The 288,358-nt window shown below is 39.3% G+C and overlaps 2 protein-coding genes and 3 pseudogenes across 3 annotated transcripts; 3 read left to right on the top strand and 2 right to left on the bottom strand.

The window, feature by feature from the left end:
• Nucleotides 1-1,086, top strand: part of LOC101428267 (serine/threonine-protein kinase Kist pseudogene) — a 1,103-nt pseudogene extending 17 nt beyond the window's left edge.
• Nucleotides 1,087-57,663: 56,577 nt separating this feature from the next.
• LOC101425431 (lysophospholipid acyltransferase 2 pseudogene) lies at nucleotides 57,664-59,321 on the top strand (annotated as a pseudogene).
• Nucleotides 59,322-85,125: 25,804 nt separating this feature from the next.
• On the top strand, nucleotides 85,126-223,534 carry CNTRL (centriolin). Of its 2 annotated transcripts, none has more exons than XM_004483561.4 (43): nucleotides 85,126-85,304; nucleotides 96,669-96,913; nucleotides 98,451-98,581; nucleotides 101,948-102,078; nucleotides 103,576-103,717; nucleotides 106,420-106,606; nucleotides 116,468-116,661; nucleotides 123,545-123,664; nucleotides 124,436-124,667; nucleotides 126,010-126,119; nucleotides 128,771-128,965; nucleotides 141,495-141,648; nucleotides 142,699-142,919; nucleotides 155,037-155,213; nucleotides 157,494-157,628; nucleotides 170,590-170,735; nucleotides 172,205-172,412; nucleotides 172,877-173,056; nucleotides 175,426-175,605; nucleotides 176,345-176,461; nucleotides 177,144-177,288; nucleotides 177,766-177,914; nucleotides 180,601-180,790; nucleotides 181,846-182,159; nucleotides 183,627-183,835; nucleotides 192,619-192,811; nucleotides 195,540-195,670; nucleotides 195,781-195,921; nucleotides 196,024-196,150; nucleotides 196,929-197,093; nucleotides 197,886-198,045; nucleotides 199,164-199,279; nucleotides 199,360-199,577; nucleotides 211,424-211,581; nucleotides 212,665-212,738; nucleotides 214,222-214,410; nucleotides 214,815-215,040; nucleotides 216,342-216,547; nucleotides 217,491-217,631; nucleotides 219,588-219,857; nucleotides 220,051-220,113; nucleotides 221,328-221,537; nucleotides 222,710-223,534. In XM_004483561.4, the coding sequence occupies exons 2-43, from the start codon at nucleotides 96,700-96,702 to the stop codon at nucleotides 222,767-222,769; spliced, it is 7,029 nt and encodes a 2,342-aa protein (XP_004483618.2). In that variant the 5' UTR covers nucleotides 85,126-85,304; nucleotides 96,669-96,699; the 3' UTR covers nucleotides 222,770-223,534. The 2 variants fall into 2 exon arrangements, with proteins under 2 accessions (XP_004483618.2, XP_058158445.1); XM_058302462.2 differs by having other exon boundaries at nucleotides 180,601-180,794; nucleotides 181,850-182,159.
• On the bottom strand, nucleotides 162,582-165,675 carry LOC139439461 (phosphatidylserine synthase 1 pseudogene; annotated as a pseudogene).
• Nucleotides 223,535-225,223: 1,689 nt separating the features above from the next.
• On the bottom strand, nucleotides 225,224-250,401 carry RAB14 (RAB14, member RAS oncogene family). The gene is made up of 8 exons (XM_004483565.5): nucleotides 250,016-250,401; nucleotides 240,873-240,931; nucleotides 239,729-239,782; nucleotides 238,412-238,589; nucleotides 232,659-232,725; nucleotides 228,929-229,016; nucleotides 228,602-228,632; nucleotides 225,224-227,519 (listed from the first exon to the last, which is right to left on the bottom strand). Exons 2-8 carry the CDS (start codon nucleotides 240,922-240,924, stop codon nucleotides 227,342-227,344), a joined length of 648 nt encoding a protein of 215 aa, XP_004483622.1. The 5' UTR covers nucleotides 240,925-240,931; nucleotides 250,016-250,401; the 3' UTR covers nucleotides 225,224-227,341.
• Between the last annotated feature and the right edge of the window lie 37,957 nt (nucleotides 250,402-288,358).

Genomic DNA, 288,358 nt, shown 5'->3' with positions numbered 1-288,358 from the left:
CGCTTGGGGCGTGGAGCTGCTAGGGTTTCTGGAGGTCTTCCGGTGGCTTCGGCAGGTACAGAGCCACCTGGGCAGTGGTTCCTTGGCCTCTGTGTGTCGGGTACACTGCTGCGGCACCCCCAGCTCGCCCTTCGCCCCGCCATCAAGCAGTTCTTGCTGCCTGGAACCACCTGGGCTGCGGCCTCGGCTGCCGAGTATGGTTTCTGCAAAGAGAGTGGCACGGGAGCAATTGCAGCGTCACAGGAACTTCATGACTCTGTATGACGTATTTACAATCCATTTCTCTCCAAATGTGCTGTCTCCCTGTCTGTTGCTTGAACTCCTGGATGTCAGTGTGTCAGAATTGCTTTTATATTCCATTCACCAGGGCTGTTCCAAGTGGTTGATACAGCATTGTGCCAGAGATGTGCTGGAGGTCCTTCCTTTTCTTCATCATGAGGGTCATGTCCATGCAGACCTTAAACCACGGAACATATTATGGAGTGCAGGGAATGAATGTTTTAAACTCATTGACTTTGGACTTAGCTTCAGAGAAGGCAGTCAGGTTGTAAAATATATTCAGACAGATGGAAATTGGGCTCCAGAAACAGAACTGCAAAATTGCTCGGCCCAGGCTGGCCTGCAGAGTGATACAGAATGATCCTCAGCTGTTGATCTGTGGAGCCTAGGAATCATTTTACTGGAAATTTTCTCCGGAATGAAACTGAAACATACAGTCAGATCTCAGGAATGGAAGGCAAACAGTTCTGCTATTATTGGTCACATATTTGCCCGTAAAGCAGTGGTGAATGCCACAATCCAGCCTATCACCTAAAAGACCTTATCAAAAGCATGCTTCATGATGATCCAAGCAGAAGAATTCCTGCTGAAATGGCATTATGCAGCCCATACTTTAGCATTCCTTTTGCCCCTCACATTAAAGATCTGGTGATGCCGCCTACTCCAGTGCTAAGACTACTGAATGTGCTGGATGATGATTATCTTGAGAATGAAGAAGAATATGAAGATGTTGTAGATGTAAAAGACGAGTGTCAAAAATATGAACCAGTGGTATCGAAGCCAGCTAGTAAGATAGGGAATCAATAAATGGATCTGGAACCTGGCAAGAAGTCCATGTGGACATCAATAACCCCCAAGATTCTGCCATTCAGAACAAAGGTTTTTCTGGAAGCCAGGAGAAGCCCTTATTCCCAAAGGACTTTATCATTGGGCCCTCATGGGGAATTGATGGGTGGGGTAAGCAATCAAAACAGCAAACAGCTGGAACTCCTCCCCTGCCATTAGCAAAGGGGTGGAATAATGAACAGTTCAAAAAGCCAGGGGTGTGGCCAGAACGAGTGCTCTCACTCTCTCACCTCTGGACCCTGACTCTGGCTGCCTTCTCACCCATTGGGGTTACTATGCAAGTAAATCTATAATGGGAAAGTGTAGTCTGTAAATCAGCCCACTTTATCACTTTTTAACCCCTTCCTCTCTACCTGGGACCCCAGATCTGTTATTTTCTCCCATTTCTCATCCTTCCCTGCCTGAATAAATTACTGGCCTAACTCACCCAACGTGCTCTTGAAATTCATTTCTGCAGCATAGCCAAGATCCTAGACAAAATCTGGTAACATATTTGACGAGCCAGTCCAGGAGTTTATTGGTGAGTGAAACTATGGCCTATAGCTTGTTTAATGCCTTCCTTTGGTTCTCCATTTTGAATGGGTTTGCCTACGAGCCCCCAAAGGACGTAATCCTGGAGGAAGGGGCTGGGGCACGGGAATTCTCCACGTCCGTGCTGTGTGCCCAGGCTTGTGAGATCTGACCCCACCCAGGATGGCTGGGTGATAGGAGAGTGGCTCAAATCACAGCCCTGCCAGACAGAGGTTCCCCAGCAGAGCACCGGGCCCTGCAAAGCTTCTTTTCAAGCCCTTTCAGCAGCTGGGGTCTTTGTCCTCGGGCCTGCCTGCCATTGCTTTCTCCAGCCCTCTCCCCTGAGATGTAGCATGGCAATGGCAGAAAGCCCTGGGGCTTGCCCCTCCCAATGAGTCCATGCCTTTGCAGGACCTGCAGGCAGGCAGAGCCAAGGTGGATGCCATGGGAGTTCCCCTTCCCCACGATAACGGGCCAGGATAATATAGCCTGTGCATAAATTCAAACTTATTCTATATCCAAGTATGCCTAGTTCCCAGAAAGCCAATTAAGTGATATAGGCTCTACAGGCTTTGGATATTCAGGAAGAATGCAGACTAAATGTGTTAATTCAAGCTTACCAGGAATGTGGGGGATATGTGTTAATTCAAGACCTATCTGGTACTCAGATAAAACACTTAAAACTCTAAGAAACTAACAAAGAAAGTCCTTTTGCATAAAAGCACCACTTGACTCCCCACGCCTACTCCTCTGTATTAAAGGGACCCAAAAATCCCATTTGGGGCTCAGTTTGTTTAATCAGAACAGGAGTCTGCCGAGCCCGGCTGGCTGTTAACAAATCTTCCTTCTCAGCTTCTCGCATCCTGGCCTTCAGTACCACGTTCACCCAACTTCTCTCTGCTACAACAAGGACATGCTTGCATAATTAACCTTTGCCCACATTTTTACCTTCCTACCTTCTGGTTACTGAATTTCTCTTTACAGGTTTGCGTTAGAATGCTTTGGAATGTCTTAAAAACTGTGAAAATGTAAATCCCTTTGTTAGCAAGGAAGCTATTGCCTCAGGGCCCCAAGGCCTGTTATCTAGGACAATTAATTTCTAATCACTTAATAGCCTTTTGATGGCTGGTTTAACTGGGAAACTATCAGACAGTAAAGTCATAAAACTAATATATATTACTAGGCTAAGCTTCAATTTTACAAGAATAAGGTTCATAAGTAGCATTAATATCAGGGCCTGATATTTTGGTCTGTCCTCTTTTGCTAGGCACTACCATGTACTCTAAAGATTCTTGCCACTCTATTAGAGAATGGAGCAGGACTCCCCGGGATGGGAATTCAATATTTTGTTGGTTATTGTGTGCATCTCCACCCACTGATAACACCCTATGACCACATGAACACATTCGAATTCCATAGAGGCTTGCCCCAGGTACATCCTTCCCCACACATCCCCCACACTGACACTCTGCACCAGTGGTCTTCCCGTACCATAGCTGTAACTTGTCTGTAATCCAAAACCTCCCCAAAAACAAAGCAAAAAAATATTCTTGACTTGTGCCTTTTATCACCATAAGATCTGTTATCTTTCATGTATGGTTACAATTTCTTCCATATGTTTCCCCAGTGTCTTATTTTTTTCACTTCCTTTTCAAAGAAGCTTTAGATGTCAGAAAAGTCCCATCAAAAATGTAGGGGATTGCCATATGCCCCACTCCCTCCCCTCTCACATTTTCCCCATTTATAACATCTTACGTGAATATGGTACATTTGTTACAATTGATGAACAAATATTGAAACCTTGCTACTAAACATGGTCAATAGCTATATTATGATTTACACTTCGCACTATACAGTTTTATAGGTCTTGACAAATTGTGTAGTAGCCTGTAGCTGTCATTGCAAAATCATGCAGAATAATTCCAATGCCCTAAAAATGACCTTTGTTCCACCTATTCTTCTCACCCCCTTCCCTTGGAATCTATGGTAACCACTAAGTTTCAGTTTTTCAAGAATAAGGTTCTTTGTTCCATGCATTCATATTGAGGACTTGATATGCTGGTCTATTTTCTTTTATTAGGCACTGCCTATGTAATCGAGAGATTCTTGTCACTCTATTAGAGAATGAAGCAGGACTCCCCAGGAAGGGACTTTAATATTTTCTTGCTAATGGTATGGGTCGCCACCCACTGAGATAACACACTATGACAAGATGAACACATTCACATTCCACAGAAGCATGCCAGGTGCACTGTTTCCTACATATCCCTCCCCCCTCTGACATCTGTACCATTGACCCTCCCCTGCCATGTTTGCCAAAAGAAAATTCACAATTGTAGTCAACCATGGACCTACAAATCCCCGAGTACTCCTTTTCCTTCCTCCAGCCCTCCCCCCATTTCCGTGGATAGCCCAACCCAACACCCCACACACTGTGCTCACCCTCACATTTATTGTCCCAATTTTAGTATACTGCTGCTGAAGCAAGTACTGCCACAAGATCTTGAAGATGGTTCCCTACATTTTCTTCTAGGAGTTTTATGGTTGTAGCTTTTATATTTAGGTCCCTGATCCATTTTGAGTTAATTTTTGTATAAGGTGTGAGATAAGGGTCCTCTTTATTTTGGAAATGGATATGCAGTTCTCCAAGCACCATATATTGAATAGTATGTTCTGGCCTAGGTGGGTGGACTTGATAGTCTTGTCAAAAGTCACTTGACCATAGATTTGAAGTTCTATTTCTGAGTTCTCAATTTGGTTCCATTGGTCAATATGTCTGTCTTCATGCCAGTACCATGCTGTTTTCACCCCCTGTAGCTGAGTAGTATGATTTAAAGTTAGGAAGTGAGAGTCCTCCAACTTTGTTCTTCTTTTTAAAGACATTTTTGGCTATTCAGGGCCTCTTACTCTTATTGGCTTTTCCATTTCTGCAAGAAAAAAAAAGGCTGAATCTCTAATTCAGTTTGAATAGAATTGCCACCTTAGCAATATTTAATCTTCCAATACACAGCCAACATTTTTTTTGAGGACCTATTTTACACTTATGCCTTACCCAGGCATATAGATATGACTGAGACACTTTCCAAGCTCTATCAGGATAGAGGTGTGTTGGGGAGGGTATGGGGTGTGCAGGTGTGATATATTAGATGGAGGGGCAAGCTGGGTAAGGGTAACTAGGTGACTACTTTTTGGAGGAGGAGAAGATGATGTTCAGGGAGAGGTACAAAGTTGAAAGGTCATTAATTTCTCATGAGAGAGCGAACGATTATAGGTCATAACAGAGGGGAGTGGGAGGAGGAGGGAAAAAATAAGTGTTTAAAAAAAATGCAAACCAATAACCAAATAATATAATCAGGTCTGTATTTATTCTCCTTGGAACCTTAGTTGAAAACATAGATATATAAATAAATCTGTAAAAATTAAACCTGAAAGGAAATGAAACTGATCATATTCCAAGAGTTAAGGAAGAATTTAGGATCTGTGTGGGACTTCCATCTGAAAGGCAGGTAGCTATCATCATTGGCAAGTTTCTCAAGCCAGCAAGAATGGTTACCAAATAATGTGCCTGGTGGGAGCAAATAATTCCATTTAAAAAGCCTTTCTATCTTAACCTTTATTAAAAATGGCCTTTGATGAAAGTTTAATTCAAGTCTACGATTCTCTCAGATAAAGTATTTAGAAGACTATAATTTGTAAAGCATATTTACTATATCATCCTTTCCATTTATGTTTACTTACATATTCATTTTTATTCAAGTTGTTTTCTTTTTTTATTATTATTATTTCTCTCCCCTTCCCCCCTGCCCCCCGTTGTCTGTACTCTGTGTCTATTTGCTATGTCTTCTTTGTCTGCTTCTGTTGTCGGTGTCATGGGAATCTGTGTTTCTTTTTGTTGCGTCATCTTGCTGTATCAGCTCTCCGTGTGGGCGGCACCATTCCTGGGCAGGCTGTACTTTCGTGCTAGGCAGCTATCCTTATGGGGCGCACTCCTTGCACGTGGGGCTCCCCTACGTGGGGGACACCCCTGTGTGGCACGGCACTCCTTGTGTGCATTAGCACTGCGCCTGGGCCAGTCCACACGGGTCAAGGAGGCCCAGGGTTTGAACCGCGGACCTTCCATGTGGTAGACGGACGCACTAACCGCTGGGCCAAGTCCACCACCCCAAGTTGTTTTCATATCCATGATTTCATTTGAGTTTTTACAAGCCTAAACACCATATTCAAGATAGTTTTTTTTTAATTTCTCTCCCCTTCCCCCCCAAGTTGTCTGCTATCTGTGTCCATTCGCTGTGTGTTTTTCTGTTACCGATTCTATCCTTATCAGCAACACCAGGATTCTGTGTTTCTTTTTGTTGCGTTATCTTGTTGTATCAGCTCTCCGTGTGTGCGGTGCCATTCTTGGGCAGGCTGCGCTTTCTTTCGCACTGGGTGGCTCTCCTTACGGGGCACACTCCTCGTGCGTGGGGCTCCCCTACGCAGGGGACACCCCTGCGTGTCAGGGTACTCCTTGTGCGCATCAGCACTGTGCATGGGCCAGCTCCACACAGGTCAAGGAGGCCCTGGGTTTGAACTGCAGACCTCCCATGTGGTAGGCGGATGCCCTATCCATTGGGCCAAGTCTGCTTCCCTCAAGATAGATATTATATTCAGAGAGCTCACATGCCTTGCTCAAGTCCACACAGCTATTATTATAGAATCCTGCGCTAGAATTCCAGACATTTGTTCGACAGATATTTCTTTTCACCCACTCTTGACAGGCACTGTGCTGAGTGCTGGGGCTGCAAACACAGGGGAAGTCACTGCTCCACAGATCTTCAGGGCACGGGCTGGGGAATCAGACTGCCAGGAGCTGATTCTGCTTCTGTACAAGTTGTTTGACTTTGAGCAAACCACTTAATCTCTTTGTGCTTTGCTTTCCCCATCTCTGAAGTGGAAATTCATAATAATACCTAACTCATAGCATTGTGGTTAGGATCAGGTAAGTTAATTCTTGTACAAAGCTCAGGGTTTTATTTTAAAAACTAACATATTCCTGAGGATGTGAGATACTTTTGACCAGACTACGTCAGTGAGATGTAAGGCAGCTTAGGTCTCCACCCTCTTGCTGGGTCTGATATAATGAAGACACACAAAGAGAGAGACACAGGAAAAGGAAGCCGCCATGTCTGATCCTGCTTGTGAGAGAAAGGACTCCAGGTTCGTCCACAGCTGAGCTGCAAGAAGAGAAGTCCCAAGAGGCTCCAAGAGCAGAGGACCATGGAGAAGATGAGCCAAATACCTGATAGCTTGCAGCTGACTCGGGAAGAAAGTGGAGCAGCTGAGACTGATAGAGGAGGTCTGGTAAGAGACAAGCCCTATGCCTATTGCCCTCAGCTGAGCTCCAGGAGATGGTAGATTCTGGAGGAGAAGGCAGAGATCTCGGTAGAGATTGGCGATCGTCTTGCTTCACCACATGGCAGCTGACTTTGGTGAGAAAGCATCTCTCCTGATACCTTGTTTGAACATTTCACAGCCTTGAAACTGTAAGATTTTATCCCAAATTAATCTTTATAAAAGCCAACATGTATCTGGTACTTTGCATTGACAGCTCTTTGGCAAACTAAAACAGGGTCCAAAGAAAGTTCCCAAGAACGGACTTGGCCCAGTGGTTAGGGCATCCGTCTACGACATGGGAGGTCCGTGGTTCAAACCCCGGGCCTCCTTGACCTGTGTGGAGCTGGCCCATGCGCAGTGCTGATGCGCGCAAAGAGTGCCGTGCCACGCAGGGGTGTTCCCCGCATAGGGGAGCCCCACGCGCAAGGAGTACGCCCTGTAAGGAGAGCCGCCCAGCGCGAAAGAAAATGCAGCCTGCCTAAGAATGGCGCCACCCACACGGAGAGCTGACACAGCAAGATGATGCAACAAAAAGAGACACAGATTCCCGTGCCGCTAACAACAGAAGCGGACAAAGAAACAAGACACAGCAAATAGACACAGAGAACAGACAACCAGGGTGGTGGTTGGGGGGAGAGAAATTAATTAATCAATCAATCTTAAAAAACAAACAACAACAAAAAAAAACAAAGTTCCCATGAAAATAACTTGAAATCGAGCTCTGAAAGCTAAACTGGGGTTAACTATATAAACATTCCAGAGAGGAATCTGGGGTTTGAATTCCTGGATCCCTGTATTACTTATTTATTTGTAAAACCATGCAAGTCTTAGCACAATTAACGTAAGAACCATTTGTTGGCCTGGAGAATCTGGAGCCAATTTTTTTCTATTTAGTGAAAAGAACACAGGTCTGGAATTCAGGGTTATACTTTTGCCCTGCCCTCAACTCATTGTAGGAATGACTAAGGAAGATCATTTAGTTTGCTTCTTCTAATAAATCTACTAGTTCCAAAGAAGTACACATGGTTTCGTTCCATGATTTCCCCATTTGCTTATCTATGCAGTTATATCTTCATAAAATATTGTCACCACTTCTACCTATGAAAATCCTACCTGCTCTCCAAGATCCATCTCACATGTCTGGATTGGGGATGGGAGGTAAAGAGCAAGGTTTGTGTCTGACTGCCTTCCTGTTGTACAGATGAGGAGCATTTCCCTCCAAAATTGGCTATGATAGGAAGGTTTTTCTTATCTCCCAACATTACCAACAAAAGGTGACCTTAACCTCACCTGAATACCCATTCAGCCTCTCTCGTGTCTCTGTCTTCTTCATCCAATCCCACTCCCACTTAAATGCCTTGTATATACTAAGTGCTCAGTTCACATTGCATAAAGTGAGGTGAATTGTCTGTGATTTTACCATCAGATTTATCAGTCATTGATTCCAGTTTACTACTTACTTAGGTTCCTACTTACCTATTTAGTAACCTACTTACTTAGGTCCCTGGAGTTTTGATTTTGGAAACCACTTTTTAGTTGCCTCTGGTAAAATTGTTATTTATGACCAGGAAGTGGTCATTGTGTACCACAACTGTAGTATATCAACAAAACGTAGACCTACAAAAAGGCAAAAATACACATAAGTATATCAGGGAGCTCACAGAATATGCTATCTTCTCTAAAATTCTTATATTTTCTTTACTTTGAGGAAAAGAAGGATATCATATTGAGTTTTGCTTTTTTTTTCTATATTGCTGTCTTGTTCCTGAAAGATCTATTTAGTGATTATTTCTGTAATTGTCAATCAATTAATATATTTTTTAAAGATTTATTTCTGCCCCCACCCCCATTGTCTGCTCTCTGCTTCCATTCACTGTATGATCTTCTGTGTCTGCTTGTATTCTCATTAGGCGGCTCCCGGAACCAATCCTGGGACCTTCTGGAATGGGAGAGAGATGCTCACTCTCTCGCACGACCTCAGCAGCCTGTTCTGCTAAGTCTTCTTATTGTCTCTCCTCTGTGGCTGTTTTTGTGTCATCTTGCTGCGTCAGCTCTCCCTGTCGGCCGGCACTCCTGTGCAGGGTGGCATTTCCCATGCAGAGCATTTCCTGTGTGTGGCATTTCCCGTGCCCCCGCATGGGCAGGCACTCTGCGTGGGCCAGCTTGCCCTCACCAGGAGGCCCTGGGCTTTGAACCCTGGACCTCCTATATGGTAGACAGGAGCCCAACTGCTTGAGCCACATCCATTTTCCAATTAATATTTTGAGAATCTATCTACCATGGGCCAACCACTGTCCTAGACAAACAGTAACTGACAAAATCCCTGTTTTCACGGAGCTTGTAATCTAGTCAGGGAGACACAAACCGATAGGTGATAAAATGTCAAGAAGTGAGACATACTACAAAGAAAATAAAGCAAGGTAATGGGGGAGAGTGCATGATCAGGGGTGGATGCTCTTCGGACAGGCCGGTTGGAAGGCCTGAAGGATATGAGGACACATCTTTGTCTTGAACATTCAAATAATGGCCATAAAGAAGGAATTTTTACAATTTTTACAATGATTATTGTAGTTAAAAAAAAAACTTTTTTGTTATAGAAAAATTCAAACCTATACAAAAGTAGGTAATGAACACCCATGTACCCATTATCCAGCTTCAGCAATTATCAATTCATGGCCAGTTTTTGTTTCCTCTATACCTCTCTTTTTCCACACAAACCCCAGCATCATATAATTTTATCTGCAAATATCTCTGTGTTTATCTCTAAAAGACAATGACCCTCCTTTTAATAACATAACTACTATGCAGTCATCACACTCCCCAAAAAACAATGATAATTTCTTAATATCAAATATATAATCAGTGTTCTTATTTCCCCCAACAGTTCATAAACTTTTCAAATAAAACAGAACATGGAGGAATCTCTGTTAGCTGTAGAATAATTTCCTTTCAGACACTAAAGTAAAATTATTAATTATATATTTGCAATTTTTTCTTTTTAGGTAGTCTGTTCTGCTACAGGTGTGGACCTGAATGTTAATTAGCTCATACCTAACTGACAAGTAAGGGAATGATAGCAGTGATTTGCATACATTTTGATTCATATTGATTCATATGCAATTTTTCTGGCACACTAATATTTTCTGCCACCACATAGCAGCTGCTGAACATTAAGTACACTACTCAGCTGAAAACAGTGAACAGATGAGCAGTGGAGTACTCTGCATGATGCCCATTCATGCTATATTTTTCCTTTGGCTCAATTTGGCCCTTAGCTTCCCCAAATGTCTGCATTTTGTTGTCTCCATAACCTCAGCAGCCTTGAAAAGGAAGGGTTCCTCACACCTCCTTCTGACTAGCTGTTCTTACCTTTTTATTTGTAAAAAAATTACTATGCTTACTGCAACGTTTTTATTTATTAGAACTTAAAGTCTTTTTAACATAATCAGGACTTTTACTCTTCTGTTATTGTTAGTGCTCTGCTTACAAAGCTGAATAGGTTTTTAGCACCCTGTCCCAATCCTCTTTTTCAAAGTAGCAGAAAGGTCAGTAATTATTACTAAATCCATTTTATGGGTGAAATTGTGAAAAATCAATTTGTGAGGGAAGCAGATGTGGCTCAACTCATAGAGCATCTGCCTACCATATAGGAGGTCCAGGATTCAAACCCAGGGCCTCCTGGCCCATGTGGTGAGCTGCTGTGCACAAGGAGTGCCATGCCAAGCAGGGGTGTCCCCCATGTAGGGGAGCCCCACACGCAAGGAGTGCACCCTGCAAGGAGAGCTGTCCCGCACAAAAAAAGTGTAGCCTGCCCAGGAGTGGTGCCACACACACACAGAGCTGACGTGTGTCACACAGATTCCCAGTGCCACCAAGCATGCAAGCAGACACAAGAACACACAGTGAATGGACACAAGAGCAGCCAATGGGGGTGGGGGATAAAGGGGAGAGAAATAAAATAAATCTTTAAAAAAATCAATTTGAAATTGAATTGTGAAAACTCAAATAAATAATCTTTAAAATGATATACAGGAAGCGTACTTGGCCCAGTGGATAGGGCGTCGGTCTACCACATGGGAAGTCCGTGGTTCAAACCCCGCGCCTCCTTGACCCATGTGGAGCTGGCCCTTGTGCAGTGCTGATGCGTGCAAGGAGTGCCCAGCGCAAAAGAAAGTGCAGCCTGCCCAGGAATGGCACCGCACACACGGAGAACTGACGCAGCAAGATGACACAACAAAAAGAGACACAGATTCCTGTGCCACTGACAACAACAGAAGCGGACAAAAAGAAGAACACTATACCAAATGGACACAGAGAACAGACAACTGGGGGGGGGGGGGGGGGAAGAGAAATAAATAAAAATAAATCTTTAAAAAAAATAAATTTAAAAATTAAAATGATATACTAGTAAGTGGCTGTAGCCCAATCAGAAGAGCTCCTGTCTACCATATGGGAGGCCCTCGGTTCATGTCCCAGGGTCTCCTTGTGAAGGCAGGCTTGCCCACATGCCGTGGAGCACCGCCTGGCCTGCAGGCACCTCAGACTCAGCAGGGTGATGCAATAGAAAGAAGGGAGACAAGCGAGAACACAGAAGAGCCAGCAGCGAATGGACACAGAGAGCAGACAGCAAGCAAGCTACAAGGGGGGAGGGGAAATAAAATAAATAAATACAGACACAGAAGACCATATAGCAAATGGACACAGAGCAGACAGCACACAAAAAAGCTGCAAAGGGAGGGATAAAAAAATGATATACTAATGGCTCTAAATTGTACTGTTACCCCAAAATTTGGGAGAAAACTCAGTAATAGGTCCTGTTTTATCCCCAACCTCAAATTCTCAGCAATTAGAAAGGTTTTAAGAATGTGGGACCCTGAAATTGTTACCACTAAGTGACAGCTTTTAAAAACTTTAAATGGCCAAAGACAAGTTCAAAGACATAAACTATTATATTTCTCTCTTTTCCCCCTAGGTCACAGTGAGAGTCTAAAATATGCCAGCCCAAGATATGAGTGAACTGTCAATATATCTATGGAGGTAGGGTAGGTAAGTCAATAAAAGACAAGCATATTATAATTAACAGACTGTTCTCTAATTCATTATATCACACTAGCTATTTACCTTTATTTGAAATGCCAGTGTCTTGAATTTCCCAGGTAGTTTTAAAATCAGGTAGCACCAATCTGCATCTGATGCCTGGAAGATAAAATATAGTTCACAGCTGTCAAACACAGGTGAGCCTTGATTAACTGGGTACCAACTTACCATGATCCCTTATTAATCAGAGCATTTGTGCTTTTCCCAGGTGGGATCTTGAGGTATATCACAAGACAGCAAACTGAACTTAACAGCTGGGGATTTACCCCCAAATGAAGTTAAGAAGAAAGGTCATTGAATGTCAGTTTCTCTTACATATTCAAAACATTTGCCTAAATGTTCTATTAGATTGAACCATATGAAATTGCTGTTTCTATAAATCAAAAATATTTTAATACTGTCAGATACACATGGTTCAACCTAAAATATACTCCCATTATTGTTTTTACTGCCCTGCTTTCACGATAGGGACTTGAGTGTGATAGCATAAATTTTCAAATAAGAATTAAATTAGGGAAGCAGAATTGGCCCAGTGGTTAGGGCGTCCGTCTACCACATGGGAGGTCCAAGGTTCAAACCCCGGGCCTCCTTGACCCGTGGAGCTGGCCCATGCGCAGTGCTGACGCGTGCAAGGAGTGCCCTGCCATGCAGGGGTGTCCCCCGCATAGGGGAGCCCCACGCACAAGGAGTGCGCCCTGTAAGGAGAGCTGCCCAACGTGAAAGAAAGTGCAGCCTGCCCAGGAATGGTGCCACCCACACGGAGAGCTGACACAACAAGATGACACAACAAAAAGAAACACAGATTCCTGGTGCCGCTGATAAGGATAGAAGCGGTCACAGAAGAACACACAGCGAATGGACACAGAGATTAGACAACTGGGGGGGGGAAGGGGAGATAAATAAATAAATCTTTTTTTAAAAAAAGAATTATATTCAGTGAATCCTAATTCTAAAAGTGGAGTATACAAAAATGATTGATGTCAGGCAGGGATGGGGTTGGGGAATGGGGAGTTAATACTTAATGTGTACAGAATTATTGTTTGGGGTAATGGAAAAGTTGTGGTAATAGATGGCAGTGATGGCAATACAATGTTGTGAATGTAATTAGCACCACTGAATTGCATGTTTCAAGTGGCTAAAACTGGAAATTTTAAGGGTTGTATATATTACCACAAGAAATATTTTTAAAAGATAAAAAAGGCTGATACAAAAGGAATTTTCAGAATACAGAAGTCCATTAGTTTACAATTCATCTATTCAAACGTCAGATGCTTTAGCTAAACTGTATTTAGTTTTAACTAAGTATAGGGATAAATTGTTTATAAGAAGTTTACTCCAGAAGAGAGGACAGACATGTAAACAAACAAATTATCATAGAGGGTAATAAGTACTTCAGTAGAGGCAAGTACAAGATGCAATGCTTGTAACATTAAAAAAATAAATAAAGACCAAAAAAAGATGCAATGCTAATGCAGAGAAGTAAGTAATTCTTTGAGTTTACTTATGGAGAATCCAATGTTTGAACTAGATTGTAAAATATGAATGGGAGTTTGTCAAGAGTGGGATTAAGAAAAAGGACTTTCAGAAAAGGTTTGAAGACTGGAAAGGGCCTATTGGAAAGGGCCTAAGAACCAGTGAGAGCATTTATTGCTGGAACAGAAAGTGCACAGTAGGGGATGGTGGCAAGAGCTGCTGGGACATGAAGCTGGAGCTGTTGGCAAAAGCCAGTGGATGGGGGTCCACTAATCCACATAGCTTTTGCTTGGCAGACCATGGAGCAGTAGCTTTAGGTTGGGAGGTGGCAGAATCAAACTTGGATTTCATATTATCTTTTGGGCAACCATGTTTGGAGAAGAATTAGGGTAGAGAAGTAGAATGATGTTGGAATCAGGAAGAGTAAGGGAGACTGTTGCACATCAGGCAAGTTGTGAAAAATTAACAAAAACAGATCATTTCCCAAGATTTATGCTTAATCTGTGTTTTACGGTGTGTGTTTATTACATGGGGTCTCCTTTCATTTGCTACACAGATATGTAATATTAGACATACATGTCTAAATGGATAATATACATTGTGAGAGTTTTTTATGGAACAGTTCTCTATAAAGACTGAAATAATTATGTAAAACTGCAAAGCACAGATATCACCTGAGAGTACATGCTCAGTAAAATTTCAGGGGATATGAAATTGCATTCTTCTGCAAAGATCATTAATTTTGAGGTTAATCCACATATTGAGGGGGGAAAGCAACCCAATAATTAACCAAGTTTACCTTGGCTAAAGGCCAAGGTTATTCTTAATTACAAAAAAAATCTTAAAGGGCAATAGTTTGTTCATAATATTTTAATTTTTTCAAATGTCCTAGGGAAGAGAAACGAAAGTCTTAGAATAACTTTTAGGAGCAGGTTAGACTTTCTCTAATGAGTTTTCTAAAAGTATGCTGCTTTTCTGTATATCTTGTAAATGTGTACATTTCTGAGAAATAAAAATTGGAAATATATAAACGGTAAACATAAAATATAATTTGAGTTACATGTTAAAGTATAATGGTTAACTTTTAATTAAAAATTTTTAAGAACCCAGTTAAATGTTAATTTTGGCATTATCAAAATCTTGGAAAGCAGGTGGGTAGTGAAGTCATCTAATTTTTACTTTATACTTACAGTCTTCTATACAGTGTTCCTTTTATAAATGAAAACTAGTTTGATTTTTTAACAACATGGTAAAGTAGAAGTATGTACTGAAACCACTCAACACAAGGCAGTAAAGGATACAACGAAACAAAAAAGAAGCATATTGAATAGAAAGCTCAACAAATTTGAATGGACTTAAAACATTCCATTAAAAGTTAGACATTCTCAAAACAGGTAACCAAAAGTCCAGCTATAGATAAATTTAAAAGTTTTACAGTATTATAAATTGCTATAAAACATTTGAAAAATGATAGAAAATTTGAGAGTAAAGGATTAGAAGATGATATGCCAGTCAAATACTGGCAAAAAATTAGTTGGTAGAAAAATAACTTCAGATAAAATAGAATGCAAAACATTAAATGGTGCAAAAAAGGAATATTTTGTGCAGATAAGAAGTTACAATCTACCAAAAAAATGCCTCAGTCATGACCCTTTGGGCAAAAAAGGAATATTTTGTGCAGATAAGAAGTTACAATCTACCAGAAAGATGCCTCAGTCATGACCCTTTCTGAACTAAAGAACATAGCTTTGAAATCTATAAAGTAAAAACTGTTAACTACGAAGAGATATCTTAACAATATAGTATTGAAAATAAATGTAATTAACTTAAAAAGTTAGAACCAAAAAAAATAAAACAAAAGTAAAGAAAGCCGAAGAGATTAATGACTACATAGAAAGAAAAGTATAAAATAGAAAATAATAATAGATGTGATCAACAAAAATTGTTTCTTTGAAAAGACCAACAAAATAGACAAACTTTTAGCAAGCATGCTTAAGAAAAAAAGGCACAAATTAACAACAATTAAGAAAATATTTTTTAGTACTGAGTGAGGAAAGCATTTCTAATCAAGACATAAATCCCAGAAGCTCTAGTCAGATTTGACTACCTAACATTAAATACTCCTCATGCCACAAACAAAGTTAAAAGACTAACAGATTGGGATAATATATTTGGAACATCTTTATCATATTTTATGTGTGTTTTTATATATTTGTATATTTGACATATAAAATTACAACGTATATAGCAGACATGTGTGGGTTCCATAAAGTATAACAATGTCTGTAAAACAACAGGCAAAAAGTAATGGAGGAAATTGTAGCATCGATGTGGAGAAAGTGTCCATGGTAGCTGCTGATGATAGGGAGAGGGAAGAAGAGATATAATGTGGGGGCATTTTCAGGACTTGGAGTTGGCCTGGGTGGTACTGCAGGGACAGTTGCTGGACATTGTAGGTCCTGCCATGGCCCACTGGGTGGACTGGGTGACAGTGTAAACTACAATGTAAACCACTACCCATGTGGTGCAGCAGTGCTCCAAAATGTATTCACCAAATGCAATGAATGTGCCACAATGATGTAAGAGGTTGTTGATGTGGGAGGAGTGGGGTGAGGGGTGTGGGGGGTATATGGAGACCTCATATTTTTTTAATGTAACATTTATAAAGAAATAAAGAAGAAAAAAAATAAAGTTAAAAAACAAACAGGCAAAAGATAGATAAGCTAAAGCAGAAATTGACAAAGATTAAAATGGTAATTCATAGGAGGAACATCGGTGCCCAATAAACATATGTAAACACATGCAATGATTGCCAATTTATAAGGAATCATTAATTTCCTAGATAAAATAAGATACCACTTTTGATTCATCAGATTGGCAAAAATTATACCTTGATAATATCACACTTTGGCTAGTGGTTTGAGGAGTAAGCTTTCAAACATAGTTGGTAAGAGTTAAAATTACTATCTTTTCAGAGGGCAATTTTAACTATATGTCAAAATTTGAAGATGTCCTACTCTTTGATTCAGCAATTCTACCTTATAACAAAGACAAATATGGAAATATTAATACACATATGCACAGAGATATTTTTTGCAGAATTGTGTGCAATAGTGCAAATATGATAATTTAAATACCCATTGTAGTAGGTTGAATAGTGGCCCAAAAAGGTATGCCTGCATTCTAACAACCCCTGGCATCTGTGAATTCACTTTATTTGGAAATAGTGTCTCTGAAGATGTAATTGAGTTAAGTATCTCAAAATGAGATCATCCTAGATCAGTGTGGACCCTAAATCCAATAATGGATGTCCTTATAAGAGACTAAACAGAAGACACGTAGAAACAAAGTGGGGAAAACCATGTGAAGATGGAGGCAGGGACTGTGGTGATGTGTCTACAAGACAAGGAATGCCACAGAACCACCAGAGGGAGGAAGAGGAGAGGAAGAACTCATCCCTAGAGCCTTTGGAAAGAGTGTGGCCCTGCTGACACCTTGATTTCAGACTCCTGGCCTCCAGGACTGTGAGAGAATACATTTCTGCTGTTTTAAGTCACAAACTTTATGGTCATTTGTTACTACAGCCCTATGAGACAAATACAGTCAATTAACCTAATCAATGTGTAAATGATTAAATAAAGAAGGCACTATTATCAAATACTGGGTAATCATTAGAAAGAATGAAGACGCTTTCTCTATACTGATGTGGAAATAAGGTTGGGATATATTGCTAACATTTGAAAAAAGTACATTGCTGAAGTCCAAGTATCCTATTTATGTAGCATGATTCCAATTATGTAGAAATCTGTTAATAGTAAATACTTTAGGAGGGGGGAAGTCAAGAAAATGGACATTTTAAAAATGTTTACTATTAACTTTTTGATTGATTTTTCCTCAAAATTCTATTGTTTGGCTTTTTAAAACACCTATGTTGAATTGTTTTTGTAATTTTTAAAAACTCATAAAAGAAAATATATACATTCATAAATATTAGGGATATTTCCCCATAATAGCACCGTTACTGATGATTTAAGATTATTTTTATATTTTAAAATATTTTTCAAAACTTGTTTATAGACTTTTACATGTTCGTAGAAAGGCATAAGAAAGTTATTAGATCCTTTTTAAAAAGTCATTTACTTTTTTGAGTACAAAGTTAAACTAAAATTGAAATATTTTTCTTAGTTATTCTCACCTTAATTGATACCATATTTAGTTTTACTACGATAAAAGCAACCTCTTCATTGGGAAGTGACATTGGGAAGTGGATTTGGCTCAACTGATAGAGCATCCACCTACCACATGGGAGGTCCAGGATTCAAACCCAGAGCCTTCTGACCCATGTGGTGAGTTGGTCCATGTGCAGTGCTGATGCATGCATGCAAGGAGTGCCATGCCACACAGCAGTGTCCCCTGAGTAGGGGAGCCCCACGTGCAAGGAATGTACTCTGCAAGTAGAACCGCTCCACATGGAAAAAGTGCAGCCCGCCCAGGAGTGGTGCCACACACATAGCTGACAAGCAAGATGACGAAACAAAGAGACACGGATTCCCAGTGCTGCCAGATAAAGCAAGTGGACACAGAAGTATACACAGCGAATGGACACAACGCGGGGGCGGGGTGGGGAGATGGGGGGAAGGAGAGAGAAATAAATAAAAAATAAATCTTTAAAAAAAAACAACTGGGAAGCAGACTTGGCCCAACGGATAGGGTGTTGTCTACCACATGGGAGGTCCGTGGTTCAAACCCCGGGCCTCCTTGACCCGTGTGGAGCTGGCCCATGAGCAGTGCTGATGTGTGCAAGGAGTGCCATGCTATGCAGGGGTGTCCCCCACGTAGGGGAGCCCCATGCGCAAGGAGTGCGCCCCATGAGGAGAGCCACCCAGCGCGAAAGAAAGTGCAACCTGCGCAAGAATGGCACTGCACACACGGAGAGCTGATGCAGCAAGATGACGCAACAAAAAGAAGCACAGATTCCTGGTGCCTCTGATAAGGATAGAAGTGGTCACAGAGGAACACACAGTGGATGGACACAGAGAGCAGAAACTGGAGGGGGGGACGAGGGGAAATAAATAAAAAAGAATTATGTGATATGAAGTATGAATATCACAGAATCATGTAGCCAAATATTTCTTTTTACAAATTAGTTCTTAGAAGATAAGTAATGACCTGCAGCTGCTAACACTGTTAGTGGTAAAGTTGGGAGTACTGGTAACCAAAGTGCGTAATTGTCACTTCCCATTCTGCTTCTCTTAAGCTGAATTGCAGGAGTTTATACCTAATCTTTTCTGCTAAACCAAGTTTGGAAGTGCAGCACAAACTCTGCCCACAGTCACCTACTGCGGGGCCCATGGAACTCCAGCATGCAACACTGGGAGAAAGGTCTGAAACAATTCGGGCGGTTGGGAATCCAGGCAGTAGCTGCTCGTAGCTCCCCTCCAACGCTTCAGCACTTCCAGGCCAGGGAGTGTCTGAATGTGCATGTCTTAGTGGGGTACAGACTCAAATTCTCAGGGCTGGATGTCCATCAGTGGAATAGAATTCAGAACCCAGAAATAAACCCTCACCTATATGGTCAGCTGGTTTTTGACAAACCTACCAAGATAATGTTAATGGGACAAAACAGTCTCTTCAACAAATGGTGCTGGGACAATTGGGTATCTATAACCACAAGAATGAAAGAAGATCCCTATCTCACTCCCTATACAAGAATCAACTAAAAATGGATCAAAGACCTAAATACAAAAGCCAGGACCATAGAACTACTGAAGAAAATGTAGGGAAACATCTTCAAGACATTATGGTAAGTGGTGCTTTCTTGGATCTTACACCCAAAGCACACACAACAAAAGGAAAAATAGATAAACAGGACCTCCTCAAAATTAAAAGCTTTTGCACCTCACAGGATTTTGTCAAATGGTGAAAAGGCAGCTGATTCAATGGGAGAATATATTTGGAAATCACATGTCTGATAAGGGTTTAATATCCATGGTATATAAAGAGATGTTACAACTCAACAATAAAAAGACAAACAGCCCAATTAAAAAATAGGCAAAAGACTTGAATAGACATTTGTCCGAAAAAGAAATACAAACAGGAAAAAAACACATGATAAAATGCTCAGCATCACTAATAACTAGAGAAATGATTAGAAAATCAAAGCTACAATGAGATATCATTTCACTCCTATCAGAAGGACCACTATTAAAAAGACAGAGAACTACAAGTGTTGGAGAGGATGTGGAGAGATAGGAACACTTATCCACTGTTGGTGGGAATGTAGAATGGTACAGCCACTGTGGAAGACTGGCAATTCCTAAAGAAGCTGAATATAGACTTGCCACGGGACCCTACTATACCATTACTGGGTATGTAGCCAGAAGAATTGAGAGCAGTGACACGAATAGACATCTGCACACAGATGTTCATAGTGGCATTTTTCATCATTGCCAAAAGTTGGAAACAACCCCAGTGTCCATCAACTGATGAAGGGATAAACAAATTGTAGTGTATTCACATGATGGAATATAATGCAGCTGTAAGAAGAAATGAAGTTGTAAAGCATATGACAATGTGGATGAACCTGGAGGACTTTACGTTTAGTGAAGCAAGGCAGACACGAAAGAACAAATACTGCATGATTGTGTTACTAGGAACCAAATACATTGTGTAACATACTGTACGATTAAAAAAAAATTTTTTTGTACCCAGTACATTTAATTGAGAAATGTATGTTTTTATTCAACTGTATTTTCTTTTTATTTTAAATTATTGTTTATATTCTCCATTATTAAATATACAAAATCAAGTTTTAAAAAACTCTCAGAGCTGGACTTAGAAGCTCTGATCCAACCTCCTCCCTGGTAGCCCTTGCCCCACCCTGCCCTATTCAATGCCAGTGGTAGACTAACCCCTACCGGATCCACTCCAGGCCTGGGAAATTACTTGCTCCCGGGCAGCCTGTTGCATTTCAGCCTGTTGCTGTAAAATTCTTGATATCTGCTAAACAAAATACAGGTGGTTACTGTTGCCCATGGGGTTAATCCTCTTGTACAGAAAAGTTACATAATTGTGCATCCCTCGAATATTTGAAGATAGTCAGCATGACTCCCTAAGTCTTATGTTTTCTCTGTGAAACATCTCTGTTAATTTTTTATTTAGACCATTTATTCCTGTGATATGATTAGTTTCAAAACCCTCATTTAGATACCCTCCAGCGGACAAATCTTCACTTGGCCAATGCAATCTTAAACTGCTGTCAGTACGAATAAGTCTGTAGAAAAGCAAGAGCATTTATTTAGAATGCCCTCCTGTTGTCTCAAGAAGCACTGAAGGGGACAAGAGAATTGATGATGTCATTCTCTATGATCCAGAGGTGAGAAAATTGAGGTACAGAGAGGGTAAGGGACTTGTCCAAGAGGTCACAGCTGCTAAGAGGCAGATCCAGGGCTGGAGCCAAGAGGCTTAGCTATTATTATTACACCCTAAAGTTCATCAGACAGTTTTGGTCAGAACTTAATGGAAGCTATACATTTAACTGCTGCACCAGGTACTCTGATAGAGAATAAAATATATCAGATAATTAAAAACTGACTCTATAACTACAGAGAATGTACATGATGGAAACTGATCTCCTTCAAATTAATACTATGCTAAATGAATGTGGATTAATTTACTTAGAATTGTAAACCTACAATTCCTCTAAATAAAAAAAGTCGGCAAAAAAAAAAAGGCAGACAATGCTAAATGAATTTTGATAATTTTACCTGAGTTTGTTTTATCCCCATGGAAGGAAAAAGTTGGAAATGCCCACAGGTCTTTTTCACAGATATTGTTCTGCATCAATTAGCTAAGATGAGAAAATGTCAGCAGATTCTGGGTTATTCCAATATAACATCTGTAAACAACATGAAACTTTGAGGCACCTAAATTTTCTATTTCCTCTTTCCATTCTCATCTTGATCTGAGAATTTTCTTTAAAGATGCTTCTGTTTAAAAAAAAAAAACGAGAGCATAACTCAGAATAAATGCTTCCACCAAATTATGTGAGCACTCAAAACATCTGCAGAATCATACTGAGCACATTTTATCGAAGATTGAGTTTTATTTCCCACAACAGTTCTGATCTACATGGTTAGTATGGGAATGTACATATTTAGGGTGAACCTAGTTCTTGTTAGCAATGCCATTATTTTCTCTTCAAAAATGTGTTTCCTCAACAAGCTCAGATTTGATCATAAAAAAAGCAACAGAGGTACAATTTTAAGGGTGGTTTGTTCATCTCTTTAAAAAAAACATACTTAGTAAGTGCCTGCTTTCTTCCAGGCACCGTTCTGCTAGGGTCAGGGAACACAAAACGACTAAAACCCAGTCCCTATCCTCAAGGATCTCAAAATCTAAAGACCAGGAATCGGAGAAGGAAGGAGTATGAAGGGAGGAAAGGGGGCAAGGGGTGTGTCTAGGGGTGGGGGTTGGAGAGAAAGTGAAGCTTGAACTCTTCCAGCAAGTTTGACAGGAAGGGCTCTCCAGGCAGAATCTGACACAGCAAGGGCCCTCTCAGGTGCTGCAAGGAGATAAATGAGGTCTGAGCATAGAGCAGAGAGTGAAAAGAAGGCACAGAAGTTTGGCAGAGGAAGGAAGCTAGCTAGGGATGAGGGGGAAGATGCTGGAGCTGTTCAGTCCCATCTCAGGTGGACTGCATCCTGCAGAGGCCTTGGGAGCTGGCCAAAGGCCTTATGTAGCGTGGACACGCTCTCAGGGTTGTGCTACAGAAACAGTGCACATTTGGAGGGAGAATAAAGCCAGGACCAGAAAAGCAGTATATTTTCATAACAAGAATTTTTACAGTAATACATTCTCTTTGTCTGCTTGCTTTGGTTAGTTGGTGGGAAACAGAATCATTATTTCCATGGGAGTCTCTGCATTTGCACTGGTGAGGAAGACAAGTCTGCCCAAGGAGTTCACCTCAGCATTGCTCCTGCCACCACCTGCCCAAAACTTGGTCACTTTTACCCAAAGCTCAAAGTTGACATTCAGAAAGGAAATCATTCCCAAAAAACAACAGCTGCAATAGAAAATACCTGATTTGGGATAATGTCAGTTGCCAGTCACTTGCTTATTAAATGATTAAATCTAGTTCTCCAGTTTTCCGAAACCTTTTTTCCTTCCACTGGTTTTTACCTCGTGAGTTCACACGACTCAAAATTCATCAAGAGCTAAATATGAAGGATATAACTTTGATGTAGAAGTTCTTAGAAAATGATTTATCATCTCCCACCCCAATTCCTGCCTTCTCCCTACCTCCTGGTAACCTCTAATTTACTTTGTGTTTATAAGAATTTTCATTTTCTAAATTCCTCATATAAATGGAATCATACAAATATTTGTTCTTTTGTGTCTGGCTTATTTCACTTAGCATAATGTTTTCAATATTTATCCATGTTGTAGTATGTTGTAGCATGTATCAGAACTTAATTCCTCTTTATGACTGAATAATATTCCATTGTATGTATAAACCACATTTTGTTTATCCAGTCATCTGATAATGGACACTTGGGTTGTTTCCTTCTTTTGTCTATTGTTAGTAATGCTGCTATGAACATTGATGTACAAGTATCTGTTTGAATCTCTGTTTTCAATTCTTTCAGATATATGTCTAGACGTAGAATTGCTGAGTTGTATGGTAATTTTATGTATGATTTTTTTGAGGAACTGTCAGAATTTTCCACAGGGGCTACACCACTTTATATTCCCACCAGCAATGTACAAGGGTTCCAATTTCTCCACATCCTCACCAAAATTTATACTCCATGTTTTTTTAAAAATAATAATCATCCTAATGGATGTGAATAATATCACATTATGGTTTTGATTTGCATTTCTCTAATGACTTTTCATGTGCTTATTGGCCATATGTGTATCTTTTATGTAAAAATGTCTATTCAGATCCTTTGTCCATTTTTTAAATTGGGTTATTTGTCTTTGTGATGTTAAATTGCAGGAGTTCTTTATATATTCTGGTTATTAAACTCTTATCAGATACATGATTTGCAACTATTTGCTCCCATTATATTGATTATATTTTCACTTTCTTGATGATGTTCCTTGATGCACAAAAGTTTTACATTTTGAAGTCCAATTTATTTTTTTCTTCTCTCCATTATTGAAGCTTTGCATATTGAATTAACTACTAAAATATCCTTTGAGGAAATGAATAAATGAACTAAGAAGTATCCCTCATGGAGCTTTTCTCACTCTAGGTTGTAAGTTCTGAGAGGGATGGTACCCTGCTTCATTGTCCCAGCTTATAGAGAGCTGAGCACCAAAACGGGTAACTGCTCAGTGAATTACATTTCAGTTTATCCAGAGAACACTGCACTTTGGCATTTCACTGAGAATATTCTAAGATTAGGTGTGTTCATATAGCACAAACTGAATTGGAAAGAAAATTAAATGGATAATTATCTTTTATATATATATTTTTTATATATATAATTATTTTATATATTATAATTATTTTTTATATATATATAAAAGAACAACTAAAAAGGGTAATTCAGACCAAAGAAGTTCACTCCATTCCCTTCTTTGCTGGTATGAAGCCATAAATTACCTAATATCTCTGTGTCTTTGTTCCTTCTCAATAGCATAGGACTGTCGTAGTACTGTACATTTTAAATATTATCTTTATTCTTGATATTCACTTCTTAGGATTGTTGTGAAAATTCAATAAGATAATCAATGTGAAGGCCTTAGAACAACTCTGTTTATAGTAAGTGTTCAGTAAATGCTAGCGGTGAACATTATTATCCTTACAATCTAGCTGAGAAGACAGACATTAGTTTAATTATATCATTTCCCCTTTATTCTTCTCCCATGACTAATGCATCAAACTATGTGAGAACCATGGTGGCCACATTTTGCCCTGAACCATACCTTGCACCAATAATCACCAGTTGCCCTACTTAACTCTTAGCATGGGATTTTTTTTTAAGATTTATTTTTATTTATTTATCTCCCCATCCCCCCCCCCCCCCGCCCCATTGTCTGCTCTGTGTCCATCACTGTGTGTTCTTCTGTGTCCACTTGTGTTCTTGGCAGCACTGGCAATCTGTGTCTCTTTTCGTTGCGTCATCTTGCTACGTCAGCTCTCTGTGTGAGGTGCCATTCCTGGGCGGGCTGCACTTTTTTCGCATGAAGCAGCTCTCCTTGCAGGGCGCACTCCGTGTGCGTGCGGCTCCCCCATGCAGGGGACACCCCTGCATGGCAGGGCACCCCTTGCGCACATCAGCACTGCGCATGGGCCAGCTCATCACACGGGTCAGGAGGCCCTGGGTTTGAACCTTGGACCTCCCATGTGGTCGGCAGACGCCCTATCCGTTGGGCCAAATCCGCTTCCCTATAATGAATCTTTTTAAGGATCCTCTGCATAAGCAAAGAAAATATTGCCGATAGGGGACAAGATGCTATAATATATAGATAGATATTTTATTGAACTAACCAGGTAATCATAGTATGTAATTTGGTCCATATATCGACTTTTAGAGGTAGCGATTTTGCTCATATGTTCTCCCACAAGCAAATTCTTGTAAATGCCTGTCCCGGTAAAGTAAAGGAAACCTTGATTGTGTGATGAATAGGCTACTACTTGATAGTCATTGCTGGTTCACTATTCTTCTGGAAGATCTTGGTCATCAGTTCGGACCTAAGAAAGAATGATGTCAGAAAACATAAAATACTGATGTTTAGTTTTACATCGGTGACACTGATGATGATGATGGTAGTTGGAGGATGATAATGATGATAACTGTCAACACTTTTATACCATTCACCTAGTGTCAGGCTTGGTTCTAAGTATTTGACATATATTAATATATCCATGTACCTTATAAGTGTCTGTACATCACAGCACCTTATGAAAAGACAAATTAGCATTCTTGACTTTGAATGCCTTAACATAATAGCAAGTTATATTATCAAATAACTATTGAAAAGCTATGGATTTAAAAAATAATAACAAAATTAACTACTTGTATCTAGAATTTTATGGAAAAGTTCAGTGAAGATAAAGGCGAGAAAAGATTCTATAACCAGGGTTGGGCTTCTTTCTCAAATGACACTCCAACTTTTTTGGCTTTTTTCCTTCTGCCACGGGCTAGCAGGAACTGGGAATTTGTGGAGAGGGTAAGCTGTGGGGAGTGATGGGGCAATAATTCTTGAAAGCTGATGGACGTGTTGGTTAATAATTTCCCCACCTCTCAGGAGAGAGATATAGAGAAGAATTTAGGAAAGTAAACAAGATATGTTCTTAAGGGTAAAATTCAGAATCATAGGGAACTCTCCCTATGTGGTAAATCTTCCCCATCTGTCTTGTACACTAGCTACCACACAGACTGAGATGATACTAGAAAATACAACAGATGAGAATTCTGCTCAGGTGAAACTCCAGTGCTGTCACACAGGGGGAATGTTAAACACAAATGAAGCTACTCAATCATTGTAATTACTTATATTTTTCCTTGGAACCGGATCTGTCTTCTCTTGAGTTTTGCCAAGTGTTTTTTCTTTCAAGCTTACTGCAACCCCTCCTTAAAAAAAAATGGGCAAGGAAGTGTACACTATGGACCACAGTTATTGGTAAAAGTTTGATGACTTTTCATAATCTTAACAAATGTTCCACAACAATGTAAAGTGTCAGTGGACGGGTGATGTATGGGAATTCTGCATATTATGCATGATTGTTTTGTAAGCTCACAACTTCTCTAATTAAAAAAATCAATGGGCAAGGCATCCTTCACCTGCACCTATTTGACCAAATCCATTGCAATAGTTATGTTAGTTTTTTATATTAATTCAAATCAATGTATAGTCATTGAAAGTTTAATAAGAGCAAGGCACTCTGTAATGTGCTGGTACATAAGCCAAGGGTTGGGTGAAATTATTGTCTTAGGGGTTGCTTGTCCTACCACTCATCCCCTTCAACCTCTTCTCTATGTAAGTGGCCTTCACTGGAGGTCACAGAGCAGGAGCAAGATCTCTCAGAGATTCTTTCCCTTTGTCCTTCCACAAACTAAGTCACCTACCAGTAAGTGGAGAAGGGCAGAAATATGAACTTTTCTAATCATCTAACCTTGATGAAATATGGAATCCTAGACTTCAGAAAAGAAGAGTAGCAATCAAATTCAGTGTGTAGGGGTAAAGGATATATTTGATAAAAGTTTCTTTGGAGAATCCCCCTAATGGAATAATATGCATCACTTTGAAAATCTGGCAATGTAACACAATGATCTGGGTGATTTCCCACTCTGTCCTGCTGTAATATCCATTGGACATAGATAAGCCATTCATCCATTCTTTGGTCATTTCACATGCTATTATTAACCTGTCTAGATGATTGCTATGGCCACCCAGGAAGAGCCCAGTCACTCTACGAACCAGTTAAATGCTGTTTGCAGAAAGTTGGCAAGATCCCATCATCAATTTCAGCTAGAATGTTTTCTTCCAAACCATTTGTCAGATCACTTTTCCCATTTTTTTTCCTTCAGATAATCAGAGCAGAGCCTCATGCCCTCAAGGAGTTGGTAATCTGTTAAAAGAGACACATGTGAACAGCAAGTTCTCATTTCCAAGGCAACATTCAAACAATATCAGGTAGTGCAGTAGAAAATATGTGTTAAATATTTAATAATATGCAAGCAAACACCCAAATGGATTCAGGAATGCTTTCATAAAGTGAAAAATTTTACTATCTAATTTATTTGTTGCAAGTAAAATCTTTTGTTACCAGTATTACCTGTTTTCCCCATGTATGTGGGGAGAGAGTCATCTGTACAGAAAGTTTTTTTCATAAACATTTCGTATACACAGAGCTGGTGGATAGCATTTTTTTTCTTAAACTTTTTTTTGGAAATAGTTTCAAACTTACAGAATAGTTGCACAAATAAGACAAAATACATAACCCACACAGAGAACTCCAAAATATCTCCCTCCACCACTCCCAGAAACACCAATTTTAACATTTTGCCACGTGTGCTATCTAGCCATCTACCTATCTATCAATTTTCTAAGCATTTGAGTGTAGGTTGTATATATCATGCTCCATTTACATTTCCTAGGAATAAGGATATACCCTTATCTAACCACATTAAGTACAATTATCAAGTTCAAAAACCTTAATATTGATATAAAGCATACCATCTATATTCCAATTTTTCATATATCATTTTGGGCCTTTTTTCCTCCATTAGTTGATCCAATCCAGGATCATATATTTCATTTAGTTGTTGTTGCCTTTTTAGTTGCTCTTTTTTTTTTTTTAATTGTGGGAATATATTCAACATAAACTTTCCCATCCCAATGGTAGAAAATATTTTGGTGGAGCACATCTAGCAACCTCTTACCAATAATAAGTTATAAATTTCTACCCAAACTTTGGAATAAAAAATTGGTGTGAGAAATGAATTTATAGATTAGTTTATGAACTCACCTGTATTTTCTTGTACTTTCACAGAAATCTCAAAGTGTTTAAGTCTTCTAGACTTTTTTATGACAGTTCTTTAACTGTTTTTGTAGTATTAAAATTGATTTGTGCAGCCCCATTCATCCAGTGTTTTTAAAAAGAGGTATAAAAGGTAGAAGCTATGTTGGAGAACTTACACAGAGGGATTAATAAAATCTACCTTCTTCAACCTCCCAAATCTTCACTTGGCAATGCCATTGTGGTCCAGTTAATGGTAATACAAAACATAATTCCAATTTTATAAGGCATTCTTGTAACTACAATACTTAGACCATTTCTTTCCAGCCTGAAGTCTCAGGCCATATTGCAGCATCATGAAGAAAGAACCCTGGGCGGGACTGAAAATTTGTGATTCAATATTATGTGTCATCTTGTTCAGAATTTGAGATTATAATTTGGGTACCACTATATTTCTGATGGAAACTTATCTAAAATTTAGGATATCATGTCCATGAAGAGATAAAAGTGTTGTTGGAAGTAGGTTTTGCAAACTCAAACCTTCAAATGGAAGGCAAATGTCACCCTAACTTACCTCCTTCCATCAGTGGAAATCCCAGAAGCCCAAAATGTTTTTGTATTATTGTTTTGTTGGGGTTTTTTTTAGTTCTATGAATACGTAGGGGGTGAAACACCATTTCAATCTCTCTATAGTCTGGTGAATTGCCCCCAATTTTCCATTTCTGTGGATGTCCTCAACTTTGTCTTTGTATTGCTTCATGTATTATTTCTTTTCCACTATTACTAAATCTTTTCTCATTTCAAAAAAAGACAGGAACTTCAGCCTCAGTTATTCTTATAATAAATCTGTCAAAAGATATTATAATTAACCCCTTTTAAAATAAATCAATTTTAATAATGAGATACAGATAAACTATAACCATGTGAAATTTGTTTTTTTTCACTCTTGAAACAGTGTTCATGTTCAGTATTACATTTCATCCTGACACCCTACAGTGGCAGAGTTAAGGCAGACATTTTTTTTCTGTTGAAAATGAGAAAGTTGCGTCCCAGAGGGATTAAACAAACTTGCCCAATTTACCACAATTCCTAAGTTCATAGTAAATTAGTAGGGAACACAGCTTAGGACCCAGGTCTCTTTGTAAGGGGACACAGTCACAACTGTCCCATGGTATGACAACAAAAGGGACCATGCCCTGCTCCTCCTTTTAGCAAAAGGGGCAACATCATGTCCATCCCACATCTACTAGGAGAAGAGTTGTTTTCAATTTAGCCCCATATTTGTCTCATGAGGCAAAGAAAAACATTAACTTTTCCATTTATATGTAAACAGATTAGCCAGTTTACCCATTAAAAGACAATTTCCATAGCTTATCTGCTGAATATGATTTCTAAGCCAATTCAGTAAGTGCTATATCTGCTTCTGATTAAGCTGTAGGACCATTAATAGTAACTAGGTCACAAATAAGAAAAAGTAAATGCTTTTCATATCATATTTTTAATACCTGAGAAGTGTAGTCATGTGACTAGTCACTGTGATGTACAATCTTAAGGATTCTTTGCTTATGAGATTTTAAAACAGCAAGATTGGAATCAGCAGATACACTTCACACAAATGTCCTTGACGCCACTTCCCATGATCATGGCAGGTATTGATCACGGTATTTTTTTACTTTGAGCTTCAGAATCTTTCTCAACACAGGGTTCCAGATAGGTGTCACTAATCAGTCATATTTGACTCTTGAAATGAAACCTGTTTGCTACTGAAGGCTGATGAATCAGAAAATAATAGCTTTCCTACTTAGCTTTCATGGTTTTCATGGCTTGAGGTTTTCATGGCTAAGGAGGTAATATTCTAGCTCCACTAAGATAAAGAAAAATGGTTTCACTGAGAATAAACTTAAATAAAAGTGATACCATTTGAGCTGCAAGAAAATTTATATTTTATACATTTATAAAGAAATAGAAATATATTTCAAGCAAGAAATGTTTTGCCCAATTGATCATCATCATCAGTAACATCTCTATTCTCCCCCTCAACTTGATTAACATCATTACCCCTGGGAAACCCCACAAGCCCCAAATCAGGGATCAGTATAGTCTTTGTGCTGCAAAAGTGCTGGCCTGTATTAATTTGTGTTACTAACAGAGTGTGAGCTCTATCAGGACAAGGTTCTGATCATGTTTCTCCATGTAAATCTTTTCTCCCTCATGCCTTTCATAAAATGATTAATGTTTACTAAATTGGAAAATTCTTGATTCTTTAGCATCTCTCCTGTATTTAACAATTATCTTCCATTCAGTTTCCAAAATATGAGCATGAATTTCAAATTGTTGACTAGGAAAAATTTTTAATAATTATTAGCTATAAAAAATAACTTTTTCATGAATATGAGAATTATAACAAAGGGAAGTTTTATATTCTCTTTGCAACTATAATTCACAGATGATATTTTTGACTGTTTAAAGGGCTATGTCTTTTCCTTATGCCCTTTTAAGGAGTGATTTTAGTCTTCATTTCAAAATCCTACTTAATGACAACCAGCAAGATGGCAGCAGAGGAAGGAGCTCCTAGAATCAGCTCATGCTACAGGGCAGTTAGGAATCAGCCAGAGCTATCTAAGGCACCTGTTTGGGGCTCCAGGAGACCCGAAGAGCATCCTACAACACCCTTGAAAGAATGGATATTCTCCCATCTGCAGAGAAGACTTGTAAGTAGAGCACTACAAAGCTGGAGGCTGATGTCCATTCTCTACTTGGGGCTCAATCCACCTCAGGAGCTTTTCCATGGCTGGAATTGGAAGCTCCATTTCCCAAAAAATTGGAGGAGGAAGAGATGGTTGGGCACCAGCTTCAGCTACTGATTAGTAAATTTGGCTACTAAAGTATAATCCTAAGAACAGCTAAAGTTTGAGCCTGTTCAAGTCAGAAAGAGGCCAGTACCCACCATTTTAACTCCACCAATGGCATGAGGGGAAGAAGGACTGACTGAAAATCACAGGGCTGGTAGGGTCCCAGTTCTTTCCACCCAGATCAAACTGCAGCCCTAGCCTAGGTTTCAGCCCCACATCTTGAAGGAAAGAAGCTGGAGGGCTCTACATTGGCCTCTCTGGGTAACTGGAGGTAAATTTAGCCGGCACAGACTGAATTGTCAGAAGTTCTACCAAGGCAACTTGGACCTGGTCATTTTGGACCTGGATAGCATAGATTATTGCCTATACCTGCATCTCCATCCCCACCCCAGGCAGCAGTTTCTCTGGGCAACTACAGTCTAGGCCTGCATAACTTGGATTATTACACATGGCTGTGGCTCTGTCCCTACCCCTGACAAAGGAGAAAGTTGGGAGAAGCTTCATCTGTCCCTTGGGCAATGTGGGTACCATGAGCCTCCAAAGCTTACAGCACCAACTATATCCTTGGCTCCTACTACACAACAAGCAATAAATATATCTAGTAAGCACCCATAATAAATATATCTAGTAAGCCTGATGCCAAGGTGCTAACAAAAAATTATAAGCCATACCAAGAAACAGGAAGATATGGCCCAGTTAAAGGAAGGAAGATAAACCTCCAGATGACATAAAGGAGTTGAGACAATTATTCATAGGTGTTCAAACACATCTCCTTAATAAGTTTAATGAGGTGGCTAAAGAGATTAAAGATAATAAGACATTGGATGAGCACAAAGAAGAATTTGAAAGCACACATATAAAAATAGCAGCTTTTATGGGAATGAAAGGCGCAAGAAATGAAAAAAAAATACACAAGAGGCATATAACAGCAGAGTTGAGGAGGCAGAAGAAAGGGTTGGTGAGCTTGAAGACATGGCCTCCCAAAGCAAACATAAAAAGAACAGATGAAGAAAAGAATGGAAAAAATTGAACAAGGTCTTAGAGAACTAAACAAAAGCAAGAGACATGCAAACATATGTGACATGGGTGTCCCAGAAGGAGAAGAGATGGGCAAAATGGCAAAAGGAATATTTGAAGAAATAAACGGTAGAAAATTTCCCAACCCAATTGAAAGACATAGGTATCCATGTCCAAGAAGTACAACATACTCCCATCCAAATAGACCACTTCTGAGACACATACTAATCAGAACATCAAAGACAAAAAGAATTCTGAGAACAGCAAGAGAAAAACAATACATAACAAATAAGGGACACCCAATAAGATTAAGTGCCAATTTCTCATTGGAAATCATGGAGGCAAGAAGGCAGTGGTGTGATATATTTAAAGTAGTGCAAGAGAAAAGCAGCCAAGAATCTTATATCCAGTAAGATTATCTTTCAAAAATGAAGACAAGTTTAGAATATTCACAGGTAAACAGAAACTGAGAGAGTTTATAACAAACAAACAAGACTTGCAGGAAATACTAAAGGGTGTGTGCTACAGTCTGAGAAGAAAAAACAGGAGAGAGAGGCTTGGAAGAGAGTCTAGAAATGAAGGTTATATCAGTAAAAGTAACTAAAAATGTCAAAAGAATGGTGAAAATAAAATATGACAGATAAAACCCAAAGGTCAAAATGGGTGAAATAAGAATGCCTTTATGGTAATAACACTGAATGTTAATGAATTAAACTCTCCTCAGTGAAAAACACAGACTTGTGGAAGGGATAAGAAAATATGAGCCATCAATATTCTGTCTGCAAGGGACTCACTTTAGACCCAAGGATACCAATAGACTGTAAGTGAAAGGCTGGAAAAAGATATTCCATGCATGCAGTAACCAAAAAAAAAAAAAAAAAAAAAAAAAGAAAGCTGGAGTAGTTATACTTATTCCATGCATGTAGTAACCAAAAAAAGAAAGCTGGAGTAGTTATACTTATATCAGATGAAATAGACTTTAAAAGACACTAGTAATGCACAATCTGAGGAGGAAGACAGGGAAAAAGTTCCATTTACAATAGCAACCAAAAGAATCAAATATTTGGGAATAAACTTAACCAAGGATGTAAAGAACTTGTATTCAGAAAACTACAATACAGTGTTAAAAGTAATCCATAAAGACCTAAATAATTGGAAGAATATTCCATGCTCATGGACTGGAAGACTAAATATCATTAAGATGTTGATTCTATCCCAATTGATATACAGAGTCAATGCAATCCCAAAAACATTTTAAAAATAAGTGGAAAACACAATTATCAAATTTATCTGGAAGTGTAAGGGCTCCCAAGTAGCTAGAAACACCTTAAAAAAGGAAAAAGCAAAGTTGGAGGATGTTCACTTTTGGACTTCAAATCATGTTACCTAGCTACAGTAGCAAAAACAACATGGTACTCGCATAAAGACAGACACGTAGACCAAAGGAACCGAATTGATGATTCAGAAACAGACCCTCATATCTATGGTCAAGTGATTTTTGACAAGTCTGTCAAACCCACCCAGGTCAGGCAGAAGAGTCCATTCAACCAGTGATGCTGAATTAACTCAAAATGGATCAAAGACCTAAATTTAAAAGCAAGAACAATAAAGCTTCTAGAAGAAAATGGAGGAAAACATCTTCAGTGCCTGGTGGTATGTCGTGCATTCTTAAAGGAGATAAGAGGAGAGTTGAGATGGACTCTGTAGCAGTTGATATAGTTATGAATTCCAAAAATAGATATTGGATTATGTTTGTAATCTGGTCTGTACCTGGGCATGATTAAGTTATGATTGGGGCTTTGATTGGGCTACGTCATTAGGGTGTTGAGTCCCAGGGGTGGGGACTCACAGATAAAAGGTATGTCAAAGGACAGAGTTGAGGGTTTCTGATGTTGGAGTTTTGATGTGGGAGTTTGATGCTGAAGCCTTAAGTGGAGCCCTGGGAAGTAAACACACAGAGGAAAAAGAAGCAAGCCCTGGGAAGAAAGGAGAATTGAACCCAGAGAGAAGCAAGACCCTGGAAGGGAGGTTCCCAGGAAGCCTGAACCCTCGCAGACATTGGTAGCCATCTTGATTCAATATGTGAAAATAGACTTTGGTGAGGAAAGTAACTTATAATTTATGGCCTGGTATCTGTAAGCTCCAACCCCAAATAAATACCCTTGATAAAAACCAGCCAATTTCTGGTATTTTGCATCAGCACTCCTTTGGCTGACTAATACAGACTCCTTATGCTTAATGTGCATAGACATTTTAATTAACTTTACGTAAAAGTGTGGAAATGTATAGAGTTGATGGTAAGACACTGTAGTGAGTAATAGCTGGTTTACAAATGTGAATGTGACTGGAAAGGGTTAGTCTAGGGATGTAAATGTCAATTGACAGAAAGCTAGAGAATAATCTAGGGACTGAATAACACAGTAAACCCAGAGGCTGATGAGAATTGTGGCGGATGGTTCAGATGCAAGAGTGTCCCTTGTGAGCTAGACCAGATGTACATCACTATTGCAAAGTGATGGGAGTGTGGAGAAGCATGGGAAAAAATACAACTGGAGTGAACTATGGACTGTGGTTAACAGCAATATCGTGATTTTCATGCATCTCTGCCAAAGATGTACTGTGTTGATAATGGGAGAGTATGGAAGAAGTGTGCCAAATGTATTCTATGGGCCATGATTAATGATATCTCACAACTGTAACAAATGTTCCACAATGGTGTGTTGTGTTGATGGAGGGGTGTTGTATGGAAATTCTGCACATGAGCACAATTGTATTTTAAGTTCAGAACTTCTGTAAAAAAATATATTAAAAAAAAATTGGGTGAGTTGGGGGAAAAGTGCATCAAATATAATATGGACTATAGTTAGTAATAAGATTTTGATGATATTCTTCCATAATTTGTAACAAATGTCTCACAACAATGCAAGATGGTGGTGGTAGGTTGACGTACGGGAACCCTGTATGATATTATGCATGTTTGCTTTGTAAGTTCACAACTTCTACTATACACTTAACTGTTTATGTATGTTTATGTGTGAATGATATCATCATCTTCATCATCATCATCATCATCATAATGGGGTGGGCTGGGGGAAAAATACACCAAATGTACGATACTTTGGTTGGTGGTAATACTTTGAGGATGCTCTTTCATCATTTGTTAAAAATGTTTCACCACTATTCAAGGTATTGATGGTGGGTGAGTTGTGGGAGCCATGTGTGGTATTGTACATTTGTTTTATAGGTTCACAACTTTTACTATACACTTACTGTTTCTGTATGTTTATGTGTGAATGATATACTTCAATAAATTTTTAAGTGAAAAAAAAAATCCTACTTAACATGTGCTGCCCTGCAGCCTGCTTAACCTAATAGAAGAGTACCCTGCTGAGAGAAGGGAGATTTGGCTCCAGGGTGACCAGGGCAGATGGTGAGGGGCTAGCTGAAGAAAGACAAAGCAATTGTCTCAGTGTTCTGGCTACTCTTTCTGGTGTCAAAGGCAAAATGCCCTCCAGTCTACAGGCAAGAAGACAGCAAGAACTTTGTAACTGAACAGCACCTGGGAGTGTTAAGAAGCTACTCCAAAATTCAGTTTAATTGCTTTAGAAGGTATTTTGTTGCTGTGGCTTTAGCCCATTAAATGTTTCAAAGTTGTATATACCCTTGTTCCCTCTCATTATAAAGACCTTGCTGCCACCTCATCAACATGGTAAACAGATATGTGGTTTAAATCTTTTACTAACAAGCTTATATAAGAAAATACAAGGTAATATTCTAGTAAGCTCCTGTGAGATATGAACAGAATGAGCCCTTCATAAATTAATTATAAGTATTAGTAATATGAATATTTCCAAAATAAGTATACTATGTTGTAATTTTCCAAACACATCATCGATTTTCAGGACTGATGGGAAGGAGCATTTGGCTTGGGATCCAGGGGTAGCATTTTCATTCTCAGTCTGGAAAAGTGGTTGTGAGAACCTATACAAATCTCTCCATTTTCTGAGTCTGGCCCTCCTCACCTGGCCTCATCTTTAAATGAGAGAATCAGACTAAGTGATACCTAGTAGTGTCTGAGAATCATGGCTCTTGCAAGGACTTTGTCTATTCCCAATTGATCCCCTACAGAGCTATCAAGGGGACACAAGTTCCAGAGGGGTCAATGACTGGTCAAGGTGAGGCAGACTGAGCGCTGTGGGTCCTCAGCATTCTGACTCCCAGTTCTTTCCATCATACCTTGCTGCTCCTTTATTCTTTATTCTTTAAACTTTTTGTGAGCAATTTTTTAAAAGCATACATTGGAAACTTTAGTAGTTTATGAGACATTATCATGACTTTTATCTCTAAATATGCAGTTCCTGTTGCTGTGAAGTGCTCTTTGTATTTACCTTTAGTTGTCTATATACCATATCTGTGAAAGCAACATTTAAAAATGTTTAGGTATCATTCAGTAGTGGATGTTTAATTTGCTGCAATGGTGATACCTAAGTACTTGTACTAAGATATCAAATGAGTACTTAGTATGTATCTAAGGTAGGTATCTAATGTATGTATCTTAGTATGTATTTAATGTAGGTATCAAATGAGTACTTGATATGATCCAGACACTGTTCTAAGTGCTTTACATATGATAATTTGCTAATCCTCACAAAAATGCTATGGAATAAGTATATTATTACCCCCACTTTATAATCAGAAAATTGAGGCTCAGAGAGATGAATAACTTGTCCAGGGACACAACTGGTAAGCAGTGGAGCCAGGATTCAAACTTAGTCATGTTACTCCAAAGACCTTGACCACAAGTCCATGCTCAGATGACCCTGACAGCAGCTTCAGATTTATGCGCAACCTAATTAATATGCCATATTTGAAAGGTGTTTTAAAATTTTGAACAGAAATATGCAGTTTAAGAAAAATTTCTGTAAATCTGATGAAATTTATTTTCATGTTAGTGATTATAATACATATTTAACTAGAAACTGTCTTATTTTATTTAAAGGCATCAATTACTCAGTTGAACCAATCTTGAAGCTTAATCATATTAAGATATAAACTAGGGAAGTAGATGTGGCTCAACAGATAAAGTGTCCTCCTACCATAAAGAAGATCCAAGGTTTTGATACCCAGGGCCTCCTGGCTCATGTGGTGAGCTGACCCATGCACAGTGCTGCTGTGTGCAAGGAGTACCAGCCCATGCAGGGATGCCCCCACATAAGCGTGCCCCCCATGCGAGGAGTGGCCCCCATGCAAGGAGAGCAGCCCAAAACAAAACCACAGCCTGCCCAGGAGTGGTGCCACACACATGGAGAGCTGATGCAGCAAGATGACACAACAAAAAGAGACACACATCTCCAGTGCCACCTGATGAGAATCCAAGTAGACATAGAAGAACACACAGCAAATGGACACAGAGAACCAACAATGGGGAAGGGGGGGAAGGGGAAATAAATAAGTAAATCTTTTTTTTTTTTTAAAGAAATATACTATATAACATGCCAGAAAATCAGATTACATTTCTATGACCATTTGATCAGGTTAAACTATCTAAATGATACTAATCAATAGTTTCACACAAGGCCAGTGTGAAATCCTTTTAGAGGAGCAGTACAGTAAAAGGAAAGAGCAAGAATTATGCTTGCTTTCAGAGAGATCTGGGGTCCCATTTCTGCCCTACCACATAACAGCACTGTGGACTTACGCAGGCCTATAAATTTTTTTCAGCCTTTGTTTCTTTCACTTGAAAATGAGAATGATAAAGACCTAGCAGGGAAGCAGATGTGGCTGAAGTGATAAGTCCTCTGCCTACCATAGGCGAGGACCCGGGCTCAATCCCTGGGGCCTCCTGGTGAAAAAGAAGAAGAGAAAACGTGCCCACACAGTGAGCCAAGTGCCACATGGTGAGCGAGTGCCCACGTGAGTGCCCATGTGGTGAGCCAGTGCCTGTGTAGCAAGCCAGTGCCCACGCAGTGAGCCAAGTGCCTACACTAGTGCCCGCGTGGTGAGCCAATACCCACATGGCAAGCCAGTGCCCACGCAAGTGGGTCATGCCACAAGATGATGACACAACAAAAGAGAGACAAAGGGAGAGTCAAGATGAAGTGCAGCAGAGACCAGGAACTGAGGTAGTGCAATTGACAGGGAACCTCTCTCCACATCAGAGGTCCCCAGGTGTTGCCGCCTTTCTCCGCCCCTCCTCCCCTTCCAGCCCCCCCCACCCTTCCCGCCAGTCCCGCCCATATTACCAACCTACAATCTGCCCTCTTCCCCAGTAACTGCTTACGGCGTATTACCAGAGGTCTGCCCCCCCCCCCAGTTTTAGCCAATCCGCAGCCACCCCTCCCCGCCCTGCTCTCCCCTTCATACTCCACCCCCTTCCCTGCCTATATAACCAAGTGTACTTCCGCAATAAAGCAGACCCGTTCTTACGCTCAAGCGGTCTCCGTGGTTTTTCCCCAACCGCGCATCCCCCACGCCTGGAGAACCGGTGCTCCCTCTTGGGGCACCCCCCGCCGGTGGTTCGGCAGGAGCAAGCCCCCCTGACTCTTGGGCCTGAGCGAGGACGAAACCCTCTCGCTCAGCTACAACTGGCACCCAACGTGGCGGCTCCTCCCCCGGCCCCTCTCTGCTGCTGCTGCTGCTGTGATCGTCCTCCTCTCCAGGTAGGGACCCCTCGCCCGGACGAGCCCCAAGGGACCCCTTGCCATCGTCCCGTCCCTATCCCGTCATGGGCGCCTCTTTGTCATTGCGTCAGGCGCCGCAAGTCAGAGCCCTCGCTGCCCTGCTCGATGCCAATGGAGTCCGTGTCTCCTTGCGGCAGCTCCAAAAGTACTGGGATCTCTTGCTCCCTTTTAATCCGTGGCTCACCACCTGCCAACTCTGGAGCCCGGACACATACTCGCGACTCATAGATCGAGTCACCTCCGCCATGGAGCACGAGAAACGCACCTTCCCAGCAGGCCTCTTACCCGTTCTCGTTGCCATTCGCGCCTGTCTCCTTGGTGCTCCGACCGAGGCCGTTTATGAAGCTTCTCCTAAACGGCCTCTAGACTGTGATCCTGATGAGTCTGTCGACACTGACTCTCTGTCTAACCAACTTGCTGCTGCTCTCGAGCGCGAACCTCCCCGCAGCAGACAGAAACCACCCCTGCCACTCCCCAAGATGGCGGACTTCCGCCTTCTTCCCCCACTTCTGCCCAAGATGGCGCACATCCGACTTCTTCTCCGCCGGTGTCCTCCTCCTCCCGCCTCTTCCCACCTCTTCCTGCCCAGTTAGCATCCGGTTCGGGCCCGGAAACTGCATGGTCGCCATCTTCCGCTAAACCGGAAATGCCCCTCGCGCCATTTTGTCCGCTGCCGGATGTGGCTGCTCCGCCATCTTGGCCGGCGCCCGGAAGGGTCCTGCCGCCATCTTGTTGTTGCCCGGAAGCCGCTAAGCCGCCATTTTCTCACCCGTGTTCTGCTTATCCCTTGCCGCCGCCGTACGGCAATAGCCCTTCACCTGCCTTGGCTGCTCCATCAGTCCCCGGTGCCACATCTTCTCAAACCCCCCAGCTGTATCCGCTGAATCCGCAGCCCACGCTGCAGCGACCCCAAACTTGGCTACCCTTTACAGCGGAAGAGGTCAGGACCCTCCGCAAAGCTGTAAAGGAAGACGGAATTGGCAGCCCTTATGCGCAGCAACTACTTGAGGAGTTGGGGACCCAACTCGTTCTCCCATATGACTGGATTGCACTAGCCCGTGCCATCCTGACACCGGGTCAATTTATTGAATGGCACGCCCATTACCAAGCGGCTGTTGACCGGCAAATCGTGGAGAATGCCCAAGCTGGCGTCCTCGATCCCTCCGATGCATACACGGGGACCAACAATTATGCAGACCCTCGTTCTTACCTCCAAATTGACCCAGGGTTTTGGTACCGGGTAAAAGTCCTCGTCCAGCGGTCTTTCTCTCTAGTCTCCACCAAGCAGCCCACCAAGCTCACGCAACTGCTTCAAGACTCTAATGAGACTTTCCCAGCATTTGTCGCCCGCGTCCTGGAAGCCTGTCAGCGGAAGATTTCCAGCGAGGATGCCCAGTTTGCGCTGGCCAAAGAACTTATCATAGACGGATGCCTTGTGCCATTCCGAGCCGTAGTCCTTCCCATACGTGATAAAGCTCTGCACGAGTGGGTCCTTGCTTGCCGCGACGTCGACCCGCAAGTCAAAATGCTCACTGCTGCCTTTGCGTCTGCCATGGCTGTTTCATCCACCTCCACTTCCGTCTGCTTTTGATGCGGCCAGCCCGGCCATTTTGTCCGCGAGTGCTCTCAGCCAGGCCCAGCGCCTCGCTCCGACCCGCCGTCTCGGCGACCAAGGGGCCCTTCTACGCCATGTCCGCGTTGTGGGAAAGGATATCACTGGGCCCGTGACTGCCGTTCTGTCCAAAGTCCTCAGCAGCCTTTAAACTCCCAGCGGGGCAGGCCTCAGCCCCTCCCCCAAGAGGCCTCCAGAAGAGTTCCCAAGCCATAATGTGGGCGATGCCCATCACGCACCGCCAGAGACCCTCATTGGAGCTTAAAATCGATGGGCAATGGCTCGATGGGCTCCTGGATTCCGGCGCTGAAGTCTCCTGTGTTCCCTTTGAAGTCGCTGCGTTCAATCACTGGCCCCTAGGGACTGGCCCTCAAGTCATCGGCGCCACGGGAGCCGCTACCTCCTGGAAAACGTCCCAGCCTCTGCATTGGAGCAACCGGGAAGGCCACGAAGGCCAAATTCGCCCACTCGTCCTTTCGTCTGTCCAGACCATCTTGTGGGGGAGAGATGTCCTCAGCCAGTTAAAAGCCCGAATTACCACAGAGGCCTTCTCAGCTGCGCTGCCCCCCCCTACTAGGGGCCACTGCTCACATCTCAAGACCTGACACTATTCCTCTGGAGTGGGACACAGAGGAGCCCATCTGGGTCGAGCAGTGGCCCTTACCAGCTCACAAATTACAAGCTCTCTCCGCCCTCGTCCAAGAGCAGCTACAGGCAGGGCACATAGAGTCATCCACTAGTCCCTACAATTCACCAGTCTTTGTCATCAGCAAAAAGAGCACTGGCAAATACCGCCTCCTCCACGATCTCCACGAGATCAACAAGCATATCAAACCAATGGGGTCACCTCAGCCAGGATGCCCGCATCCCACCGCAGTCCCCCAACATTTTCATGCAGCAACCATTGACATCAAGGACTCCTTTTTCTCTATTCCTCTTCACCAGCGAGACTGTCCGCGATTTGCGTTTACAGTCCCACGCACCAACAACCAGGGCGCAGCGCTTTGATTCCAATGGCGAGTGCTACCGCAAGGTATGCGGAACAGCCCAACCATATGTCAGCTCTATGTCAACCATGCCATTGAGCCGCTGCGCTCAAAGTTTCATCCAGAACAAACATACATTCTCCACTATATGGATGACCTTCTCTTAGCAGCGAGCTCCAGCGCGCTCCTCAATGACCTGCTCTCTGCAGTGATGACAAACCTTTCAAGCCTCGGACTTACCGTGCAATCAGACAAAATAAACCTCCAACCTCCTTTTCAATTCCTGGGCTTTCATTTTCATCACTTCATTCAGCCCACAAGCCCACAAATTCATGTCTCTCACAAGATGACGCTGACTGAACTCCAACAACTTTGCGGACAAATCAATTGGCTTCGCTCGGCGCTGCCCATCACAACAGCGCAGATGCAACCCCTCTTCGAGCTCTTGCAGACCAAAGACAGCCCACCAACTGCAGCCACCCGCAGCATCACCATCACTCCTGCTGCTCGAGAAGTCGTCCAGCAAGTTAGCGCTGCTCTGCAGCAATGCCGCCTGGAGCGGTTCTCCCCTAACCTTCCAATTTTGGCTTTAGTTCTGCCAACGCCAATCACTCCCACAGGTCTCTTGTGGCAAGATGGCCCTCTCCTTTTTCTGCATACGTCAAAGAGCAAACTCCCGAAAATCTGCCCTTTTACAAGGGCCTGGATCGCGTTGGCCACTGACTTAGTACTTCTCTCCATACAAACGTATGGCATCCCGCCACACACCACTGTCTGGCCTTTAGATGCCAAGGAAGTTACCTCCCTCATCATGAACAATGCCCAAATGCAGAGCCTGGTAGAGCTCTTTCGCGGCTCCTTTGACAACCACTATCCTCATCACCGATTGCTGCAGGGAATGTCTCAATTGGCGTTTTCCAACCCGTTCCATCCATTGCCCGCGCAGAACCCAATCCCCTCAGCCATCACTGCCTTCACAGATGCCTCAAAAACGGCATTTGCAGCCATTATATACACTCCTGGAAATCCTGAGCCACAGCAACTGCTGTTCGCAAATGACTTCTCTGTTCAAGTAGGTGAGCTTCTAGCCGTCGCTGCAGTCCTTAACCTCCACCCAAACCAGTCTCTCAACATCTTCACTGACAGCCTATACACCCTTCAAGTGTGCCGCAGCCTCCCGCTTGCCACTTTCTTACCGAGTGACTCAAACATTGACCGAGCGCTCGCCTTCGTACAGCAACTGCTTGAGGCGAGGCAGCAGCCTTGGTTCATTGCTCATATCAGAAGCCACTCTGGCCTACCAGGACCGCTGGCTCAAGGGAATGACCTCGCTGATGCATCTGTGTCCAGCCGCCAGGTAAACCCAGTCCTCCTCCATGAAAGCCCTGCCGACGGGCCGTGACTTGGAGACTTTGTTAATCAAGCCAAGCTCCTGCATTCCCAATTCCACTTCTCTGCGCGGTCCATCCGGAAGCTCTTCCCCGACCTACCCATTGAAACTTGCAAACACCTTGTGCACGCGTGCCGGACTTGTGCGCCATTGTTGCCACTTGGGCCTTTGCATCCTCAGGGTGTTAACCCCCGCAGCCTCCGCCCAAACTCAAGGTGGCAATTAGATGTCACTCATGTCAGTGCATTTGGCCGCCTCAAATATCTTCATGTAGCAATTGACACCCTTTCACATCTGTGCTATGCAGTCCCTCTTACGGGGGAAAGTGCTAAACACTGCATCCAGGCGCTTCGCCAAGCTATTTTGTTCATGGGAATTCCATGGGATCTCAAGACAGACAATGGACCAGCATATCACAGTGCCGCCTTCGCCAGCTTCGTGCAGATGTATCACATCACGCATCATTTTGGCATTCCATACAATCCACAGGGGCAAGGAATCGTCGAGCGCACTCACCAACAGCTCAAGTTACTCATTCAAAAAGAAAGGGCCTCCTCTCCCCACAAGGCCCCCGCTGACGTCGTGACTGCCTGCCTCATTCATCACAATCTCCTAACCTTCAATGACCATGGACTCTCCCCCACCCATAAACACTGGGGACCCATGTGGCAGCCCTCGCAAGTTCCCCTCGTCCATTGGAAAGACCCTGCCACAAATCGTTGGCAAGATCCAGCTCCCCTCCTAGCACAGGGGAGGGGCTTTGCTTGCGTCTTTCCAGATTCTGAGCCGCAGCCACTCTGGGTTCCTGGGCGTTGCATTCGGCCCGCCACTGACCCATTAGTTCCACCGAATGATCAGCACCCTATGCCTTCGGTGAGAGATAACATTGACAGTGGATACGGCCCAGAGGTCGCCCCGTTCACCCGGATCCAGCACCAGCCATCATCAAGATGCTGCACCATCAGATGATGCCTCTACACAGCCTCGCAGCCGTTCTCTTCGTCCTGGCTTCCCTCGCTCTCCCAGCCGCTGCCAACTGGAGTCACCAGCCCTTCAATTGGACCCTCTCCCTCTGGCAACAAAAAAGGCTCCTCGCCTCGAACGTAACCGCCTCCGCCCCCTCTTTCACTACTGATGTCGCCAACCTCACTGGACGCACGAACCTTCCGTCTTATGAGTGGGGGGGACACAACCCCGCTGCCACAGGTTTCTACATGTGCCCATCCTCTGCCAGAGGATGCCATGACCCAGCGCACTATTACTGTCCTTCCTGGGGGTGCGAAACCATCACCCACGGATGGTCCAGCCCCTAACAAAGACCCATCTAAACTCCTCTCACCCCAACCTCACCAAAAGCTGTTGGCTCTGCCTGTCCCCCTCTCTTCCTATATATGAACCCGTCGCCACAAACCTCACCTTCAGCGAATCCTCCGAAAATTCTCCTACCGGATGCAACTGGAACACTTCCTCTGTTCCCCTAACCTTCCAATCTGTTTCCTCCCCAGGGCGCTGCGTTCATGCCCGCCAAGTTTCCCATCCCCTTATGCACGCCTGCTCTAACTACTCCTCTCCTAGCGCTTCTGCCAAATTCTTAATCCCCCATAACACCTCCCAGTGGCTTTGTACCTCCACGGGATTAACCCCCTGTCTCAACGTCGCCACCCTCAACGCCACTAATGAAACCTGTCTGCTTATTTTCCTTGCCCCACGAGTCCTTTTCCATGGAGATGATGAATTCTTTCTCTCTCTTCACACCCGCCACCTCTCTTCCCACTTTCAAAAAAGGGAGCCTGTTACTGCTGTCCTTACCGTCGCCACCCTTTTAGGTCTCGCTGGAGCAGGCACAGGGATCGCCGCCCTTGCTACGCAATCCACCTCCCTCTCCTCCCTCCGGCAGGCGGTCGATCAAGATATTACCTATCTCCAAGAAGCTGTTGAGCATCTAAAAAACTCCCTTAACTCTCTCTCTGAGGTCGTTCTCCAGAACCGTCGCGGCCTTGACCTCCTCCTGCTCAAAGAAGGGGGGCTCTGTGCCGCCCTTGGAGAAGAATGTTGTGTATACGCCAATACCACTGGCCTCGCAGAAGATAGCCTGCAAAAAGTCCGCGAAGGCCTGGAGCGACGCCAAAGAGAACTCGACAACGCGAGCTACTCCTCTACACTCTTTCACTCTCTTCTCCCGTACCTGCTCCCATTCCTAGGCCCCCTTATCATTATCCTTTTAGCCCTCACCGTGGGCCCCTGGGCCATCAGGAGGATAGTCCGCCTTGCCAAAGACCAAGCCAATGCAGTGTTCAGCTCCTTTGTACAAGTCCACTACCAACGCCTCGCCACCGCTGAGTCCCCCCCCAGCTGTCCACCACGCCCCTTCCGTCCGCGCCACCTACTCCAGACCGCATGCCTATAGCTTCTTGTCTTCCTCTCCTTACTTCTCCCCAACTACTCCTCCCCCTCGGGCGAGGGGTACAGGGGCATCACAGGCCCGTTTCGCTGGCAAGGCTCGGTGCGCACCAGGCGCCGGCGTGCGCCGACCCTAATGGCGGGCACATGCATCCTGGCCAGATGCTATGTTGTCCGCTCACAACCGGCCGGTCCTCGTGGTCTCCCCCCACCCCTCGTCTTATCCCCGTGCCCGTCCCTATAACCTCCTTTTCCTCCTACTCTTCCTCCTAATCCTTGTCTTTTGTTGCTGCACACGCCGAGCCATTCACACCCACTGTGCGCACCAAAACTTGTTGCTTCAATTTCTTTTTAAAACAAAAGGAACAATTGTTGCCGCCTTTCTCCGCCCCTCCTCCCCTTCCAGCCCCCACCACCCTTCCCACCAGTCCCGCCCATATTACCAACCTACAATCTGCCCTCTTCCCCAGTAACTGCTTACGGCGTATTACCAGAGGTCTGCCCCCCCCAGTTTTAGCCAATCCGCAGCCACCCCTCCGCCCTGCTCTCCCCTTCATACTCCACCCCCTTCCCTGCCTATATAACCAAGTGTACTTCCGCAATAAAGCAGACCCGTTCTTGCGCTCAAGCGGTCTCCGTGGTTTTTCCCCAACCGCACGTCCCCCACGCCTGGAGAACCGGTGCTCCCTCTTGGGGCACCCCCCGCCGGTGGTTCGGCAGGAGCAAGCCCCCCTGACTCTTGGGCCTGAGCGAGGACGAAACCCTCTTGCTCAGCTACACCCAGGGTTGAATCCTAAAGGAGAAGGATGAGAAGATAAGCCAAAAAGAGAAATAGATACAGAAGATCACACAGCAAATGGACGCAGACAAGCAAAAAACAAACAAACAAAAAACCCAGCAGGGCAGGGGAGGAGAAGGAAAAAAAAAGACCTAGCAGAGTGCTTGGCACATAGCAGGGCACCCATAAATGTCAGTTCCCTTACCCACTCTGAAGTGTGACATTTTGCAATATGAAGCTCCTAAATCCCATATTATCTTGAAATATCTTCTAGGTTCTAGAGTTGTCAGAGAAAACCGGAAAGACTTAAAGGACTACCCAACACATGCTAGTGGCCATCTGAACATTTTTGCTCTCTTCCATGTGCTCTCAGCATCTGGGGCGCTGGGTTTGTATCTCCCACAGGGGACACTATCTGGACTTTGCGCTCACTGAATTGACTAGTACAAACTCACCTGGTGCTTTCAGCTGGCAGTATTATATCAGGCCCCAGCCTTGCTGGTGGTGTCACATTGTCACGTTCCTGTAGCTAGGAAGGATGCTCCTAGGCCTGATAAGAAAAACCAAAACCAGACTTTCTTTACATCGGAACCTTTCCGTCGCATCTAAATGATTCCACCAGTCTGTTCAACAACCCCAGGTACCTCCACTGCTTTTAGAGACACAACTTTACTAACAGATAATTAAAAATTCTGGGGATTAAATAGAATCTTGAAGTCAGGAAAAGTGATAATTCCAGCATAATTTTTTCCCCTACCATGTCAACTTCTGGCCCTTCTTGATCCTTTGAGTGAAAATAAAAATAAAAATATATTTATTGTTTTTAACAACCTATAAATACAGAAGGCACAAGATAAACATAATTTGTGATACACAGTTCTTATAGAAATATTCACTAAATTCTGAAAAATTTTGTTGACACTTAGCATATACAAGGCTGGCCTAGCACTGAGGCAATAGCTATCACTGGTCAGGCTTGTTAATATAATTTCTAAGGTACAAAGGAATATTTTGAACAGCCATAAATAGCGTGGTAAACATTTAAGACACATCAGATTTTCAGCAGGTCTCTTTGCCCCTCCCTTCTTTCTGAAAGACCTTCTGGGGTAATCTTCCTCAAACACGGTTTCCACAATGTCTCTCTCCCATGCCCGATAAGGCTTCCTTGGCTCGCTGCTGCCTTTGAGATCAAATCTGAACACGCTGGGACTCACCATCAACAATCGCCTCTGGCCTGTTCCGTGTCTTCTCTCAGTCGGGGAACTCAACAAGGGAATGGTGGGGTTTGTGGGGCCAGACATTCACCGCAGAAAGGCCTAAACCTGTCTGTTCCACCCAAATTCCCCAAATGTAAAATAATACCACAAAGTTGCTGCCGTCTCTCCCTAAAGTGTTTCCTGAACAGTGGGCTTCAGCCAAGCCATGGTCACAGTCATCTACAGGACTTGCTTCTTCCTGACTCCAGATCTCTGCTCCTTCTGCATGCTGCTTGAGAAGATGTCCACCTTCTTTCCATCAAACCTCTCCATGTCTTCCTTTAGGACCCTGCTCAGGACCTGCCCACGTCCTTCAGTAATTCCCCCCAGACGTACCCAGAGAGGGGTACGTCATCTCTGGCTTTGCTTTCCCTTCAAGAGCAGGTATGCACTTGGTCCTAATCATCCCTTACTTGGCTTTCTGTATGTGTGCTTGTCTGGCCTTCTGAACTCAGATGCTCACAAAGGGACACACCCTGGAACCCCCCGAGATAAATCTAGAGATGAATCTAAACAGTGAGGCTCTGTAGACAGACAGACCTAGGTTTGAATCCTGATCCAGCTAATCCCTATTAAAATGATCTCAGTGGTTACTATATTTCTCTAACCCTCAATCTTCTCATGTATGAAACAGGGGGGAAAATAATTATGTGGATCTTATAAGGTACACTGTGAGGATATAATGCATACCATGCACTTCTCATGGGTGCCACATTTTAGTCTTCCACAAACCTTGCCATATGTGCATCTGCCTCATAGAGAGCAAGAGGATACAAACAGATGAACTGATATACTTTACAGATGTTCTTTAATGGGGCCATTGAAGTATATTTCAACTAACATTTAGTTTACACACAAAAAAATACTGTCAATTGTAAAATGGTGCAGCCACTGTGGAAATCTGTTTGGCAGTTCCTAAGAAAGTTGGACACAGAATTACCATATAACCTGGCAATCCACTTCTTGGCATTCACCCCAAAAAACAGAAAGGAGGGACTCAAACAGATATCTCTATACCAATATTCGTAAAAGCATTATTCACTATAGCCAAAGATAGAAATAACCCAAGTGTCCATCAACAGATGAATGGAGAAGCAAAATGTGGTATACACACATGGAATATTATTCAGCTGTAAAAAGGAATGACATTCAGATGCATGTTACAACATGGATGAACCTTGAAGACATCATGTTGAGTGAAATAAGCCAGACACACAATGACAAAGATTGTATGATCTCACTTACATGAAATATCTAGACTAAGCAAATTTATAAAGGCAAATAGTAGTTTATAGGTTATCAGGGGTCAGGGGATGAGGGGAATGGGGAGATTTGGCGTAATGGGTGCACAGCTTCTGTTTAAGGTGATGAAAATTCTGGGTTATAGATGTTGGTAATGGTAGCACAGTATTGTGAATGTAATTATTAATACTACTTAACTGAAAACCCAAATATGGTTAAAATGGGAAATTTTAGGTTGTATATATGTTACTACAATGAAAAGCTTTTTAAGAAGTCACAGAAAAATAGCAATTAGGAAAAGTTAAGTATAAAACCACAATGTTTTACACAAAGTAGATGCTATACAAATGTTTGCTGAATAATGCTATATAGGGCTAGTTTTATAACAATGAAAAATTTTTATTCATATAATGAAAATGCCAAGGCTGAATTTTAATTTAAATTAGTGGCATACTTATTATAAAAGTTAACTTCTCTTTGTGATGGCTTTAGGTCTTCACCCAGTGAATAAACTCTAACTTCTACTGCAAAGAAAAATGTCATTATTAGAAGCTCTGTTCAACTCTATGTGATCTAACAATTATATTAAAGTAACATGAGAGCTGTGAAGTCAAAGGAAAATTAAGAAAACCAAATACATAAAATCCAAGCTTCAAAGAAATGATTAATTAGGTTGTTGGACATGAACATCATACTAAAGTGAAAAATAAAAAATTCTTGAATTATTTCTTTTAAATAGTTCTCTTCATACATTTAAAATAGAAGTCAACTTTTTAAGAACTATTTTTATGCAACCTTTTGTATTTTTAAACCAGGGATAGGTAAAAAAGACTGCAGTTCACTGGTACCTGAAATTATTAATAGAGTAGAGGAGGAAGAATTTAAGATATAGGTTTTGTCAACAGGACCCTGCCAATGAGGCATTCTGTAACTTGTAAGGAGGGTGCCTTAAATTCTACAAAACATCACTTTAAAAATAAACATTCTGAAAAGAGACTTGACCTCATTCTAAGAAAAAACTCCTATGTCCAAATTGTATTTTTAAAAATCTTATATTTTAATGGACAGAGAGAGCAGACAACTGGCAGGGGCGGGGGTGGGGAGGGAAGAGGAGAAAAATAAATAATACATAAATCTTTAAAAAAAAAGAATAAAAGGAATCTTTAAAAAAATTTTAAATTAAAAAATCTCATTTTATTTTCTAATTTTGTGTTACTTATAATTTTAGTTCATCAACTCTGTTTTTATGTATGATATAAAATAGCGAATTAACTTCATTTTTCCCAAAAGGCAAGTCAGTTGTCCCAATACCATTAATTGAATCATCTGACTTTCCCCCAGTGATTGAAATTCCTTTTTTATTATAACTGACTGATGAGAATTGTAAACAGTTTTGTCTGTATGACTGAAAAGAACTCCATTGCATAGTGTAGTAGAATTTTTATTGCTTTTGAAAAAATGGTTACACATAATTTCCAAATATATGTGTTAAACTGCATTTGTCCCTCCAGACAAATCTTTTGGTTGTATCTGATAAAAAAGAAAAGTTAATTAAGGCATATTATGTAATAATCCTAAGCTAACAAAAACATTTTCTTTTAGGTATCTGTGCTAATGATTTGAATAACCGGTTATATACAACAAATCATTACAAAAATTGTGTAAAATGAAATAAAAAAATTTTTTCCAGGAACACCTCTATGTTCTAGTTTCTTATCAAAATTTAGTTTTAAACAATTACTTTTTAAAATTTTCCCTTTGTTTCAAGTATTTTAATATTTACCCAGATCGAATGTTTACTGAAAAATTATAATCACTGGAAAAGAAATTCAATTTTTAATAGGCCAAATAACCAAAAAATCATCTTTAAAAAACTATCAAAAGTCCACTTATGAGCTATGCTAAGGTGGGAGAATGGGGGTGGGCTTATATAGCTAGAGAGTGGACTAAATAACTTATCACATGGTGCTATAAATGAACAAAGTATTCCTTATATTTATAATTATATTTGGACTTATATTGACAGTCAAAATACTTCTTTTACTAATTTTTTAATATTTTGTTTGGTCATTGTATAATTAGTATGTGGCATTTTTTAAATATATTGCATAGAGTCAGTATATTCTATAGTAATAGGGTTGTGAAAACTCTAATTTTTCTTAAATATCGTTCAGATATTTTTTGGAAGGTACAGAAAGTCTCTCAAATGGTAGACACATATTTTAGGAAATAATTTTTTCAGAAGACCATGGATTTAGAATATTGTAGTACACTGTAGGAAAACCAATGTTCAAAATGCTCTCCACTTCTCTGAACTTTTTTAGAACTGAGCCAAATACATGTTTATGTCTTTCTATACTTTTTTTCACTCTGAATATTATCTAAGTTTATAGTATCTAAATAAGCTCTTCCTAGTATGCATAATATAATTTTGAAATGACTACATGTGTTAGTTGATTTAGCTTTCAACTCAAGTCAACAAATCTTTTCACCTTAATAACTTTTATCTGTTTTATTCAGACTTTCCTATTTCCTTACATTGCCCTCAAATTAGAAGCAGTTTCTCCATTTAACATTCCCCGTTTACTTACATATATGATTGTCTGATACTTATCTCACATCAACTTATGATCTTAGTAGTATGATATATAACATTTTTATCCACAGATGTAAAATGGGTTAATGTACCATCCAAGTATGTATTTTACAAAGAAACATTTGGCATGTAAAAGAAAATACAAGATGAATATATGCAGTTAAATTTCTAGAGTTCTGGAATTTATTTTCTGGAGATAAATTAAGTTGGCCAAAAGAACAGGTAAAACTTTTTCGTGATAACTTTTAATAGCAATGGTCACGGTAAATGATTGTTTGTCCATAATCTTGAATAACTACATTTTCAGAGGCTCCAACATAGAATACATTAAGTACTGAAACAGCTTATCTGTTGAAATAGTGGAATAGTTGAGTCAATCTGCCTATAGAACATAATTTTTTATGTTTTTTTTTTTCACTTAGGAGAGTCAACTCAAATTGTTAATGTTTCTTAAGCTTAAACAAAATGTTCTCAAAATGTTATCTTTGGTAATCAGGGTAGCTTCCAGAAAGCATCTTAAGGACGAGATTCCAAGAAGGCAGAAGCAATCTTATCTGTTGCAGCCAGGGGTTGTTTAATGCAGTCCCCTATAAGAAATGCAAAGAGAGACCATGCTTCTGTCTTTTGAAGAATCCATTTTTAATCAAAATACCAATCAGGAAGTGTTCTCCCAGGGTGAGGATGTATATATATGTATATATAAAGTTTTAGCCTGGGCAAAACACAGACTATTAGAATACAAGTAATACACAGCTTACAAAATTTTCATATTTAAAATGAAAACAGCAGCATTGGGTAGACAGAGAAAAGAGGAAACTCACTTAGAGTTCTCAGAAGTAGGAAGTTAATTTCATGTGGCATTGATTGAACTATGCTTTCTGTAAAAATACAACCAAAATAGATTGCAAATGAAAATGGGGTCCTTCACTTAAGCTTGCTCTTATCCCAAACTTCTTTTCAAGTAGAAAAAAAAATACAGTTTATACTTAAAATATCCATGACTGTTGTAGCACTAAACCATTTTTGCAACCTTTGTGGAAACTGCTCTCATTTTTTTTTTTTTAACTTAGATTGAAAAATTTGGTTAAATTAGTCCTCAGGTTAATTATTAATATCAGAATGTGGAAACTCTAAGAAGGAAACCTACCAATTTACATGATAACTTTTTTTGTCCACGGGAAATTCTGGGATTCTAAGGGGAGACACTTGATTCTGGAAAAGAAACCCACACGGGAGGTTTATCTCTAAGAAAAATGTTTCAAAACTGGACTCATGCACAACTATTTGGAGGCTGCTTGGTCTTGCACATTTTCTGGATGCAGTGGATGCAGTGGATGCCCTGGCCAGATCCCCCTTCCTATTCTCCAGACACTGTGAACATTGGCTCCTAAAGGCTCCTAACTGAGCCCTCTTCTGGGGTGGGAGACAGCTTGCCTAGAAATGCCTGGGAAGTTACATCCTCTCCCTGGGATTGGTCCATAGTCAATAACTGACTGATTTTAGGGATAAAAGAGCTAAAATAGGGAAGTGGCTGTGGCTCAATCAGTTGGGCTCCCATCTACCATACCGGAGGCCCTGGGTTCACCTCCTGGGGCCTCCTTGTGAAGGTGGGCTTGCCCGCTCGCTGCAGAGTGCTGACCGGCCTGCAAGCGCAGTGGAGAGAAGACTCAGCAAGGTAACACAACAACAAAATAAGGGAGACAAGCAAAAACACAGAAGAGCACGCAGCGAATGGACACAGAGAGCAGACAGCAAGCAAGCCGCAAGGGGGGAGGGGAAATAAATAAATACAGACACAGAAGAACACACAGCGAATGGACACAGAAAGCAGACAGCACGCAAAAAGCCACAAAGGGGAGGGGGATCTAAAAAAAAATAGCTAAAATAGCTCCTTTGCCTCAAGGCAGGACAATTTAGTGGTATTGTTTGTGTCCCAGAGCTCCCCATGGGATTAGGCTGAAGCTAAACCTCAGCTGAAACCACATCTTTACTTACCTTCTACTCCTGCCTTATCCCAATTCCTTCACTACTTATAAGTTTCTCCTGAAAGCAGTCCCTCAATAAACCACTTACATAAGAATCCTCATCTCAAGCTCTGCTTCTAGGTAACCACTCTAAATTTAAAGAGCTTGGAAGGGCAATATCATCCTAAATTCATATGGCATGTCTCAGAGATGAGATGCTTCTTAGGCTTCCCTGGAACAGCTCTGGTTTGAATTTAGGCCCAGGAGGCCTGTACGCATCATCTTTAGAGTAGATCTGAAATCTCAAGGCAGGCTCCTAAATGCTGAAGTTTTCGCACAAACTCTGAGATTAGAAATGACCCATCAATACCAGGACGTGAGCAAGGAAGCGATGAAGCTATTGCTGCCGTAGGCTTCCTCCACAGCACCCAATTGCACGCATGGGTCCATACTAAACTACGAGTCTCTAGGTGTAGTTAGTGTAGTTGATGGTTTGGATGATGAATTTTGTAATTGCCTCTTCACTTATCTGTTTTCCCCTCTAGACTATAATCTCCATGAGGGCATGCACTGAGTCTATAACATTCATGAATGAAGGGGATACACCCCAGAACTTATCACAGAGCCTAAAAGACACTTAGACACTCAATGAACTGTTGCCAAGTGAATGAATAAATAAATGACTGATCAGGTGAGGCAGAGGAGACAATGTTGAAATGTAGGTCGAGGGTAGATTGTATATGGCCTTGAATGCCATGCTAAGGAGTCTGGACTTTATTTTGTATGCAAGAGGAAACTTAGAAGGACATTCTGGCCTTATTGCTTTGACCCTAAGGATGTTACCATTTCTTTGGGCCCTTCTAATGTTAATGGATAGACAAGTAGCACATGTTATGCAAAGTATCAGTAAAATAGTTTGCAAAGGTAAAATACAAGCAGAAATTGATAAAAACAACAACAACAAAAACCCAGGATGTCATATATTCATTCACAATAGCAACTTTTGAAAATGAACTACCAAGAAAGCATTAGATTTTAATAGTGTGTTAGGCAGGAGTTTCATAACTGCAAAGCTGGACTTCACTGTTCTGTCAGGACCAATGGAATTGTAGGAGTGGTGAATAAACCTTCTCATGGAAGTGATATTACTGCCATTTACATTGCTTAAGACATTTTTCTTAACTGGGCCTGTGGGCTAATTAATATTTAAACTACTCTCTGAGTTTTGAAGCATATCAAGCAGGATATTGCAGAGGCAATGAAAATGAAATTACTAAGTAACAATACACTGGAAAGGATGTTTTATTATAAAAGGAGCTATTGACTGCAGCTGGTATAATTAATAAATCTGGCATCAATTGAGTCAGAGCATTTGGAGACTAACAGTGACAGAAAGCACTCATCACTCTAGTAAGAGTGATTGTAGTTAGGTTTTAATTTTTGGCCAATTGTCTCAGTAACTAAAGCCGTCCAAAGGAAAAAGAAAACTTCATTTCAAGGGCATATTTGACATTGTATCAACTCTTCTCATACAACTTTCAAAATCTAGGCCACAAGGGGACAATTTGTGTTTCTCATTTTGTACTTAGTACTCTGTGTAAATTCACTGCCACCAATGCAGGAACAAACATAGCGACAAAGATTTGGAGCCAAAAAAGTTTCCTGCCAAATTTAAAATGAACAGTACTTGTTTTATTTAAAAAGGCTACAAACCATTCCTAATATGGAAATTCCCTAATACTGAAAATTTTAGGGATTCCTCCCTCCCTGCCTCTTTCTGGAAACGTGGAGGAAAAAGTTGTATGGGTAGGGCTATCTTAAGGTTTCTCACCCAAAACATTATTGACATCTGGGGGTACCAAAATATATGAAGCAAGAATGGACAAAACTGAAGGGAAAAATAGAAAATTCAAAGATAATAGTTTTGGAGACTTCAAAACCTCACTCTCAACAAGTGATAGAACAACCAAGCGGTGATCAGCAAGGAGTTAGGAGAAAAACACTATACAGAAACTAGGTCTAACAAACTTATATAGAATATCCCACCCAAGAACAGCAGAAAGCATATTCTTCTCAAGGGCACACGGAACATTCTCCAGGATAGAACATATATTTGGTTATAAAACAAGTCTCAATAAATTTAAAAGGATTAAAATCATACAAAGTGGGAAGCGACTGTGGCTCAATCAGTTGGGCCCCCTCTATCATATGGGAGGCCCTGGATTCGCGTCCCAGGGCCTCCTTGTGAAGGCAGTCTTGCCCACACGCTGCGCAGAGCCAACTCAGCAAGGTGACGCAACCAAAAAAAAAAAAAAAAAAAGAGCAGAGACAAAAGAGCGCGCAGTTAATGGACACAGAGAGCAGACAGCAAGCAAGCCACAAGGGGGGAGAGGAAATAAAAAAATAAACACAGACACAGAAGAATGCACAGTAGATGTACACAGAGAGCAGACAGCACACAAAAAGCCAGAAGGGGGCAGATAATTTAAAAAATCATACATAGTATGTCCTCTGATCATGACGAATGAAATTTGAAATTAATAGCAGAAAGAAATGTGGGAAATTCACAAATATATGGAACTTAAACAACACAATCCTAAATAACAAATGGTTCAAAGAAGAAACCAAAGAAAAATTAGAAAATAGTTTGAGATGAATTAAAATGAAGATGCAACATACCAGAACACATGGGATGCTGGTAAAGCAGTGCTAAGAGGGAAATTTGTAGCTGCAAATGCCTACAAGAAAAAAAAAAATCTCAAATCAACAACTTAATCTTGGACCTTAAGACATAAGAAAATTAAGCTCAAACCAAACCCAAAGTTAGCAAAAGGAAGAGAATAATAAGGATGAGAGTGGAAATTAAGGAAATAGAGGATAGAAAAAGTTAATGAAACCAACAGTTGGCTCTTTGAAGATCAACAAAATTGACAAATGTTTAGATACACTAACAAAGAAAAAAAGAGAGGATGAAATTACTAAAATTAGGAGCAAAAGAAGGGATATTACCAGCAACCTTAGAGAAATAAAAAGGATTATAAAAGAACACTATGAACAACTACATCTAGTTAACAAATTAGATGACTTTGATGAAATGAGCAAGGTCATAGAAAGATATGAACTACCAAAATGGACTTAAGAAGAAATAGAACATCTGAATAGCCTTATAACCAGTAAATACATTGAATTGGTATTTTAAAAATTACCCACAAAGAGAAGCCCAGGCCCAGATAGCTTCACTGGTAACTTCTACCAAGCATTTAGAGTAGAATCAATACCAATTCTCCAGAAACTCTTCCAAAATATAGAAAAGGAAGGAACACTTCCCAACTCATTCTATGAGACCAGTATTACCCTGGCATTGAAACCAGACAAAGATATCACAAGAAAAAAACCAACCAAACAAAAACTTAAATTAAATTAAAAACTATATACCAATATATATTATGGATATAGAGATAAAAATTCTTGACAAAATACTAGGAAACTGAAACCAGCAATATATAAAAAGGATTATACACTATGAAAAAGTGGGATTTACCCCAGAAATGTGAGGTTGGCTTAACATTCAAAATTCAATTACTGATTATACCATATAAATATCAAAAACAAAATGATCACTTCAATATAAGCAGAAAAAGCATTTGAAAATAATTCAATACCCTTTCATGATATGAAAGAGAGAGGAAAAAACCACACCCAACAACCTAGGAACACAAGGAAATTTCTTCAACCTGATAAAGAGCATGTACAAAAAACCCACAGTTAACATCATACTTAATGGTAAAAGACTGATTTCTTTCCCCCTTAGATCAGAAACAGAACAAGGATTTCTGCTCACACCTTTACTATTCTGGTCAGGGCAAGAAAAATAAATAAAAGGCATTTATATTGAAAAAAGAGAAGTAAAACTGTTGCTATTAGCAGATAATATGATCTTATATGTAGAAAATTCTAAGGAATCCACTAAACAATTAGAAATGAAAAATAAGTACAGCAGGGTTGCAGGATACTGGATCAATATACAAAAACCAATTGTATCTCTACACAGTAGCAATGAACAAACCAAAATGAAATTAAGAAAGCAATTCCATTTACAGTAGCATGAGTAGTTAGGATTTAACAAAAGAAGTGCAAAACTCTGAAAACAACAAAGCATTGTTGAAAGAAATTAAAGAGGACCTATATAAATGGAAATCCACCCCATATTCATGAATTAGAAAACGTTATAGTGCCAAGATAACAATACCCCCAAAGTTAGTCTATAAATCACAACTGGCTTCTTTGCTAAGATTGACAAGCTGCTCCTAAAATTCACATGGACAATCAAGGGAGCCAGAAGAGCCAAACGAACCTGAAAGGAGAACAAAATTGGAGGAGTCACACTTCTTGATTTCAAAACTTACTACAAAGGTAAAATAATCAAGACAGTTTGATAATGGCATAAGGATAGACATATAGATCAATGGAATAAATCTAGTCCTAATATAAAATCTAACATTTATAGTCAATAGATTTTCACGAAGAGTGCAAAGGCACCAAATGGGGAGAGAATACTCTTATTCAAAAGTGGTTCTAGGCTGGGGAGCCCAGGGAGTGGGCCCCGGTGCGGACCGCCGGCTGCCGCGGGGCGGGAGGGGCCGGCCGGGTCGCCGCCTCCAGCCTCTCCCGGCGTCTGCTCCGCGAGCCGCTCTCCAACCGCTAGGGGCTAAGGCACGGGAGATTCGCCTCCGTCCACAAGCAGGTGGTCTTCGGCCGCGCTGCCTCCGCCTGGGCAGAGTGCGAGCGGCGAGGCGGCGAGCGAGGAAGGCGGGCCGCGGAGCGGAGACCCCGGCCATGGCCACCTCCAGCATCACGGGTCCGACCCTGCTGCAGCCCCGCAGCGACGCCGTGCACCTGCCGGTAGACCAGGTCAACTTCGTAGTCCGCCACCTCTTTGCCTTGCTAGCAGCCATTTGGTTTCGAACTTCTCTAAGTTCAAGCAAGGCCAGCTCTTTTATAAGACATGTAGTTGCTACCCTTTTGGGCCTTTGTCTTGCACTTTTTTGCTTTGGATGGTATACTTAACACTTTCTTGGACAAAGTGGAATTTCCTATTGTATCATGATCATAATAAGAGTAGAAAACATGCACAAATACTGTTTTGTGTTTCTGTTGGGATACCTCACAGTGTGCCAAGTTACTGGCTATGGACAGTACTCTGCTGATTTTTCAGGCCCAGTGATGATAATTACCCAGAAGATCACTAGTTTGGCTTATGAAATTCATGATGGGATGTTTCGAAAGGATGAGGAGCTGACTCCATCACAGAGAGGTTTAGCCGTAAGGCTCATGCCAAGCCTACTGGAGTATTTAAGTGACAGCTGTAACTTCCTGGGGATCCTGGCAGGCTGTCTTTGCTCCTACAAAGACTACGTTACTTTCATTGAAGGCAGATCAGACCATAGGACACAATCGGGTGAAAATGGAAAAGAAGAAATACAGCAGTGCTCAGAGATGTGCTCACGGAGTGCAGTGAGTGTCCCGTGATGTTGGAGGAGGTTTTTGTTGTGGGAGGAGTGGGGTGAGGGGGGTGGGGGTGTATATGGGAACCTCATATTTTTTTAATGTAACATGAGGAGGAGGAGGAGGGGGAGGGGGAGGGAGAGGGGGAGGGGGAGGGGGAGGGAGAGGGGGAGGGGGAGGGGGAGGGGAGGGGGAGGGGGAGGGGGAGGAGGAATAATACAGTACAGAAGAACAGAGCCAGGCCCAAATACTGCAGTTATTTGGAAGCTCTTAGTCTGTGGACTCACCTTGTTATTTCACTTGACCATCTCTAAAATGTTACCTGTGGAGTATAACATTGACGAACATTTTCAAGCTACAGCTTCGTGGCCAACAAAGGTTATCTATCTGTATGTCTCTCTTCTGGCTGCCAGACCCAAATATCATTTTGTATGGACATTAGCTGATGGTATTAATAATGCCGCAGGCTTTGGTTTCAGAGGCTATAACCAAAATGGGGCAGCTCATTGGGATTTAATTTCCAATGTGAGAATCCAGCAAAGAGAGATGTCACCAAGTTTCAAGATGTTTCTTGATAACTGGAATATTCAGACAGCACTTTGGCTCAAAAGGGTGTGTTATGAATGAGCTTCTTTCAGTCCAACAATCCAGACATTCGTTCTGTCTGCCATTTGGCACGGGGTATACTCGGGATATTATCTAACATTTCTAACAGGCATGCTAATGACGTTAGCAGCACGAGCTATGAGAAATAACATTAGACATTATTTCATCGAACCTCCCCATCTTAAATTATTTTATGGTGTTATAACGTGGATCGTAACTCAAATAGCAATAAGTTACGCAGTTGTGCCATTTGTCCTGCTTTCTGTAAAACCATCCTTCAAGTTTGATATTACTGTTGGTATTACTGCCTTCACATTGCTGGTATCTTAGTGTTATTATTGTTTCCAACAGGGAAAAACAGAAAGAGGAGAGAACACACATGAAAATGTTCGGCTCTCATGAGCCAAAACTTTGAAAAGGAAAACTTTGGGGGACAGATTTCCACAACAATGTTTGCGATCAGAATCAAGAAATAACTTCTCTTGCAGCGAGGACACCCCGGCGGGACGCCCCTTGGAGCTCCGTTCAGCTCGGGGCTGTTCCATCCAGGACCCGGGGAAGCTGCTCAGAGCTCTGTGGCCGGAACAACGGCCGAAGGCAAGGATGGGGCGTCTAGCCTTGTCCCTTCCTGAGCCTGTGGCTGGCAAGTAACCCCTTCCCCAGTGTGCCCATTCTAGACACTTCCAAAGGGTGCCAAGACATTGCCGATCATCTCGGCAAGCTTCGTAACAGAACCCAGACTCACGACCCGCAGCCCCGTATTTAGCCAGAGTTGGCACGTGGCACGGAGCCCGCTCAGTATCCCCTGGCCTCGGGACACCTTCGGGGTGAGGGGTGACAGGACTGCGCAGAGCCCTGGGACAGACAGACGTGGGTGCAGTAAAATGAGGACCCAGAGGCTGGAGAACTGGGAACCTGAGAGCCTGCGTCTACCCGACCAGCATCTACCCCCCCCATACGCGGCTGGGGAGAAGTTGCCGTGGCCACATATGGTGAAAGAGGAACCAAGCGAGGAGAGAGAAGCCGAGCCTTGGGCTCGGGGCCGTCGTGTGCAAACCGCGGAATAAAGCAAAATCCAGTTACTCAGCGTGAGTCCGCGTGTCCGAAGTCTACGCCATTTGATTATCCCTCGGAACGCTGCCCGAGCAGGACGGTAGGTGGGCCACTTGATCCCAGTCAGCCGATCTCACCGAGCCACCCCGGAACTGGCGTAAGGCAGCGAGGTGGGCAGGCCGCGCTCAGCCACACCGAGGTGTCGTCGAGTCCGCTCACGTCGCGCCACTTGGCTGGGGCCACCTTGGCCCGCCGGCATCCCTTCCCACGTAGGAGCAGGACACGTGGCCAAACCCCGAGGCTGCAGCGGGACCCCCGCCTGGCACTGAACGGCCAGAGACCACCCCTGTTAAGAGGCCACGGCGGTGGTTCTCAAATTCCACTGCACCAAAGCCTGGACCCTAACACCCAGAGCTTCTGATTTTAATTGGCCTGCCGGGGGCGCATCATCGTGATTTTTCAGAGCTCCTCAGGTGACCCTCCACGCACAACAGCCTGAGAAGCCCTGGCCAACCCTGGCAGCCTTTGTCTCTCCTGAGATACCGCAGAGGTCATAGCCAACTCCTACATTAACTACAAATGCTGGGAGGAAACTTTTCCGTGAGGGGGGGACAAGGGTTTTACGAGCATGTATGCACAGGGATATGTTCTAATACCTTTCGGCACTTCCTCAAGGTTTCTTCAGTGAGCACGTACAGTTTTGTAATCACAAAGACGTTCGGGGAAGTGGATGCGGCTCAACTGTTAGAGCGTCAGCCTACCACATGGGAGGTCCAGGGTTCAAACTCCGGGCCTCCTGACCCATGTGGTGAGCTGGCCCATGTGCAATGCTGATGCACACAAGGAGTGCTGTGCCATGCAGGGGTGTCCCCCGCGTAGGGGAGCCCCACACACAAGGAGTGCACCCTACAGGGAGAGCCACCCAGTGCAAAAGAAAGTGCAGCCTGCCCGGGAATGGCACCGCACACACACGGAGAGCTGACGCAGCAAGATAACACAACAAAAAAGAGACGCAGTTTCCCAGTGCAGCCTGATACTGTAGGCGGATGCAGGAGAACACACAGCGAATGGACACAGCAGACAATGGGGAAAGAAGGAATAAAATCTTAAAAAAAAAAAAAAGACATTTGATTAAAACATAGACGTTCGGAATACACTGCAATAAATCGGGCAGAGTAAGCGGCTAGGTCCGATAGGGCATCTCACACATTGGTACCTGTGCTGGTTTTCTAGCTGTATGTACTCCAGAAAATCGTGTTCTTACAGCTAATCCATTCCTGTGGGTGTGAACCTGTTGTAAGAAGGGCCTTCTTTTTTTTTTTTTTAATTATTTATTTATTTTTTAAAATTACATTTAAAAAAATATATGAGGTCCCATTCAACCCCACCACCCCCGCCCCCCACTCTCCCCACAGCAACACTCTCTCCCATCATCATGACACATCCATTGCACCTGGTAAGTTCATCTCTGAGCATCAAGGGCCTTCTGATGAGGTTACTTTAAGGCATGGCCCAGGGTGCGTCTTAATCCTCTTACTGGAGTCCTTTATAAGAAAATAATTCAGGGAGAATAGATAAAACCCCGGAAGCAGAAGGCTGGAGGCAACGAAACCGAAACCCCGGAGAGAAGGGAGAGGCCAGCAGGTGCCACTGTGTGCCTTGCCGTGTGAGAGAGGAGTTGCTGGCAGCTAGTCTTTGGGGAGAAAGCATCGACTGATGGTGCCTTGGTTTGGACATTTTTCTCTATCTTGAAACTGTTAAGCTTGTCGGCTAATAAATCTCCATAGTAAAAGCCAAAAAAAAAAAAAAGATATAACTTCTTGACATTCATTACTAAAGCAATGATGGGGGGGATGCACTGATGGCTATTTTTAATATGTTTACAGAAACCAATCTTTATACCTTTTCAAGTCGGGGGGGAGGGAATTGGACAGTTGTATTTAGGGAATTTCCTGTATACCAGATTGGAAATGGAGTGAAATAACCTCTCCCATGTCATGTCTCTGTGGGCCACGCCTTATATAAAGATACTTCCATTACTTTAACGGGCATTTAAAGCGGACCTGCTGCGCGCTCCCGCGGCACCCCTGCGACCCGAGGGCAGGAGGGACGCGGTGTGGGGGCGCGCGGGGGAAGGGGAGCTGTGGGGAGCGCTCGCCCGCCCTCGGGACCCCCGTGTCCGGCGCGCGCAGCTCTAAGTCTGGGGCCAACGTGGCGTCGGGCGGGCGCAGGCGGGGCCCGTGGGCGCAGACGAGGGCGAGCGAGCCCCCTTGCCGCGTGAGGGGCGCCGGTCCCGCGCCCACGAAGGTCCTGCTGCCTCGCCTGCATGGGCGGGGTCCTTCGGGGCCGGTGGGGACCAGGCAGGGCGGGGCCGTGTGGGGGCTGCTTCCGCGGGCGGCGCTGGGCGGGCGGGGGCCTTTCGGGGGTCCAGGCCCGGCGCGGCGGGACTGGGGGGGCGTCGAGTCAGAATAAGAGTCCCGCGGCCCACGGGGCGGGCGGCCCACACTCCCCCCACGGTCCCTTCCTCCACTGTCCCTCCTTCCCCACTTTCCCTACCCCCATGGTCCCTCCCCCCCACTGTTCCTCCCCCCAGGGGCCCTCCCCTCTCCAGGGTCCCTCTCCCCCCACTGTTCCTCCCCCCAGGCGCCCTCCCCTCCCCATGGCCCCTCCCCCCCACTGTTCCTCCCCCCAGGGGCCCTCTGCACGCCATAGTCCGTTCCTCCCACGGTCCCTCCTCCTCCGCAGGGTTCCTCCTCCCCCAGTACCCCTACCCCCACGGTCCCTCCTCCCCCCAAACGGACCTGTCCCCAGTCTTGGTCCCACCCCACCCCCCACTATCCTCCCCAACACGTTTCCTCCTCCCCTTCACAAAAAAAAAAAAAAGAAAAAAAAAGAAAAAAAAAAAAGGGCATTTAAAACCTCTGCATAGGTCCATAGTGTTATTTGTGTGCGCTCTTCCTGAATGTATATTGGGTATCCCAAGGCACTGAACAGGTGAAAAAAAAATTGTGTCAGTCTAGATGATTGAGAGAAATTCACTTTTACAAATGAATGCTTTGCCTTAAACACTCTATTTTCTAAAATACTGTTCCTAAAGGATATTTTCATGTGTAATATTGTGAGAACGCATATTTCAAATATTTAATGTTGTATGCTGTAAAGGAAACTGGGGAAATGTTATGTTTAAGACTGTGGCTACTTAAAAGATGCAATAAACATCTCTGTATTTGAAGTGTTTTCTTAAAGTATCTCGAATGACTACAGTATGTAGTGAAACTGTAAACATTAACAGATGCCAAATGATAGGTAGTTAATTTTGGTGAAGAGTTTAATTACTTTAGGTCAGTCAGAGAACCCGTCAAGGAGGAATTTCTTAAACATAATTAAAGGTTGGTAATGTGATAGTCTAAGTTGATTTTCTTTGGAGTTGGGGAGATGACAAATAAAAAAAGGATGGCAGGCCTGAATAAAGACATCCCTGAATGGACTGTGGAGTTGGAAGCAAGTGGGCAGCTGTGATAAGGCACAGATAAAGACGGAGCAAGTACAAGGTGCTCAGCAGAAGTGCTTCTTACCCTTATTTATCTGATATGTAAGACTTAAAAGTTTAATAACTTTTAAGTTCTTTGAACTTTTATTTATATATTTTTTTAGTATTTTATTTTATTTTTAAAAAAAATATTACATTAAAAAAATATGAGGTCCCATTCAACCCCACCGCCCCCACCCCCCACTCCCCCCACAGCAACACTCTCTCCCATCATCGTGACACATCCATTGCACCTGGTAAGTACATCTCTGAGCATCGCTGCACCCCATAGTCAATGGTCCACATCATAGCCCAGACTCTCTCACATTCCATCCAGTGGGCCCTGGGGGGATCTACAATGTCCCGTAGTTGTCCGTGAAGCACTACCCAGGACATCTCCTCGTCCGGAAAACGCCTCCCCATCTCATCTCTTCCTCCCATTCCCCACACCCAGCAGTCACCATGGCCGCACTTCCCTCACCAATGCCACATCCAACCAAACCAACCAACCAATCTTTGAACTTTTAAATGAAATTTATCAAGCATAATTTACATAGAATCAGAAAGAGATTATGAAAATAATAGCTCTAGATTTCTTAAGGTTTTTGATGGAGAAATCACTGGGTAAGGTTACTATCTGGCTAATCACCTTCTTATCTTTGATCTTTTAACTCATATTTGATGAAGTTTTAGGGAAATGAAAAATTAAGGTCAGGGGCTCAGGACCACATTTTTAGAGAAGAATATAAATTAGTTTCCACTATTAACCTCGCACATTAAAATGTCGCTGCTCACTCTTGCTAAAATGAGTTTTAGGATCTTAAAGTAGAAAAATGTGCTTTTATCTTATGGGCCATTTTTGCCATAATTAATCTTGCTTTGAATTTCTGAAGAATCTCTGTCAATCCCACAGAGTATGATTTGATGCCTGGCTGTAGAGCTGGCATCACAGCTTTAGCCATAAATTGGAAATCAGGCACTGTGAGAAAAGAGTAGGCAGGGCCTTCTCGTTTAGCCTTTATTTGAACAATCTTTTGTGAAATTTGTTTTCTTTTTGCCTTGGGATTAAAAAAAAAAAGAGAAATGCAGGGAAGCAGATGTGGCTCAACTGATAGAGCATCTGCCAACCATATAGGAGGTCCAGGGTTCAAAACCAGGGTCTCTTGGCCAGTGTGGTGAGCTGGCCCACACACAGTGCTGCCACAATCAAGGAGTGCTATGCCACACAGGGGTGTCCCCAGCATAGGGGAGCTCCACACGCAAGGAGAGCTGCCCTGCACGAAAAGCACAGCCCTCCCAGGAGTGGCTGTGCACACACGGAGAGCTGATGCAGGAAGATGACACAACTAAAAGAGACACAGATTCCCAGTGCTGCTGAGAATGCAAGCAGACACAGAACAGTGAATGCACACAAGAGAGCAGAAAACAGGGTGGGATGGAAGGGGAGAGAAATAAATAAAAATAAATCTTAAAAAGAAATGCAAATTGTCCATCTATGGTTATTGGGGTTTTTTTTTTGATATTTGTCATTAATAAATTTTCAAACGAAGTTAAGGGCAGAACAAAAAGCTAGCTTAAATTATGTGGTATTTCATTTAAAGAAGAAAGGAAAAGCAAATGTACTTGGAACTTCTAAGGTCTTTATCAGCGAAAATGTCAATTCTTCTTTTTAGAATTTTAGAAATATCCCAGTAATAGTTTATATGAGATATTTTGTTTTTCTAAAGGTAAAAATTTTCCATCTGATGAGGTTACCTATGTCCTCTTATTCCTCAGAAAAGGAGAGATAGCTAAATAAATTTTCTCTATTTCCCCATGCAATTAAATTAAACTGGCATGTAATGTGAAAGGATAGAAAAGAATAGTCATGGAAAGAATGCCCCCTATCCCTGCTGAAAGTCTCTTCAGTTTAATGAATGCCGCAGAGACTCTGATCACTATTAAGAGAAAGTAAACAGATTTAGTGTTTAAAACGGGCCGAGGCATGTCATAAATAAAACAAGAAAGCTTAATAAAACTTTTGCTTTACTTGTTTAAACTATCTAATGACTTATAAATAATCACCATTTATTTCAGCTACCTGAATATATTTTATTTCTCAGCTGTAACACTAAATTGCTGTTATCTATTTCTTGTCACTATATAATGATACTATTACCATCCCAGGAAGCAGTATGTTTGATCAATTTTCCAATTACATTGAAGATAATACATTACATATCTAATCATCCCCCTGAATCAACTAGTTATTTTTATGAAATAGTTTGTGGGTAGCTTTCTTCTAATTTTGATCTTTTTATAATCAGATCATGCAATCTAGAAGAAAAAGAAGTCATTCTAATTCTCATCTTGATTTTTCTTCTCAAAAAGAAAATTTTTGTGTTCCATGAAATGAATATATGTTTCCTTGGAGTATTGCAAGGATTAATTTTTTACTTTTACTAGTAGTAGAAGAATTTACTTCTACTGGAAGATCTCTACTACTACTAAGATAAAGGGATTCATTGTAATATATGCTTGCTTTTTTTAATTCATAAGATAGGATTCAGTGCACATTTACTTATTTATTTTGGGAGGGGGGACTTTTTTTTTCTCTTGCCTTCCCCGCCCCTCCCCTCACTTGTCTGCTCTCTGTGTCCATTCGCTGTGTGTTCTTCTGCATCTGCTTGCATTCCTGTCAGTGGCACCCGGAATCTGTGTTTCTTTCTGTTGCATCATCTTGCTGCATCAGCTCTCGGTGTGTGTGGTGCCATTCCTGGGCAGGCTGCACTTTCTTTGCGCTGGGCGGCTCTCCTTACGGGGCGCACTCCTTGCGGGTGGGGCTCCCCTATGCGACAGGGCACTCCTTGTGTGCATCAGCACTGTGCATGGACCAGCTCATCACATGGGTCAGGAGGCCCTGGGTTTGAACCTTGGACCTCCCATGTGGTAGGCAGATGCCCTATCTGTTGGGCCAAATCCGTTTCCCATCAGTACATATTTATTTTTCCACTTTTCAATTGTCATGAAACCACTCCAGAGATGATCAATTGGCATCATATTTATTCTTTTGGCTAATGATATACTACTCAAGGAAAAAGGAACAAAACCATTCTTCTCTCAATTTCATTTTCTTGAAACAATAGCAGTTAATTAAATTTGATATATTTCAGCTGCTATAGCTCTACTTGTCATTTTACAAGTAGCTTATTCTCAGTTTTTAAAATAAGCAGTTTTATTGGAACTCAAGATAATGAAGAAATTTATTCAGCTTCTAAAATGTCCAGCATGATGGAGAACATTTACTTGGCTTCAAAGATGTCCAGCTACCACTTAAATGCCACCACCATACATTTGGGTAAAAATATTTTTATTGATTCCCCCACCATGTATGAAACTTATATAGAGGATTTCCACAGATAACAGTTTTGGGAAATATCTGTAGTAAAAAGAATGTTTCTACAAAGTGAGGGTAACTCACATCTAAACATTAATTGACCTGGATCGTCATTCTGTTGTCATTAATGAGCCATTTGACATGGACAAGTCACTTACCCTCTGGATCTCAAGTTCCTTAACTAGAAGCTGAAAGGGTTACTTCTACAAGTTAATGAGCAATTGTGTTTGAGTATCATGAATGGAAATTTGCAAGTTCTGTAAGATTCATAGATACAAACAGATTCAGAAGCAAATTTTGTCGTGGTTATTTCCTTCTATTACTTGAGCTCAAAGCCATGACTTTTCAAAAAAGTTTTCATGGTGACAGAAGAATACCTTACAATTCATTAAGTCAGAAGATGTGGCAGCATACCATTTCTAATTTACATATACATGTTTCCCCCCTAGCTTGGGTGTCTTTAAACTGTTTAAATTATAGTTTAAAGGTTTAAAAAAAACATGGTTCTGGGACAACTGGATATCCACATACAAAAGATTGAAGTTAAAACCTACCCTATACCATCTTCAAAAACTAAATCAAAATGGATCAGAGACCTAAACTTAAGGTGTAAAATGATAAAGCTCTTAGAAGAAAACAAAGGTGTCTCTCCTAGACCTTGTATTAACCAATGGTTTTTTTAGATATGACACAAAAAGCACAAGCAACAAAAGAAAAAATAGATAAATCACACATCATCAAAATTGAAAACTTTTATGCTTCAGAGTATACCATCAAGAAAGTGAAAAGATAACTCACAGAATGGGAGACAATTTTGGCAATGTCTGATAAGGGACTTATATCTAGAGAACATAAAGAACTCTTACAATTCAATAAGAGACAGACGACCCATTAAGACAAAGGATTTGAATGGACATTTCTTCAAATAAGATATACAAAAGGCCAAAAAGTACAGGAAAAGATGTTCAACATCATTCATTAGCCCCTAGGGAAATACAAATGAAATGACAGTGAGAGATAACTTCATACCCACTAGAATGACAATAATAATAATATATTATTATTATAACTTACATTTTTATAACTTTCCACTGTTGGTGGAAAGTATAGGGTGCAGCTTCTTTGAAAAACAGTCTGGCAGTTCCTCAAAAGGTTAAACATGAGTTTCCATATGTCCCAGTAATTCCATTCCTAGGTATATATCCAAGAGAAATGAAAACATATGTCCACACAAAGAATTTGTATGTGAATGTTCATAGTAGCATAATAGCCAAAAAGTGGAAACACTCTCAATGTCCATCAAATGATGAATGGATTAAAAAATGTGATCTATCCATATAATGGAATATTATATGGCAATAAAAAGAAATGAAGTCCTGATACATACTACATCATAGATGAAAACTGAAAACACTATGCTAAGAGGATGTCCAAAATAGGCAAATCTATAGAGTCAGAAAGTAGATTAATGATTGCCAAGGGCTTGGCAGAATTGAAGAATTATTGCTAAGAGATGTGGAATTTGAAATGTTCTAAAATTGATTGTGGTGATATTCCCACAATTGTGAACATACTAAAGGCAACTGAGTTGTATGCTTTAAATGGATGAATTATTTGGTATATAAATTATATCTCAATAAGGATGTTAAAAATGTTAATGGAAAATTGATTAATGAATCAAGTATTTGCTATAAAATTTACATGGAAAAGAACTAATCCCAGAAAAAGTGATTCATTAAAAAAATTAGAATGGAAAAATTAGAAACCATTTAACTGCACTATACAGAAATCTAGGCAAGGATTTCTCTTAGTCAAAGACTACCTTGAAATGAATAATTGCATAGACCAGTAATTTTCAAAGGATGGTGATTGCTGTGGCAGTGATAGAAAATATGAGAATTTCCTTTCTGATGGAAAAGCAGAGATATTGTGAAGTCTGAAAACAGAAGCGTTTCATGCCATGACTTTGATTTTTTAGTATTTAGTTAGGAATTTCGAATAACACTGTATCAGTCAGGGTTCTCCAGAGAAACAGAACCAATGAGACCCCCCCACCACACTCTCACTCTCACTCTCTCTTTCTATATATATATACTTTATTATAAATTTCCCCCCCTCCCCTGGTTGTCTGTTCTTGGTGTCTATTTGCTGCGTCTTGTTTCTTTGTCCGCTTCTGTTGTCGTCAGCGGCACGGGAAGTGTGGGCGGCGCCATTCCTGGGCAGGCTGCTCTTTCTTTCGCGCTGGGTGGCTTTCTTCACGGGCACACTCCTTGCGCGTGGGGCTCCCCCACGCGGGGGACACCCTTGCGTGGCACGGCACTCCTTGCGCGCATCAGCACTGTGCATGGCCAGCTCCACACGGGTCAAGGAGGCCCAGGGTTTGAACCGCGGACCTCCCATATGGTAGACGGACGCCCTAACCACTGGGCCAAAGTCCGTTTCCCATATTTGCAATTCTTACTGAACAAATGAATGATATCGTTTGTTGAAATGGAGAACTCGTATGTCGGTTTTGCCAAATGATGCTTCTTTCTTTAGCTTTTACCTTCAACTACAGCCATAGTTCTCTGTACTGGCTGCACATTAGAAGCACCTGGGGAGCTTTAAAAATCTTGAGGCCAAGACCACACCCTGGACTGATTAAATCAAGATCCCTGAAAGGGTATGGGCCTGAAGACAGGCATCAGTATTTTTAAGCTCCCCAGGAGTGGGAGGCAAGATGGCGGCTGAGTGAACTTCCCGGTTACTAGCTCCTGGGGGGAATCGGCTGGGAGGCGTTGGAGACTCTTTGGGACCGGCTGTTTCGGGATTTTTCCTGGTCCAGAGGTGTCTGGACATCGATTTGGAGGGAAGGTAACAGAGAGGATCCATCTGTGAAATATACACGGAGATCCCAGCTACGTGTGGAGGACTCCCTCCTTGGGTAGGCGGAGCCGAGGCAGCTAGCACCGCGCGGAGCCCCGGCGGGCGGCGGCCAGGGTAGCCTAGCTGGGCCGAGGTGGGCAGCGGGCGGGGGATACGAGCCACGCCGCGGTGGGCGGCGGGTGGGAGAGCCGAGCCGCGCTGTGCCCCGGTGGGCGGTGGGCAAGGGAGCCGAGGCCAGCCGAGCCTAGCCGCGCCGAGGCGGGTGGTGGGCGGGAGAGCTGAGCTGCGCTGTGCCGCGGCGGGCGGCGGGCGAAGGAGCCGAGCCCAGCCGAGCCTAGCCGCGCTGCGGCGGGCGGCGGGCGGGAGAGCCGAGCCGCGCTGCGCCCCGGCGGCGAGCGGTGGGCGGGGAAGCCGAGTCCTGCCGAGCCCGGCTGAGCCGCGGCGGGAGGGGAAGCCGAGCCCAGCCGAGCCGCGGCAGGCGGCGGGCGGGGGACCTGAGCCCAGCTGAGCCCAGCTGAGCCCAGCCGAGCCGCGGCGGGCGGCGGGCGGGGGACCGGAGCCCGGCTGAGCCCAGCCGAGCCTGGCGGCGGGGTTTCTGTTCTTTGTTTTTTTTTGTTTTTTTTTATTTTTTTTATTTTTTGTTGTTGTTGTTGTTCTTCTTGTTCTTTTTTTTTTTTCAATCCTCTCTTTCTTGTCCCCAATATTCTTCTTATACTATTTTACCTTAACAATACAATAGGTCCTACAGGAAATACCTCACATTTGCTGGGTTTCCTCACCCTCCACTGCCTCATTTCTCTGTGAATAGATTTAGCCTGTCTACACTATCCCCTTTCCCCTACAACTTGATATCCTCCACCATCTGCTATCTCTCCTATATTCCATCTCCCTTTCTTTGATCCACAAAGTGTCTAGCTCTTAATTTCTAATACCTTTGTTTAGTTTTCCATCTGGTATTCGTCCCTGAAACTATTACCTTTCTTTTCTCTTTCCCTCTCTCACGAAAACAATAGCCTCTTAGTACGTACCACATTCCTCCCATATTCAGTCGTCTACCTCATTATAGGTACTTTCCTACTACTATAACTCTACACAATTTACATGATCTAACCTCCATCCTCCCAGACTCATATTGTTGCTTTGTAAACATATATCACCAATACTACTTCACACTTTTTCCTTCCTTACACAATTGACTTTCCCCAGCACTAATACTTTCCTTTAAAGTGAGCTTAACTAGCAATAAGAAATTGGAATAAGAAGAACAAAGTGACAAAGAGAAGATATAACACTTACGCAAAAACAACAGCTAATTAATCTCCAAGACTAGACAAAGAAGCTAAGGAACTGATTAAACCCGTCAAGAAAAAATGTTGACAAGACAGCAACAAAAATCTACAAACCAAACCAGTAATCAGGAAAACATGGCTGAATCCAATCAACAAACTGAAAATCAGGAAGGGGGGCAGGACTTCGCACAAGCAATGAAAGATCTCAGAACATTTATCACCGACAAATTTGATGAAGTAATGAAAGAGGTTAACAGCGTGAAGACAACACTTGGAGGGGAAATTGCAGACATGCGCAAAAAAATAACAGATATGATGGAAATGAACACCACAATTCAAGAAATCAAAAATACACTTGCAGCAAATATCAGCAGACTAGAAGAGGCAGAGCAGAGAATTAGTGATGTGGAAGACAGTGCATTGGAAATCAAACAGATAGCAGAAGTGGTCAATAAAAAGGTAGAAAAAATCCAGATAGGACTTAGGGACCTGAATGATAATGCAAAACGCTCAAACATACGTATTATAGGCATTCCAGAAGGAGAAGAGAAGGGAAAGGGGTCAGAAGGAGTGTTGCAGGAAATAATGAATGAAAACTTCCCAAATCTACTGAAAGAGACAGATGTACATATCCAAGAAGCACAGCGCACTCCACTGGTCATAAACCCCAACAGGCCCACCCCAAGACATATACTTGTCAAATTATCCAATGCTCAAGACAAAGAAAAAATTCTAAAAGCAGCAAGAGAAAAGAAAACCATCACATACAAGGGAAACTCCATAAGATTAAGTTCTGATTTCTCATCTGAAACGATGGAGGCAAGAAGGCAGTGGTATGATATAGTCAAGGTACTAAAGGAAAAAAATCTCCAACCAAGAACACTCTATCCAGCTAAACTAGCATTCAAAAATGATGGAGAGTTCAAAATATTCACAGATAAACAGAAACTGAAAGAGTATATCAACAAGAAACCTCCCCTTCAAGAAATTCTTAAGGGAATTCTGCAGGAAGAAAGGAAAAAACAGGACAGTCAGAGATGGAGGAGAGTGTAAAAGCAACAAGAAAGACAAAAATAGAAGGGGAAAATAAAATAATACAAACAAAATATAACAAACACAAATCCAACCAAAATATGGCTACCATAAATAACTCTCTAAACGTAATAACACTGAATGTCAACGGATTAAACTCACCTATCAAAAGATTCAGACTGGGACACTGGATAAGGAAATACGACCCATCTATATGCTGCCTACAAGAGACACATCTTAGACCCAGAGACTCATGGAGGTTGAAAGTGAATGGCTGGAAAACAATCATACAAGCAAACAACAACCAAAAAAAGGCAGGAGTAGCTATATTAATATCAGACAAAATAGACTTTAAATGTGAAACAACTGTGAGAGACAAAGAAGGATACTATATTTTAGTGAAAGGGACAATTTGTCAAGAAGATCGGACAATCATAAATATTTATGCTCCTAACAAGGGCGCCTCTAAATATGTGAGGCAAACGCTGGAAAAACTAAGTGAAAGAATAGATGCATCTACAATTATAGTAGGGGATTTTAATACACCACTATCAACTCTGGACAGAACATCTCAAAAGAGAATCACTAAAGAAACAAAACATTTGAATAGTATATTAGAAGAGCTGGATCTAATAGACATATATAGATCATTACACCCAAACACAGCAGGATATACATTTTTCTCAAGCGCACATGGAACATTCTCCAAGATTGACCATATGCTAGGCCACAAAGAAAGGCTTAATGAATTCAGAAAGATCGAAATCATACAAAACAATATCTCTGACCACAGTGGAGTCAAGCTGGAAATTTGCAAGGGACAGAGGCCCAGACTTCACACGACAATTGGAAATTAAACAGCACACTCTTAGAAAAACAGTGGGTCAAAGAGGAAATCTCAAAAGAAATCAATGACTACCTTGAAACAAATGATAATGATAACACAACATACCAAAATTTATGGGATGCAGCAAAAGCGGTACTGAGAGGGAAATTTATAGCCATAAATTCATATATCAAAAAAGAAGAAAGAGCAGAAATTGAAGAATTAACTGCACATTTGAAGGAATTAGAAAAACAACAACAAAGTAACCCAAGAGGAAGAAGAAGGAAGGAAATAACAAAGATAAGAGCAGAACTAAATGAAACAGAAAATAAGAAAGCACTTGAAAAAATAAACAAGACCAAGAGCTGGTTTTTTGAGAAGATCAACAAAATTGACAAACCTTTAGCGAGACTAACAAAGAAAAAAAGAGAAAAGATGCAAATACACAAAATAAGAAATGAGAAAGGTGATATCACCACTGACCCCACAGAAATAAAGACTATCATAAGAGGATACTTTGAAAAACTATATTCCAACAAAAATGACAATTTAGAGGAAATGGACAAATTCCTAGAAATACATAAGCAGCCCATACTGACGAAAGAAGAAATTGATGATCTTAACAAACCAATCACAAGCAAAGAGATAGAATCAGTCATTAAAAATCTCCCAACTAAGAAGAGCCCAGGGCCAGACGGCTTCACAGGTGAATTCTACAAAACATTCCAGAAAGAACTAACACCAATCCTGTTGAAACTATTCCAAAAAATCGAAACAGAAGGAACACTGCCTAATTCCTTCTATGATGCCAACATTACCCTAATACCAAAGCCAAACAAAGACACCACAAGAAAGGAAAATTACAGACCAATTTCTCTAATGAACCTAGACGCAAAAATACTTAACAAAATACTTGCTAATCGTATTCAACAACACATTAAACGAATTATACACCATGACCAAGTGGGATTTATCCCAGGTATGCAAGGATGGTTCAACGTAAGAAAATCAATCAATGTAATACACCATATAAACAGATTGAGAGAAAAAAACCACATGATTATATCTATAGATGCAGAAAAGGCATTTGACAAAATACAGCACCCCTTCCTGATAAAAACACTCCAAAAGATCGGAATACAAGGAAACTTTTTGAACATGATAAAGAGTATATATGAAAAACCTAAAGCCAACATTGTTTACAATGGCGAAGTCCTGAAATCCTTCCCTCTAAAATCAGGAACAAGACAAGGATGCCCATTGTCTCCGCTCCTATTTAACATTGTCTTGGAAGTACTGGCTCGAGCACTGAGACAAGAACCAGATATAAAAGGCATTCAAATTGGAAGGGAAGAAGTCAAAATTTCATTATTTGCAGATGACATGATCCTATATATAGAAAACCCTGAGAGATCTTCAACAAAACTCCTAGAACTCATAAATGAGTTTAGCAAAGTTGCAGGTTATAAGATCAATGCGCAAAAATCAGTAGCATTTCTATACACCAATAATGAGCAAGATCAGGAGGAAATCAAGAAACAAATACCATTCACAATAGTAAATAAAAAAATCAAATACTTAGGAATAAATTTAACTAAAGTGGTAAAAAACTTATACATCGAGAACTATACAAGATTGTTCAAGGAAATCAAAGAAGACCTAAATAAATGGAAGAATATTCCCTGTTCATGGATAGGAAGACTGAATATTATTAAGATGTCTATCCTACCAAAACTGATCTACACATTCAATGCAATCCCAATAAAAATCAACACAGCCTTCTTTAAGGAACTAGAAAAACTAACTATGAAATTTATTTGGAATAAAAAGAGGCCCCGAATAGCCAAAGACATATTGAAAAAGAAAAACGAAATAGGAGGAATCACACTTCCTGACTTCAAAACATACTACAAAGCTACAGTAGTGCAAACAGCATGGTACTGGCATAAGGAGAGACACACAGACCAATGGAATCGAATTGAAAGTTCAGATATAGAACCTCATGTATATAGCCATATAATATTCGATAAAGCCACCAAACCCTCTCAACTGGGAGAGAATGGCCTATTCAACAAATGGTGCCTGGAGAACTGGATAGCCATATGTAGAAGAATGAAAGAGGATTACCACCTCACACCTTATACAAAGATCAACTCAAGATGGATCAAAGACCTAAATATAAGAGCCAAGACCATAAAGACCTTAGAAAGCAGTGTAGGGAAACATCTACAGGACCTTGTAATAGGAAATGGCTTCATGAATATCACACCAAAAGCATGAGCAGCAAAAGAACAAATAGATAAATGGGACTACCTCAAAATTAAAGCCTTCTGCACCTCAAAGGAGTTTGTCAAGAAACTAAAAAGGGAACCCACACAATGGGAGAAAATATTTGGCAACCATATATCTGATAAGAGACTTATAACTTGCATATATAAAGAACTCATAGATCTCGAAAACAAAAAGATAAACAACCCATTTTAAAAATGGGAAAAAGATTTAAACAGACACTTCTCCAAAGAAGAAATACAAATGGCTAAAAAGCACATGAGAAAATGCTCCAAATCCCTAGCTATCAGGGAAATGCAAATCAAAACTACAATGAGATACCATCTTACTCCCATAAGATTGGCAGCCATGAAAAAAACAGTAGAATACAAATGCTGGAGAGGATGTGAAGAAAGGGGAACACTCATCCATTGCTGGTGGGAATGCAGAAGGATCCAACCATTCTGGAGGACAGTTTGGCAGTTTCTCAAAAAATTATCCATAGATTTGCCATATGACCCAGCAATACCACTGCTGGGTATATACCCATCAGATCTGAAAACAAGGACACAAACCGATATATGTACACCAATGTTCATAGCAGCATTGTTCACCATCGCCAAAAGTTGGAATCAATCCAAAAGTCCATCAACAGATGAGTGGATCAATAAAATGTGGTATATACACACAATGGAATACTACTCAGCTGTAAGAACCAATACACTACAATCACACGTGATAACATGGATGAACCTTGAGAATCTTATGTTGAGTGAAGCAACCCAGGCATTGAAGGACAAATACTATATGACCTCAATGATATGAAATAAGTTAACTGCCTCAGAGAGCTAGAGTCTGGAAAAGTGGCTTACTGGAAATCGGGGGGTGGAGGAAGGATGTGAGTTAATGTCTGTAGGGGTGGAATCTGTGATGAGCTGGGGGTAAGTATGAGCACAAAGAAGGGACAAAATGGGGGCAAGGGGTTACCTTCGGGTGGGGTTTTCTGGGTTTGAGGGGGGCTGGGGATGGGAAGAGGGGTAATATGGTCCAAGAAATAGGTGGGAGGGAGGGGCAACATACAAACATGGGAGAGTGCCAGAAGTTCGTTGAGAACTAAATGTTGAGTAAAACGTATCAAAGTATAAGTAGGAGGGTTACCTGGTTAGGACGCTCAGGGGGTATGGTCTGATGCGGGATGGACTCCGGAGGGAATAGCTGAAGGCTCATTTTGCCAAGGTGGGTTCTACCATTGGGTGGGGTGGACCCATATCCTGGGGAAGACTAATGCCGTCAAATAGAGAGAACTGTATCTCTCGTGAGAAAGGACGGCTCCCAGGGCATTAGATTGGCAGGCGTTGTGGGCCCTAAGGGGAGGGGAAAATGGACGTGCAATGGATGGAACAAAGGTAAATAAGGGGGTAAAAGAGGAGTTATGTGAGAGTACACGAGGATGAATATAAAACAGCTAATATTACACCAAAAACATATAGGGGACGACAGACTAATAATGAAAACCATAAGACAAAACATAGGATAACTAAAAAATTTAGAAAACTGTACAACCTAAAGTATGGACCACATAGTAAGCACAAATGTTACCTTGTTTGAAAACTATAGTTTTGGAATCTGTACATCAGTTTCAGGAAATATGATATGAATAAGTTAAAAGATTATTGCTGTGGAAGGGAAAAGGTTTTATGGTGGATCTGGGGAAATACTGTATATTGTATATATGAATTTTGGTGATCTAAGACTCTTCTGAAACTGACATTATGTTGGGATTCACTTTACGGGAAGTTTTGGATCACAGAGTGGTTCAACAATGGCAGCGGAGGAATACTGATATGGGATGTTATTGACAGGATATATATGGTTGACAGGGAGTTATACAGGGCATATGCCCAGGGTATATGGTAATGTCTATATATACTCATAGTGGAAACAATTAATAACAACAGCTAGGGGGGTACTGGGCTCCTGGCCGGGAGGTCACTGTTGTGGGCCCTGGGAGAGCAGCGGCAATCCTCCAGGTGCAACGGCAAGAACCAGGAAGGAAGGAGGGCCCAACAGTGGGCTCTTGATACTAATGGCTACACTTTTGAGCCTATGCACCTGCAATAAGAACAAGGCCTAGAGTAGCATTGTGCCTGGGGGTTTCCTCCTGACAGCCTTCATGTTACTCAAATGTGGCCACTCTCACAGCCAAACTCAGCGTGTAGATGTGATGCATTCCCCCCAGCGTGGGACACGACACCCGGGGATGAGCCTCCCTGGCACCGAGGGATCACTACCACATACCAGCTGAAGAAGCAACTAGAAAATGACCTTGAATTAAAGATTCAATGCGGAACAGCAGAATATACCTGTCTACATATAATAACATGACTTCGGGAAGCGGTTTGACCTAATGTAAGGGGGAAATGGAAAGGAGAAATGAGATTATAAGGCTGTGAGTCTCTAAAAAAGAGTCTGGAGGTTGTCAGAAGGAATAGCCCTATGTACAACTGAACAGAGTCTAAGAGACAGATAAGGTAGATACAACCCCAGGTATTGGTTCTTTTGAGGGATAAAGAGACCCACGGGTTCTATGGTCATGGCAGAAGGGGTTCACTGCCATGACAGATGGCCCTTCTTTGGAGCTGGTGTTTCTGCGTGATGGAAATGGACTCAGAGGGGATCTCTTTTCACAAGACTTGCATGCTACTTTATTGGAATTGTAGTTGGTGCTGGGTTTAAGATATATGTAGGGGATTTGAATCTCTGGACTGATAATATGACACCCAGGCCCAGAGCCTCAACAGACTTCAGCTCCTACACTTTGACTTATTGGACTTACTCCACTCAGCTAACATGGAGTTGAAGAAGGTCAACCACCACAACATGGAGCCTAGAGTGTCTACAACTAGAAGCGGGAAGAGTGCATCCAGTACCCATGAGGAATCTAAGCCCTCACTTGACATAGGTGTGCAATGGACACAACCAATCCAATGTCCACAGAGAAAATGTGGAATGGGTGTGGGAACGGTAGCCATGGGGGCTGCTGGGTGTGGGGAACGGGAGGAAGAGATGAGATGTGGAGGCGTTTTCGGGACGTGGAGTTGTCCTGGATACTGCTTCACGGACAATTACGGGACACTGTAGATCCCCCCAGGGCCCACTGGATGGAACGTGAGAGAGTCTGGGCTATGATGTGGACCATTGACTATGGGGTGCAGTGATGCTCAGAGATGAACTTACCAGGTGCAATGGATGTATCACGATGATGGGAGAGAGTGTTGCTGTGGGGGGAGTGGGGGGCGGGGGCGGTGGGGTTGAATGGGACCTCATATATTTTTTTTAATGTAATTAAAAATAAATAAATAAATAAATATTTAAAAAAAAAAAAAAAGCTCCCCAGATGATTAAATGCACAGCCAAGGCTGAGAACCACTGAATTAGAAGATTCTCTTCTAAGGGACCATCTTCCAAGATGCCCAGTTTTGTCTCCTTTCCCTTTTCTCTTTGGGGTACCAGATGGAACTTAAGATGACCCTAATATTTTCATTCTAGACCAGCTGAAGGCCACTTTGGGCCTAATTCTAAGGACATCCTCAGAAAGCAATTATAGGAGCAGAGTTAAGAGGAATTCAAGAAGAGTAGGCCCATGCTGACCTATAAGGCATTGGGAGAATGGTTCTAATCATGGTGCATTATCTGCAATTCTGACTTCCTTTGGGCTCATCTCAAAAGACTCATGCTTGTGTGCCAGAAAACTCCAATAACAGGTTGACTGAAAAATGCTCAAGTTTCATGAGGCATTGAGAAACAAGTCTTCAGTAGTACACTTGTGGTGGGTTTTAGCACTGATTGGCATTAACATAGCAAGAAGCTGGAACCTCTTGGTTCAGGATTCTCCTCTTTCAGTATAACAAAAGCACCCTTATCATTGGGCAACAACACCCTCAGTGCATACCTTATGCGCTTTGGCAATAGAATGTTATCTTTTGGGTCAACCACCATGTGGCAGCTGTGGAGATGGGCCTCTCAGATTTCCCTGAAAGAACTTGCAGTCCAGCTGTGAGGAGTCATTAGCTTACAGCCTCCAGCTGTTAGTACCTTTAAGCCCCCACCTCAGTTTTGAACAGAGGTCATATTCTTCCCAGGCAGCCCCCAGCCAATAACTAAACATGGCAGGGTACCAGAGCTTTGCTGTTTTTATGTAACAGGATAAGGTCTCAAAGATGAGAATAACTATCAATTGAAAGAGTTGAACTAGATTGTATGATTGATCTCAGAGGTTCCTTCTATGTCTGACAGTCCATAAATCTGTTAAACAGGATCCAAGAAAGTTTCATAGGGGCTATCAATCCTTTTCATTTGTGATACGGGCAATTTATGGGAATTCATGTGATCTTAACACCTACTGGTTGTTCATGAATTACCCAAGATGTTCATTTAAATAGAGTGTGCTGGTTTCTGGTTGCTATATACCAGGTTTGTACAACCCTGACATTTCCCAGAAGTTACTGTGATAGAATAAACAAAGAGGAATTTTTTTCATTAACATTAAATTATCATATTATTAAGAGACTGCGAAGTTCAAGGAACCCCGATGGGAACTATAGGAAATATAAGACATAATACACGGCTTTAGGGAGCTTGCCAACTAGTTGGAGTTATAAATTTAACAATAAGAATATGAAAAACAATTTCTTAAATAGTTCCTGTAGTTCAGACAATGCGCCAGGTTATATACATGTATTACTTCCAATAAATCTGTTTTTAAAAAATGTTGAAAAGTACTTAGAACCATGCCTTGCATATAGTAAATACTCAAATTTTAGTTGAATACAAAGCATTCATTCTTTTTTCTGCTTCCTTCTCAGCAGAAGTCTTGTGAGCACATTTCTGGTAAGGAAAGGATAGTTAAATACATCAGTTCTACAGTTTGTTCCAGCTCTAGAAAAGAATTTGGTGGAGTGGATCATAACTCATGGATTAACTCATGAACTTTTCTGTAGAACTGAGTTTTTTTTAGTGTATGGGGAATTTTGTTTGCAAAATAAATTCTGTTTCCTTCCAGAACCCTAATTTGAGATCAGAAACTGCTCAAAGGCTTTGTACCATGAAAGTTACTGATAATCTCGATAAGAGTTTTAGTGTAGCAGTGGAGACAAGCCAGATTGGAGAGGGTTGAGATGTAAAGAAGTGGAGATAACCTGCTCCCAAAAACTTGGTAGAAAGGGGGACTGGGCACTGAGACTAGAGACTCTATTTGAGGGCTATTTAGTAGGTAGACTGGGCAGGACTTGGTGATTGGTAGTGTATATATAGTACAGTGTGTATAGAGAGAAGGAAGAGTCAAGAGAGTGGCAGGTCATCCTATATTCTTATAGAGTCAGGTCATTTTTCACATATCAATATGTATCAGTGTCCAGTGCAGAATATGTATTTTTTATATTGATTTTTTATATTGCCAACTGACCTTAATCTGTGATCAGAATCTTATTCACAAGTCAGAATAACATATTTTAAAATATCTACACTGATGTTGTCAAAGAGAAATACAATATCATCTATGTATGCAGTAGAAGCCACATTTAGGTTTTTTAAAAAGTGAAATTAATTTTAATATATTTTATGTAACATAATATATAATTTCAACATGTGGCACTAGCCGTAGTTGATGTTCTCAGGACAGCACAGATCTATAGACACACAATTAAGAACTTAAAAAAAATAAGATTTCCTCTATTTGGATCCAGCAAATAATTTGAAGTGGTATTAATACAAATTTTACCTTTGAAGGATTTTTTAGTTAATTAATTTCATGTTTATGATACACTATTTACTCCTCCCACTTTTTTACTGGTATTCATTTCTATTCTTTTCTACAATATATGCTCTTATTTAAGATAAAAAAAAAAGCATTTCTCTTAAAATAAATTTGTCATTCAGTTATTTTTAAAAGTCCCTCCAGCAAGTAACAGAAAGAAATGGCATCAGATGTGATCTTTGTTCACAAGCCTCTCCTGTTACTTTTACCAGACCTGTGGTTGGTGCTGGGGTTTGGTGTATGCTCAGGGGACCTGAATCTCTGGACTGTCCATGTGATAGCCAGGTCCTGAGCCTCAACAGACCTGCAACTCCTACCCTCTGGTTTAATGAACTTACTCCAGCCAGATAACAGGTAGGTGAAGGTTAACCACCATACTAGGGAGCCAAGAGTGCCTACGTTTACAAGCAGGAGAATTGCATCCATCATCCATGTGGAATCTAAGCCCCCTCTCGATATAGAGGTGGAGTGGACATAACCATCCCAGGGTCCACAAGATGGAGGAATACAGTATGGATTAGAGTAGACTTACTGATATTCTATTCTGGAATTATTGTGATTAGTAATGGAAGAAAATGTAGCATTAATGTGGAGAAAGTGACCATGGTAGCTGCTGAAGGTAGGGAGAGGGAAGAAGAGATATGATGTGGGGGCATTTTCGGGACTTGGAGTTGTCCTGGGTGGTACTGCAGGGACAGTTGCTGGACATTGTAGGTCCTGCCATGGCCCACTGGGTACATTGGGTGACAGTGTAAACTAAATGTAAACCACTATCCATGTGGTGCAGCAGTGCTCCAAAATGTATTCACCAAATGCAATGAATGTGCCACAATGATGAAAGAGGTTGTTGATGTGGGAGTGGGGTGAGGGGGGTGGGGACTATACGGGGACCTCATATTTTTTGAATGTAACATTAAAAAAAAAAGAGTTTTCTGAGTCAATTGAGGGGATTATGTGGTTTATATCTTTCATTCTATAAGTGTCGTCGTTACCTTAAAAAAAAATGGCAATAATAGAAGCTGCCATCCTGTCTGAAAAGATATTTGATACTTTTCTAAAGTAAATTTGCAAAATAATTAAACTGGGTTGTGAAAGATGAGGCAAGTTAAAACAAAAAGAGCAGCTTGGCTATCATTTGGAAAAAAGAATTGAGGGGGAAGCAGATGTGGCTCAACTGAGTGTCTACCTACCATATAGGAGGTCCAGGGTTCAAACCCAGGGCCTCCTGGCCCATGTGGTGAGCTGGCCCATGTGCAGTCGTGCTGCATGCAAGGAGTACCATGCTGTGCAGGAGTGTCCCCTGCATGGGTAGCCCCATGTGCAACGAGTATGCCCTGCAAGGAGAGCCACCCCCATGTTAAAAAAAAAAAAACACAGCCTGCCCAGAGTGGTGCTGCACACACGGAAAGCTGATGCAGCAAGACGATGCAACAAAAAGAGACAGATTTCCAGTGCCGCCGAGAATGCAAGCGGACACAGAACACAGCAAATGGACACAAGAGAGCAGACAAGGCGGGGAGGGGGGCGGGGGAAGGGGGAATGGAAATAAAACAAAAACTTTCTAAAAAAAAAAGAATTGAGGGATAGCTAGGCCACTCTGACATGACTAATATTTGTATTTTAAGTGCAACTCAAAAGAATTAAAACTTCCTCTATATTATTGGGTAAATATGAATGAGTGTGGAATGAGACTGGCCTTTACTCCTTTCCTATCTCTACTCTGCTTTGGGGAAACGGGTCCTTTTAGAATGCTAACAGAGACAGTTAATATTAAAATTAGCCAGATAGGGGAGTGGATGTAGCTCAAGCAGTTGAGGGCCTGTTTCCCAGATGGGAGGTCCTGGGTTTGAAGCCCAATCCCTCCTAAACAAACAAAGGAACAACAGCAAACAAAGGAAAAAACCAACTGAGGGGAGCCAATGTGGCGCGATGGTTGAGTGACAGCTTGCCACATATGTGGCTCAATCCCTGGCCCCAGTATCTTAAAAAAAAAAAAAAAAAAAAAAAAGATAAGGGTTTCCCTTCTCAAGTGTCTAAGTCCTGAGCTGTATCCAGGGTCTTCACCTTGCTAGGCACCAGCAGAGGGTACTAAGTCTGCATGAGGGAGGAAAACTGGAAAAGAAGGAACTTGGAATTTCTAAAAGTGTCCAGGAGTGCCATTCAAGGCTAAATGGATATGGATTAACCAAGGGAAAAACAGTGTTTTGTACCATCCTCTGGATTCTGTGAATATTTTTGATATCACAAAATTAATACTGAACTTCACATGCATGCCAAAATATAATACTGAGCCCCATCTGAATACTATTCCAATCTTTAAGGAGCTTAGCAGTGAGGTTACACAATAAATCCAAATCTTTGGTAGAATAGAAAAAAAGAAATGAGGTCAAAACAAACAAAAAATAATGAACAAAACTGAAATTCAGCAATGTACCAACTAAACATCATCTGACCTTTGATAATAGGTGGCTATACCTTTTAATTTTAAATGTGGAGTTTTTCAGGAATTTTGACTTTTCTACAACTCCAAGGCCTACTGTGTTGCCTAAATAGTGGGGAGGAGGGCAGCAGCATTCACATAAATGTGAATGGTGTCCCCTGTTGGAAGTCACCTGAATTTCCTGCTGGATTAATCCATCTCTGCCTTTAGAAAAATTACAAGTGACTAATGTGGCTTTTAAGACTCCTCGTTCCAGCTTCATCTTATCCAATACTGAACTACTTAATATTTTGCTACTAATTACATTTTGCGCCAGGCACACTAAACCATTTAACATTCAGTCCATTGCTAAGCTTTTTTTCCCCCTCCTCCTGGGCTTTGTTCCCAGGAGTTGTATCCAAAGTTGTTCCCTTTCGACTAAACCCTTAACTAAACCTGTCTACAATTTGACAAAACCCTTCTTTTCTTTTGGGTCCAAGATGAGACATTTCCTCTGGAAAGTCTTTGTCTAATAATAAAATAACTAAAACACCTTGAGAACGTACTATGAACCAGACACTGTTCTTTCACATGCGTTAACTTTTTTAATTCCCAGGAAAATTGTAGGTATTATCCCATTTTATAGACGAGGAAATTGAGGCACAGACAAAGGGAATTTCTGAAAGTGTTACAAAAATGGACCACGAACTCTATGGTGAAGAAGGGAAATGAAGATAGGAAGGAACGAGAAATTGGTTGGAACAAGGGATTGGGTATCATAACGAAGTAAATAATTTTGATGAGACGGAGTACTGTGGGCGAGCAAGCTAAGATTAGAAGGTTATGGTATAGGAGAGGTGATGACTGCATTCAAGATTTGTGAACAAGGTGCAGCACCTGATGATAAAATCCAGGCTATAATTTTGGGACTGGAAGGCTGAAGTGGAGGAAGGCATCGTCGGGAGATAACGTAAAAACAAAAAAAAACAAAACAAAACAAAAATCATGTATTTCCGTCCAGTATCTTGGCTGAATTGCATGTCGTGAAATGTAAGCACTTCAAGCAAGCTCCCACTGAAGTCTCCTCAAATGCTTCTTCCTTTAGCGTCCCTATCACCAACCAGAGGATATTCACGTCCACGGCCCACAGGAATGGTCGCTGCCCGGTCTGGTCTCATTCACTACCTTAACCTTCAGCGGGAATGGCAGCCCAAGCTGTGTTCGCGCCAAGGTTCGTCAATGTCCGGCCTGTCTGGTCCCTGAAGAAGAAAATTCGCCTCACAAACACTCCGTGCAAGGAGAGGCATGTGCGAGGCTCACCAGTTCAAGCCCAGCAGGCCAGCGTCAGAGGTCGGGATGCTGGTGACACCCCTCTACATCTGTCGTCCTCTGGCCTAGCCCCCAAAAGAGTCCTGTCCGAGTCTTGTGATGAAGCGACTGCAGCTTCAGTCACGGCGAAGGAAGACTGCCTTGCCGGCGACTGCGGCGCCGCAGCGTCCGCACCGCCAATGCTGAGGGCATCGCGACCTGGGCGTTCGCAACGCCGCAGCTCGCCAGTTCCGCGTGATCGCAAGCCACGCACCCAAGGATCCCGGGCGCCTTTGCGCGCCAGTGGCCAAGGCGGCAAAGGCAGCAAAGGCGGCGGGAATTTTCACCCCGCCCCTCCCGACGGTTCCGGGCTGGAGGGCGTGACCGAGGCAGGCCCCGCCCATGCCGCGCGCTGTCCCAAGGCAACCGGCACAACACAACAAAATGGCCGCCGCGCCGCTACGCGCCCAAAGGGAATGACAAGCGTGTCCCTCGGCTCGCCTCGTCTAGCCCGGCTGCTCGGTCAGGGTCCTAGGCAGTGAATGCCCCCGGGGTCGAAACTTTTTCCCTGGGTCCCGACGGAAAGGTGGGAGCTGGAGGCGAAGGCTGGAGGGCCGGCACCTAGTGTGGGGTGGACCGGCCCGGGATGGACTCGGGGCGGGGGCGTGTGCCAGCGTGTTGGGATTGGATGGGAGGAATGGGAGGGTCTGGAGCAGGCGTGGGGCGGAGGATGAAGGAGGGAGATTGGGATGAAGTGTGTGGAGTCGGGGGCTGAGGGGACAGCCATGGGCGGCGGGGGCAGTAGGGGGTGGGGGACCAGGGTGGGGAGGTATGAATGTTGGGTGCAGCGCCGAGAAGAATGGGGGTCCGGCCACAGGGGGGAGGAGGGGAAGGACTGAGGTGTACCGGGTGTCTGTAAGGAAAGGCAGGGATAAAGAAAGGATGGTGTCTTGGGGGATTTTAAGGTATCGGAATGGAGTATATGGAAAAAGACGAGAGTTAGGATATTGGGACGGAATGTGAAAAGGAGGGGACGAGCGAACACTGCGTTGTATAATGCTTCAGAGACTAGTGGATTTTGATGTCAAGCATGTTTGGGTTCAAGTCTTGATTCTGTCACCTTGTGCCTAGTTACTTAATTGGCTCTGTGACTTTGGGCATGTTCCTTAACCTTTTTAAGCGTATGTTTCCTCATTTGTAAAAATAATTGCTAACCACTTTTGAATGCTAAGTGTTAGATACAATTCTAAGTTCTTCACACGTATTAACTCATTTAGAATTTAAAATATCCCCATTTTAAACTTGAGGAAACTAGGGCCCAGAGAAATTAAATAAAGAATTTTGATGAGGCAGAGTTAGCAGGTGGAAAACCAGGTCTTGAACACAGGCTGATGGTCTCAGAATCCAAGCTCTTAACTGTTAATGATTCACTGACTCTTGTAAAATGAGAGTAATAATTCTGATGTTATACAGCATCTGTGAAGATTTAAATTTGGTAATCTTTAGAGTGCTTGGCTGTAATTCATTCATTCAGTCACTCAACTAATACTTGCCATGCACCTAACAAGACATATATGTTCCCTGTTTACTGTCTAGAAGGGGAAGCAGGGAAGAAACAAGTAGTTTCATAAATAATCATGTCATCCAATTGTTATAAAGGAGACTACTTTGTGCAGGGACCATGTAATAAGAGTTACAATCCTATTGTGCATCTTGAGTGTAGGAACCCTGCAGTCTCAATTTGTGTTGAGTCTAGCACAGTTCTTGGCACATAGAAGTTGTTTAATCAGCACAACTCACCCTGCAATATGCCCACAGTCCATGGACTGTATACTTTTCTTGTTTTTCTTGTTTCTTAATAAACTCTTTAGTACCCTTGCCTACCTTAAAAAAAAAGTTCAATCAAATTGACTGAATAAATATATTATGGGGAAGCTTGGGTTTCAGGATATCTGAATAGATTGGAGAGCAATAGGAGAGGGGAAATCAACTTGTTAATAGGATGGAGAGAGGTATAGGTGCCAAGTGTTAGAAGGAGAAGGCAGATAGGTAGGCAGTTGGATAGGCATGAGGAAAAATGGGTGGTTTAAGTATTTTGTTTGGGAAGGGGAATAATTGGAGGCCACAGTATTAGAATGGATGTTGATATCAGGGTATCTGCTGAGTTGGAGAGTATAAAAGTGTTGAGGCAAGGAGCAACAGTAGAGAAATAGGGGAGGCTAATACAATATTAAGGAATAGGGGTAGAATTTGTGGGAAAAGTTGGCTAGCGAATGGGATTTAGAAGGATTGTAGGCAGAGACAGGCAGTAGGAAAGGGGGGAGTTGACTTTGGAAAGAACGGTGGCTGGATTAGGGATTTTGGAGTAGAAAGGGAATCAGGATACGTGAAAGGGCTAGAGAAGGTTAGAGAGGAAAGGTTTTTAAATTGGGTATAGAATGAAGATGGGATTAAAGAGTTAAAGTTTAAAATATTGGCATAGAGAGGGATGGATATGAGGGTCAAGAAATGGGCATGGCTATTTGAATACTGGGATGGGTTAGGGAAAGAGATGGAAGGTTTGGGGTTTATTGAGGTCTGGCTCTAATTTGGAAAAGACCAAAGAAGATTTTCCATCTTGATTGTTAAGAAAGCCTGATGAGAGGTGGAGGCTGCAGTCTCTATTCAACTGTGATTGATTGGATTTTTACAGCATTCAGATACCAGGTTTGGGGGTGATAAGTGGGATAGTGTTTTGTTGCTATGCCATATAATTCTGCTTATCACTTTATTTCAATGGTTTCCTCTTGTTCGGAGACTCCTTTCTGGACCTTCAAAATGTGTCTCCAGCTCTTGTCTTGTTTTTCTTATTTTCTCTTCATCCCACCTTTCACTTTCTCCAGCCCTGCCTTTCAGCTCTGTCTTCTCTTTTCCATTGATTGGTCTTTAGTCATGTGATTGAAAACCACATCCTAGGGTTAGGCCACATCCCCATCTCACCCTTAAAATTGTAATTCAGCATTTACTTCCTTCAGGCAGTAGTCTCTAAAATAATGCCAGCCATTCTCAAACACAGCAAATCCCTAAACCCAGTTTAATGAATTAGCTGTTCTATAAGATCCTAATATCTATTGTTTCTGTATCCAGGCTTTATAAGACAAGACCTACGGAAACCTGGGGAGGGGATCTGGCATGTCTGGTGATGGCATTGTGACTTTGGAACTATCATTTAATCTTTGGTGTTATGATTCATAAAAGGAAGGAGCTGAAATCATTTTAGTGTGTGTGTGTGTGTATTTAACTTTCTGAGTGAGTGAGCCTGAGTTTTACTGATCAGGAGAGGTAACCAAGTACCTCATGATTATCTAGTGAGAGTCTTGGTCATTACAGTGTTATATGAGGGATTCAGGGATGGTTTGACATTTTGAGAATTTGGAGAGAAGACTAATATGCAAAACACAAAATAATTGCATTGAGGTAAAAATACAGATTTCTTTATACTTTAATCAAGAAACGTGGTATTGAGTACAGCTGTGGCATATAGCATGCGCTATTATTCCAATTTTTTTTTTTTTAAATCTCCTTTTGTATATGGGATGGAAAAAATATGTATAGTGGCAACGGAGCCCTTTCTCCCCTTCCCTCCCCCCTGTTTTTTAAATCTCTTGCCCTTATGAAAATTACATTTAACTCAGGAATAAATAAAATTTTGTTTTCCAATTGCATGCCTTTTTTTTTTTTTTAATCAAGTTTGGGTGTATTATTCTTACTTAGAAGTACACCATAGTACAGCTTCACGCAGAATCAGTAGAATTACTAAGATACTTTTTTTTCCCCCACGGCAGAATGATGTGATGATATATAAAGCATAAATATTTTTTACCACACTTTTGAAATCAGATAAAAAGCCTATGGCTTTGGCATAAATGACAGTTTTGCGAATTGGTGGGAAGTTTTTCTGGTTCACATGTATGAGGAAAGGAAAGCATGAGGAAATAAAGAGAAAGTACAGACACGTAAGTTTGGAGTTTAAAGTAGTGAACTCTGTAGTATTGGAACAAGGCTCTTGGCCGTAATGTGATAGTTAACTGAAATAACAAGTGACTAAAAAATAAATGCACCTTTTTTGTTGTTGTTGTTACCTTCAAACTCGTTACCGTGGGAGGGCAGATAATGATTTCAGTGATGCTGTCTTTATATAAAATTTTCCATTTCTCCTTCAGAAATTGTTTTTATAGTGTTTTTTTTTTTTTTTTGAGGTACCAGGGATTGAACCCAGGACCTTTAACATGGGAAGAGGACACTCAACCACTGAGTTATATCTGCTCCCCAATGAGAGTAGGTTTTTCCATTTGTTTTGTTTTTGGGCAGTATCAGGGATCGAAACCAGGACCTCGTACGTGGGAAGCAGATGCTCAACCACTTGTGCTATATCTACCCCCCAAGTGTATGTCATTCTTTAAGCCATGTCATTTAATGGCATTTATTGAAGTCTGTTTTGTGTGAGGTACAATGCTAGGCCCTAGATAGCAAGTCAAACCTGATCTGTACTTCAGAGACCTTAATCAACAGTATGACATGGTGGTTAAGAACATGGGCTTTGGAATCAGATTGAGATTCAAGTCTTGACAACCAATTAGCTATGAGATTTTGGACAAATTATTTAACCTCTTCATCTGTAAAACGGGAGATGATAATGCTTATCTCATAGAACATTGTATTTAATCCTTTCAATGAAATGATGCATATGCATCTCTTAGTACAATATTTGTTGCATGGTAAGTCCACAGTAAATATAGCCACTAGCTTTGTATTCTTTGGAATTAACTTCAGTGGTGGCAAATCACATCTTTTTTAGAGAGGATTAGATTTTTGGTGGTAGCCAAAATTTATAAGGTCAGTGATTAAACTGGGAAAATAAAAACAAAGTATATTTGTAGTGATGGGTCTGATTTCCTTGTAAGACTTGTAAATTAATTCTGAAAGAATTCCAGAAATGTTTTGAGCAAGTTCATCCTTCTTAGAATGGTCTACGAAGGGTATTACACCTGCTAAATACTGGTTAATTGATTGAGTCTATTATTGGCAACTCTCCTTTACATGTACATGTACAGCCATTTAAAAAATAAGATTCATCATGATCCCAGCCTGAATGATAATACCTGTTTGACTGTAAGAGGGCATATTATATAGTATATGAAGGTGTTCACACATCATTCCTTTAGAATATCCCTTTCTGATGTGAATTATATAGCATTAAAACTTGAGTTATATAAAATCCTTAGATTGAAAACTACTTTAACCTAATATTCTATTTTAATAAACTTTTTTCCTAAGAAATAATTTGTATTTTCCTTCATTTTTTAAGTAGTCAGAGCAGAGGTGATTACAGATACCGAGCAAAGGTAGGATAACTTTTCTGCAGCCTTGCCCAAGGTCTATATCTTACAAGATTTTTTTTTGTCTAAAGTTTTGCCAAATTTATAGGTTTTGCAAAATGTTAATTTTTGGACCTATTTTAGAATGAACATACTTGTAAGAGCAACTGTATATCATGAAAATCTTTTTGCATAAACCCAACCTTGTAAATCAGGACTCTTGCTATTGAGGACTAATGTTGTTCATGAAGATATCCCTTTTCCAAGGTACAAATACCATTTTATCTGTTCTATATTCTTCTTGACTAATTCTTTCAACAAATATTAAGTATTTACTTTCTGCCAGGCTCTGTTCTAGGCCTGGCATGCATTAGAATAACATCCTCACTTTCATGGAACTTACATTCTAATAGATTAACTATTTGATTTGACTTAAAAATTAATTTGAGAGAAGAACTGATTCACATCATTGCTACTAACCAGTACTGTGACTGACTGAGTCATTACCATTTTGGGCCTTATTCTTGTCTGAAAAATAAAGGACATCGAAAAAGATCACTTTAATCAATAAATGCTTTATTCCTTCTGGAAGACCTAAACTTCAATAAAATTGACTTGTGGATAAGCAATAGGAAGCATGAGAGATTTGAAGTAGCCAGATACTTTTCAAACAGCCTGAGACAAACATAAATTTTAAAAGCAATGTTTAACAAAAAAAAGACAGACATAAAAGAGTGCGTAATACTTTATGAATTCATTTATATCAAGTTAAAAAATAATTCAGAAATCTCTGGTGTTGGAATCAGGATGGTGATTACTCATATATGGGCAGTAGTGACTGGAAGAGAGGCACAAGAGGTCTTCTGGCATTCTGGCAATGTTCTAATGTTCTGTTCTCTTTTTAAAAATATATATTTTATTTACAGAAGTTGTGAACTTACAGGACAATCAGACTCAAGTGTAGAATTCCCATACAACGACCCTTCACCAACATACCACACCATTGTGGAACATTTGTTACAGATTATGAGATTATATTATCAGACTATTACCACTAACTAAGGCCCACAGCATACATTTTTCCATACCCCACTATTACGGCATACCCCACTATTATTAACACAGTACATCTTTGGCATTGGTGCAAGAATATTACAGTATCACTGTTAACTATAGTCCATAGGTTACAGTAATGGTGCTTTTCCCATGCTTCTCTACCTTTCCATCACCCTGAAATAGTAAGGTACATCCAGTCTAGTTCACAGAAGGCCATTCTTACATTTGTGCTATTAAGCACAATTCTCATCCACCTTTGGGTTCACTGTGTCATTCAGTCCCTAGATTATTCTCTAGCTTTCTATCAATTGACTTTACATCCCTAGACTACCCTTTTCAGCCACAATCCCATTTTTAAAGCAGGTGCTACTCACTATACTATGTTACCATCAACTCTATCCATTTCCACACATTTACAGTCAAGTTAATTTTTTTAAAAAATTTATTTTTCTCTTCCCTTCCCTGCCTCTCCAGTTGTCTGCTCTCTGTGTCCATTTGCTGTGTGTTCTCCTGTGTCAGCTTGTATTCTTGTCAGCGGCACCCAGAATCTGTGTCTCTTTTTTTGTTGCGTCATCTTGCTGCGTCAGCTCTCCGTGTGTGCAGCGCCATTCCTGGGCAGGCTGAACTTTTTTTGCACTGGGTGACTTTCCTTACAATGCACGCTCCTTGTGCGTGGGGCACCCCTATGCCGGGGACACCCCTGCGTGGCAGAGCACTCCTTGCGTGCATCAGCACTGTGCGTGGGCCAGCTCATCACACGGGTCAGGAGGCCCTGGGTTTGTACTTTGGACCTCCCTTTTGGTAGGCGGATGCCCTGTTGGGCCAAATCCGCTTCCCTACAGTCAAGTTAATTAAAACTTTTATATACATTAAGCATCAGTAGTTCTTCTCAGCCCTCCTTTTATCTCCTAATAGCCTATACTCCAGGTTTTAACTCTATGCATTTATTCTTCGTATTTAGTTCATATTAGTGAGATCATGCAATATTTGTCCTTTTGTGTCTGGCTTATATTCACGTAGCTTAATGTCTTCAAGATTCAGCCACTTATCATATATGTCCCAATTTCAATTCTTCTTATCTCATCATAGTATTTCATCCTATGCATATACCACATTTTATTTATCCATTCATTGGTTGATAGACACTTCGGTTATTTCCATCTTTGGGCAATTTTGAATAACACTGCTGTGAACATTGGTGTGCAGATGCCTATTTGTGTCACAGTTTTCGGTTCTTCTAGATATATTCCTAGTAGAGGAATTGCTGGATCATATGGCAGTTCTATATTTAGCTTCCTAAGGAACCATCAAACTGTTTTCCACAACAGTTGCACCATTTTACAGTCCCACCAACAGTGAAGGAGTATTCCTATTTCTCCACATCCTCTCCAGCACTTAATGTTTTCTGTTTTTTTTTATTAACAGCCATTCTATGCAGTGTGAGATGATACCTCATTGTCATTTTGATTTGCATTTCCCTGATAGCTAGTGATATTGAACATTTTTTCTTGTGCTTTTCGACCAATTGTATCTCCTCTTTGGAGACATGTCTATTTAAGTCTTTTGTCCATTTTTAAAATTGGATTGCTTCCTCTTTTATTGTTGAGTTGTACGATCTCTTTATATAGAATGGAAATCAAATCCTTATCGGATATGTGGTTTCCAAATATTTCCTTCCATTGAGTGGGCTGCCTTTTCACCTTCTTGATGAAATCCTTTGAATCACAAAAATGTTTAAGTTTGAGGAGGTCCTATTTATCCATGTTTTCTTTCATTGCTTGCACTTTTGGTGTAAGGTTTAAGAATGCACCACCTATCACTAGATCTTGAAGATGTTCTCCTACATTTTCTTCCAGGAGCTTTATGATTCTAACTTTTATATTTAGGTCTTTGATCCATTTTGGGTTAATTTTTGTATAAGGTGTGAGAGAGAGGTCTTCTTTCTTTTGGCTATGGATATCTGGTTCTCCCAGCACCATTTGTTGAATAGACTGTTCTTACTCAGCCAGGTAAGTCTGACAGGCTTGTCAAAAATCATTTGACCATAGATATGAGGGTCTGTTTCTGAACCATCAGTTCGGTTCCATTGATCTATGTGTCTATCTTTATGCTAGTACCATGCCATTTTCACCACAGTAGGTAGGTAATATGATTTAAAGTCTGAAAGTGAAAGTCCTCCAACTTTACTTTTCCTTTTTAAGATATTTCTGGCTACTCAGGGCCCCTTATCCTTCCAAATAAATTTGATAATTTGGTTTCCCATTTGTTAAAAAAATGCTGGTGGATTTTTTTGGGATTGCATTGAATCTGTATATCAATTGGGTAGAATTAACATCTTAATGATATTTAGTTTTCCAATCCATGAGCATTAATGTTTTTCCAATTATTTAGGTCTTCTTAAAATTTCTTTCAGCAATGCATTGTAGTTTTCTGAATATAGTTGCTTTACATACTTGGTTAAGTTTATTCCTATATATTCGATTCTTGTAGTTGCAATTGGAAATGGAATTTTTTCCTGTCTTCCTCCTCAGATTGCGCATTACTAGTTTATAGAAACAGCACTGATTGATCTTGTATCCTGACACTCTACTGAAATTGTTTATCAGCTCTAGCAGCTTTTTTGTAGATTTTTTAGGACTTTATAGGTATAAGGTATTCATCTACAAATAGCGAAAGTTTTACTTCTTCCTTTCCGATTTGGATGCCTTTTATTTCTTTTCCTTGCCTGATTGCTCTGACTAGAACCTCTAGCCTGGGCTAGGGCTGTAGTCTGATCTGTGTGGAAAGAAGCAGGTCCCTACTGTCATTGTGTTTTCAATCAGCCCTCCGTCCCCTCATGCTGGGTATGGAGTTAAAATGGCAGCTGCTGGCCTCTTTCTGACTTGGACAGGTTCAAACTTTAGCTGTTCTTAGGAATATATTTTAGCCTGCCTAATTTACTAATCATTAGCTGAAGTTGGTGGCCAACCATCTCTTCCTTCCCTGTTTTTGGGAAATGGAGCTTCCAACTCCAGCCATGGAATATCTCCCAAGGTGGCTTGTGCCTCCAGTGGTCACTGGATGGTCACTGGCCTCCACGGCGTGGAATGCTCTATTCACGCAACTTCACTGCATATAGGCAGTCTCTCCTTCCATTCTTTCATGGATGTTGCAGGATGCTCTTCTGATCTGGGCCCTCATATAGGTACTTTAGGTAGCTCTGGGTGATTACTACTGCCCTGTTGGATGAGCTAACTCTTGGAGCTCCTTAGTCATACTCTTCTAATGTTCTGTTCTTCAAATGGATACTGATTACACAGACTGTGTTCACTGTATAAAAATTCATGATGCTGTACACTTATGATATGTGTACTTTTCTGTATGTATGATATATTGCAATATGGATGTGGGGATGGTGATTTCTAAACAGACTGAATTCTAGTTGTAAAATATTAGGTACATTCATGATATGCCATTGAAATAGGTACTGAGAATTCAGAGATGAATAAGACATTATCCCTCCACTTGTGGATCTTACTTTTGGGGCAGGCAAAAAATATACAATGGAATGTGTGCTTTTAATGGAGGGAAGATAAGTTCTACCTGAAGGAAGTGAGTTTCTGGAAAGCCTTCACAAATAAAGTGACATTTTAGTTGGTAGAGAAGGAAGAGAAAAGGATACCATTTCAAGGAGAGCATGAGCAAAACCCACGAAACAGTAAAAAGATGACTAGAGGGTAGGATGCATGGTGGGGAAAGGTGAGAGATTAGGCCAGCAAGGTTGGAGCCAGATTGTAGCAAGTCCTGTGGGTAGTGCTGAAATGTTTAGACTTACAGGCAGTGGGAACCATTAAACTTTTCTTCTTTCTATGAGTTAAGTGAGCCAAAGGTGGAGGGTGGATTAGGGGTGAGGCAAAGGAAGATTGAAAGCCAATTAGGGGAGTATCATATTAGTATAAGGAAGAGATGATACAAATGACTGTGAAGATGGATGGATGGAGATGAATTTAGAAATATTTCAGAGGTATAATCAATATCTGGATGGATGAGGGTGAGGGACGAGTGGAAGATAACTTCATCCATTCATTCATTCAACAAACATTTACTGAGTCCCTGCTAGGGGCCAGACACTTTGCTAGATTAGGAAAACATTGATAAACAAAATATAAGCTCTCATGGAGCTTACAGTTAAGTGAGAAGACAGATGTTAAGCATATAATCATATGAATAAACATAATTGCAAACTGTGGTTATTTGGAGAAAAACTACAAATTGCTTGAAAGTATGTAACTGGGGCCTTGATGAGTATGTACCTACATGGAAGGGTTTCCTGAGGATGCAACAGCTGAGCTCATCTCTGAAGGAAGACAAAGAATTAACATCATGAAAATGGTAACAAGCATTTGAAGCAGAAGAAAGTATCTGCAGAGAGGGAATGAGTGACAGAGGTGAGACCAGAGAGACAGGGCCAGATCATGGAGGACCTTGTAGGTAATGGTAAATATTGTGGATTTACCATTTTGTTTTGTTTTTCCTTCTTAGGAGGACCTGGGGATTCAACCTGGGACCTTATACATGGGAGGCAGGTGCTCATCCACTGAGCTACGTCCACACTAAGATTTACTTTTAAAATAAATCACTCTGGTTCTCTGGCCCTACACTAGTGATGGGTGAGAGGGAGGCAGAGAGCTTATAGGCAGATCACTTAAAAGCTATTATAGTAGTTTGATAAAGGTTTGGATTAGAGTGGAGATAGAAAGAAGTAGACTAATTTGAGAGATATTTATGTGGTAGAATTGATGGGCTTTGGTGATTGATTGGGTGTAGGGAAAAGGAAGAGGGAGATGTTAAGAATGACTCCCAGGTTTCTGGCTTACTTCCATGAGTGCTGTTCACTACTTAGGGAGCACTGGAGGAGGAATAGGACTGAAGGAGAGTGAGGGAAGATGGGAGAAAATGATAATTTCAGTTTTGGTCATTTGAGTTTAGGGTGCCTATGAGCTATCAGGTAGGCAGTTGGAAATTAGCTTCTGGAGTTCAGAGAAAAGTTGAACTGAAGATACAAATATCAGTGTACAAGTGGCATTGAAAGTCATGGGTTTGCATCAGATTAGATAAAGACTAGAGGGGAATGTTGAAAACCTCTGACGTTTAAGGAATCCAGAGAGTGGCCAGGGAGGAAGGAAGAATCCTAGAAGCCAAAGCAAGAAACTCATTCAGGAATGAGAGAGTACTTTCATTATTATATACCACTGGTTGCCAAATAGTTCAGCTTCCTGCATTCTAGGAGCCTTGTGGATAGAAAGGGCCTAGTGACTAGTTCTTCTCAATAAGTTGAGAATAGAAATGACAGGTAACACATCTGGCTAGAGCATTTAATTGTCAGTACACAACTCTTCCATCAGCTTGGAGTAGTATGGATCCTGGTATTGGTAGCCTCAGTTTATAACTTTGTAGTTTTGAAAGTACAGTCATGGTGTGTTAGAAATAAATTAATTTGATAGTTCTGTTAGCTCTGAAAAAGGTAACCTTATTAAACATAATGAAAATTCTTACAGGCTTTGATGGACACCTGACTTTATTCTTGCAATGAAGAAAGGTCCTCAGCAAAGAATATTCTCCAAAGCAAAGACATCATCATCATCTCACTCTTCTAGTGCATTACCTCTTACCTCCAGTATGAGATCTAGGTCACTTTCACCTTTAAGCAGACCAGAGACTCCTCATTCTAGAAGACCGTGGTGTGAACAAGCCAGGATTTCAGAGGAAAACAATATGCTTTCAGACTACCAAGAGCATAAAGGTACCACTTTTGAACCTAAGATCTGTTTGACCACACAATATGTAATCTTAAACAGAGATAGAAAATATTGAGCTTATATTTTTGGTCTAAATGTAACATTTGTCCTAGTACTAACTTGACCTATTTTTTGAAGAAAAGAGTATAGAGGCTTCTGGTTCTGGGAGAGGGTGAAGATATCTAAAGAAGATTAGGGGAAGGGAGTTTCCAGACAGAGTAAGGAAGGGGGTTTCCAGACAGACAGGCGTGAGGGTGCCTGAAACCTCATACCCCAAATATGCCATCCTCTTTGGTTAGGAGTAGAGCATATCTGTTTGTTTCAGAGTGGAGTGCCTTAATTCAGTATAAAAATTGTATCCACATTTGAGCAAACTGCTTATCTCTGACCGGACTGATTTCCACATTCATGTCCCATATGTAGAAATATGCTACACCAAAATTTTAATTTTTTTCTTAAAAGTATTGTTATTCAGGGAATCTATTTTCAAAAATATATTATGCTCTGCTAAATTTAGATATCACAGCAATCAAACTTTATTGACCTAAATAACTGATCAGTGTTTATTAATTAGCATTCTCACCATTGAGTTTATGTTATACCCTTGCTGCCAATTGGTACATTATTTCCAGTTTGGTTAAAATATTTGAATGTCATTTATTTGCTTTCCTTCCAACTAAATTAAAGAAAAAAATAATTTTATTTTGAACCAAAAATAAATGTAATGTTATTAACTTATTATAAATAATCATAGGGAATCTTTGGCCCAAAGCCTGAATCTGAACCAAGGATTAATTTTTTTTCTGGCTCATAAAGCAAGAACCAAGAGGCAATTTTCTTTTTGTGGCTGCCTTTTAAAAATGTAATATGGTTTCAAGACTCTTACAGCAACATCCAGGAAAGGTTGTAAGATATGGTGTGCTGTATATCAAGTTAGTACTTTATATCTGTAAAAACAATGTTGTGGTGTTCTCTATTTAAAAGAGCAACAAATTAGAATTTTTCATCATAAAAAATGGGAAAAGAAGATTTTTAAAAATTACAGTGTTTCTAAACTTTAGATTGGAATTTTAAAATAACTCGGTAGTGCTAGTGTATTTTAAAAACTAACGTGAAAATATTGTTAAAAATGTCAGTGCTGACATATGGTTAAAAGTACAAATTTTGAACTCATTTGCTGGGATTCAAGTTCTAGATTTGTCCTTTACTATCTGTAAGATCTTGAGGAAATGCTTTTTATCTCTTTTTGTAAATGGGGATAATAAGAGTTTCTAGCTCAAAGTTTGCTGTGCCAATTAAAATTTTAAAATCTTAAGCATTTAGCACAAAGCTTGCCACATAGCTAGTATTTATTGAATACAACCATTATCATTATTATGAAATGCTCTACAAAATCAAATATTAAAATGTGCTTAGAATTAGCTGGCTGTGTTTGTATTTGCATGGCTTAAATTATTTTTGTTTATATAATATCAAAATGATTTATTTTTCAGTGTCTTCATGTCTTTGTCTATTGATAATGATCTGTTTCTGTAATTTCAGAAGCTGATTCACATGCAGGAGTCCGATATATTACAGAGGCCCTTCTTAAAAAACTTACTAAAGAGAACAATTTGGCCTTGGTAAAATCTCTGAACCTTTCACTTTCTAAAGATGGTGGCAAGAAATTTAGGGTAGGTTACTAACAATTTCTAAGAGTAGACATTGTTTTTAATGTTTCTCTGTTTTAAAATGGCACACATGAGAAAGACTGTTGTATTTACAATAACGCATCATTCTAATATCAGCTAATTTGTAGCAAACCTTTTCTTGTTCCCAGTGAAACTTCTACATCAGAATATATCTTCAAATCTAAAAGCTCCTATTACCTGAGCATTAATTTTGTGAATATTCTATACGTTATTAACCCTGTTTTGAAAAAGGGTTGGCAAATGACAGCTTGCAGGCCAAGTCAGGCATGTTGCCTATTTTTGTAAATAAAACTTTATTGGATCACAGCTTTACCTTTTTGTTCACATATTATCTATGGCCCTTTTTACTTTACAATGAGTAGTTATAATAGAGACTGTGGCCTGCAAAGCCAAAAAATGTACTATCTGACCTTTTACAGAAAAAGTTTCTAATCCCTGCTCTAGAGCATTTACTACTTTATTCATAAACTAAACAAAATGAACAGTGTAATAGGCAATTTAATTGCTTTAATTGGAAAAGCATAAATTTGGATTCCTGCCATATGTGATTCAAAAAATTAATTCCAGAAGGTAGAAGAGCTAACTGGGAAAACAAAACCAAACAAAAAATCAACAAACAAAATTGCTATATAAATGTACAAAAGTATTATATGGGAATATTTTAAATCTTAGGGTGGGAAAGACCTTCCTAAGCAAATGCAAACCCTAATACCACAGAGAAAAATATTGACATATTTAACTTACATAAAAATTTTATATTTGTATTTATTAAAGGCAACTTTTAAATAAGAGAAAAGTAACAGACTGGTAGATAGTATTTGTAATATTTTTAATATCCATATAATATAAAGAGCTTCTACAATTCAGTGAGGGAGATAGAAAAACAACTCAATAGAAAATGTGCAAAGGATATGAACAGACAGTTCACAAGTGTTATAAATGGCCAATATTAACATGAAAATCTGTTCAACCTCATTAATATGAAAGAAATGTGAAACAAAACAATAGTTTAGTACCATTTCCCGTCTTGTACATCTAATGGACAAGAATTTAGAAGATAGATTCATTTAGTGTTCAGAAAGATATGGGAAACTGGTATTCTCATGTATTCTTAGTGGAAATATAGATTGGTGTAGCTTGGTAGTATTTATCACAATTTAAATGTGCCTATTCTTTGATCCAGTAGTTGAGTTTATACTCACTGTGTTTAAACTGCCCAAACCTGCAATTCTACTTCTCAGTGCTTATTGTACTGATAATTATTTGCATATGTGTGCAAAAAATGTCTGTGAAGAAATGTTTTTAAAATGGAGAAAATTGGAAATAACTAAATGTCTATCAATAGGGGATTGGTTAAATAAATTATTAAATACTATGAAATTCTTTAAGAAATGAATTAAAATTCTAAATGTTAATATGGGAAAATGTCTATAAATTATGTGGGAAAAAATCTGAAACATTTTATATAGTATGATCCCGAGAATATTTTTAAAATTCTGTTTTTCTATATGCTTATATATGGATGTATATGAATAGTAAGATCTAGATGTATACACACCAGCCTCTTAAAAATGGTTACCATTGAGCAGTAGGATTTTTGGGGGGGGGGCGGTAGGGTGGAGGAGTTGATAAAGAGAGCCTTTTATGTTTTGTTTGAAATTTTTGCTAGGCTTTATATTTCATGTATTGTGTCATTAAAAAGGAAAGGTAACGTGCTGGAGTTTTAAAATTGTATTAGTAAATATTAGAAAATATTTATTGTGTGGTTGTTACAGATAAGACATTTATTAGGATATGATAGTAGATATAGAGGTAAATATACTTAGTTTCTGATCTCTGAGAACTTAAAACTTTGTGTGAAAAAGCCATAGTTGATAAAGAGGAGAAATAGGGAGGGGGATCAGAGAGCATGTGTGAAAGAAGCAGAACCAATGGAGAAGCCTGAAAGAACCACTGGGAAAGGAGAAGATCCAAGAGTATAGTGAAAGGAGGAAAAGGAGAGGGAATATCATGTAGGAAACAATGATATGAAATGTCATAGATAAGTCAAATAGATTGAAAACATAGAAGTCATTTGGATTTGGCAATTAAAATTCTTCCCTTCTGTTTCTCAAGCCCACCAAGTTCATTCTTTTAGGGCCTCTGGATTTGTTTTCTCTGCCTGGTGTTCTTTCTGTGCCTCCAGATAGTCACATAGTTGGCTTCTTGATACTAAGAACTCAGCTCAGTGTTTCTTTCTATATGAGACCTTCTTTCATCATCCAATCACAGTTAGACTCCCTTTCATTTTTCCTAGCACCAGGTATTTATTTAGCACCTACTGTGTGCCAGGCAGTAGTGCTATAGCAGTGAACACAACAGACAAAACCTGTTCGCCTCATCTTGTCTTTATATTCTTGTTGTTCACACCACTCTCAGAAAATCTTGTTTGCTTATTTGTTTCTTTATTGTCTGTCTCCATGAATGAGAATATGAACCTTTTTACACCTCTTTCTTTGCAGTACCTAGAACAGCTCCCAGCACATAATCCATGTTTAATAAATATTTTTAGAATGGAAGAATAAATGGTGATCTTGGAGAAAACCATTTGAAATACATTAGTGAGGACAGAAGATAATATTGCCTTAGGGATAGAATATGAATGAATTGAAGACCGAATGAGCAATATAGACAGCTCGTGTGAAAATATTGGGGGCAAAGAAGGAAGATATAATGATAGCTTGACAGAAAAAAAAAATCAGTGAAAGGTGTTTAGTTTTATAGAGAGGAGATGTTAGCATGTTAAACATAGGCTTGGTGTGGCAGGAAAATTATGTATATCCCCATTGCCTGGTGCCATGCCTGATATATAGGTAAGTACATAATGAGTATCTGTTGAATAATGAGTGTTTTTAAATTTGGGAGGATGATCCAGGAGAGAAAGAGGTTGCAGAAGCAAAGTCATGGTGGGGAGAAAGTGGGTGGGGTTATTCAAGAGCAAAAGTACCTAGTTTAACTTAACAAAGAAGAGAGCTGTTTCTTGGAGGAAAGGAAAAGAGGAAGGAGGAAGCGAGAAAGAAACCTTAAGGTGGAGGAAAGGATACGGGGTGGGGGGAGGATTCTTGTCCTGAGTTTCTTAGTGGTTCGGAAGTATTGTCATCTGCTGGAGAGTAAGGAGAGTTTGGTAGCTTAAGGAGAGTTGCTACTCCTGGCCAAGGAGAGCTGCAGAAGGGGATTATCAAGGAGCAGTAAGGGTTCATTATTCTCTAATGACTGATCAAAACATCCCCTAATGCACATACTTAAGTGTTGTGTTTTATGTCAAGGCATCTGTTGTGTAAAGTGTTTATTTGTTTCTTTCCAAATTAGTATATTGAAAATTTAGAAAAATGTATTAGTCTGGAAGTACTGAATCTCAGCTGTAATCTAATAGGGAAGATTGAGAAGTTGGACAAGCTCTTAAAATTACGTGAACTCAATTTATCATATAACAAAATCAGGTAAGTAGTAGCATTGCTTAGTATTCTTTGTTAGAGAGGTAGATTAATGAATGCTACCCAGATTAATGAATGCCACCCACGCTACTGAAAGAATCTTTTGAGAAAGAAAGCACTTTTATCCTTATTCATTGGTAGTCTAACCCTTCACATATAATAACTGGCCTTATGTTTTGGCATTACTAAAGCACAAAATAATATCTAGCACTATTGAAAAAGGAAATTCATTTTTGAGTACTACATTTTATCTTAATTTCATTTTTGATGGAAATTTTCCCTAGATAAAGTCTATGATTCACTGCCTATAATAAGGATATAGGCATGAATCAGAATGTTTTAACCTGACATTTAGATTCCAAAGATATTTCAGCGCTGTTTTGATCCCGTGTATTTTTCCTAATGTTCTTTGCTCATTGCTACAAGAAATATACTCAGTCTTGTTTCCAATTCATAATAAATGTTACTGTTATAAATGAACATAATGAAACTGATAGTGGCTAAAACTGCATATAGAAAACTTATTATAGACAGAAATTGATGCAAGAATCAAATCATCTTGAAAAGTTTGTATCTATTACTTAGCCAGCTTAAATTAGACTTGTTATAAATAAGAACAAACAAAACCAAAAAACTAACAGTGACAGAAGTTATTATAAAACAAAATGGAATTGGAAAGAATGATTAATGAATGAAATCCATAATAAAAGTTTATTTGAAAAATAATAGGTGCTGATGAAAAACAGATGCAGAATAAAAATGAAAATAGAAAATGTTGGAAATATATGGCCAGTGTAGAAAATTGACCAAGGAATTAAATTAGCAATTAAATTAGAAAAGCACTTTGGAAAATAATTCAATGAAAATTTACCCATATAAGTGATGTTTTATTATTTTGAATATTCTGATTAAAATATTTATAATCATAGACACAGTATCTTTCTAGGGTTTCTGCCAGCCCAACATGGCTGTCATATTCTTCTGTCATAATTAATCTTTTACTGATGACTTCAGGTAATAATTAAGAACATCTTCTCTTGTGCAGGATTGCTGCACATAGCACAGTGTGTGCTTCTGAATTTTTTTTTTTCCCCTGACTTTAGTTATTACTTTTCATAGTGGGGTTGGTGAGATTGGTTTCCAGTCTACAATGTATGTTCAAACTTTATATTAAAGGAGTGCAGGGCTTAGATTTAGGGAAAGTTTTTTGTTTATTGGTGCTTATGTCACTTAGTATGCTATGTGGTGTTGTGGGGCTCAGAAATTTGATAGTATGATGGGTAGGATTTCTGGGCACAGTAATGAAGAATTAATAGTATAACTATTTTGGTAATTTTGTTTTTAGCAAGGTTTTTTTTTTTCTCTCTCATTAATGAAAAGGGTTGATAAATTATAATTATGAAAAATAGCCCCAAACGAGACCAAGTCTCTTTAGTCTGAAAATACAATGGAAGGTCTTTATCATTGTACTTAATATGTTTGATTTTATCCTTTGATTTCCAGCAAAATTGAAGGCATAGAAAACATGTGTAATCTGCAGAAGTTAAACCTTGCAGGAAATGAAATTGAACATATTCCAGTATGGTTAGGGAAGAAGTTGAGATCCTTGCAGGTTCTCAATTTGAAAGGCAACAAGTTATCATCGGTAAGTTATTCAAAGTAGCAAGAAATTTAAAAAAATTTTTTGAACTTGTTAAAACTGTTTTGAAGTTTGTTTTTGTTTTTCTTAAATGGAATTTCTTCTCTTAAAGTCTTTGACTCTTCGACCAAATACCAAAAATTAAGACATAACCTAGAATTCTCTAGGGTAATTAATTAAAAACAGGCAGAATTCACTTTGCATGGTACCATGGTAGGTAACTGAGAGTTCATCTCTTAGTGTTTTCACATCTATAATTTCATTTGAGCCTCGTAACACTCTTGTTATGGAGGCAATACAAGGATTATTTTCTCCAAGGTAAACATAAAGTAGTGAGACTTGATCACAGTGACTGAGAGCAAATTAGCATTGTGCAAAGCAAGGAATTGTGTCTAACTTGGTCTTGCATGTACACGGTTTAGTTAACATGGGACCATGTAAAATAAGATTGCCTATTTTCGTAAGACTATAATTTATGCAACTGTCACTTTCTACTTAATATTTTTATATAAAACAATGCTTTTCTATAATGTTTCCACAAATATTATCTCCACTGGTTTTTATAATGCTATGAATTAGGTAGTATAGTCTTATGCCATTTTACAAATAAAGTCACAGAGAAGTTAAGTGACTTACCCAGTCACACATCTTGTGCCAGAATCCAAGTCTCTAGATACCTAGAACAGAACTAATTTTCTTTCTAACAGTGTTACCCTGCAGTAAAATTTTAAAATGAATGAAATAATCTTGATCATAGTGTCCATTGGTGTGATCATCAAGGGATTGATCACTAGCTTTTTATAATAGAGCAACTTTATTATCATGGCTCAGATAATCTGCTAGTGATGTATACTTTTCTCTGGAATATAATTTACGATTTCTTATGATAAGAGTTTGCAGTTAGGTTTTCAATAAACAGTTGCTAAGTAGAATGTTAATTTATTTAAATTTGTGATAAACTTAGAACAATCAGGCTGTAATTGCAATAACATTAGTCATAATAGAAAATGAAAGATAAGAGTTTTAGTTTAGGTCTAGATTTGTTTTTGTGACCTTGGAGAATCCCTTAATCTCTCCAAAATTCACTACCTCATGTTTAAATTGGAGAAAATAATCCCTGCACTGCCTTCTCTATATGGATTTTCTGAGGTGCAGATGAAATAATAGATGTGAAAATGCTTTCAAACTTTTAAAACACAAAATAACTAAAGTTGTATTCTTTAAAACTTCAGCAGTGGAGGCCAAGCATAATAAACATTTGTTCAAAATATGTGTTCTCTCATGTTACCTCAATTAAAGACCAGATGAATCTCTACCATTTCCCAGCTAAAGTCACTGCTGCCTGGGAGATGCCCAGTGCAGTACAACGGAGCAATGACAACTCAAGAGCTTCAGCTCAAGCCTCACACCATGTTATATGCATCACAATGGGGCTCTTGGAACTTATGAGGTGATGGGAAGAGCTAGCCATGAATCTAAAATTTGCCACTAATTGTTATCAAAGTAGATTATACTTAAATAGTACTCAGTACTGGTTGATGATACTCAGTGCCAGTTGATGATAGCATGGAAATCACTCAAGAAGTATTTATTATTGTTTCTCATTTTGTATGACTTTCTTATCCTAGTTTTTATCTGACATTGGCATCATTAGGAATGATGCACATTCATTTGGGAAAGAAGATTTATTTGTGCTAGCTATTTGGAGTAGTATTTCTCAACCTTTTAAAAACACCTCTTTGGATAAACATTAAAATCTCACTGCTTTTCAGATATTTTGATAAACCTACCTGGGGGAGCTGTGCTCCCTCCCCTGCCCTATCTCTAGTTTGAGATATGATTGTGAGAAAAAGGTTTTGTCATTACCTCCTCCCTTTTCTACATGTAAAATTATGTATTACTGAATATGCTTTTTTCAGAGTATACACCCTTCAAAATCTCATTAAAAAAATCACTAATGTGGAGCAGGTGTAGCTCAGTAGTTGAGTGCCTGCTTCCCATGTATTAGGTCCTGGGTTCAATCTCTGGTATCTCCTTTAAAAAAAATCACTGATTTAGGGCATTCTTAAGTATACATTAGAATTTAAAGACTTGCTACCTTCTGTTTGGGGTCAGACCCAGGTCTATCAGCCCTTTTATCATGTAATTAGACCAGGATGTAATAGGCTATAATTATGCTTCTGAGTATCAGCATCAAAAATGTGGGTATCTCCACAAACCCATTTTTCTTTTAATTATCAATCATGACTCTGTAATCTGAAGACTTACAAAATCTTTTTTTAATAGACATGTATGTTTTCAATTTGCTTAATCAATATAATGGAAAGACTATAGGTTTAGAATTACACAGACCTGAATTCAAACCCCATTTCATTTACTTACAAGCTCTGGGCCTTTCTTAAAAGTCACCTAATGTCTTTGACCTCAGTTTCTTCAACTATAAAATTAGGATGCTAGGTTGTCATGAGGAATTACAGATGAAATGCTGTATGGAAAATGCCTAATATGGTCTGATAACATTATAGATACTGAAAACCTATTCTCCCTTTCTATCCCTCTCCCCATTACCATTACTTTTGGATAATGAATTTCATGAATAATTTCCCTGCCATGCTAAGAGCAATTTCCTTTCATTTATTACTTCCTTTAGATATGTTTATAGTTTTTAAATTAAATTATATTAGATCTAATGTTACATATCTCTTTAGCTCCAGGATGTAAGCAAGCTGAAACTACTTCCAGATTTGACTTCTCTGATCCTAGTTGAAAATCCAATTGTTACCCTTTCTCATTATCGCCAATTTACAATTTTCCACCTCCGTTCACTGGAAAGTTTGGAAGGTCAGCCAGTAACCACTCAGGACAGACAGGAGGCTTTTGAGAGATTCAGTTTAGGTAAGTGACATTTTAAAAGAATGAAGTTGGGAGGCAGTTATTTTTAGAAGTTATCCAGAAAAATGATTTTGCTATGAACTTTATAGTGCAATCAAAATTTGCGTGGAAAATGGTACCCAATTCATTCAAGATACAGTATTAAGCATGTACTATTTCCCAGGCATTGTACTTGACACTAAGGGTGCAATAGTGAACAAGACATATGGTGCTGGCTTTCTTGCAGCTTATGTTTTAGTGGAAAAGTCAGACAAAAGGCAAGTAAATCCAAATAAAGTACCATAGGGTTTGGACCCTTTTTTTAGGGAAAGTGGTAAAGGAATGCATATCTGACAAAGTGACATTTAAGTTGAAGGCAAAGGGAAGAAAGGGTTAGCTGTGTAAAAATGGCATTCTGGGAGAAGGGAGCACCTTGTACTTTGAGGTTAGAAAGACCCTGGTGAGTTCAGGAAACTGAAAGAATAACTGTATTATAGCTCAAAAAGGTTTGGAGTGATAGGGAGGAGAAAGATGGAACAGGATCTTGGAGTTTGAATCTCATTCCAAGTACAGTGGGAAATCATGGTTTTTAAGCAGGGGTGAGGCATGATCCAGTTTATATATTGAGAAAATCACTTTTAATGTAGAGTGGAGAGAGATTTAGAGCAGAGCAAAAATGGAGATAAAGGAACCTGTTAGCAGGCTATGACAGTAACCTAGCCTAGAAGTGTTGGTGACCTAGCCTAGAAATGTTGGTGACCTATACTTGGGTAGTGGACATGGAAATAAATAGGCAGAGTATTTTAGATCAATTTTAGAGACAGAATCAACAGCACTTTTGTTTTTTTAAAGATTTATTTATTTATCTTCCTTCCCCCCTCCCTCCTCCTCCCCCCCTCAGTTGTCTGCTCTCTGTGTCCATTCGCTGTGTGTTCTGTGACGGCTTCTATCCTTATCAGTGGCACCGGGAATCTGTATTTCTTTTTGTTTTGTCATCTTGCTGCGTCAGCTCTCCGTGTGTGTGGCGCCATTCTTGGGCAGGCTACACTTTCTTTTGCGCTGGGCAGCTCTCCTTATGGGGTACACTCCTTGCGCGTGGGACTCCCCTACACGGGGGACAGCCCTGCATGGCACAGCACTCCTTGCCTGCAGCAGCACTGAGCATTGGCCAGCTGCACATGGGTCAAGGAGGCCCGGGGTTTGAACTGCAGACCTCCCATGTGGTAGGCGGACACCCTATCCATTGGGCCAAGTCTGCTTCCCTCAACAGCACTTTTTATTGGCCTGCATAATTCCCTGGTTTTCTGGCTTGAGGAGGTAGGGGGATAGTGATACCATTTATGGAAATGAACATGTTGAATTTGAAATGTCTCTGAAACAACCAAGTAGAGATGTCAAGTAGGGAGAGGTAAAATCTGGAGTTCTGACAAGAAATCTGAGTGTAGAGACAAATTTGGGAATCATCAGCATAATAAATGGTATTAAATGTACTACAAGCAGAAGTTTGGAAAAGGAAGAGGAGGAACCATCTAAGGAGATTGAGAAGGATAGGCTAGCAATGTAGTTAGAAAAACAGGAAATGGTGGATTACAAAAGTTCAGAAAAGAAAGGTTTCAAAAGAGGAAGTGGTCACCCATGTTGAATCTTGCTGAGACATGAAGTAAGATGAGCAGAGAAATGTGCTTTAGATTGGCAACATAAGATGATTTTGGCATGAGTAGTTAAGGAGTGGTGGAACAAATGCTAGATTATAATGAATTGAAGAATGAATGGCGGGGAGACATTATGTTAAGATTTAAAATTTTCTTCCAGAATTTCTCTCCCATAGTACCTAACAAAAGCTGAAGTTAAAAAAAAAGTTAAAAATCAACCAATAGCATTCAGGACAACTCCAAGTTCTGAAAATGCCCCCATATCACAACCCTTCTTCCCTCATCCTGCCCATAGCAACTTCCATGGCCACTGTCTCCACATCAATAATAAAATTTCTTCCATTGCTAGAGTCACAATAGTTCTATAGTAGAATAACACTAAGTCCACTCTAATCCATATTTTATTCCTCCATCCTATGGACCCTGGGATGGTGATGTCCACTCCGCTTTGAAACAGAGGGGGCCTAGATCCCACATGACTGATGGGTAGGATTCTCCTGCTTGCAGTTGTATACTCTGTTGGTTCCCTGATGTGGTGGGTAACTATCCTCACCTCCCTGTTAGCTGACCTGGGTAAGTCCAACAAACTGGAGAGTAGGCATTGCAACTCTGCTGAGGCTCAGGGCCCAGCTGGCACATGGGCAGTCCAGAGATTCAAGTTTCCTGAGTATGCACCAACCCCAGTGCCAGGGACAGATGCAGGACATTGTATATCCTGCCATAACCCACTGAATGGACTGGGGGAGAGTGTAAACTACAATGTAAACTATAATCCAGTGCAGCAGTGCTCCAAAATGTATTCACCAAATGCAGTGAATGTGCCACACTGATGAAAGAGGTTATTGATGTGGGAGGAGTGTGGGGGGGTGAGGAGTGGATATATGGTAACCTCTTATATTTTTTAATGTAATGTTTTGTGTGATCTATGTACTTTTTTTTTGTCTTTATTTTTTTAATGTTACATTAAAACAATATGAGGTCCCCAGATAGCCCCCACCTCCCTTATCCCACTCCTCCCCCCATAACAACAACCTCCTCCATCATAATGAGACATTCATTGCATTTGGTGAATATATCTCTGAGCACTGCTGCACTAATGGTCAGTGGTCCACACCAGAGCCCACACTCTCCCACAGTCCACCCAGTGGGCCATGGGAGGACATACAATGTCCAGTAACTGTCCCTGCAACACTACCCAGGACAACTCCAACCCCCGAAAATGCCCCCACATCACATCTCTTCCTCCCACTCCCTACCCCCAGCAGTCACCATGGCCACTTTCTCCACACCAATGCCACATTTTCTTCGATTACTAATCACAATAGTTCATGAATAGAATATCAATAAGTCCATTCTAATCCATACTCTATTCCTCCATCCTGTGGACCTTAGAATGGTTGTGTCCACTCCACATCTATATCAAGAGGGGGCTTAGATTCCACATGGATGCTGGATGCAATTCTACTGCTTTCAGTTGTAGGCACTCTTGGCTCCCTGGTGTGGTGGTTGACCTTCGTCACCTCGATGTTAGCTGAGTGGGGTAAGTCCAATAAACCAGAGTGTAGGAGTTACAAGTCTGTTGAGGCTCAGGGCCTGGCTATCACATGGTCAGTCCAGAGATTCAGGTCCCCTGGGTATACACTAAACCCCAGCACCAGCTACAGATTTGGTAAAAGTAAGAGGAGAGACTTGTGAACAAAGATCACATCTGAGTCTAGCTCCATCACACAGAAACACAAACTCCAAAGTAGGGCCAACTGACATGGCACTGAACTCCATCTGCCATGACCGTAGAACCTGTGGGTCTCTGTAGCCCTCAGAAGAACCAATACCTGGGGTTGTATCTACTTTATCTGCCTCTGGGACTCTGCTGAGGTGTGCATAAGGGCAACCCCTCTGATAACCTCCCGGCTCTTTTTGGAGACTCAGCCATATAAACTCATTTGTCCTTCCCATTTCCCCCTTTTATTCAGGTCAAAAAGCATTTTAACTCCTGTTATTATATGTAGACTGAGATATTCTGCTGGTCTGAGTTGACCCTTTTATTCAAGGTGATTTTCTAGTTACATCATCAGCTGGTACTTGGTAGTAATCCCTCAGTGCCAGGGAGGCTCATCCCCAGGAGTCTTGTCCCACACTGGGGGGAAGGCAACACATTTACATGCTGAGTTTGACTTTGAGACTGGCCACATTTGAGCAACACGGAGGATCTCAGGAGGTAACTCTTAGGCACCCTGCAGCTCTAGGCCTTGTTCTTATTTCAGGTGCACAGGCTTACAAGCATAGTCATTAGTATTGGCTCATTGTTGGACCTTCCTTCTTTTTTGGTCTTTGCCGTTGCACTTGGGGGATTGTTGCTGTTCCTTTAGGGACTGTGATGGAGCTCCCCTGGCTAGGAACTCAGCATTCCCTCAGTTGTTGTTTTTAATTGTAACCACTATGAAAATATCCAAACATTTTTGGGTGCCCTGGATATATGCCCTGGAGAATTCCCTGCCAATTATGTGTCCCCTGTCAATAACATCCCACACCAGTATTCCTCCCCTGCCATTGTTGAACCTCTCTGTGATCCAAAACTTCTTCAAAAATGAAGCCCAATCAATATATTGCCAGGTTCCATTAATAGTAAAATGGAATATAGTGATGAGTTTAAAGGTTAGCTGTAGAATACATATTAATTTAGAAAAATTAAAGTGAATATAAATTGGGGTATCAAAAAATTTAAAAATGGGAAAGCTTTGTTTTTGGTGTTTTGCCTTCCATCACTCCAGTAAGTATTGCTCTGTATGCAATTTGGCAAGGCAACTTCTTCCATCTTTTCCTCAGTGTCTATGTCCTTTCTTTTTCTTTTTCTTTTTCTTTTTTTCCTAATTATTAAGCTTATCTTCACAAAAGTTTTAGATCACAGTAATTCATATATACAATATACAGTGTTCCCACATATTCAACATAAAACCCTTTAAAAAAAAAGAATAAAAAATTTGCTGAAAAAAAATAAAAATCAACCAGTAGCTTCCAGACCAGAAACTGGGCAGAAATGAATACAGTATGCCTCAAAGCTCGTAATCAAAGAAAGAAACAGAATATTCAAGAGTAGACTGAGAGACACATTACAAGCAGGACTAGAAGTAAACTTCCTCACCATGATAAAGGACGTGTATGAAAAACTCATACTGTCATCATACTCAATGGTGAAAGAAAAAGCTTTCCCACTAAGACCTGGAATGAGGCAAGGATGCCCTCTGTCAACACTGTTATTCACATAGTACTGGAAGTTCTAGCCAGAGCATTTAGGCAAGAAAAAGAAAGAAAAAGCATCCAGTTTGGAAAGAATGAAGTAAAACTTTCACTATTTATAGGTGACATGATCCTATATATTGATCGTCCCCCAAAATTGACAACAAGGTTACTAATGCTAATAAATTCAGCAAAGTGGCAGGGTAAAAGATCAATACTCCCAAATCAGTAGTGTTTCTATACCCTAGTAATGAGCAAACTGAGGAGGAAATCAAGAAAAAATTCCACTTACAATGGCAACTAAAAGAATCCAATATCTAGGAATAAATTTAACCAAGGATATAAAGTGCTTATACACAGAAAACTACAAAATTTTGCTAAAAGAAATAAAAGAGGACCTAAATAAATAGAAAGACATTCTGTTCATGGATTGGAAGACTAAATATCATTAAGATGTCAGTTCTACCCAAAATCATGTACTGATTCAACGCTATCTCAATCAAAATTCCAACTGTCTATTTTGCAGAAATGGAAAAGCCAATCATCAAATCTATTTGGAAGGGTAAGGGGCCCCAAATAGCAAAAACATCTTGGAAAAAGAGGAATGAAGTTATAGGACTCACACTTACTGACTTTAAAGCTTATTACAAAGCTGTAGAGGTCAAAACAGCTGCCTTCTAAAGAATGCAATACTTGACAGTAATTATCAAGGCATGTGGGGGATACACATGCCTCTTAGAGGAAACAGATCCTAAAGGAACAGATGTTTTCAGCAGGGCAGAAGTTATATATTGGTGGAAAGATTTTTTGATATAGGGATGATTAGGCGGTTTGGGGGAAACATACCATGATAGGCTTTCAGAAAGACAGGTTGTGCATCTAGTACAAGATCTTTTGATCAGTCATGAATTACGGAGGCTTGCAGTTTTAACTATTCTGGAATGCTTCTACTGTTTGGAGTAGGGGAAAATGCTGGAAGGGTTGGAGGAGAACATGCAAAGTCATATAAGCCATAATGGGCAAAAGACTTGAATACGCATTTCTTCAAAGATATATAAGTGGCTAAAAAGCACATGATAGGATGTTCAACATATTAGTAATATGCAAATCAGAACCATAATGAGATATCATTTCACACTCACTAAAATGGCTACTATTTTTTTAAAAACCCAGAAAATTACAAGTGTTGGAAAGGATGTGGAAAAATAGGAACACTCATTCATTGCTGGTGAGATTGTAAAATGGTGCAGTAACTGTGGAAGACATTTTGGCAGTTCCTCAGGAAGCTAAGTATAGAATTACCATATGTCCCAGCAATCCCATTACTTGGTATATACCCAGTAGAATTGAAAGCAGGGACTTGAACAGATATTTGCACACTGATGTTCATAGCACAATTATTCACTGTTGTGAAAAGATAGAAGCAGCCCAAGTGTCCACCAGCCAATGAATGGATAAACTGTTGTATATACATACAATGGAATATTTTTCAGCTGTTGAAAGGAATGAAATCTTAATAGAAGTGACCACGTAGTCTATCTGGCTTGAAGAAGTCTGACAAAAAAGCAGTATCTGTCATTTGTAAATTCTCTTGTTCCAAAGGAAGCAGTTATGTTTGATGAATTATGTAAATAAAAGTTATTTTATACAAAAAATAAGGACGAAGTCTTGAGGCACATGGTAACATGGATGAATCTTGAGGACATTACTCTGAGTGAAGTAAGCCAGACACAAAAGAACAAATATTGTATGATCTCACTGATGTGAACTACTTATAATAAGCCAATTCACAGAGCTAGAATCTAGACTGTAGGTTTACCGAGGATAGAACTGGGGTAGAGAATGAGGAGCCGATGCTTAATTTATACAGAATTTCTGTTTAAAGGTTTGGAAATGGATAGTGGTGATGGTAACACATTATTGTGGGTGTAATTAACAGTGCTGAACTATGTTTGTGAATGTGATTGAAAGGGGAATTTTTGGATGTGTATGTTGTTAGAATGTAAGTTAGAAGATAAAAACGGGGGACTGCATAACACAGTGAACGATGTGGACTATGGATGGGGTTTAATGGTACAAGTATAAAAATGTTCTTTCATGAATTATAACAAAGTACGACATTAGTACAAAGTGTTAATAATAGGGTGGTATATGGGGAAAATATACCTAATGTAAACTATGGACTATGGTGAACAGTAATATTTTAATATTCTTTCATCATTTATAACAAAGGTGCCATGCTAATGCAGAGTGTCAACAATAGGGGGGTATATGGGACATTTTACATGACTTCTGTAAACCTACAACTTCTCTAATTAAAAACAGTAACAGGGAAGTGGCTGTGGCTCAAGCAGTTGAGCTCCTGTTTACCCTATGGAGGGCCTGGGTTTGATCCCTGGGACCTCCTGTAAAAAAAGAAAAAAGGCATCCTAGACCTGTGCAGCATGGAGAGGCACAGGCCTTCGTGCAGCAAAGCAAGCACCAAAACAACTATGATTGAACCAGACAGACAACAGAAACAATAACAACAGTAACAGGGAGCAGGTAAAGCTCAGTGGTTGAGCTCCTGCTTCCCAGGTACAAGGTCCCGGGTTCAATTACCAGTACCTTTGAAAAAGAAAAAAACTAAAAAGTTTCTAACTTCTAAAAAGAGTAGCAATAACTTGTATTTTTAAAAATTTTTTTAATTTTTAAAGATTTTTTTTTCCCCTGACCCCTCCCCCCAGTTGTCTGCTCTCTGTGTCCATTTACCATCTGTTCTTGCTTCTATCCTTATCAGCGGCACGGGGAATCTGTGTTTCTTTTAGTTGCGTCATCTTGCTGCATCAGCTCTCTGTGTGTACAGGCCATTCTTGGGCAGACAGCACTTTCTTTCACACTGGGCAGCTCTTCTTATGGGGCATACTCCTTGCCTGTGGGGCTCCCCTATGCGGGGGACACCCCTGCATGGCAGGGCACTCCTTACGCGCATCAGCACTGCACATGGGCCAGCTCCACACAGGTCAAGGAGGCCCGGGATTTGAACTGTGGACCTCCCATGTGGTAGGCGGACGCCCTATTCATTGGACCAAGTCCACTTCCCTAGCAATAACTTTAAAAAGACCATTATGCTTATGGAAAAAGTGTGCCAAATGTACGCTATGGACCATGGTTGATGGTAATAAGTCTGATTACATTATGTCAAAATCTGTAATATATATTCCACCACAGTGTGGTGTGTTGGAAGGGGTATTGTATGAGAATTCTATACATATGCATGATTGCTTTGTAGCTTCACAACCTCTGTAAAATATATAAAAATATATTTAAAATATATATTTTAAATATATTTTTAAAAATTGGGTGGCTTGGGGAAAAAAAACACCAAATGTAAGCTAGGGACTATAGTTAGTAATAATATTTTGACAATGCTCTTACTTAGTTTGTAACAAATGTTTTACAACAATGTGAGATGTTGGTGGAGGGGTGATGTATGGGACCCCTGTATGATGTAATGCATGTTTATTTTATAAGTTCACAACTTCTACTATACACTTATTGTTTATGTATGTTCATGTAGGAATGATATACTTCAATACAAATTTTTTAAAAACCTATTATGCCAAGTGAAAGAAACCAGACACAAAGTATTACATATTATATGACTCTATTTTTATAAAATGTAAATATAAATAAATCTATAGAGACCGAAATAGATTAGTGGTTATATAGGGTTGGGAAGGATAGAGGGATTAAGAGGTGACTGCTAGGGCGATCTGGGGTTTTTCTTTTTTGGAGTAAGAAAAGTATTCTAAAATTAATTGTAGTGATGAATGCACAACTTTGTGAGTATACTGAAAGCCATTGATTATACACTATGGATGGATTATATAATGTATGAATATAGGTCAGTAAAACTGGTTTTAAAAAAAGAATCTTGGGAAATAAGCTTCTGTGTTCAACAATAGGAAATTAATCTTAGTCCAGTTTTGGCCTATAAAACAGCAGTTTCATGTGCTTTGAATATTTGGGAAACATGGTAAGTTTTTATGATTTGAAACCCTGCTACTCAACACCTGTTACCTTGAAGTTCATGTTTTGGAATCATTAAAAATATAAATACTGTAGAGGGAAACATAATTTAAATGTACTATTGGGGAAAATGCTTAATTCAAATATTAATTAGAAACCTTTAATGTGCTGGGCTCTTGGGATCCAGTAATGAGCCAGAAAGATGCAATTTCTGTTTTTCTGAAGCAGTAATGGAGAAAGCAGACAGCCAAACTATCTGATCATATTTTATAACCCCCTGTGACAAGGATCACAGCAGAAGTACAAGATAATGTGAGTTTTCCTGAGAAGCATTTAACCTGGGAGGGAGTGGAGTCAGGGCAGACTTCTTTATGTGTTTTATTAACCTGAGACCTGGATGATGCAAAATAGCCCTGGAAGGATATAAAGACAGGGTGTGAATAAAAGCCTGCAAGTAAGAAGAAACATCACAAATCTGAAGAACTGGAATCATTTTAGAAAGGCTAGAGTATGGTGTGTTGGAAGATATGTCTAGAGAGGGAGGTTTGGACCATATCAAGAAGAGCCTACTCAGCTCTTCATGTATGTTTTTGAACCTTATCCTAAGAGCAAGGGGAAGCCTTTGAAGGATTTTAAGATAAAGTGTTTTGGAAACATGTTTGCAGAATCCTTTTAAGTGTAATTACTAATTTCAAATAAAGTATTGCAAGTTACTGGGAAAACCTCATCTAAACTTCTCTAAGTACCTGGAAGTAAAGTTATCTATTAAAATTGCCATTCAAATGATAATGCTTTCTTGCCTTTTTAAATATAAATCAGTTCAAGTTCAAGCTAGTCTTTTTTCCCAAAACCATAGTGTATAATTTTTAAAGTAGAATTATCTTTATGCTATGCTTAAACTTCTTTTGCTTTTATTAAGAAATACTCCTACCTTTCTTCGAGTAGAAAAGATAATGCTAAATAAACTATTAAAATTTGTTGGCAGAAGAGGTAGAAAGACTAGAAAGAGACCTGGAAAAGAAGATGATAGAAACTGAAGAGCTTAAGAGCAAACAAACAAGATTCCTTGAGGAAATTAAAAATCAAGATAAACTGAACAAATCATTGAAAGAGGAGGCCATGTTACAGAAACAGAATGTTGATGAGCTGCAAAGTGACTTAAACACGAAAAATGAGTTGGTAAGTTCGTATTCTGCATTGTTTTGCCTATATTCTCTTGAGATAGAGAATTCTTTGCATTTAGGTCTAAAAATACAACTTCCTAACCAAAGAATGGGGAAAGATGTTGTTTAACAGATATATATTCAAAAGTCTTTATGAGTTATACTACATGGCTGCCCAAAAGACTAATGCTGGTTTGGGCTACATTATTGAAAGTATAGTATCTAGAACAAAGGAAGAACATGAAGCCTCACACTATAAAAAGTCTGTCAGACTGCCCGTAGCTATTTGTAGAGTGGTAACACTCTACATTGGCAAAAACTTTTAGAAGGCAATTTGGCAAAACTGTCCAGATTTTAAACAGACACATCCTATATCTCAGAGATTCTGTTTCCAATAAATGGTAGCAAAAAAAGTATAGATATTTTATATACACAGAGAGATATAAGTATATATACATATTCAAGGATATTCACTACATATTATTTATATTAGCAAACAGATGGAATAACTAATCCCTCAGGGGAAACTTGGAAGACAGCTATGCTGTAGAATAGTCTGTTGCTCTTACTAAAATGAAGTATATTTGTAATGTCCGGATATGTAAGGTTATCTAACACATATTGCTCTTTGGAAAAAGCAAGTTGCAAAACAGTATGTTGAGTGTGACCCCATATATAAAAAATAGTTAATAGTGACATATTAATGTATTTATAGGAAAAAGTGGCAGGATATGCAAAACTCTTATCAGTAATTATTTCTGAGGAATGGAATTCTAGAGTACTTCCAGACTGCTCCATGTGCATATCTGTAATGTTTAAATTTTGTATAATTTGGCTTAATGACTGAAGTAGAAAAGACTATTAAAAAATAGAGTAGATAGAATATGTTCAAAAGATAACTGACCCAGAAGCCTCAGAGTTCTTGACACCATGTTGTATGAGGAGTGGTGAAGGAACAGAGGGTGTCCAAACTGGAAAATAGGAGACCAAGTGGGCTGTGACAATTGCCTTCAGATATTCAAGGGACTGTTTCATGGAAGAGGGACCAGAGGTATTAATTAAGGCCCCATGAGATAAAATTAACACCTGGTAAATGGAACTGTAGGCAAACAGGTTTTCATTTAGTCATGAAAAATTTCTAACATCTGTCCTGAGATAAAATGTAATAACTCTGGAATGTGTTTGTTGTTGCTGAAACAGATAGAGAAGATTAATTTAAATATACGCTTAGGGTTTGGGGGAAAGATTAAAAAAAATATTAGATAGGGAGATAGACTAAATGATCTTAAAAGGCCCTTTCAACCCAGAGAATCTAATTCTGTAAAATTATTAGGCTGCTTTCTCTGAAGGAAGCATGGCTATTGGTATCCTCCCACCCCCTTTTTTTCTTTTGACAATCCCTTATTTTAATCCATGCATAACTTAGAAAATCATCACGAATAGTATCCCAGATACAGTTATCTTTTGTGTCTTCCTTCCAACACTCGCATTCTTGCTTAATTACTTGCTTTATTAACAAAAATAATTCCCTCTGCATTTTATTTTGTGAGTGAGCCTGCAGTCCAGGAGGGAAGTTGTTACTTGAAATATGAATATGTAACTACCTTCTACTTATGCTCCTCTTTGCCTGAGCAAAGAGGAATTTACACCAAGGGAGCATGATGGAAAGATAGGGCAGCTTCCCCAGTCTTTTATTTAAATTTTCAGAGCATTTACGTGTTCCCTCATGTGACTCTTACTTGAAGGTAATTTTCAAATTTGTCAAGTATATTCTGAAGCATATATATTAATGGTATTAATAATCTGATGATTATCCATGGTTTTAGATTACTTATAGTTCTGTTGCCATTCCATAGTATAGTAGAGTGGGTTGATGAATAATTAAACCATTTTAGAAACAGATGACATCAGTTTTATCTTAATGGTGAAATCTTTGTGCCCATCACATAATTTTTGGGTTTAAAATACAAAAATACAAAACAATACTTACTATAGTATTATTTGTCATTTGTCAACATTTAATACACTTTCCAGAGGTATAGGTCTTTTTTGGAATACAGAATCCATCTTTTATTACTAAGATAAAAGAACTTTATTATTTCCATATGTTGACTCTGGTACATGTTAGTCAACCCATGGAAAACCTAGACAAAGTGTTGTAGCTTAAGATTTTGTACTACTTCAAAGTTATGGACTGTAATAGCTGTCTGATTTCTCTTTTGTTTATGTATAGTGTTATGTTTGTTCTGTGAATACATTTTTTGTAAATGGTCAATAATTTTTGCTTTTCTTTTTCTCTAACTTTTTTTTAGAAATCACATTTTTTTCTCTGTGTATTTTCTCATTAACCATTTAAGCACACTTTTTTTTTAAGATTTATTTTTTTATGTATTTCACTCCCCTTCCACCCCCCCCCCCATTGTCTGCTCTCTGTGTCCATTCACTGGTGTTCTTCTCTGTCCACTTGCATTCTTGTCAGTGGCACCAGGAATCTGTGTCTCTTTTTTTTGTTGCATCATCTTGCTGCATCAGCTCTCTGTGCGGCGCCATTCCTGGGCAGCCTGCACTTTTTTTCCACAGGGCTGCTCTCCTTACAGGGCACAGTCCTTGCACGTGGGGCTTCCCTACATGGGGGACACCCCACGTGCATGGCACTCCTTGCATGCATCAGCACTGCGCATGGGCCAGCTCACCACACCGATCAGGAGGCCCTGGGTTTGAACCCTGGACCTCCCATGTGATAGGTGGATGCTCTATCAGTTGAGCCAAATCCACTTCCTTAAGCACACTTTATGTACAAAATTAATGTATGTTTATTGTAGCAAATTTAGACAACACAAGTGCAGTAGAAAATGAAGGTCCCAATCTTCCTTATCCCATTCCCTGGATGTTAATATATATCTTCCCTTTTTTCTTTGTTTATATATTATATATATGATTATATTTTATATATATACACACAAATATACATTTGAATGCTTTTGGAATTTAGAAAACATAATGGAATCTTACTACATAATTCTGCAACTTTTTTTTCACATAACAGTATGTCATGAACAGGTCTCCAAGTTTATCTTTATATCTGTACCTATATCTATCCGAATCTCATCAATATCTTCCTCATTTTATGGATCCTCCATAATTTATTTAACCTCCTATTAATATATTTGGGTTGCTTCCAGTTTTTTGCTGTCGAGACAATACTTCAGAAAATATTTATATCTATATACCCACACACACACAACATACTACCATTAATACTTATAATCCTTTAGTATAAATCACTACAAGTGGAATTACTATGTATTTTACATTGAAAACTTTGATAAATGTTAATGCACACTTCAAAAAGCCTTTAACATCAAAGATACAGAAAAGTTGGAACTCTTGTGCATTGCTAGTGGGATTGTAAAATGGTATAGTTGCTATGGAAAATGGTTTGGCAGTTTCTTAAAATCTTAAACATAGAATAACCGTATGACCCAGCAATTCCACTCCTAGGTATATACCTAAAAGAATTGAAAGCAGGGACTTAAACAGATACTTGCACATCAGTGTTCATAGCAGCATTATTCACAATAGCCAAAAGGTGGAAGCAATCCAAGTATCCATCAACAGATGAATGGATAATCAAAATGTGGTGTGTATACATACAATAGAATATTATTCAGCTGTAAAAAGTAATGAAGTTCTGATACATGTGCAACATGGATGAAACTTGAAAATACTGTAAGTTTTCAAGCCAGACACAAAAAGACAAATATTATTCCATTTATATGAGTTATCAAGAATAGACAAATTCATAGCGATTTTAGAATAGGGGTTATCAGGATTTGGGGAGAAGGAAGAATAGGGAGTTATTGCTTAATGGGTATAAAGTTTCTGTTTGAGGTGATGAAAAAGTTCTGGAAATTATGGTTGTGGTTATACATCATTGTGAATGTACTTATTTTCACTAAATTTTACTTAGAAATGGTTAAAATGGAAATTTTAGGTTATGTATATTTTACTATAATAAAAAAAAGGAGGGGGATGCTTATTACCAATTTGTACTCTTAGTGAAAAGGGTCTAATTCCCCACTGGGTAATGTTATTTTTGAACTTGTAAATATGATAGGAATAAATGGAATCTCATTATTGTTTTAATTTTGTGTTTCTCTAGTTGTTAGAGAGTTGAATATTGTTTATGTATTTATTAGCTAGTTTGCATTTCTTCTTTTAATTGTTGGTTCATTTTCTTTTGCTGCTATTTTTTTTAGTCCAAAGGATTATTTTATGCTAATAAAGAATTTGGGGTCTTATTTTAAAAACCTATATTTGAAAACTCTTTTTCCATTGTCTTATGTAGACTATCTGATGATATCATCTAAAGTTGTGTAATGATTCCCAATTTTATAATTTCTCATGCATTAGGACAATAAATTTATAAAAAGAGATATATACACTTATGTGAATGTGTGCAGCTATCTATCCATACTTCCCCCTCCCCCTCCCCCTCCCTCTCCTTCCTCTCCCTCTCCCTCTGTATAGTTAGTAACACTGAAATGAAGTAAGACTTCCACTGGCTATCTAAACCGTAGTAGTCCCACTTTACTACTACCAACAAATATTAACTGAACTTAATCTTTGTTCTGTTGCAGGTTATTTAACTTCCGTCCTCATTTTAAAAATGAGGAAACTGTCCTTCCTGCCTCACAGAGTTGTGAGAATTTTTTGAGATAATGAATATAAAAATAATTTGAATTTATTGAAGTAATGGAAGGTGGTAAATCTGTAATTCAGAGTGATGATAAAATGTGTCCATTTAAGAGTAGTGCAAGCACTAGTAACTATATCTTCCTAAGGAAAGTTGGCAGTAAAATAGAATTTAGCATCTTGCATTATTACATTTTAACTCTCTGGAGTTCTCCATGTGATAGTCTCTGATTCTTTCTCCTTTTAGCCTTTGTCTTGGTTTATTGCAGGCCCTTTTCTGCTGAGTCTTTATTCTTCCTTAAAGGTAGTTCTTTCAGGGCTGAACTGTGCACAGCATTTTTCATGATTTTCATTTGCATGATAACTTGTAGTAATTTGCTTGTTTACCTTTTAAGTTTTGGTTTGCCTTTTGGGGAAATGTGCTTGTTTGTGTATTTTTTTTAATGGATGTGTACATATGAGTGTGAATTTAGTTGTGAGGAAGAATTTTTTAGTATTTTTCCTGTTGGTAAATATGTTAACCGCAGTCAACTCATGATTATCCAGCACTAATACTGCCAGCTCTTATGGTCCAGGTCCTTTGATTCCTATATTTGGCTCATTCATGCATTTCTTCAATGAACATTTATGGAGTGCTTACTGTATGCTAAGCCTAATACTATAAAATACACAAAAGTACCTTGAGAAGCAGCGATTATTTATTATTTGCCTGCCAAGACAATTCTATTCATTTTCCATGGTTCTAATCACATTTGTCTTTTGTTTGGCCCTGCTGCCAATTAGCTTTGGAGAAGGAAGCCCAAGACTGGTTAATGCTGTTAGTTATGCATTGCTTTTTTGACACGCAAAGATATATGAGCACTAAGTGAAAACATCAAGGTGGGTAATGTGCTGGGTACCCTGTAGCAGGACAAAGAAGGCAGCCTAGTACAGTAGGACAGAGTATTGGACTTGAAATAAGGAGACTTGGAATTGAACTGAGTTTCTTTAATTACCAGCTGTGTAATTGGGCAAGTTATCTAACCTGTTTGTGCAGCTTTCATTATCTTATGGGATAGTTATGAAGATGCAGTGACACAGCACATGTAAAATACATAGCACAGTGTCTGGCACACAGTGAGTAACTCTGTCAATGTTGCCTGTCATCCATGCTAGCATTACTTCCATTTTGACAGATAATCAAGAGGTGACTGTTAACTAAATCACTCACAACTTTGATTTTCTGTGCTTTGTAAAATGTACATATGTGTATGTTTTATTTCCTTCTGTTTGTATTTTTATATTAATGTAGTTTTTCTGCATGTTCTTGTATCTACTGTCAGACACTGGCCAAAAAAAAAGGCAAAATCACTTAGTAGACCTTTGAAATGAACTCAAAGGATTGGTATAGTATAAAGGGGGCTGGTGCTGATAATTCATAAAATATTTAGACTCTGCCACTAATCTAATATGTGACTTTTAAAAGTCAGTTCACCAGATTGGGACTCAATTTCTCCATTTATAAATTCAGAGAATTAGATTGGATTATTTATTTTCTTCCAGTTCCAAAAATGCCTAAGAAAAACTAAAAATCTGTATTATTAGAATTAGTTTATAAAAATTTAATATTACATATTTGGATCTAACTGCACTTATTCACATTCCTTACCCTCAATTACAAAGAATAATGTTCTAAACACCTAAAAACTGTGATCCCAATAACCACAAATATAGTAGTATAATTAAAACCAATTTCTTTCTTTTCCTTCTCTTCACTGAATCATTCTTTGTAGTTAATGTCAAATATCAAATTCCCCCCATGATATGAAGCTGTCTTTAAAATTACAGAGTAAGTTAAACAAATTATTGCTAATTATTGGGAAATCAGGAAGCATGTACTTAAAAAGCCAGTTACTTAGAAATAATTGATAGAGATTTATTTTCTTATTTGGATAAAGAAAATTAAATGATTTAATAATCCTAATCATTGCACTCTGAAGTAGCTTATGAACTTCAAAGGTCTTTTATGTGATCTATTATAAAATTTTGTATTTTGTTTTTTATAATACTTTAGAATTAAGATAAAATGTTCTGAATGTTGTGATTATTTCTGTGGAGTTCTTAAAAATCGAATTATTAGCAATGATTGGAACTTGCCATACTGTTGTACTTTCATACTAACTTAATGATACAATATGTTGTCTCATATCAAATTGGACCAATAGCTAAAACAGAAGACCGTGGAACTAACGCGTGCTTGTCAGAAACAGTATGAGCTGGAACAGGAATTGGCCTTTTATAAAATTGATGCCAAATTTGAGCCTCTAAATTATTATCCATCAGAGGTGAGTTATTTTAATTTTTTAGTAATCCAAAGTTCAGAGCCAGAATGGGGCAGCAAGGGAGGATTGTTCTAGGAATTGTTATCAATAACTGTTCCACTTTTATGTTATGAGGGCATCAGCAGAATAAACTGTGTTTTGGTTGAATCTGTGAATTATTTGCTAAGCTAGTAGGAGCAATGGCAAAAGCCCCAAGAGGATCTTTGCTGACTGCAATATCCATAACCTAATGCAGTAGTCTAACCTCGGTTACCAGACTCCAAATTTCAAGAAGTACACTTGTCTGCTTCAGTTGCTGTGGAATAGTTTTCTTCCTATATTGTTTTTTCAGTAATCACTGGTTTCAATATTAGTCAGTCATTATTGGTACAGATGCCTTAATACCATTGCAACTTACTTGTATCTCTTAGCTTCTAAGACCCAGTAATTCCAACTGTTATAAATCCAATTATTAAAGTTTATTAAGCTGAGATTTTTGCCTATATCAGCCAAGAAACCAAAATAAAACATCCAGACTTCTTTAATCAATCAATCCAAACTTTCACTTTTTATGAGGGGGAGAGAGTCTTTTGAGATCATTTTCCATTCTAATTCCTTTTATTGTGTATTAAGAATTAAGATAAATGAATGATGTATATATTTCAACTTCTAGGCATGTAGAATTAATGTACATCAGGCAATTCTGTGATATGTTCTCCACTAATAGAGTAATGCCATTTGAATGCTTGGAAGTTACTTATTATATCATAATCTGTTAACTTCTTTTGTTTTTAGTATACTGAAGTTGATAAAGCCCCAGATGAAAGTCCTTACATTGGCAAATCCAGATACAAGAGAAATATGTTCACCACAGAGAGTTATATTGTTGATAATGCCCAGCCAGTACAGATCAGGAAGATGGAGCCAAATGAAAGGGAACAATTTAGGAATGAGCAAGTTAACTTGAAAGTCCATGTGCCACTGGACATTGAGCTGGAAGAAGACAAAGCAAAACAAATAAATGCAGGTTAAAAAAAAGTTATTTAAATTCTTTAAAAATGTAAAAAGATTGAATATGTAGGCAAATTTTATTTCATAGATCTTTCAATCATTTAAATATACTGATGATATTTATTATATTGTTACTTTGTATGGAAAGTCTAAAACTAGAATATTGAACCATCTAGCCAGTTTGTTTTTTAATTATTCCTGTTAGAGCTGTGAATGGGGTTTTGACAGTAAATTCATAGCATTCATGTCCAGGGAATCCAAGAATTTTTAAATTCTACCAGCTAATTCTTCTTACCATTGGAGATAAACATGTTAAGTAATAATTGAAGCAAGTAAAGTACTACTTTATTGATGTAAGCAAAACCTAAAGGAGAACTTTGGATAAACTCTCCTTAGCCTTTGGCCTAAGATTGGCCTCCTGTTTTTTCTGAACTGCCCCTCATTTCACCTTCTTCACACTTTGTTTTCTTCCCTCCCTCCCTCACCCTAAAAAAGAAGGAATTCTACTTCCAGGGGTCTTACTACTTTCTCTGTAGTCACATGGAGGAAAAAGTCAAGCCTATAGAACACTTAGCGTCCTTGCCAATGACAGACTTTGAATCCACTTATCCATCAGCTGTGTGGATATGGAAGAAGGGGAAAGCAAGCCTGAATTTATGCATCCCACTAGTAATCATGGTCCAATTAAAGACTCACACAAATCAGATTAGCAGCTCATCTTCCTTTGGCCAGTAGAGGTTGACCTGGAGAGGAGTGAGAAAAAGCTGGCTTCTCCTTGCTCTAGAGGGGGGAAGCAAAAATAAATCAAATATATGTGTAGATTATCTTCAAGGGGCTTATAGTTTTGTGGGAGACAGGGAGAGAGGAAGCAAGAGAGAAATCTGAAATTTGAGGAAGTAATTGATTTGAGATATCCTCCAACTAGGAGAAACTTTACTGTAATGGATTTCTTAATATTGAACCCCATTATAAAGTATTTGCTTCTAAAACACTTTAAAAAAAACCCTGAACCTTATTATGACTTAGTGACAGGTAAGTGCATATTTATCAATAAAATCCTTATTCTTTCAAGAGCTCTCTAGTGTAGTGACTGTCAAGAAAAGGCCCTTTTATGTTAAGAATTTTATAAATAAATGGATCAATTATAGTACTCTAGTGTATCATAAAAACAGTATGCTCTAGAGATTGAGATGAAAACCATCATAAGAAATTACTGTTTTTTTTTTTAAGTCCTGTGATCTATAATGCGGGGATTTAATTGAGAAGTTATTGTGAAGAAAAAAATCTGCGTGATAGAAATTTCAAAATTCAAGGTTTTTCTTGTGTGTGTATGTGTGCATGTGTTTTTAAACTTGCAGCACAAACTCGACTGTCAGAACTGCATGATGAAATAGAAAAGGCAGAACAACAAATTTTAAGAGCTACTGAAGAATTTAAACAATTGGAAGAAGCTATACAACTAAAAAAAGTATGTAAAAATAAAGCAGCATTGCTAAGAGGAAATGCAAAAATGAAATATCTTCTGTTCATTACATATAAAACAGTTTTTAAACCAGGGCTGCTTAATTAATTATGAATAATAAAATCGAGAGTCAAATATGGTTCTAGCTTTCCTAATTACATTTTCCTGCCACTCATGATGACATCCTCTTAGCATTTTATAAAGCGTATAGAAATAAATTACAGTTTACATGAAAACGTTTTATTTGGTCTACTCTGTTTTGAAAGTTGCTATTGTTACCCAGTGAAATTGCTTCCTGATGTATTTACTTCTAATTTACCTAAATGACCCCCAACTTTAAGATCCTGGGACCTAGATTAAGGTCCAGAAGATATTCCTAATTATAGCATGAATATTAAAACAAGCAGCAAAAAAGTAAATGGTAAAAAATATGGAAGTGACAGTATCAAAAAATACCAAGTGCATCATGAATAAGCAAGCAACTCAGACTTATGATATAAATGCATAGGGGGGAAATTAAAAAAAAGAAGTAGGTGTGTAAGTGTTTTTAGCTGTTTAAACTTTTTAAAAAAATCAGTATTTCAAAATTATGACTGTAATTGCTTTCATACCTTAAAAGGTGGAACAAGAATGTGAAGTACAAATTTCACATTCTTTTAAAAGATGCACTTATATACTATAAGTACATAGTAACCAGAAACTGAAATTTATTGGAAACTTACTATATGCCAGTCACTGACTGGGCTGTGCTCTGAGTAGTAAACAAAACAGATATGCATCCCTTTAAAAAAAGAAAAGAAATATATAGTTAAACAACAGAAGTGCTATAGGGAAAAAAATAGAAAATTAGGAGAGATAATAGAAGGTATATAATTTAGATTTGGGGGACAAAGAAGACCTCTCTGAGGATGTACATTTAAGCTGAGACCCAAAAGATGGGAAGGGACCAGAGAAACAGAGTTGGGGAAAAGAGTATCCTAGGCCTCGATGACCATATGTGAAAAGGCCTTCAGGAAGTGTAGTGGAAGATGAAGTTTAAGAGTAATGGGAGCCAGACCATGCCAGGCTTCAGAGGCCATTTCCCATTCTGAAAACAATGGGAAACCTTTGAAGGGCTTAGGTAGTAGAGTGGCCAGATAATATTTGTATTTTTAAAAAGATAGCTGCATAGGAGAATGAAAGGAAGCTGAGGGAGATAGAAAGAATGGAAATGTGGCATCTGTTAGGAGGCTATTGGAGTTGGGTGCATCTATTAGGAGGCTATTGTTTTGTGCAGGTGACAAATGATAATGGCTTGTACTAGGAAGATGATAATGGATATGAAGAATCAGCAATAGAATGATTCTTGGTAAAATCAGCAGTAGACTGATTCTTTCAGAACCAAGAAGACGTAAAGATGGATTGAAAGTAGATGAAGTGATGGGAGCTTTCAAGAATAATTTTTTTTACTAGAGAAATTGTAGATATTCAGAAAAAAGAATGATTTTAATAATTAAATAAGAATTTTTTTAAAGCACTGACCAAAGCTTTATTTAGATAGATTGATAGGTTTAAATTATATGTATACTTTTGAAATGCCTGAATACTTACAAAATGTTGGAGAACATCCTTATTCTAAATTTTTAACTGTAAGCCTAGTTTCTTCTTTACACTGTTAATTTACCTAACATCCTGAAAAAGGCAAGCCTCAGCCTGGTTGTTACTCATAGTTTTTAAGTTGGTAAAAAAAAATCTCAATTTAATGAAAGTTCTTTTTTTCCCCCTCCTTTTACAATTCTGTACTGTGAAATGATTTTACAAGTCAACACAGAATTTAATTTTTTTTCCCTGAGTATAATCTGAAAGCATTGTGACTATGGGAAAATTTTGGAGATATAGAAAAGTTAAAGTGTCAAGAAACACCCACAATTCCATCATCTATGGATAGTCATTACCAATATTTTAATTTATTTCTTTTGTGTGTGTGTGTGAAGTTCTCTGTAGACTTTTGTGAAACATTCCTATATTTGTATGAATTTCTATTTCTATATAAAAAGCTATTAGAGGTAGCTGTTAGAATATTAAATTATTTCTTCTTCATCGGTAATAAGAATTTAAACTGACTGGGAGACTGTAATGTACTAGTTAGGAATATAGTCTGGAGCCACACTGTCTAGGCTTATGTCTTGGCACCACCTACTAGTAATGTGACCTTGGCCAAACTTTTTAAAGTTTCTATGACTCAAGTTCCTTACCTGTGAAATTGGAATAAATATACTTTCTACCTTAAATATTTTTGAGAATTAAAGTATGCAAAGTGCTTAGAACAGTGCCTGGCACATAGTAAATGTTATATAAATGCTATATAAATTTAGCTATCACTAATATTATGGTTATTACAATAATTTCCCAATTGCTTATACTAAAATGACAACTCAATTTGTACCTGCTATTAAATTATTAGTTTTCATTAAGTTTTTATAAAATAAGATTTTCTACACAAATTAAGCATAAAAGTGTAAAATATGAATGAAGTACCTAGATAACTCCATACATTTTACTTTTATTAAAAGAATGATAAAGAACAGAATTTTTTTAAAAATTGTGCTTGTTTTCTTTAACGTTATAAATCATTATTGGTATCCTTTGTTAATTGTGTTGGGATGTGGGGGAATTAGATTTCAGAAGCAGAGAAGGACCTTCTTTTCAAGCAGCTGAGTAGTAAGATACAACTTCTAAAAAAATTACGCCCAGAAGCTCTTGAGCTAGAAATGCAGATGGAAAAGCAAAGACAAGAAATTTCCGAAAAGCAGAAGGATATCAAGGACCTGCAAATAGTCATAGATAGCCTGGATTCCAAAGACCCAAAACATGTAAGTAAATTAAGAATTTTTTCACTTTTTCTATGGGAACTAGAATACTGTTCTAAGTATTACATGTCTCTTCTTTTTTAGCCACAGTGATCTTTCTGAAAGTCTCTTTTAGTTTGATGCACAATTTTGAATGATCAAACCTGTATGTATGCATATATATATATATATATATAGTATGTGTGTGCATCCTGGTACCAAATTCTGTATTAGCCAAAGAGGTGCCGATGCAGAATACCAGAAATTGGTTGGTTTTTATAAAGGGTATTTATTCGGGGTAGGAGCTTACAGATACCAGGCCATAAAGCATAAGTTACTTCCCCTTACCAAAGTCTGTTTTCACGTGTTGGAGCAAGATGGCTGCCAGCATCTGTGAGGGTTCGGGCTTCCTGGATTCCTCTGGGCTCAGCTCCTCTCTTTTCTTCACAAGGTCAGTTGTAGACTATGAGGCTCTCTAGGCTTTGCCTCTCTCCACAAGGTCAGCTGTAGACTATCAGGTGAACCGCTTTGTTTCTCTCCCTGGGGTTTCTGCCTTGTCTAAGGAGCTGTCTCTGTTCCTCTGTGTTATGTTCCTGGCTCAGGTCCTCTTTTCCAGGGCTTGCTTCTCTTTCCTATGATCCAGTTCTATGATCTGAGTCTAATTAGCATCTGATTGTATGTTTGCTACCAGCAAAAGTTGTGATATTCTTGTCAGAAAGGGAGTTTAATTCTTAGAGGATTTCTGTAGAGAATTACGTATAGAAAAGCACCAAATAAGATGTAGGAGTGGTGTCCATCTTCTGAAGGTAACCAAAATTATTCTGTGCTAGTAGGGATAAAATATACAAGCTAGACTTAAGGATCATTTGCCTTTTGTTTTATTAGGTTAGTTGTGGGTTTACAGAAAAATCATGCATAAAATACAGGATTCCGATATGATCGCTTATTATTAACACCTTGCTTTGGTGTGATACATTTGTTACAATTGATAAAAGCACATTTTTGTAATTGTACTATTAACTATAGTACATGGTTTAACTTAGGGTTCATTGTTTGTGTTGTGTAGTTCCATTGATTTTTTGAAAAAAAAATTTCATTCCAGAAACATATATACAACCTAAAATTTCCCCTTTTAACCTCATTCAAATGTATAATTTATTGCTGTTATTACATTCACAATGTTGTACTACCATTACCACCATCCATTACCAAAACTTTTCCATTGTCCCAAATGGAAACTCTGTACATATTAATTTTAAGTCTTAACTCCCTATTCTCTATCCCCAGCCTGTTCCCTGGTAACTTATATTCTAGATTCTGACTATATGAGTTAACATACTGACTATATGAGTTAACATATTCTAATTATTTTAGTGATATCATCCAATGTTTTCCCTCTTGTGTCTGGCTTATTTTATTCAACATGGTATCTTCAAGGTTTATTCATGTTGTCATGTGCATCAAAACTTCATTCCTTTTTACAGATGAATGTATATACATTTTGTTTATCCGTTCATCACTTAATGGATGCTTGGGTGGCTTCCATCCTTTGGCAGTTGTGAATAATGCCACTGTGAACATTGGTGTGCAAACATCTGTTTGAGTCCCTGCTTTCAGTTCTTTTGTGTATATATACCTAGAAGTGGGATTGCCTGGTCATATGGTAATTCTGTACTTAACTTTCTGAGGAACTGCTGAACTGTTTTCCATAGTGATGACACCATTTTACTTTCCCACCAATAATGAATGAGTGTTCCTATTTATCCATATTATCTTTAATACTTGCAATATTCAGGGGTTTTTATTGTAATAAAAACTACCCATTCTAGTGGGTGTGAAATGGTATCTTGGTTTGCATTTCCCTCAATGGCACATCCCTTCATGTGCTTTTTGTCCATTTGTCTATCTCTGAAGAAATGTCAGTCAAGTCTTTTGCCCATTTTTTAATTGGGTTTGTCTTTTTGTTGTGGAGTTGAAGGATTTCTTTATATATTTTGTATACTAAACTTTTATTGGATATTGGTTTCCAAATATTTTCTCCCATTGTGTTTGTTGTCATTTTACTTTCATAATAAAGTCTTTGATGCATACAAGTTTTTAATTTTGATGAGGTTCCATTTATCTATTTTTTCCTTTTGTTGTTTGTGCTTTAGATATAAATTGTAAGTAACCATTGCTTAACCCAAAGCCCTGAAGATGCTTCCCTATGTATTATTCTAGGAGATTATAGTTCTGGCTCTTATAGTTACGTCTTTGATTCATTTTGAGTTGAATTTTGTATGTGTTGTGAGATAGGGGCTGCCGCTTCATTCTTTTGTATATGAAGATCCAGTTTTGCCAGCACCATTTGTTGAAGAAACTATTCTTTCCCAGTAAAATGGTCTTTGTCCCCTTGTCAAAAATCAGTAGGCCATAAATGTGAGAGTTGATTTCTGAACTCTCAATTAGATTGCCTTAGTCTCTATGTTGTCCAGTACCATTTGATTACTGTGGCTTTGTACTAAATTTTAAGATCAGGAATTATGAGTCCTCCAACTTTGTTCTTTTTCAAGATGGTTTTGACTAACTATTCTGTGCCCCTTATCCTTCCATATAAATTTTTTTCTTAAGATTTTTATTTTTTATTTATTTCTGCCCCGCCACCACCCCCCCCCGTTGTCTGCTTTTTGTGTCCATTCACTGTGTGTTCTTCTGTGTCCGCTTGTATTCTTGTCAGCGGTACTAGGAATCTGTGTCTCTTTTTGTTGTGTCATCTTGCTGCATCAGCTCTCCGTGTGTGTGGCCCCACTCCTGGGCAGGCTGCACTTTTTTCACGCTGGGCGCCTCACCTTACAGGGCACACTCCTTGTGGGTGGGGCTCCCCTACACGGGGGACACCCCTGTATGGCACGGCACTCTTTGCGTGCATCAGCACTGTGCATGGGGCAGCTTCACCACATGGGTCAGGAGGCCCTGGGTTTGAACCCTGGACCTCCCATGTGGTAAGTGGATGCTCTATCCATTGAGCCAACTCTGCTTCCCCCATATAAATTTAATGATTAGCTTTTCCATTTCTGCAAATAAGGTTGTTAGAATTTTCATTAGTATTGCAGTGAATCTGTAAATTGTGTTCAGTAGAATTGACATCTTATTTAGTCTTCCAATTCATGAACATGGAATGTCCTTCCATTTATTTAGTCTTCTTTGATTTCTTTTAGCAGTGTTTTACAGTTTTCTTATTACATCCTTGGTTAGATTTATTTCTAGATGTTGATTCTTTCAGTTGGTACTGTAAATGGATTTTTTTTCTTGATATCTTCTTATGATTGCTCATTATTATTATATGGAAACACTACTGACTTTAGGGTGTTGTTTGTGTACCCCACCACTTTGTTGAATTCATTTATTGGCCCTAAGAACCTTGTTATAGATTTTTCAGGATTTTCTATATATGGGATCATACCATCTCCAAATAGGGAAACTTTTACTTCTTTCCAAAGTGAATATCTTTTATTTCTTTTTCTTGCCTAATTGCTCTGGCTAGAACCTCCAGTACAATGTTGAATAACGGTGGTGACAGTGGGCATCCTTGTCTTATTTCAGTTCTTAGAAGGAAAGCTTTCAGTCTTTCACCATTGAGTTTGATGTTAATGGTGGGTTTTTTTATATGTACTTTATCATTTTGAGGAAGTTACCTTCTATTCCTATTTCCTAAGTGTTTTTATCAAGAGGGGGTTGCTGGATTTTGTCAGAGGTATTTTCTGCATCAGTTGAGATGTTCATACATTTTTTCCTTCAATTTGTTAATTTGGTGTGTTATACTAATTAATTTTCTGATGTTGAACCTCCCTTGCCTACCTAGGATAAATCCCACTTGATTATGGTGTATACTTCTTTTAATGTGCCATTGGATTACGTTTACTAGTATTTTTGAGGATTTTTGCATCTATATTCATAAGAGGTATTGATCTGTAATTTTCTTTTCTTGTGTCCTCTTTATCTGGCTTTGATACAAGGGAAATGCTGGTCTCATAGGATGATAAAGGGAGTTTCCTTCTTGTTCCATTTCTGGGAGGAGGTTGAGCAGGATCTGTGTTAATTTTTCTTGGAATGTTTGGTAAAATTCCCCTGTGAAGCCATCTTTTCTTCATTAGGAGGTTTTTGATTACTACTTCAGTCTCATACTAGTTATTGGTTTATTGAGCTCTTCTATCTTTTCTTGAGTCAGTGTATATGTAAATTTGTATTTTTCTAGCAATTTGTCTACTTCATCTAGGTTATCTAATTTGTTGGGATATAGTTGTTAATAGTATCCTCTCATGGCCCTTTTTATTTCAGTGGGAATGGTAGTAATGTCCCCCTTTTACTTTCTGATTTTAGTTATTGTGTTTTTTTTCCTTTTTTTCCATTTCCTAGCTAAAGGTTTATCAATGTCATCGATCTTTCAAAGAACAAACTTTTGGTTTTATTCATTCTTTCTGTTGTTTATTTCATTTATCTCTAATCTTTGTTATTTCTCTCCTTCTGCTTGCTGTGGGTTTAGTTGGTCTTCTTTTTCTAATTCTTCCAGTTTGAGATTAGTACTCTGTTTTGAAATCTTTCTTCTTTTGTACATAGGCAAATTAGAGCTATATATTTCCCTCTCAACCCTGCTTTGCTGCATCGTATAAGTTTTGGTATGTTGTATTTTAATTTTCATTCACCTCAAGGATATTTCCTAATTTCCCTTTTGATTTCTTTTTGACTCACTGGTTGTTCAATAGTGCATTGTTTAATTTCTACTTATTTGTGAATTTTCCGTTTTTCCCTCTGTTGTTGATTTCTAGCTTCATTCCACTGTGGTCAGAGAAGATACATTATATGATTTCAGTATTTTAGAATTTATTGAGACTTGTTTTGTGACCTAAGTTATGGTCTATCTTGGAAAAAATGATCCATGTGCGCTAAAGAAGGATGTGCATTATGTTATTTTTAAGTGTAATGTTCTATGCATATCTGTTACGTCCAGTTGGGTTAGAATGTTGTTCAAGTCTTCTGTTTCCTTATTGATCTTCTGTTGTACTATCCATTATTGAAAGTCGTATATTAAAGATTCCTACTATTAATGTAGAACTGTTTATTTCTCCCTTCCAAATCTGTCAATATTTGGTTCCTATATTTTGGGGCTCTGCTGTTTAGATGCATTTATATTTATAGTTGTTATGGCATTTATATTTATAATTGTTACATCTTCTTGTTGAATTGAACCCTTTATCAGTATATAATAACCATCTTTGTCCCTCATAACAGTTTTCCACTTAAAGGCTGTTTCATATGATATTAGTAGATCTAACTTAGTGTTTTTTCAGTTACTCCTTGCGCAGTTTATATTTTTTCCATCCTTTTACTTTCAGCCTACTTATGTCTTTGAATTTAAGGTGACTTTCACGCAGACAGCATACAGTTGGGTTGTGCTTTTTTATCCATTCTTCCAATCTCTGCCTTTTGACTGGAGAGTTTGATCCACTTACATCGAAAGTCACTACTGATAATGCAGCACTTTTTTCCTGCTGTTTTGCTATTTAGTCTTTTATATATTTTTTGTCCCTTAATTCTTCTGTTAATGCCTACTTTCATATTTACTTGATTTTTTAAATTGTACCATATTGAGTACTTTCTAATTTCCATCTGGGTATATGTTTTGTATATTTTCCTTGTGTTTACCATGGAATTAAAGTTTAACATCCTAAACACATAACAATGATATTTGATTTGATATCATCTTGACTTCAATAGCCTATACATACACTGTTCCTTTATTTCTCTGAACCCTCACCATTTTTTTATACTTATTACAAATTATATCTTTGTATTTTGCATGTCTAAAGGCATTTATATTTATATTTATAATTACTTTTTTATGCATTTTAGCACCTGTAGGAAGTAAGAAGTGGAGTTACATACTGCAATACAATACAGTAGTATTGGCCTTTATAACTACCCATATGGTTACCTTTCCTCAAGGTCTTTATTTCTTTATGCCACTTTGAACCACTGTCTAGTGTCCTTCCCTTTCAGTCTGAAGAATTCCTTTTTGTATTGCTTGTAGGGCAGGTCTAGTGGTGATGAACTCCCTCAGCTTTTGTTTATCTCAGAATGTCTTAATCTCTCCCTCATTTTTGAAAGGCATTCTCACTGTATATAAATTTTGGGGTATGGCAATTGTTTTCTTTCAGCATTTTAATTATTTCAGCCCATTGCCTTTTTGCCTCTGTAGCAGTTTGATGCAGCTATGAATTCCAAAAGCAGATATTTGATTATGTTTGTAATCTAATCTGTACCTGGGCATGATTGAGTTATGATTAGGGCATGGGGACTCACAGATAAAAGGCATGGCAAAGAATAGAGTTGGGGTTTCTGATGTTGGAGTTTGATGCTGAAGACTTAAGCTGGAGCCCCAGGAGTAAGATCACAGAGGAAAGAGAAGCCAGCCCCAGGAAGAAAGGAACCTTGAACCCAGAGAGAAGCAAGACCCTGGAAGGGAGGAATCCAGGATGCCCGAAGCCTCACAGCCCTCAGCAGCCATCTTGCTCCAACAAGTGAAAATAGACTTTGGTGAGGGAAGTAACTTATGCTTTGTGGCCTGGTATCTGTAGGCTCCTACCCCAAATAAATACCCTTTATAAAAACTGGTATTTTGCATCAGCAGCGCTTTGGCTGACTAATTCAGTCTCCATGATTTCTGATGAAAAATTGGGACTTAATCTAATTGAGACTCATTTATACATAACTTGTTGCTTTTTTCTTGCAGCTTTCAGAACTCTCTTCTTGTCTTTTACATTCAACAGTTTGATCAGTATGTGATGGGGCATATTTTCCTTCAGCTTTACCCTGTTTGGAGTTTTCTGGGCTCCTTAGATGTGCATATTTATGTCTTTGACTAAGTTTGGGAAGTTTTCTGCCATTATTTCTTTGATTACTCCTTCTGTCCCTTTGTCTCTTTCTTCTCCTCTGTGACCCTCATAATGCATATATTATTATGCTTGATGGTAGCCTAGAGGTCTCAGGCTACTTTCACTTCTTCTAATTCTTTTTTCTTTCTGCTTCTCAGTCTGACTCATTTTAATTGTCTTGTCTTCCAGTCACTGATTCTTTTTTCTGCCATCTTCAATCTGCTACTGAAACCCTTCTGGGAATTTTTCATTTCACTTACTATGGTCTTCAACTCCAATAGTTCCATTTAGTTTTTGTTTCGTTTTCTTAAATTTCTCTTTATTAGATTCTGATACTGTTCATTCATTGTTTTCTTGATATCCTTTAGTTCTTTCTCTGTATTCTCCTTGGTTATATTGAAGATCATTTTTTAATAATCTTTGTCCAGTATGTCTTCAGTCTGGTCTTCTTTGTTAATGTTTTCTGGAATTTTTCCTTTGAATTGGCCATCATTTCTTGTTTCTTTGTCCTGTAATCTTTCTGCACTCTATACATTTTAATATTTTAAAATGACAACTATGGGATTTACTTCCTGAGATGTGTTTCTTATATCCAGCTTGTGATATGATAGATTTTTGTTGCGTGTCAGGAGCTAACAAAACCAAGCAAACCTTAGCAAAACACACTTTCACTGCCTTTACAAATTGGTTTTTTAATTTTAGATTTATTTATTTTTTATTTATTTCTCTCTCCTTCCTTCCCCCCTGCCTCCCCACCAGTTGTCTGCTCTCTCTGTCCATTTGCTGTGTGTTCTTCTGTGACTGCTTCTATCCTTATCAGCAGCACCTGGAATCAGTGTTTCTTTTTGTTGCGTCATCTTGCTGCATCAGCTCTCCATGTGTACAGCGCCATTCCTGGGCAGGCTGCACTTTCTTTCGCTCTGGGCGGCTCTCCTTACAGGGTACACTCCTTGCATGTGGGGCTCCCCTATGCAGGGGACACCTCTGCGTGGTAGGGCACTCCTTGCGTGCATCAGCACTGCGCATGGGCCAGCTCCACCCAGGTCAAGGAGGCCCGGGGTTTGAACTGCAGACCTCCCATGTGGTAGGCGGACGCCCTATCTGCTGGGCCAAGTCCACTTCCCACAAATTGGTTTTGAATTGGCTGGTGCTTTCCATCAGAGTTCAGCCCTCCTGTAAGAAAGGTTAGTCCAAGGCAAATGCGAAGTGCAGGGTCCTCCCTGTCTTTTCTGGGCCTATGTCTTCTCCTAAGCTTGTACTTGCTAGTGGCCTTGGAGTTCCCTTGATTACAGGAGTTTGAATGCCCCTATGCCTTCCAGGAAACAGACCATCTCCCTCTCTGTTAAAGCAGGTAAGCCTTTGCCCCAGGCCACCTACTTCACTTGTTTCTTATACTGCTTTCTTTGTCTCAGGCCTCTGGAGGGCAAATTCTGGGAGGGGTATGTGACTCTGGAGATGAGTTTCCCAAGTCAGGCTTTCCTAGCTGGAACAAGTCCAGGGACCCACAAAGGGAGAGGCTCCAAACTGCCCTAGAGAAGGGATGAGGAAGGAACCAGGAAGGGCACTATAAGCTTCTTCCACAGCTCCCCAAAGCTGTGCTCTCTTGCCTCAGCAACTGGTCAACAAATGCAATCTGTCAACTATCCTCCACAGCTCTGAGGAAGTATACTTACTGTCTTTAAAGTCCCCTCTGCCACCTTTGTCTGGGGCAGGCTGAAACAATGGCTGCCCCCAGAACCAGGGCCCCAGCAATCTGAAGTAGCTAATCAACAGCAGTGTTTCACGATTGGCTTCCCCAACTCTCCTCAGGATCTTGGGGAACTGGATTTTTAATGTCCCTTTCTGATACCAGCAAGGTATGCCAGGGACCAGTCTGCACCACTGTCCACCAAAAGAGTGGCATATGGGTGGCAGTTACTGCCACCCAGAGAGCACAGTTCACCGGTATTTTACTGTAATTTACCAGCTGCTTCCTCTCACTGTTCCCTGGATGCTGTACACTGTTTTACTGGACTCTGGAGTGTTGAAATAGTTGATTCAGACAGTTTCTGCCTGTTTAGTAGTTTCTGGTGGAGGGACTGATTCCTGATTCCATCATCTCCCTAGAAGTCCTCTCTTATTTTTTTGGTTTTAATAAAACTGCTAAAGCAGGGGAAGCATAGAGAGATTGAGAGGTGATTATTAAAGGGTAGAGTATTTTTGTATGTGTGTTTTTTGTTTATTATTATTGGAATAATGAAAAAACTCTAATATTGATTGAAGTGATGAGTGCAGAACTCTGTGATTATACCAAATAACATTGACCTTACTTTTAGATGGATTGTATGCTCTATGAATATGTACTGATAAAATTGATTTTAAAAAAAGAATTGAGAAAATCAAAAACAAAAACAAAACAAAAAAACTACTAAAAGTTATTTCTTAAAGTTTTAGCCATAGTCTGAGAACCAAATGACATCTTTTTAAAATTTGTTCACCCAAAGGGAGCATCATTTTCTAATTTGCTAATAGGAAAGAGTGGAATACCCTGCATGCAGATAAAGTGTCTTTCCTAATAGCAAATAGAATTTAAAGGTAAAAGCTTGAGAGATTAAAAAACACAATATGACTGATGAAAGATAAGACGGGAGGCAAACATGTATTAAATATCCACGATGTGTCTTGGCACTGTGCTGAATATTTTGTATATACTGATGAGGAATTTTATTCTATTATAGCATCCATGTAAGGTTGGTGACATTTTTTTCCCCAGTGTGCAGAGGATGAAAATTAGAAAAATTAAATGATATGCCCAAAGTCACTGTTTTAGGAAGATGCAGAGCCCATGCTTCTGCTTCTACAATGATCCCTTCCCCAAAGAGATTAAAGATCTAAAGAGATTAATTTTAAAATTAGCACGAGCCCAGCTTAGTAAGGGTTTCAGCAAATTTTAGTATTTAACCAGGTTTCAAAAGGAAAAGATTCCATTTAAAATCAAATTCCATTTTAGTTTTAAAACTTGTGATAGCTAGAAGCACAGAACACAGATGAAAATATAATAAAGGTAGATTCGTTTGCTCTTCCTTTTTGAGAAATGCCCCATAGAAACAAAAGGTAACAGTTACCTAGTGGGAATTAGCCAGCAGCAAGCTGTTGTAAAGTTTGTGCATGATTGGCCCTCGGGAGCTTCCTGTGTTTTGATTTAAAGCTGGGAGGGTAGGGCCTGCGTGCAAAAGCTGTTTGTGATTGGACAGGCTGGGCTGCCACTCACTCTCGGCCAGGAATGTGGTTCGAACCAGGGAAGTTAACCGAGGCTCCCAGGCGCTTACAAAAATGTGGCTGTCAGGGAGGGAAGTGCACATGAATTTGAAGACAGCATGAGAAAGTGTTCCGCCCACAGTTTCCTTTCTCAACGGCTCAGTTTTAACAGGACAAATTCTAAGCTAAGGTATGATCATTTTCTCACTCTTTAAAAAGGACATAAAAGGAGGAGGAGCCAGAAATGTAAGTTCCTGTTTTTACAACTCTTTTGTGAGCCACAGAAGTGAAAATCGCAGAATCTGCTTTTGTTCCCATGTGTTTAATGCACATCATTGGCATATTGAACTAATTTTTTGCCCTGTATATTAAAGAGGTTTCAGTGGAATTTTTAATAGTGAATTTTAAAGATTTATTGATAGAGATGTGAGTGTAATAGTTGTTTGTTTTTGTTTTTTCTTTCTTCAACCACAAACCTTAAGTTTACTTACAATTTAAGCTGTTAATGCGGTTACCTTTCCAGAAAGATTTTGGATGAGTATTTAGGGAATGTAGGGAGAAGAGTTTTGAAAATCTCATCAGTATTTACCAATAGAAAAAATATAAAGCTTCCAATCAAACTGCCATTCATTTGTTCTTCAAAAGTGAAGAGACTTTTATTTCTTGTTTTTTAGAGGTAGCAACCCTCTGATATTGAGAAATGTTCTTTTATAATCCAGTGGATCTTAGACATGAGAACCTTGATCCACTGTTCTTTGTTTAGGCTGAGATCTAATTCTCTCTCCTGCTAACTTTCCCTTGATTTATTGTTCTATTCCTTTCCTGTGAAGCCAAACTAGAGCCGTCAGAGGGTGTGAACAAGAGCGTAAAGGTTCTCTGGGGAATTATTTTGTTTCCATAGGAACAGTTGCCTAAGGAGACCTGTACCTTCCTTCTTCTTGGATGGAAATTTAGAATCACTAACCAGAGTTCTTGGGCAAGTCATTTGATGGATCTGAAATTCAGTTTCTCATTTGTAAAATGCAGGGTTAGACTAGATCAGTGATTCTCAATTTTTCCATCAGTGTACCTGAGAAATATAAGTCACTCCTTTCAGTAACAGTGGCTTCTTAATGTAATGATGAGGGTATGGGAGGGTCTATGGGTATGTGTGCACTCTGTTTTTCATCTAGGATATGTGTAGTTGTGGGGGGATATGTCTCCATGGGACCTCCATCTTGAAAATCATTGGGCAAAATGGTCTTTGAGGCCCTTTCTGCTCCCAGCAAAATGTTTCTTTGTACAAAGGATTAAAAATAAATGTGCTATAATGTAAAATATAGTCCACAGATTAGTGGCAATGCTTCAATATGAGTTCATCAATTGTAAGAAATGTACCACCCTAATGAAGTATGTTGTTAATATGGGAAAGTGTAGGAGGGGAGGGGGAGTGGCATGTGAAAATTGCTTTTACTTTTATATGACATTTATGTAATTTAAAGCTTTTTTAAAAATTAAAAATAAAAATGAATTACAAGTAAGTATGTATTTTACATCTCAATATTTTCCTCTAAGAAACCTTTTTTAAAAAGTGCACTTACAAAGGAGCAGGCGTAGCTCAAGTGGTTGAGTGCCTGCTTCCCTTGTATGAGGTCCCCGGTTCGATCCCTGGTATATCCTAAAAACAAAAATAAAATAAATGAAAAAAACAACTCTCATTGGGAGTGGATGTAGCTTAGTGGTTGAGCGCCTGCTTCCCATGTACATGGTCCTAGGTTCATTCCCCAGTACCTCCTTAAAAAACTGCATTTAATATGTTTTTTCCCCAGACCAAGGAGGTATACTTGTCTATTATAAAACGTTTTCAAAATCTATTTTTAGAACTCAGAAAAAAACCTGTACTCATTCCAGATATAATCTTTGTTAAAATTTTGGAATACTTTTTAAGTCTTTCTATGAATATATGTATATGTAGTTTACTTTTTGAAAACCCTTTTTAAAAGACTTGTTTTGATGTAGTGTGAAGAATACTGATCTTAGCTTTATTACCTACTACCTCTGCCTTTGGAAAAATCCCTTAACTTCTCTGATCCTATTAAATAAATTTAAATACAATTTTAAATAAAATAAAGTGAAATTTTATTTTCTAGTCTTCCTGTAAAAATTAAAGATTATTATTTTTAAAAGAGTTTAAAGCAGGGATTCTTAACAAGGGACCCCTGAGCTTGAATTGAAATTCAAAAAAACATTCTTGTGGAGATGTGTCAATGTGGGTGTGATATATTTATTAAATAATACACAGTATAGTGACTTAGTAAGGGGTCTGTGGTTTTTACCTGACTGGCAAAGGGGTCTGTAGAGCAAAAAAGATTAAGTACCCCTGGTTTAAAGAATTTGGAGTGTTCATGATTTTTTTTTCAATTCAGTCCCATATGAAGGCCCAGAAGAGAGGTAAAGAACAACAGCTTGACATTATGAACAAGCAGTACAAACAACTTGAAAGCCGTTTGGATGAGATACTTTCTAGAATTGCTAGGGAAACTGAAGAGATTAAGGACCTTGAACAACAACTTACAGAAGGTGAGAATTTAATTACGCTTTAAGGTAAATCAATTTCAATATTAATGGAAGACAGTTGATACCCAGGCAGGCATTAATCTAAATAATGGCTGAATTTGCTTCAGCTGTTAATACCAGGACTTGACAGGAAAATATTTGCAGTATCTAATAAAATTTTAAAATCCTTATTTTAGTTTTGTTTTGTTGCATTGATGTCCTTGTGAATCAGGTCTTTCAATTCAGTAGTCAAGAAGTCAAATACATGAAACTGATAAACTATTATGTGATTGTCTTTTTCTGTGACATAAAATCCTTCATGTACAAAGAGCACATTGCCATTAGGGCATTCAGTGTCTAGTTATAAGGAACTTGTAGAAAGGGCATTAGGGTTTAATTGTGCAATGAAAATTCAAATATGACATTCTGATAATAGAAGAGAAAGATAACTTGTAGTGACAATGGACTGGGCTTTATATGAAAAGATTCAAGTCTCTGTCATTATTTGCTGGGCAACCTTGGACAAGTTACTTCTGTTTTCGATTATGAGTCTCCTTGCCCTAATACCTATATAGCCAGATTGTTGGGAGGATTAAATGAGATAGTATTCATAAAGTGCCTGGCACATAGTAGGTACTTATATATGTTGTTGTTAAGTCCACAAGTTACATGTTTATGCTGCCAGCGTTAGATTAGTCTTGTATATGTAATATTTCTGTTTGGTGCACCTAGCAGCTGAAACTCAGCTTTGCTGAACATTTTTCTTTATTTTATTTGGAAATTATTAAATTTATTTTACAGCATGAATTGGAAATTTTATAACCATTGCCCATGAAAACATACTGTTTTTATTGTAAAGCTGCTTAATACTCCTGTATTATAAATAATAGGAAAAAAAACTTCCATATCATAAAAAAGAAAATGGTCAGTAAGCTTAGGAAATAATTGAAATCTTAGAATTTCACTCCACGCTAGTAACAAACAGCAAAGGAAACTAAATGCAGTAATTATTTATATATTTTGAAAGAATTTTCTTGTCCATTTTTTTACCTTCTCTCCTTCCATCTTGCTTAGGCCAGATAGCAGCAAATGAAGCCCTGAAGAAGGACTTAGAAGGTGTCATCAGTGGATTGCAAGAATACCTGGGGAATGTCAAAGGCCAGGCAACTCAGGCCCAGAATGAGTGCAAGAAGCTACAGGATGAGAAAGAGACATTACTGCAGAGATTGACCAAAGTTGAGGAGGAGAGAAACCAACTGGAAATAGTTGCCATGGATGCAGAAAATATGAGAAAGGTATGGCTTGTTTCATTTTGCCTGTTTTCTTTAGCCTTGGGTGTAGATAATGACCAAATGAAGTTAAGTAATGAAGTTAGCATCCATGTGGTTTCAAGTGGCAAAAAATATTAGTGACCATTTGGTGGGTTTTTTTTTAATTGTTTTTTTCTTTTTTCCTTTTGCCGTGATATGTTTGGAGTCATTGTTTTACCTTTACTAAGAAAAGAGAGGGAAGCAGATTTGGCCCAATGGATAGGGTGTCTGCCTACCACATGGGAGGTCTGCGGTTCAAACCCTGGGCTTCCTTGACCCGTGTGGAGCTGGCCCATGCGCAGTGCTGATGCACACAAGGAGTGCCCGGCCATGCAGGGGTGTCCCCCACGTAGGGGAGCCCCACGCGCAGGGAGTGCACCCCATAAGGAGAGCCACCCAGCACAAAAGAAAGTGCAGCCTGCCCAAAAATGGTGCCGCACACATGGAGAGCTGATGCAACAAGATGACGCACCAAAAAGAGACACAGATTCCTGGTGCCGCTGATAAGGATAGAAGCTGTCACAGAAGAACACGCAGTGAATGGACACGGAGAGCAGACAACGGGGGTGGGGGTGGGAGAAGAGGAGAGAAATAAATAAAAAATAAATCTTAAAAAAAAAAGAGAGAGACTATCCTAAAATGTGTTTATCAAATAACTCTTAAGTCTATGAAATTGTAGCTATTACAAATGCTATATATTTTTTTAAGATTTATTTTTTATTTTTTTCTTTCTCCTTCCCCGCCCCTGCCACCCAGTTGTCTGCTCTCCATGTCCATTCACTGTGTGTTCTGTGTCCACTTGTATTCTTGTCAGTGGCACCTGGAATCTGTGTGTCTTTTTGTTGCATCATCTTGCTGCATCAGCTCTCCGTATGTGCAGCGCCATTCCTGGGCAGATGGCACTTTTTTCGTGCTGGGCAGCTCTCCTTACAGGGTGTACTCCTGTGCATGGGGCTCCCCTATGTGGGGGACACCCCTGAATGGCAGGGTACTCCTACGCGCATCAGCACTGTGCTTGGGCCAGCTCATCACACCGGTCAGGAGGCCCTGGGTTTGAACCCTGGACCTCCCATGTGGTAGGCGGACGCCCTCTCTGTTGGGCCAAATCTGCTTCCCACAAATGCTGTATTAAGTGTTCAGATTTTATTATTTGTGCATCAGAATTAACACAACATGCATATTTCTTCTTATTACTCAGTTGTTTTGATATCATTTTACAGCTAACAAGACAGACACAATATTGTAAGTTATACCATTCCCTGTATGACTGTTGACCACCTGGTTCAAGGATTTCACTTGCTCTGTTTTAGTTGTTTGGCAAACTGTTATGTATGAGGACCAGAGATTTCCTAATGTCATTCTCAATAAGGCTGCCTCCAGAAATCTGTATCAATTTATTTTAATAATATGAAATTTCTTAGGTATACAAAAATATCAAAAATATTATTTGACAGCATGTCCTCCAACCCAGATTAAGAAATCAAACATTACAAATATATTTGAATCCCTCTTCCAGAGGTAACAAAATCCTGAATGTGGTTATCATTTTTCTGAGTCTCAGTTCTTTTATTATATTTGATATTCATCCATAAGCAATATGTTATATTGTTTTGCATGATTTTAAGATTTTATATAAAAATTACCAGTGTATATATTCTTTGGCCACTTCTTTTCTTCCCTCATATTTTGTTTTTGAAAATTACTTACATTTGCTACTTGAAGCTCTAGTTTGTTTATTTTTATTTATTTATTTATTATCTTTTTAGAAGGTTCTGGTACTGAATTCAGGACCTTGTACATGGGAAGCGGGTGCTCAACCACTTGACCTACATCCACTCCCGTTTATTTTTATTGATGTATGTAGTATTCCATTGTATATACATACATGTATTTATTTATTCTCTGAAAATCATAGAACCATTTTCTGAAAACCAAAATCATTCTGTGAAGATCTTTTGCTCTTACAAACAATGGTGAGAAAAACCATTCTTGAACACAGATGGATATAAGGACTAGATTCAGAAGTGGAACTGTGAGTCAGAGAGTATGTGAATTGTTAGTTTCACTGGATTTTGTCAAATCACTGTCCTTAGCAGTTATCAATTTCTATTCCCACCAGCATCATGAGGGCTACCATCACACCACGTCTTTGCCAATAACAGTGTTGTCCAATTCTTATTTTATTTTTTAAACTTTTATTTTGCAAAAATTTATAAGTTACAGAAGAGTTGCAAGGATAATACAAAAAGGTGCATATATGCTTCACCCATTAGCATTTTACCATGTTTGCTTTCTCTTTTTCTCTCATATATTTTTTATATGATCTCGTATAATTTTTTTCCTGAACCCTTTTGAGAATTAGTTGCAGATATCATACATCTTTGTCCCTAGCTATTTTAGCATATGTTTTCTTAGAACAAGGATATTTTCTAACATAAGCTCAGAACAGTTCAATTGAAAGTGGCAGACAACATGACTACATCCCTTCAACATACATCTCTTAAACAAAAGGACATTTGCCTACATCACTAAAATGCCATTTTTAAGGATTTTATTTATTTATTTGTTTTCTCCCCTTTCTCTCTTATTGTTTGTGCTCGCTGTCTGCTCTCTGTGTCCATTTGTTGTGTGCACTTTGTCTACTGGTCTTCTCTTTAGGAGGCATTGGGAACCGAACCTGGGACCTCCCATGTGGGAGAGAGGCACTCAGTCACTTGAGCCACCTCTGCTCCCTGCTTTATTGTATCTCTCACTGTGTTTCCTCTTTGTGTCTCCTTGTTACGTTATCTTGTTGTGTCAGCTTGCTACACCAGCATGTTGCACCAGCTCACAATCTTGCTCATCTTCTCTAGTAGACATCAGAAACCGAACCCGGGACCTTCAATGTGGTAGGAGGGAGTTCAATCTCTTGAGCCATTCCACTGCCCTACAATGCCATTATTACATTTAGGAAAATCAATCATATTTCCTTAACTTCATCTAATATCTACTATATTCAGACTTCTTCAGTTGACCCAAGAATCAGGAATGCCTTTTTTTTTTAGCTTTAGTATGTAGTCTAAGCCAGTAATCCTCTACGGAGTCCATGTTCTGGATTTGCCTGGTTATTTCCTAATAGTGATGTTTAACATGTTCCTCTATGCCCTGCATAAAATTGTGTCTTTTTTAAAACAAACATGCATATTATCATAAAGGGTTCCCATATATTATCCCACCACCAACACCTTGCATTTTTGCAAAACAATTTTTGCAAAGAAAGAACATCATCAAAACGTTACTACTGACTATAGCCAATATTTTAAATTTTGTGTATTTCCCTCAAACCACCCAGCTGATAACACCCTGTATTAGTATTATATACTTGTTTTAGTTCTTTTCTTTGTTCTGATAACCATAGTCCATCTTCCACTACAGGATTCATTGTGTTAAACAGTCACATGCTTTGTACAATCCATTCAAAGTGTACTCTCAGTGACTCTCAGATTCATCACAAAGTTGTATTGTCATCACCTCAGTCAATTTTAGAATGTTTTCATTACTCTAAAAGGAAAATGCCCTACTATCGTTATCCCTTAGAATCAATATATCATCTTTGTCATTGCTGTAAAAATGTTACAATATAATTGTTAACTATCATCCATAAATTACATTGGTTTTAATTTTCCTACATATCACCATATACTTAACACTTTGTAAAGGAAGAACATTCTTAACCATAATCTTCATCCACCTCCAAAATTACTGTTAGACAGTCCCTACATTATTTTCTAGCTTCCTTTAAATTGAAATAATAAATCCACAGACTACCCCTTTCAGCTACAATCACATTTATAAATCAATGGTGTTAATTATACTCACTACAATGTATTACCATCACCTCTGTTCATTTCCACACCTTTACAATAAACCTTATTAAAAATTCTACGTACATTAAACATCAGCTCTATTCTCAACAGACATTCAATTTCCTAATAACTTACACTCTAGAATTTACCTCTGTGAGTTTGCTCATCTTTTTAGTTCATATAAGTGAGACTATACAATATTTGTCTTTTCTTGTCTGATTTATTTCACTTAACAGAATATCCTCAAGGTTCATTCATGTTGTCTTATGCATCCAATTTAATTTCTTCTTACAGCTGAATAGCATTCTATTGTATGTATATACCACATTTTGTTTATCTACTCTTTGGTTGATGGACATATTTCCATATTTTAGCAATTGTGAATAGTGCTGCTGTGAATATCAGTGTGCGAACGTCAGTTCACGTCCTTGCTTTCGGTTCTTAATATATTCCTAGTCACGGGATTGCTGGATCATACAGCATTTCTATATTTTTCACCCTTCCATATAAATTTGATAATTGCCCTTTCCAGTTCTATTTTAAAAAGGCTGCTGGAGGTTTTATTGGGATTGTGTTGAATCTGTAGATAAATTTATGTAGAATTGACCTCTTGATGGTGTTTTAGTCTTCCAATCCATGAACACGGAATGTCCTTACTTAAGTCTTCTTTGGTTTCTTTTAGCAATATTTTGTAGTTTTCTGAATACAAGTCCTTTATGTTCTTGGTTAAGTTTATTCCTAAATATTTGATTCTTTCAGTCTCTATTGTAAATAGGATTTTTTTCCTGACTTCCTCCTCAGATTGCTCATTAGTAGTATGTGGAAACACTACTTATTTTTTAGTATTACTCTTGTATCCTACTACTTTGCTGAACCTCATCTGTTTGTTCTAGAAGCTTTGTTTGGATTTTTCAGGATTTTCTAGATATAGGATCATGTTATCAGCAAGTAGTGAAAGTTTGACTTCTTCCTGTCCTGTTTGTGCACCTTTTATTTCTTTTATCTAGCAAAAAATTGCTCTAGCTAGGACTTCTAGCACAAAAAAATATTTTTTTAAACAAATCAATTTTATTGGTATATATTAATAAAGCATACAATCAATCGTATTTGATATAATCACATGTTGACCAGCACAATTTGGATAACAGTGGTGATAGTGGGCATCCTTGGCTTGTTCCCGATCTCAGCAGGAAAGCTTTCAGTCTTTCTCCATTAAGTACAATATTAGCTGTGGGGTTTTACTGTATGCACTTTATCATATTGAGAAAATTTCCTTCCATTCCTATCTTTCAGAGAGTTTTCATCAAGAAAGGATGTTGGATTTTGTCAAATACCTTTTCCACATCAATCGAAATGATCATGTGATTTTCCTTCCTCAATTTAGTAATGTCATCTATTACTTTGATTGATTTCCTTGTGTTGAACTACGGTTCCATACCTGGGATAAAATCCACTTGATAATGATGTGTAATTCCTTTAATGTGCTGTAATTCCTTTAATTTGCTTGAATTCGATTAGCAGTTGCTTTTGAGGATTTTTACATCTATATTCATTAGAGAAATTGTTATATAATTTTTTGTTTTCATCTTATCTTTATCCCGCTTTGGTATTAGGATGATATTGGCTTTCTGGAATGAGTTTGGTAGCATTCCCTCCTGTTCTATTTTTCTATATTTTTGAGCAACGTTTGCATTAATTCTTTTTCGAATGATTGGTACAATTCACCTGTGAAAACATCTGGTCCTGGCCTTTTCATTTTTGAGAGTTTTTGTTTTTAAAGATTTATTTTTTATTTATTTCTCTCCCTGCTTTCCCCCCACCCCCCTTGTCTGCTCTCTGTGTCCATCTGCTGTGTCCGATTGCATTCTTGTCAGCAGCCCTGGGAATCTATGTCTCCTTTTGTTGCGTCATCTTGCTGCATCAGCTCTCCATATGCATGGTGCCACTCCTGGGCAGGCTGCCCTTTTTCGCCTGGGGCAGCTCTCCTTGAGGGGTGCACTCCTTGTGCGTGGGGCTCCCCTACGTGGGGAACACCCCTGCATGGCATGGCACTCCTTGCGTGCATCAGCACTGTGTGTGGGCCAGCTCACCACATGGGTCAGGAGGCCCTGGGTTTGAACCCTGGATCTCCTATGTGGTAGGTGGATGCTCTATCAGTTGAGCCAAATCCGCTTCCCTGGGAGGTTTTTGATGACTGTTTTAGTCTCCTTACTTGTGATTGGTTTGTTGACATCTGTTTCTTCTAGGGTCAGTGTAGGTTGTATGTGTGTTTCCAGAAATTTTTCCATTTTGTCTACATTGTCTAGTTTCTTTCTATACTTCCATAGTATTCTCTTATGATCTTTTTTATTTCTGTGGGGTCAGTATAATGCCCCCCCCCATTCCTGATTTTATTTATTTGTATCTTCTTTTTTTCTTTGCTAGTCTAGTGTAGGACTTGTCAAATTTATCGATATTTTAAAAGAACTAATGTTTGGTTTTATTGCATCTCCATTGTTTTGTTTTATTTGTTCTCAATTTCATTTATTTCTGCTCTAACCTTTATTTCTTTCCTTCTGCTTGCTTTGGGGTTGGTTTGCTGTTCTTTTTCCACTTTCTCCAGGTGTTCAGTTAGGTCTTTGGTTTTAGCTGTTTTCTTCTATTTTAATGTAAGTATCAAGGGCTATAAATTTCCCTCTCAACACTGCCTTCACTGCATCCCATAGGTTTTGATGTGTTGTGTTCTCATTTTCATTTGTCTTGAGGTATTTACTGATTTCTCTTGGGATTTTTTCTTTGACCCACTGCTTGTTTAAGAGTTTGTTGTTTAATCTCCATATATTTGTAAGCTTTCACTTTCTCTACCTGTTGTTGATTTCCAACTTCACCCCATTATGATCAGAGATGGTGCTTTGTATAATTTCAGTCTTTTGAAATTTGATGAGTCTTGTTTTGTGACCCAATATATGCTCTATCCTGGAGAAAGATCCATGAGCACTTGAGAAGAATGTATGTCCCGCTGTTACAGGGTGCAGTGTTCTATATGTATCTGTGAGACCTAATTCATTTATCATATTATTCAACTTCTCTGTTTCCTTGTTGATCCTCTGTCTAGTTGTTCTATCCAAAGATAAGAGTGTTGTATTGAAGTCTTTAACTATTATTGTAGAAACATCTATTCTCTCTTCAGTTTTGCAAGTGTGTGCCTCATGTATTTTGGGGCACCCTGGTTAAATGAATAAGTATTATTTATTGTTATTTCTTCTTAGTGAATTGGCTCGTTTATTAATATATAATGTCCTTCCTCATTTCCTACAGCAGTTTTGTATTTAAAGTCTATTTTATCCAATGTTAGTATTGCTACTCCACCTCTTTTTTTTTTTAATTACTATTTGCATGGAATATCTTTTTCTCCCCTTTTACTTTCAGTCTATTTGTATTCTTGCATGTGAGTCTCTTGTAGAAAGCACATGGATGGCTGATATTTTTCATCCATTCTGCCAGATCATGTCTTTTGATTGGGGAATTAAATCCATTAACATTTAATGTTATTACTGTAAAGGCATTACTTACTTTGTCCATTATATCTTTTGACTTTCCACTGACCTATCTTACTATTATCTGTCTTTTTACCCTTTTGGTTACCGTTACTAATCTTCATTTCTACACTCTTCTCCAGGCCTCTCTCTCCTGTCTTTTCCTTTCAGGTTGCTGCATTCCCTTATAAATCTGATCTCTTGGTGACATAATCTTTTAGTTTTTTTTTTTTAATCTATGAAGACTTTAAACTCACCCTCCATTCTGAAGGGCAGTTTTCCTGGGTAAAGAATTCTTGGCCGGCAGTTTTTCTCTTTCAGAACCTTTAATATATCATACCACTGCCTCTTTGGTTTCTAGTGAGAAATTGGTACTTTATTGAACATTCCTTGTATGTGATAAATTGTTTTACTCTTGCTACTTTCAGAATTCTCTATCTCTGGCATTTTACTTTCTGAATAGTAGGTATTTTGGAGTGTATGTTGTCCTTCTTGGATATTAATATTTATCTCTTTCATAAGGTGTTTTAGTCAGCCAACGGAGTGCTGATGCAAAATACCAGAAATTGGTTGGTTTTTATAAAGGGTGTTTATTCGGGGTAGGAGCTTACAGATACCAGGCCATAAAGCATAAGTTACTTCCTCTTACCAAAGTCTGTTTTCATGTGTTGGAGCAAGATGGCTGCCGACGTCTGTGAGGGTTCAGGCTTCCTGGGTTCCTAAATTCCTGGGGCTTGCTTTTCTCTGGGTTCAAGGTTTCTTCCTTCCTGGGGCTGGCTTCTCTTTCCTCTGCATGCTGACTTCCTGGGGCTCCAGCTTAATTCTTCAGCATCAAACTCCAACATCAAAACTCCAACATCAGAAAACCCACAACTCTGTCCTTTGCCATGCCTTTTATCTGTGAGTCCCCACCCACCAAGGAACGGGGACTCAACACCCTAATGATGTGGCCCAATTAAAGCCCTAATCATAACTTAGTCAGGCCCAGGTACAGATCAGATTACAAACATAATCCAGTATCTAATTTTGGAATTCATAACCACATCAAACTGCTGCATAAGGGTTGGGAAATTTTTGGTTATTTCCTCAAATATTTTTTCTGCCCATTTTCCATTCTCTTCTCCTTTTGGAACACCTATAATGTATGTTTGTGTGTTTCATGCTGTCATTCAGGTCCCTGAGACCCCTGTTCCATTTTTTCCATTCTTTTCTCTTTCTGTTTGCCTGTCTTTTCAAAACCACATGCTCTCCCTTCCAACTAACTTATTCTGTTCTCAGCCAATTGAAATCTATTATAAGCCTCCAGTGTATTTTTTATATCTTCTGTTGTATCATTCAATACCATAGGAGCTGTTACTTTTCTTTGCAAACTTTCGAATTCTTCTTTGTGTTCAGCCAGTGTCTTTTTTTTTTTTAAGATTTATTTTTTATTTATTTCTCTCCCTTTTCCCGCCCCCTCCCCCCAGTATCTGCTCTTTATGTCCATTTACTGCGTGTTCTTCTGTGTCTACTTGTATTCTTATCAGTGGCATGGGGAATCTCTGTCTCTTTTTGTTGCATCATCTTGCTGTATCAGCTCTCTGTGTGTGTAGCGCCTTTCCTGGGCAGGCTGCACTTTTTTCACACTGGGCAGCTCTCCTTACAAGGCACACTCCTTGCACATGGGGCTCCCCTATGCGGGGAACACCCCTGCGTGGCACGGCCCTCCTTGCCCGCATCAGCACTGTACATGGACCAGCTCATCACACAGTTCAGGAGGCCCTGGGTTTGAACCCTGGACCTCCCATGTGGTAGGCAGATGCTCTATCCATTGAGCCAAATCTGCTTCCCCAGTGTCTTCTTAATATCCTTAATCTCTTTAGCCATCTCATTGAATTTATTAAGGAGATTTGTTTGGATATCCATGATTAGTTTTCTCAAATCCTGCATTTTATCTGAAAGTTTAATTTGTTCCTTTGGCTGAGCTATATCTTCCTGTTTCTTAGTATTGCTTGTAGTATTTTGCTGGAGTCTTGATATCTGATTTTTTTATGCATTTATTCTGTGCTCAATTTCTTTCTTTAGCCTATGACTTTCTTATTCATTGGCTTTTTGCTAAAGCTTCCTCTGTTCCTCCTCTGTGAATGTTTGCTCTGTTTGTTTTTTATATTTGCCTCTGTATATTTTTAATACTCCTTCTGTCTTCTCTTGCTGCTATTTTCTGGAGGGCTAATTTTGGGAGAAGTATCCTCCTGGAGACAACCTTCCCAGCTCTGGTTTCCCAGTCAAAACAGGCTCAATGGACCTACGAAGGGAGTATAGATGGATTCCAATATGCTCTAGAGAAGAAACCCTATATGCCTCCAATCTTCTCTTTGTTGTCTCCCCCAATCTAGGCTCTTTTAAAGTACCTAGCAGGTAGCATTCTGTATCCACTTGTTCCTTGCTGCCCTACAATTATTCTGTGCCTTTAATTCTTAACTGACTTAGCTCCTCATAGGGGTGTGGGTGAGGCTGAGGTTGCCAGCCTACCTGGGATGAAACTGTTGCACAGCTCCCCAGCACCTGAGATCTGAGTTCTCAGATCAACTGCCATTCCCTGTGCTGGTTCCCTCTCCACACAGGTGGGTGAGGTGACGTGCCTGCACTGTCTTGAGAGTGATCAGAAGGTTCTCCTTCCTGGGGCACCTTGGGGATAAGTGTGCAGCAGCTATTCACGGTAGGCTGGGTGAATTTGTCTGCATTGCCCAAGAGAGGATGCACTTCCTCTCTGCCCAGAGGCACACTGGGGTCAAATGTGCTGCAGCCCTTTAATGGTGGACAGGGTGAATCTGCCTGCCCTGCCTGCAAGAGAGTGCACCTCTTCTCTCCATCCAGGGGCACCATGTAGGCGGGCTGAATCTGCATGCTGGAGACCACGTCCTCCCTCTCTGTCCAGGGGCACCTTGGAGCCCAGTGTGCAGCAGCCCTTCACAGTGGGCTGGGTGAATCTGCCCTCACTGCCCGCAAGAGAGTATGTGCTTCCCTTCCTTCCAGGGGGTGTTGGGACCCAGTATGAATATGCCTGCTCTGCCCCAAGAAAGTGCCCAAACTGCACCCAGTTTTCACTCCTTCTGGGTGTGGGGGTCTGAGCAATAGCTTTCGAAAACTGGGCTCACAGGGTCTGATCTCTACTACCCTGGGGACAGGTATGTTTTCCAGTTACCATTGTTTCCATTCCTGTCAAGGATGGAGACAGCACAAATGCTGCTGGCTTCTTGGTTGCTTGGGCAGGTTTAAATGTCAGCTGTGCTCAAGATTTGTCAGTTAACAGCTGTGGTTGGTGGCAGGCCACTCCCCCTCCCTTGCTTTTGGGAAAGAGAGCTTCTGCTTTGAGACTGGTAGTGGGTCTGAGGTGGCCCTCCTCACCAGTGGGAGTTGGGCAACCACCTCTGCAACCTGGGGGATCTACTCACAAATCTTCACCACAGATGGTCATTCTACTCTTCCTGTTCTTCCCTGGTTGGTGTACTGGGTTCTTCTAGTCTCTAGAGTCCCCCAAACAGTTGATCTGGACAGATCCTGGCTGACTGCTAGTTGTCCTGTGGGTCAAGCTGATGGTTAGAGCTTCCTTGCGTCTCCCCAATGTATCTTTTATTTTAAACTGCACCTTGCGTCTCCTCAATGTATCTTTTATTTTAAACTGCATTTTCCCCTGACTACCCGACAGGTTGACCTTCTTTCATATATTTATTAGCAATTCAGGTTTCCTTTTATATGAATTCTCTGTTCATATTCTTTGTCCATTTTTCCCTTTTGTATTGCCTTTTTCTTTAGTCATTTGTAGAATTCTTTATATATCGTAGATAGTAATCCTTTGTTCATTATATGTGGAATCTACATTTTGAAAGAGCAGCCCAAATGTTCGGCTGCAGATAGTCTTTGAAATTTAGTTGGCTATGTAGTTGAGAAACTATTTTGTAGAAGTTCTCATCATAGGATCTTCCTACTTAATCCAGAATAGTTTAATCTAAATTACTTAAGAATCCTAGTAAATAGATAAAAGCTGTAATGACCAAAACAGTCAGGCAGAAATGAATCACAACTGTGATATGCTAATCAATATGTATTTATATCCCTATTAGCACTTGTTGAAGTTACACTATCTATATCACTCTTACGATTGGAGGGTGCCAATCCCATTTTATTCTTCTGATAAATGAAAGTAGTACTGATAATAGAAAGAGTATGGGCTTTGGAGTCAGAGATCATATCTTGATTCTATCCCTTGTTAGCTACAGAATCATATGCAGTTTAGTCAACTCTCATTCTCCAGTTCTTTTTCTGTAAATCAGGGACAATAATACCTTGCCTTGCACAGTTATTGTAAAGATTCAATGACATAATGGATATGAAAATATTTAGCACAATGTCTGATGGAAAATAGGTCCATAAATGTTATCCTCCCTCTCTTTTTTTTCCTTCTTTTCTTCCTTCTTATGTAGTCAGACTCATTTAAAGTTTCACACAACTGGTTACTTTGGAAAAGAACATATTGGTAGCTTCCTGATTTTTGAAAAATTACATTTGGTTAAGGTTTTATTTTCCAACCTGGATATGCATAGCCTGAAGCTTCGTCATATTGCTTAATGAAAACTTTCTATGCCAGGCTGGCAATGGCAGGCCAGTGTTTGGTTTATAGTGCTTGAGTTACTTGTAATGACTTGCAGATGCTTAAGCAGTACAGTGGGTTCTATAGTTAAACATACACTGAAATTTTCCAGGAGCTTGCAGAGCTAGAAAGTGCCCTCCAGGAGCAGCATGAGGTGAATACATCCCTGCAGCAGGCCCAGGGAGATCTCAGTGCTTATGAGGTTGAGCTAGAGGCTCAGCTAAGAATGAGGGATGCTGAAGCCAATCAGCTCAAGGAAGAGTTGGAAAGACTAACACAGCTTAGCCAGGTAAGTAGAAGGATAAAACTGTTTTGGAAAATCAGTAGCCTTAAGAAATCAGCCTTCCTTCTGTTATGTTTTACTTTAAGATGAAACCTTTTTTATGTATATGGACTGATGGAAGGGCACATTTTGGTCTCAGACCTTCCAAGTTGAAATACTACTCTTGTGTGTGAAAGTGGGTAAGTCAAAATCACTTAATAACTCTGAGCCAGTTTCTCTTCTGTGAAATGGATTAGGGCAGAATAAGTGAGATAATGGGTATGAAAGCACAAAGCAGTTGATAGTCAAAAAATTGTAATTTTTCTTTCTCAGAACAGCTTTAAGAGACTACTTTTAAGTTGAGGTTAAATTTCATTTTGTTGTTTTCTATTGTTAGATGAAATATCCACTAGTTTAAATTACACTTGCAATCTAGAGAAACAGTTATTCATCCAACAAATACTTTGGCCACTGAAGGCCAGGCACTGTGAATGTTGCAGAGAATAGCACAGGCACAATACTGTCCTTATGGAGCTGGCAGTCCACTAGGTGAGCAGGCATGGGGGAAAGAAACAGATAGGGTTCTGTACAGGAGACGGGGAGATCAGGGAAGATGTTTCAGCGAAGGCTTAAAAAGGTAATGTAGTATATAGGTCACATTGTAGAGTTGCTGGGTAATGTTGAGGTCTCGGTTAGGGTTGGTGACCGTAAATTTGCAGTGCTACCAATCTTTCCGGTGGTGTTACTTTCTTCTGTAGAAGTAGGCAGTCCTGGAACAAGTACAGGGAAGGAAGATGTAGTATCCAGGCAATGGTACTTCTGGTTAAGATAATGGCTAAAGAGTGAAATGATACATCATGGGAAGAGAAAGACAAGGGAGAATGTAGGGGGATTTGGAGGGTCTAATGAAGTTGAAATGTTCGCCATTAGTATAAACAATTATAGTATCTTCTCTTTTAGATTAAGTATAGAATTCTGTTTAAGTTTATTAACCAGGCAGTCTGCACTGTATTCCAGGAAGACCACCCTGACCTTTGCTCTCTCCTGAAAATCTGGGTTCTAGACATTGCTTCAGTTTTCCTATAGTATGTGCTGGGTCAAGGCATTTTATCATGCTGTATAATAATCATCTCTTTAGATTGTCTCCCCACCTAGATGCAGAGCTTTATGAATGCTCAGATTGAATCTGTTTATTTCTGTTTTCTCAATTCCTGGCACATGAGAAAGGTCAATATGTGCTTGTTGGATGGAAATGAAAGAAAATACGATAGTTTGAATCACCAGAGAACATTTAAAAGAGCATTCATATATAGTATTCATATAGAAAATAAACCAAGAATAGACATAACTTATTTATAGTAGTTATGTTAATTTGTATTTCTTTACTTATTAAATATCATGTGATCCCCTGCCAAATGTCAGAATAGCATTTCTTAAGAGTACCATATTTTATATAATTACATTTGACAAGATCAAAGTCTCAGAAAATAGGAAGTAGGGAAAAACAAATAAAATGGCATGTAATACATATTTTTAAATAATAGTAAAAAATTTTGATGACTTATCTTTTCACATAAATTCTCCTCTTTTAAAAGTTGTCAAGCCAGTTCTTACTAGCTTGAAATGCATTGTTCTGTGTACTTATATTTTCCTTAATTTTTTCTCATATGTCCCAACAAAATGGCCTGGCCTTCTCACAGATTCACTTGTGGAAAGGGACAGTCTCACTCACCCCACCACTAGCAAGCACCAGAGTTGTCAGGACTGGTCTTCAAGTCACATGTTGAGAGCATCACAGATCTTGTTCTGACCTACAGATCTATCAATCTCTGATTGGTAAACTTTAGTTATATAAAATCACTTGTTGTACCTGTTAAATGTAGATTCCTTGGCCCTACACTAGAAATTCTGGCTCTTTAAATCTGAAGTGGTATCTAGGCATTTGCATTTTTAACAAGCACACCAAGTGGTTTTGATGTAAGGATGTGAAGATCACACTTTGCGAAATACTGGTCTGAGGGAAAGGAGGACAGTAATTATGGGACCACACACAGCTTTTAAAGGTAGGTGTTTGGCTTCATCTGGAGATTCTGATTTGGTGTATCAGGGCTGGGCTGATTCTGAAGCTTACTCCATATTAAATATTAATAGTTTAAGGGGTTTTGTGAAAAAAATCTTGTGTTTTTAAATTTGAGAGTGCAAACATAAAACTGAGTTATAAAACCAAGGTTAATGAGGAATTGTGGGAGATAGATCTTAAATTATTGCTATTTTACATTTTCATATCATTGTTTCCTATGGCATTAGTTAGAAAGATCAACCCTTCAAGCAGAACTTGAGAAGGAACGGCAAGCCCTTGAAAATGCTCTTGGAAAAGCCCAGTTCTCAGAGGAAAAGGAACAAGAGAACAGTGAGCTCTGCACGCAACTTAAACAGCTGCAGGTAGAGTTTGGTGGTTCATAAAATGTCCTTATATAGGCCATCCAAAGATGGTGATTTCTTCAGGCAGGCACCTGACAATCTACTCTAGCATGTAGTGAGCGACTTGAATAATTAGAAAGAAAGGAATTCTGGGTGGAATAGCACTATAGCCTTTATTCCTTGTGAGACCTTCATTATAGCAGTTATTAATATAAATATCCTTTGTATTGTTATGATGGTGCAAAGAGATGGTGGCAGTGTGTGTCAATGGTATACAGAGAGTGTTGCTATGTAAACTTATGGACAAAAGAAAGATCTTATATTTCTCCTAGAAGCAGATTTGTCACCAGACTGAGCTAAAATGATCAGATTGGTACATTCTTCTTCCATTGAAATACCTTTGTTGTCATCCAGGAATTTAAGTAGAGTGGGTTGCAGGAGGATTTCTTAATTGTAAACAATTTTCACAATCCCCTTCTCAGAAAGGATGCTATTACAGTAAATTACAGCTCTCTCTGCCTAGAGGAGCCTGCATCAGATCTCAGTGGGTATTTCCATCCTTCTCTTCCATTTCTCAGCAAGTTCTGTTCTTTTCCCCCATTTCCCAATAAATTCTTTTTACTGGCCTGAAAAAAACCAATTACTTTGCATTTGTGAGAGTTTTCTTTGGCAGGATATTTTTACTGCTACTGTCATACTAATCTGCTCATTAAACTGCAGGAGAAGCAGGTGGACAGTATTTTCCACATAATTAAACTCCATCAAAGCAAACAGGTGTCTGAACAAATACAGACCTGTATCAACACTCGGGTCTCCAAATCTAAGGCAAGGGGCTACTTGGCTGGCTGAGGTGGCAGCTGTTATACTTCATCAGACATAAAGTTTTGGGGGAAGGTTTCCAAAAAGCTATGCTGGAGGATTTGTGGTAAATAAAGCTCACCCAAATTCTCTCCCCCTTTCCCAACGTTCTACTTCTGAAGCAAATATAGTAAAATATGTACATGGTTTCTACATGTGTTATTGTGTGAGTTGTGTGGGCATTGGATATTGAATCATGTTCCCCTCAAAACACCTGTTCATGTCCCAACTCCTGGTCCTCTGGGCATGAACCCTTTTGTAAATAGGACTTTGAGGAAGATTTTAGTTAAGTAGTACCCAAACTGAATGAAAATGGGCCTTAATCCAATATAGCCAAAGTCCATGTAGCAAAGGAAATTGGGCATGGAAGGAGATGAAGTGGGAGAAGTAAGCCAGAAGTCACTGCAACCCAGAAGGAATGAAGAAGATGCCACCATGTGCATTGCCATGTGAAAGAAATGTCAAGGAACCCCAAAGATTGCCAGCTAGCCAGAAGATACCAACCCCAGGAGGAGGCAAGTCTTCTAGCCCCTGAAACCATGAGCTAATAAATTCCCATTAAGTCAACACATTATATGGTATTTGTTTTAGCAGCTGGGAAACTAAAACAGCTTTCGGTTTTGGAAAGGGGTGCTGCTATGACAAATATCTAAAAATGTGGAAATGGCTTTTAATTGGATAATGAGTAGAGGATGGAAGAATTGTGAGCCACTTGATAGAAAAATCCTAGATTGCTGTGAAGAAACTGTCAGTAGAAATATGGATGTTAAAGGTACCTCTCATGAGGCCTTGGAAGGAAGTGATGAATGTGTTTTTGGAAATTGGAAGAAAGGTGGTCCTTTTTATAAAATGGCAGAGAACTCGACAAAACTGTGTTCTGGTGTTGGATGGAAGGCAGAACTTATAAGCGATGAACTTAGATATTTAGCTGAGATTTCTAAGCTAAGTGTGAAAAGTACAGTTTGGTATCTCTTGCAGCTTATAATGAAATGAGAGAGGAAAGAGATAAACTGAGTATTGAACTGTTGAGCACCAAGAAATGAACAACTGATAATTTGGAAACCAGCCTGTCCAGATAGTGTATTCTGGGCCCAGAGGGTAAAACATTGATCCACAGATGACTCTCAGACCTTGAAATGTAAAGGAGTTTACCCTGCTGATGTTTGGACTTGCTTGGAACCTGTGACCCCGTTTTCCTTCCAGTTTCTCCTTTCTGAAACAGGAATGTCTTTCCATGTCTGTCCCATTATTGTATATTGGAAGCAGGTAACTTGTTTTATAGGTTTCACAGGTCTATCAGACAGAGGAATTTTGCCTCAGAATGGACCATATCCATAACTGATTTTTGTTTTTACACAGAGAGTTATATATTTTTTTATTTGAGAAGTTGTGAATTAACAAAACAATCATCATACCATAGAGGATTCCACCACCAATGCCTTACTTTGTTGTGACATGTTTGTTACAAATGATGAAAGAATACTGTCATAATATTACTGCTATCTAGAGTCCATAGCTTATATTTGGTGTATTTTTTCCCACAAACCATCCTATTACTAACATTATGTTTTAGTATTGTATATTTGTTATAGTTCACGAGAGTACATTCTCATATTTGTACTGTTAACCACAGTCATTTGCCACGGGGTTCTCTGTGTTCTATTGTCCCCTGCCTTGTACAATCCATCCAAAATGTACAGTCAGTGGCTCTCAGTTTCTTTACAGAGCTGTGCTATCAACAGTTCTGTCCATTTTAGAATGTTTTCATTACTCCAAAAGGAAAAGTCCCATACTCCCTTATGCCCCTACCATTATTGACTCTTATCATTGATTTAGTACCTTCTTTGTTATTGCTGTAAAAGTATTACAATATTAAAATTTTTAAAAATTTAAATATAAAGGAACTGGACAGAGAAAAAAATTACAAAATTACTGTTAACTATATTCTGTACATTAAAGTAGTTATATTTTCCCATGTATCTCCATATTCTTAACACCTTGTAATAGAAGAACATTATTGTATTGGTACTGTTAACCACAATCATCATCCACCACTGAAAACACTATGTAATACAGTCCCTAGATTATCCTCCAGCTTTCTTTCAATTGATATTAACCTCCCTAGACTATCCCTTTCAGCCACAATTACATTTATAAATTAGTGGTGTTGATTATACTATTATGTGTTGCCATCAATTATAACCATTTCCCCACATTTACAATTTCTCTTATTAAACATTCTACATACATTCAGCATCAGCTCCCCCTTCTCAACCCGCATACTGTCTCCTAGTAACCTATACTCTATAGTTTAACTTCCATGAGTTTACTCATCATATTTAGTTCATGTTAGTGAGACCATACAATATTTTTCCTTCTGTGTCTGGCTTATTTCATGCAACATAATGTCCTTAAGGTTCACCCATATGGTCATGTGCATCCCAAGGTCATTTCTTCTTCTACCTGAATAGTATTCCATTGTATACATATATACCATTTTGTTTATCCATTCATTGGCTGATGGACCCTTGGGTAGTTTCCATCTTTTGGCAATTTTGAATAATGCTGCTATGAACATCAGTGTACAAATGTCTATTTGCATCTTTGCGTTTAGTTCTTAATATATTCCTAGTAGTGGGATTGCTGGACCATATGGCAGTTCCACATTTAGCTTCCTGAGGAACCACCGAACTGTCCTCCACAGAGGCTGCACCATTCTACATTCCCACCAGCAGTGAAGGAGTATTCCCATTTCTCCACATCCTCTCCAGCACTTTTAGTTTTCTGCCTTTTTAATACTGGCCATTCTGTAAGGCATGAAATGATATCTTATTGTAGTTTTGATCTGCATTTCCCTGACAGCGAGAGATGTTGAGCATCTTATGTGCTTTTTTGGCCATTTGTATTTTTTCTTTGGAAAAATGTCTGTTCAAGTCTTTTGCCCATTTTTTAATTGCTTTGCTAGTCATTTTATCGTCGTGTTGTATATCTTTATATAACATGAACATCAAACCCTTATCAAATGTGTGGTTTCCAAAAATTTTCTCCCAGTGAGCAGGCTGCTTTTTCTCCTTTTTAACAAAGTCATTTGAGGCAGAAAAAATGTTTAATTATGGGGAGGTCCCATTTATCTATTTTTTCTTTTGTTGCTCGTGATTTGGATGTAAGGTTTAAGATACCACTCCCTGTGGAGCTGGTGGAGCTCAGAGGTTGAGTGCGTGCTTCATATGCATCAAGTCCCAGGTTCAAACCCCATCACCTCCTAAAAATAAACAAACCTGGGGGTTATAATGGAAGCCTGGTCTACACATCACAAAACATACCATCTGCCACGAGATCTTGAAGGTGTTTCCCTATATTTTCTTCTAGGAGTTTTATGGTTGTAGCTTTTATATTTAAGTCCTTTATCCCTTTTAAGCTAATTTTTGTATAGCGTGAGATAGGGTTCCTCTTTCTTTCTTTTAGCTGTGGGTATCCAGTTCTCCTAGCACCATTTGTTGAATAGACTGTTCTGAGCCAGCTGGATGGATTTGATAGCCTTGTTAAAAATCACTTAACTGTAGATGTGAGGGTGTGTTTCTGAGTCCTTGAGTTGGTTCCACTGGTCAATCTGTCTGTCTTTTTGCCAGTTACCATGCTATTTTTACTGCTGTAGCTAAGTAATATGCTTTATAGAAAGGAAGTAAGAGTCCTCCAACTTTGTTCTTTTTTAAGGCATTTTTAGTTATTCAGGGCCCCTTCCCCTCCCAAATAAATTCAATAATAGCTTTTCCATTACTGCAAAAAAGGCTGTTGGGATTTTTATTGGGATTGCATTGAATCTGTGAATCAGTTTAGGCAGAACTGAAATCTTAGCAATATATAATCTTCCATTTCATGAACACAGATGTCCTTCCATTTATTTCGGCCTTCTTTGGTTTCTTTTAGCTATGTTTTGTAGTTTTCTTAATAGAGGTCTGTTATGTCCTTGGTTAAGTTTATTCCTAAATATTTGATTCTTTTAGTCACTATTGTAAATGGAATTGTTTTTCTGACTTTGTCCTCAGATTGCTCCTATTAGTAGAGTAGAGAACTGCTACTGATTTTTTGCTTTTTTTTTTTTTTTTTGTGACGAGCTTGAATGTGAATTATTTTATTTCAAACAGGGATCCATCAGCGGTGGTAAACTATCAGGGTAAATGTTCTAGAGCATGGCACAGACAAAAAGTAATACTCACCAGCACCTCACATGTGATTTAAAGACAATGTCAGCAACACAGCATGGAAGGAAAACAAACAAATTGTAAAAGGCACCTGGCTGCGGGGAGAAGCCGCCGTGTTCACTGCCTGTAAAAGACTGACTTTTGTGCACTGTGGATACGTCTGAACAAACGATATTTGGAGTGGAACAAGAAAGGCTCAGTTCAGGAGCCCAGGATCCCACCCAGGAAACTAGCCTTTTCCTAGACTGCCTGACACCCCAGCCATGTGGCTGAAGGTTTCACAAAGGGAGCTGAGGTTGCTAAATAGTAACACAAAACTCTTCCCTTTTTTTCTCTAGAAGGAAGGTGAAACCTCTCCCAATTTCAATTCTAGCAGTGGCTTCTGAAGGGCTTTTAAGCAGCCTAACTTAAAAATGAGTAACAATATTAAAAAAAAAAAAAAAAGGCAGTCTGAACTTAAATCAATCAAATGGAAAGGCAGACTCATGAACATAAAACCTGGGGGCCGGTCTGTCCGTTAACTGTACAGTTAATGTCTTGTCTGAATGAAGAGGTTTAAAATGCATCCACAACACACCCACGCGCAAGGCAGCACTTGGCAGCTGAGGAAACAGCTCCCTTTTCCTTCGAACACACTGAATTGCTACCTGTGACTGCATGCCAAGTGCTGACATTAGAAGAGACCCCAAAGTGGCAAGGGGTCGCAGCCTGATATGGCCAGGTCTGTGGGAAGCCTGACCGACACTCTCAAACAGCGACCCCCAAAAGTTCCATCTCCTTGTCCTGTTTGCTCTGTGCATTTTCACCTCCTAACAGGAAGGCCCAAACAAGTTCTGGTTCCCTCTCAGTTCTCGGCACGCTCTGGATCATCTTTGATTCACCAGAGTCTTTCATTTCTTTCCAACGCCGTTGGAGACTTTTGATTTGGAATGTCGATTCCTTCTTCTGGAAGAATGGCTCTCGCTGTTGCCCGAATGCTTGGGTGGGCTGTCTTCAGACCCTTTTGCACCCTTCCCATGAGGCCAGGAGATGTCTGGATTGTAGGAGCCATCTTCGCACTCTGAGTAGGTCTTTTCTCGGTGACCATAGTATTCTGCGTACCAAACCATGCCATACAAACACAGGAAAGTGGTGAAAGCCACACATAGAAGCCACAGGACGACGTAGAGTATTTGGGTCTTGGAGAAGAGATCTTTTTTTTAAATTTTTTTTTATTTTTTATTTTATTTTTTTTTTTTTATTGACTTTGTAATAATATTACATTAAAAATATATATGTGAGGTCCCATTCAACCCCACCCCCCATCCCCCCTCTCCCCCCCCAACAACACTCGTTCCCATCATCATGACACATCCATTGGATTTGGTAAGTACATCTTTGGGCACCTCTGCACCTCATAGACAATGGTTCACATCATGGCCCATACTCTCCTCCATTCCATCCAGTGGGCCCTGTGAGGATTTACAATGTCCGGTGATTACCTCTGAAGCACCATCCAGGGCAGCTCCATGTCCCAAAGACGCCTCCACCTCTCATCTCTTCCTGCCTTTCCCCATACCCATCGTCCACCATGTCCACTTTTCCCAATCCAATGCCACCTCTTCTATGTGGACATTGGATTGGTTGTGTCCATTGCACCTCTATGTCAAGAGGAGGCTCAGATTCCACATGGATGCTGGATGCAATCCTCCCATTTTCAGTTGTAATCACTCTAGGCTCCATGGTGTGGTGGTTGTCCTTCTTCAACTCCATCTTAGCTGAGTGTGGTAAGTCCAATAGATCAGATTGTAGGTGCTGGAGTCTGTTGAGGCTCAGGACCTGGAGAAGAGATCTTGACCGAATTTTATGCAAACAATAGCTTCCAGGAAACCAATGACCCCAAACACCCAGCACTGTGTTCCTATGCGCTTGCACTGCGTGTCGGTGAGGTAAGCGTAGTACTGTCTCACTGTGGGGGCCGTAATGCCACCAATAAAGAGAATTCTACACCAACTCAATGGATGGCTGGCTTGGAACACAAAGATATGCTTCAAGAAGAAGGTATTCAACTCAGTCAGCTGCCAGATGATCATGAAAAGGTATATTCCAGCCACTCTCTGAAATGAAGATTTGGGGTCAAACCACCTCACATAGGTCCAGCTAGCAGGAGTGAACTGCAGCACGGCTCTTTTGATTTTCCCAGTGGTGGTATGGATGTCCTTAAAGCTTGCCCAGTGGTAAGTTCTCATCTCTAAAAATTGGCAAACTACCATGCCCAGCCAGATTCCTCCACCATTGCATAGCAAGATATCCAGAATGACTTGATCCCACCAGCACTCAGCGAAATTTGGCGAAGATGCATGAAGAAAAGCTCAGTTAGCTCCCAGGTAATGCTGATGGTCCAGCAGAGACCATAACTCCGGATCAGTAAGGCCTTCATGGCCCAGCCCCAGAAATGTCCAAAGGCAAAAATATCAAAATGGCTGATAATCCGCTCCCAGGTGATAACATGACAGTTCACGGCATACTCCATGATATCTGCTTCCCTCGTGGCATACCGGAGGTTTGGATCCAGCCAATACATTATGGATTTAACCTGCTCGAAGTTCAGGAAGAGCAGGAACACCAGGAACAGGAAGTAGAGCACACTGAGGCCAAAAACCATTCTCCATAAGGCTGGATGAGGTCGAGTAAATGGACCATTGGGAAAAGCTAGTACACTGATGATAAGAAAGAAGAAAATTACTGAGAGGATGCCCTTCCAGATGTTATCTTCTGGACTAGAATCATCCCTGGTAAAGGCGAAATACATGAGGCTGACGATGGTGAAGCTGAGCAGGGTGATGGTGTGCGGCCGGTAGAAGAAGTCGATGGTGATGTCCTCCACTTGCTGCTCATTGATCATCCGGAAATGCATCTTGTAGTTCACATCATCTTTGCTCAGGGTCCGGCTGCCCACGCAGGACGCCATGGCCCGCCTCCCCGTCCTGAGGCGGCGGCGGCGGCCCCGGCCCGCGGAGGCTGGGACCCGGCAGGCGGCGGACCGCTGCAGGCCAGCGGTGGGGCGGCGGGCCCGGTGTGGCGCCCAGCGAAGGCTGGGACCGAGGCCGATTTTTTGCTTATTAATCTTATATCCTACCACTTTCCATTTTGTTGAGGATCTATATTCATTAGAGAAATTGGTCTGAAATTTTCTTTTTTATACTATCTTTGCCTGGCTTTGGTATTAAGGCGATTTTGGCCTCATAGAATGAGTTACGTTGTGTTCCCTCCTGTTTCATTTTTTGGAAGTTTGAGTAATACTTGTATTAGATCTTCTTTGAATGATTGGAAAAATTCACCTGTGAAGCCTGGGCTTATCATTTTTGGGAAGTTTCTTATGACTGTTTAAATCTTTTTACTTATGATTGGATTGTATCTGATATTATTTATTTGCATCTTCCCTCTTTTTTTCTTTGTCAGTTTGGCCGAGAATTTGTTGACTTTGTTGATCTTCTCGAAGAAACAACTTTTGGTTTTGTTGATTCTTTTAGTTGTGTGTGTGTGTGTGTGTGTGGTTGTTTTTCTCAATTTCATTTATTTCTGCTCTAATCTTTGTTATTTCTTTCTTTCTGCTTACTTTGAGATGAGTTTGTTGTTCTTTTTCTAGTTTTCTCCAGGGGTACAATTAGGTCTTCGATTTTAGCTCTTTCTTCATTTTTATTGTAACCATTGAGTACTATAAATTTCCCTCTCAGCACTGCCTTAGTTGTATCCCATAGGTTTTGATATGTTGAGTTTTCGTTTTCATTTGTCTAAAGATATTCACTGATTTCTCTTGTCATTTCTTCTTTGACCCACTGATGATTTAAACATGTGTTATTTAATCTCTATGTATTTGTGAATTTTCCCTTTAACCACTTATTGTTGATTTCCAGCTTCATTCCATTAGTTATGGAATAACTTCAATTTTTTTTTTATTGCTTTGTATAATTTCAATATTTTTAACTCACCCTCTGTTTCGAAGGACAGTTTTGCCAGATAAAGAATTCCTGGCTGGCAGTTTTTCTCTTTCAGCACCTTTAATATATCATACCACTACCTTCTCACCTCCGTGGTTTCTGATGAGAGATCTGTACTTAGTTTTATTGAATTTCCCTTGCATGTGATGCACTGTTTTCTCTTGGTGCTCTCAGAATCCTCTCTTTATCTCTGGCATTTGACATTCTGAATAGTAGGTGTCTCAGAGTAGGTCTGTTCAGATTTATCCTGTTTGGGGTGCATTTTCTTTCTTGGATATTGATATTTAGGTCTTCCATAAGGGTTGGGAAGTTTTTGGTCATTATTTCCTCATATTCTTTTCTGCCCATTTTTGTTCTCCTGAACACCTGTAGTACGTATATTTGTGTATTTCACATTGTCATTCAATTCTCGGAGACCCTGTTCCATTTTTTCTATTCTTTTCTCTTTCTCTCTGTTCTCCTGTCTTTTCAAATACAGATTCTCTGCCCTCCAGTACAGTAATTCTATCCTCAACCAATTCAAAACTGCTGTTATATGCCTCTAATGTATTTTTAATCTCATTCATTGTATCTTTTTTTCCCATAATCCATGTTACTTTTATTTGTAGACTTTCAAATTGTTTACACTCACCCAGTGTCTTCTTAATATCCTTTATATCTTTAGCCATATTTTCCTTCAACTCCTTGAATTGATTTAAGACATTTCTGTGAACATCCTTGGTTAGTTGTGTTAAATCACCTGTCACATCAGGATCTTTTATTTGATCCTTTGACTGAACCATATCTTCCTCTTTCTTAGTATGGCTTATAATTTTTTGCTGATATCTAAGCATCTGATTATGTTGGCGAATATACTCTTACAATCTGTTTCTCTCTCTTGCCTAGCTGTTTTGTTTCATAGCTCTTCTTTGACTTTTGAGTCACCTTATTCTAAATCTTTAAGATTGCCCATCTTAAGTTATTAAAACTGGGCCAGGGACCCACTAATAAGGCACAGACCAGATTCAAGAGTGCCTCCAAATAAGAAACTCTGGAAAGGTTTTCTACTTGCTACAGTTTCCCAGCCTGTCAGCAGAGGGCGCTCCTCCACTTGCTGGTGATTCTGGTCTGGACAGAGCCAAAAGTCAAAAATGGGCTTTGCTGGCCAAACTCATTGAAGAGAAACCACTCTGTGCACTCTGCTGCACTCTCCCTCCTCCCAGGGATAAAGATGTCCATTCCCCTCTCAATTGACCACAGTAAGCCATGGGTTTTACCCAGGCTGTTTGCCTTGAGGATGGGGGCTGAGTGGTATTCCCTGCTGCAGGGGCTCGTAACTCATGATTTTTGCTTTGGCCCCTTTGTCTCTCTTTCCCTCTCCCTCCTGGATTACACGGAGCTCTCTCTTGGTCTGCAAACCTCCAAAGTAGCTCCCTCAGAGAGCTTTTTGCCCTTATTCCATTGTTTTTGTAAGAGAGTTGAGCCTTGCTACCCTACTCCAATGCCATCTTCCTGGAAGTCCCCATAACTGATTTTGGTGAGACTTTGTATTTAGCATTGTTACTGCAATGACTTAAGGCTTTTGGAATGTTATGGAATGACTGTGTTTTGCACGTGTATTTTGCATATCTCTTTTGGGTCCAGTGGGTGGACTGTTGGGGATTTAACTATGTCCCCTACAAAAGGTATGTTCAGGTCCCAACCCCTGGTCCTGTGGATGTTAACTATTTGTAAATAGGACCTTTGAAGATGTTATTAGTTAAGGTGTGCCCAAAGTGAATGAGGGCAAGCATTAATCCAATATGGCTGAAGTCCTTATAAGCAATAGAAATTAGACACAGAAGGAGAAGCCATGGGAGAAGAAAGAAACTGCACGTCAACAGCACCCACAAGAGAAAGGAGAAGATACCGCCATGTGCATTGCCATGTGAAAGAAAAGCCAAGGAACCCCAAAGATTGCTGGCCAGCCAGAAGATACCAACCCCAGGAGGAAGCAAGCTTTCAGCCTCTGAAACCATTAGCCAATAAAATCCTATTGTTAAGCCAACCCATTGTATGTAGGTTTTTTTAGCAGCTAGTAAACTAAAACAGTGGTTGTGTTAGGTCTTTATTGGATTTTTAAAACATTTTTATTGTAGAAATTCTCATGTAATTATGAAAATAGAATCGTCTTAGGAGCTTCTGTTTTGCCCATTATTCAACTTAATGAATATTCTACCATTCTTGTTTCATTTGTTCCACTTTTTTTTTTCTGGAATATTTTAAAGAAAAATTAATGTATTTTCATTTCACTCATAAATATTGTAGTATACACCTCTTACAGAAAAGGAATAAAATATATTCTTTAGGGGCCTCCTCCTCCAAGGTGGAAACAAATCTCTCTTACAAGAATGCTGGCCCATGCTGTGGGAGCTTGTTAGGAACCAGAACCACTCTCAATCTTTCAGGGCCTATGTGTCTCTCTCATTTTTCTTTCCCTTTCTCTGTTGGCACTGAACTTGGCCCATTATAGAACACCACCATGAACTGACATAACTTTACAGATCCAGCACTTACTACAGATTAGTTGTACTAGATCTTGATTTAGAAAGCATATGCACAAGAGAACCTGTTTTCCGACCAGTTAGTGGATTGGTTGGCCTTGGCTTAGATCACTTGTGGCCAGGATTAGATAGTAGTACAAATATAGACAGAAATGGGCAGGGACAGTTTACAGAGATGGCTCCAGATGGACCAGCCATTCAAAAACATGTTAACTGCTGTTCTAAATTCTCCTTTTCAGTAACAGTGTTACAGTACGTTTGAAGTAAATTAATCACCCAGGTAGAATATGGAAAATACAATCAGTAGTTTAGGATATTGATAAAAGTATTTCTCTTTATAATTTAGGCAAGTTTCAGCAATTTCTTTTTACTTGAAATAGTCATTGTCTAAATTTAATTCTGTGGTTTAAATATTTTCACTAGTTTGTTAGTAGTGAGAATGTGCTGGCATATAACAAATACTCCCACACAGAGAATTATAATCTATTTTAGAGCTTCAGTATAAGATGCTCCATTTTCAGTTGATTAGCAAATGGGGAAGAGTATAATGGAAAACTTTTTTTTAAACTTTGAATTATGTACGTTATCAAGCATACATAACATTAGAGTATATTATGATGAGTTTTCATGTGTATAGCACCCAGCTTCAACAGTTATCAGCACATTGCCAATTTCATTTCTACTAGAATATCCTCCATGCCCCACCCCTCACATCTGTTCACACACTGAATTATTCTGAAGTATAATAAATACCAGGCATCTTGTTTTACTGGTAAATATTGTACTATTTTATGTATCTTTAAAAAATAAGGACTTTAAAAAACCACAAGACTATTGTTACACCCTAAAATTATAGTACTTCCTAATATCATCAAATAACTTGTCAGTATTTAGATTTTCCAAATTAACAAAAAAAATTTTACTTTTTGGATTCAGGATCCAGAAAAAGTCCACATATTACATTTAGTTGACTTACCTTATAAATCTCTTATAATCTGTAGGTTTCCTCTCCCCTGCCCCCAATATGCTGAAGAAAACCAGGTCTTTATCCTTTAGAACTTTCTGTATTCTAGATTTTGCTGATTCTATCCTAGTGGTGTCAATTAACACATTCTCACTTTTCATCTAGAGGAAATTTCATTTCAAACTAATTACTTTTTGGCAAGAAAATATTCACAGATAGTATTGTGTACTTCTGTGTGCATCACATCAGGAAACATTATAATTCCTGGTTGTATCTTTTGCAATTTTAAGATCAGTCAGTAGATTCAGGTATTGTCAACTTGGTAGAAAGGGTTTTTAAGAAATGGTGAAGGGAATTGAGTAAAATTATCATATGACAGATGATACTGTTGTTTGTGAGCTTGTTTTACATTTTCTTTGGGTAACTTTTACCTCCCCATTTCACCCTCTTCTACAGGATGACAATAACCTGTTAAAACAGCAACTGAAAGATTTCCAGAATCACCTTAACCATGTGGTTGATGGTTTGATTCATCCAGAAGAAGTAGCAGCTCGTGTGAATGAGCTAAGGAGAAAACTGAAATCAGGAGCTGGGGAAATGAGGTAAAGGAAAATCAAGATTTCCAAATATAGTTGTGTGATGAGTTATGACTGTGAAGTTCAACTATAAACTCACATTTCCAAGTACTACTAATGGCTGATTTCTTTTTTTTTTTTTTTAAGATTTATTTATTTTATTTCTCTCCCCTTCCCCCCCCCCCCCACCCCAGTTGTCTGTTCTCTGTGTCTATTTGCTGCGTGTTCTTCTTTATCTGCTTCAGTTGTTGTCAGCGGCACAGGGAATCTTTGTTTCTTTTTGTTGCGTCATCTTGTGTCAGCTTTCTGTGTGTGCGGCGCCATTCTTGGGCAGGCTGCACTTTCTTTTGCTCTGGGTAGCTCTCCCCATGGGGCGCACTCCTTGTGCATGTGGCTCCCCTATGCAGGGACACCCCTGCATGGCACAGCACTCCCTGTGCGCATCAGCAGTGCGCGTGGGCCTGCTCCACATGGGTCAAGGAGGCCCAGGGTTTGAACTGCGGACCTCCCATGTAATAGACAGATGCCCCAACCACTGGGCCAAGTCTGCTTCCCTATGGCTGATTTCTTTTGGAAGGCTTTCCTTTATCATGTTTCTGTGACTGAGACATAAGATTATTTAATTTTAATTCTCTGTCACTTGGTTTTACAAAAAATGTAAATCTTTCATACTTTTTGGTATTTTTAATTTTAAAAATATAAAGGTTTTAAGAGTAATTTTCTTGGAAAGTTTGGTATAGATGATCAGGAAGTAGAGCCACATTATACATTTTAAATAGCAAACAATGTGAAATGAACATTGATTCTTTGAGCAAAGCTTGTTAGCCTAATGTATTAGTTAGGATTCTCCAGAGAAATAGAACAAACAGGATATATTTGTGTGTGTGTGCATGCATATGCATACACATGCATTAAGAGATTTATTATTATAAGAATTGTCTCATGTGATTGTGGATGCTGGCAATTCTAAATTCTGTATGGCAGATCAGAGGCTGGAAATTCCAAAAAAAGTGATGTTGAAGTCTTCAGTCTGAGTCTTTGAGGAGGCCAGGAAGGAATGGGTATAGTCTGGAGGCATAGTTCCTTCAGATTTCTTGAAATCCTCACTTCTTGCTTTTAAGGTTGAGGACCCTTCACATTGTTGAGGGTAATCTTTACTTAAAGTCAAGTGAATATAAATGCTAATTCCATCCACAAAATAACTCCACAGAAACAGCTAGACCAGTGTTTGACCATGCAACTGGACACCATAATCTAGCTAAGTTTACACATCAGATTAACCATCACACTTCATCTGAGCCTGTATTTTCAGAGTTGCAGCAATAATTTGATCAATGATTTACTCTTAGGAAATGCTCAGTAAATTGTTAGGGATTGACATTGGTCTTATTCCACACATCACATTTTACTCCCGCTGTGATGTTAACAGAATGTTTGCATCCAGCATCAAAAATAAAATGTCTCACTGATAACCACCATTTTTTGTCCTTTGCCAGAATTGATAGTCCTTCAGATGTCTTAGGTAAAAGCCTTGCCGATTTACAGAAACAATTCAGTCAAATCCTTGCACACACCCAGTGGGAAAGAGAGGAAGCACGTGTCAGAGAGAGGAAACTCCAAGAAGAAATGGTTCTGCAGCAAGAGAAACTGGCAAACGGACAAGAAGAATTCAGGCAGGCCTGCGAGAGAGCTCTTGAAGCAAGAGTAAGAAAAGGGCAAGAGGCACCTGGAGGGAAGTGTTTGGCAAATATTAATGTTTTTCAGCAAATTACTATGTAAATATAGTATAACTGTTACCTTCCTTCATAAATGAAAGCTGGGTATGACTGAAATTCAACACTGGTTACTGATGTCAAAGTCAGGCTGGTGTGTGACATTCTGTTTTCCTTGTTTTGGAAGCAAGTGAAAGATATTAATAACATGCAGGTAAATAATACCACATTGCTGGAGCATAGTGTAGTGCCAGAATCTGATTTTTTACAGGAATGATTTTGATGATGAGGCCAACATTAAAGTAAATCCTAGAGAGCATTCAAAATAGAACCATCCCTGGTAACTCATTAGTTCCAGATGCTTTTATACTCTTTAGTAATGAAAAAAATTCTCTAAAAAGGTTTGGGAAACATATTTTGCTTAAAAATCGTCTTTGAAACTTGATTTCCTCACAGATTAATTTTGATAAGAGGCAGCATGAGGCAAGAATCCAGCAATTGGAGAATGAAATTCATTATTTGCAAGAAAATCTAAAAAGTATGGAGGAAATCCAAGGTCTTACAGATCTCCAACTTCAGGAAGCTGATGAAGAGAAGGAGAGAATTATGGCTCAACTACAAGAATTAGAAAAAAAGGTGAGGAAGACTAGGAAAACGAGACTCATAGGTACCTACAAGGCCCACCAGTGGTGATGCCATCAGCTGAGAGGGGTGTGTCCCATAGTTGCCTCTGCATTGCTGGCACAGAGGTGAACCTGACTTAGGAGAGCCCTGTTGTTGAAGCAGGGGCCTGAAACAAGGATGTCATGATAGATGGGAAGCCGGATTAGGAATATAAGGAATGACATCAGAGTGAGACAGTACTTGATGCCTTTTTAGAAATCCCTTGTCCAATTGGGCACTTTAATGGGAAATTACTTTTTTACAACCTCATTTTCCTTTCTGATAGCCTGGTCTCTCTTTGAACTTCTCAATCATCTACTTTCATTGTCACATCCTGGACCTTGACAAATTCAGAAATCATACCCACTATCTCTAAAATCATGATCTGAAGCATTTCACTCTGATCATAACCTCTTATCCTGCCAGCACCCCCATTTAACAGTTTTTCAACCTTATTGAGACTTCCAGTTTATTAACCCCACTTTTCCTGTTAGGCCCTTTCTGTCTTTACTTTCCTCCTTGTCCAGCTTAAATGCCATGATCCATCAGTATCTTGCAAAGGTCCTCAATTCTCTTGTGCAATTCTCCTTTCTTGCCTCCCTTATAAAACTGCAGCTATGTGCTGTCTTTGGGCCCACACCCATCATCATGACTATTCCTGGAGAAAGAAATTTCTTATCCAGATGTATTGGTATCACTGTAAACTTATGGTCACCAACCTCAAATAGGCAGTATTACCCTTTTCTCTGGTAAGCTTGCTGTCCTATGCGCCACTGTTTATAACTCCATCATTCCATACACCTACCATCTCCCTTCTCCCAACCTCAGCTGACTTGCTTTTATGGATCACTAAAAACGCAAGTCCTAGGAAGCGGACTTGGCCCAATGGATAGGATGTCCATCTACCACATGGGAGGTCCGCGGTTCAAACCCCGGACCTCCTTGACCCGTGTGGAGCTGGCCCATGCGCAGTGCTGATGCGCGCAAGGAGTGCCCTGCCACGCAGGGGTGTCCCCCACATAGGGGAGCCCCACGCGCAAGGAGTGCACCCCATGAGAGCCGCCCAGCGTGAAAGAAAGTGCAGCCTGCCCGGGAATGGTGCCGCACACACGGAGAACTGACACAATAAGATAACGTAACAAAAAGAAACACAGATTCGCTGTGCCGCTGACAACAACAGAAGTGGACAAAGAAGACGCAGCAAATAGAAACAGAGAACAGACTGGGGTGGGGGGGAAGGGGAGAGAAATAAGTAAATAAAAATAAATCTTTAAAAAAATAAACAATAAACACAGATTCCCGGTGCCACTGATAAGGATAGAAGCGGTCCCAGAAGAACACACAGCAGATGGACACAGAGAGCAGACAACTTGGGGCAGAGGAAGGGGAGAGAAATTTTAAAAAAGAATTAAAAAACAAAACCAAAAAAACGCAGGTCCTGTTGAGTCCATCTCCAAAATATATCTCAAATATATGTACTTATTCCTCTGATATCATCACCCTCATCTCTTCTGGATGACTGCTGCAGTCACCTGACAGATCTCTCAATTCCCACTCCTGGCTGCCATCCAAGATGCAGTCAACATGCTCTTTCTAGAATGTGAACTGGCTCTTGTCAATCCCCCTAGTTACTTCCCATTGTTCTTAAGATAAAGACCAAAATCTTAAGTTGATGAGACCCTCCACAACTTACCTGTGGTACCTCTCCTTTTCTCACTGTGTTCCTTCTTTCAGTTGCTCAGAAATGCCAAATACTTTCTTTCTTTTGACCTTACCACATGCCATTCCCATTTTTGGACCTCTTCCTCCACAATCTCCTTAACTGTCCCCTCCCCCACCAATCTAGGTCCCTGCTATTCTTTCATACAGTAACCTGTTCTGTCCCTTTATAGCACTAATCACAATTTTAATTATAGACTTACTTGACTATATGTTTAATGTCTGTCCATCATAAGCTATAAAGTTCTTTAGGGCAACAGCTGAGTCTGATTTATCACCATATGTCCATTGCCTGACTCGGTGACTATAAGAGTCTGGTCTGTCACAGGTGGCAAGAAATGTTTGTCTACCAAATGAATGAAATCTGATCAGTAAGATTCTTGACTGGGAAGATTGATTTGATTCCAAGTTTATCATACACAGTTTTAAGATATTCTAATTTATTCATTTTCTCAGTGAATATTTCTGAAGCATCTGCTGTATACCAGGCATTGTTCGGGTACGGGCCAAGCAGCAGTGAACAAAGGCCCTGCACAGCATACTTTTATTTCTCACAACTTGGCTCTCTTTATTTCATTTCTAACAAATTATTTACCTGTTAATTAACATCTCTTTTATTTTAGAAGAAATTTGAAGATGCCCGATGCCAGGAACAATTTCTTGGTTTAGATAAAGAATTGAAGCAACTAAAGAAAGCTGTGGCTGCCTCTGATAAGCTAGCCGCAGCTGAGCTCACCATTGCCAAAGACCAGCTTAAGTCTCTTCATGGCACTGTTATGAAAATTAACCAGGAGAGAGCAGAGGTGAGTCCTCAGGTAGAGAACAAGTTTCCACCAGTGAAACTGCTGTCATATATATATAGGAGCTTGCAGTACTGATCTCTTGCTATAGACCTTTGGTTATTTTCTATACCATTATAAATTTGTTTCTCTTAAGACCTTTCCCCCAGCACAACCCCCAGGAATATATTTTGTACTACCATGTGCCATATATTCTACTGAGTCCTGAAAGGAACAATCAAATAAAACATATTCTCTTTCCCTTAAGGCTAGTGATCTGCTTAGGGAGGTAGCTATCAGCATACACCTGGACAAGGATTTTCAAGTCTTGCTATATAACCCCTCTGAACTTCAGATTTTTCATTTTGTGCAATCTGATCGTAATATGTTACCTCATAGAGCTGTCATGACTCCTGGCTGAGAGAAAGTTTGTTATGGTACTTTATAGGACATAAAATGCTAACAAGATTAAGATAATAGATCATAGGAAAGAAAATCTAATGATTAGAGTGACACCATCGTGGAATATTATAGAACAATGAATCAGTTCTTTCTGATGTAGCACCTGTCCACTTGGTGCCCCCATGGGGGTGTTGGAGTGGCCTGCCAAGTGATGGGAATACTACAGAAGACCATGGGTTGTGGCACCACAGCCAGGCAGGTGATCCGACTAAAGCAGAGGAGTCAATCTGAGTGAAAGAATGAGATCAAAAAGGCAACCTCTGATGGCTGTGATGCCTTTTTCATACCTCTGTCCCAGCAGGAGTTGCAGGAAACTGAGAAGTTCAGCAGAAAGGCAGCACGTGCAGCCAAGGATCTGATTCGAGCAGAAGCAGAGATTGAACTCCTGCAGAATCTTCTCAGGGAGAAAGAGGATTGGGTGAGTGTTGATATTGGAGACCTCCTTCCTGGGTTCTTATCACTTCCTGAGAGACTCAGTTACCATAAGGGACACATTAAACAACTTTGGAGTGCAATCAGTAGTACTTTATGCTTTATGCTCTACTGTGTCCCAAGCCCAGTGCAGTTTTGTTTTTTGTTTGTTTTTTTTTTTTCATTTCTCTCCCCTTCCCCCCTCCCAGTTGTCTGTTCTCTGTGTCTATTTGCTGCATGTTCTTCTTTGTCCGCTTCTGTTGTTGTCAGCGGCACAAGAATCTGTTTCTTTTTGTTGTGTCATCTTATTGTGTCAACTCTCCATGTATGCGGCACCATTCCTGGGCAGGCTGAACTTTCTTGCGCACTGGGCGGCTCTCCTTACAGGGCGCGTTCCTTGTGCATGGGGCTCCCCTACGCGGGGGCACTCCTTGCGCGCATCAGCACTGCACATGGGCCAGCTCCACATGGGTCAAGGAGGCCCGAGGTTTGAACCACGGACCTCCCATATGGTAGACGGACGCCCTAACCACTGGGCCAAGTCCACTTCCCCCAGTGCAGTTTAAATGCAATTTCCTCACTAGTGAAGTGTAAACAGATATTAGAGAATTATAATCAAGTTGCAAGGGTAAGTGCATCTTGGAAAGAATTAATTTATTTGCAACTTTATGTATGTGATTTTTCAATAGTTTCAAATAGAGATGGAGAAAGCAGATGCAAGCACCTTAGGAGCAAACTCACAGTTGCTAGAAATCAATAAACTGAAGGAAACAATGGACAGACAGAGGACAGAGATTGTGAGACTGCGGAATTTACTAGACCTCACCGGGGCTGGTAAAGTATTGGGCTTTGATTTGGTAGTGGTTTGGCAGTTTTTCACTTGTAGATATTACTATTCTAAAATCCAATCATCTTGTTTTCCTATCTTTAGAAAATTTGTCTAACTGTTGCAAATGAATTCAGTGCTTGATTTACAGAGCTTGTGGTAATTAATAAACTATTTTAAAAATATATTTTATGTAAATGAAATATTGAAACACTTGATTACAAAGAAACTGACAAGAGACTTGTGTTTTCAGAAGCAATAATGTTTACAAATCTGTTCTTTGCTCTTCTGACTCACTTTACAATTGAAGGATAGAATGTATCTATCCTCTTCATGTGTTAGCGAAAACTAATTACAAAAGGGCAGGCTGAAAGTCAGCTTTGAGATACTGATAAAATTTGTTGGCACTCATGGAATCACTTTCAGATTTTGAGACAGGAAGTAGATGATTCATACCAGCTTCATGGAATTGCTTTACTTGACAGATAACAAAGGAGGCTTTGAAAACGTTTTAGAAGAAATTGCTGAACTCCGGCGTGAAGTGTCTCACCAGAATGATTACATCAGCAGCATAGCAGATCCTTTCAAAAGACGAGGCTACTGGTACTTCATGCCACCGCCACCATCATCAAAAGTAGGAAATCTGTGGTGCTGGGAATGTGTGCTGAATACTTACTTGAAGAAAGTGTGACAGAGTACCCTTCCCCAGATTTTTGTACAGGTGCCATACAAGAACAATTTTGTAGGCTATGGGATATGTGTAACATGATCACATTTGTATGCTGAGCTATACATTGAGGATCTTAAGTGTTTTGTTTGTTTTCATATTTCCAGATTCCTTTATTCTGAATTTTGAGCCTTGAGTAATTTAAATTTAAATAGGGTAAAGGTAAAGAAGTTCTGCCTGTATCTTTTTTCCTGAATGACTAATTGTAGTCTTTTTTTCATTTTTCATAATTTTACTCTTATTTTTTTATTTTATTAGAATAGTTGTAAGTAGGAAATACAGAGTTCCCAAATACTCCCCTCTTACAAACATAGTTTTCTGTTACTGACATTTTTACATTAGTGTAGAACCTTTGTTAAAATTCATGAAATAATATTATTATAATTATGCTGTTAAATTAAGCACACTTTACATTGTGTTGTACAGTTCTGTGAGTTTTTTTGTGTGTATATGTGGTAACTTATATACAACCTAAATTTTCCCTTTTCATATGTACAATTCAGTAGTGATCTTTACCTCCATTCCCAAGAGTTTCTTAAGTGACTTTAATATTGGAGATGGAAATATGGCCTTCCTTGAGAAGTTGGGAAGATGCTCAGGTGTGTGTTGTGGTCTCTCAGTGAGAATGCTAGAAAGGGATAAAGTGATTTGAGTCCAAAAAGCCTGTAAAAAATGGGGTATAGAATTACGCAGTCACTTAGGCAGAAAAATAGATTTCATTTCTTTTTTTTTTTTTAAAGAAGGTACTAGGGATTGAACCTAGGACCTCATACATGCAAAGCAGGTGCTCAACCATGGAGCTATGTCCGCTCCCCAAAGAGAGTTGATTTTTTTTCTTTTTTTTTTTTTTTCAAGAGGTTCTGGGAATCAAACCCTGGACTTCATACATGGAAAGCAGATGGTCAACCCCTTGAGCTACATCTGCTCCCCTCATTTCATTTTAACAAACATTCATTGCTTACTGCAGACTAAGACAAGTGCTAGGATGTAGTGGGATACCATGAGGAATGATATAGGGCCTGCTTTCAAGTTGCTTGTGGATTGGTAGGGGAGACAGACACACCAATGTAATTACAGAAGAGTGGAAATGCATGTGACGATAGACATTGACTGCATATTCTAGTTAAAGAGAGTTGTTAAAGATTCATCTCATGGGAAAGTTCAGAAACAAAACTTCACAAAGCAGGGTGCACTTAACAAACAGTAAGACTGTTCAGAAAGGAATGAGTTGATACGAAAGAGAATGTTTGGTGTAGGTATAGCGGGTAGTTTCGTGGGGCTGGAAAATTTAATGAGAACAACAAAAAGTGAAACTGGAAAGGTCGATTGAGGTCATACTTTTTAAAAGGGACTTGAAACTCATTGCACCTAATTTGTAGGCCGTGGGATATGTGTAACATGATCAGAGCTGTCGTTTAGGGAAAATATTCTGTCTGAAGGTGGAGGCTAGACTTGTGGCACAGTGAACTTTCTTTGAGGCTGTTTGAAATCATTCAGGTGGAGGGATGGAAGAAGCCAGAGCTAAAGCAGTGGAGTTGGAAGGAAGAAATGGAATTGAAAGTTGTTAAAGAAAAAAAAAATGATCAGGCCCTGGTGCCTGAATGGGGGAGTTAAGGAATGGGGTGGAGGTGAGGAGAGGACTGTATACTGCACTCATCTGAGGCAGAGGGGCTGGGAGACATCCTGAAAAGCAAGGTTCAGGGAGAAGCACCTCAGACACACTAGGATCCCAGGACTCTAGGGGCTTAACCAGAGCCCCAAAGAGCAAAATCTCAGACCCTCCCAAAAATCTAAGGAGGTTGATACCTTTTGAGCAGCTAGGGCTGGTGGTAGAAGCAGTATGGGTCAGAGCTGAGCTGCATTTGGAGACAAGACCTACCTACTGGGAGGAAAAGCAAGAGTAGCAGAGAACTTTAAGTCCAAGGCAGGGTCCCAGGACAGCAGGAGACCAGTATCCCCAGATACCCTTCAAAGTTCACTGGTTTCCTTTGTCTTCGTTGCTGAGCCATCAAGGACAAAGCAAAGGAGGGGAAACCACCAGAATAGATGAGTACAGGGGTTCGTCACTTAATAGAGAACTTGTCTTCTTTTCTCACTCTTGGAAGGTCACAGTTAAAATTATCCCAATCAAGCAGCCAGATAATGTGCTTTTCCCATTACAACATGGTCAAGGACTTGTTTCTAGAAAACTATTGAAAAACAGGATAGGAGATGGTCAGTATTAAGTAATTTCTGAATTTATAAATAGACATCAATTTGGGTGTATTGTTTTGACCACATTTTGAGCTGTTTTGTTTCACTGACATTCTGATATGACTGTAGCCATTGCACACAGAGCACTCTTGCCTAAATGCTGCATGTTGATGAAGTCCAGAGCAAAATAAACTGAACCATGTATATAGGACTGTAGTTTACATAACTGTGTAGTCACTTCTCATTTCTGTCTGTGAATTATTAGAATTATGATATATAAAAGAAATCAAATTTTTTTCTCAACTTTGCCACATCAGAAGTGGCCTCTAAACTTTGACAGTTCTCAAAGCCAGCCTTTCCATTTGTAATAGGTTGCGTGTTCTGCTGTTATTTATTTTAGGTTTCCAGCCATAGTTCTCAGACTACAAAGGACTCTGGCGTGGCCCTAAAGTACACAGCCTCAACTCCTGTTAGAAAATCACATTCTGGGCAGCAAGAAGGGAAGGAAGGCAGTGGACCCCTTCCTGCCTCAGGATACTGGGTTTATTCTCCCATCAGAAGTGGGTTACACAAATCTTTTTCAAATAGAGGTAGGTCAAGACACCTAATGGAGATTGCATTTCTTTTGCCTGTTTAATAACCTCTTATTGGTTCCCTGAAATCCCTACAACATAGTCCAGACTCCTTAGATTGTTCTGCAAGGCCTGTGGTCTGGTCTTGGTCATCATGCTCCTACTTGTCAGCCATACCCAACTGTTTAAGATAGTCCCACATGCCATGTTCCTGAAACTTTTGTGTTTCAGACTCTCTGTTTATCATGTCCTTCTTCTTCCTCCTCCTCCCTAATCTATTCCTACTCATCTTTCAACAAGATCCATGTCCTCAAAATCACTCCTTTTATGGAGCCTTCTCCAGCCTCTTCACACAGGTATACTGGGCAGCTCCATCATCTGTTCTCCTGGAGCATGGCGACATGTATCCGTGTATTATGGCATTAATTTCACTCTACTACAACGATGTGTTTAGAGGTCTGTCTTTCAAAGCTCCAGAGGGGAGAATGAGGCCTGGGTGAATCCTGGCTCTTTCACTTAATAGCTGTGTGATCTTAGGCAAAGTATTGAATTTGCTTTGAGATGTTAATCTGCAAAATAATACTTCCTAAGAATCTGTTTGCTCAGGAACTATTTATTGTGTGCTAGTGTGCAAGATTCTGTCTTCATTGATAGACAAAACATAGTTCTGCTTTCAGGGGGTTCCGTAAGTAAGCCATCTCATTAGAGAGTGTTATGTGTCATGACAATGATAAGTGCTGAGTGCTGTGGGATTTCTCAACACATCTCTGTTGGTCTTTTCGTGTAACGAAAAGTTACACGAAATTTTGTGACACTCAAATGGTTGCAGAATAAATGCATGAGTTAAATTACTGAACGAAGAAACCAACAGATACACATAAGAAAAACTCAAATGTCAGCCACTGAAAATAATTTGAATCCCTGTTTTGACCTGGTTTTCAAAATCGTTTTTGACACTTTTTCAGAGTTTTTCTCACGTCTGGTATCTTAGCCTTCATGCTGTTATTCTATACTCAGTCCATTTACCCAGTAGGCCATGGAGGTAAAACACTCTTCTGTTTATTTCTTCGAAGACAGAGACAGTGGAGGAGATAGCGAGGAAGAGAGTGACCTGGATGACCATGAGGAACCTCCATTTGTGCCTCCTCCTGGATACATGATGTATACTGTGCTTCCCGATGGTTCTCCTGTACCCCAGGGCATGGCCCTATATGCACCGCCTCCTCCTTTGCCCAACAATAGCCGACCTCTCACCCCTGGAACTGTTGTTTATGGTCCGCCTCCTGCTGGGGCCCCCATCGTGTATGGGCCTCCACCTCCCAACTTTGCCATCCCCCTCATCCCGATGGGTGTGCTGCATTGCAATGTCCCAGAGCACCATAACTTAGTAAGTAAAACAATGTACCACCCGCCAGCCACTCTGCTTCTAGAGGTGACTGAATAAGATTATATACTTAACACCACAATTTCACTTGAGCATTTATGAATGGATTGTATCCTAAAAGTGTGTTTTTCATGCTAATGCTTAGAAATGAGTAATCATTCTCATAAAAATTACATGAATAGGAATTAGGGTCCCAGGCCAGTCTACAAAAACTGGTTTAAGCATTTTATATCAGAAATATTTTTAGGCCCAAAATTCACCTTTTTTTTAAAAAGCTCATCCATATATTTTTCTATTGAAAAATGCTGTAGTAATGTGTATGGATAGGTATATTCACATGCTCGTGCCTGTACTTATACACATGCATGTATGTATTATGTATATGCACTGCATGAATAGTGTGTGGCAAGGTTTTTGTGTAAATTATCTTTGGGTAGAGGGATTTACTGATGATTATTTTTTATATTATCTTATTGTATGCACAATTCTGCATCCTGCTTTTCCCACTTAATGTTACAAGCATTTCCCTATGGTTTTACAAATGTTTTTAAAAGTTTTTAATGACTGTACAATATTGCTTTATAGATACTATAGTTGACTTAACTGTAAATTTTTACTGTTTCTTATACTTTTCTCAAGCTAGATTCTATAAATGATTACTTGTTAATCACTAGATTACTTCTGACTTTTTAGTTCTAGAGAATTAAAATGCATTCCAAGTTCCTCTTTCAAATTTAGGATACCTGGAATTCTTTATTTTTTCTCTTTACCTCTCAGCTGATTTAGGGGAAAATACCAAACAAGGAGACCTCCTTGTGAATCCTCCAACCCCATTTTAATAGGTCAGGCTAGTTTCAGAGGCACTACCTGTGTTACATGGTTAAAAATAATAGGCACTCACATTATCTTAACATTTTTCAATGCAAGTTGTGTTTCTCTGTTTGGTATTTACTGATAATCTCTTAAACTGGTTCTTTTACTCAACAGCTGTGGCCAGCTGTTGTTTTCTATGTGCACTTCATACCTCCCTATATTTGTATATGTGATTTCAGCCTAAAAGCTCTGTCATTTATTTTTCAAAGGAGACCAAACACCTCTTGCTCTGGGCAGCCTTGTCAGACAACTCCCCTCCCATGTGCCCAAACAGCCCAGAAGTGGGAGAGATTTCTGTGCTTGTCTCTTCCGTTAGACTCTGACCTCTCAGGAGGCAGAGATTATCTGCAGGAGGTACTTGGTGAATGTTTTTCAACCATAGTAGGACTGATGAAAAGTTAAAAAGTTCAGTTAATCTATCAGTTTCATCTATGGCATGTAAGACAATTTTTCTTTTCACATAGAAGTCTTAGAATCTAAAGGCATTTTCAGGTTATAAGTAATACCCCTTTAACCACAGTTAAAATTTCAACTTTTGTTTGGAAAGAAGGGAAACATCCTGTGATGTTTCAGTATTGCATTTTTTCTTTGTTTCAGGAGAATGAAGTTTCTAGATTAGAAGACATAATGCAGCATTTCAAATCAAAGAGATGGGAAGAACAGGGAATGAGAATATCTAAGCAGCAGTCTGAGCAGGAATTAGAAGAACTACATCATAATATTGATGGTCTTTTGCAAGAGAAGAAAGACTTGGAGCATGAAGTAGAAGAATTACATAGGACCATTCAGAAACATCAACAGCGAAAGTAAGATTATTAGCCATTTTATTTTTATAATTCAGATGAATATGCTATTAATTCATTAAGATAGCCTAAATTATCACTGTCCAATAGAACTTTCTGTGATTTTGGAAATGTTCTAGATCTGCACTGTTCAGATGGTAGCCACAAACCACATGTGGCTCTTGAGCACTTGAAATGTGGCTAATGCAACTGAGGAACTGAAGTATTAATTTAATTTTAATTTATTAACCACATGATCATTACCCATATTGGACAGTGTGGGTCTAAATCCTCTTGACCAGTGTATTAGTCAGGGTTCTCTAGGGAAACAGAATCAATAGGAGATATCTGCCAATAGTATGTGATTTTATAAGAGTCTCTCATGTGACTGTGGGGATGCGCAAGTCCAGGTTCTACAGGCAAGCTGCAAACCAGGGCTCCATTGAAAGTCAAGTGAAGGTCCTTGATGAGTTTCTGGGAGGTGTTGGCTGTCCAAAGATGAGCTGGAAAATTCTTTTTGAATGCTGAAATCACTTCCCCTTTTAAGACATTCAACTGATTGGATAAAGCATCACTCATTGCTGATGGCAATCTCCCTGACTGATGTAGATATAGTCACCTATTTATGCAGTAAAGTCACCTGTGACTAAAGTCCATAAACGTCCTTGTATTACAATTACCCCAGTGCTTGCTTGACCAAACAACTGGGCACAGTTACCTGGCCAAGTTGACACATTAGCCTAACCATCACGGTCCACCCCTTGTCAACTTGGCAACTGTACACATTACCTTAAACCATACTTAGTCTCTAAGTGAAAACAATAACAGACATGCATATATATACTAGTGTTCAACTCTCTTACATACAACTGGAAACATATTGATTCCCTACAGAATAGGGTATAAGTTCTTGGGTAATATTCACTCTTAAACTTGACATCCTTAAATATTTATCACTACCTTCTTCTTCTACCCATTCCATGTTCCCATTACCCTCAGCAAGCACTTCAGTTGGCTATGGTTCTTTGCCTGGTAGGGTGACCCAAACTTCCATTCCTGAAGATTCTGGGCCATTGTTAGTCCTGCTTGGATTGGGTTGTTGCAATTTTCCATTGATTTTAATCACAGGGCATGACAGCACTATGAGATGCCCTAGAGGATCTCCTGTTTTCCAGGCAAACTCTGCTTTCCCCCATTATGTAATGTAGTTCTATTTCCCTTGATAGTCAGGATCAATCGCCCTAGCTAGGACAGTAATTCCCTTCTTTGCATGTTGATTCAGAAGTAAGAGGAGCCCAGAGTGGCCAGGGGGCAGTCTTAACTCCCAGTTCAATAGAATCCCTGGTGGCAGCACTCTTCCTTTTGGGACTATAACCTGTAGACCAGCTGAGCTTGAGGTTGCAGAGACAGGAAGCAAAAACTTCCCTAGTGGGCCACTAGGGGTAATAGCAAGTAGTACCCTCCCATTTCTACCGCTTGATTCCTGGACCCATGAATCCTGGTTATGGGAGAAACAGCACCATAGAGTGGATGCTGATTTAGAGCATACAGAGCCTCCTGGAGAACATTGCCCCAGCCCTGCCAGGTATTGCTATCAAATTGGCACAGTATTTGAGTCTTCAAAAAGCCATTCCACCATTCTGTTAATCCAGCTGCTTCAGGGTGAGGGGGAACATGGTAAGACCAGTGAATTCCCTGGGCATGTGCCCATTCCCACACATCATTTGCTGTAAAATGGGTTCCTTGATTAGAAGCAATGCTGTGTGGAATGCCATAGCAGTAGATAAGACATTCAATAAGTCCATGGATGGTAGTTTTGGAAGAAGCATTGTGTGCAGGAAATGCAAACCTATATCCAGAATATGTGTCTATTCCAGTTAAAACAAATTGCTGCCCCTTCCATGATGGAAGTGATTCAATATAATCAACCTGCCACCAGGTAGCAGGCTGGTCGCCTCTAGGAATGGTGCCATATCGGAGGCTGATTGTGGGTCTCTGCTGCTGGCACTTAGCAGTGGTGTAGTCAAGTCAGCCTTGGTGAGGGGAAGTCCATGTTGCTGAGCTGAAGCATAACCTCCATCCCTACCTCTGTGACTATTTTGTTTATGAGCCCATTGTGCAATGACAGGAGTGATTGGGGAAAGAGGCTGAATATTAGCCACAGAGCAGGTCATCTTATCCATTTGATTATTAAAATCTTCCTCTGATGAAGTCACCCTGTGGTGAGCATTCACATGGGACACTAATATTTTCATGTTTTTTTTCCACTTAGAAAGTGTCTATCCATATACCTCTTCCTCAGATCTCTTTGTCACCATTTTCCCAATCATGTACCTTCCAAGTCCCTGACCATCCAACTGAACCATTGGCAACTGCCCATGAATCAGTGTACAAATGAACCTCTGGCCATTTCTTCTTCCAAGCAAAATGAACAACCAGGTGTACTGCTCGAAGTTCTGCCTGCTGGGAGGATTTGCCCTCACCACTATCCTTCAGGGATATCCCAGAAAAGGGCTGCAGTGCTGCAGCTGTCCACTTTTGGGTGGTACCTGCATATCGGGCAGAACCATCTGTAAACCAAGTCCAAGTTTTCTCATCCTCAGTCAGCTCATTGTAAGTGACTCCCCAAGAGGCCAAAACTATGGGCTGGAAAAGAGAAGGTAACATGGCAGGGGTGGTGACCATGGGCATTTGGGCTACTTCCTCATGTAACTTACTTGTGCCTTCAGGACCTGCTCAAGTCCTATCTCATATATACTACTTCCAGTTGATTATGGAGTGCTGCTGTGCACACCCAGCTTTATGGTTTGGTGGGTCAGATAATACCCAACTCATGATAGGCAACTCAGGTCTCATGGTAACTTGATGGCCCATGGTTAAGCGTTCAGTGTCTACTAAGACCCAGGGCAGGCCAAAAGCTGTTTCTCAAAAGGAGAGTTTGGGCTTTGCTCCAAAATCCTAAGGGTCTGCATTGTGATTCTCCAATAGGGACCTGCCAAAGAATCCAGACAGCATCTCTGTTTGCCACTGAAACTTCAGCACCATTGAATCTGCTGGATCATATGGCCCAAGTGGTAGTGCAGCTTGCTTAGCAGCCTAGACCTGATGCAGAGCTTCCCCTTGTTTTGGTCCCCATTCAAAACTAGCAGCTTTTCTGGTCACTCGGTAAATAGGCCAGAGTAGCACACCCAAATGAGGAACGTGCTATCTCCAAAATCTGAAGAGACCAACTAAGCATTGTGTCTCTTTTTTGGTTGTAGGAGAGGCCAGATATAACAGCTGATCCTTCATTTTAGAAGGGATATCTTGATATGCACCATACCACTGGACACCTAGAAATTTCACTGAAGTGGATTTTTTTTGTTGGGTTTATCTCCCATCCTCTTTCACACAAATGTCTTACCAATAAGTCTAGAGTCTTTGCTACTTCTTGCTCACTAGGTCCTGTCAACATGGTATCATCATGATATCATCAATATAATGGACCAGTGTGATGTCTTGGGGGAGGGAGAGATGATCAGGGTTCTTGTGGATAATATTATGACATAGGACTGGAGAGTTGATATACTCCTGAAGCAGGACAGTGAAGGTATACTGCTGGCCTTGCTAGCTGAAAGCAAACTGTTTTTGGTGATTCTTACTAATGGCAATTGAGAATAAAGCATTTGCTGGATCAACAGCTGCATACCAGTTACCAGGGACATGTTGATTTGCTCCAGCAATGAAACAACATCTGGGACAGCAGCTGCAATTGCAGTCACCACCTGGTTAAGTTTACAATAATCTACTGTCATCTTCCAAGATCCATCTAAGATCCAGGCCAAATTGGAGAGCTGAATGGGATGTGGTGGGAATCACCACCCCTGCATCCTTTAAACCCTTGATGGTGGCATTAAGCTCTGCAATCCCTCCAGAATCCAGTATTGCTTTTGATTTACTCTTTTGCTAGATAGGGGCGATTCTAGTGGCTTCCAGTTGGTCTTTCCAACCATAATAGCCCTCACTCCACAAGTCAGGGATCCAGTGTGGAGTTTCTACCAGCTACTGAGTATGTCTGTTCCAATTATGCATTCTGGAACTGGGAAAATAAGCACAGAATGGCTATGGATATAACCACTGGACTAACTGTGAGACGGACCTGACCTAAAACTCCATTAATCACCTGACTTCCATAAGCTCCTACTCTGGTGAACTGCAGTGACGTTTTGGGTCTTCTGGAATTAATGTCACCTCTGAGCCTGTGTCTATTCCCCAAAATATCTGATTATTTCCTTTTCCCCAGTGCATAGTTACACTGGTAAAAGGCCATAGATCTCCTTGGGGGAAGGTGGGAGGAATATTAACCGTATAGATTTTTGGCAGTTTAACAGGATCCTTCCCCAAGGGGACCTGGCCTTCTCCTCATTCAGGGGGCTCTGGGTCTATAAAGTGTCTCAAGTCTGGATATTGATTATGGGGCTGTGATTCTCTGCCTCTGTAATTTGAGTTAGTTTTTGTTCCCTCAACCCAGAACTCCTCTGTTTATACTGATCAAGAAGAAATTTAGTAGACTTCCCATCTAATTCACTTCTAGTACCCCATGATGTATTAGCCAATGCCATAACTCTATGCGACTCAGACTATTTTTAGTGCTGCTTTGAATCTGCCTTTCATTGTCGTAGCCACACCCACCTTGTCTTTGGTGATTAACTGCCAATACTTGACTTTTACTGGACAGAGATCCAATCATCCCCTTAGTGTTTAATGGTTTTAATTCCATTACAGCCCTCCCTACTGTAATACCTGGACTACAGAGAAAAGCAACCACACAGCTCTTTGGGAAAAGAAGGAGTTACTCTTATAAATTTATTCCTCACAGTCCTGGTTAAAGGTGTGTCCTCTGGACATTCCTGGGGTGGGTAGGCAGGTCTCAGATGGTAAATCCATTTTAGCATTCCAATCTCTCTATGCCTTTGCATTCCTTCCTCTCCTGTGTACCAGGGCAAATCGGGCATCTCAGCCTGAAACATGCTAGGCCATCTTTTGGTCCATGTTTCAGTCAGCCACCCAAAGAAACTGTTAGAGCCCTTTCTAACACCTCAAGCTATAGTGTTGAATCCAGAATTTCTGTTTAGTGAGCCCGTATCAATAAATTGCAACTTTATATTCCTTCCACCATAATCCCATACCCTTAGTAGCCATTCCCACACATATTCCCCTGATTTCTGTCTATATAAATTGGAAAACTCATGCATTTCTTTCAGAGTATACCATACTTCCTCATGGGTCACACTTCGTATTTCACGTTTGGGGGCTTGTTGTGATTTTAGTCTAGTAATAGGTCTGGAAGACAAGAGGGGTGAAGGGGATGGGAAAGGAGAAGGATTAGAAATGTCTTGCAAACTACTGACTTCAGGTCATTCCTTTGCATTTTCTTCTGGTAAGAGAAGATTAATCTCTTCAGGCAGGATTGGAAGACAGATTCCTCAGGACTGGGTAGAGGGTGTGCAGTGCAAACTGGAGTTTGGCTGGTACCTGCCTCAGGGCTGTGGGAGGTGCAGACTCCCTTGGGCAGGCTGGAGGCTGGGTGATACAAGGTTGACAAGGTGTGGTCTCCACAGGGTGGGCCATCACAGGTTTATTTGGTAAAATTTCAGCAGAATTTGGGGTTTCAGTGTCCCCACCAGTATTATCATCATCCCACGTGTCTCCATCTTAATCATCTGGGTTCCACTCCTTTCCAATCAGTGCCTTCACTTTAACTGCAGAAACCCTGTTGGGTTGAGATTTTAGTTTCTTTTGTAACTTTGCTACTCATACAATGAGAGTTTGAGTTTGGTTCTCAGGTTATTCAAGCCTATGGCTCCGGGAGACAAGATTTTCTTTCAGAGCACAAATAGAAAGTTTCACATCATTCATGTGGTGTTTAAGTTTCACACTTGAAGCCTTTAACTCATCTCTTTCTTTTGTAACTGTATCCAGAGTATCTAGGAGCCAGCCAACATCATTATACCTGTTGACTCCACAAAACTCTTTTGAGGTGCTGAAAACACTCACACCCAGATCCTTGCTTCTTATAAATGTGGAAGTAGGGGAATCCAGTGATGATATTTTGTGGCCAACTCACACCATGGACTGTTAGCAGTCTTTTCATTATTGGAAAGGGAGTCATTAGCACCCTTGAATCCAATTAGAGTGGAGAACCAATTGCAAAATTCTCAGAACCACCTCAAACATCCCCTGTTTAAGACTCTTTCTCAAGAACCACTCCCAGTATCAAGCTGTATTAGTCAGGGTTCTCTAGAGAAACAGAATCAATAGGAAATATCTATCAATAGTATGTGATTTTATGAGTCTCTTAGATTTTTGTGGGGATTTACAAGTACAGGTTCTGCAGGCAGGCTGCAAATCAGGGGTCCAGTGAAAATCCAATGAAGGTACTTAATGAGTTTCTGGGAGATGTTGGCTATCCAAAGACAAGCTGGGATATTCTCTTTGAATGCTGAAATCACTGCCCCTTTTAAGGCATTCAACTGATTGAATAAAGTGTCACTCATTGCTGATGGCACACTCCCTGACTGATGTAGATGTAATCAGCTATCTATGCAGTAAAGTGACTGGTGACTAAAGTCCATAAATATTCTTGTATTACAATTAGCCCAGTGCTTGACCAAACAACTGGACACAACTAACTGGTGGAGTTGACACATTAGCCTAACCATCACAGACAATAATCTAAATCAGCTCTATCAGCTTTCCTTGGATTACCTCTTGGAGAATGGTACAACTTTTTCCTTCTCCCCATTTACCCTAACTAAAATCACAAAAGTTAGCCTCAACTCCTCACTTTCCTTCACTCACCCAGACATCCAGTTGGTTACCAAGTCCTAGTGATGAAACACCAAGAGCTCTCAAACTGGACTCCTTTCATCTCCATTGCCCTGACCTTGAACTAGTCTCATTCTGGGCTATTGCAATAGTTTCCTCACTGGCCTTCTGTGTCTACCCTTGACAGAGTTGCAAATCTTACTGTGCCACTCTTGTATCAAGATATATACACTGTCCTCCAGGTTGTGAATCCTGCCTACCATTTTAATCCTTCTATCCCACACACAGCATTTAGGCTGGCTCTAGTTAACTTTCCTGTGGTTTCCCCAAGCACCATGTTTTCTCCTGCTTCCATACCTTTGCATGTGCTGTCCTGTCTGCCTGAAATGTCTTCTCCTTTTCCTCCCCCACCTGCCTAATTCCAATGTGTCATTCAATACCAAGGTTAGGGACCCTGTCTTATACAAAGCCTCTCTTCTCAGGGACCTACCACTCAGGGTTAGTTCTCAGGCATAGCGCTCTTCACACACTTTTGTAAGTTCCAGGTGTCTCCTTCCAGGCAGTAGTGGGGCCTCCATCTCTGTCCCAGCACCTGGCCTAGGGCCCATCTAGCACAAAACAGGTTTGTTAATAAATGCAGTGTCTGCTGTTTGTGCCAATTATGTAGAAATCCACTTTCTACAGTGGTCAGTAGATTATGACAGTTCCCCAGTTTTTGTAATTTAAGCCAGGGTGGGCCAGGCTCCAGGGTTGGGGGCATGGTAGGACTATGGAAGACCCAGAGGTTGCTGCCTTCTAGAAGCAGATCCAGGAACAAACTTGTTCTGGCAAGAAAAGCAATATTTTTGTGGATATGTATGTGGGGAATTTTTGTTTTGTTTTTATTTTGAAGTTTGTTTTCTGCTGGGAGAGGGAGGGTAGGGCAGTGGAATAACCATTTCTTTTCTAGGAAATTGGATAAGACAAAAATGTTCAAAGAAGACAGCAAAAATCATTTGTGTGTCTATCATTTAGAGAAAGAACCTAAGAAAATGTTAACATATTGATGAGTTTATCTTCATATTTTTCTGTCATGCAGTCATGGATAGTCCCATTTTCAATAATTCTTTTTTTTTTTTTTTTAAAGATTTATTTATTTATTTAATTCCCCCCCCTCCCCTGGTTGTTATTTGCTGCGTCTTGTTTCTTTGTCCGCTTCTGTTGTCGTCAGCGGCACTGGAAGTGTGGGCGGCACCATTCCTGGGCAGGCTGCTCTTTCTTTTCACGCTGGGCGGCTTTCCTCACGGGCGCACTCCTTGCGCGTGGGGCTCCCCCACACGGGGGACACCCCTGCGTGGCATGGCACTCCTTGCGCGCATCAGCACTGCGCATGGCCAGCTCCACACGGGTCAAGGAGGCCCGGGGCCTGAACCGCGGACCTCCCATATGGTAGATGGACACCCTAACCACTGGGCCAAAGTCCGTTTTCCTCAATAATTCTGTCATGTTAGCCTTGAGTTACTTATTGGATTGTGTGTCCTGACTTGATTTGTCTAATACAGTCCCCAGAGTTTAGAAGAAAAGAGTAAATTTTAAAAATCAGGTGATCTTCAGGGCAGGCTTTGAGCTGGGTTTTGAAGAATAGTTTTGTGAGAATGGATCATTATTGTTTGGATGGATATAATGGTTTGTTATATTTTTATACTTCAGAAGAACAGAAGTATCAGAATGTCTTGGTGAAGTGCTGACAATACAGTAATCTTTGTTATATAAAAAAAGAAAAAAACAACTTGCATTATACATTGTGCATATTACATACCTATTGTCAACAGTAGAGCCCATGTTGAATAAAAAGTAACAGGAGACTTTGAATGTAATCAAAGGTAGCTGCTGTTCATATCCCATCTCATATAAGAAAATCATGATGCATCTTTTTAGTAATTGGGCTATAAGTACCTACATTGTCTACATTTAAAATCTTTTAATGTATGTGATTTTTTGTGTGTGTTTTTTATTTTTAGAGATTTCATCGATGGAAATGTTGAGAGTCTTATTACTAAACTAGAAATAGAAAAATCACTCAAACACCATGAAGATATTGTGGAGGAAATTGAGTGCATTGAAAAGACCCTTCTTAAACGCCGCATAGAGCTCAGGGAAGCAGACCGGCTCTTAGCAGAGGCTGAGAGTGAACTTTCATGCACAAAAGAGAAAGTATGTCCTGTTATAGTTTGGGGTGTGGGGTCAGTGGGTAAGACAGCTTACTGTCATTGACATGAAGGTTTAGAAAGAGAAGGTGTTGTTAAGGTGGGTTCCAGGCTGGTCTCTGCTAATTAAAGGAGCTGTGAGAAATTGGGAAGTCATTTAAGTCATCTGAGCTTTGCTTTCCTTATCTATAAATTGAGGCGAAGGATACCTGTTTCATACGGCTGTTCAATGTGAATTAAATGACATAACATGGCAAGTGGATGTGACTCAAGTGATAGGGCTTCTGCCTACCATATGGGAGGACCAGGGTTTGATCCCTGGGGCCTGCTGGTAAGAAAGAAAAAGAGAAAGCATTCCTGTGTGGCGAGCCAGTGCCCACATGGCAAGCTGAGTGTCTGCGCAGTGAATCGAGTACACATGTGAGTACCCGCGTGGTGAGCCGAGTGCCTGCACGGTGAGCCTACATGCGAGTGCCCACATGGTGAGCCAGTGCCCATGTGGTGAGCTGAGTGCCCACATGATGAGCCAGTGCCCATGCAAGTGAGTCACGCAGTAAGATGACGAGGCAACAAAAAGAAGGGGAGAGTCAAGGTGAAGCGCAGCAGAAACCAGGAACTGAGGTGGCACAAATGACAGGGAACCTCTGTCCACATCAGAGGTCCCTAGGATCAAATCCTGGTGAATCTTAGAGGAGAAAAATGAGAAGACAAAAAGAGAACTAGATACAGAAGGTCACATAGCAAATGGACACAGACAGCAAAAAACAGCAGGGTGGGGGAGGTGTGGGGGGGTGGAAATGACATAACATGCTTAAAGCTCCTGAAATCATTTAGTTCCCATTACACTCCTACTTCCTTATCCTTTTTTTTCCCCTTATATTCTTATAAAGCTATCATAAACCTCACAAGACTCCTAGTCTTACTTTTTTCTCCAAGTTAGTAGAGATAAAAATTTCAAATTTTTTTTTGTCTGAGACAGTATTCTTTAGACTACAGCATAGAATGACGTAGGGGAGGCAAGGAAGCTAACTTTCTTTGAGCCCCCACCATGGCCACACATTGGCCTGGTTTATAAATGCCACTTTATTTAACCCTTTTGCAATCTTATAAAGATGGTGTTAGCCCAGTTTACAGTTGAAGCTCAATGATACTGGTAAGTGGCCCGGATCATACAGTTGAAGTTCTGCCTCACCAAGAGAACTTTTTTAGTTAGATGAGAATTCTAAGACAAAAAAAAGTCCCTTACCCACATGAAACATCTCAGGAACTAACACTTTTATATGGTTATTTCAACATGGATCTATTTATATAATTAGAAATTTATTACCCAGAGACTGACATGAGTGATTTGTCATTAAATAAATTATTTGAGTGATGGCTTTAATAAGAATGGAAAAGTTTCCTTATCACTTTTCAGACGAACGGTTCCCTCTGCTGTCGCATATTAGATTACCATGAGAGAAAATAAGTGGGAAGGACTACAGAAAATCCTATCACTGGTATTTAAAAGAAAATTGATTGTATCAGTAGTAGGCAAAGTAGTAACTGGTTTAGCAATAAGCTTTTCCCTCTCCTTCCTCCCAAAATGACTCAGGGAGGCAACCTGGTAGGGAGCAGGAAGAGGGAGGAAGTAGCTGTGTTTTGTAAGTAATGTACAGGCTTGTTAAAACCTGACATAGAAAGAGACAAAAAACTACGTAGAAATGTGTGTTTTAGAATACATAGTGAGGTTTTTTGGTCCAGTGCTTTGCTGATGAAACTGACAGAAACCAGCTGTTTGAAACTGAAGAAGTATGGTAAAATATTCAGCCCTTTTGCAGGTTACCAACCCTTTTGCATCCACACAGGATATTTAATAGTCAAGTTGAATATACAGACATTTCTAACTTTGGTGTAATTGAACAAAACTTGAGTTTATTGGCTGAAGGTGAGTCACTGCTCAAACAAGTGCAAACCAAGGTCTATTTTTTGGACCTTTTGATGACATTGTTTTAAACACTTTTAGGAAGAAAAGAAACCAAGTTGATAAAATATATAGAAAGCAGTTTTACTTTTCAGAAGTATTTAATGTTTTTGTTTCTCAGACATATTAAATCATCTTCAGATTAATGAGTTTTTACTTAACTTGATAATATCTAGGTTATACCAAGAATCTGTATATGGAGGAAGTTTTGGTAAAATCAACTTCATTGCCACCTAATTGGGTAGATATTTTCAATTGGAAAAAATAATACATTAATAATATTACAGCTTATTTTGAAATAAAAAAGATCATCTATGGTCCCACCACCCTCATATGAATATTTTTATTTTTGCCTAGCCATTCTGTCTTTGTTGACACAGATATATTATAGTTTTGCATAGTTGCTTTCACAGTACTAAACCATTTTACTTTTTTTTTTCAGTAAGCACGTCATTGGCATTCTTTCATGTCACTAGATTGCCGTCTCCTCATTTTAAAGGCTGCACAACATTCCATTGTGTTTATGCATTATCACTTATTGAATCTATTTTTTGTCAAGTTTTATATTATTTCAACATAGAATGAGCATTTTTGTATAGTGGTTCTTTGCTCCTGAATTATTTTTGAGGGTTAGAGAATTGAACTGAATGAGCTTTTTTGTAAGTCTTTCTGTATTGCCTTGCTGTTTTACCAAAAGAGTTGTATCAATTTACACTTCTAATTGTTGTGAGTATTATAACTGAATTGCTTTTAATGAAAGTTTCTTTTCTAGACAAAAAATACTGTTGAGAAGTTTGCTGATGCCAAGAGAAGTTTATTGCAAGCTGAGTCAGATGCTGAGGAGTTAGAAAGGAGAGCTCAGGAAACTGCTCTTAACCTTGTCAAAGCTGATCAGCAGCTAAGGTATGTAGACTCTCTAAGCCATTAATGTATAGAGGATAGTAATCACTTTATGATAAATAATATGATGTTAAGTCTAAGATGTTGGGGGGGAATTAAGTGATGTGTTTTAGATTGCTCCAGGCTGACGCACAAGATTTGGAGCAGCACAAAATGGAACAAGAAGAAATCTTGAAAGAAATAAACAAAGTTATTGCAGCAAAAGACTCAGACTTCCAATGTTTGAATAAGAAGAAAGAAAAACTGACAGAAGAGTAAGTGGGGCCACTGTGGGGCTTCAAGGACTTTGTGCTGGAAGACAGCTTTTGGGTACATTCTCCCTTGGGATCTACTCTAGTGCTGCTCATGCTTTGCAGGCTTCAGAAACTGCAACAAGACATCGAGACTGCAAAACGCAATGAGGACCACCACCTGCAAGTCCTCACAGAATCTGAGACCCTCCTTCAGGCCAAGAAAGCAGAGCTGGAGAAGCTGAAAAGCCAGGTATGGCAACAGGCACTTCAAAAACAAATTCATGCTGCTTTGAAACCTGCATTCATTTTATGATTATAAAAGTAATACATGTTTGATTGTACAAAAAAATTGGAAAATACAAAATAAAAATAAATGAGACATTATATCATATAGGTTAGGAGTATAGAGTCCAACCCATATCTGAATCCAAACTTCATACAGTATGTTACTGAGAAAAATAAGTGAAAAATAAGTGAGATTATTTGTGTTAGGTGTGTTTATGAACACTTGTGTTTATATTTTTAGTCTAAAGTACAACAGTGATCATCTAAGAGGAGGGAATTATGAGTATTTTCTATTTTCCTCATTTGCTTGTCTAGATTTTCTGATTTTTCTGTAAATAACTATGCTTTGCCTTTAAAAATTATAAGTAATTTTTAAATTTACAAAACGAATAAAAATAAATCCCTGCCTAACTGCCATTGTCAACATTGTTATCAAATCAAATAAGGCATTAATATGAAAGTGCTTTGAAAACCATAGCCTGTGGGATAATCATTATTATCATATTGTTGTGGTGGTGGTTTGACTGATTTTAAGTATGTGAACTTAAGGTCTTTATTAGGCATTTCATGCCCCTAACCCCAGCCTGGCCTTCCTGATCTTGAGGCTGGATGTAGCATTAGCTCCTTATTTATCCCTCCAGCCTCCTCACCAGGTATCTTAGGTTTGACTAGTCTCCATCTTAGTACTGAACACTCTATATGGCCTTTATCAAGCTTTGCATTCCTCCCTTTTCTTAATGCAGGTGACAGATCAGCAGCAGGAGATGGCCATCTTGGACAGGCAATTAGGGCATAAAAAGGAAGAGATGCATCTACTTCAGGGAAGCACGGTCCAGGCAAAAGCTGACCTCCAGGAAGCTCTGAGACTAGGAGAAACTGAAATAGCCGAGAAGTGCAGTCATATCAGGGTATGTTTCCCACTAGGTTTCCTTAAGAGTCCTAGGACCATGCTATGGATTTATTTTGAGATTTTTTCATTGGTCCCCACTGAATGCAAACAAAAATTTCCAAGATCTTGACTCCTCCTCTGTAACTTCGGTTTGGTGTACTGTTACCTACTCATGCTATGGCTGTTGTGTGTAGTCCCCCTCAGCTCATGTTCCGGATATGCCCAAGGTTTTCTAATCTCTGGGCCCTTTTTCAAAAGTTTCTTCTCCAGGAATCCCTTTCTCGCTCATCACTAGCCAGCTCCTACATATTTTTCAGAGCCCAACTTCATACTACCTCCCCTAAGAAGATCTCCCTGATTTTTCTCCACCCCAGCAGGAGTTTCTCTCACTTCTGAATTCTATAGCACTCTTGTTTGCATGTTTCCCAGGGCCTTTAGCATTTGTAGCATTGTGTGATAGTGTTTATGTGCCCTGTCATATCTCTCTATGAGATGCTAAGCCCCTTGAGGGTAGGGACCATGTCTGAGTCATGAGTCAGCCTTTTTTTCTCTGTGTGCTTTGCACATAATAAATATTGCCTATAAAGTTAAATGAAGATAGTATGTTAATTTCTTCTACCATACAGGAATATGTTAGTGCAAAATACAGTTCTGTTTCTGACATAAAAGACAAAAATAAGCTTGTTTCCAAATTGGAATTTCTTTGAAATGTGACACTTAATAACAGAGCTGATTTTTAAGTAATTTCTGTTTATAATTTTGTGGACAGGTATGGTTATTTTTAAATTTTTGTTTCCTCCTTTCTGCACAGGAATTAAAATCTTTTCTAGAAGAACTGAGTTTTCAGAAAGGAGAACTGAATGTTCAGATTAGTGAAAAAAAAGCCCAACTTGCACTTATAAAGCAGGAAATTGGAAAAGAGGAAGAAAATCTTCAGGTAGTTGTAGGGCAAATGTCTAAATATAAAACTGGTAAGTTTAAAGGAAAACAATCACATGAACTTTTTTTTTTTTTTTTTTTTTTAATTTTTTTATTTTTTATTGACTTTGTAACAATATTACATTAAAAATATATATGTGAGGTCCCATTCAACAATCACATGAACTTTATAAGCATAAAGTTTGAGGTTAGAAAATGTCTGTTAGAAAATGTCACATAAAAATGCAAATGGTCAAATAAACTATTAGTAAGCAAAGGAAAGCAAAGTTTTAAAAGAATATGATATTTTTATCATTTAAATCAGTAAGGTTTATTTTAAAAGCAAAATAATAATATTCATTGCCTAATGAAAGAAGAACAATTATAGGCTGTTGACTGAAGTGTCAATTGAAAAAAATCTTCCTATTTCAAGACTCTTAAAATTGACACTTGTAGAACCTCTGAGCCCATTTCTAGTTATCTAGAGAGGGCAACATTTATGTGCATTGCAGCAATATTAATAATGGCAAAATTTTGAAGCAATTTAAATAACCAGTTTAAAACCTTATTTTTAATAACATTTAATGACCATGCAAAAATGCTTATGAGAAGAATGAAAAAACTGATTATGCAGTAAAACTCATTTTATTTTAAAAAATATATATGTGTGTGTGCGCACGCGCACGCACCAGAAAGGCAAACCATCAAAATGCTCTGGTAATAGTGATTACCTTTGGGATAAGGCTTATCTACATTTTCTTCTTTTATACTTTTATTTCTGTTTTCCAAATCTACAATGAGCAAGTTCTTTCAAAATTAGGAAAAAAATGCTCACTTTTAAATATCTGTTTTAAGGGCTAAAAATTGTTCTGTAAATCTAGGTTTATATTTTAAAGCATTTCCCATTATTTTGATTCTTTTTATTAATATAAAAATGTGGGGGAAATGATTTTAGAACAAATCTTTGTAACTTTTTGTTAAAATATTTTCTTATAAATTAATATTTTAAAATACTCTTAAAGGGATTTTTTTCCATTAAAATAATTAGGTATCTGATTGATAATGTTTATTGTTTCTTATATCAGTCAATACCATTATTTTTCTGTTTCATTTTGTAAATGTTTCCAAGTTCATTTAGAAGCTTAGACTATGCTTTGTTTCTGTCTGTTAGAACTCAAGAATATTCTGGACATGTTGCAACTTGAAAACAATGAACTGCAAGGGTTGAAGCTACAGCATGATCAAAAGCTGTCTGAGCTAGAAAAGACTCAGGTTGAAGTGCTAGAGGTAATGAATAAAGCTGTTGTACCCTTAGCAAACTAGTCTTTCTCTTTTAGGATGTCTGAGTCCTCTTTTATCTAATTTAGGAGAAACTGGAGTTAGAGAATTTGCAGCAGACAGCCCAGCGACAGAGAGGGCAAATAGAGTGGCAAAAGCAGCTCCTTGAGAAGGACAAACGAGAAATAGAGCAAATGGCCGCTGAGACCCAAGCATTACAAGCACATATTCAGTCTTTGACCAAACAAAAGGAAGATCTTGAAGAGAAATGTGACAGTTGTGAAAAGAAGTTGGCACAAACTAAAAGGTGAGAACAGGAACAAATAAGCTTGCAGAATCACTTCTTGAAGGCTAAAACATTTTTTTTAAATTTAATAGACAAAGTAATTTAAACTATAAAAAATTGGAAAATACTGAAAAGGAGAAAAAAACAAAATCACTCCACTGACTCAGTATCATTTTACAGTTTACCAATTGCATTTCTCTGTGAATTAACTTACAGGTTTTTTTCCTTATAATTGTTATTCTAATAACATATATACAACCTAAAATTTCCCTGTTTTTTAACCACATTCACATATATAATTCAGTGCTGTTAATTATTTTCACAGTGTTGTGTTACCACCACCACCATCTATTACCAAAACTTTTTACAATCAACCCAAATAGAAATTCTGTACAATTTAAGCATTAACACCCCATTCCCTACTCTCCCAACCCAGTCCCTGATAACGTATATAAGTGGTATCTCATTAAAATTTAAAACTTTTGTGCCTCAAAGGACTTTATAATGAAAGTGAAAATACAACCTACACAATGGGAAAAAATATTTAGAAACCATAGATCCAATAAAGGTTTAATATCCAGCATCTGTAAAGAAATACTTCAATTCAGTAATAAAAAGACAAGCCAATTTAAAAATGGGCAGAAGACTTGAATAGGTATCTCTCCAAAGAAGATAAACGAATGGGCAGAAAGCACATGAAAAGATGCTCAACATCCTTACCCATCAGGGAAATGCAAATCAAAACTGCAATGAGATACCAATTTACATTCATTAGAATGGCTGCTAATGGGAAACCAATGTGCCCTGCTTCCCACACGGGAGGTCCTGGGTTCAATCTCTGGCCCCTGGTACCACAAAAAAAAAAAAAGAAGATTCAGGTTCCCAAAGCTTTGGGATCCTTTTGTGTAATGCAGCCTACTTTATGTACAAGTGATTCTCTTCATATCATCTAGTGGGAACCAGGTCTTTGAGAATGGTGCAAATGCTGATACTCTGGCTAGAACCATGAGTAATAATTTATGTTTGTCTTTGACCCAAGAGTCTCATTCCTTCTAAAATGTCTATGAAACCAAAGCCAGCTAACTTACAGATTGCAAGTTGAGTAAAATCCCAATTTATTCCATGGCAATAATACCCTTCCTAAACTCTGACTCTGTAAAGGAAGTCTTATCCATTAATAGAAAGGGAATATGGCTTATCCATTTTATAATATTCTCAAATAACACCTTCTAATATATTTGTCTAAATCAGAAGAGTAAAAGGAAATTGTTACTAAAGCACAGCCAATAAATGTAATCCTTTGCCATTGTCCTTCTTGCTTTAAATCACTTGAAATGTGTTTTCTTTCTTCTGGTTCATCTATTTTTAATCTTGTGTGGATAAACTGGTAAATCCCATCTTTTAAGTCCATTGTGAAGGATATAAATAAAATGGGTTCTCAGACAATTTTGTAAAGTATCAGTTGGCTATAGATGTGTATTTCTGAACTATCAATTTGATTCCATTGATCTATATAACTGTCCTTGTGCCTGTTTTGACAACTGTAGCTTTGCAGTAAGTTTTAAAGTCAGGAAGTGTGAGCCCTCTAATTGCATTCTTTCTCAAGACAGTTTTGGCAATTTGGGGCACCTTACCCTTCCATGTACATTTGATAATTGGCTTTTCCATGTCTTTAAAGTAAACTGTTGGAATTTTTATTTGGATTGTATTAAATCTGTAAATTATTTTGGGTAGAACTGACATCTTGACAATATTTAGTCTTCTAATCTGTAAGCATAGAATGTTGTGACAGTTTGGGTCTTTTTGTGGACCCTAGAAAGGACCATGTCCTTGGAGCTAATCCATCTCTGTGGGTGTGGGACCCTTTGGTTGGATTGGATTCAGTTGGGGGGGTGGAGGGTGGGCCTTTGATTGGATAACTTCAGTGAGACATGACCTAGGGTGGATCTTGGTCCTCTTACCAGAGTCCTTTATAAATGGAGGACTGAAAGTAGAGACATGAAGAAAGAAAGCCTCAGAGGAAGAGGAGAGGTTCCAGAGGCTAGAGGCTGGAATCAGCAAAGCACAGAGGCATGAGAAAAGGCCCCCAAAGGGCTAGGTCCATGAGCAGCTTGAAGCTGAAGAGACAAGGCCCAGCAGAGATGGGAAAAATGAGCAGACCAGCGTTTTACCCTGCTAGGTGCCTCATTGTCCACAGCTGTAACTTGGCAAGGCAGCATCTCTTGATGATGCCTTGATTTACTTGAGTTCTTCTAGTAAAGTTTTGTAGTTTTTCATGTATAAGTCCATTACATACTTAAATATATTCTTAGATATTTGATTCTTTTAGTTGCTATTGTAAATGGACTTATTTTCTTTATTTCCTCCTCAGATTGCTCTTTACTAGTGTATAGAAACAGTACTGATTTTTGGGTGTTTCTTTTGTACCCCGTCACTTTCTTTATTAGTTCTAGGAGCTTTGTTATAGATTTTTCGGTACTTTCTATACATTGGATCATGTCATCTGCAAATAGTGAAGTTTTATTTCTTTTTCAGATTGGATGCCTTTTATTTCTTTTGCTTAATTGCTCTGGCTAGAACTTCCAGCACAGTGTTGAATAACAGTGATGACAGTGGACATCCTTGTTCCAGATTTCAGAAGGAAATCTTTCAGCCTTTCACTATTGAGTATGCTTTTAGCTATAGGTTTTTCATATATGCCCTTTATCATGTTGAAGCAGTTTCCTTCTATTCCTATTTTTCTAAGTTTTTATCAAGAAAGGATGCTAGATTTTGTCAAATGCCTTTTTTGCATGAGTTGAAATGATTAAGTGGTTTTTTTCCCCCTTCATTTTGTTAATGTGGTGTATTACATTATTGATTTTCTTAAGTAGAACCACCTTTGCATACCTGGGATAAACGCCACTTTGTTGTGGTGCATAATTCTTTTGATGTGCTATTGTATTTGTTGATGTGATAGTATTTTCTTGAGGAAATTTTGCATCTATATTCATAAGAGAAATGAGTCTAATTTTCTTTTCTTGTGTACTTTTTATCTCACTTTGGTATTATAGTGGTGGTGGTCTCACTGAATGAGTTAGGTTGCCAAAGGTCTGCTGATACAAAATACCAGAACTCTCTTGGCTTTTATAAAGGGTTTTATTTGGGATAAAAGCTTATAGTTCCAAGACCATGAAAAGTCCAAACCAAGGCACCATCAGAGATGCTTTCTTCCCAAAGTAAGCTGCTGTTGGTTCTGGTGTGTTGCCAAGTGGTGAAGCTAGATGGCTACTGATCTTTACCCAGGTTTCAGCCTTCCCCTCTGGGCTTACCCTTTCCCCCCTTTTTTTTTTTTCAAGATTTATTTTATTTATCTATCTCCCTCCCCCACTTTATTGTTTGCACCTGCTGTATGCTCTCTGTATCCATTCCTGTGTGCTCTCTATGTCTACTCATCTTCTCCTTAGGAGGCCCAGGGAACCAAACCTGGGACCTCCCATGTGTGAGAGCAGTGTTCAATCACTTGAGCCACCTCAGCTCCCTGGTTTGTTGTCTCTCATTGCCTTTCCTCTTTGTGTCTCTTTGTTGCATCATCTTGTTGTGTCAGCTTGCCACACCTACCTCCAGGAGGTAGGTCACACCACTTCCAGGAGGCACCAAGAACTGGACCCAGGACCTCCCATGTAGTAGGTGGAAGCCCATTCACTTGAGCCACATCTGCTTCCCACACCCTTTCCTCTTGAGCTGCTCCATGGCCCAGCCTCTTGGGGCTTTGCACTTAAGTGATCCTATAGGCCTTTCTCTCCTAGCATAAGATTTGTTTTTTTCAGGCCTCCTGTATCATCTCTGCTGGTCTGCTGTCTTCCCATATTCATCTGTAAGCTATCAGGTAAATGGTTCACCTCTCCCTGGGGCATCAGCTGTTTGATCCTTCTCCTTTCTGTGACATGGCAAGATAAAAAATGACAGAAATCTCTCTTCCTGTGTCTGAGTCAGTCTTTCTCTGTGTTTTCATTTATAGCAAATCGAGCAAAAGAACAGAGACTCAACCTGAGGCATACCTCACTGATGTAGTCCAATCCAAAGCCCTAAAGTTATCAAGTAATCTAACCGAAGTCCCTCCAGTGAATTTAATCAAAGGGAATCACACCCAGAGGACTGAATTCGTTTACAAACATAACTTTCTTTTTTTGGGATTCAAAATAATCTCAAACTGCCACAGTAGTGTTCCCTCCTCTTCAAATTTTTGTAAGAGTTTGTGAGCAGGTATTAATTCTAGGAATGTTTGGTAGAATTCACCTGTGAAGCCATCTGGTCCTGGGCTTTTCTTTGTTGGGAGGTTTTTGATGATTTATTCAATCTCTACTTGTAATTGGTCTGTTGAGATCTTTTATTTCTTCTAGACTCAGTGTATCTTGTTCGTGTTTTTCTAAGAGTTTGTCCAATTCATCTAGGTTCTCTAATTTGTTGGCATACAGTTCTTCATCATATCCTCTTATGTTGTTTTTTTTTAAATTTATTTATTTTTTGTCTTTTTTTTAAAAAGATACATAGATCACACAAAATGTTACATTAAAAAATATAAGAGGTTCCATATATACCATACCCCACCCCCCTCTCCTCGCACATCAACAACCTCTTTCATCATTGTGGCACATTCATTGCATTTGGTGAATATATTTGGAGCACTGTTGCACCGCATGGATTATAGTTTGCATTGTAGTTTACACTCTCCCCCAGTCCATTCAGTGGGTTATGGCAGGATATCTAATGTCCAGCATCTGTCCCCGCAATGTAATTTAGGACAATTCCAAGTCCCAAAAATGCCCCCATATCACATCTCTTCTTCCCTCTTCCTGCCCTCAGCAACTACCGTGGCCACTGTCTCCACATCAATGATATAATTTCTTTCATTGCTTGAGTCACAATAGTAAGAATACCAATAAGTCCACTCTAATCTATATTTTATTCCTCCATCCTGTGGACCCTGAGATGATGACGTCCACTTCTCCTCTAAATCGAGAGGGGGCTTAGATCCCACATGGCTGATGGATGCAGTTTTCCTGTGTAGGCACTCTTGGTTCCCTGATGTGGTGGTCATAGTATACTCTTTTGAACCTTTTTATTTCTGTGAGGTCAGTAGTAATGTCCCCACTCTCATTTTTTATTTATTTGCATCTTCTCTTTTTTGTTTGTTGGTCTTTCTAAGGGTTTGTCAATTTGTTGATCTTTTTAAAGACCCAACTTCTGGTGCTGTTTAATGCAATTTTTTTTTAATTCTCTATTTCATTTATTTTTGTTCTAATTTTTGTTATTTCTTTCCTTCTACTTGCTTTGGTTTGGTTTGCTGTTCTTTTTCTAGTGCCTTCAGATGTGCAGTTAGGTCTTTGATTTTAGCTCTTCTTTTTTAATATAAGTAGGGCAGGGGCTCTTAACAAGGGGTCTGTGAGCTTAAATTGAAATTTTAAAAAAAAACAGTCTTGTGGGGACATGTTGGTGTGGGTGTGATATATTTATTAAATAATACACAGTATAGTGTGGACTTAGTAAGGGGTCCTTGGTTTTTACCTGACTGGCAAAGGGGTCCGTGGAACAAAAGAAGGTTAAGAACCCCTGGTTTACAGTTATAGTTTCCTGCTCAGCACTGCCTTTGCTGCATCCCATAAGTTTGGTTGTGTTCTCATTTTCATTTGTCTCAAAATATTTACTGATCTCCCTTATAATTTCTTCTTTGACCCATTGATTGTTGAAGAGTATGTTATTCAACTTTAATATATTTGTGAATTTTCCAGTTCTCTGTCTGTTACTGATTTCCACCTTCATTCTATTGTGGTCAGAGGAGATGCTTTGTATAATTTCAATCTTTTAAAATTTAACAACACTTGTTTTGTAACCCAACATGTGATCTCTTCTGGAGAACGAGCCATGTGCACTTGAGAAGAATGTATGTCCTGCTTTTTGGGGTACAGTATTCTGTATATGTCTGTTAGGTCTAGGTCACTAATCATATATTCAAGTTCTTTGTTTCTTTATTGATCTGTCTAGATGTGCTATCTATTGATGAGAGTAATGTACTGAAGTCTCCAACTGTTGTTGTAGAGATGTCTCTTTCTCCCTTCAGTTTTGCCAAAGTTTGTCTCATGTATTTTGGGATAGGTGCATAAATATTTATGATTGTTATTTCTTCTTGGTGGCTTGACTGTTTTATTAATATATGTGTCCTTCTTTGTTTCTTATAACAGCTTTTGATGTAAAATCTTATTTTATCCAGTATTAGGATAGCTACCCCAGGTTTTTTGTTTGGTTTTTTTTTGGCTATTTGCATAGATTATCTTTTTCCATTCTTATACTTGCAACCTATTTGTGACTTTGGATCTCAGGTTAGTCTCTTGTAAACAACCTATAGTTGAATTGTGCTTTTTTTATCCTTCCTGCCAATCTTTGTCTTTTCTTTGGGGAGTTTAATTAATTATCTTTCAGTGTTATTACTGTAAAGGCAGTACTTGCTTCAGCCATTTTGTCTTTTGGGTTTTTATATGTCTTTTTTTCCTCTCTTTTCCTTTATTGCAACCTCCTTTTCTGTATAGTTGATCTTTTGTGATGTATCTGACTGTTCCCTTGGTCATTTCTGTTTCTGTATTTTTAAAAATACTTTCTTGGATTACCCTGGTGTTTGTATTATACAACCTATACCTATAACTATTTTGAAAAGATACCAACTTAGCTTCAAAAGCATACGTGTTTTCTTCTCTCATATCCCTGTTTCCACTCTTTATGTTGTTTCTGTCCCACTTTACCACTTTATTTTTTACTTTTGTTATCAGGAAATAAGGCTTTTCCTTGTTCAGTTGTATTCTAATTCTTATATAAAGAGTACCATTGCATGTTGAGGATACAGTATTTTTGGGTTTTGCATTTACCCTTTTAGTTACTCTTACAGATGATTTTCATTTCTTCACACTACTCCAAGCCACTCTCTCCTGTCTTTTTCTTTCAACCTGTAGAACTTTGATAATTCTTGTGGGGCATGTCTTTTGTTGATGAACTCTTTTTCTGTATTTTAAACTCTTCTCCCACTTTTTTTAAAATGAAATTTCTGTTTAAAGTTACCAATAGCTCTTTTTTTCTAAAGATTTATTTTTTATTTATTTCTCCCCCCACCCCCCACCCCAGTTGTCTGTTCTCTTTGTCCATTCGCTGTGTGTTCTTCTGTGTCCACTTCTATTCTTGTCAGTGGCACCAGGAATCTATGTATCTTTTTGTTGCTCCATCTTGCTATGTCAGCTCTTCATGTGTGCGGCTCCTCTCCTGGGCAGGCTGAACTTTCTTTCGTGCTGAGCAGCTCTCCTTATGGGGTGCACTCCTTGTGCATGGGGCTCCCCTATGCAGGGGACACCCCTGCATGGCAGGGCACTCCTTATGCGTATCAGCACTGCGCGTGGGCCAGCTCCACACGGGTCAAGGAGGCCCTGGGTTTGAACGATGGACCTCCCATGTGGTAGGCAGATGCTCTATCTGTTGAGCCAAGTCTGCTTCCTTCTCCCATTTTTGAAGGACAGTTTTGTTGTATGAAAAGTCGGGGACTTGTAGTTGTTCTCTTTCAGTACCTTAAATATATCATACCTCTGCTTTCTTGCCCCCATGGTTTCTGATGAGAAATCGGCATTTACTCTTATTGAGGATCGCTTGCATGTGATAAATTACTTTCCTCTTGCTGATTTCAGAATTCCATCTATCTTTGGCACTTTATATTCTGATTAGTGTGTGTCTCAGAGCTGGTATATTAGGATTTATTCTGTTTGGAGTACATTGTGCTTCTTGGCCTATATATTTATGCCTGTCATAAGAATTGGGAAATTTTTGGCCATTATTTCCTCAAATATTTTTTCTTCCCCTTTTCCCGTCTTTCTTCTTTTGGAACAGCCATGATGCATATGTTTGTACACTTTATGATGTTACCAAAGTCCCTGAGACACTGCTTAATTTTTTTCTATGTTTTTCTCTTATTTGTTCTTCTGACTGTATGATATTGATTGTCCTGTCTTCATATTCACTGATTCTTTCTTCTGCCTATTCAGATCTGCTGTTGTATGCCTCTAGTGTATTTTTAATCGCTGTTATTGTACCTTTCATCCCCATAATTTCTGTTATGCTTCTTTTTGAACTTTTGAATTCTTCTTTTTGTCACACCTTGTCTTTTTTTTTTTTTTTTTTTGTGGCCCTGGGCCAGGGAATGAACCTTTTATGTGGGAAACTGGCACTCAATCACTGAGCCACATCAGCTTCCTGGGTGTTTTTGTTTTGTTTTGTTTTTTTGGCTCGCTGTTTGTTTCTGTTTTCCTTAGGAGGCACTGGGGACTGAATCCGGACCTCTCATGTGGGAAGCAGGCACCCAACTGCTTGAGCCACATCTGCTCCCTTGGTGTGTATGTGTGTGTATATATATTTTAGGAGGTACTGGGATTGAATCCAAGACCTCATACATGGGAAGCAGGTGCTCAGTCCTTGAGCTACATCCACTCCCCAATGAGAGGTTTGGTTTTTTAGGAGATGCCAGGGATCAAACCTGGGGCCTTGCTCATTGGAAGCAGGCACTCAACCACTTGAGCTACATCCACTCTGTCTTCTTAATATCCTTTTCTTTTTTTTTTAAGATTTATTTATTTATTTCTCTCCCCTTCCCCCCTCCACCCCACCCCAGGGTCTGTTCTCTGGGTCTATTTGCTGCATCTTCTTTGTCTGCTTCTGTTGTTGTCAGCGGCATGGGCATGGGAATCTGTGTTTCTTTTTGTTGCGTCATCTTGTTCTGTCAGCTCTCCGTGTGTGTGGCACCATTCCTGGGCAGGCTGCACTTTCTTTCGTGCTGGGCGGCTCTCCTTATGGGGCGCACTCCTTGCGCGTGGGGCTCCCCTCCCTGCGTGGCAGGGCACTCCTTGCCTGCTCAGCACTGCGCATGGGCCAGCTCCACACAGGTCAAGGAGGCCTGGGGTTTGAACTGTGGACCTCCCATGTGGTAGACGGACACCCTAACCACTGGGCCAAGTCCGCCGCCCTTCTTAATATCCTTTAGCTCTGTATCCACCTTTAGTTTCATTGTATCCTTATTTTCCTTCATCTTCTTGAATTGATTTAAGAGATTTGTTTGAACTTCTTTGATTAGTTGTTCCAAATTTGGAGTCACCTCTGAGGTTTTAATTTGTTCCCTTGATTGAGCCACATTTTCCTCTTTCTTAGTATAGCTTGTAATTTTTTGCTGATGTCTGGACATCTGATTATTTTCATGTGTTAACTCTGAAGGTCAGTTTCTCCCTCTTATCTTGTGTTTATTGTAGATTGGCTTTGTTTTAAGGCTCCTCTTTGGGGCTTGGTCCAACTTATCCAGGACACAGTAACCTGTGTTTAACTGTTTCGATTTTCTCAGCTCTTTTGTATGTGATTCTTGCCCTGGATATGCAGTACAATTTTTTAAATTTCCTTTTTTTTGTGCAGTTGTTTCACCTCTAGGAGAAAGCTTTTTCACTCTTCCTTTTTCAGGAATCTTGATCTATTCTGTTTGTTTCTGTGCCGAAATTTCTCCCCAGTTCCTATGATTTGTTTAAATTCTCTCCCTCACTCAGTGTCCCCTTTTCATTATACTTTTCATTTCGGGGGCCCATCCTGTTTTATAGCAGTTCCAGTTTCTTCCCTGGGCAACCAGATAGTTCAATCCGGAAAGATCCGTTTTGTGTTTAATTGGTCTAGCAAAGAGACTGGATTAAGTATATCCATCTCTTGCCAACAGTTCTGCTGTGTTCTCTTTTCCTGGGAGCACTTTTGTATGCAGCACTCCTAAGCCACTTGTGTTCCACCTTGGGTCTCTGTGGTTTGGGGTCCCTGAGCCTGAATGTGCATGGGGATCTAACTCTCTGCTATGAGTGGCTCTATATTCTACATGCATGGCAGGAGGATGCTCTCATCTCTGTGCTACTTCCAAGCTATGTGAGACTGAGTGGGGGCTGTGGGGGGAACTGGACTGGAGGGTCTAGATGTTTGTGGAATCTTTCTCCAGTCTCTGTCATACTCCAGAGATCCAAGCAAATGTCCTTTTATTTTAATTTGTATGTGTTTTCCTCCCAAAGTATGCTTGGTTATAAGCTCTTATGGTTTGTTTAATAGAAGAATACATACTAGAATATAGAAATAAATGGAGACATATATCTGATTTGTAAGTTAGAAGATTCAAAATTGTTAAGATTGTTAGTTTTCCCTAAATTGAAGTATAGATTCAAGACAAACCCAGTCAAAATCCCAGCAGGCTTTTTTTTCTCTTTTTCTCCTTTTAGAAATAGACTATCTGATTGTAAGAGTCACAGGGAATACAGTGGACCTAGGAGTAAAATTTAAATTTTTTTAGATATGACATTGAAAGAACTTTGTAAGAGAAGAACAACAATTTATGACTAACACTTTCTGTTTTCAAACCTATTATAAAGCTATAGTTATCAAAACAATGTGGCACTGGTGTGTAAAGATACACAAGATCAATGGAACAGAATAGAGAATCCAGAAATAAGCCCACACACATATAGACAACTGACTTTTGACAAAGATGCAAAGACATTTTTTTTTCAGTGCCTGGAACATTGCTGGAACAATTGAATATCCATAACCAAAACAATGAACCTCGAGCCCTAACTCACAGCACAGACAAAAATTAACTGAAGATAGACCATAAGCATAAATGCAAAAATCTAAATATAAAACGTGTAGGATAAAACTCTGTGACTTTAGGCTTAGCAAAAATTTCTTATATCACACCAAAAGCATAATCCATAAAGGAACAGATAGATGATACTGGACTTCATCAAAATTAAAACTTCTTCTCAAAAGACACCGTTAAGATAATGAAAACACAAGTCATAGACTGGGAGAAAATATTGGCAACCATGTATCTGATAAAGGGGTTGTGTCCAGAAAATATATTGGCTCAAATCTCAATAGTAAGAAAACAAATAATCCAGTTCAAAAATGGGCAATAGACTTGCACAGACACTCCACCAATGAAGATATATGAATGGTAAATAAGCGTATATGATGCTTATCACTATTAATCATTAGGGAAATATAAATTAAAACCACAATGTGATATCACTACACACCTATTAGAATGGATGAAATTAAAGATCATATCAAGTTTTAGTGAAGAACTTTTATACACTTTTGGGGAATGTCAAACGGTACAGCCACTTTGAAAAATACCTTGGCAGTTACTTAAAATTTTAAACATTACCTACCATAATATCTGGCTATTCCACTCCTAGTATTTACTCAAGAGAAATTAAAGCATATATCCATACAAAGACTCTCATGTGCATAGCAGCTTCAGTAACAGCCAAAAACTGGACACAACCCAAATGTCTTTCATCTAATGACAGGACAAATTTTGGTACACCCATACCATGAAATATTATTCAATAATATAAAGAAAATCGAGTACTGATACATGGAGCAAAATGGGTCAGTCTCAATTATGCTATGTGAAAGAAGGCAGACAAAACAAGTACGTACTGCATAGTTCCACTTATGTAAAAGAATACACAGTTATGCATGACTTATAAGCATGATCCTACTGCACATATGGTTTTGTTTCCTGCTTTTTCAATTACCGTAAGTTAGAAATCCATTTTTATCACTCAGATTTTGGGAATTCTGAATACTATCCATGTTTATAGCCGTAGCATTTATAAAACTTCGTTTAATGAGTCTCTGAAAAATCATCTGTTACAAAGCCAATAGAAAACTTTATATAACTGTACATTATTAAAGCGTAACACTGTTCCTCAGTAATGTCTTGTGTGTGCTAGAACAATTTTTTATTTGACAGTTTATTCTCTGCGATTTTCTGGTAGGGTTTTAGCAGCCACAGAAGAGAAGACCAAAATGGAACAGTCGAACTTAGAAAAGTTGGAGTTAAATGTCAGAAAATTGCAGAAGGAACTAGACCAACTAAACACAGACAAACTCTCACTGCATAAAGACATTTCAACAATGCAGCAACAGCTACAAGGTATGAAGCAGCAGAACAGAAGTGATGGGAGTTTTTGCTATGTTAGATTCTTTTTTTAATTGTTTGATTTTTCTTATTACAGAAGTAAGTCATGCTAATAGGACATGGGGTTTCTTTTAGAAGTGACAAATTGTTCTAAAATTAGATTGTGAAGATGGTTACACAACTCTGAATATACTGAAAGTCATTGAACTGTACACTCTAAATCAGGGTGAAATACATGGTATGTGAATTGTATCTCAATAAAGCTATTTAAAAAAGCAATTCATGTTCTTAGAAATTCTAAAACATTGCAAAAAGATAAAAACAAAAATTACTATTGTCCTCACAGGTAATTCCTAATAACAGTTTGATGACTGTCCCTCCAGGGAAATGTATATGTGTATATATAAAATGTATATGTATATGTGTATATATAAAATGTATATCTGTATATATAAAATTTTGAAAACAAAGACACAAGTAACATCTTTATTACCAAATCTTTATTAATATTCACAATTATTTACTTAGGAATTATTCATAAGTAATTCTAGCCAAAAATATACTTGTTGAGCTTTTACTGTGTCTTAGGCATGATGCTCAGTGTTTTATGTGCATTTTCTCATTTAATCCTCATAACACTTTTATGATGCAGAAACTGCTGTTTCACCCATTTACAAATGTGTCTTGCTCAAGTGAGAAGTGACTCACTCAAAGTTACACAAAGTCAAAATCAGGATCCTGAGATACACATAAAATTCATTCCCAAGTCATCTTCCTAGAAGGTTGTACGAGTTTACCTTTAAAATAGTTAGAAGATACCTTTATAAAAATCATATACCTCATCAACCCTAGTTATCTTTAAAAAAAATTTATTGTGAGGTTTTAAACATGTAAGTCTTTAAAAGCCTGGGCTCCAAGTCCAGAACTAGGTTGTGCATGTAACTCTGTCTTTTGGTCTTTAATAAGATAGTGTGGAACAATCATACATTTAAGAGAAAAAAGTTAAATTTTTTCCACTTTACTTTTTTGGGGGCTGATGAGAATCTGGAAAATGCATATATAAATGTTTCTTATTTTATTAAAATTTCATTTCTGTAGAAAAACGAGAAGAAGTAAACACACTACAGGAGGAACTTGGCAATGTCCAAGACCATTTGAATCTAGCTGAACAGGTAAGCTTAACAAATGTACTCATATAGTATTATCCTGAAAGCATGCAGATGATTGGTTAACATAACAAAAATATCAAGTAGTCTGGCTTCTTTTCACACCAGCAGGTCCCATAGGTCCATTTATACAACATATACATCGTATAAATAAAAAGTTTGGTGCTAAGGGAAAATTTATTTTAACACTAGAACTCTCGATTCAAAGTTTAACTCAAAGCTAGTAAGGGGAGTGGTGACTAGAACAGCGCCTGATTCCTTGGAGCAGGTCCTCTGAGGCTTCAAGAACCAGATGGACCTTCTCTGATTCTTGCCACAAGCAAGTACTCCAAATCTGAGCCCTGTCTTGTCAGATGTTGACTAGAGAGGATTCTTGGCCTTTGTACTGATGATCTTTTTAAAGGTAATTTGGTGTTTTCCTGTGATAATAGTGCTATAATGTTGACTTTGAAAGAACCTCAAGCAAGTTGTAGGTTTCAGTTTCCTCTATGTAAATTAGGGGTTGAATTAGATGCTCTTCCCTCTACCTTTAGGATTCTATGTTTCTAGGATGTATAAAACTTTTTTTTTTTTAAGATTTATTTTTATTCTCCCTTCCCCCATTGTCTGCTCTCTGTGTCTATTCACTGTGTGTTCTTCTATGTCTGCTTACATTCTTGTCAGGCAGCACCAGGAAACTGTGTCTCTTTTTGTTGCGTCATCTTGCTGGGTCAGCTCTCCGTGTATACACCACTCCTGGGCGGGCTGAGCTTTTTTCATGTGGGGTGGCTCTCCTTGCGGGGTGCACTCCTTGTACATGGGGGACCCCTATATAGGGGACGCCCCTGCGTGACACAGCACTCCTTGTGTACAGCAGCACTGCACGTGGACAAGCTCACCACACAGGCCAGGAGGCCCTGGGTACTGAACCCTGGACCTTCCATTTAGTAGGCAGATGCTCTATCAGTTGAGCCACATCCCCTTCTCATAATCAAAGTAATTCTATCTTAAAAGTCTTACCAATATTCTTATGAATATGTTTATGTTGTTAGAAATATGGTAACTTTTACAAAAACACTTGATTTGGGTTCCTTGAAGAAAAAAGTATTTTTTAAGCTCTGTAAATATTTTAAATAGTAACAAAACCATGATTTTAGGTTCATTTTCAGAAGCAGTTATACCTTACATTTTTTCTTAATCCCCTCAACAATCCTGTGAGGTGAGTGTTGTTTATTCCCCTTTTAGTGATCAGGCAACTAAAGCTCAGAGTGAATCTCTTGCCTAAGGTCACGTGCTTCTGACATCTTTTGTCATCATTTTTTAGACATTAAAAGGAGGAATGACAATAATTAGAGTTCTAGATACCTTTCTACAAGTTTATTGGGATAATAAAGGATATGAAACTTTTAAGATTCTCGTTTTATCAGACTTAGTAGATACTGGGTTGGCATTAACCACTGGTAGTAAAGTTGGCTTTGTGAGTAGTTGCAATCTGTTCTTTCACCTAAAGGATCTGCTTCATACCACCAAGCGTCGGGATGTTCTGCTTATTGAACAGACCCGGCTCCAGAAGGACATTAGTGAACAGATAAAAAAGGCTGAAGACTGTCAAAAAGAAGGAGAAACAAAACAGCAACAACTGCAAGTCCTTCAGAATGAAATGGAAAAAAACAAGCTCCAACTAGTCCAACAAGAAATGGTACTACACAATTATGGTTTTATATAAAGGGAAGCTTTTGCTACCGGTGTGACCTTTTTAAAACTGCTAAGAGGTATCTCCCATGGGACTAGTCTCCCCTTAACTCCCCTGTGTAAGCAGAGTGGATTTTATTCTAACTGTTCGAATCTCTCGGTGTTAATGCTTATAGACCATTGGTTCTATAAAGACCCTTAATGCCATTTGCTGCTGGAGTCCCCTCCTCAGCTTGCTAGCCAAACAGTGTTTCAGTGTTTCAGTCCCTGCTTAATCTCCACCTTTGTAAAGAGACCTCACTCTGTCTTTTTCGTGTTTCCTATTGAACTGAAATCTTTCTTATGTCCATGAAGTTTCCTTCATCTGAGACATTATTATTTTATGATTAACTAAGGTTGTTCTCTATTAAGATGTTTCAGAGACTCCAGAAAGAGAGAAAAAGTGAAGAAGAAAAATTAGAAGCCAGTAAACTGACACTGAAGGAGGAGCAACACCAGCTGGAAAAAGAATTAACGGAGCAGAAAAGCAAACTGGATCAAGTGGCCACAAAAGTGCTGGTGGCTGAAGAGCGTGTCAAGAGTCTGCAGGAAGAGGAGAGGTGGAGTGAAACCCTGGAGAAGACCCTTTCCCAAACCAGTACGTACTCTGGAACATTGCTCTGATGTTGAGGGCCCTCCTGGTTGTCTTGTAACTATGTAAAGGAGACCCAGGCCCCAGCCAGAACCCAGAAAGGAGGCAGGAAAAGCAAAGCAGGAAATGTGGGACCTCATTTGATCCTCATAACCCTGTGAGATGAGGAAACAGACTCAGAGAGACAGAGGAAATTTGTATCTTTATGGAGATGGAATTTGATCCTGGGGATTGTTTGATTCTTAAGTCTTTTTACTTTATTGTTTTGCCTTCTTCAAGAAAATGGAACATTAAGGTAAAGCAGTGCCAAAAGATACTCTAAAGGCTTTCTATGAAGTACATGATATATGAGCTTTGGGAACAATGATTCATTTCTTCTCAATAAGTCAAATAATACTAACAATCCTACTTCTATCCAAATTTGACATAGCAATTGGTATCAAAATACAGTTATTTGCCTTTGGGTTAGTTTGCTCTCTCTTGAATGATATATAAGTGAAGTTGACATGGGAATCCAGGGTTAACATTGTTCTCACACCAATACTCTTTGCCTTTCTTAAGCTGCAGGGTTTATTATGTTCAGAAAATGCTGTTGTCACTCCTAATGAGCTCAGTGGCCTTAGGGATCCTCTTTCCCTAAGAACTCTTGATAAACCCAAACCCAGTCATGTCTTATGACAATGAAACTTAACAAATATGCAGAGTAGAGTTTGATCATGGAAGAGATGTTGAAAAGTGCGGTCTGGGCGAGGTGTTACTTCTAATAAGGTGATTAGAAAAATCCATTTTAATTATTTATAAATGTTATTTATTGAATACTCACTATGTACCATGTCTTTGCATACATAATTCTCATTGAACACCAGAAGATGGGTTCCTCATCTATAAAATGGGGCTCATGCCATAGGGTCAGACTCCAAATCCTGTGTTCTTTCCACTGAACTGCCTCCTATGAAGGAAGTACACCTGTGCCTCTCTCTGTTAAAATAAGGTTTATAAAGAACATTTCAGCAGTCTGTTTCGTGTACCCCTGCACCTCAGAAATTGGTGGTGTGTTAACTCTTTGTTCTCAGACTTGAAAGGGAAGATAATAGTTGTCACTTTGGACTCAGACACTCCAGTAAACAATTACTTCAAAAGGCACCTTTATCTGTGCCTTTATCCAGCCCTCTGGTGTGGGTCAGGGTGGATGTGGAAGATGTAGTTACGGAGTAAAGTGCCTGAGTGGGTGGCATGTTACCCTTATGTAATCTGCCCACAGCCCAGGGCCTCTGGCCAAACTTACTAAATGAAACCGTTCATTTCAGAACGGCAGCTTTCAGAACGGGATCAGCAATTAATGGAAAAGTCAAATGAACTTCTGGCTCTCCAGAAAGAGACGGACTGTATGAGGGCAGACTTCAGCCTCCTGCGGAACCAGTTCTTGACAGAAAGAAAGAAAGCCGAGAAGCAGGTTGCCAGCCTAAAGGAAGCACTTAAGACTCAGCGAAGCCAGCTAGAGAAAAATCTTCTTGTGAGTACCTGCTCCCCTGGCAGTTTTTATGAGGTAATAATGCATTAAAGTTTTTAAACTAAAACACTGCCTCAATGTAGAGGTAAAGAATTTACCCATGAACCAACACTTAACCCAACTACTGTTATTGGTGTATTTTACCCATAATCTGCACTTTAAGCTGTGGTCATTTCCTGACACTAGGCTGCAGCCTCAGAGAAGCCCCATGTCTCACAGTGTCAGCACAAAGTAGAGAGCATTCTCTGCTTGCAAGCCTCTGCTTACATTCAACTGTGGGGCAAGGCGGAGGGTCTTGGAGAGAGCTACTGCAGACATTTTTACACAGCTGCAGTCAGTGCTCACGCTTTTTTCTCATCCTGCCCTTTTTGTTCAGCATTAATCAATCATTATCCTAAACTCAGGATACTCACTCAATTTACCATGCTTTTATCCCTGAAATAAATTTTTGGAGGTGATATTCAAATGAGTTCTCAACAGGGGGGATGTCAAAGGAGCAAATTTCTCCAACACCCCTGGAGGAATTAATGAAGCCCTATTATGGAAAAGGCACTTTACAAACATGAGTGTTTCCCAAAGGGTGATGTTAGAACTAGTGATAGGCAAGGGGATTATATAGTATATAGATGTCTACATTTTAATCCTCCCAATAACCCAATGATGATAGGTAACATTGTTCCCATTTTAAAGACAATTAATGGACATTCAGAAAGGGAGAAGTAACCTGTTATCAAAGGTAATACTGCAAATGGGATTTAGACGTTGGGCCAACAAAGTCCGACCCAAATTTTCTTCCAGGACAAGGACGACAGGTAGGGTTATCCCATTTCATAGCTAGAGAAGCTGAGGCTAGTGAAGTTAGATAGCTAGGAGTGTGTCAGCCAGCAACCCACACCTCCACATACTGGACCTGAGTCATTTTCTTCCTTCTTTACTGTTATACCAGGAACAAAAACAAGAAAACAGCTGCATGCAGAAGGAAATGGCTACAATTGAGCAGGTGGCCCAGGATAACCATGAACGGGCCAAGCGCCTGATGAAGGAGCTGCACCAGATGCAGCATGAGTACACGGAGCTCAAGAAGCAGGTATGTGTGTCTGGGCGCCCCAATGAAGGGACAAAAAAAGACTCAGTAAGCACCCTCATTCCCCACAGGACTCAGACATTTTATGGTTTTTAATAACACTTTTAAGAGATGTACTGCTTTGTGGAAGGTGTGAAAAGCTGATTTTAAGAATGTTCAAGTTGAGTCTATTTTTCTAGTTTTAAAATTTAGAAATGTACTTCACAAAAAAAAGTTTTTGTCAAAATACTTTTCTTTAAAAATATTTTATTGTGCTTATATACAACATAAAATTTCCCATTTTAATCACTTCTAAGTATACAATTCAGATTCACAATGTTGTGCTACTATAACCACCACCCATTACCAAAACTTTCGCATCACCCCCAAATAGAAACACTGTACCTATTAGATATTAACTCCCCAGTTCCCCCTCCCCACTTCAGCTCCAGTAACCTGTACTTTGCTGTCTCTATGAATGTACATATTCCAGGTATTTAATATAAGTGAATCATAAACATGTCTTTTTATCTTACTTTACTCAACATGATATTTTCAAGGTACATCCACGTTGTAGCATGTTATCAGAACTTCATTCCTTTTTACAGCTGAGTAATATTGCACTGTATGTAAATACCACATTTTGTTTATTCATCTTGGATTGCTTCTACCTTTTGGCCAGTGTGCATAATGCTGCTGTGAACATTGGTATACAAAAATCTGTTTGTATCCCTGCTTTCAGTTCTTTGGAGTATATGCCAAAAAGTGGAAGTGCTGGCTCATGTAGTAATTCTGTGTTTAACTTTTTGAGGAACCACCAAACTTTTCTGAATACTTTTCAATGAATTTTTTAGGTTAATTTTTGAAAGAAAAATGATCTAATACTTCAACATAGAATTGTATCATGGCCCAAAGGCCTATTTTATGTCAAATACAAGTCTACAAGTACCAAACCTCCAGGCAGGAGAAAATGGCTCCAGGGAAACCTTTGATATATCTAATATAACCAGAATGAGTATGTAAAACCAGTGCAGATTTGGAATGGTAAAATCTCTAATCCTAGACACATCTGGGCCACTCCTGAACTCTAGTTGGGCTGCTGTGGCCCTGCTACATTTTGTCCTTTGGTACCATGCCACATGGCTATTCCAGTTTCATCTGTGCCTCCCTGGTCCTGCACATACCCTTTGGTTAAAAAAATTAAAAAAAAAAAAAAAAAAAAAAAGATTTAATGTCTCCAAGCAGTTAGTGGTTCTAGATGCTTCTGCAAACTTGGTGGGGCCATTGGCAATAAGTATGAGTCTAATACCTTTGCTTTTTACGGGATGGGTCACATAGTCTCAGGTATTAAATACAACCTCAACCTATAACATTTTAGAAAACCTCTAGACTGTCCAAGCCACTAGATTTTTCATTTATAAAATGAAAGTACTTGACCAGATTGTTTCTAACGCCCCTTACAGCATTAACATTTACAGAGAATCTAGATCACTTGTTTCAGTAAATATTCCTTTTTTTCATTGGCAGTTTAGTCATTGTAGTTGCCGTTTATTGGATACCACTAGGTATTTCATGTGAATTCTCATTTAGTTCTTACATTTCTGAAAGAGAGATATTTCCATGTATAAATTAGGTAATAGAGGTTCAGAAGTTAGCTAAATTGTCATAAGTTATACTGGTGATGTTTACTGGAAATGAGATTGGAATCCAGCTCTAAACTCTAAAGAGATTGACTTCTGTAGAGTAATACATCTTCAAGAAACATTATGCAAAAGTTACTCCAGTTGAAATGACATTAAAATCATTTACCTGGTAACTTAAAGATACTTGGGTATTTGAAAATTTCCAAGTTTTTACAGTTCTAATAATCACAGTAGTTGACATTTGTACATCTCTAAATAATAATGCATTAAAGAGCTCAATTCCAAGTCTCAAAACTTTACATAATGGGATTTACTATTTGATTCTCTCACTCTTTAGATGGCAAACCAAAAAGATTTGGAGAAAAGACAAATGGAAATCAGTGAAGCAATGAGGACACTTAAATCTGAGGTGAAAAATGAAATCAGAACCAGCCTTAAGAATCTCAACCAGTTTCTTCCAGAGCTACCAGCAGATTTGGAAGCTATTTTTGAAAGAAATGAAAACCTGGGAGAATTGGAAAGCTTGAAAGAGAATTTTCCATTCACCATGAATGAGAGACCAACACCTTTTGAAGAAAAACTGAACTTTCCCCAAGTACACATAATGGTAAGGGTTGATCCTGCTCTTCCCTGGAGTTCATAGAAAGATAATTTTGGCTTTTAGAAGACTGGTTTCCACCCTCCCCCAGATAAGCTAAACAACAGATTTAGAGGTGGTGAGGGAGAGGGAAAAAAGACTGGTTAGTTCATGAGAGTGTATTTAGTGACTCATTGACGTCTCCCTTTTTGCTATGAAAAAGGACGAACACTGGCGTGGAGAAGCACTCCGAGAGAAACTGCGTCACCGTGAAGATCGACTCAAGGTTGCCCTTTTAAAAAAACAAAAATACAGTATGAAATGCTGGGCACACTGGGGAGAGAGAGGGAAATTCCTTACATTGACATACAGTGCTCTCACATTCACTCCATTTCAGCATTCAATGCAGTATATAGATTATATGGTTATGATCAGAGAAGTTGGCATTAGTAAATGGCAGGGTCAGTATTCATAACCACTTTATCTGGTGTTAAATCTAGTGTTCCTTGCCCTAATTAAAACTGATAGAACCTAAATATTTGGGAGAAGAAAAAGGCAATGATAATACGGAGATCACAGGCTAGAGGTTGGGGGAAGGATTAGGAATACTGGATAAGTAGGCTTCACTATCAGATAAAGAGTTATTTGGCTTAGAACATTCCACAGGCAGCTAAATATAGAAGTCTAGGATTCAGGGATGTGTTGCCTAAAGATTTAGGAGTTAAGAGTATATATGGGCTGAAATATGAGTGAAGCTGCAATGTGAGATCACCTAGAAAGTGAATGTAGAACAAGAGAACAGGATGCATATTTGGAGAATAGCATGGGCTGAGGGAACAGTGCTGCAGTACAAAGGAGAGATCCATGCCGTCCAGGGGTAGCCTGTAGCCTTATGACTACTTAAATTTAATTAAAATTACGTAAAGTTAAAAATTCACTTCCTCAGTTGTCAGATTCAAGTTCTCAATAGTCACATTTGATTAGGAGCCATTGAATTGGACAACAGAGATGTCAGAACACTTCTATCACTACAGAAAATTTGTGGGGCAGTGCTGCTGTAGACTTTGAGAGAATAATTTCACGGGTACAGCATGGAGGAAAGCCAGAAGGCAGCCTGGGGTTGAGTATTTAATAAGTGGTGAGGAGACACTGAAAATAACAAAGTATAAACTAAACTGCTAAATCATGGCAGAAGAGAGAGATGAGGCAGCAATTAAAGGGGGAGGCAAGGGACGCAGAAATCTTAAAGCATTATTACAAAAGGAGAGAACAGACTGAGAAAAGGCCGGGTTAATGACAGAATGGTAAAAGCTTATGCACTGAAAATATCTATTTAGCACCTGCTATAGTATTTCTTTTTTAGGACAAGAGCATTTTAAGCAGCCATTCCTAATTTATGGCAGTTAGATTTACCTTTTAAATGTTAAACATGAAGCTGAGTAATAGTTACGGTACATTTCTTCAATGTAAAACCCTAAATTTTATCATAACACTTTTCAGGCTCAACTTCGACACTGTATGTCCAAGCAAGCAGAGGTATTAATTAAAGGAAAGCAGCAGACAGAGGGCACTTTATACAGCTTGAGGAGGCAAGTTGACGCTTTAGGGGAATTGGTCACAAGCACCTCTGTAGATTCAACATCCTTGTCACCCAGTGTGTCTCAGCTGGAGTCTTCACTTGCTGAGGATTCTCAACTTGGACAAAGCCAGGTAAAAGGAAATCTCTTAACGAGGTTTGAAAGCTTTGGGCTGTGTAATCTAGATTTAGAACATAAATGCCACCTTTACACCTCTGGAAAACTTGTTTTAGCAAAGACATTTTTTCATAGTTCCTGGGAAGACTGGAACCAGCTGGTTGGTAGATGTAAAAGCTGATGGCTTGGGAAATTGACTGAAAGTGGAGACTGGACAGCACGATCAATATAAAGAGCTGACCTGTGAGTTAATCTGAGTCCAAGTTTAGTTAATCAGTCTCCCTATGGCTTGAGGAAAGACATCTAACTGTACCTACTATTATTCCTCAGCAAATGCAATATGCAGACTTGGCCCTTTTAAGCCATAAACCTCTTTAAAAAAAAAAAAAAAACACCTGAATTTTATGTAAGGTTTCCATATGGGCCTTAAATAAGGTTAATAACTAATTTAGAAGGAACATGAACTATACTCACAGTCAAGTAAATCCTAACACAGTATCACTGTCAGACACAATAGCTACCATTTTGGAGCACTTACTATACATTTTACATATATTATCTCATTTAATCTTTACATCCCTGGGAGATAGGAATTACCCCCTTTTACAGAAAAGGAATTGTGTAAAATAACAAATGACTTTGTCATTTGTCACAACAAGTAGCAAAACCAAGACTTAGGGGGTAATCTATGTCCTTTGCCACGGAGTAGTATATTGTGGTTGAGCCATAAGGAACATTCAAGGACAACTGCTTCTTTAAAGGCTCTGGGAAAGCAAGTGACTTCCAAGGTCACACAGCTAATTAGCAGCACAACCAAGATTTGAATATGATTACCCAGCACCTTCTGTGAAAGGATAAGTCAGGTAAAGGCCAAAACCATCATGAGACTCAGGACAGGGCTGTAGGGTAGAGAATTTTGAGAGGCACTAGGCACAGATAAGATTGGAGGTGCAACAGGCCAGCATAGTGGAAGAAGAGTCCAATTACCATTTCAAGACAGCCAGAGTTGAGGTGCTCTAAAGGCAAGCAAGAAACAGCGGCACGGTTAGAGACATGATGGATAGGGTGAGAATGTTAAAATTATTTAGGAACCTGAGATAGCAATACAGGCCTGTATGGGATAAAAGCCTGAACTAGGTTGGAGTTAGAGGGCTGATTTCTGAGCTTAATTCTATCCCTTCTTTTCAGAGCTCCTTCCGACAAGTTCTACAAGGGCCATCAGAATCACCAGACCGTTACCTACATTGATGCCATTCCCAGCTTCCTGCTCACAGGGTATATGCTGCAGAGATCTTGTAACTAGCACTTTCAATGAGAAGATCTTGAAATTCTAGCTTATCATACAGAAACAGTCCCTGAAGAAAAATAACCTTTTCTCCTAGAAAATTTTGTACAGCAATTGATCTTAAAAAGGATTTTTCCAGAGAGGTGCTCAAATATATATTTTACTTATTTAGCCACCATGCGATCATTTAGTTCTCTAAGTTTATTTAAAACCCATTTTTACCATTACAAGTATCATCTTTCTACCGTTTTGTTCTACTGTAAGAAAAGAATGGCTCAGCTAGATGAGGTGTACAACTTGTATAAATACATCTGAGAAAATACCTTCTCTACTACCTCATAACTTCACAGTTGAAATACCACTTGGTTTTTAGCAAGATCCAGGGCCTTGAGAAGCTGAAATTCCACTGTAGTCTATTTCATTTTTACCATTAATGCCATTTTCAAGGTCTTTGTGAATCACGTGTGCATGTGGGAATACTTACATATATATACAATTTAAACCAAGGTCCTAGGTGACTGAGGGTTGTGGTTTTTTTTAATCTTTGGAATACATTTTTATAAAACCATTGCTGATTTTAACTGCACATTTGAATCTGTAAACTGGTAAATCTACAATACAAAGAAATAAGGTGTACTTAAAGCCTCTCTTCATTTATATAACGTCAAGAGTTATTTTTGGATTTTGCTTAAAATCTATTTTCTTATGAAAATAAAAGATAAAACAAACTTGGGTCTATCATCTCACTTTTCATTTCACAGATCAATCAATTGTAAAGCCTTCCAAATTTTCACCTTAATTCCAAGAGAATGGCAGTCTTTCAAATGTTCTACCATCTTCTCCTGGAGGTTGAAGTATGTTGTACCTACCACTAAGTTTATTTCATCATTTGGAACAATTATAAAACTTTTCCTCAGCCAAAAATATCCTTAGATGGAAAGGTAGAACTTTGTTCTTTGGAGACTCTGATCTAGTGGTAAATTCAACTGTATTCAGATTTTATAATTGTAAACTATTATAAGGGCTCAACTCCATGATCTGTACATTATTTCTTTAAAAACAAGAATAGAAACCACTGTTAAAGTTGTATGGCAATAGAATTATTTCTAAAGGGTAAGTGAACTATAAAACTACATGTAATATATTAGGTTTTAAAATACTCCCAAGATCTCTTTTATGGATCATTGGTAGCTTTTAGTGCCTTAACAAGTATACCTGGTTACTATAATACATAGTGCAGTAATCCCTTACCACCTACTAAGTTTATATTCCTAAAAAGTGGTGTCTGGCTAGAACGAGATCATCCAGGAATGGAATAAATGTAATTATGATAAAGATAATAAAAAACATAAAGTTTATTAACATACAATGAGTAAGTTTTAGAAGCCATCTATTTACAAAACAAAAACTTTGTTAATGTCTTTTATGTTTAAGATTTTGCTTTGTTTCATTCTAGCAAAAGGCTTAAAAAGTTTAGCCCATTACAATTATTGAATTCCTGCAGGGGCACATTTTTGGGGCCTGTTCTGTCCATGGGCTGGATGGGGGTAAAATATCTTCTCTATACAGCCATATGAATGTACTCTATACTGTCACATGAATAGGGGTAGAAGGCATTAGTCTTTTCTTCTGTTAAGGGGACTGAACTGAACCATACATCTGTAAAAGATCATACTTAAATGGACAAAAAAAGTTCTCAGAATTATGATCTTGTGGAATTAGAGAGGTGGGGTGAAGCCAAATACATGGCTTCAAAAGACATCTTTCCAAAGAAACTTTACTACCTCTAGTATTAAGTGAACATCAACCCTTTGTCCCCCCAGGGGGGTGGGCAGGAAATCAAGGTTACTGCACCAAACACTTTGTCTATGAAAAAAATACAACAATGGAATGTCATCTAATGCTTAGTAATGAGCACCAATTACTAATCAGTAGGTCTGCCTCATAGGTGTGAGAGCAATAAGTAACACACAGAGAAGCAAGTCGCTTGCATAAGCAGTGAGCTATCATGGGTTAAAAATTAAGAGAATTTTGCATTCTCTCCAAAGTGTATGCTCAGTGCCTGGAACAAGGATATTACAATATGACAATCTGCTCCTCTGTTTTTGAGCACCCACATTTATTATAAGGGAGATTACACATGCAAATAACAGAATCTGGCTCTAAGTACAAGCAAAGTCCCCAAATGTGCTAATCTCACACTGAAAAAAGGTGAATGAAAACAATGCACGTGATCCAAGTACAAGGATAAAATTGTAGCTCAATTACGTAATAAAAGTTTTATATGCTACATATGTAGACTTCTTTATCCAATAAATTAGGACAATTCTGCAATAAAATGGACAAGTTATGTCAAATAAATGTTCACCCAAAGAAAATGAGAAATCCTATTTTAGTTCAGAAAATAATGCAACCAATTTTAATTTAATCTAGATACATGTACTTTATTTACAAATATTTAGATTAATAGCATTTTGTTACATCAAATGAAGAGTACAGCAGTCTGAATAATTCCTTCTGTCACAAAAACAATAAGACCCACTGTAACTAACTTTGGGAATCAGGATATTGCACCTAAACAAGCCGCCAAGGTCTTTAGTTTGTGATTGCTACCTTATATCCAAATGGATGGTTTGTTTTGTTTTTGTAAATATATACACCTACCAGCAGGTCATGGTCCCTGGGCGAGTCCCTTGTGATGCAACAGTGTAAGCAGAGTGGATCACTATAAGTCTTTAACAGAATATACCAATCTACTTCAGGAATCTTGTTTTATAAAAAGCTAAACAAAGACAAAAATAAAGATGAGTCCACAAATTAACCAAATCCTATTTTCTGCACATTCCAGTTTTGGCTTTTATTTAACTTCAACTATACAATACTCTGGTACTACCAGGTATTTACAACCCAGAAAGATGTACTTTTACTTTCATGCCTGTAAAGAGGAATTTAAGGTGTGTATTTTAACACAGTAGCTAAGCTGAGTACATGTTGCTGAGGTTTACCTATCCTACTTCAAATAACTCCTTGATTCCCAGCCTTTGAACCATAAACTCAAATTAGAAATCAGTCAAGAGGTGAAGAACTTGGTAAAACCTAAATCTGTTGTCTAAAGAAATCAAATTAGTTCCCTTGCAATACAGTATTCTCTCAGTGGCCAAATCACCTAGTGCAAAGTAATAACTTACTTTGTATCAGCACAGACAATGAGACACCATTACAAACACTTTCCCTTTTACAAAACAATTTATGCCAACATGACATAAAACAGCCCCTCATACTATGAACACAAGGGATATCTTAAATTATTTCACTGTAGTGTTAAAAATGCACAATTTAAAATCCCTTAACAGCAGACCTGCGGTTCTGGCTGTCCAGTTCAGAATCTGACCATTCCAAAAAGGTAAAGGTATAAAAGCTTAAAATGTGCAATAAACAACCCAGCCTTTTTTCTTTTTCTATACAGTAAGGCAAGAAATGTAGCCTGTAATGCAAAACGTTTACAAAAAGAGAAAAGCAGGTTAAGCACATTGTTGATTGCACAAGAACAGTTAAGAAAATCAGCAGGTAAGCCACAGTGCAAAGATGGAACAGAATCTGCTAGTGTTAATCCTCTGATGCTGGGAGCTCTTTCCAGCCTAATATCCCCAAACACTGCCAGCACCAAGAGTGGAGCCATATTACTTGTGAACTGCAGTCATGTCTATTTCTTTGTGTGAAATGGAAGGAGTAACATGGTCACATAAAGGTCATACTGTACAAACTGGTACTTTACTGTTCTAATGCCAGTAATCAATTTATTTTCTTCATTAAAATAATATACACAGAATGTATTGTTAGTTCAGTTCCTTCAAATTTTATACATATTTACTTTCTGTTAAGGAGAAAAGGATAAAATAGTGTAAAAAAAAAAGATAAAGCTATCAATAAAGCTCATGACAAAAGATAAAGGGATATTTTCCCTGTGCAAGGCTAAGACAGAAGCAAACCTCCTCAAGAAAAATGCCTCCCACACAAGGAATTAATCCTACAAAAACAAAAAAAAGAAAGCAGTTATAGAACCCCTTTCTCTGCCATCAGAAGTCATTTCACAGCAATAAGCTTACTGCTTACAGCAGACATACTCGAATGGTTGACGATGGAGAGAAAGGCTTAAGATTATCAAATTAAACCGTACAGTGAGACAAAGCCTTGCCCAAAAAGGCAGGGAGGGGTAAAAGTCATCAAGTCCAGCATCAGTGCTCAGTTTAAATCATGTACTGGTGACATACCTATCACAAGGACAATTGAGGGGGAAAAAAAGTCTAGATTTACCATGCAGGAGAGATTACTCTACTTGCCTTTGATAACCTGATTACATCTAGTTGTTTAGCAGTTTAGTACTGTGTTAACTGTTTTTACAACAGAGTTTTTTTCTTTCTTTTTTTTTTTAATTAAACCCAGTAAGATGTACAGAAGACAATGAGGCAGTAAAAAGTACTGCTTCCAACAGACAGAGGTGAAAGGTCAAATGAGGGGCCACAGCAAAGAGGTCACTAGCAGCCACAGCCTTCTCTCTGGGGTTGGGGTTCACTGGTTAGCCGGCCTCCCTGCGGGGCTGAGGGTTTGTGTTGTACACCAGACTCGGCGGCATTCAAATCCAGGCTTCCATCCTGAATGTTCTGATAGATTTTCTTGGCAGCCTCAAGGAAGGCATCTTCTACGTTCTCTCCCCTAAGAGGCAATTGACAATTTATTCCAGAACCACAGCCTTCTACAAAAGATAAGACACCATACACTCATCTTTTGCTAACCTTTAGTCAACTGCCATGATGTCTTCAACTTAGCCACTGTCATCTAATAAGAGATTATCAGAAGACTGAGCTAAGAGAACACCATGGGAAAATACTTTCTGTTGGAAAGCATAAAAACATAATACTAAGCTGTTTCTACATGCCCTTTTTGGAAAATTGTATGTGTTTTAATCATTAAAATGCTATATAAAAAAAGAGAAAAAGAGAAAAAAACTAAGACAAATTTAAATATGCTATAAACATATAACATGACAGCTAACATAGGCAATTTCTGTGATAAAACTCCCAGAAATAAAATACCTCCAAACATGAATAACAGGATTCCAGGATTTCTATGGTCTGATTAGCCAAGAATACTCTTTTTATCATGACAGTAACGTTCATGCTTAGCCATGTTTACATTTCACTTTACTTCCCTTGGCACTACTGTATAGATGTAGCTTATAAAGGGGGGAAGGAGGGGCTAGGCTCTCCTTACCACTGCAAGGAATTTTTGGCTTAGTAAATATGGAACTATGATGGGACTCCTAGGGGTCAGTAAGGGACATGAAAGGACTATTAGAAAATGTTATTTGTGCTCCTGATTATTCTTAATAATCTTAACTCTGAGTTACTCCTTAAGTCACACTTTTTACCCTCATCAGAACATAATATATGAACAGGCCAAGCTTGTGTCTACGATGCCAAACTCAACCACAGTTGTGAAAACCAAACGCTTTAGAAATGCAGTCTCATTTATCAACCTGGGTTACCAATAAGCATAATCAAGGTAAAATCTTTAAAGTACCAAAAATTAAAATGTATTATTTTGAAATGCAGAATAGGAAGTAAAAGAATATTTGCTTACTATTCTTCCTGCCTTGAGGAATTAAATTATACATTTAAAATGCAAATTTCTCATTTTAGAGAATGATGAACACATTTTTCCTATATTCAAAGTCCTACTTGATTTGAAAAACCTGAATATAAAGGAAACATGATCTAAGTCTCAGCCATACTTACGTTTTTGCACTTGCTTCAAGGAATAACAAACCTAAAAATAAAATTTCAGATATAATTAGGACATTTCAACTTAACTCAAAGGAAGTTTCCCATCAGCTTTCAGTATTCCTATTATAATATTTAATGAGAGAATATGTATACTTGACATGGAGGGAATCTTTGTATTTGTCATTAAATACTGTACTCAACTAGAAACACATTTTCTCATTCTTAATATTTTTGTGTAGTCTGTATAAAAAATATAATTCTCAAATAATTTGCAGTATCAAAATCCCACCTTTCCTAAGTATGTCAGAAAAGCCATTAAAAATCTTAAAAGAAACCCACCATTTTCTTCAGCAAACTGTTTGGCTTCTTCATATGTAACATCTCTCTGTGCCTCCAAATCTGCTTTATTTCCTATGAGAATTATTACCTAATTTGTGACCAAAAAGAAAAACATCTTTTAAAACAAAAGCAACCATTTACACCAACCATGCAAATTCTGAAGTCCAAAAATCTTGACTGAAAAAACATCTGGGCCTAAAAAGGAAACCAAGTACCAGCAATTCTCCACCAGGCAGGACTGCAGAATCATAAAATCCTACCAACTAAGAGGGATCTTGGCAATCATCCAGGCCAGGGGTTGTCAAACTTTCTATAAAGGACCAGATCCAGATAGTATATCTTTTAGGTTGTGGGTCCCATATGGTCTCTGTCACATGTTCTCTGCTGTTTATTTTTATATTTTTTAAACCTTTTAAAAATGTAAAGGCCATCCTTAGCTCACAAGTTGCTCAGGTTATAGTTTAGCAACCCCAGGTCTAGGTCAAAGATAATTCACCTAAGTAAGATTATTAAGGGTCCATGGACAAGTGCCAGGAAATCTGTGAATGCTTTGAAATTAAACGCAAAGCGTTGGGCTCATGGACATTTCCTAGGGGAGACTTTTGTGACTCACATCAGATCTTCAAAAGGTTCTAGGACCCTCAAAAAGTTTAAAAACCACTACTTCAACTTGCTAAGGCTGCAGGTGAGAAAATTAAAGCTCAAAAATGCAAGGGGATTTGCCAAGTTTGTAGTAACTGATAACAAGTGTGTGTGTGTGTCTGGGTGGAAGGGGAAGAGAGAGCTTATTCAATGAAGTTCAAATGCAAGGGAAAATACTACACATATATAGCCACTTTAGAATAATTTATACAAGTGGAGATAGGCTAAAGTTAAAAGCAGTTCTGAAAAAAATATATACATACAGCCTTGGGAAACAGCAATTTGGCCTTTCTGGGAGTGGGGAATTGGGGATTTATATATACAACCTGTTCTTCTATATATAAACTTATTTAACACCAAATGGGAAAAATCTCCCCCATCTTCCCCTTTCCAAACAGATATGGTAATAAAGATTCAGATACTTTAAAAATGGATAGCTTCAATTAAAAGGCACTTGTACTGTTAACATTTTCAAGTGCCCACTAAGAAGGGAACATGGTTTTCATACATACTACACGGGTCTTTTAAAGAAAGGAATCACACTTAAAAAGGAAATCGATTTTTCTTTTTAAATTAAGGCTGTTCCTTAAAGTCAGAATAGCTTAATACAGGGTCATTTGTAAGATTAGTAATCAAAACAAACATTTGATGAATGAAAATACTGCCAACCCTCCCAATTCCTTAAGAATTTCCAAGCCAGACTTCATACCTCCCTAAAAAGGAGACATAAAGTAGCAGGTTAACACAGAGGCTCAGAATATCCCAGCGACATAAACAAAATGCAACCAAAATGAAAGGATATATAACTTCTAAATAGAAACCAAAGGTAACTTTACAGAAAATGCAGCATTTGAGCTGGACCTGAAAGAAAAGTAAGACTTTTTTTTCCTTCGTCTGGAAACCAGGTGAGATTTTAACACATATAAAACAGGGAGGACCTGGCTCATTTTTTAATATACTCCTCCATGGACCCTCTATGAATTTTTTGTTTTGCTTTGTTCTTTTAACATTTACTCAAAATAATTAATGTGACACAGGAACTTGTACCCTTCACTAAGTTTCACCAATGGTAGCATCTTATACAATTATAATGTGATATCAAAACCAAGTAGTCTAGGTAGATTAATATTAGCTGGAGGACAGCTGAAGGATAATATAGGGAAAGTATAACAATGATTTTGGGTAGCAGATGAGGATTGTGGTTAATAATATAAATACAGGAATGTTCTACAAGGTATAAAGAAGTGGTAATATATGGGGAATATATTAGCTAATGTAATTTATAAACTATAGTTAACATTGTAATGTTTTATAGCAAAAACAAAGTTAGTACTAAACGCTAAAAAGAATATGGGGTTTAGTTTTGGGAGCTATGAACATGATTAAGCATTTTTTTTCCTCTTCATTTTTTTCATTAACAAAGGGGACCTTGACCATGTCATTTAACTAATCTGTGTTAATCTGTACTTTCTGAACACTGGAGGAACAAATGAGTTAATAGTCAGAATTAGATGAGATATACAAATATCTGGACAGAACTTTTTAGGAGTAATACATCCATAACTTATTGAGCTGCCTTTTTCTATTTTTTTTTTTAATTTGAAATAAAGTTATTAAATAAAGAAAAAATGTAAACAACTCAAACACCCATAATGGCAGAATATACTGTGGCATAATCCACTCTATGGACTACTACTCAGCAATGGAAAAGGAAGAATGAGTAAAAAAAAAAAAAAGTGGGAAAAGAGAAAACAGGAAACAAACTGGTAAAATCTACAGACTTTATTCAGATTTCACCAGTTTTTACTCACTTGTGTGTGTGTGTGCATAGTTCTAGGCAATTTTGTCAAATGTATGGAGCTATGTCACCACAGTCCAGAAATAGCCTTTCCATCACTACAGAGGATCTGCCTTGTGCTATCCTCCTTAAAATGACATCACTCATCTCCAACTCCAATCCCCGGTAACCACCAATCTGTTCTCTTTATCTATAATTGTTATTTCTAAAATGTCTTATAAATGGAATCAAGACCTTTTGAAACTAGTGCTTTCCACCCAGCAAAATGCCCTTGAGATTATTAGTTATTACATGTGTAATTAATTATACATGAGATTATTAAGTTATTACATGTGTCAATTGTTTTTTTTACTGAGTAGTATTCCACAGTATAACTGATGGATATTTGAGTTGTTTCCAGTTTTTGGCTATTGCAAATAAAGCTGCTGTGAACAATCAATGTATAGAACTGTGTATTTACCAATAGTGGGTTTAATGTGATAATGTATGTGAAAATTTCGGGCATAGTTCCTAGCTGAACACCCATACAATGTTAACTGACTTTCAATATGATTAAATTGTTACTTCCTGATAAAATATTACCACTGATATTTACTCAACCAGGACTCTTCTAGATGCTGGGGTACAAAGCTAAGTGAAACACAGGCCTTGTTTTGAGAAGCTCAATGTCAGTCAAAACTTATGAGTGCCTTTCCTCACACTGTTCCTGGAATACCCTCCAAGGATCTATAGTAACTTCACCTACCCCTCAAGGCCCAGCTCAACTGTCACAACCTCTGTAAAGATAGTTTCTCCAAATGGCACAACTCCTGGGTTCTCTCAGATCTGTTCCAGTCACTCTATTTTAAACTCATATTTCAATCTGCTTTGCAGCATGGTTATTTGTATACCTGCTAAAAGCTCACGGGGGTCAAGGACCCAAATTTATCTTTGTATACTGCAGGGTCTACCATGGGAGTTGGCCTTTAAAGTCTCTTTTCCTAACTAATGCAGATCCCTTTTAAGATAATTTCAGATTTTGTAGTCTCTACTTGACATGACATTACCATCTCATTCATAATTTTCATTTTTCAAACCACAAACATGACCCAAACCAAGAATAATAGAATGTAAAACCTGTGTTAATAAGATTTTTTTTTTTCAAGTGTCAGGTTTTCTTCAATTAGGAATAAAACAAAGATTCTCTCATTTTTAGTACCCAAATACAAAAATCCCAACAATAAATAGCTTCCCTTTTTGGGTTAGCTTAGATGATAAAATTTTCTGTATAACAGGTGCCACTTAACTTACAGTATTTGGATTGGTGAGATTCCTTGCATCTGTCAACCAGCTGCTTAAGTGGTTATATGTACTTCTTCTGCAAAAATTAAAATTTAAAGTTGTAACTACCACAAACAATTAACATTTTAACAACAAAAATTTAAAATATATACTTCAATCAACAAATCCTAAGAAAGTCAGTATTTTTGCTTTGACTAAATTGTTACTCAGAGGAACAGTTGTTATATACAACCACATACCTTTCGAAATCTAGCCAAACATTATTTTTAAATAAGTACCTCAATATCTAACAACTCTGCTGGTTTCCTACATGTCAGGAGCAAATTGCACAAGCATATCTCCAAGACATATTTCATTAAAAAGTATGTTGCAAAACAATGCATATATTATGATCCCAGTCATGCTTTAAAAGTTTTATATCTGTGTTTATGCACATTTACATGTAAATGCATGGGCAAAATTCTTTAAAAAGCTGGAATGGAGGGAACCAAGGGGGACTTTCACCATTTACTTTATTTGTTAATGTGTCTATTGTTCGGATTTTTTACAAGACTATATTCCTGTAACACGTGCATTTTTAAAATGCAATAAAATAAAACATAGAGGTTAAGAAAAAAAAGGCATTTAATATATCTGACTGTAAACTTAAGTCCCCAGATACTGAGCTAGCTTATCTAACTTTGCACTCTTAATTTACCAGACAGCTAAATCATTTTTTAATTAGGACTGTCCTGTTTTTCCACTTTGCCCAGAAAGAGTTGTTAACACTTACAGGCTCATTTGCACTAGCCAAGTAGGCTCTAAAATAGCAAAAATTCACAATTTTTTCATTATTATAAAGAATCAATCCAGCAAAGAGACTCACAAAACATTAACCCACCTTATTTACTGGGTAAGGAAACAGAAGCTCACAAATGAGTTACACAGCCAGGCCTAGACCCTTTGCACCCGCCATGTGTCCTCCAAGTGTGCCTTGTGAATACAGTTCATGTTCTCCAGCTATCCAGTTCTCATATAAAATCAGTATTCCAAATATTTAATCCTTTCCCAGTGAGAATCAAGGACTCCTTACTCAGTCCTTCTTTTCATTGTTCAGTATCATATTATACAATAATGACCACCTAAATTTCAAAATATCCAGTGTCCTATAAATCAAAATAACAATTTTCCCAATGTTTTAAGAGTTTTCTAACAATGGCCAAATATTTTGTAAAAAGCACAAGCCTTATCACTGCTCCATATTTGTAGCACTGGCATGCCTTGCTTTTCCACAACAGATATGTCTTACTTCATGCATAAAATTTTTAACTTACACAAATCCATAAATACTTATACTTTTGACCTTTAAACTTTCAAAGCTGAAAGGGACAGGTAATTACAAAATGCCAACACTTTTAACTAGTAAACTGAAATACCTACACATCCTTTTTTTGTAAATATTAGCAAGATGATGTAAAATATATATTATTTACAAGTGCTGGGCAGTGATTCTGATAATTATTATGGTATAAAATACAAATTCACTATTATTTAAATCTGTAAATACAGTATCATCCAAATACTCATTAAATAACGCTGCTAATGCAGGGGAAAAAAAGGTGCTAAAATATTCCTAACTTTGATATGGGTGTTAGATATATCAAATGACTAATACAGCTAAATGACTGCTATGACAGGCTCTGCTGTTAATTTAGGAAAGTATCCTATTAACAAAATTAATGCCAAGAATAAAAAGTAGTATTGAAACAGGGAATTTTAAAAGTTTATAAAATGTCATGGATTAATAATGGGAAAAAAATTGGTGCCATGGCTACAATACCAATGTCATTTTAAAATGACACTGGGTCAGGCCAAGTACTAAGGCCTGAAGTACTTTTTGTTCTTTTAATTAGAGCACTTGTAGGTTTCCAGAAAAATCTTATCTAAAGTACTAAGTTCCCATATATACTACTCCCCCCACAGTTTTGTCTATTATTATGTTATGCATTAGTTTGATACCTTTGTTATCATTGATAAAACTAACTATAGTCCATACTATACATTAGGATCCACATTATGCTGTAGTGTTCTATTGGTTTTTTTTCTTTTTCTTTTTTTATATTCTGGTAACATACATACGATCTAAAATTCATAATTTTACCCACCTGCAAGTATACAATTCAGTGATGTTAATTACATTCACAATGCTGTGCTACCATCACCGCCATCCATTAACTAAAACTATTCCATCACCCCAAACAGAAACTCTGTAACAGTTAAATTATAAATGCCCCTTTCTCCAGCCCCACCGCTAATAATCTGTACTCTAATTTCTGCCTATGAATTTGCATATTCTAATTATTTCCTATCAGTGCAATAATGTAATATTTGTCCTTTTGCATCTGGTTTATTTCACACAACAAAATGCCTTCAAGATTTATGTTGTAGCATGTATCAGAACTTAATTCCTTTTTACAGATGAATACTATTGTATGTATATATAAGCATACCATGTTTTATTGTACTTTGAAGATATTTTTTTTACAAATTTAAGGTCTGTGGCAACCCTGCATCAAGCAAGCCTACAGATCCCCTTTTTCCAATAGTATGTGCTCACTTTTGTGTCTCTAGATTACATTTAGTAATTCTCGCAATATTTCAAACTTTTTCATTATTATTATATCTGTTATGGTGATCTATGATCATCGATGTTACTATTATCATTGTTTTGGGGTGCCCCAAACCATGTCCATATAAGACTGTGAACTTAATATGTTCTGTGTGTTCTGACAGCTTCACAGAACAGCTGTTCCCCATCTCCTCCTTCTCTCCCCTCATGTCTCCCTACTCCCTGACATATAACAATACTGAAATTAGACCAATTAATAACCCTACAATGAGGAAGCGGATATGGGTCAAGTGATAGAGCTCCCACCTACCACACAGGAAGTCCTGGTTTGATTCCTTCCTGGTGCCTCCTAAAGAAGACAACAAGCTGGCTCAATGGGAATGCACGGCCAGCTGACGCAACAAGATAATGTAACAAGAGACACAAGAAGAAAAAAACATGAGACACAAAACAACAACAAAGAAGCAGGGAGCAGCAGTTCCCAGAGGCTCCTAAAGAAGACGAGCAAGACTGCGAGCTGACGTGATGGGCAGATGCGGTAAGCTGACGCAACACAATGACGTGACAAGAGGCACAAGAAGAAAAACAATGAGAGACACAACAAAGCAGAGAATGGACGTGGCTCAAGCAATTAGGTGCCTCCCTCCCACATCAGAGGCCCCAGGTTCAGTTCCCGGTACCTCCTAAAAGAAACAAGGAAGACAAACAGATTTAGCAAGTGCAAACAATGAGGGGGTAGGAAAAATAAATCTTTAAAAAAAACAAAAAAGCCCTACAATGGTGTCTAAGTGTTCAAGTGAAAGGAAGCATTACGAGTCTCTCACTTTAAATCAAAAGAAGTGATTAAGCTTAGTTAAGGCACATCTAAAACCAAGACCGGCCAAGAGAGAGGCCTCTTGTGTCAAACAGTTAAGCCAAGTTGTAAATGCAAAGGAAATGTGTTTAAAGGAAATTAAAAGTGCTAGTCCAGTGAACAGAGAAGTGATAAAAAAAAAGCAAAACATCCTTATTGCTGATATGGAAAAAGTTTTAGTGGTCTGACTAGAAAAGCAAACCAGCTACAACATTCCCTTAAGTCAAAGCCTAATCCCTAGCAAGTCCCCAACTTTCTTCAATTCTATGAAGGTTAAGAGAGGTGAGGAAGCTGCAGAAGAAAAATCTGAAGCTAGCAGAGTTTGGTTCATGAGGTTTAAGGAAAGAAGCTGTCTCCATAACATCAAAGCGCAAGGTGAAGCAGCGGCAAGTTATCCAGAAGATCTAGCTAAGATAAATGATAAACATGGCTTTACTAGGGAAGCGGATCTGGCCCAATGGATAGGGCGTCTGCCTACCACATGGGAGGTCCAAGTTTCAAACCCAGGGCCTCCTGACCCGTGTGATGAGCTGGCCCATGCAGTGCTGATATACGCCAAGGAGGGCCATGCCACACAGGGGTGTCCCACGTGTAGGGGTGTCCCACATGCAAGGAGTGCGCACCATAAGGAGAGCTGCCCCATGCGAAAAAAGGGCAGCCTGCCCAGGGATGGCGCCACACACAGAGAGCTGACGCAACAAATGACACAACAAAATGAGACACAGATTCTGGATACCACTGACAATACAAACAGGCACAGAAGAACACACAGGGAATGGACACAGAGAGCAGACAACTGGGGGGGCGGGGGGGGCAGGGAAGGATCTTAAAAAAAAAAAGATGGCTATACTAAACAAGAGATTTTCAATATAGACAAAACAAAATGTGTTCTTCATTAAAATAAGCATAGAAAATGCAAAACTAAATAATATTAAACAGTAAAGAATTTCTTTACTACAGAACTTCTCAGGATCCTAATTTGTTAATATGCATTGTGACTTTTGGAGAAGGAAACAGTATTTTCATTTCCCAGAAGAAATATGCTTGAATGTTAAATTTTTTTTTTTTACAAGATTTATTTTTTATTTCTCCCCCTTCCACTCCCCCCCAGCTATCTGCTCTGCTCTCTGGTCCATTCGCTGTGTGTTCTTCTGTGACCGAGTCTATCCTTATCAGAGGCACTAGGAATCTGTGTTTCTTTTTCTTGCGTCATCATCTTGTGTCAGCTCTCCATGTGTGCAGGGCCATTCTTGCGCAGGCTGCACCTTCTTTCGCGCTAGGCAGCTCTCCTTACGGAGTGTACTCCTTGCGCGTCGGGCTCCCCTATGTGGGGGACACCCCTGCGTGGCACAGCACTCCTTGCACACATCAGCACTGCGTTTGGGCCAGCGCCACACAGGTCAAAGAGGCCCGGGGTTTGATCCGTGGACCTCCCATGTGGTAGACGGATGCCCTAACCACTGGGCCAAGTCCGCTTCCCTTGAATGTTAAATTAACACTTGGTCCTACCTCCCCACCCCTACTCCCCAAAAAAGTGAGACATAAGTCACTTGCATCAAAGTGAAATGTGATGATCTAGTTGACAGTAGACAAACATCAGAGGGTCTTATGAAGTGGCAGTTTTCCATGTTCTCCAACGCCAAAACTTTACAGTCCAGTTTTGTTACTTTTTAACAAGTGCTATGAATTTTCAGAAATAGCCATGTTGAAATAACTTTAATCTTGCCGCATGCAGTTTTTTTTTTGTTTTTTGTTTTTGCATGCAGTTTTGACAGCCACTTAACCCATTTCAGGACAATTAAATACACAAATACCTTCAGATGCATAAAAAATAACTTTTTATAATCTACCATGTTAGATTAGCAGAACTACTTAATTCTTTGCTTGGACTTATTTTTGAGAAGGTGTAAATCTTAACTCTAGAGATTGAATAGAAGTAGTAACTACTGCCTTCTACTTACAGGAAGATGAATTTTGGTATAACACAGTTCACCTCAAATAATTCAACTAATGCTGCTTTTCTGAAATTTATTCTGCCATTTACTCCACCTCTCATCTAAAATTTTTCTTCAGTCACACCCACTTTCAGAAAAGGAAATCAATGTATTATATCATCAAGTTTTACACAGCAATTTAGGGAAAGAAACATAAAACCCTAATAAGTTCATTTATAGTCATACAATTTCAAACAAATGAATGCCTAAATCAATGGGGGTGGGGGGGGAGAGGGAGAGGGAACGAAATAACACACAACCCAAAAGAGATTTGTTTTTTCCAAGTATGAAAGTTGTAGTCTCTTACCTAGTGATATCGTACACCATAAGAGCTCCTGCAGCTCCTCTGTAGTAACTTCGTGTAACAGCCCTAAACCGCTCCTGTCCTGCTGTATCCCAAATCTGCAGCTTGATTTTTTGGCCACTAACTTCAATTATTCTTGTACCAAATTCAACACCAATTGTGTGAGGACAATCAGCCATAACTGTTAGGGAGGAAAAAAATATGATATCCCCAACTTCCAGAAAACTTCAAATTAAGAACAATGGGGGAACATTCACTGAATAATCAAATGACATTAATGTTTATAGGCTATAAATATATTAAAGCTCACTGAAAACAAATTAGCAAAGACCCAGAAGTAAGAAGTCAGAGAAATGTAGTTAAACTACAACTGGAGTCAGTAATTTCTTCTGTAAAGAGCCATATAATAAATATTTTAGATTTTGTAGGTGATACCAGTCTCTGTCACAACTACTCAGCTATGCCAACCAAGTACAAAAGTGGCCACAGACAATACATAAAATGAACAGGGTCATGTTCCAATAAAACTTTACAAGAAGTTTTGTAAAGTGGCTGGATTTGGCCTGCAGGCCATGGTTTGTTAATCCCAGCCAGGGCTCAAAGAAAGACTAAAAGTAAGGATTTTAATAAATACTTCCCAATACAAACGTCATAATTATTTAGCATTCTGATAATTATTTCATGAAACAAATCAAAGATTTTAGGAGTCATTTTTATTCTGGAAAATATTATCAGTGTCTCAAAGGAAATCATCTTGTTTAAAATATACTTAAAATTATACATTTACAAGTTATAAATGTCTAAATCAACAGGACAAGTTTACATAGTGCTGGATGCGCCATAAAATGTTACATCAAACCTCTGTGATGAGGAGGATAAAAATGCCATAGAAACAATTTCAACTACATAGAAACTATATCAACTATATTTAGCATATCAGTTACATAAAACAAACTTATCTCTTCCCCTATCATATAAAACAGAGCTGTACTTTGAATCTTAATCACACTGGTCATGAATGAATATAAGAAAAACCCTATTTTAAACATTTTAAATCTACTATTTCATTAACAAAAGATATTTGATGCAAATTTCCCCTAAAAATAATTTCTATAACAAAAATTCAGAGAATAATGAAATGAGACAAGACTATTTAAATCTGACATTATGTGATGCATTAAAAAAATTAACTTCTTTTACCATCAGGAATTCTAACAAATGAGTCAAATTATATGTTGTGTATAATAAAAATCATCACTAAATAACGTAGGAAAATGACTATAAAGAAATCTAGTCTTTTACCTCACATACTAAACTTACATTTTTTTTCTGTAAATTGATGAAGCAAGCAAGATTTTCCTACTCCCATGTCCCCTGTTTAAAAAAAGAAAAGTTTCATGTGGCAATTACATTTCTCAATTTTATACCCTTATAATATATTCAAAGACAGTGATACCTCTTACTATACCACATCACAAAGTTCTGGGATACTTAGAATCAAGTTATAGTTCCCTATTTTATAATGAATTCAAAAGATCTTATTGATCAGTTTCACTGTGATTATAAACTGATTATTCTCACCTATAGCAGTAACAGAATTTGGTAAATTAATTACTACTTTAAGAAACAGCCACTAGCGGGGAAGTGCCTTTTTATAGAAACTGTTATGGTATTTTTCACTTTGAGCAGTTTCTGTGGGACACCAAATTTTACTTTGTTCTTTTCCTGGGATAGCATATAACAAGGAGATATAACAAATGGAGTCTTGGAAGCCTGATTCACTAAGTCCCCTGGTCTTATCTCGTATTCTTTTATTTCTTATAGAATTCCACAGAAGCGAAAGAACTATTTGTATTACATGAAGAGCATAAGAGAACAGATGTCATCCATGACTGTACTACAGCACTTTTACTCTTGATAAAGGAAGCATTACAAAGTCACTCAGTTCAACTTTAAAGCATACTATTTTAATATAAAGATTTAATTGAAAAACAAGTGTACTTCTAGCTGTCCTCTTAACAACTATACTTTAAGCAAAACGCTTCTTGAAACTTAAGGGGAAAACCATCAACATTATATTTCATATATATAAAACAACTTATTCTGAATCAAAAAATGTTCTCTACCAATTTTTGGGATCTAGGGGGATCTGAGGGTTTTTCTGAAATTTTTTGGAATTTCAGCACTCCTAGGAAATTCATCTTAGTCTCCACACTAACAAGCTTTCAGGAATTTCTCAAGAAATACCAGTATCACTTCACAAAGTACCCAGCATTATTTATAGAAGTGCACAAGGCCACAATAGTAAAGGTATACAGTTAATGCAAAACTAAATATTATCAAGGGAGCTTTAATTTTGCAATAAAGAAAATCAGTCTCCTCTTGAAGTGGTATGTTTGTATTAATAAATATTTTTTATATTAATCTTCTTTGGGGAACAAGAGTTTAAGTTAAACAAACTTACCAATAATAATATATTTAAAGATGTAAGAATAGTTGTATGGTGCAGTTGCCATGGTGGCACTAAAAACAAAGAAAACTGAGTTACTTCAGAAGGAAAGTATACACAAGTTATCCAGGCTGATCACTGTTATCCTTTAAAGAAACATGAAACAAAGCAACTGAATACAAACAAAATGTAGGTTATGATAATTCATAGTAAAACTGCCATTTCCCAAACTGATCAAATGTAAATTTCCTTGGATGACAGTTGCTTTAACATTCTCATGGATTATTCATAGTTTCATATAAACTATTTATACAAAAACTCTAATATTTCACTTTAAGAAATATCCAAGAAGAAATGGAAAATTTCAAACAAGGAAATGTTTACAAATTAAACTTAATTTTAAAGCCCCCAGTTCTTTCATCTGACAACTGAATTACTGATGGTCTACTTGTCAGAACTCTGGTTTTATGAAAGAATGGTAGAAAAAGTAACCACTAACTTCTAAGCACAAACAGATTTACTCTACTTTAAATTGATTGTTAGCATTGCAGCCAAAGAACGAACAGTATTATTTCCAAACCAAATTTATAGTTAGATGACCAACATGAAACTGTTGTTTTTATAGGTATAATATTTATGACCCTTCTCAGCCTGAAGCAGTCAAAGTCGACATCATTGCAAATCCCTCAAGTTTGAGGAATAAGCAAAAATAAGGGGGGAGGGCAACCACTGACTAGAGCATATTAAGTCCTGCTAAATGCTACCTAGAAGCTAAGAGAAATAATGGCATAAAATAGTACTTGTGGTTGGAAAATTTTAAAGTTTCTGTATTAAAAGATATTTTTAAAAATCACAACCTATTCTTTACCTTGGATAAACAACCTAAAGAAGTCTAATTTCTCTACTTTCAAGAGTAATATTTAAAAACTCTCCAATTTATTCAAATGAGTACCCTGAATGTATAGCCACTATGCTAGATATTAAAAAAAAAAAGGGTTAAATTTTAATACTTATATAGTTTCCAATACAATTTATTTGCAAACTAGTTTTCAGCGTAAGGACAGGAAAAGTCTTCATATAATGAAAATTTAATCCCATTTTTAAAAAATTTTGATTTACAGTATCTTTTTTATCTGTTTTGGTTACCTGTACCTTACACAAGCCAGATATTTGAAATGATTACAGAAATTCTGAAGTTAACATTTTAAAATATACCATATTTCAAATAAAATTTCCATATAACTAATAATACTTAACCTTTAGAGAATATACATTTAAAATAAGTGAACTGTTAATAGGGAAGATATTAATTACAATAATTTATCAGACTCACTTCACACAATACAGTCTTCTCACTTAGCTGTATGTATCACATTCAGCAAAAGTAGATGCCCTGCTACCCATCCCAGCTTGACATGTTGTAACACATTTATAATTAGTCTTCTAAATTACAGAAAACTCCCTTAACCAGTTCTTTCAGAAAAGGGAGTTCTTCTAGTTAGATTAACTGATTCTGAAAATTATAGTAACTCAATTCCCTTTTCCAGACGCTAGGTACTAAAGAAAACTTTTAAGAATGAAGTTTGGTATTATTATTTTATTATTACTTTACTTGTTTTTTCAGCTTTGTTTCAGGGGAGGTTTTTTTTTGTTTTTGTGTGTTTCATTTTAATGGTTGTTTCTTTTTCTTCTTATTTTCTTATAAATGTTACATTAAAAAAAAGAGGTCCCCATATACTCCTCACCCCTCCCACATCAACAACCTCTTTCATCATTGCAGCACATCCACTGCACCTGGCGAATACATTCTGGAGTACTGCTGCACCACATGGACAGTGGTCCACATTGTAGTCCACACTCTCCCCCAGTCTACCCAGTGAGCCACGACAGGACACACAACGTCCAGCATCCGTTAGGGGAGGTTTCTGATCACAGAAGGGACACAATTGTGGCAGGGGAGATTCACTGGTGTGGGGTGTCAGTGATGGGGGAATGTGTGAGGAGGGATAAACCCAGGGCATTCCTCTATGGCATATGAATATGTTTCAGTGGTCATGGGGCAATGTTTTGTTGGGTGGAGACCCACATAATAAGCAAAGAACACTGAATTCCCATCCTGCAAAATCTTTTTACATTCTCTCATAGAATGGCAAGAGCCCCCCAAGTACATAGGCAGTGCCTAGAGAAGGAGGACAGACCATTATGCTAGGCCTTTGATATTGATGGTTGTACTTATGAACCTTTACTCCAGATACTGAAACTTAGCCTAATATTATATATTGCCTAAGAGTACCTCCTGAAAGCTTTCTTGTTACTCAAATGTGGCTTCTCTCTATGCCAAACTCAGCATATAGTGACCTTCCCCCCAGGTTAAGAGGCCCAGGGACATGACTCCTGGAGATGAGCCTCCCTGGCACCAAGGAATTATTACCAAGAACCAACTCTTTCCTTCTAATTTTTTTTTTTTGAGGTACTGGGGGCCACAGAAGCCGGCACTCAACCACCGAGGCACATTGGCTTCCCTGAGTTGGTTTTACCATTTGTTTTGCTTGTTTTCTGTTTGTTTTCTTTATGAGGTACTGAGAAAACCAACACGGGACCTCCCATGATGGAGGCAGGCGCTCAACTGCTTGAGCCACATCCACTCCCTCTAAATTTTAATTCCTCTCAAACTCCCCCTTCCCTATTCCCACTTGGGAAAAAAGTCATCACTCCCTATCACCTTTACATTACTGTTTCTTTCATGCTCTTCCCTTCTGATTTTCCTATTCCCTTTCCCTTTTCTAGCTAAAAGTCACAGTTGTACATACCTTGCTTTCTTCCATTTAATAAGTTAAAACTGTGGCCTCTAACAAATACCAGTTTCTACATCAAATGCCCTAAAAACTAACCATGAGATTATAACTCACTCCTGAGTTGTACTACTTCACTACACTTAATTATCACACAAAGTATTTAATTAAATATCTACTAAGGTAACTAATTTTGAAAATGTTTTTAAAAAATTACAAAGTATTAATATAAACTATTTCTAAATAAGAGATCACATTACACATTTTCTGGTTCAAGTTTCTTACAAAATCACCAATTTTAAAACTCTAAAAGCAGAGTTAAAACTATTCAAACTTAACTAATTTTAGTAGACAAGGAAGGCAGAAAATATCTTTCACAATAGCTACCAACACAAAAGTTTTCCTTTTCTTATTCTAAGATAACAGGCTAGGTTTAAATAGGTTTAAATATACCATACCCCCACATTATTTTCAGTCCAAATTTCGTAAATGTGTCTTCAAATGGCCCCATTTAAATATTGAATATCACTTTCACAAGGGATTTGTTAACCTAATCTCTTGAACATGAAACATACCACTATTAAAGTGAAGAATATATTATGTAGCTTTGGAAGAGAAAAAAGTCCCCCCACTCCCACCCCATTTAGAGGGCTTTTGCTTTACTTACTTTGAGAACTCAAACAGCACAACACGCAGATGGGGATCCAAAATAGGCAAGAAATAGTGGTCTAGTTCAAACACTGAAAACATGAGTCCACTCAACACTACAACCTCTATTGATTAACAAACTTGACAATATTCTATGTAATTTGTGTACAACTCCTGGTGCAATTAAAAGACCCTTTCTTCCATGTTTTAGAAAAGGAATTTGAAAAATAAAGCTCACATGTAGATAAGATCTCCTTTAAAGCCTTTGCCTTCTTTAAGAAAAAAGGAGTACTGCATTTCAGGAAAAAGGCATCTCTAAATACACAATTAACAATTTGTCAACTAATAACAAAAAATTGTTACTTTTTATTGTGCACTTAACATATGCCAGGCAATATGCTAAGCACTTTACATGCAAGCTCTTTTAATCTAAGATAATTATTATTACCCTCATTTTAAGGTGAGGAAATAGACTCAACAGGTAAGCAACATGCCCTGATCACTAGATGGTTTGGCATATGCTGATTCTAGGAATGTTTCTGACTTCAGAGAAGCCCCTCTTAACCACTACACAATCCTGTCTCCTCCATGTAGTTAGAGATGGCAGTGCTTCAGGACACAAACCTTTTTGAGGTCATGCACTTAGTTCTAATTTAATATTCTGAATAACCAGTATTAAATAATTGTATTCAGAGGATAGACAGTGATAAGAATTTGTAGATACAGATGAACAATAATACTAGTAATAGTAATTTATTCTATGTCTACTTACTGAAGTGTCTTAAGGGAACATTTGTTAAGAGTAAACCATATGATGCTACTCTACTGCTTTTCTCAATACTGTCTTAAATAATTCCTACTTAATTCTTACAACTCTACAGAGTCCATGATCATTATAACCATGTAAAAACGAAAGGTTTGGAGAAATTCATTAATTTGGCCAGTGTGACAAAGTTAGTAAATGGCAGTGCTAGAACTTGAACCCATGTGTGATTACAAAGACCATGATTCTATCAAAGGTAGCTTATTTAAAGACATATACAAATATATGTCTTTGTATAGACTGATAAAAGCAAAACAACCAAAATCAGAGAAAAAGGATAATTTTTTTATTTTTAAAAATTTAAAATAATAGTACTATCAGTGCATACAAAATTTAGCTCTAACCTTTCTGACTGTCAAGAGAAATGTTTACTAAATACTTTTTTTTTTTTAGGATTTTTAAAAAAATTTATTTCTCTCCCACCCCCTCCCGGGGTTTGAACCGTGGACCTCCCATGTGGTAGGTGGATGCCCTATCCATTGGGCCAAGTCCGCTTCCCCTAAATACATAGTAACACTAATCACTGAGCCAAGTATTCAAGGTGCCTCTTATTTTTTCTGTTGTTTTTTAAGGGACTTCTTATAGATATTAATTATGCTTAATATTGCTTTAATAAAAGATTTCTCAACCTCATCTCTTGAACACAAACCATACCACCGTTAAGGTGAGAAATTATTTAAAAATGAGGTATGTTATCACATAAAAACCTGGAACATACTTTTTTTCTCTTAACAAAATCATGGACATATTTCCAGGTCAATACATTTGAAATGTGCAAGTACAGATGAGAAGACAGGCACTTTCAATCATATGTGCTACTCATAGGTGTCGGAATGACCACATTTTTGGAAAGTAATCAGTATATTTTAAAAATTTTTAAATAACCCAAATCACTAGCTGGCCCAGATATCCACTTAGAAGTTATCCTATAGAGACATAAAACTATAGAATATAAGTGCATTTAACACAGTTTTACAACAAAAAACTGGAAACAATCTATACTCCTACCAACAGGGAAATGACTGAATAAAGCACATCCATACTATGAAATAATACGAATCTATTTTAAACACCATTTAGATCTAGAAAATACATCCATGACTTTGTAAGTGAAAAGAAGTATGTTGCAGGGGAGCAGATATGGCTCAAGCAGTTAAGCACCCGCCTCCCACATGGAAAGTCCCAGGTTTGTTCCTGTTGTCTCCTAAAGACAAACAAACAACAAGCAAACAAACAAAAAAATCAACTCAAGGGAGGCAATGTGGCTCAGTGGTTGAGTGCTGGCCTCCCATATACAAGGTCCCCAGTATCTCAAAAAAAAAAAAAATTATTTTGCAGAGTTTTATGCAACAGCATACCCCACTTTAAAATACCTACACAAATACTTAACCCTTTATGTATATAGTATGGAAGGATACACACCAAATTGTTAAAAATGAATACATGGGATGAGAGTAGAAACGGAAGGGAAGGAGGAAATTAACTTCACCTACCTCTGTACTGCCTTCTCATAATGAACATGTTCTATATTCATAATTTTAAAAAACATACAAAATAGAGAAAATAAAGGACTGTCACCTAATTTTTAAAACTCTTACATAATTCTAATATACAAACAAGTTAAAGAATAAACAGAAATTTTTTTAAAACTTCCCACTCATACATTTCAAACATTATTTCCACATTAACCAGTAATATGGGGAACATGATGTGAAGCAAATCACATGATCGGCCTCAAAAAAGAAAAAAAAAGGCAAGAGTAGAGGATATTTCTTTAAAATAGTTTGGCTGCTTACTGTATTGGTTTATGGCACTATGTCTGACAAATCCTTTCACAACTGTTATACAACTTTTATTCTACTCCTTAGAACAGATAATGTTCTACTGTATAATTTTTACATCATTGATTTTAAGACTTAACAAGTAAAAAGCAAGCCACTATTACAGGTCATTTAAATTCTTATCCTCATTGTTCACAATGGTAAGATTTTATTTTACATGCACGACATTTTGCAAAAAACACCTAAGCCAAGATGGACAGCTCATGTGATCCTAATACAAAAATATCTGTTAAGCATCTACTAATCACAAAGCACAGTGCTAGGCACTGACAATATATTTATGAACAAAAATGACAACACTGTCATAAAACTGCTCTCATGGAAATCAAAAATGGAACCCATTTTGATATGCTTACAGGACCATTAAAATGGAATGCTACTTGATTTGTCAGTCAGATGAACACAAAACTTTTGTAGTTAATCTAATAGTCTAACCTAATCTGAAGGGTCAATTTCCTTTTCTGAACAGTAGTTCAATCTCTGAAAATAACCTATCCCCTTCTGACACCCAATTAAAAAAAGACCCTCCACTTTTGTCAAGATAGTTAATGCCACATTGTACGTGAATTAATAATGTGAATATAAGGATAAAACTGATTCCTAAATGTATCAACAGAAAGACAAAACTTTCTAGCTAATTATGATGGTATGATATGAACAGGAAATAAAGTACTAAATTACTGTACCTCTGTTTGGAAGAAAAGGGCATGGGGGATGGGAGGGGAGCTCTTCACTTACTACTGGAATTAAAGGAATTTGCAGATGAAAAGATATGTCAGATCCGCTTCAAAAAAAACTTAGGGAGCAGGGGCCAGGGGGATATAGACGAAACAAGAGGACCACTGCTGACACTGTCTGATGACACAGGAAGGCTCATTACAGTATTCTACTTTGTATATGCTTAAAATTTTCCAGAATAAGTTTTAAAAGAACTTTTAAAAGTCAAGTATCTAGTGCTTTTTCTAGCCATACATGGCAATTTTCTCCACAGAAATATTTTGAGCTTTTTGGAAAAGAAACTTCTCAATAGCCCTGGTTTCAACATTGTTTATTAGCCTTAATAAAGTTTCTTCTAACAGTACATCTTTCTAAGATTACGCTAAGATATTTGATATTGATAAAACTCAATTTTAAGAACACTCCAAATCCTACTGCATAGTTGAAAAATGCAGCAAATACAGTTTAACAGAAAATATAAAAAGTTAAGACTTTTAAATGTAGCTTCAATTACAAGGAATTTTTAAGTTATTAAGTTTTTCCATTTTTACAATAACTGTCATTTACTGAGTGCCTAATATATGCCAGCTACTTTATAAACAATCTCTAATCCTCAAAACTTATTTTGTAGATAAGGAAATCAGCTCAGAGGTGTGTTATACACATGGTCATACACAAAGAAGTGGAAAGCTAGGATTAAGGCCCAGATCTAAATCTAAAGCTCTCCTAAGCCATGCTCTTCTCATCCATTCAAGCACCCACTATGTGAAAGGCATTGTTATAGGCACTGGGGCACCTACTATATACCACACGTTATGCTAAAGGCTTCAAATCACATTTAATCCTTAGAACAAAGTTGAAGGTACAGCTATCCCCTTTATAGATAAGGACAACAAGTCTAAAAGATTAAGTAACTTGCTTAAGGTCACTTAACTAGGAAGTGGCAGTAATGGAGTGGGAGCTGTAGGCAATATGACTCTAAACTGTTAACTACTATACTACATTGCTTCAAGGCATGACCAAATAAAAGTGCCTAAGGAGAACTTTTAAGAAAAATTGTGGAAAGCCTTGGGTTGGAGGTGGGGGGTTAGCTATAGTGCAAGGTCAAGCCTGTTTTCAATAACCATATCTAAATAAAAGGCATAATCAGTGTGGTGTAATAATTAAATGAGCAATAAACTTTGCAAAAAAACAAATCTAAACTCTGACAATTGCTATGGGACCACCAGGAAAGTACTTCAGTCAGGGAACCCCAGTTCCTTCTTCACTTATAAAACGGAAACTTGCCATCTCTCCCCTGGGGTTGTGAGAATGTGGACTAGCAATGCAGTGGCTGACATGATGGTCTTTGGGTTATAAAGTGATTATCAGCTGTCATCCAATCCGAACATAGGAAAATCGGAATTAAATTGTAGTTGCATTTTAAATAACCATGTCTCTCTCCCTAGTAGGAAAGGCACAGTTTTGATGTAGGCACCATCAATAATTAACCATAGCACAACTTCAAGCCTCAGTTTCTTCACGTGTAACGTGGGCCAACTAACCTCCAAGGGCTACGGGAGGCAAAATAAAGGTGTGAAGACTCCCTCTCAGTAGAAATGTAAACCCTCGAAACACGTTTGCTCCTTCCGTTTTTCTTAAACTGGTGAAATGCCAAAACTTATTTTCTTCTTCGTTTATTTCTAGATGCCATCTGGGTTCACAGCCTTATTGGATGCCATAGGCCTTACCAAAAGCAGAACCTTGCAAGCAAAGACCCAAACACCTCTTCCTCAGCCCGAGTCCCGAGACAGTTTACCTACATCAACAAGGACACCCGGAGCCAGCCAAGATGCCGGCGAGCCTGCGAGGTGCTGCCTTTTGTGAAACTCGGTGCCAGATGAGACCTATGGGACGGGGAATGCCACATCTGGGGCTCGTGGGTTGGAAGGTGGTGGGACACGCGTGGATAAATACCGCGGGGGTGGTCTGCAGCGGCGAAGAAAGGCAGCCAGGAGGGAAGGGCCTGCCCGGTCCGCCGAGGAGGCGGGGAAGGAGAGGTTGGAACACACCCTATCCCGCACGCCTCGAAGGTCTCGCCCGGGGCGGGGAAGACAAGGTGGCTTTGGCCGGAGCAGCGCGGAAGACACCGTCCGCCCCCGCACGCCAGTCTGGTCAGGCGCGGCGCGACGGCGCCCACCGCCGACCCCCGGCTCCTCGCGGCCTGACACGGCCTGCCCGCCACGGCGCCGCCCGCCTAGAGGCCGGGCTCGCGTAGTCGCCACCCGCCACCCGTCAGAAGAGCCGGGCGGGGAGGCGTCAGCGAGACGGACACGGAGGAAGGCCTGGCTGGGTTACCTGGGGGGTTGCTGGTGGCTGGGCAGCTTTCCGGGAGGGAGGGGGGGCGTCAGGACGAGGAAGAGGGGTGCGGAAGCAGCAAGAGAGGAAGCGGGGACAGTCGGCCGAGGACCCGGCAGGAGGGAGGGCTGTACGAAGAGGTGCAGACACAGTGACGGCAGTAGCGGTGGCAGCGGCGACTGCTCCTGCGGCTCCCTCCTGCTCCTCCTCGGGCTGGTCCAAGATGGCGGCGCTCCCTGCACAGGGTTTCCTGTCACCCTCGCAGTGGGCCAGACCACAAAAGAAGGGGGGAGACTGATGCGCGCGCAGCTGGCGGAGCCCGGAAGAGGGTAACCGAGGCCCGGCGCGCTAGCCACGCCCCTCCCATAGTCCTCCCCTCAGGACTCGTCGCGCCCCCTCCGAGTCCCGCCCCACTAGCGCTCGCGCGTGAAGGGGCGGAGGAAAGCGCTTATACGCAAGCGCAATCGCGCGTCTTCGCCTGTCAGGCAAGTTACCACGCAGGGTCCGGGAGAGCTTAGAACCCGCTGAGGTCCGTCTGGGTTTTGGTGGTTGACGGTTGTCGTTCTGGAGACTTTTTACTGTTTTTAATGCCTGTAGCTACCTCTTACTAGACGCTTACCGTAAACCGGCCACTGTGCTACGGTCTCGTTCATTGAACTCATTCAACACATATTTATCGAGTGTATGGTACGTGGTGGTGAAAAAGGCTAGACTAGGTCCCTGTCCAACAACCCATTCTACGCCCATTATCGAGACAAAACTAAGGCTCAGTAAGGTCGTCATTTGTCCAACATTACGCAGCTAGGACGTGGTCCTTTGAGCACTGTTTCATCTCTGACCCTTTTAACCTTGCTCTGGAGGTGTCTTTGCTGGAAAGAGGGAAATGGTGACTACATTTTTTAACAATTTGTCCACCATTCTCATCTTCAAACTTGAACGACCATTATCACTTTCCCAGAAAGTTTAGCGTACCTCGGTACAGAGCAACCTTATAACTTCGTAGAACTTCAGCACTTTTGCTTTCGGGTATCCCTTGCTCCCATTTAAAACAAAAATTTCTTTGAAAAGAAAAATCATTTTTGTAGGTCCTTAAAGTTTTGTGGACACTAGGTCCTGAGCCTACTATGCCTAATGGATAAGTCAGCAGGGCCTCAGTCCTTTCCACATGTAATTCAAACTCACTTCTGGCATACAAGGCCTTCAGCAAGCTGAGCCAATGAGGGTTTATTGGAAAAATATATGGCAATTGACAAATCTCTTTTACTTTCTGAAAGATCTGAGTGTGAATCCCTGCTTTGCCATTTACTAATATGCTCTCGGTTGATTTCTCAGACCCTTCTGCAAAATAGGGATAGATATCTATCTCACACGGATCTGCATGAAAATTAAATGAGATAATAGATGGAAAATGCCTGGGATATAATAAATGAAAGTGATTATTTCATGTTAATCTAATATAAGGTGAGATTCCAGTTCTAAAAGTCTATGCTTCCATTCCCATATTCTTTAATACTCTTTTTTTTCTTTTAGGAGGTATACCAGAGATTGAACCCAGGACCTCATACATGAAAAACAGATACTCATCCACTTGAGCTACATCCGCTACCCTTAAATTTTAATAAGTATGGCTTTTTGGGTTATATTTTAACATTTCTGAAATCAAGAAATTTGCCTGTGCCACATAGAAAAGAAAACTTAACTAATTGTCATTACTTGTCTAGATGTGAACTTAGGCCTGGCTAGAAAGTGTCTGTATATCCAATTCTCACCTAAGTTGAGATCTCAATGTACAGCTAATGTTTACTGAACACTAATTATGTACCAGAAACTGTTCTAAGAATCATGCATCTTATCTTGTTTAATCCTATAGCATCTCTACGAACTCAGAGATGCCCCATTTTATAAATAAGAAAATTGAGTCTCATTCAGGTCTAAAGTCTAATAGGTAAGAACTGGCAGTACTGGAACCTGAATCCAGGCACATCTGACTTCAAAGATCCCCTTCCTATCCATGGCTCTATACTACTTTATTTATGCTTGTAGTAGATCACAGCCAGTTGAATTTTAGTTTAAATGTGGATTTTTTTTTTCTTTTAAGATTTGTTTATCCCCCCTGGCCGCTTGCACTCGCTGTCTGCTCTCTATGTCCATTCGCTGTGCATTCTTCTGTGTCTGCTTGTCTTCTCTTTAGGAGGCACCGGGAACCTACTCCAGGACCTTCTGACATGGGAGAGAGGCACTCAGTTGCTTGGGCTACATTAGCTCCCTGGTTTGTTGCGTCTCTCATGGTCTCTCCTCTGTGTCTGTTTTTGTTGTGTCATCTTGTTGCACCAGATGTCCATACCATGTGGGCCAGCTTGCTTTTTATCAGGAGGCCCTGGGAATCGAACCCAGGACCCTCCATATGGTAGATATGAGCCCAATCACTTAAGCAACATCCACTTCCCTAAATGTGGATTCTTAATTGTTGCTTAAACATATGCCAAAGACATTAGACATTGAAGCGGCATTGAAAAAAATATTGTTGCAAATGCAAGATTGCCTGTCATAGACTAAGCAATGCAATTAAAGGCTCAATATGATCAATTCTCTTTTTTTTAAAGATTTTTTAAAATTACTCTCCCCCACGCTCCCCCCCCCAGTTGTCTGCTCTCTGTGTCCATTCACTGTGTGTTCTTCTGTGTCCACTTGTATTCTTGTCAGTGGCACTGGAAATCTGTGTCTCTCTTTGTTGCATCATCTTGCTGCGTCAGCTCTCCGTGTGTGCGGCACCACTCCTGGGCAGGCTACACATTTTTTGTGCGGGGCGGCTCTCCTTGAGGGGCTCACTCCTGGCACGTAGGTCTCCCCTACACAGGGGACACCCCTGCGTGGCACGGCACTCCTTGCACACATCAGCCCTACGCATAGGCCAGCTCACAACATTGGTCAGGAGACCCTGGGTATGACCCCTGGACCTCCCATGTGGTAGGCAGACGCTCCATCAGTTGAGCCAAATTCGCTTCCCATGATCAATTCTTATAATCATTCATTGAATTTTCAAAGTTGGGAGACACTGTGTGACCAGTTGCAGCACAGTTAAGACGGACTGTCCATTGAGTATCAAATGTATCAAGGTTTCTAATTAACTTTTTATAAAAGCTGTTTATATGAGCAGAGATGTAGAACAAGAATATTCATTACAGTACTGTTTCTAATAACAAAAGACTGGAGGCAAACTGACTATCACTAGAGAGCTGTTTAAGTAAATTGCAATAAATCCATGTGTGGAATACTATGTAGCAGTTTAAAAGATTGAGGCACATGTCTATATCCTGATATGAAACAATCTCTAAGAAATACTTAAAGTGAAAAAAAAAGCAAGATGCAGAAAACAGAATAGTATAGCAACATTTGTTAAACTATAAAAAAAAGGGAAAATGACATACATGCTTGTGTAACTGGACATTGAGAGGGGATTTTCTTCTTGTCCTGGAACTGCTGCTGAAAGCCAGAGCTGAAAACAAAAAAAAAAGTCCATAAAGAACATTTAAAGAACTGCCAATGGTTGGCAGCTCACTTCCAGCAAGGCATTTGAAGAGGCCTTGCTCAAGAAGCCAGACCTTCCTCCAATTCTCCTACCTCCACTCCATTACTTCCCCACCCATTCCCCACCCAGCCCCACCCTCATACACACTGTCACCACTTTTCAGTGGAAAGAGAATAGAGAACTGGGAGGGAAGTCAGCCTCTAGGGGAAATGCCTTGTTGTGGAAAGAGACCCATCTTTCCTGTCCCCCTTGCGGGATTGTATCTCTCCTAGAGCCAAGGGAGAGGGGTCAAGAGAATCAGTGAATATTGGATGAACCTACAAGAAGGGGAGACTGACATCCCTGCACCACCACCCCTAGACATCTGCTCAGGCAGCAGACTGACCTGTCTGCTCTGCAAAGGAAAACAAATGGAGAAAGAGCATGGTGGGGACACTGGATGACTCTGGATGGAAAGGACGTGAAACTATGCCCACTTTCACCCCACTCACACCTTGACTTCCCAGTGCCAGATTAGAAGCCAGCAAAGAGGTGTTAATCAGAGGGGTGTGGCATGAATGGCACAAGCTAGGAGTCAGCAAATATGTGAGTTGTCACCCATTCCTAGGTAGATACACGGGATCACTCCAGGGACTGATGCTGTCCTGTCCACCTGTTCCTTCTTTTCTTTCTCCCTGTTTTTGTCTTTTTAAAAAATAGATGTTCTGTGCTTTATCTGTTTACAGAGCCCTAAACATTTAAAGTCATTTTCAGATCCTCTATGTTTATTTAAACTAAATTAATTCATCTCCATACACACACACACACACATACACACATATATCGTACATGGGAAGCAAGCACTCAACAACTGAGCTACATCTGCTCCCAATAAGAGTTGATTTTGTTTATTTGTTTGTTTGTTTTTAGGAAGTACCAGGGATCAAACCCAGGACCTCATAAATGCAAAGTAGGTACTCGAACACTGAGCTACACCTGCTCTCCTCCATATTGGTTTTATAGGCTTAATTTTATTGGTTAAATTGCCTAATGTTTGGGATTTTGGTTCATAGGCTGATCTTGGATTTTAATTTTTTCTCTCACTGTTCTTACCCCTTTATATCTGGTAGTTTTGGAGTTGCTACTAGTCAGAACCAGATATTAAAAGATTGCTGTCCCACAAGGGAAACAGAGAGATTGAGAAGTGAAGAATTCTCTTGTTTGCTTGTCTGTTTTTTTGTTTATTATTACTATTGAAATCATGAAAATGCTCTAAAAATGACTGAAATGATGAATGCACAACTGTGTGATTATACCAGTTACAATTGATTTATATACTTTGGATGAATTGCATGCGTTATTAATATATATCAATAAAATTGATTTTTTTAAAAAATATTGCTCTCCCAATTTCTGAGATGGTATGAAGGATATAGTAGAAACAATATGATTTGTATTCTGAATTTTATTACCATGTGCATGTGCTAATTAAACATTAGTATATTTTCAGTTGTAGCTTAACTTCAAGGTGATACATAATTTAGGTAAGTAAGAACAAATATACAAGAAATACTAGTTTAACCAAGAAAATTGCAATTTTTATATTTCAAAATTATATTGTTGTACTTCAAAATTTAACAGGTTGTCAAAGAAGTTAAAATTGAGTGAATGCACCTCTTTAGTCTTTAACCCTTAAAAAATTTAAACTCAAACTTAGATTGATATTAAAGAAGGAAGTGATGCATTAAAATAAGAATAATTACATACATTCAGTTGTATAAAAATTGTGTCCCTTTAAAATGGTTTCTCCCACGATATACCCATACACCCTCTACCTACCACCCCCAAAAATCTAATCCTCTAGAATCATAGCTTATGAGGGTTTGAAGTTTTAAAGTTGACCCATAAAAACAATAACAAAAAATAACATAGGGTGAAAAGTATACTTAAAAATTTCTCAGGAAAACACCACACTGGGGATGTGTTCATTGACTTAGTTTTTCTATGGCATTGATTCTGGTTGCTTTTGCTTTGGTTGACTGCCAGAAGAAGTGGATGGCTCAGATTCAGAGACCATATATGTAAAAACTATGCATCTCTCAACATTAGAATCACACTGAGTGTGTCCACAGGGAAACTGAGACCTACTGAGAAAATAGCAGATTCACTTTTTCTTGTCATGCTTACCCCAAGTCATGCACTCTTTTAGTAAAAGGGAGGACATATGCAGTATTTAAATTATGTCTTTATTGCTTTGTTTGACCTTGTGCATATAGTTGAAATCATATAAGTTAAAAGCATGTGGGGGGAAGCGGATATGGCTCAAGCAACTGAGCTCCCTCCTACCACATGGGAGGTCTCTCATTCGATTCCCGGTGCCCCCTAAAGAATACAGCAAGCTGGCGTGATTGGCAGGTGTGGCAAGCTGAGACAATAAGATGGTGCAACAAGAGACATGGGGAGGAAAAAATATAATGAAAGACACAGCAAAAGCAGGGAGTGGAGGTGGCTCAAGTGATTAAGCACTTCTCTCCCACATCGGAGATCCCAGGTTCAGTTCCCAGTGCCTCCTGAAGAAACGAGGAAGATGAATAGATACAGCAAGTGGAAAGCATTGAGGGGGTGAGGAGGAATAAATAAATCTTTTTTAAAAAAGCATGTGTGAGGGGAAAGCATGTGGGATGTGATACAGCTGCATTAAACTGATAACTCTCAAAATGGCACAAACATGGCAGGTGCTGACAACTGAGATTTCACCCTACTTTCATGCTAACAAGTTAGCCTGCACAGTTTTCCGGATGCAGGCAAAAGACATGAGACTCCTGGTTCAGAGACAAAAAACTTTGTTATTTGTGACACAGCAAGCAACATGAGTATTTGCATATTTGCAGCAGTTCCCCTTGCCCCCAAGTCCCATGAGGGTGATGTGGATGGGTCTATATGAATGCCTGCACACACAGTGGATTGTGTTATAGGAAAGGAATCCTAACCTCAGAGAACCCAAATCCTTCATAATGGGAAATAAGTATTTTTGCCCTTTGTTCCAGAAGGAGAGACTTTGTCTTCCAAGTCTGTTTGCTCTACAAACATCTTTGAAAGATATTCTGAAACAAAGAGCAGTCAATGCCTCTGCTTGCAAGATGTGCAGAAACCTAAGAGCCCCACAGAGGATTATCTCTCAACAAGGGCAAGATTTTTTTATATCGTACTAAATTGTACTATATTTGGTGGAAGGGGATAAAGAGCAAATGGTAAGCTATAGAGAAAAGACTATGATTTTGAGAGTCATACTGACCTTAGCTTCATTTCTAGCACACCTTTTATTAGCTGTGTGACCTTAGTCAAATCACGCAATTTCCCTGAGCCTCAACTCAGGTCAGATAAACTGAGAAAGTGTACCTGAAAGTATCTGGCACAATATCTGGAATATTCTAAGCATTCAAAAAATTCCCACTCCTTCTATCCTTTATTTGCTTAATTCCCTCATTCATGGGAACCAGGTAGACAGCGCTCTGCCAGCGTACCGCTCCTTCCAATGTCCAAGTTGGGAAGCAACTTCTTGAGTCCATATTTGTATTAGTTAGGATTAACAGGTTCAGCTGCTCTAACCAAGAGACCAAAAAAATGAAAGTGGTTTTCACAAGAAAACAGCTTATTCCTCTCTCCATAGAACTCTGGTAGGCTGGCTAGGGCTTGTTTGGCAGCTTGATGGTGGCGGTTTTTAGGCTCCTCCTTGTTTGTTGTACTGCCAGCCAAAACATAACTTCAGTGTCATGGTTCAAAATACTTGCTCCAGTGGTCACTATCATGTCCTATTCCAGCCAGCAGAGGGGAGTGAAAAAAGTACATGTGCCTTCCTTTAAGTCTATAATGCAGAAGTTGTACACATGTCTTCTGCTCATAGTCCATTGATGTCATATGGTCACATCTAGCTGCAAGGGATGTTGGGAAATTTAGTCTCCATTCTGGGGAGGATTATTACTGAAGGGGAAAGAAAAGAATGGATATTGAGAAACAACAAGCCATTTCTGCCATACTACCATTCTTTTCCTAAAAGAGCAGGCATCAGAACAGTTCAAAGACCTGGGGAAGTTGGAGTTAGATCCTGAGGCCACCAAGGAGAGCTAGGATTGGGACCATCAGTAGAACACGAAATCCTTCCCACCAGTGTAATTCCCCCAGGATGACCATTTTGGGATCCGTAAAGGGCTCTGAATAAATACTATCCCCTTGCCTTGCTTGGGTTCTGAACGGGTTAATGGACAAAACAAAAAGAAGCAATGAGAGGCCAAAATATCACCTTAATTACCCTTATAAGCAAGGTTGGAGAAGCCCTTTAAAGCTTGTAGCAGAAGGGGACCACCAATAATGAAGCCCAGAAATGGACTGCAAAGAATCACATGACCAGCTCCTTTCTAGTAAGAGGGACTAGAAGAGTTGAGCATGACCAGGTGTCCTCAAATTTGCCAAGCACATGAGTTGCTCGTTTACCCAGGAATAGATAAAGAAGGGGGAGAACACAAGAGTGTGCTCCGGGAAAATCCTTCCTCATGGAAACCAGGAACTCACCATCCGTGGTGAGCAAAGAGTGGGGCTTAAAAAATAGCAGAGAAAGCCACTCTTATAGAGCCTGCAAATACATGAAAGACCCTACTCCACAGTTCGGAAGTTTTCCAACACTGTAATTGGATTTGAGTCCCATCCTTGCCTCTTGGTATCTGTGTGGCTTTGAATAAGTTCCATAATGTCTCTAATTCTTCGTTTCCTTGTTTCTAAAATGGAGAGATAGTACTATCTAATTCCTAAGGGTAGTTATGAAGACAAAATGAGATAGGGCGTGAAGAACTCTTAGCATCACACCTGGCACTGAATAAGCTCTCAGTAAAAGGTAGCTGCTACTCTTCTTTCTTTAGAGTCAGTTGATAGCTCAGGAAGCATTTCTCCATATAAATTGGTAACAAAGAAAACCTTTATCTGATGGTGTGGAATTCAACAGCAATCAGAGGGGTTTCCCCAGCGTAATAAAGAATAATTGGAGAGAGAGAGAGAAAGGTGAGGAAAAGAATGAGAACAGGCCTCTTTGGGCTTAGCTGGGCTGAAAGGTTGACTGGAGCAGGGCGGGGCAGAGCATTTCAGACATGCTCCACAAGGGGGTGACACAGGTCCGTGCCTGGCCAGCTCTGCCTAGGGAACTCCTGGCCTTTGACTATTGAGCCGGTTTGAGCTGTGCAAGCTGATAGGGTTTGGCAGCAGTATTTCCTCCGTCTCTTTGTTAAAGCCTCTCTTTTCCCAGTCCAGGAAGAAGCGGAGAAGCTTTGGAGGCTGGGGAACCTGAATTAAAATCCTGGCTCTGCCATTTGCTGAGATGCTGACAAGTTCGTTAGTGTTCAGAGGTGTAGTATAATAGTTGGTGACTTCTCCCGACTGGATGAGTCACAGAATTATACACTTGGAGCAAGAAGGGACCTTAGAGATCAGCCAGTAGAGCCCTACAGCTCACGAATGGGGAAGCTGAGGCCAGGTCTAGACCAGAGCCCACATCTCTCTGCTAAGTCCAGCTGCCTTCCTTCAAAAACACCTAAAACAGCGCTCACAAGTGAGCAAATGAATAACGAATGATGGAAAAATTGAAGCCCCTTTAACCAACAAGCTCTTGCTTTCTTTTAGAGCAAAGACTTTGGGTCCAGACAAAAATACAAGTGCTAGACAAAGACTGCTGCATTCATTGTCCAGCTTTGGTTGTTGCTAACTTGGGCAATTTACTTGATCTCCTGTGCCTCAATTTTCTCATTTAAAATAGGGGTGGGGTTAATAATAGTACCTACCTCATAGGGTATTGTGAGGACTCAATGAGCTTGTTAATAGAGTGCTCAGCTCAGGGCCTGGCCCCCAGCAGGCATTGAATAAAACTTATTCTTATCATCATGGATCACTTAACCTTTCTGAGCCTCAGTGTTCTCATCTATAAAGTAGGGATTTCTCATAGAGTTGTTGGAAGCATTAAATGGCAACGTATTAAAGCCCTCATCGGTATAGGACTTGGTTCATGGTAATAATATAAAATAACAAATATCAGTTTATCCCTTTCCATGACATAAAGAATGACTGCTTCTAAGGACAAAGAATACTCCTCTATCTCCTACCAACTCTGGACAGCTGTTGGGTATTAATTGCTGAGAACACATAGGTTTTAATTAGTTATTAGCTCACATTCCTAAAGAGCTCTTGTCCAAGGTGACACAAACCAACTCAGTTTATTTTGTTTTTTAGCTTTTTATTTTTAAACAACTTCGACCTTACAGTGAAGTTGTAAAAAATAATACAAGAACAATACATAGAATGCCAATATGCCCCCTCACCCAGATACCCAGATTTGCCAACTTTTAGCATTTTGCACCATTTATTATGATTCTATCTATCTATCTATCTATCTATCTATCTATCTGTCTATCTATCTATCATCAATTTTCTAAGCATTCGATAGTAGATTGCATACATCTTGATCCTCTAACACTTAATACTTCCCAGTACATTTCCTGAGAATAAGGATACTCACTATGTAACCACCTTAAAGACAGCTATCAAGTTCAATAAATTTGACATTGATATAAAGCAACATATGCCAATTTTTTTTAGTTGTCCCAATAATATCTTTTCTTTTTTCCTGGGTTGGAAGATTTATTTTTATTTTAGCAACATATATACCACCTAAAATTTCTCCTTTTAAACACATTCAGATATATAATCCAGTGGTGTTAATTATATTCAAAATGTTGTACTACCATTACCATCATCATCATCATCCATTACTAAAAGTTTCCCATCACCCCAAAACTAATTCTGTACCAATTAAGCTTATTTCTCCATTCCCTATTCCATCCCTATTGTCCCCTGGTAATCTATATTCTGGAGTCCAACTTTATGAGTCTGTTTCTTTTAATTATTTCATATCAGTGAGATCATACAATATTTGTCCTTTTGTGTATGGCTTATTTTAGGCGAGATGGTGTCTTCAAGGTTCATCCATGTTGTTGCATGTATCAGAACTCCATTCCTTTCCACAGTTGCATAATATTCCATTGTACTGTATGTATATACCACATTTTGCTTGTTTATTCATCTGTTGATAGCCTTGCTTCTACCTTTTGGCAGTTGTGAGTAATGCTGCCATAAACATTAGTGTGCAAATGTCTGTTCGAGTCCCTGCTTTCAGTTCTTTCGAGTGTATAACTAGAAGTGGGATTGCTGGGTCATATGGTAATTCTATACTCAACTTTTTGAAGAACTAACAAATTGTTTTCCACAATGGCTATATCATTTTATCTCCTCACCAACAATGAATGAATGTTCCTGTTTTACTACATCCTCTCCAACTTTTGTTATTTTTACTTGTATGTTGAAGTCCTTTGATCTACAAAAGTTTTTTTTATTTTTGTCAAGGTCCCAATTATCTGTTTTTTGCTCTGTTGCTCTTGATTTTGGTGTAAATTCTAGGAAACTATGGCCTAACACAATGTCCTGAAGGTGCTTTCCTATGTTTTCTTCCAGAAGTTTTATAGTTCTGGTTCTTATATTTAGGTGTCTGGTCTACTTTGAATAAGTTTTTGTGTATGGTGTGAGATAGGGGTCCACCTTCATTTTTTTGCATATGGCTATCCAGTTTTCCCAGAACCACTTGTTGAAGACTTATTCTTTCTCCATTGAGTAGACATGGCACCTTGTCAAAAATTAATTGACAATATAGATGAGGGTCTATTTCTGAACTCTCAATTAGATTCCAGTTGTCCATGGTTCTTGTGCCAGTACCATGTTATTTTGACTACTATTGCTTTGCAAGAAGTTTTACAGTTGGGATGTGTGAGTCCTCCAATTCTGTTCTTCTTTTTAAAGATGATTTTGACATTTGGAGCCACTTACCCTTCCAAATAAATTTGATGATTGGCTTTTCCATTTATGCAAAAAAAGTTGTTGGAATTTTTATTGAGATTGCATTGAATTTGTAAATTGCTTTGGGTAGAACTGTCATCTTGACAGTATTTTAATCTTCCAATCCATGAGCATGGAATGTTCTTCCACTTAGTTAGGTCTACTCTGATTTCTTTTAGCAATGTTTTGTAGTTTTCCTTTATATCCTTGGTTAAATTTATTCTTAGATATTTGATTCTTTTAGTTGCTATTGTAAATAGAAATTTTTCTTAATTTTCTCTTCTGATTGTTCATTAGTGATATGTAGAAACTCTACTGAATTTGCTGAATTCATTTATTAGCTCTAGTAACTTTGTTGTAGATTTTTCTATATATAGGACTTTCTATATATAGGATCACATCACCTGTAAATAGTGAAAGTTTCACATATTTCTTTCCAATTTGGATACCTTTTATTTCTTTTTGTTGCCTAATTGCCCTGGATAGAATTCCCAATACAATGTTAAATAACAGCGAAGCTTATTTAGTTTTAAGTCCCCAATGGTTATGTTTTTACCTCCTATAGCTACTGCATTAGTTAAAACCTTACCTCCCTGCCCTCCTCATCATTGCTACAGCATCTGCACCACAGGAATAATGAGTGATGCCGCTGGGTCAGAGACTCACTTGCAAAGGGGAAGGTATTACTCAGTCCTAGTCAATTGTAATTAAAATTTTTTCAGGAAATTTGAATTTTTATATACTCTTCCCAATGTATAAATGTTAGTCATTAAATAATTTTTAAAAATAACTGGGACTGCCGGGAAGATGGCAGACTAGAAAGGCACAGGACTCTCTTCTTGCCAAGAAAAATAGCTAGAGGAAAGTACAAATGGCCTGGAAAAAGTCTTTTAGGGTTTAGGACACTAGGGAAAGGCCAGACACCACCCAGAGGAGAGAGGGGCATAGGAAAGAATCACAGCGACAAAACTGTGAGTTGAAAGTGGCAGTTGCAAATGCTGGCTCCCTCCCCTATACTGTAGACACTTTAGAATTCTCAGGCCTTGGGGCCAGTGGCTACAGACAAAGAGGAGAGAGAGGGACATAGTCTAAGGCTGACTCGGCTTATGACCCACAAATTTGGTCTGCTACCAGCTGGAAGGTCCAATGAGACCTTCCAGGCTCATGTTTGCCTTGGGAGCTGATAAGAGACTAAAGAGATCTGACCCTCTCAATCTCCCTCTCTCCTGACTAGGACTGGCTGCTGAGGATGCAGAGGGGAGTGGAATTATTTCCTATCAGGAAAAGGGAGCGGGCTGCCAGCAAAGGTTGGAGAACTGACTCTGAGAAAGTTTGAATTATGAGGCTCTTAGCTTCTAGGAAAGAACCTCTGTCACCTTGATCCCATCCATGTTGTAGCAAACACACTACAACCAGGCACTGAACTGAGAGGGCTGCCAAAGAGTGCCATCTGTGGGTGGACCAAAGAAGTGCACACATGAGGAAATTATAAGTAAGTAAGAGATTCTTTCTAGCCTTTACAGCCTCCCTCTACAAGGCCCTAGAAAGCATGCCTGCAACCCATTACTGGGTCCAGGGCCCAGGTTTGAGCAACTAACAGGGACAATACTAAAGACCAAGAACAGGTTGGACCAGGAACCAAAGATCAGCAGTAACACACAGGCTTCCACCACTAAAATCCTACAAAAGAGAGAGAAATTGAACATCTGAGTAAACTCACCATTCTAATCAGATGCCTAGACATCAGCCAAAAATTACAAGGCATATTAAGAAAATGGAAGAAATGGCCCAAGAAAAGGAATATACAAAGTCCCAGAAGAGATGCAGGATTTGAGACAACTAATCAATGAGATGCACCCAAATTTCCTAAATCAAATTAATGAGATGAAGGACAATATGACTAAAGACATAAATGACATCAAGAAGACACTGAACAAGCACAAAGAAGAATTTGAAAACCTGAATAAAAAAGTAACAGAACTCATGGGAATGAAAGATATGATAAGTAAGATCAAAAACACTTTAGAGACATACAACAACAGACTCAAAATATTAAAGAAAGAATAAGCAATATAGAAGACAGAACAGCTGAAACAGAAGAAGGAAAAGAACACAGAGAGAAAAGAATGGGAAAAAATCTAACAGGGCTCAGGGAGTTGAATGATAACATGAATTGCAGCAACATGTGTGTCACAGGAGTTCCAGAAGGAGAAGAGAAAGGAAAAGGGGAGAAAGTGTACTCGAGGAAGTAATAGCTAAAAATTTCCCGATTTTCAAAAAAGAAATGAACTTACACATACAAGAAACTCAGTGTACCCTGATCAGAATAAATCCAAACAGACCTATTCCAAAACACATACTATTCAGAATGTCAAACGTTGAAAATAAAGAGAAAATTCTGAGAGCAGCAAGGGAGAAGCAAGACATCACATATAAGGGATGCCCAGTAAAACTTAGTGCAGATTTCTCATCAGAAACCATGGCGATCAGAAGACAGAGGTATGATACAATTAGGATACTGAAAGAGAAAAACTGCCAGCTGAGAATTCTTTATCCAGCAAAATTGTCCTTCAAATATGAAGGTGAGTTTAAAATATTCACAAACAAACAGAAACTAAGAGAGTTTGTAAAAAAGAATCCACTTCTGTAGGAAATATTAAAGGAAGCTTTACAGCCTGAAAGAAAAAGACAGGAGAGAGAGGCTTGGAGGAGAATATAGAAGAAAGAATAGCAGAAAGAATAACCAAAAGAGTAAAAAGACAAATGAAAATATGATATGACATATGACAACCAAATAATAAAATGGTAGAAATAAATAATGCATTTACAATAATATCATGGAATAGGAATTGATTAAACTCCCCCAATCAAAGAATAGAGGCTGACAGAATGGATTAAAAAAAAAAAAACAACATGAGCCATCCATATGCTGCCTACAAGACACTCACCATAGACGTAGGGATACAAACTACTAAAACTGAAAGCTTGGAAGAAAATACTCAATGCAAATAGTAACCAAAAAAGAGCAGGCATAGCTAAACTAAAAGCAGACAAAACAGACTTTAAATGGAAAAAAAATTATAAAAGATACTGAAGAACATTGTATGTTAATAAAAGGGACATTAGATAGAGCAACAGGTAGAAAATCAACTTGAGCAATATGTTAAACAAGCTAGACCTAAGAGATAGTGCATCCAAACTCAGTGGGTTATACATTCTTCTCAAATGCCCATAGATCTTTTCCAGGATAGACCATGTTAGGGCACAATGCAAGTCTCAATAAATATAAAAAGATTGAAATTATACAAAGCACCTTCTCAGATCATAATGGAATGAAACTGGAAATCAATAATAGACAGAAAAGAGGTAAACTGACAAATGTGTGGAGGCTAAACAACACATTCCTAAACAATCAGTGGGTCAAAGAAGAAATTGCAAGTAAAATTAGAAAATATATTGGGTTGTATGAAAATGAGGTCACAACTTATCCAAACTTATGGAATACAGTGAAGGCAGTCTTGAGAAGAAAACTTATAGCCCTAAACACCTATATTAAAAAAGAAGAGCTAAAATCAACAATTTAGCTAAACACTGGAGAAACTAGAAAAAGGAGAGTGAACCATTCCCAAAGCAAGCGTAAGGAAATAAATAATAAAGATTAGAGAAGAAATATTTGAAATTGAGAACAAAAAAGAGAAAATTGACAAAACCAAAAGCTAATTCTTTGAGAAGGTCAATAAAATTGACAAACCCCTAACTAGACTAACAAGGATAAGAGGAAAAAGATGCAAATAAATAAAATCAGAAATTAAAGGGACAAAGTTATGACCGACTCCACAGAAATACAAAGGATTATGAGGATATTACGAGAAACTGTATTCCAACAAACTAGACAACCTAGTGGAAGTGAACAAATTGAAGGAAAAAACATCTGACATCTTGATCAATTGAGAAAAGGCATTCAATTAAATCCAGCATCCTTTCTTGACAAAAACACTTCAAAAGATAGGCATAGAAGGAAAATTCCTCAACATGATAAAAGGCATATAGGAAAAGGCACAGTCAACATTGTATCCATTGAGGAGAGGTTGAAAGCTTTCCCTCTAAGATCAGGAACAAGACAAGGATACTCCCTATCTCTATTGTTATTCAGCATTGTAATAGATGTTCTAGCTAGAGCAATTAGACAAGGAAAAAAAAAGCATCCAATAGGAAAAAGAGGAAATAAAACTCTCACTACTTGCAAATGATATGATCCTATATTTAGAAAATTCTGAAATTTTCTATGACAAAGCTACTTGACCTAATAAACGAGTCCAGCAAAGTGGCAAGATACAAGATCAACATGCAAAAATCAGTATTGTTTCTCTACACTAGTATTGAACAATCTGAGGAGGAAATCAGGGGAAAAATTCCATTTACAATAGAAACAACAAGACTCAAATACCTAGGAATCAATTTTTTTAAAAGATTTATTTATTTTATTTATCCTCTCCTTCCTCTCCCCCTCCCGCCTCTCGTCCTCCTCCCCCTCCTCTCCCTCCACCCTGCTGTTTTTGCTGTCTGTATCTATTCACTGTATGATCTTCTGTATCTATTTCTCTTTTTGGTCTTCTCGTTTTTTCTCCTCTAGGATTCACTGGGATTTGATCCTGGAGACCTCTGATGTGGAGAGAGGTTCCCTGTTAGCTGTGCCACCTCAGTTCCTACAAATCAATTTAACTCAGGATCTATCTACAGAAAACTACGAAACAATGCTAAAAGAAATCAACAAAGACCTAAACAAAGGGATTGGAAGATTAAATATCAATGTCAATCCTACCCAAACTGATTTATAAATTCAATGCAATACCAATCAAAATTCCAACAGCCTAGCTTACAGAAATAGAAAAGGTAATTACCAAATTCATTTGGAAGCCAAAAACAGTCTTAAAAAAAAGAGCAACATGGGGGGAATTTCACTGCCTGACCTTGAAACATATTACAAAGCTACAATGGTCAAAACAGCATGGTAGTGGCATAAAGATAGACACATCAATCAGTGGAATGAAATTAAGAGTCCAGAAATAAACCTTTACCTCTATGGCCTTCTGGTTTTCAACAAACCTACCAAGTCCATGTTAATGGGACAAAACAATCTCTTCAACAAATGGTGCTGGGGGAACTGGATATCCCCAACCAAAAGAAAGAAAGAGGACCACTGTCTCACTCCCTGAATAAAAATCAACTCAAAATGGATCAAATGCCTAAATACAAAAGCCAGGACAATAAAACTACTAGAAGAAAATGTAGGGAAACTTCTTAAACTCCTTGTGAAAGGTGATGGTTCCTTGGACCTTATACTCAAAGCACTTGCAACTAATGAAAAACTAAATAAATGGGACCTCCTCAAAATTAAAAACTTTTGCACCTCACAGGACTTTGTCAAAAGGGTGGAAAGGCTGCCCACTCAATGGGAGGAAGTATTTGGAAATCACATGTCTGATAAGGGTTTACTATCTATGATATATAATGAGATGCTACAACTCAGCAATAAAGACAAATGACCCAATTAAAAAGTGGGCAAAAGACTTGAATAGGCATTTGCCAAAAAAGGAAATATAAATGGCAAAAAAAACCCAACAAACAAACATGAAAAAATGTCCAACATCACTAGGGATTAGGGAAATGCAAATCAAAACTACAATGAGGGAAGCAGATTTGGCCTAACAGATAGGGCATCCACCTACCACATGGGAGGTCCAAGGTTCAAACCTGTGTGATGAGCTGGCCCACATGCAATGCTGATGCGCGCAAGGATTGCTGTGCCACGCAGGGGTGTTCCGCCGTGTAGGGGAGCCCCGCGCGCAAGGGGTGTGCCCTGTAAAGAGAGCCGCCCAGTGCGAAAAATGTGCAGCCTGCCCAGGAGTGGTGCTGCACACATGGATAGCTGATGCAGCAAGATGACGCAACAAAAAAAGAGACGCAGATTCCGGGTGCCACTGACAATAATACAAGTGGGTACAGAAACACACACAGTGAATGGACACAGAGAGCAGACAACTGGGGGAGGGGGGTAGAGAAGGGGAGAGGAAAAAAAACTGCAGTGAGGTATCATTTCACACCTATCAGAATAGCCACTATTAAAAATACAAAGAACTGCAAGTGTTGGAGAGGATGTGTAGAGATAGGAACACTTATTCACTGTTGATGGGAATGTAGAATGGTACAGACACTATAGAGGACTGTTTGACAGTTCCTAAAGTAGTTGATTATAGATTTGCCTTGTGACCCGGCAATACCACTACTGGGTATATACCCAGAAGAACTGAGAGCAGTGACATGAACAGACCTCTGCACACTGATGTTCATTCATAATGGCCAAAAGTTGGAAAAAACCCAGGCGTCCATCAACTCATGAATGGATAAACAATCTGTGGTGTATTCATACATTGGAATATAATGCAGCTGTAAGAAGAAAGGAAGTTGTAAAACATATGACAACATGGATGAACCTGGAGGACATTATATTGAGTAAAACAAGCCAGATACAAAAGGACAAATACTGTATGATTGAGCTACTATGAACTAAATACATTGTATAATCTTGTGGAGTTACTAACTTGAATATGGGTCACCAGAAAATAGAATGAGGTTAGAGAATGGAAAGCTGAGGATTAACTAGTGCAGAATTGGTAAAAAGGATGTGTGTTAATCTTTGGAAATGATAGTAAAGGTGAAAGCCCAACATAATGTTTGTAACTAGCAGTACTATTATATGGGTATGAAAGTGGTTTAAAGGGAAAGTCTAAGGTCATGCATGTTACTAACAGGAAAGCTGAAAAAATGTAACATGGGACTGTAGAGTATAGTAAAACCACATGTGAAATATGATTATGGAAAAATTGTATATATAAGACCATTTTTCCTTGAAGCTGAACAAATATATGTTATACTACAAGATGTTAATATCAGACAAAAAAATCCACATTATGAAAAGTGAAAAAAACGAGACACAAAGTACTACATATTGTATTATTCCATTTATATAAAATGTAAATATAAATCAATTTATAAAGATGAAATTAGATTAGTAGTTATATAGGGCTGGGGAAGGACTCTCAGGAGTATGGAGTTTTTCTTTTTGGAGTAATGGAATTGTTCTAAAATTTTTTCTGGTGATGAATGCACAACATTGTGATTATAATAAAAGCCATTGTTTATATACTTTGGATAGATTGTATTGTGTGTGAATATATTTCAATAAAACTGATTAATAAATAAATAAATAATTGTACAATAATATTTAGAAAGTAGCTATGTACTGCATGGGAAGCATAAGGAGATTACGAGATGAAGAATTTTCTCGTTTGTATGTTTCTTTATTACTGAAATAATGAAAATGCTCTAATAATGATTAAAGTGATAAATGCACAACTGTGTGATTATACCAAATTCTATTGATTGTACACTTTGGATGAATTGTATGCCTTATTAATATGTATCAATAAAATTGATTTGTTAAATTAAAAAAAAAAAACACCTGGATGAGTCAAACAAAACTTTTCTGTGGACCTGAAATGGTGCTCAGGTCATCACTTTTCAAACCTGCTTCATGGACCATCAGAGTAGTCATCCTACAAAGTAAATATGATTATGTCCCTCCCTTGCTTAAAAACCCTCCATAATGGGCTACTGCTGACACACGAATTTCAGACTTCTTGCAGAACTGTACAGGGTTGAATCCTGTCCCCATCCTCGCCCCCCTCCCCTCCCTATTCATGTACACTGGGAACCTCAGAATATGAACTTATTTGGAAATAGAGTCTTTGTAGATGTAATTGGTTAAGATGTGGTCATACTGGATTAGGTGGGCCCTAAATCTAATATGACCAGCGTTTTTATCAGAGGAGGAGAGGACACACAGAGACACAGGAAGAAGGTCATGTGGAGATGGAGGCTCAGATTGGAGTGATGCAGCTACAAACCAAATGCCGGAAACCGGATGAGGCAAGGAAGAACCCTGCCCCAGAGCTGTCAGAGGGAGCACGGCCCTATTGACACCATTGTTTTGGACTTCTAGCCTCCAGAACTGTGAGAGAATAAGGTCTGTTGCTTGAAGCCACTCAATTTGTGATAACTTGTGATGGTAGCTCTAGAAATGAAACTAAATACTACCTGCTGCCAATAAACAATTCCAGTGACGTCTCCACCACATCGCTCATGAAACCCGGACTTGGGCATCACACTCCTGTTTTAAACTGACAGAACAGACCTTCACTGCCAAGCCTTTGCTTATGTGTTTTCTTCAGGAAAGGCCCCATCGCTCCCACCCCAACCCCCAACAAATCCTGGCTTAATCAGCCACGCATCCCTCAAGACCCAGCTCAAAAGCTACTTCTTCTAGGAAACCGTCAGGCCCCCAGATTCCATAGGACCTTGCTTCTGCCTTCTCCCAGTTTTCCTGGCTTTGTAGTGAGATTATACTATTATCTTCTTCTCCCACAAGGCTAGGAGGTCCTGGAAGACAGAAATTTTATCTCAGTCATTTCTTTAAAAAAAATTTTTTTAAAAGACTTATTTTTTATTTATTTCTCTCCCCTCCCGCACCCCGCCCAATTGTCTGCTCTCTGTGTCCATTCACTATGTGTTCTTCCATGATCGCGTCTATCCTTATCAGCGGCACCAGGAATCTGTGTTTCTTTTTGTTGCGTCATCTTGTTGTGTCAGCTCTCCCTGAGTGCAGTGCCATTCCTGGGGAGGCTATACTTTCTTTCCTGCTGGGCGACTTGCCTTACAGGACGCACTCCTTGCGCGTGGGGCTCCCCTATGCAGGGGCACCCCTGGCACGGCACTCCTTGTGCGCATCAGCACCGCGCATGGGCCAGCTCCACATGGGTCAAGGAGGCCCAGGGTTTGAACTGTGGACCTCCCATGTAGTAGGTGGACGCCCTATCCATCAGGCCAAGTCTGCTTCCCTCTTTAAAAATCTTTTAATAACCCAAAAAATATAAAATATATTATGATCATTTTAATAAACTCAAACAATACAGGTTAAGCTAATGTTCTCTTTTCCCCACCTATTCCACCCACTGTTAACACTACTACCAGATCTATTTCCAAGCCTTTGCATGTGGTTGTACATACATAAGATGTGGGTTTTTTTTTTCCTTTTACATAAATAAGATCATGTTGTCCATATTGTTTTGCAAATCCTCATCTTACTCATTTACATGTCCAACCCCACCCCAACCCTCTTCCCATCCCAGAGTTTAGCCCTGACTAGGTATGTTCAGAAGAGACATTTATTGAAATATTACAAAGAATAAAGGTTTGCCATGATTTTTCTGGTAGTCACCAATATTATAGAATCTTTTTCCTTGTATGTAAAATGGAAGATAGTAATTATAATGCTTATCTTCTAGGGTCCTCAAATCTTCTGGCATTTAAGGGTTTCCCTTCTCTTCGACCAGTATGGTCCAAGTATCCATCCTACATGACCACCAGAAATCCTATATCTTTACTCAGGTTCACTCTCGTGAGATTTCTGACGATCCCAGAGAATGCTCCATCTTCCACGAATCCACCCTTGCGGTAGCTAACTCCTCTTGACCAGGCAGCTCCTGGCTGGTCTCCTCTGTCTGCTGCTCCTTCCTCAAGCAAAGAGGTAGACTCCTCACTCAGTTCCCCAAAGCCTTCATTATCATCATTATCACTACTCTGAGCACAGCAGGTTAAGTGCTTCACAGGCTTTATGTCACTGCATCCCCCAGAAGCCTGGGGGGCAGGGGGGTGGCAGCTTTAAACACACCCACTTTCCAGATGAGAATCAGAAGCTCAGAGAAGTTGAGGGACTATCCCAAGGTCCCTCAGCCAATAGGTGGGAGAGCAGGGCACTGTCCAACGTATATTTCAAAGTGTGGCCAGCATCAGTGGAGGAACCACAGCTAATTCTGGCATTAAATGACTGAGCCACTTAGTGAGTTAGTCATTCCATTTTCTGTTATCTTCTATTCCTTCTGATTAAATCGAGAGAAAGCATAATGTTGTTTCTACCATTGCTTTACAAGTTCTTTAACACCATGCCAGTCCCTCTTTTTAACAAAGAGTGGGCAACAGTGCCTAGCTAGAATTTAGTGGCATTGTTTTGTTTTCCTTGTATTTATTTTTGTGGAAATGATGTTGATTTTCCATCAATGTGATGATATAAATTTTCTTTTAAATGTATTTATTATTAAAAATGAGAATTACAGAAAAATATTGAGGAAACAATAGTGTGGTTAGTTCATTGAAATGGCAAAAACTGTGAGACTTAAGGCCTCAAGGCTGGGGAACACTGCATTTAATAAAGAGAAACTTAAGTCCGGAAGCTATAATCCATTGCCTGGCCTCTTCAGAGTCCCCAGGGACTTCCTTTTTCCTCAGTTTCTGGCAGGGACTCTGAGAGACCCCTTAGCCAGCCGAGTTCTAACCCCAAGAAAAGCCAGTCAACATTATAACTCTCCAAAAAAAACTCATCAAGAGCTCAGCCTTTCCATTATGTTGCCTCATTGCTCTAAACTTCTCCATTTCAAGGGCGGATTTCTAACCTCCTTTGTATAACAAAAGTCTCACAAAAGTGTATTTCCCAAAACAAAACAAAAAAAGAGCAGCCAGTTTCCCCCCCAAAGGCAATGAAACCACAGGCAGCTTTGTGCCAGCAGTTTATTAAAGACTTGATACTGTGCTTGAACAGAGGGGCAGTGTGTCCTGCGCACCCGTCCCCGCGTCCCCGCTTCCCTGCCCAGGCCCCAGGTGGGGAGGGCCATGCTTCTCCCTGCTCTGAGTGAAAACACTAAACCACAGCTCTGACCTTGGCCTTCCCATGTTCAAACATACGGGGTGCCTCACGGGGTGAGCGCTTTAGCTTGGCCTTCAAGGCCCTTCACAATCATCTCAACATGGGGCCCTGGATCAGGATCTGGACCCCTGGGTTTACAGCTTGTTGTGTACACCTTCTCCAAGGCTCCATTTTCCCAAATGCAGAAAGAAGGGGTTGGGTTAGGCGATTGCCAAGTCTCCTCCAGAGCTGACATTCTCTGGACTGTGGCCTCAGCCCGAGTTAATTTACCAGCTCGTGATCAAAGAGGCTGAAGGAGCTAAAGCCGAGACCCAACTCTCAGACTTGGCCACCCCCCAGCTCAGCCACTATGAGGACTTTGATGCTTGGCCACTTCAGATCTTTTCATGCCTGAGTGTACTGTGTCAGGAAAAACAGGTCTGCTGGGAATTAAGCGGCCTCCCCACTTCCCAAAGGGTCTCTTTAAATAACAACTAACCGCAAAGCCCTATGGAGCAAGCCCGGAACATAGAGGGTCCCTCCTAACATTCTCCCATCCCAGAGTGCCACTCCCAGCAGGAAAATCTCCTGTTGTATCATTTAAAATCTTTCAGAAGATTTTAAAATATTCTTTTAAATTTATGATAAAATATATTCTCCGTGTAGAGACATTTGGACAATATAAAAATGAATAAAGATAAAGAGTAAAAAAAAAAAGTCTCCCAAAAGATTATCAGCCCACCACCGAGACAGCCTTTATAAACATTTTTCAGTTCATCATTCCAGGCTTTCTCTAAGACATTTAAAGACATACACCATTATAATGAAGATAGTGTCATATTAGACATACTGTTGGTTAAAGGATAATTTTTAAAAGGTAAAATTGTGATGCTCATACAAATATAAAATGAACACTTGTAAAGGTTTTTATTTAACTTGTTAATTAATAAAAGAACCACTTCAAAGGAGAATCTGATGAACAGATCTATATAAGCAATCAAGAAGGCTGAAATAAATTTGCTAATAGATGCAAAAGTGGTATTATCTATACCTATGATCTATAGGGCAATAAATATAATGCCTGAAATCATCTCTTGTATTATACATTTACAGGACAAAATCAATCTCCATTTTTATGGGCCAGAATAATTTGCATTACAACTTGTCTACAACTGACAGGGTTATGAAAGAGCCTAGCAAAGACAATGAAATTCACAGGCCCCTGTAGAACCAGGTAGCCAAACAAAGAGTTTAGATAATGCCCAGCATTCCATTTAAAAGAAAGCCAATAATCTTTCCCAATTTTTGCCCCAACAAATGTCATGGTTAAATTGGCTAATATTTGTGGGGTATTTACTATGTGCCAGGTACTACTGACACTTTATATGTGTATTATCTCATTTAATCCTCACAACAAGCCTAGGGGTAGAGTTTATTATCATTTTGTTTTTACCCATAAGAAAACTCAGGTTCAGAGAGGTTAAGTAACTTGCCTAATGTCACATAGCGAGGAAGTGGGGGCATCAGGATTCAAACGCCTGACTACTACATTATGCCATTGTTTATTTATTCAACTTGCTGTTGATGGGCGTTTTGGTTGTTTCCAATGTTTCTCTATGATGAACAATGTTTCTGTGAATAACTCTGTATCATTCTCCACTTCTCAGAATTGCTAGAAATTTCTAGGTCCAAGAACACGTGCATTTGACATTTGATGGATGTTACCAAATTGCCCTCCAAAAAAGGCAGAATCAATTTACATTCCCACCAGCAGCCAGCCAGCTTAGGAAAGTTTGTTCCCCCCAATTCTTTGCCAACCACAAGTAATATCAATCTTTTCGATATTTGCCAGTCACATAAGTGGGAATAAAAGGCATCTCAGTGTTAATTTAGTTTACTATTTCTTTTTTTTTTTTTAAGATTTATTTTTTATTTCTTTCTCTGCCCCCCCCCCCCGCCCCCCGCAGTTGTCTGCTCTCTGTGTCCATTGGCTGTGTGTTCTTCTGTGATTGCTTCTGTCCTTATCAGCGGCACGGAAATCTGTGTTTCATCTTGTTGTGTCATCTTGTGTCAGCTCTCCGTGTGTGCGGCACCATTCCTGGGCAGGCTGTACTTTCTTTCGCTCTGGGTGGCTCTCCTTACAGGGCACACTCCTTGCGCGTGGGGTTCCCCTGTGTGGGGGCACCCCTGGCACGGCACTCCTTGCGTGCATCAGCACTGCGCATGGGCCAGCTCCACATGGGTCAAGGAGGCCCGGGGTTTGAACCACGGGCCTCCCATGTGGTAGGCGGACACCCTATCCATTGGGCCAAGTCTGCTTCCCTACTATTTCTTTTTAATGCAAAAATTCTTCTGGACTCTTTTGGTTTGTCCACCCTTCCCACACAGTAGAACTGCAAACCTGAGTGTGACGCAGCTGTGGGGAAGGGGCCTGTCCGAGGGTACCCTGGAGTTAGGGACTCTTACCGGGGTTTTCTGCCTCCCTGCTTGTGTTAGCTTTAATGTGATTATAAGTAGAAGGTGTCAGTGCAACATTGTGAACATAATTAACAGTACTGAAGAATATATATTTGAATGTGATTAAAAAGGGAAATTTTAAGCTGTATACATGTTAGTAGAATGAAATAAAAACAACAACATAGGATTATACACTGTATATGTAGACACTCTAATGTAAACCATGGACCATAGCTAATAGTACAATTATAATAATATTCTTTTATCATTTATAACAAGTGTATCACATTAATGCAAAGTTTTAATAATGGGGGAATATATGGGAACTTTATTCCCTACATGATTTTTCTGTAAACCTATAACTTCTGTAACAAAAAAATTGTCAAAACATTAAAAAAAAAGCTCTCCATTAGATAATCATTGGAGATGGCATAATAAGCTAGACCATTTGAAAAAAACAAACCGAATTCCTGCCTCATTTCCAATGGATGAAGAAAAGGAAAACAGAAGTGACATGACTCAACTGATAGAGCGTCCACCTACCATATGGGAGGTCCAGGGTTCAAACCCAGGGCCTCTTCACCCATGGTGAGCTGGCCCATGCTCAGAACTGTCGTGCACAAGAAGTGCCATACCACACAGGGGTGTCCCCATGTAGGGGTGTCCCCTGTGTAGGGGAACCCCACGTGCAAGGAGTGCACCTTGCATTGAGCTGCTCTGCATGAGAAAAGTGCAGCCCGCCCAGGAGTGGCACCGCACACACGGAGAGCTGATGCAGCAAGATGACGCATCAAAAAGAGACACAGATTCCCAGTGCCGCTGAGAATGCAAGCGGACACAGAAGAACACAGAGAATGAACACAGAGAGCATGCAATGGGGGGGCAGGCGGCAGGAAGGGGAGAGAAATAAATAAAATACACCTTAAAAAAAAAAAAAGAACTACAAGAAAAAGATGAGTAAATTAGTTCTATCACTTTTATAATTTGTTTTTAAAATTCATAAAGGAAAAGATGAACAAATTGGACTACTAAATGTTTTAAAACTATATAGGTCTAGATGGTAAAAACCTCTAAAAATGAGTTTGAAAGGCAAGAGGAGAATTTGCCCGAGAACACACTCTTTTAAACTAAAAAGCACACATTAGGAGTTACTTATGCATTCACCAACTGCTAGACCAATTATAGGATAAAAAAAGATACTGATTTGAACATGATTTGTTTGAAAGCATTTTTCATCAATGTGGGCAAGGTTGTTATGGCTGTCACTGTGATTTTTATGATTTACTTCTATGCCCAGATCCATGCAGAATCCAGAGCACCCTCGACTGTGCGGTGCAGAGGTGGGTGCAGGGATGAGTGGGGCTGTCGGGGCGTCGATCACTTCCTCCACGCAGAAGGAAGTCCTGGCTCTAACACCAGCACACCTGTAGTGGAATCTAGGCTGTGCCAGGTGTCTGTCAGTTCTTTGACAAGACATTTAACTTCTTGCATCCTTATCTCCTCACTGTAAACTGAGGCGATACCTACCTCTCTGTTTTTGAGAAATCAATAAGATGATTGTGAGCCAAGAGCCTGGCACTTACTAGACCAAAAAAAAAAAAAAAAAAGTGCACCTGTGTGTTCTCTTCCTGTTTCCTTCTCTGAGACCTCACACAGACTCCTGGATTCTCTCATTCATTCTTTTAACAATGTTTCTTGGGTGTCACTGGAGCTGGGCACTGTGCTCAGTGCTGGGGAAACCACTGTGAATATGAGGGAGGCAGTCTCTGCCCTCATGGAGCTGCATTCTAACAAGGAACTCATACATGGAACAGATAATTTTACAGAAATCATTTACAATTGAAGGAGAGCTGTGTGGAAAGGAAACCCAGGAGCCTTGGTTGAGTTGTGGGGGTCAGGAAGGAAGGTTCAGCCGGGCCTCTGAGGAGGAGACCTGAGAGATGGGGGAATTAGCATGGGTCAGAGCAGTGCCAGCAGTCCACGCTGGTTAGCCTTGCTAAGGCCAAAGGCAGGGAGGGCCAGGTTTACCGGAGAAACCGAAGGGAGGCCAGTGTGGCTGGAGCCTGGGCGAGGCTGTAACCACTGGGCTTCATGTTCCCAGCTCAGGACTTCTGGCTCCAGCATTTCTGCAGGGGTTCATCCCAGCTTCAGTCGAGACCAGGGCTTCTTAACAAGGGGTCCGTGAACTTGAATTGAAATTTTAAAAAAGCATGCTTGTGGGGACGTGCTGGTGCAGGTGTGATATATTTCTTAAATAATACACGGTATAGTGTGGACTTAGTAAGGGGTATTTGGTTTACCTGACTGGCAAAGGGGTCTGTGGAACAGAAAAGTTTAGGAACCCTTGTCTAGGGCCAGGACTTCACTATTTCTGAGATGACTTGGTCCATCTGGAGATCGGTCGGTGCACCTAGAAATTCAGGTGCAACCTGCTGGTTACCTTACCATGAAAACCAGGAAGTGGACAACTGGCCCCAAGGTTCTTGATTTTAACCTTTGATACAATCAGTCACTTTCTTTTGCCAAATCTGTTTCCCTACTGTGGGCACTTATCCTGTGTTGTAATTAACTGGCCATCTGTCTTCTTTCACTATCTTCTATGCACGGCATGGGAAGGGAATATATCTTCCTCCTCACTCTGTCCCTAGCTTCTAGCACAGGCCCTGCACATATGAGGTGCTGCTGAGTATGTGTTTGTTGAATGAATATTAAATGATACTTTGCAAAGATTTACTCATTTGACCTTAGGTAACTATGGTCCCCCAATAGGAGCTACATTTTATTATCTATTGTGTGCCAGACACCTTACCTATGTTGTCTCCTTGGATCTCTTTTTGAAGATTGAAATTATTTTGTTCCCTCTTTCCCTTCAATATTTAATTTGAAAAAGTCAGATAAACAGAAAAGTTGAAAGAACAATGCAATAAATACCCATATACCCTTCATTTAGAGATTCGCCAATTTGGATATGGTTGCTTTCTGTCTGTGTATATGTACACACACACACACTTTTTATTTCTGAACTATTTGAAAGTTGCTGATAATCATGACTCTTTAGCACATATCTCCTAAGTACAAGGACAATTTTTCTACATAATTATGATGCCAATATCATGCTAGATAAATGTAAGTTTGATAAAATCATATCTTTTAACAATCATGTTTAAATTTCTCCAACTTGCTGATAATGTCCTCTGTACCTTCTTTTCATTTTTCAAATTTGGCAGTTTAGCAAGCATTTAATTGTCATGTCCCTTTGGTCCCCATTAGTCTGGAACAGTTTTCCCCACCTTTAGTATTTAAAAAAAAATAAATTGTAGCCTTTCATGACATTGCCATTTTTGAAAAATCCAGGCCAGTTGTTTCATAAAATATCCCACAGTAGTGTTTCCTTATTATTAGATTCAAATTATGCATTTTTTGGGCAAAAATGCAATTCTAGTGATACTGTGTCTTTTTGGTGCATTACATCAGGAAGCACATATTGTCAGCTTCTCCCATTACTGGTATGCTAAGTTTGGTCACTTGGTTAGGGGTCTACCACATGTCTCCACTGCCAAGGTACTGTTTTAGTTTGCTAAAGGCTGCCAAGGCAGTATAGGAGAAATGGATTGGTTTTTACAATGGGAATTTATGCACTTATAGGCTTACAGTTCTGAGGCTGGAAAGATGTCCAGATCAAGGCATCAGGCAATGCTCTGGACTCCTGTCACATGGCAGGACACAATGGGGTCATCTGCTCTCTCCCTTCTTCTCCAGGTCTCCTTGCTTTCAGCTTCTGGCTTCTTCAGCTTTCTTTCTGCTGCTGTGGCTTCCTCTCTCCCAGGTTCCATAGCTCTCAGCTTCTAGTTTTTGGGACTTTCTCCGCTTTTGGAGGTTCTCTCTGTCTCTCTGTATTCATCCCATTTGTAGAGGACTCCAGTAAGAGGATTAAGACCCACCCTGGGCTGTGCCTTACTGAAATAATCTAATAAACGGCCTTTAACTGAATCTAATCAAAAGGTTCACCTGTATTAGGTTCACACCCACAGGAATGGATTAATTTAAGGTTGTAATTTTCTGGGGTCCACAAAAGCCTACCACAAGTGCTTTTTTATCTTTGTGATTAATAGGTAATATCTGGGGAGATACTTTGAGAGTACATGAATAACCTGTTGCCCAACAACCTTTTACCCAATGGTTTTAGCACCCATTGATGATCTTACCTGAATCAATTATTACTATGGTGGTCGTAAAATGGTATTTTCTAATTTCTACATGTATTAGTTGACAGTTTTCTGTAAAGCAGAGCTCTCTCCTTTCTTTTACCTTTGTTATTTGTTAAAGTATCAGTATGGAATCATGGATTTAAAAAAAAATTTAATGTGTAATAATCCATTATAATTATCATTTATTTTGAGGTTCAGATTGCCCTAAATTTGATCTGTGGTTGCTCCTCCAAGCCAGCTCCAATACCTCTGAGCACTTCTTTCCTTTCTGGTACAAGAAGCCATTGCAGGCTCACCTTTTACCCTTCTTTTACAGAGGAGAAAAGGAAGCTAAGAGAGATGAAATGGCTTCCCTACTTACAATATTGGGAGTTCCTGATCAAGCTCAAGACTTTGATTCCATATTGCAAAAGACCATTCTAGGGAAGTCACTACACTGAGAGGCCAGCTACTACTATCATGCAGAAAGGACCTTAACAAGACACGCAAATGAGCACAAAACCAGCTTTGGCATTTCATGCTCATAAATCATTAGCTGACAGCTGAGCTTATCTGAGAAGATGGAGACATCTGGCTAATAACTTTGGATTTAGACAATCAGCATCACATTCCAAGGTTATTTTATTTATTGAGGAAATTATAATGTGGGGGTTAAGAGCATGAGTTTTGGAGTCAGGAAGAACCAGGGTTTCTTTCAAGACCCAAGCAGACTTTGTCCTTGTGTATAGCTTAGGGCACATCACTTCACCTTGATGAATCCCAGACCTTTTCATCTGTAAGATGGACATAATAGTAGTACCTCCTCATAACGGTAAATGTGTTCATTCATGTACTTTTTATTTTTAATGAGGCCAGTAAAAGGGTTTAATGAGAAATGAGGAAAAGGGAAAGTACACATTCAGGACATGGGTGAGGGCATGCTACAGGGTGAGACGTGTAATGTGGGGCCCCAGGATAGATAAAAGTACTTATAAGAAGAGTTTGGCACATGTCAAATGCTTAACAAAGGAAAGCTTCTTTTGCTACTATTCTTATTAAAATCTGAGCACATCATGTTGTTCAGTGGTATCAAATGGCAGAAAAGGTAATAGTTTTATATTTTGAAGAGCCCAGTCCACCTTCTATGACCATGGACAAATCCTGACCCTGCTCCGATGAACTTCATTTTCCTTGTTTGTAAATCAGTGTGCATAATCCCTCCCCTGTTAACTTCACAGCATCACTTAACAGATTTCATGAGCACCTACTGTGTGCAAGGTAATCACATTCTTTCCACTAAAACTCAGGGTGAGCATTGCTACAATCCTCCACTAACAGATGGTCAATTGGCTGTCCAGGGCTGAGATCAGAAAAAGCTGGACCCACAGAGCCTTAAAGGGAAGAAGGAAGGAGCAACTAGGCCTGCCATCTTACTTTAACACTTGGCAACTGACTTTGGTGAGAAAGTACCTCTTATGGTACCTTGATTTGGATTCTTTTATGGCCTTGTCACTGTAAACTTTTACCCCAAATAAAGACCCTTTATAAAAACCAACAGATTTCTGGTACTTTGCATCAGTATCTCTTTGACTGATTAACATACTTGGGGTACTTTTTTGCTTCTTGTCTACTTTGAGATAACTTGTGAGTCTTAGGTAGGTGTTATTTACCAAGGACTCCACCTACACTTCAAACAATAACTGAGTGAAGATAGAAGAACCTGGAGTCAAATGCCTCAACTGAAGAAGCTGATTAGGAAAGCTCTTTGAATCTGTAATTTATTTAGGACATTATTTTGAGGAAGAAGAAAGAAAAACTCCAGTAATTTAACTGGATGTCAGACCTCCAGGCAATTCAACTCCTTGACTGAAAAGTGGGGAAGGAAGTTCCTCCAAATTTTTGGCAGTGATTACATGGTCCCACATTATGAACTTTCATGTGACATAATGGGTATATGTAACCATTGTTTTAAAGATGGAGAAAAGGCAAAAAAGAAGGAGAAGGAAAATGGGGGGAAGGGGGGAAAGGAAAAGAAGGAGGAAGAAAAGAAGAAGAAGAAATAATAATAAAATGAAATGATGGAGATTTTTTCACCCAAAAAAAACATTTGCAGTTATTCCTGATTAATATGGGAATAAGGGTGGACTGGGCTGCAAGAGCTGATAATTCCAAACATAATTTTTTGCAGCATGGTACAAAACAGGTTGGCTTTCCAACTTGTTCCAAGGCCTGGTCGTGCTTCACCATCGTCTCTCCGGTGCCTTGCACAGGGTCTGACATCCAGTGGAAACTTAGGTAATGCGTGAATGTGGAATGTCACTGAAAATCTTCTTGAACCCTCAGAGCTTTCACTAGGATTACAAAAATTATTATAGTCATGCTTCCGTTTTACCTGATAGAGTCATGTGAAGAAAATACTATGTGTGTTTGCTTCTGTTTTACCTGATAGAGCCACGTGAGGAAAATACCGTGTGTGTTTGCAAAGCAGGCATGAGGGCATCAGGGAGGTTGCAAACGCCATTCCTTTTTTTTTTTTTAATTTCTCTCCCCTTCCCCCCACTCCCCGGTTGTCTGTTCTCTGTGTCTATTTGCTGTGTGTTCTTCTTTGTCCGCTTCTGTTGTTGTCAGCAGCACGGGAATCTGTTTCTTTTTGTGGTGTCATCTTGCTGTGTCAACTCTCCGTGTGTGTGGCACCATTCCTGGGCAGGCTGAACTTTCTTGCGCACTGGGCAGTTCTCCTTATGGGGCTCACTCCTTGCGCGTGGGGCTCCCCTATGTGGGGGACATCCCTGCATGGCACAGCACTCCTTGCGCGCATCAGCACTGTGCATGGGCCAGCTCCACATGGGTCAAGGAGGCCTGGGGTTTGAACCACGGACCTCCCATGTGGTAGATGGACACCCTAACCACTGGGCCAAGTCTGCTTCCCACAAACTCCATTCTTGCTGTCTTAAGCCAAGGGAAAATAAAGGTTATTGTGTGTGGAATTGATTAGAAGAACCCTGCATATCTTCAGAATTCAAGGAGGAATGACAGCAATTTGGTCTCAAGAAAACCAGAAACCAAAATATCTTCAGGGACCAAAATAGGGGACATTAAGAACTTCCCTTATTCTTAATGTTTGCTTTATGACCTAAGGAGCCAAAGTGGCCAGATGGCAGTCTCAATTTCCAATTTAAAGATTTATTTATTTATTTATACCCACCCCCACTGCCCCAGTTGTCTGTTCTCTGTGTCTATTTGCTGTGTCTTCTTTGTCAGCTTCTGTTGTTGTCAGTGGCACAGAAATCTGTGTTTCTTTATATTGTGTCATCTTGTGTCAGCTGTCTGTGCATGCAGTGCCATTCTTGGGCAGTCTGCATTTTCTTTTGCACTGGGCGGCTCTCCCTACAGGGCACACTCCTTGCACGTGGGGCTCCCTATGTGGGGGACACCCCTGAGTGGCATGGCATTCCTTGCGCGCATCAGCACTGTGGGTGGGTCAGCTCCATACGGGTCAAGGAGGCCCGGGGTTTGAACCGCAGACCTCCCATGTGGTAGATGGATGCCCTAACCACTGGGCCAAGTCTGCTTCCCTCAATTTCCAATTTAGAGGAACCATGTGGTGTCCCTTCATAGAAGCTTTCCTCCCCTGGGCTCTGTGGTGGATTAAAGATGGCCATAAATTTTGTCATTCTCCTCAAGAGATGGAGTTTATTTCCCCTCCCCATGAATCTGGGTTGGTTCTGAGACTTCCTAACCAATCGTATGTGGTGGAAGCGACACGCTGTCAGTTCCAGTGAAGGCTTTATTGGACCGGCAGCTTTCTACTCCAACCTCTTGGAGCCCTGAGGCACCATGTAAGAAGTCCAGGTTATTTTCCTGAAGAGATAGGCCCTAATGGAGTCATGAATGAGGCATTGGAGGTGCAAATGGAGAAGTCATCTTGGATGTCTGGCCTAGTCAAGGCTCCAGGTGTCTCCAGATCCACCTATCACCAGCCCACAACCTTCTGTGAGATTCCAGACAAGAACCATCCCGCTGAGCCCAGCGAATCCACAGCACTGTGGGAGAGATCTAATAAATTGTTATTTGAAGTCACGAATTTTGGGATTCTTTGTTACCCAGGTATTCCAGAGAGTTAGACTAGCAGAGTCTAGAGTCTTAGGACAGAAGGCCAAACATTTGAGGTGCATCACAGGTGTCACCATGAGCAGTTTCACCCCTTGGTTCCTGAGCTCCTTGCATTGGTTAGGATTTGGTTTGGCTTCAGTGAATGACAGAAAATCCTAATGCTGCTTTAAAAGAGTTAGAAGTTTACTTTTCTCTCACACAAAAGTCTGGATAAGTGGTCTAGGTCTGGGATAGTAGAACTCCAAGATGTCAGGGACCCGGGTCCTTTATCTTTTTCCTGTGTTATGCATGACTTCTGCCTCATGGTTCAAGATGACACTTTAGGCAGCAGGATGGAAGAAGGGGTGAGGAAAAACTCAAAGGGTGCTTTCTCCTTCAGAAGATATTTAAAGCCATCACAGGTCACTTCTATTAAAACTTATATCTCATCAGCCAGTCTGTATTGCATGGCCATTCCTATATTGCATCCCATTCCTGTATTGCATCCCATTTCTGCCAAGGAGGCTAGAAAATGTCTATTCTGCTTGACCATGTGCCCAGCTCTAATTCTACTACTTTAAGGAAGAAAGGCTGTTGAAAGACAATTGTGGTACCTCATGAAGAGAGACACACAGGAAACATCATCACATGTGGGATGCTGATTCAAAGCATGCACCACTTCCATAGGAGAGCAAAAAAATTATTTCCAAGAGGCCAACATGAGCCTCTACAAGGCTATTCCATTCTTTTATAAGGCCAGCTCCTCCTGGATCATGGACGGGGCCCATTATAGGAACGGTGAAAACTATGGGCAGTAGCCTACTGCCACTTTTGCTATGAACTGAATTCTTTAATAAGAGGCTTGTATGACAAACCATGACTGTGTAAAAAGCTTTCAATAATCTCCTGGGTTGTGGTACTGGCAGAGCATAAAAGGCAATGAAAGCAAATTCAAATAAAAAAAAAATGTAAGGCATTTCTCTGAGAACAAGTTACCCTTTCCCTGATGGAATCAGGTTACCAGCTGAGCAACAGGGAGAGTTGGGAACATAGGAGAAGAGGCACATGTGAAAGACTGCAGACTCGTTAGTGGGTTGAGATCCTCCAACTTTTCAGAAACCTCCAGATAACCTTATCCTTTCATAAAAAGAGGCCTAGTATGGTCATGTAGTCATCTGACACTGAAATTCAGCAACTCCCTGAATCTGAGTTTGAATTCCAGCAATCTTATCCACATGTCATCAGTCAATGAAAGAATTTTCACTTGGCTTCAGAAAAGCCCCGAGTTTCTATCTATGCCTTGTGGCAAAAATCTTAACGATTTGAGCTTGTCATTCACCAAATTTAAGATTCCAGTGACTTCAGAAGCAGCCATTCTATTGGTTTCAACATTCAACATCATCTCCTTCTTAGGTTGTTTTGAATTTTGGCTTCAGCTGGTTCAGAAGTCCCAAGTGACCAAAAATGATAATTTACTTAACTGGTAGTTCCTATTTCTGGAATATGATCAAGAGTCTCAGTGCTTTGCTCCCCATCTCAGTTCATAACCAGTGGATCAGTTAGAGAAAAAGCTAAATTCTGTCAAAAAGACAAACAGAGTGGTCTATTTCCCCTCATTTAACATGCTAGGTGAGTGGCTCAGGGCAGCAGGACAGCTTTGCTCCTTAGTCATTCAGGGTCTCAGGTTTCTTCCATGTTGTCCCTCTACCACTCCTGAGGCAGTGTTTTCTTTTGCATAGATGAAGTTAGATTGCCCTTACTCCTGGGTTCTAGCTGATGGGAAAGAAGAGAGTGGAGGAGGCCTGCTAGATATCTTAGCACCCAGTTCCAGAAGTGGCACACATTATTTCTCCTTACATTCTATTGGTGAGAATCCAGATGCAGGACAATAGCATCATGTAGGGATGCTGATTCAGAGCATGAACCACTTCCATAGATGCATAGCCACCCCTAACCACAAGGGAGGCTAAGAAATTGTGGCAGCCCTGTGAATGGCTACAATTCTACTTTAATGCAAAATAGAGAGAAGGTTTTGGGCAAACAGCTAGCAGTCTTTGACACCAGTCATTCCAAAGAGCCTCTATTTCCTACAGAGTCTATTGCCTGCAAGCGACTCTTTGGCACAAATACCTGTATCATTTGCAACAGAAGTTAACCTAAGCAAACAAAGAAAATGCAGTAGAAGGACATTGGGTAGACCCTGGAATCAGAGGTGAATTTGGACAATCGGGAATTGGGAGAGATGAAAATCAGGATAGCCGCAAGGATCTTAGAAGCAAACATTCAGGGTTGACCCTGTTAGGGCCTGCCTTCTGGATGACTCTGCTTCAATGTCCTTCCAGCCAAAGTGGCCATTCTCTCAAGATACACATTCTTGGGGGAACAAGTTGGGTCAGCTTGCCGTGAAATGAGGGCCTATGTAGGAGCATGTGAATGGGATCAAATGATGTCTTGCCAGGATTTTGTGGAGTGGAGGATGGATGGTTCCTTAAAAGAAGGTGAGCTCCTAAGAGAGGAAGGGATGTGGTATGCTATCAAAGTCACAGGTCTTTTCCTTCCTTTCTTTCTTTCTCTACATATTGTAATTCATTTAAGAAAGATTTCCAGCTTAGGCAGTTATATTCCTAAATATTTTGTCACTTAAAGGAGCTATTTAGTCATCTGGAAAATGCAGAGCTGTGGAAAAGCACAGTGTTGTGGTAAAAAGAGCAATCATGTTGGAATCAGGACAGCAGGTTTTTGTTTTTTTAAAAAATATTTGCAGATGGTATAATTTTATTCTGAAAACTGAAGAGAGTCAACTCTAAAACTCTTGGAAACAACAGAAGATTTAAGCTAAGTACCAAGCTACTGACTGGAAATAAAAATAATGAAAATCAGTGAGGGAAGAAAAGCATAGCAGAACTCAAGATGTTACGAGATTTAGCTACAATGGCAATTTGTAAAGGAATAATCCCAGCAAGAAATGCAAAGAAAAATACCAGACTTTCCTTTGATGTATGGCAAGACTTGAGATAACAAACGTGTGCCACTTCATTCTCTCTGAGTGAAATCGATTTATTCAGTACAATCGCAGCTGATCAAAATCATAATTAAGTTTTTTAACTTGAAAATATGAATCTAACATTCATAAGAAGAGTCTCTGTCCTTGAATGTCAGACCCTCATAGCCAAGCAAGTGATTTCCAAGATATATTTTTAGGTAAAAAAAGAAATATAAGAGAAAAGCGAGCATTGAACCATTTAACCATTTGTTTACACAGAAAAGAAGAAATTCACAAAACTCTGGACAATGCTATCCTTGTGATTAGTTTCATAATAGCAAAAAAGGACACAAATAAAGAAAAGGTGCATAGAACAAGGTCTGGGAGGGTCCACAAATTAGAAGCTCCTGGACCTTCCAGTACATCAGTGTGTGTTACCAATTAGGAAAGTCACCTGAGCTTCAGTTTCCAGGGTTTATACTGGAGTCTCATTATGTAAGCAAGATTGATTGAATCAGTGCCCACATGGTTAAACTCAAGTCCCAATCCTCTAGTCATGTGGTTGGCATTTCTAGTGCAGCCAGCCCCCTACCCCAAGACCAGTGGTGTGGACACACCCACCCTTGGGTCATCTCATTAGTATAAACCATCAGGTGTCTTTTGCCCACCATTAATAGCAAAAGGCACTTCTAACATTGGGAATTTCAAAGATTTAAGGGATATCTCTTGGGAACTGGGGCCCAAATGGGTCAAATTCTTTACTATACAAGTTCCATCCCAACAAGTAATTCCCTCATGTTGCCCTTTTGTATTCAAATTAGCCTCTCACCCCAGGCCTGGCAACCACTGGTCGATTCTCTGTCCCTATTGGTTTGCCTTTTTTGAAAATGTCATATAAATAGAATTAAAAATCTGTAGACTTTTAAGTCTGTTTTTTTCCCCTTAGTAAATGTATTTGAAATTCATGCATGTTGCAAGTATGAGTAGTTTGTTCCTTTTTACTGCTGAATAGTATTTGATTATATAGATGTATCACAGTTTGTTTACACATCAGTTGAAGGACATTTAGGTTATTTCCAAATATTGGTAATTATGAATAAAACCTCTATAAATGTTCAGGTTCAGACAGGCAGCTTTGGTGTGAATATATGTTTTCATCTCCCTTGGGTAAATATGTAGGAATAGGACTGCTGGACCACACTGTAAACATGTGCCAAACTATTTTCCAAAGTGGCCATGAGGCAGGCTAGTTTAAGGAACGGGAAGACAAATCTAAAATCTGGCAGAAAAACATGGCTGTGAAACACGTGGCTGTGGAACCCCATCTGGAAATCGCCTAAGGGAAAGACCCCATCAGAAGGCTGCTGGAAGAACCCCATGAGAATCCCCCATTTGGACCGAGATTTCGTCCAGGATAAAGGAAAAGTCACAGATATTCTCCAGGGGCCTTATCGTTGCCCCTCCCCTGGGGGGAATTGCTGGGTCGGGTAATCAATCAAAACAGTAACTAGCTGGGACCCCTCCCCCCAACATTAGCAAGGGGAAGAATAATTAGTGGTTTAAAAAGTAACCACATGAGCTAAATCTCTCTCTCTGCCTGGACCTCCCCACACCTGGAGACCTGTAATCTGTTATTTCTTCCCGTTACTATTCTCTTCTCTCATTTCCTTAAGTAAACTACTGGCCTAACAAAACTGGCGTGTTCTTAAATTTTTTTATGTAACATAAACAAGAACCTAGAGAACATCCGGCAACAGCCATACCATTTTGCATTCTCATTAATAATGTATGAGAATTCCAGTTGCTCCACATCCTCATCAGAATTTGGTACTGACAGATTTTTTTCCCCTTAATGTTAGCTGGTCTATCACAGAGATACAGTGGCAAAAATAAGAAAACAGATGTATGTTGAAGCTATTCACTGAACTTTGTTTAAAACCACAAGAGATTGTAAACTACCCAAATGTCCATCAATAGAAGACTAATTGGATAAATTATGGTACATTTCCAAATGGAGTATTATGTAGCTGTAACAAGGAATAAGATATATTTTTAAGTAAAAAAAAGAAATATAAGAAAAAAGTGAACGAACTATTTAACCATTTGTTTACACAGAAAAGGAGAAATTATAAAAATTTAATAAAATATTACTCTAGCTCAAGGGTGGAAATAGAGAGGAAGAGACAGGGATAGAAACTGGACTCTTAAAAATATACCTTGTTTAGAGACACAGATTGAACAAGCAAGATGGCAGCGGAGCAAGGCACTCCTAGAATCAGCTCCTGCTACAGGGCAGTTAGTAAACACCCAGAGCTCTCTGGAGCTAGCTGAAGCACCTGTTTGGGGGCTTTAGGAGACCAGAAGAGCATCCTGCCATATCCTGGAAGGAATG

This window comes from Dasypus novemcinctus, chromosome 8 (assembly GCF_030445035.2).
Source record: "Dasypus novemcinctus isolate mDasNov1 chromosome 8, mDasNov1.1.hap2, whole genome shotgun sequence".
Lineage (NCBI taxonomy): Eukaryota > Metazoa > Chordata > Mammalia > Cingulata > Dasypodidae > Dasypus > Dasypus novemcinctus.
The sequence above is the reverse complement of the archived record's forward strand: the minus strand, read 5'-3'. Positions and strand labels throughout refer to the sequence as shown.

Coding starts and splice junctions, on each gene's coding strand:
- CNTRL (XM_004483561.4), top strand. CDS start 96,700: ATGAAGAAAGGTCCTCAGCAAAGAATATTCTCCAAAGCAAAGACATCA. Junction 175,606..176,344: donor TTAACCAGGAGAGAGCAGAG/GTGAGTCCTCAG, acceptor CTGTCCCAGCAG/GAGTTGCAGGAAACTGAGAA. Junction 215,041..216,341: donor GAAGACCCTTTCCCAAACCA/GTACGTACTCTG, acceptor CGTTCATTTCAG/AACGGCAGCTTTCAGAACGG.
- RAB14 (XM_004483565.5), bottom strand. CDS start 240,924: ATGGCAACTGCACCATACAACTATTCTTACATCTTTAAATATATTATT. Junction 239,783..240,872: donor CTTTAAATATATTATTATTG/GTAAGTTTGTTT, acceptor TTTTTTAAACAG/GGGACATGGGAGTAGGAAAA. Junction 229,017..232,658: donor ATCTCACCAATCCAAATACT/GTAAGTTAAGTG, acceptor GTCACAAATTAG/GTAATAATTCTCATAGGAAA.